Source organism: Mixophyes fleayi, chromosome 6, assembly GCF_038048845.1.
Source record: "Mixophyes fleayi isolate aMixFle1 chromosome 6, aMixFle1.hap1, whole genome shotgun sequence".
NCBI lineage: Eukaryota > Metazoa > Chordata > Amphibia > Anura > Limnodynastidae > Mixophyes > Mixophyes fleayi.
The window spans coordinates 187,809,749-188,048,432 of record NC_134407.1 but is presented as its reverse complement, the minus strand read 5'-3'; the positions used below and the strand labels follow the sequence as shown (position 1 = coordinate 188,048,432).

General features: G+C 41.8%; 4 protein-coding genes and 2 long non-coding RNA genes across 7 annotated transcripts in view; 4 read left to right on the top strand and 2 right to left on the bottom strand.

Annotated features, from left to right (window-relative positions):
- The window catches only part of SGK2 (serum/glucocorticoid regulated kinase 2), a 31,384-nt gene extending 3,433 nt beyond the window's left edge, over positions 1 to 27,951 (top strand). The window contains exons 2-12 of the mRNA XM_075177631.1: positions 9,327 to 9,446; positions 10,762 to 10,819; positions 12,937 to 13,020; positions 13,133 to 13,264; positions 15,043 to 15,155; positions 18,123 to 18,159; positions 18,267 to 18,353; positions 18,866 to 18,961; positions 20,959 to 21,114; positions 25,322 to 25,411; positions 26,064 to 27,951. Coding sequence (XP_075033732.1) covers positions 9,406 to 9,446; positions 10,762 to 10,819; positions 12,937 to 13,020; positions 13,133 to 13,264; positions 15,043 to 15,155; positions 18,123 to 18,159; positions 18,267 to 18,353; positions 18,866 to 18,961; positions 20,959 to 21,114; positions 25,322 to 25,411; positions 26,064 to 26,225 — 1,056 coding nt within the window. The 5' untranslated portion in view covers positions 9,327 to 9,405 and the 3' untranslated portion in view covers positions 26,226 to 27,951. The remainder of the gene's footprint in view (positions 1 to 9,326; positions 9,447 to 10,761; positions 10,820 to 12,936; positions 13,021 to 13,132; positions 13,265 to 15,042; positions 15,156 to 18,122; positions 18,160 to 18,266; positions 18,354 to 18,865; positions 18,962 to 20,958; positions 21,115 to 25,321; positions 25,412 to 26,063) is intronic.
- A 2,867-nt stretch (positions 27,952 to 30,818) lies between these two features.
- On the top strand, positions 30,819 to 47,407 carry IFT52 (intraflagellar transport 52). 2 transcript variants are annotated; one of them, XM_075177602.1, is made up of 14 exons: positions 30,819 to 31,074; positions 32,152 to 32,264; positions 33,227 to 33,314; positions 34,745 to 34,874; positions 37,036 to 37,111; positions 40,639 to 40,710; positions 41,433 to 41,559; positions 42,990 to 43,076; positions 43,987 to 44,055; positions 44,138 to 44,292; positions 44,742 to 44,829; positions 45,570 to 45,678; positions 46,812 to 46,957; positions 47,166 to 47,407. In XM_075177602.1, the coding sequence occupies exons 1-14, from the start codon at positions 31,030 to 31,032 to the stop codon at positions 47,208 to 47,210; spliced, it is 1,350 nt and encodes a 449-aa protein (XP_075033703.1). In that variant the 5' UTR covers positions 30,819 to 31,029; the 3' UTR covers positions 47,211 to 47,407. The 2 variants fall into 2 exon arrangements, with proteins under 2 accessions (XP_075033703.1, XP_075033704.1); XM_075177603.1 differs by lacking the exons at positions 30,819 to 31,074; positions 32,152 to 32,264; positions 33,227 to 33,314; positions 37,036 to 37,111 and having other exon boundaries at positions 34,798 to 34,874.
- A 3,713-nt stretch (positions 47,408 to 51,120) lies between these two features.
- Positions 51,121 to 52,321, bottom strand: LOC142160515 (uncharacterized). Its single transcript, XM_075215389.1, has one exon. It carries the CDS (start codon positions 52,221 to 52,223, stop codon positions 51,378 to 51,380), a length of 846 nt encoding a protein of 281 aa, XP_075071490.1. The 5' UTR covers positions 52,224 to 52,321; the 3' UTR covers positions 51,121 to 51,377.
- A 9,521-nt stretch (positions 52,322 to 61,842) lies between these two features.
- Positions 61,843 to 89,161, top strand: MYBL2 (MYB proto-oncogene like 2). Its single transcript, XM_075177600.1, has 14 exons — positions 61,843 to 61,955; positions 71,421 to 71,514; positions 73,402 to 73,473; positions 73,866 to 73,958; positions 74,080 to 74,300; positions 75,067 to 75,211; positions 75,357 to 75,590; positions 79,425 to 79,796; positions 80,865 to 81,004; positions 81,721 to 81,820; positions 83,331 to 83,444; positions 83,937 to 84,038; positions 86,050 to 86,451; positions 88,174 to 89,161. The coding sequence occupies exons 1-14, from the start codon at positions 61,936 to 61,938 to the stop codon at positions 88,300 to 88,302; spliced, it is 2,238 nt and encodes a 745-aa protein (XP_075033701.1). The 5' UTR covers positions 61,843 to 61,935; the 3' UTR covers positions 88,303 to 89,161.
- A 36,652-nt stretch (positions 89,162 to 125,813) lies between these two features.
- On the bottom strand, positions 125,814 to 146,415 carry LOC142094945 (uncharacterized). Its single transcript, XR_012677724.1, has 3 exons — positions 146,339 to 146,415; positions 145,336 to 145,391; positions 125,814 to 126,461 (listed from the first exon to the last, which is right to left on the bottom strand). It is a non-coding gene; the product is annotated as an uncharacterized LOC142094945 (long non-coding RNA).
- On the top strand, positions 140,542 to 233,510 carry LOC142160514 (uncharacterized). The gene is made up of 3 exons (XR_012693253.1): positions 140,542 to 140,686; positions 141,106 to 141,203; positions 231,068 to 233,510. It is a non-coding gene; the product is annotated as an uncharacterized LOC142160514 (long non-coding RNA).
- Positions 233,511 to 238,684: the final 5,174 nt, after the last annotated feature.

The window sequence follows — 238,684 nt, the reverse complement described above, 5'->3', positions numbered from 1 at the left end:
GGATATAGAGAGAGTGAGGTGTATGTATGAAACCCACAGCCCATGGGTATATATATATATATATAGAGAGAGAGAGAGAGGTGTATGTATGACATCTGCAGCCCATGGATATAGAGAGAGAGAGTGAGGGAGGTATATGTATGAAACCTGCAGCCCATGGATATATAATGTGTGTGTGTATGTGTGTATATATATATATATATATATATATATATATATATATATATATAGGTCCGTATTATATGAGCTGTAGTCTATGGAGTGCATGCTCTGACTTTAACAAACTATACTTCTATGACCTCTTCCTCTCAAACAACCTCAACCTTCTGGCAATAAGAGAGTCATGACACATACAATCAGAATTCAAACTAACAGCTCCAGATCTGTAAGAAGACACAAAGGTTGGATGTACCATGCAGATTTTCAACCCGGTCTGTGATACATGTGATCTATCGATCTGTGATCCACCCCAGGGGTTCCTTGAACATATCTCAGCTTGGGTCTCTCATCTTGGGCAATTTTCAAAATCCTTGATCCACATTCTCTTGCTCTCTAACTGCTATTTCTAACCTCCCTCAGTCTCTTCCATTGTATGTCCATCCTACTCTTCCAGATAGCCACTTGTTTTCTTCTGACTTTTTTCAGTTTCTGATTTCTTTAACACTCTTTTCCCCTCTCAAACCTTCACCTTTTTGCAGTCTAATTCATACCCTCAAAAATATAATTCCTATTAACCTTCAACAACTGTCCACCTAACTACAACAATATCTGTTCTGGCAGTCGGCACTCAAGCAACAGCTCTTGATCGAGCAACTCTAAGTACTCAGAGCATTGTCCGTGACCTCATCAGTGTTCCAGTAAGAAAATCTGCTGCATTCAAAACTGTTCTGCAATGTAGAACGTTGTTGGTGAAAGTCTCATACTTTCTCAAATATACTGCTATTTACCACTCATGCTGAAATGCTCTGGACACTACCAAACAAATATACTTCCAACCTTTAATTTCCACTCAAATGATTCTTTAATACATTTAAAACTCTTCTCCATCTTCTCACACCAGGCTCTTTGCCATCTCTACCCAAGATTTTGCTTCCATCTTTAAGGAAAAGATTGACAAGATCTGATATGTAATTGTATCCTTTTCCTAAAGCAAAAACCTGCACCATCTGGCACCTTCCTCGCCACCATTTGCTCCCACAATCTTTTCCCACATTACAACCTGTCCACTCCAACTTATCCCCAAATCAGTTATTTGTTGTCTCACGTGTTAATCTAAGCCTTAATTAAAATATCCGCAATGCCTTCTTCTCCATTGGTAACTTTTCATCATTATTCAAGCAGGAGGTTATTTCACCTATTCTAAAAAGTAAATTCTGAACCAAATACCCTCTCAAATTACTCTTCCATCTCTCAACTTTCATGTTGCTGCAGGTTTCTTGATCGACTTGCCTACACTCACCTCATACACAATTTAGACTGTAAGCTCCAATGGGGCAGGTACTGATGTGAATGACATATATTCTCTGTACTTCACCAGAATTGGTGGCGCTATGTAAATTTATGATCATGATCTTCAGTCAGCCTTAAGTACTCAACACTCCATAAAACTGCCCTGGCATTTTACTAATAAATCTAAAGGCCACTACTCGATTCCAGTTCTCCATAACCCCTCTATTGTATTTAACACTGATGACCATTCACTTCAGATACAAATAAATGCTACACTCCCTAGGTTTTCAGGACACTGTTCTATCCTGGTTCTCACCCTACCTATCAAACTGTTCCTACAGTATTTCTTTCTCCTCTAAGCTTCTTTTATCAGTTGGAGTACCACAAGGTTAATTTCTAGGTCCTCTGCTGTTCTCTATATGTGCCACCAAAACTCAGTCTTTTAAACCTGAGATAATTTTTTTCCCACCAGCCAACAGTAGCTAGTAACCTGACATCTTTATTTCTGTTGACAACTGTCACAAGCCGTGGTGTGATCTAGCAACTGGGCGTGTGCTCTAGTTTCTATGCTCTGTTATTATTCTTTGGGATTATCCTTGTGGCATAGATGCAGGAGGGGATAGGGACATCCTCCAACTCCAGGGGGAGCTCTCATATGATTTAAACTGGTTCATTTATATTTTTAAACATGCTTCCTGGTTTATGTTATTACCTATGCTAGTTCTAGCTAGTAATTAATTAGCAGCCTCCTGAGGCTGATTGTCAGCCCTCTCCTCCTCTGTCCTGATTGGCTCTTAGTACTATTTAAGGCAGTGAGGTCTGAGCCTCACTGCCGGTTATAGCGTTCTGTTCACACTACTGCTGCCTGCTTCTGAGCCCTGTTGGTGTTTAACCTCTGATTGTTTCCTCGTGTATGACCTCTGCCTGTTCCTGGATTCTGAACATTTGCCTGTGACCTTGATCTTTTGCCTGCACCTGGTTTCTGAATATTTGCCTGTGACCTTGTTTTTTTTGCCGGTAGTCGGATTCTGAACATTTGCCTGTGACCCTTATCCAGCTAGCACCTGTCATCTCCACCTGTGCTTGGCCACTCCGCAGATCTCTGACCGGACCCTACTCCGTGTATTGCCTCCTGTACCTGTGCGCTGACCGTGTGGACATAAACTTGTACTACACTGAGTGTAAGTCTTGGGGGCATCCGAGTACCTGTTAGCGCATCTAGTCTCTACGCGAAAGGTGGCTGCTATAGGTGAAGACCTCTACCGCATAGTTCTATAAGTTTATGCCACATTGGTGGCCATAACAACAACACAACAATTAGCCCTACTCCCCAAGCTTACTTTCTAGGTGTAGAATTTTCCTTGCCAAACATTCTGCTTTTGCTACTCCACTCTCTACATTGTCTGTACTTTACAGAATTCATACTCATTAGCATAACACCCATCTCTTTACTTGTCTCAATATATCTACCAACTCAATCCCTCCTTTATGCTGAAGAACTTTGCTTCTAATTCACACTCATTACTTGATCCCACTCCTAACAGGCTCTTTTGTGGCTGTACACACCCAGGGAGGGCATCTGCCCGCTGGCCGGTCCCATAGTGGGCTACCTTGGGCTTGGTCTTTGGGCCCTCTGCATTTTTTTCCTTTAAACGTTCCTAATAGGCTGTCCCCCAGGCTAAAATTTGCCATCCCTCCTCTGCGCCCCCCCCCCACCCCTCCATCTATACAAAACTTTCCCCTATCCTCCAAAACTTCATATGTTCTCACCTCTTTAGGCAAGTTTAAGCAATTCCAGATTCACCCTCGTATCCTCGCTAGGCTTTGCTTCATAACTACTGCCCCTCTACACAGTTCATACAAAACTTACATTTATTCTCTTTTTATACTCAAACAACTTTCTGACCCCCAACCCAACATTGCTGTGTGAATGGATCATATAGCCCACTAAGCACTTTTCCCCATTGCAATCTGTGTGGACCAACTGCACTGGGTGCCACTTAACCTTATCATCGTCATCAGCAACAACAATTATTTATATAGCGCCAGCAATTTCCGTAGCGCTTTACAATTGAGAACATACACAGTAATAAAACAATACAGGGTAATGCAGATAGACAGAGAGGTAACAGGGTCCTGCTTATGTACTAAACTCATATTCTCGGTATAGATTGTAAGCTTGCAAGCAGGGGCCTCTTTTTATTTTATGTTTGTTCCCAATTGTAAAACACTGTTGATTATGCTGGCACTATATAAATAGATACATGTTATTAATATATACAAGCCTAGAATGAAGAAGTTAAACGACTTGTTATTGTCTAGTCTGCTGACTGTCAGTGGTTTGATGTGACAGAAGAGGAAGCGACAGTACAGTGAGAGAAAGTGCACTACCTGAAAGAGTGATTCGAATGTTTACAAAACAGTATCTGTTCTAGTTTTTTGTACCATGTCAAGACTCGTTAAACTTGTTTCATTCTTCAGTTTCCTAAATTACACCCAGCTTAAGGTCACAATATAGGAAATTTTGAGTTTTGCACATTTTATTAAATTGAAAATCTTCTCCTTTCTATTTTATGTTTAAAATGGTTCAGTAAAATATGCAAATGTTGGCACAGATCCTTATTTATCAGATGTGGCTTAGACCATAGAGATACAGGTAGTACGTAGACATGGCTTTATTATTAGGGGTAGAACATAGAGACACAGGCAGGCAGTACGTAGACATGGCTTTATTATTAGGGGAAGAACATAGAGACACAGGCAGGCAGTACGTAGACATGGTTTTATTATTAGGGGTACAACATAGAGACACAGGCAGGCAGTACATAGACATGGCTTTATTATTAGGGGTAGAACATAGAGACACAGGCAGGCAGTACGTAGACATGGCTTTATTATTAGGGGTAGAACATAGAGACACAGGCAGGCAGTACATAGACATGGCTTTATTATTATGGGCAGAACATAGAGACACAGGCAGGCAGTACATAGACATGGCTTTATTATTAGGGGAAGAACATAGAGACACAGGCAGGCAGTACGTAGACATGGTTTTATTATTAGGGGTACAACATAGAGACACAGGCAGGCAGTACATAGACATGGCTTTATTATTAGGGGTACAACATAGAGACACAGGCAGGCAGTACATAGACATGGCTTTATTATTAGGGGTAGAACATAGAGACACAGGCAGGCAGTACATAGACATGGCTTTATTATTAGGGGAAGAACATAGAGACACAGGCAGGCAGTACATAGACATGGCTTTATTATTAGGGGTAGAACATAGAGACACAGGCAGGCAGTACGTAGACATGTTTTTATTATTAGGGGTACAACATAGAGACACAGGCAGGCAGTACATAGACATGGCTTTATTATTAGGGGTAGAACATAGAGACACAGGCAGGCAGTACGTAGACATGACTTTATTATTAGGGGTAGAACATAGAGACACAGGCAGGCAGTACATAGACATGGCTTTATTATTAGGGGTAGAACATAGAGACACAGGCAGGTAGTACGTAGACATGGCTTTATTATTATGGGTAGAACATAGAGACACAGGCAGGCAGTACATAGACATGGCTTTATTATTAGGGGTAGAACATAGAGACACAGGCAGGCAGTACGTAGACATGGCTTTATTATTAGGGGTAGAACATAGAGATACAGGCAGGCAGTACGTAGACATGGCTTTATTATTAGGGGAAGAACATAGAGACACAGGCAGGCAGTACGTAGACATGGTTTTATTATTAGGGGTACAACATAGAGACACAGGCAGGCAGTACATAGACATGGCTTTATTATTAGGGGTAGAACATAGAGACACAGGCAGGCAGTACGTAGACATGGCTTTATTATTAGGGGTAGAACATAGAGACACAGGCAGGCAGTACATAGACATGGCTTTATTATTAGGGGAAGAACATAGAGACACAGGCAGGCAGTACGTAGACATGGCTTTATTATTAGGGGAAGAACATAGAGACACAGGCAGGCAGTACGTAGACATGGCTTTATTATTAGGGGTAGAACATAGAGACACAGGCAGGCAGTACGTAGATATGGCTTTATTATTAGGGGAAGAACATAGAGACACAGGCAGGCAGTACGTAGACATGGTTTTATTATTAGGGGTACAACATAGAGACACAGGCAGGCAGTACATAGACATGGCTTTATTATTAGGGGTAGAACATAGAGACACAGGCAGGCAGTACATAGACATGGCTTTATTATTAGGGGAAGAACATAGAGACACAGGCAGGCAGTACGTAGACATGGCTTTATTATTAGGGGAAGAACATAGAGACACAGGCAGGCAGTACGTAGACATGGCTTTATTATTAGGGGAAGAACATAGAGACACAGGCAGGCAGTACGTAGACATGGCTTTATTATTAGGGGAAGAACATAGAGACACAGGCAGGCAGTACGTAGACATGGCTTTATTATTAGGGGAAGAACATAGAGACACAGGCAGGCAGTACGTAGACATGGCTTTATTATTAGGGGTAGAACATAGAGACACAGGCAGGCAGTACGTAGGCATGGCTTTATTATTAGGGGAAGAACATAGAGATACAGGCAGGCAGTACGTAGACATGGCTTTATTATTAGGGGAAGAACATAGAGACACAGGCAGGCAGTACATAGACATGGCTTTATTATTAGGGGAAGAACATAGAGACACAGGCAGGCAGTACATAGACATGGCTTTATTATTAGGGGAAGAACATAGAGACACAGGCAGGCAGTACGTAGACATGGCTTTATTATTAGGGGTAGAACATAGAGACACAGGCAGGCAGTACGTAGATATGGCTTTATTATTAGGGGAAGAACATAGAGACACAGGCAGGCAGTACGTAGACATGGTTTTATTATTAGGGGTACAACATAGAGACACAGACAGGCAGTACATAGACATGGCTTTATTATTAGGGGTAGAACATAGAGACACAGGCAGGCAGTACATAGACATGGCTTTATTATTAAGGGAAGAACATAGAGATACAGGCAGGCAGTACGTAGACATGGCTTTATTATTAGGGGAAGAACATAGAGACACAGGCAGGCAGTACGTAGACATGGCTTTATTATTAGGGGAAGAACATAGAGACACAGGCAGGCAGTACGTAGACATGGCTTTATTATTAGGGGAAGAACATAGAGACACAGGCAGGCAGTACGTAGACATGGCTTTATTATTAGGGGAAGAACATAGAGACACAGGCAGGCAGTACGTAGACATGGCTTTATTATTAGGGGTAGAACATAGAGACACAGGCAGGCAGTACGTAGACATGGCTTTATTATTAGGGGAAGAACATAGAGATACAGGCAGGCAGTACGTAGACATGGCTTTATTATTAGGGGAAGAACATAGAGACACAGGCAGGCAGTACATAGACATGGCTTTATTATTAGGGGAAGAACATAGAGACACAGGCAGGCAGTACATAGACATGGCTTTATTATTAGGGGAAGAACATAGAGACACAGGCAGGCAGTACGTAGACATGGCTTTATTATTAGGGGTAGAACATAGAGACACAGGCAGGCAATACGTAGACATGGCTTTATTATTATTAGGGGAAGAACATAGAGACACAGGCAGGCAGTACGTAGACATGGTTTTATTATTAGGGGTACAACATAGAGACACAGGCAGGCAGTACATAGACATGGCTTTATTATTAGGGGTAGAACATAGAGACACAGGCAGGCAGTACATAGACATGGCTTTATTATTAAGGGAAGAACATAGAGATACAGGCAGGCAGTACGTAGACATGGCTTTATTATTAGGGGAAGAACATAGAGACACAGGCAGGCAGTACGTAGACATGGCTTTATTATTAGGGGAAGAACATAGAGACACAGGCAGGCAGTACGTAGACATGGCTTTATTATTAGGGGAAGAACATAGAGACACAGGCAGGCAGTACGTAGACATGGCTTTATTATTAGGGGAAGAACATAGAGACACAGGCAGGCAGTACGTAGACATGGCTTTATTATTAGGGGTAGAACATAGAGACACAGGCAGGCAGTACGTAGACATGGCTTTATTATTAGGGGAAGAACATAGAGATACAGGCAGGCAGTACGTAGACATGGCTTTATTATTAGGGGAAGAACATAGAGACACAGGCAGGCAGTACATAGACATGGCTTTATTATTAGGGGAAGAACATAGAGACACAGGCAGGCAGTACATAGACATGGCTTTATTATTAGGGGTAGAACATAGAGACACAGGCAGGCAGTACATAGACATGGCTTTATTATTAAGGGAAGAACATAGAGACACAGGCAGGCAGTACATAGACATGGCTTTATTATTAGGGGTAGAACATAGAGACACAGGCAGGCAGTACATAGATATGGCTTTATTATTAGGGGTAGAACATAGCGATACAGGCAGGCAGTACGTAGACATGGCTTTATTATTCGGGGTAGAACATAGAGACACAGGCAGGCAGTACGTAGACATGGCTTTATTAAGTGGATTAGACCATAGAGACATATGTAGGCAGTATGTAGGCAAAGCTTTATTAAGAGGGTTAAACAATAGCAACACAGGTAGGCAATACATAGACATTGCTTTATTAAGAGGATTAGACCATAGCTACACAGGTAGGCAATACATAGAAGTGGCTTTATTAAGAGGATTAGACCATAGAGACACAGGTTGGCAGTATCTAGACAAAGATTTAATAAGAGGGTTAGACCATAGCTACACATGTAGGCAATACATAAAAGTGGCTTTATTAAGAGGGTTACAACATAGAGACATATGTAGGCAGTACGCATGCAAAGCTTTAATAAGAGGGTTAAACAATAACAACACAGGTAGGCAATACATAGACATGGCTTTATTAAGATGGTTAGACGATAGAGTCATATGTAGGCAGTATGTAGATGTGGCTTTAATAAGAGGGTTAGAACATAGAGACATTTGTTGGCAGTATGTAGGCAAAGCTTTAATAAGAGGGTTAAACAAAAGCAACACAGGTAGGCAATACATAGACATGGCTTTATTAAGAGGGTTAGACGATAGAGTCAAATGTAGGCAGTATGTAGATGTGCCTTTAATAAGAGGGTTAGACCATAGAGACACAGGTAGGCAGTATGTAGACAAAGATTTAATAAGTGTGTTAGACTATAGCTACACAGGTAGGCAATACATAGAAGTGGCTTTATTAAGAGAGTTAGACCATAGAGACATATGTAGGCAGTATGTAGACATAGCTTTAATAAGAGGATTAGAGCATAATGACACCAGTAGGCAGCACATAGACATGGCTTTATAAAGAGGGTTAGAGCATAGAGACACAGCTAGGCAGTACATAGGCATGGCTTTATAAAGAGGGTTAGATCGGAGAAACACATGTAGACAGTATGTAGATGTAGCTTTAATAAGAGTGTTAGAGCATAGAGTCACAAGTAGGCAATACATAGACATTGCTTTCCTGGAGTGTATATACTGCTTCAGATTTGCACTCAAGGGATCACACTGCAAAAAATCTATGGAAATGTATGTACTGTTTGGATGTGCATCTGTATAAATACACATTGTGCAGCATTGCACATATTGTATTTTGTTATTAAAAATTACTCTCAATGCATTTCACTATTTATCTATGCTGGGACAGCCTCTATTGTGGTAGTAGCCTCTCTCAGCAGAGCAAGTTACGCTGATAAAAGACAGCACAATGTATTAATGCTGCCTTATTATCTTTAACTCGGTGAAGTAGTGGAACATGCTGTGCCCAAGGTACATTGTCCTTACAGCTATTTAAATGCACATTTCTCTGTGTCTCCTGTTCTTTCCTCTTAAGTGTTTGTGCTTAACTCCAAAGGAATCCAACCTCTTCACCTTACACTCCATTGAATGACATCAAAACAGGAACAGGTGAACGCCTCAACTTCTCTGCAGTCATGACCTCAACTATAAACCTGGGCCCGTCAGCCAACCCCAAGTGAGTGCAGGCCCCTCCCAGCAGGGGCTCTACAGACTAGTTCTCTGACATTTTTGAAGGATGGGCTTTCCTACTTGGCTTGTTAAGGAAAAGAAGCAGTTACACAGACAAAACATTTTGCTTTATGACCTTACTTAATGTTTAAATGGAAAACATATTTACATGGTATAACAGTTTTAGAAAATGATATCTATTAACTTTTATTTATACAATATCTTCTAACTTTGAAATATTTTACCTGGCTTAATTGATTCCTGGGAGTATATTTACTAAACTGCGGGTTTGAAAAAGTGGAGATGTTGCCTATAGCAACCAATCAGATTCTAGTTATCATTTATTTAGTACGTTCTACAAAATGACAGCTAGAATCTGATTGGTTGCTACAGGCAACATCTCCACTTTTTCAAACCTGCAGTTTAGTAAATATACCCCCTGCAGTCGTGAAAATGGCTCCCTTTGTGTTATGCTGAAAAACTACAAATGTGTACATTAAGTTATGAACATCTCATTTAGTGGAAAATTTCCACTGAACTACATAAAAAATACCTGAACATGGATTTCTTTAAGAACCAATCATAAATGAGCTTTTATATGTTTAGTGTAAGTTAGAGAATGAAAGCAAGGATCTGATTGGTTGCTCTGTTTTAGTGCAACTTATGCACTGTAATGTAATGTGAATAAATGAGCCCTACAAGAAGAAGTTCGCTGTATTCTACTCTTTAGATAGTACAGTGCAGTTAACTTGAATTTTCTGGACCTGAGTCATTAAGGAGAGCAAAGCCAGAAAAAGAGAAACTTTGCACCTGGGTAAAACCATGTTGCATTGGAGGGAGAGGTAAATTTAAAATGTGGGGACAGATCTATAGTTGGGGTAGGGCATGTCCTAGATCAACTTTAAATGTCAGTGTAAAAATAAAGTTATCAAGTATTTGTGTGCTACATGACAAAAAAGTCAGTATTAATAATTAATTCATAAATAATAAACTAATTTGCACCCCTTGTATTGTAACATGGTTTTGTCCTGGAACATATTGACTATTGTTTTTGCCTTGCTCTCCTTAATGACTCAGGCCCTCTGTTTTAGTGATTCACACACTATAATATAAGCTCACAGCTGATTGGTTGTTGGGATTACTAATCAGTAGGATACTATAAATTCCCATTTAATATGATTGAGAATTAAGCTATTGTGAAGCTTACAAAAGCAAAAAGTTTAAATGTTTTTTATATATGCTTTCTAGGCATATTTCTAGGTATGATTGAATTGTGCAACATATATGGAGAAAGTCAATGTATTATCTTGTTCTTTTTGCAGTGCTAAACCTACTGATTTTGACTTCCTGAAGATAATCGGAAAAGGGAGCTTTGGGAAGGTTTGTCATCCCCAAAAACCCATCTATCCAGAAAATCACTCTGTGCCTAACAGTTTTAGAGCCTCCTGATCACAACCTGTCTCGATAGAATTTTGATATCTAATAGACAATTGATAGCTTCTCTGAGGTGTAGAAGTATGTAAATATAGAGCAGACCAGGACAGAAAGAGTGCAGACAGGGACAGCAGTGAAATTGAGGAAGAGATGGATTATGACCGTAGAGAATGTGTAATATGAGGAGAGAACGGGCAGGTAACATAGTTGCAGAGCAGGAATCATGGCGAGGAGGAGTTTAACTGAGATCGAGGAAAAGAAAGAGAAGCTATTAGACTCACTGAGTAAAGTAGTTGACAACAGAAAATATACATAGACATAGAACAGAAATGTGAAAGCTGTGCAGAATAATTAAGACACAAACTCCATTTTTGTTGGCCTGAGCCATTAAGATGAGCAAAGCAAAAAAAAATAAAAATGAGTAACTTTGCACCTTGGCAAAACCATGTTGCATTGGAGGGGGAGGTACATTTAAAAGGTGGGGACAGATTTATAGTTGGAATAGGGCATGTCCTAGATCAACTTTAAATTTCAGTGTAGAAATAAAGTTATCAATTATTTGTGTCCTACATGAGTAAAAAGTCAGTATTTTCCTTATGTATAAAATAATAAACTAATTTGCACCCCTTGTATTGTAACATGGCATGTTCAGGATCAAATTTACTCCTTTTTTTGCCTTGCTCTCCTTAATGACTCAGGACCTGTGAGTCTGATGAGCAAAAGGGGGGCTATATGGCTACACTTTGGGGATTAGCCCTTGTTTGTGAGTGGTAGAAGGGCATTTTTAGAGTGCAAACAGGCTGTATTTTGCTATTGGCAGACAATCATTTGCTTTTTGGATTTTGCATCCTACACAGTACAAGGCCCAATGTGTCCTGGAAATTATTTTAAAATGCTATCAACTATAATTTAGGTGCAAGAGAGTGAAAAGTGATGCACATCTTTGTGTTGTGGCTGCATGTAATACGTGATCGCCTGTGAATTTTGAGGAATGGATAGTAAAAGATGCAGTGAAAATGGAGATAGGACAGAGGAAGAAAGGTTAAGATGAGAGACACAATTTGTCATCAGAGGAGATAGTAAACAGAATATCAGAGTGACACAAGAAGGACAGTAATAAAACATAAGTAGGGGTTTCTACATCCACAGGGAGGAATCATTATAGGGCATCATTTACAGTTAAGATCAAAGCAAAAATAAAAAAGTGCAAATTTGCTCCTGGACAATCCATGTTGCAATGTAAGGCGTACAAATACATTTATTTTTCTTTGCATGCAGGAAAAAATACTGGATACTTTTGGATGTAAAACACAAATACTGGACAACTTCATATCTCCCTCCCGTATCTAAATTTGTCCACACCTTTTACATTTACTCTTCTTGCAGTGCAATGTGGTTTTGCCAAGGTGCAAATTTACTCTTTTGCATGCTCCTAGCCCTAAATGATGCATTATAGTGTTTATCCAGAGAATGTTACTGATAGATATGTGAACAACACCTCGAAAAGTTCATTATAGTACTTATTCTTAGACAGCAAAGAAAATGCACTATGTAAAGTTTGCATCGAAGAAAATAATAACTAACTGTGACCCTAATTCATAAAATAAAAAGACAGCACAAAACACAACATTTCACCCCCTCTCCAACTAGAGCTGCACTGTGGCTTTTAGAGGAGTCTGTGTAGCTTGGCGCTGCGGGTTACAGAAACTGCTGCCAAGGACTCAGAGTTTGTCGCTAATCTCATAATCTGGAGCTGACTGGGCAGGACATTCCTGGGGAGTTAGGTGGGAAGTGGAGGGGGGCGTCTGTATATTTTTTTATTACTAGAACTTGATATTTTGTGGTGATCCAGTTTTACCTGCCCTTAAATATTTGAACTAGACCATTTAACATTTCTGTCATATCTAACAGTTGTATTAGTTTAGGATCGGCCAAACCAATTTTCCACTGAAGGTGTAACACCATCCTTACCAACAAGACTGTGCTTCCTTTCTGCTACCCCTAAGCAGCAAGAGGAAGTGCGTCCTACACGTACTGTCAACTAAAAGGCTTATTTCTCACAGGTCCTACTGGCCAAGCGTAAAAGTGACAAAAAGTTCTATGCTGTGAAGGTTCTGCAGAAGAAGACCATCCTGAAGAAGAAAGAGGTACTTGAGTAGTGATGCCTGATACTCCCCCCCCCCCCTTCCCTGTAGCTACAGTAGGCATAACTCACCTTTTTGGGGACTATATTCAAGTTTGTTTGTATTTTATTCTCAGCAATCTCACATCATGGCTGAGAGAAACGTTTTGCTGAAGAACCTCAAGCACCCATTTCTGGTGGGACTGCATTATTCCTTCCAAACGGCCGAGAAACTCTACTTTGTACTAGACTACGTGAACGGAGGAGAGGTGAGGTTGCACTTATTACAGCTCAGTTTGTCTGTAGAAAAATCAACTTGTTTTTTGGGATTACTTGAGAAGAAAGCTGAGAAACCCTGCGACAGATCTCACAATGTCACCCTACAAGGAGTGGCTCAGTCTAGATTAGAGGTTGTTTGACAAGCATTGATCACATACAGGTAAAAAGAAATTTGCACAAAGGTCAACACTTTGTCACTGAATCCAATTAATTTGCAATGTCCATATCCCTAAACACTAAACCAGGGCTGGATAATTCCAGAAACTATTGTGGCCAATGTCCTGAAAAAAATGCTTCTTGCACTTAGATTTTTGGGAGTCGTTTCCCTGGCTCCTAAAATGATCCTGCGCAGTGGCGCACACAGTTTATGAGTCTCCAGAACCCCCCCTCCTGCGCTAACTTAGTGCCCACCATAGCGGCACTGTCCTATACAGCAGCCGCGGCGCTGCCAAAGATGCGTCCGCGGCGGTGCTGCATTGTATACAGCACCGCCGCGGACGCTTCTTTGACAGCACCGCGGCTGCTGTATAGGACAGCGCTGCCAAAACGCGCGGGCGCATGCGCAGCAGCTCTCTCTCGTGGGTTTTTTTGGGTCAGGGTGGAAGGAAACCCCCCCTGACAATCCTGCGTGCGCCCCTGCTGCGGACTCCTAGATTTGACTGATTGGATTCTAAAATCTACATTATTTTGTTTACCTCTGCATTAAACACACAGACAGACATACATATAAATGTCTTCCTATCACAATCCTCACTGGCTTCTGTTGGAAAGAGTCATTTATGCTTGATGATTTCAGTGCTGTGTCATCATTTTATGCCTCGTATGTAGACTTGCAATAATTAACAGATTAAATCAGAATGTTCAGCATCTTGTCAAGGAGTCAGCTAAATGTTCTGATGATTAAATCACACCTATGGTCATGCATGTGATATTTCATATTCACCTGACACCAGGGGTCTGAAAGCTCTTCAATCGTACTCTTCTTCCAGTTGAATTGGTATGAGAACATACTTTTACAACAAATGAACAATCTTTGTTGGTATCTATCATCATCATCACCATGTAAGGGCAACTAATGATCATTTGAATATACTTTAAAAACAATGTTGCAATACACCACCATCACCATTTTATTTTATATAGCGCCGCTGATTCCGCAGCGCTGCACAGAGAACTCATTCACATCAGTCCCTGCCCCATTGGGGCTTACAGTCTAAATTCCCTAACACACAAAGACAGACAGAGAGAGACAGACTAGGGTCAATTTGTTAGCAGCCAATTAACCTACCAGTATGTTTTTGGAGTGTGGGAGGAAACCGGAATACCCGAAGGAAACCCATGCAGACATGGGGAGAACATACAAACTCCACACAGATAAGGCCATGGTCGGGAATTGAACTCATGACCCCAGTGCTGTAAGGCAGAAGTGCTAACCACCATGCCACCGTGTTCTTTTAATCAAATTTGTTTCAATTTCAAATTTAAAAAAAGCCTAACATCCATATATATATTTTATTTGTCTGATCTCATTTAAATACTTAGCTGTATTTGTATTGAGCCATTTACCACTAAAGCACAGCATGTTATGCCATCTCTCATAGACCACTCACCTTCTCCTCTCTCTGCCGTCCTCTTGTTCCAATAATTGCATTCCATTTATTTTATATCTCCAGTGCTAACTCATTGGCTGCTCATATCTGATCAGGATTTCTCAATGACCTACTTTTTTTGTTCGACTTTTCCCAATGTGCCATCTCTCTCCTTCCAGCTTTTCTTTCACTTACAAAGGGAGCGCTCGTTCCTGGAGCCCCGAGCTCGTTTCTACTCTGCGGAATTGGCTAGCGCTATTGGGTACCTACACTCTCAAAATATAATTTACAGGTAAGACCCACCGGGGAATAAACGACATCAAAACATTTCATAAAGTTAGTTGTAACAGTCCAAGTATAATCGGATTAAAGGGAATCCATACAAAAGTCACAATTGAATGTCTATATTTATGTTGCAGCCGGTGTATGGCTTCTATGTTCTTGATGGAGGTGAAATGTTTGTTTGCAGAACTGGACGTTTTGCGGAAACTGAAGGAGCAAAAAATATAATTCCTAAAGATCCCAAGCTTAGTTTTTTCCCCCCTATAAATCAGTGTTACTATAACCTTCTATCAGTTCCTGCACAAAGCAGAGTGGACAATATATATAGTATATTATTTTTATTCTTAAAGCAGAAATGTTATCATATATGTAAGTACACTTCTGCACTAAATGCAAACATATAACAACCAATCAGAGACTTTCTTAGGGCTGGTAAGATAGATTGGGTATCATTTATGGAGTATATTATGGTCAAAGCGAACTGCAAAAATCCTCTTTGGTGGCATTGTAAGCCTCAATTTGCGTAAATGTGATTAGATTTCTGCCAGCATGGCAGAGCCAGATTTAGACCTCATGGGGCCCTAGGCAAGATACTGGTTTGGGGCCCCCTCCCTGAAAAAATCCATAGCACTATAGTTTTTAGCATAACATATACCCCTATTCAGGGGCTGGCTGGCAGACTTTAGCCCACGGGGGCAAGCACATAGCACTGGCCCATAAGTAGCGGCCCATTTTTAAAGGTTGGTCTCACCGCCTGCCCTGAGAGGGCCCTCTGGGGATCACTGGGCCCTAGGCAATTGCCTAGGTTGCCTAGTGGTAAATCCGGCCCTGCAGCATGGTTTTACAGAGCAAGTTGGTGGTGTTTGCGCAATTCTAGACGCACTTGGCCGATGTAAAAATAGATAAACACACAAAAGGCTCACGTGTAGTAAAAATGCACCCGATGTCTCCTCTCATGATTAATTTAAGCCATAAATTAATCTAAAGCGTGTAGTATTTTAGGAGAAAAATATATTTAATGGTGTGGTGGTACTAAAGTGATGTGACATGTTCCCCGTTGCACAGTGCTCCTCTTCAGATTTTTCCACTTTCCCCACAACCTTCGGTACACTTCTTGTTTGGCATCTCACGAGAGCGGAATGTAAGCGCGCACCTGGAAGTGAGCAAATTGGACTAGATCTAGATGCAGCGGTGCAATGTCAAGGCATTTCACACTGTACGTCCAGTGCACTCCGTAATTCTGGTGCAGTGTCACACAACATTACAAATATTGCAGATAAACCATGACACGTTAGTATGAAAACAAGCAGTCATGTGAACTTGATACATAACATATATATTGCAAATGATATCCTAATGGTTCTAAATCATAGTGATACAATAAATGTTATTTTGGCAACAATCAGGTCACTATTACAAGTGTCTACTAGAAATATCTAAGTTTGTCCAGACTACAGTGGTATAAACTGTGTCTATCAAAAACAGAAAATGATACTGCTCATTCAAACTTGTGTTTAAACATAAATATAATCACACATTTGATACTTTTATTGCCATGCTATGGGATGAGACATTGTAAGCCAGTGGTTCTCCACTTTCTAAGTACTGACAGTGATCACTTTAAACACTTATATGGAGAGATTAAATTGTTGGCGATGTGCCACATGGACATCACCGCGGTGTCTGGCTACGCACATTGCCGGCCATTACATTGGGAATCTCCGCTCATTTTTCTGCGCACTTCTATAATAAGCACCAATTCCTGCCATTACATGGGGGCGATGTGTCTCTGCGGCCGTTCCGGAGACACATCACCAGCAATTGAATCTCCCCCATATAGTAGATGCATATTTTAAACATATCACCAACACATAGCCAGTGCTTTAGTTTTTTCTTTGTGGACTGAGCACTAACAGTGCATGTTTTTTGTATATATAGTTTGCATTACTTTTTTATTTGTACAAGTGCACCTAATTGTCCACCAAGTGCATTTCAACTTGCATAACCACTACCTGGTCTTTGAAACCCTCCCGTTACATCAACCAGCGTCTACATTTGTGGGTTCGTGAGTACTCCAAAAATGTTCATGGTGGAAACGTTACGTTTTTCACCTAAACTTAGCCTCATTTCTGCCATAAGCAAAAGGTCACATGTGTCTTTATTACATGTGTCATGTTGTGTGTTTGATTGTGTCTATTACATTGCTGGAAGTGCATCAAGGAATATACTTTATGAAAAAGTGTTACTGGATCATCATCATCATCACCATTTATTTATATAGCGCCACTGATTCCGCAGCGCTGTACAGAGAACTCATTCACATCAGTCCCTGCCCCATTGGAGCTTACAGTCTAAATTCCCTAATATGCACAGACAGACAGACAGACAGACAGACAGGCAGAGACTAGGGTCAATTTTTATAGTAGCCAATTAACCTACTAGTATGCTTTTGGAGTGTGGGAGGAAACCGGAGCACCCGGAGGAAACCCACGCAAACACGGAGAGAACATACAAACTCCACACAGATAAGGTCATGGTCGGGAATTGAACTAATGACCCCAGCGCTATCACATTTTGTGTGGATGACACAAAATGTGTCACATTGAAAGTATCGGCTCAAGGTTGGGTTTCTTGCATCTCTGGCCAGTCGCACAAATCAAATACTTTTTGAAGGGAAGTAGAGGCAACACCTCCCAAAATCTAATTTAAATAATCCTTTCCCACAAAATTAAATCTCATTTTCCCACTTAAATGAAAAATTGGGTGCACTTGGAATGCTGCTGATCCACCCTATTCCTCCTATCGGACAGTGCAAACTGCAGACCTAAACCATCTTAGCCCACAAATTCATACACTTACTGAATGAATCCAGATTCATTGCATCACTAGACCTTACACAGGCACATGCATGAGGACCAACGCTGAGAAACATGTTTTTCATATTGTAACTGATTAGCTGTTTTGCTTTATCTTCTAGGGACTTAAAACCAGAAAATATCCTGCTTGATAGCCAGGTAAAAAAAAGAGTGGAAGGAAGTGATGGTGAGAAAGTGTGTGTTCTGTATATCCCTATTCTCTCCATATAACCTGGACTTAGATATATTTGTTCTCTTATATCCAGGGTCATGTGGTTCTAACCGATTTTGGACTTTGTAAAGAGGGGATGGAACCAGAGGAGACAACCAATACCTTTTGTGGGACACCTGAGGTACATATACTTTTTAAACTGTGACGGGAACATTCTAACTAACCTGGATGTTACAAACCTGGGGGTAAATTTATCAAGCTGCGGGAATGAAAAAGTAGAGCTGTTGCCTATAGCAACCAATCAGATTCCAGTTATCATTTATTTAGTACATTCTAGAAAATGACAGCTAGAATCTGATTGGTTGCTATAGGCAACATCTCCACTTTTTCAAACCCACAGCTTGATAAATTTACCTCCTGGAGTTCACAGCGTTTCAGTATCTACTTTTATTCTCTGTATTACCATTTATTGAGTTTCATACACAACAAAGGTTTGTGACATTATGTCCTGTGCTCTTCTGACCTTGTGAGGTCTACTGTGACTCATGTATGCAAAATGTGTTGCGACAACATGTGGACAAGTAAACTGCCCAAATAGATTGTAATCACACAATGGATACAACAACCACGCAATGCTTTCCTAGTATTGTGATGCCGGGAACAGATTTGTCACAACTTTCCCTCTTTTTCTAGTACCTGGCCCCTGAAGTTCTGAGAAAGCAGCCATACGATCGCACCGTAGACTGGTGGTGTTTGGGAGCCGTCTTGTATGAGATGCTCTATGGACTGGCAAGTACTTTTCTTCTTCATAGGCTAAGAGAGAATTGCTATTATCTATCTACACAGTCACATGTTCCTCTGTCACTGTCTCTTAGCCTATTGCCTTTTCTTTCTCCTGCCTTCTCTGATTCCCCTTTCCACTGAGAACACGTGAGGACTGTGGTGCTTTGCTTCCAGCAGACTCTCAGCAGAGGAGGTGGGGACAGATTGAGCAATCTCGGACTGGGTGAGCAGGTCATAGGTATCTCTAACTTTACATCCCATGTGTCCCTTGCATCACTCCACCCCATGGCTCACACTTTCCCTAATTTTCTATGCCAATATCATAGTTACAGTTATATAGTTAGTGAGGATGAAACAAAGACACAGGTCCATTAAGTACAACTTTTCATAAATTCTAACTTTACTGATCCAGAGGACGGCAACCCCCTTCCCCCCCAGTAAGTGTGACCAGGGCTACTGAACCACACTCTATACTAAACTATACTGGACAATACAGACAGACAGAGAATTAAGAGGGCACCGTTTAAAAGTCACATTTGCTTTCCCAATCTTGTGGCACAGACCCAATTGGAGTCCATAAACATAACAAATAGTAATCGATCAATTACTGAACTTAGTTCTCTTCGCACACATGGGTGAGTGTCATCTGGGCCAGGTGCTTTATTTACCTTATTTTTATTAGGTGTAACACATCTCCCCTTGTGTTAGAAAAGTAATGTGTAATTATGTGCAGAGGCTATTGCTTCACACCTTATTTCCTGGAATTTTTTCTTCTTTTATGAATACAGATAAAAAAAAAAACATACTTAAAGCTACACTACCACCTACTGAAAAGATTTTGTAACTTACTCCTCCCCCTAGTTCCTCTTACAGCCCTATTCTAAAAGCAAGGGTGGGGTGTGAGCAGAAGCACCTATCACAAGCCACAATCAATAGATTGTGACTTATGATTGATCCTTCAGCTCATGCCCCCCCCTCCCCCTCTACTGCCATTTAAAAATGATAACACATATTGATTTGCTTGTTCTGTATTATGAAAGTAGCAGAACCTCAGGAAAGACAGTTGCATTTAGCCAGGGCTGTAACAAGCCCTGGGGGTGGCCCCCAATGTTGGCGTGCCTCCCCTGCTGCTTCTTATCTTACATGTGGGAAGTAGGGCCGCATCCTCTGCTCCTCAGACTGGCAGTATGACATCATAGCAAAGCACCATACTCCCGAGCGTATCACTGGGGAGCAGCAGCCGACAGCTTCACAGGTTAGAACCTGTTGGCTTCTCCTTCATGTCAGTGGCTGGCTGTCAGTGTGGGGGCTCCGAAGGGGCACTGCACTAAAAATAATGATAACGATATAATTACATTATCACTCATTCAGTACTTTAGGTGCCCTCTAATCATTATTTGAGCACTAGGCAACCGCATACCTGCCAAACAATTGGGTAGGCAGCATCAGGATGGGGGCGTGGCCACTGTATGATGGGGGAGGGGCGTGCCTAGTGCTTTTGCATGGCACCCGTCCACTGTTGCTCTGCCATGTAGAGTACCTCCAAATATTCCCACGGATCAGGACAAAGCTGTCCGGATTGGGATGGCGGAACAGAGCCCTCAAATCAGAACTGTTCCGCTGAAATTGGGAAGATTGGGAGGTATTAGGTTTGCCTAAAATATTTTTTTGAAATGTCCTATTTGGTCTTTATGCTTTTATTTAAGAGTAGGCTTCCCAGTGTGACACCCAGATGGAGATACACAAGCCAGAGAAGGCAAAACAATGGGCAATGGTCAATGCGGAAATCAATAGAATGCTCAGTGTCCAGGCAGAGCCTAGAGGACAGTTCAGCACATTTGATTCTTTCTTCTACTTATAAAGAACTCCACTGTAATCTACCACACTTCCTTTCTTAATTGAATCAATTTATTTTACCCCTCGTCCTGTACCGTTCTTCCTCTAATGCCCGGGTTCACAAATTGCTTGGTTTCTAATGTCCCTCCTTATGTGTCTTTTTGCAGCCTCCATTCTACAGCCGGGATGTTTCACAGATGTACGACAACATCCTGCATCAGCCCCTGCAGCTCCCAGGAGGAAAGACCACTGCCACCTGCGACATCCTCCAGGGTCTTCTGCACAAAGATCAACACAGCCGCCTGGGATCCAAGGCTGATTTTGTACAGTACCACTACTTTTTATTTATTAATATTGTATTAACATTTCATTTCATATCCTGTGGCCTTCACTGACAAACAGACCTAGAGAGCATAGCATCAGTGTAACAAATGTAATATCATATAATATCATATAATACTAGACCTTAATGGAGGCAGAAAACCATAGCAAAATCCTGAAGCCAATGTGCTTATCATAAAAAACCTGTACTAGCACAAGAATCCTGGCACATTTACACCAATCATAAAATAATCAAAACTATAAATGGTTAAGAGTATGGCAATACTCTGCCCTTTGTAACGCTAACAAGGTATATTAAAACAATTAACGTGTTATGTGGCTAGAAGATACTCGCCTACGCTTTGGACCTTCCCTCCAAGAGGTCTAAGCGGGGAAGTGCGGGAGTCATTTTGGCGCTAGTTGCATCATCAGGGCTTGATGACGAGAATCGTTTACCACTTCACAAGTAAGGGAAGCGGGATCTTCTGGGAGAATAGGCAAGTATGTACTAGAATGATACACATACTTGCCAACTCTCCCGAAATGTCCGGGAGACTCCCGCATTTTGCGAGAGTCTCACGGACTCCCGGGAGAGTGTGGCAATCTCCCGGATTTGCCCACTTCACTAGGAAGTGCCCACTTCCAAAATGACGCGCATTTTGGAGGCCAGCCCACCATCCCCGCAGGCTCCCGTATACCAACATTTCAAAGTTGGCAAGTATGATTATACAGTATACTATACAGATGTACAGACCCCGAAATACAGAAAGGAGAAAAGTAAATTATTGATGTTTCATGAGTTTGCCATATACAAAGACATAATAAACAGTAAGGGCCTCAATGAATGCACATTGCACAATGATTATCTCTCTGGAAACGCCTAGCTGTGGGGAGAGAAAAGAAATATGTGAAAAAGTGTAAATACCACAACCTCCTACCACTTTACACCACCCAGGGTCACCATCAGAAATTGTGGGGCCCACTATCAAGATAATATTATTTAAAATCTGGTTTAGTCACCTCGAAATTAAGGCTGAAAACTCCGCTCATTTTTCCTTGCTTCCCATGGGCGGAGATTCCTTACCATAATTGGCGTCACCATGCGTATCCGAACTTTGAGGTGATGAAAGACAACCTTCTGTCTCAGCACTGTGTTGTCAGAATAACATTGTTAAACACAAGGGACCACTCTGTGGGGAAAAGCATGAACAGAGGGCCTCTCGCTGAACATACTCACATTTGCTTATAATTTACTTCAGCTCTGGCTGGGGATGGATAAGAGAGTGGCTCCTTTGCTCAGGGCCATCTTAATGCATGGACACCCTAGGCAGTTGCCCTGGGGCCCCACGAGCATAGCGGCCCTGTAGGCTTGCCAATTTTTCAGTATATTATTCCGGGAGATTTATTCAGAACCTTCAGACCCTCTTTATTAAAAAGTTCAGGTGGACTAATCACCTCAGTATCAGCTGTTATCTGTACATGCGCTCTTGCTGTTGCCAATACATACTTTGACCTTTGACGAAAACAACGTAATGCACTAATTGTACATAAGTGGGTGAGTGTAGGTAGAGCTCCAGTGCACTGCTTTGCCCGGGGGCCTATATTGGTGTCTGATCCAGACAGCGTGTGAACTGCTGAAACATTGTCAGGATTGATGAAGAGCTCAGGGAGAAGCAGATTATGTAACGGGTAGTAATAGCTACCACTGTGAAATAAACTTGACCCTGCCCTGCAGATGAAGGTGGTGGGGGGTTGGTGAATGGGGTTGGAAGGATTGTGTAAAAAAAAAATATATGGAACGTGACTAACCTAGTTTCACATTGTTTGGGCGTCCTGGGCATGCTCCTTCGGGTGGCTGGTGAGTCTCTCTTGTCTATCCTACTAATTAGTCCTCTTTTCCCCTTCCCACCTCCCCTCTGCTATACCCTTCCTCTTATTTATCTGTCTCCTACTTCTTGTCTTGTTGTTTTCCTTTTTGATTGAAAAATTGTGAGGTTGACTTATTCTTCTGTAATTCAACATGTTGTGTTATACTTGTCACCTCAATAAAGAAAGATTACACAAAAAATAATATATAAAAGAGGTAAAAATAAATGGGTGTATTTATCGGTGCGTTTCTGTGAAAATGAGCAGGGTGCAATCACCAGACTCCCCAGCAAATAATTTTTTGGTGGACTGTTGATGATGCATTTCCAACCTCCCATGGTAGGTCCCTGCACAGCTCTTCTGAGCACCCCTGGGAACCACTGCCGAAGTGATTCGTTTGGTGCTACAACTCAAACCTTTTTTTAATATAAATTGGTTTACACAAATCCAAGTGTTCTGAAGATGATGCCACTCCCTAAAAAAAAAACTTATACTGCAGCTAGTTATAGCACAAGGCAAACATAAACCAGATGAGTGTTACTGGGTGGAAGTATGCAGAGCCTGATTAGGCGATATACTGGTTTGGGTCTCCTCCCCCACTCTGTCACAACAACAAAACACACATTAAAACAGGTTAGAGTAATCCAAGCCCTTGACTGTCCACTGGGCCCTAGACAGGCACATCAGCTGCCTAATAGATGATCCAGCTCTGGATGTATGGGGTTATTTTTCCATTGGAGTATGTGGATGTATTTCTCCTATGAAACAAAACAACAGCTATCCTTTTATGAACAAGACATGTATGTATTGTGTGACTCTAATGCGGCACATTCTCTAATACCACTTTCATACTGCCGCCCCGGCAATATCCCGGGTTGTTAACCCGGGATATTGCCGGGGCACAGGGCAGTATAGATAAGAAGATTCCCGGGTTGGGCGGGTTCATACTGCACCTGCCCGACCCGGGTTTTAGAAAAAAAAAAGTGTAAAAAAATGTTTTAATTAAAAAAAAATACATAACAAATGTTTACTTAACTTATTTTCAGCCAGCGGTGTCTCCGGTGCGTTGCCGGCTGTCAGGGGGACCTCTGGGTACTAAAATGACGTAATTTCTAGTCCATTAGAAACGCACCGGAGACACCGCTGGCTGAAAATAAGTTAAGTAAACATTTGTTATGTATTTTTTTTTAATTAAAATCATTTTTTTTTACTTTGCCATTTTTTTTTTTTTACAGTATGAATGGTGAGACCCGGGAATTACCCGGGTTGCACCATTCATACTGGAGGCGAGTGGGGTCCAACCCGGGAATTACCCCTCGCAAAATCCCGGGTCTAAGTCCCGGGATTTTAGACCCGGGATTTTGTGGTTGGACTATTCATACTGCACCAAGACCCGGGTTTTTCAGCGTGCCTCTGCAAAAACCCGGGTTTTTGGTGCAGTATGAATGGGGTATAACAGGCATAAAAATATAGGAATGGTTCATGATGATTTCTAGCATGATGTAGCACGGTGGCTTAGTGGTTAGCACTTCTGCCTCCCAGCACTGCGGTCATGAGTTAAATTCCCGACCATGGCCTTATCTGTGTGGAGTTTGTATGTTCTCACCGTGTTTGCGTGGGTTTCCTCCGGGTGCTCCAGTTTCCTCCCACACTCCAAAAACATACTAGTAGGTTAATTGGCTGCTATGAACTTGACCCTAGTCTGTGTTTCTGTCTGTGTCTGTGTGTATGTTAGGGAATTTAGACTGTAAGCTCCAATGGGGCAGTGACTGATGTGAATGAGTTCTCTGTACAGCGCTGCGGAATTAGTGGCGCTATATAAATGATGATGATGATGATGATGAAAGGAGATACATTAGGTTTTCCATATAATCCAGTGTTCACCCAAGAAAATTTTGCCAGCCGGGTGGTGTTAAGAAGTAGCCGGGTGGGGGCAGTGTAATACTTTGCAATAATCAGAATGAAAAATGTTGAAGACTATAGTCAACACATATATTATTTACAAAGACTCTGGTCGACTTCTTAGCTGGACTGGATACACATATTTTTTTAGAATTACTTATTTTTGTATGCCTCCTGGCTGCTGATCCTCTGCCTGTCTGGACTGACTGCCAGGACTGGTCTGACTGGTGGTCAGTGATCTAACACGCTCCGCTGGCTGCAGTGCTCACACAGTGCCTATAATAATAGGACAAACAATCATCATTATCATTTATTTATATAGCGCCAGCATATTCTGTAGCGCTTTACAACAAACTATGGTTTGCCCTAGCATAATAGGACCCCGTTAGACTCCAGACTGTAATCTGTGTGTTAATGCAGTGTCATTTGTTTGCCCTACAGCTGGAAATCAAGAATCATGTTTTCTTCAGCCCAATTAACTGGGATGATCTGTATCACAAGAGGATTTCCCCACCTTATAACCCCAATGTGGTAAGTAAATTTAGAGTCATTGTGTCCGTTGTGTTTATAATATTAAAATTTACAGTTCCATCTGGAGGTGAACAGTTTTGAACCAGCTAACTCACTAGTAGTTTGAAGGAAATGAAAGTAGTGCACAGAATCTATATGTTAGAATTCAATCGTATACTGAATCCTGTTAGAAAGTAATCTGTGGAATACCCTATGGAGCCCAAACCTGCTCATTACAACGAGTCAGGAGGGATGCCGACAAAAAAATCTTATCTTTATGTTTAACTCTAGGGAGAGATTACTCTGTATTCTGTGAAGGGGGAAATCAAATCCTGAACTATATCTTAGATTTTTTTCCTTGTCATATGGAGGAAGCAATTCTACAGATAGTGTATATCGGTGTTTCTCAACTCTGATCCTAACAGCTTGCTAACAGCGCATGTGAACTCTACCATAGTGTACATAAATAGGTGTATAAATTTGAGACGTATTTATTGTAAAAAATCTACATCTGATAAAATATATCTATAACCAATCTGAGAGTTGACCTGTAAAGCATGCCACGTTAGTGATCCCTGAGGGCCAGAATTAAGACACAGTGTAATATCCGACACCTGGGTGTTCTGGGATGAATATACTGATGGTTTGAAACATTGAAATTTTCACCTTCCAGGCTGGTCCAGCCGATCTGCGGCATTTTGATCCAGAGTTCACGCAGGAGGATGTGCCGAACTCCGTCAGCCGTACTCCTGACCCGAATATCGGCAGTTCCAGCTGCTCAAACGCTTTCTACGGCTTCTCCTATGCACAAAGTGATGATGACGTTTTGAACTAAGCTCATATCTGGGACAACAGTTTTTGAATAGAAAAGTTTGGGAGTAACCAGCACACTCACACTCCTTGAGGCTTAAGGAACAGTAAAAGCCTCATCCACCAATAATAGAGACCTTCTGATGTCACCATCTCTTCTATGTCACCTCTACTAGCCTCAACTGGAAGCCTTAATGAACTGACAAAGAGAGATGAGTAGAGAGAGGAGCATGCGTAACTTGAGCATTGACTATGAGCCTGTGATATTAATCAATGTAATATCCAGTATTCTGTGTAACCAATAGAAGTAATGTAGCCAGTCATGTGTTTGCTGCTCTTAGAGATACATATTACAGGGCTATGTCTTGTTTGTCAGGCACACTGTTATTGGCTTACCGGTGACCTTGTACTTGCCCTATATTGCCTCCATTGTGCTTGCTTGATACTAGTGTGTCCTCAGTATTCTAAACTCTATCATCACAACACTCTACTTCCTTCTGATCCTTTATCTGTCAGTGCCCTTTCTTATCTTCATTTCTGGTGCCATATACTCTCCTATAACACCTATGTTCTTCTATAAAATATTACTAGGTAGTCTCCAGTCAAGGTTAGAACGACAATGAAGTGCAGCAATCAGCTGTATAGATATCACAGAGAGCTGGTATCTCTTTATATTCCCGGTATACAGCAAAGCCACGATCAATTCATATATTCATTGTGCCTATTATACATGTAAGATACATTATACATGAAAAAACACAGGACACAAAACAATTATCTTAGTCTCCAGATAGCTCTTTCATAAAGCTCTTCCAACAAAGTAAGTATATGCTAAAAACAAGTCAATGAATTGACGAATAATCTATATTTCAAAAAACAAATATTTTAAAACTTAAAAGAATAACACATAATAGCGTTGTATTAGAAAGGATAGATATACAAAAACTCTAGGGGGTATATTTACTAAACTGCGGGTTTGAAAAAGTGGAGATGTTGCCTATAGCAACCAATCAGATTCTAGCTGTCATTTTGTAGAATGCACTAAATAAATGAAAGCTAGAATCTGATTGGTTGCTATAGGCAACATCTCCACTTTTCCAAACCCGCAGTTTAGTAAATCTAGCCCTAGGACTTCCAGACATAGGAGTTCCAGTATTCTGCTCACTTTTTAGTGTTTTTCATGAGTATGTGGAAGGGATCAAGTATGTAAAAGGGACAAACATCCAAACTATGTAACTTGTGGCTCTACAGCTGTTCTGGAACTGATAGAGCATAATGGGACTTGATGGTTCTACAACAGTAGGATAGCCATGCATTGCCTATCTCTAACATAGATAGTAATACTTCTAATTATTCTCTGTTCCTCTCTCACTCTAACATTGCTGTTCGTCTTCTATCACTGCCACCCTCTCATTCATTTGACACTGCCAACTCCCCTGTCTCACTCCTACTATTTTATCTACTCCTTTTTATATGCATATGACATATCTCATTTTATATATGATAAGGTCATTGATAAGTACTTTTCTTGAAAAGGCTATTTTTGTAGACGCCTAGAACAATACAAATATAGTAATTCAGGAATGTATTTTAGAATGTGAAAATTAACTATGGGCTACATGTGATACTTGTACATTTTAGTAAAGAAGATATGTTCACAAAAAAGGGGAGTTGGATTATTTACTTTGAATACCAGTTGTATTAGTGTTCGCTACTTTTAGGTGTGGGTAATAAAAAGTCCCTAAACCTTGGACATGTTTGAGATATATGGCCTACCATTGACAATTGTTGGTGCCTATATTCTGTATTGTGATATACAAGTATCAATAACAGAAAGAGACTGAATGTGGGAATAAGTTAATATTGATGCTTCCAGGTGAATTAGATAAATAATGCTATATCGAAAGAACTGTGAGTTTAATACTGACTTGCCCAAATAGGAGTCACTGCACTGCCACAATCAATCATTAGCAACTAATCCCTTCTCCCTTATTGATATTGCCTCAGAGCCTAATAGATATACAGGTGATCTGACAGTGACATCACATCACGTACTAGTCAGTAATATAACTTCCACTGATTCTTTGCTCCTGGGCAGGTGCACATCACATCTCATCATCGGCTATTTATATAACGCTACTAATTCCGCAGCGCTGTACAGTCTGGCCCTACCTCCTTTCTTTCCAATGATCGGACCTCTCAGCAGCAATTTGAAGGTATGAAGACTGCTGCTAGGGAGGGGGTGATTGCCCTGATTGCCCCCTCTGGATCTGCCAGTGTCGCAAGATTACACTCTATGGGACAATGAAAGTTTGATACATAAGGTTAAGTGCTTCACATTGCATATTGGTCCAGCAAGAATGCAGAGTTAAAAAGTGCTTAGTGGGTCATATGATCCAGTCATACAGCAACGTTGGTCAGGGGGTCAGAGGGTTGTTGTCTTGTGTGAACTGTATAAGGGGTGGTAATAAGGTGACCCAGGAAGGTTAAGAGAATGGTTGAGGAATATTATAAGCTAGTCTGAAGAAGTGGGTTTTCAGTGAATACTTGCCGGTTTGAAGAGAAAAGTCTTATTGAGAGGGAAAAAAAAGTCCTGTAACCGGCAAAGGGAGCATGTAATGAGAGTGGATGAGAGACGCAAATCTTGTGCAGAACGGAGATGTTGAGTTGGAAGATGTATGTAGGGACAGTTTTGTTGATGGCCTTGTATGTTAGCAGAAGTGGTTCAGCAGAGGAATAATGATTTGCAAGGAAAATCAATCTAGCTGCTGCATGCAAAATAGATTGTAGGGGTTTGTGTTTGTTTAGGGGAAGACCAGTAAGGGCTGAATTGCAATTGTCAATGAGAGAGATGATGAGTGCATGAATTAAAGTTTTTGCAGTGACTTGAGTAAGATATGTGCGTATTCTGGAAATGCTTTTTAGATATATGCAACATGATTTAAATATTGTCAATGTGCGGAACAAAGGATAGTTGCGAGTCAAGGATCACACCTAGACAATGAGCTTGCTTGGGAGGATTTATGGTCATGTTATCAACAGAAATAGAAATGCCAGGTAGCTAACTTCTGTGGGAATATTATTAACTCTGTTTTTGAAAGATTGAGGTTGAGTTGACGAGATGACATGCAAAATGAATGTCCTAGACTTCACTAATTCAGTCACAACCATGAGCAGAGCCAATCTAATTGAGCACAATAAAAATTATTGCAGTATCTCTTCTTACTTCTACATACACAGATCTTGACTGTAAGTTCTCTACAGGTCAATATCTAAATGACTGAGGTATGTTCCTTAACCAGGTGGTGCCATAGTTTTGCAACTCAAAAGACTGCTCTAGGTGAATGATTGGGTGAACTCAGTAGTGGTCATTGCTTCTCTGTACAATGTCCTGGTCAGTTATGGCTGTATAAGATACCGCAGGGCAATCAGAAATCTTGACCCATATGAAATGACAAACATCCCCACATGTGCACAAAAAATGTTTTTACTTAGTTTTCTTTGTTTGTTTGTTGCTTTGTTTTAGAGAACTTTGGTAACAAACATGAGTGAAAAAAAACACATTAAAAAATACAAGATGCATTCACATTGAAAACCATGTACAATATACATGGCCGTCTTTCCGACTGGGCACGATGGGCAGTTGCCCGGGGGGCCAGCGGACAAGGGGGCTAGAGGCAGGACTCCGATAAAAAAATAATAAAAAAAATTACCTTTTGCGGTCACCCCAGGTGATGATCCGGCTCACTCCCTGATTCCCTCTTCAGTGATGCGCTCACAGTGAATGTCTTCACGCCCGACATTCACTGCGAGCACAGCATGGAGGAGCACAGAACAGTGATGAAGAACAGAAGAGGATTCGACTCGAAGAACAGGGCGATTGAAAGGTAAGTTAAGGGGAATTAAAAAATATAAAAAAAAGTGATATATATATGTGTGTGTGTGTATATATATATATATATATATGTTAAAAAAAAAAGTGATATATATATATATATGTGTGTGTGTAAAAAAAAAGTGATATATATATATATATATATATATATATATAATCACTTTTTTTACACATATATATATATAGGGGCCCTGGTACACTGCTTTGCCCGGGGGCCCATAATGTTGTTAATATGGCCCTGACAACATAACATTCAATATTACATTTTATATAACAAAAAAAGGGGAGGGGATAGGAAGGGGGTAGTATCACTTATAAAATTCAGGGTATTGGTAAGAAAGAAGGGGGCACAAATTAATGTGTGGTCAGAACACTGGGAGTATGGGGTTATTACTCAAGGGTCAGTTTGGTGGTGAAGGGGATTAGTCTACATACATAGCCAGGGTGCCCAAATCCGGTGAGACTTATCTTTAACATGTAGGTGAAAGGTAATCTTTTCCATACACGCAATAAACCAAATAAGAAGGAGAGAAAAAATAGTTTACAGAATGAAATAATCTAAACTTTTCCTTACAATTTATGTTTTCAATGTTAAGGTTCATAGAAGGTTCATAGTTTCAATCCACACTATCCAGTCCACAGGAAATGTTACCATTGCTGCTAGGTAACCATAAAATGAAAAAAAAACTACCGAGGAATTTTGGAATGATAATCATTTGCCTCCACCAAAATGGCCGCTGTGCCCCGATAAGCGCGGACAGCGAGGGTGGGCTTCAATTTACGGATCCCAGTGAAGAGGCCAGCCTCGCGCTGGCCTGGTGCCCTCGCGCCATCATCTCTTAGGTACCCGGACAATCCCGGTGACAGCAGGCCCGTGTCACGTGACGCAAGTTAGTTGCTAAGCAGGAGCGGCTCCTGGCAACCTGCGCCCACAATGCAGCGGGGCAGCACCGGGAGAAAGATGGGGGTCAACAAACAGGTAACGGCGAATTGGGATTATTCACCGGACCCCGAGCAGCTATTACTAAGGCGGATATAGACAATATTGTAGTAACAGTGTCTGAGCTATGCTTCTCGGACAAGCAATGTTATACTGTGCTGCTGTGTATGTATTGGGATGATCTGCAGTAAGCAATGCTGAATACATTCACATTGATTTGATCAGGCAGGAAATATATTTTATAAAACAAATATTCTGCTTTGCAAATAACGACTGCAGCGGTAACATTCATCACAGCCAGTGCTGAAAATGTATTTACCTTTTCTGATTTATATTTTGCGTTTTCTGTACAATGTCATATGTTTGTTATATCAGTTGCCACTTGCTGGGTATTCCTTTGGTTTCAAATATATTTTGTCCCGTCCCTGTACAGCTGGGTACACAGCTATACAATCTTACTTCAGATGTAATATCTTTAATGATGAGAATTTGTCAGGATGGCCGAGTGGTCTAAGGCGCCAGACTTTAAAGTGATCTTTAATGATTTCATCGACTGAAAAGTCCCGATGACCATGTTGATTCATGCCTGCACAATTTACCGTCAGATCTGTGATCTTCATCTGTCGTAAACCAGAGCCATAACTAATAAATAGAATTCTAGCACTTGGGGTGAGAAAGACAAATGCCGCCCCCCTAGCCATCAATTTTAACCAAATGAACCTAAAATATTCCTAAATTGCGCCCCCCCTCTTCAGCGTTGCGCCCTGGGCGGTTGCCCCTGTCACACAGCCCTGGTCATAACCATCTGCTGAAAAGATCGTTCGCACTCTACAAATATACAGAGGAACTATCAGAAGTGTTGGACAGACGGTTTTGCTTGACATCATTCCATCATGGATCGTGATTTTTAGGAAGTTTGAAATGAAACGGTGCAATGTGTTTGGTACTAATATAACATGATCGTGGAAGAATACACACTTTTGAAATATAGGACCAAACGGTCATTTATCATGTGAGCTGCACACGATCATTGCATAGGTGTGTACCCAGCTTTATAATCGTCTGATACTGGCGTTCGTTCTGTATTACCCTCTGTAAGTATTGTTTTGTTTTCAGGTTGTGTCTGATCATGAGATTCGAAACACCATCTTGTTCAATGTATCGAAAAATGAGAGCGGAGGTTACAAGTCTCTACAGAAAAGACTGAGAACTAACTGGAAAATACAAAGGTGACAAGTGCTGGGCTTTTAGTTTTAGAATTAATTCCATACTTGCCTACTCTCTTGGAGTTTCCGGGAGGCTCCCAAATTTCGGGGAGTCCTCCAGGACTCCCGGAAGAATAGGCAACGTCCTGGACGTGATGGAGTTGGGGCTGAATGACGAGATTTTTAAGCCCTGCTATGAAGTTTCATTCATTTTGGCATTTCCTAGCAGGGGGTGGAGCTACGGTGACACTATGGAGTCACTATGTCCCCTACCATCCTGTCACATGACTTTTCTTACGCGATCTCTCGGAGGAGGAGTTTGAAAAGTAGGCAAGTATGATTAATGCTTGTTTACACTACCCGTAGATTTGTCTGGTGTATGTCTAACATCATCATCTCATGGCTATCTAAACAACACAATATCTTTTTTGACTGAAAGGAGTTTTGTCTAGAGGTTATTTACGATGTACAAAATGGGAGAGATGGTGTGCAAAATCTTCTTTGTTGATATCACACTCTGCAATATGCGCTGGTGCTCTTTGATTTCTGCCAGTGTGCATGGGTTTGTGTAGTAAGGTGGTGCTTGCATTGATCAGTCTATGTGAGGAATTGGTCAGGGCAAGGATATTGGATTTAATTTTGCAGACAGAGATTATTTAAATGCGAAAAGTAGACAGAGTGCAATTTTAGGTGCATTCCTTGCTTTGCAGAAAGTCCCACAGCCAAACTGAGAAGCCTTATTCAATGTAATGAGTGGTTCTATAGTGGTAGGAGTTGGACTTTGAAATGACATTTGCATTTTTGGTACAATGTGCCTCAGATTTTTCTCCCTCCCTGCAAATCTAGATGTCCTTACACTTTGCAAAATGTATATTATGTAACTATGGCAACTGATGTCCCTTAGGTTGTAGACTGTGTAGATAATGTTAACTTTGTTCTTAAAAATCCCTAATTTGTTCCAACCATATTCTCTCTTATCCCCTCAGTTTGAAAGAAGATATTACAGCAGAGAAACTGATGGGAGTCAAGCTATGGATCACTGCTGGTCCTAGGGAGAAGTTTACAGCTGCTGAGGTGAGCTATGATTTTCATGTTCCAAGTCAGATTTGTACCCAACAGTGCGGTGGTAGTCAGTTTAACAATACTGACTACCCCGACACTGAAGAAGACGACATGAGGACTTAGATTCCATACTGCAGCGACCTGAAATAAAAACAACTTACCAGGATGCAGATGACTTGATGGGACGACTCGCTCTGTTGCCGACTCTACAAAATGACGTCATCTGAAACCACGACTTGTGTTAAAGCGGCGATGGACGCACCCGCCTGTCATTAATGTCATGTAAGTATTATTTTAGGTGTTAGGGTTAGGAGTTAAGGTTAGGGTCAGGACTAGGGTTAACCTTAAGGTTAGGGTTAACTCTAATCCTAACCCTAATACCCCTAACCCCTAAAATATTACTTACATGACAATAATGACAGACGGGTCCGTCCATCGCCGCTTTAACACAAGAGCGAGTCGTCCCATCAAGTCATGTGTATCCTGGTAAGTCGTTGTTTTTTTCAGGTTGTTGTAGTATGGAATCGGAGTCCTCATGTCGTCTTCTTCAGTTTTGGGGTAGTCTGTACCGTTAACAGGTACTACACCCCAACAGTGAGCTATAACGAGTGATGTAATAAAATCAGTGGCGTCCATGAGACCCAGAAAACATTTACTGTTATTATTGTTTATTTATATAGCGCCACCAATTCCTCAGCGCTGTACAGATAATATTTGGCACATCAGTCCCCGTCCCATTGGAGCTTACAGTCTAGATTCCCTAGCACATGCTCACAAAGACATTGGCTCACTCACTAGAATTAATTTTGTCTACAGCCAATTAACATACCCACATTATTTGCAATTGTCCTCTACTGCCTGATTCAGCTACCCCTATCCAGTCTCTCTACTTTCAATCCTCTCATATCACATATCTTCATCCCTCCATGCACTGCACTCAGTCACCCTTCTCCTACTTGGCTCCCCTTTCTCCAACACCCCAGCTCTACCCTTCCAACCATTTTTTCTCTTAGTACTCACTTTCTTGCCTGGCTGTACCCACAAAATGCTCTGCTCCCCACTCAACTTTCTTGCCGACCTATACAAGCTGGATCTACACTCATACCAAATATGACCCATATATCACCCCCACTCCCCCACCTCCTAATCCTGGCTGCTGGTGACATCTCCTCCAACCCCAGTTCCCACTATATGCTCATGCTTATACTTCCCACCCACCCACCACTTACCTCCCACCTCTTACCTCCCACCTCATTCACATCACTCTGCTTCCCCTTTAACCTGCACATTATGGATGTCTGCATCACCCAACCCCTGCACTAAACTTTGTTGCCTAATTCAAAGGCAAGTTCAACACCATCCGTCCTGAAATCACCTTTTGCCAGACGCACACATTTCTTCTTCTTTCTTTCAAATGTTTTCGTCATTCTATCATTCAACAGTTTGAATCCCTGAAGCTATTCCTGGAGAAAGGTGGTGACATCCTGGTAATGCTGGGAGAGGGAGGAGAGACCAAATATGATACCAATATCAACTTTTTTCTGGAGGAGTACGGCATAATGGTCAACACTGGTAAGAGTCCACTGGGTCATTTTTCTCCTTCTCTTTTTATTATTATCTTCCAATAATACTGTGGATTGAATACAATCTATGAGAAGTTAGCAGTTAGAATATCTGTTTCCTTTCTTTCAGTGATTTTCTTTCAATATCGTGCTAATCTTATTTTGGGGATCTATATACCGATTTAGATGCATAAAAAAATAGAACATATTGTGGGACGTTTATGAACTGGAAAAGATGCAGAGCATCTGTTAATGTGGTCTGGTGCCTATTTTTCTATAAAGCTCTTATATTTGAGCATGTGGATTATGTTCTTGATGTATAGCTGCTCAGATGGTTAGGCCACATCGGAGCAGAGCTGTATTAACATATATTGTTCTTTCTGGGCTGTAGCCCAGGGGGCCCTCGGGCAGCCGGGAACCCCAACAAAGATTTTTACTTAAGGCCGGTGATCGGGTCCCATTCATTCAAGTTAGACAGGCACAGCTAACAGTAAATCTGATGCTGTTAGCTGCCCTGCTGTCACTGCGGCGCAGTGCGTAGCGTGCTGCTTAGTGAAGAGGTCTTGTGAGACTATGACATAGTCCCACGAGACCACCTCACTGACCAACACACTGCAGACCATGCCCGCACTGACAGCAGGGCAAGAAGAAAGAAGAGGTGCCGCCCCGGGGCCTGCAGCGAAGAGGACCAGGTAAGTCTCTGTGCATGGGGGTGAGCAGAGGTGATACACTGGGCTGAGGGGGGGGGGCCTTTACAAATTACAGAGGGCCTCTTAGTCCAGGGGCCTACATTGACTTAATCCGACCCTGCATCGAAGTGCTGCTTATTCAGTCCTTCGATGCTCCCACATGGTGAAACGCATCCTATTATTGGCTGAGCACCAATTACTGCAGCCTCCCAGATGGTGTAGAATTCTGACTATGTTGCGTGACCAAAAGCCTGTGCGGACTTCTGATAAATCAGGAATGCCTCATAATATGCACTGAATCCTGTTCCTTGAAGTTAATTAGTGTATCTGGTCCTGCAAAATTATTACTTTTTTTTATTATTTGTAATCCGATTCAGACGAATTACTATAGTAATTGCGCATTCTTCATAAAACCTTCCCAGATAGGTATGCTCATCGTAAGGAGCAATGAGTTGCTGTGCCCACAATCATTCCCACCTTACTGTGCCATCTAGTCACATGTCCGTGTAACATAGACACTCAGGCCTGGCCCTAGTATGGCAGATTTGCTTATCATGTTGTTTATAAGGTTTTCTTGTGTCTGATGGTTTGTAATTCAATAATGATTTTAATGTAAGTTCTTAACCCTATCCATACTGGTAGTTGAAGAGCAGGTGTTTTGCCACTCTCATACCTGCCAGCATTAAAAAGCTGTGATCATTCTTAATTATTGGTAGATACATTTTATTCAAGTAGATACTAAATTGGTGAAGGCTAGAGCCATGGGGCCCTGCAGTGATGATGTGAGCGAGGAGGCACCAACATTACAAAAATGTAAGTTCAGGCCAGGAACAGTGTAGGGAGAAGCGGTTCCTTCACAGCAATCGAAGGCACTATTTACATTTTGTGATGGTATAGTGCATTGGTTTGGTCTTATTTTCCAATAAGACACGCTCCAATTTTCAACCATCACGGTGGCTTAGTGGTCAGCACTTCTGCCTCACAGCGCTGGGGTCATGAGTTCAATTCCCATCCATGGCCTTATCTGTGTGGAGTTTGTATGTTCTCCCCGTGTTTGCATGGGTTTCCTTCGGGTGCTCTGGTTTCCTCCCACACTCCAAAAACATACTAGTAGGTTAATTGGTTGATATCAAAATTGACCCTAGTCTCTCTCTGTCTGTGTGTGTGTATGTTAGGGAATTTAGACTGTAAGCTCCAATGGGGCAGGGACGATGTGAGTGAGTTCTCTGTACAGCGCTGCGGAATCAGTGGCACTATATAAATAAATGATGATGATGATCAATATGTGAAAAACATATTTCTCATCCGGTAACCTGGTGTACACGTACAAAACTACACCCAAAAGAGTATTCAGTAGCAGCTAGGCCTTAAATTCTGTTGGGTTACAGTGTTGTGGAAGGAGGATGGGTGCCTCTAAGGAGACTGTTAAACACGTCGTCATGTCATGAACATGAGCACTTTCTTCTCTATTTTCTTTTGAAGACTCTGTCGTAAGAAATGTTTACTACAAATATTTCCACCCCAAGGAGGCGCTCATCTCCAATGGAGTGTTAAACCGGTAAGTCCATTAACGCATAGATATAATAAGCAATATAAGAAGGCTGGTTCCTTTGTATGACACATCACATGCTATGGTAATAAATGTCATAAAAAGAGGGTTTCCGCTTTAAATAGCACTTGCACTAAATCTCCTGTCTTCACAATAACAAGACTTTGGTTGTGTTCTCCCTACATGCCCATCATTCACTTTAGATAGTGCTGACCTGGCACACTCCTATCGCTGAGTGTTCTGCTTTCCCTGCTGCACATTGACGCTGGTTACAGCTGCTGTGTCATATCTCCCCTGCTATGTAGAGACGCGAGCAGTGATGTAGATGATCGGCATACATCCAAACTGTATGTGACCAATGACCCGTATAGGTCATTGGTACGGCCTCATCTAGAATACGGTGTTCAGTTCTGGAGGCCATATCTCCAGAAGGATATAAGTACATTAAAATGGTGCATGGTCCACAGCACAAAACTTACCCAGAAAGACTAAAAGATCTTAATAATAGATCTTAAAAAATTCAAATATATCAAGGGTTTGAACAAGGTACAGGAGGGAAACCTTCCTCAAAGAAGAGAATTACTAGAACACGAGGACATGCGTTGACACTGGGGGGAAGTAGGTTCAGAGGGAATTTGAGGAAGAGCTACTTCACAGAAAGGGGAGTGGATAAGTGGAATAGCCTCCCATCAGATATGGTAGAGGCTAATACAGTAAAACAACTTAAACATGCTTGGTATAGACATAAGAATATTCTTACATAGAAATTAGAATTAAATAGGGTTGGAGGTTACCATAGATTAAAAATAGGCAGACTAGATGGGCCAAATTCTATGTTCTATGTTTATTATAGCAGCTATTTATAGTGGGAAAACACATACATTGTCAGCCTGGTGTGATAAAACAAGCGTCATTTGTTTTTGCTGTGATTGTTAACCTTGCAAGTTAAAGCGGCACTGCCACTTTTTTATTATTTGTCATTACGGCTTTAACTCTCGGACCCATATTTACCTAAGAGGTGATTCTGTCATGTGATCAAAGTACAAACGATAAGTGCAGATCTTAATGATGTGTCTGGGAGATCATTGTGTTCTATTTTATTTCTGCTTGTATGTTAAATTGTATTTGTGCTCTCAAATGGATGGTGAGAACTTAAATATTTCTTGGAGGGAAAGGGGGTGTCTCAAGCAATTAAATAGGCTTAACGGAATTCATTTTTTTACACTTTTACTTCCCTTGCTGGCTATGTAAGCACTGAGTGAAACGTGTACAGACATTGCAGTCCTCTGAGCTACCTGCATGGCAATGTGATGGGTCAGCAGACCCTCATCTGTATGCAGATACCCTGCCTCCCTGAGACGATGTAATGTGATATGTGTATACACATATTTAATAAATATATCCTAATCTAGAATGCACTAGATGCATAACTGGAATCTGATTGGCTGCCATAGGCAACATCTCCACTATTGCATTTTAGAAGGTTTACTAAATTTACCCCTACCTGTTTACAAATAAATATCATACAGCTGAATTAGAAGAAATGAGCCCCAGTCCCCCATCCCTACTCAAAATTACTATTTTTGAGGTGATAATAAACAAACAAAATGATCATCATATACCTACAATAATGGACCTTCATATATCAACAAATAAGTCAGAAGAAATACCGCTATAAAACACGCTCTATAAATATCTATACATAGTTTAGGTTCAGATTTTGGAGTTTCTGCAACTTTTTAAACCAAGCCATACATAGGCAAACCGAGGGAGGGGGGGGGGTGTTCCTAGTGCCTGGAAACCCCCCTCCAAGCCTGGGGCACTGTACAGTTGAGGTGGCTGGACCCTGCTCCCGCTTTACTCAGCCCTGCTTGAAAAGGGAGAGCTTCATGTACCTAACAGTAGCGCACACAGCATTGCCCATGTATATTATGGGAATAAGAAGAGTTGGAGAGCAGCCAAGCACTGTCTAAAATTATAGCCACGCCCCAATGCATGCTGGTCACGCCCACTGGCGGTGTGGTGTGGAAACCCCCCTCTACGAATCCTGCGTTTGCCCCTGCCATACTTTTTTTTTTTTTGTTTTTGTTTTGTTTTTAATTGATTGTATTATATTAGCCTGCTGACCTTTGTGTGTGTTCATATATGCGTTAAATATTTGATTCTTTACAGCATAAAAGACCTCTTTGTACAATAATTTCACTATTCAAGCTCAGGTTGACTTTTGTAATTTACAGTTGTTTATGTATAATTTCTGAATCTTACGAATAAGCAATACACAAAAAATACAAAGGGCTTTGTCTACAAATGGCATTATAAAGAACATCCTAGCCAATATTTGTTTTAAGAAGTATACTTGCATAATGTTAAGTGTAGACACAATAAATATAATTGTTATTTTACATATTTACACTATGCACTTTCACCTGCGCTGAAATTGTCTGTACATGAATATGGGGTACATGTGAACAAGGCAATAACAGCGCCATCTGCTGACTGAAGTGGTACTGCAACAGATTGATTCTCCGGGGTATAGCCAAATCCTTAACTCTTACTATGCCTAAAGAAACATTACAGAATATCAACACACCAAAGAGTTTGCTGTTCTGCTCCACAGGAGGTTTCTGTCCTCCCCGACCTCGCTCGTAAATATACTTCTAATAGGGGTATATTTACTAAACTGCGGGTTTGAAAAAGTGGAAATGTTGCCTACAGCAACCAATAAGATTCTAGTTATCAATTATTTAGTACATTCTACAAAATGACAGCTGATTGATTGCTATAGGCAGCATCTCCACTTTTTCAAACCTACAGTTTAGTAAATATACCCCTTTGAGTCTAGTAGTTTTCAGTCGTGTCCAAAAGACTAAAAAATTGTGAAGTCAGATTTGTTTTTTTTTTGTTTTTTATTCACAGACCTGTAGAACCAACACCTTACTACATGTCTCATAACATTCTTTTAATGAGCTGGGCTGTTGTCACCACAGTCTTTCCGCATTAGTTTATGTGGAATCTCCTATTACTGCTCTCTCTTGTTGGGCGACCCTGCATATGCCATTACTATTTATCTGCGGCTTCCCAGTTGCCTCCATTCCCCTGCTCACATCACGAGACAGCCCCTGTTCTATGCAACGCTATCCTCAATTACACAGTCCCATAAGTGGATAGGTCACTGCCTCCTATAAGATCAGCTCACTAAACTCATTCATCTAATGATCTGGCACACGTGAAATCTGGGGACATCCGCATAACTCAGAGACGAGGCATGATAACTTGTGCCCAAACCTTAATCAAAGACCACTTAAAGCTTATAACCCTTCACTTTCTAATTACTGAGGTTGGAATTATAAAACGAAAGGCAATAGCTTTGGGAGGAATAATTCAAATGTAATCACACGTTTTCTTCAATGAAAACTATTGTTTTAGAAACACCAGTGGCAGATACTGTCATGAAGTATTTGTATTTGATCATGAAGATAATGGGGTATTTTGCATGTTAAATAATAACTCATGTTTTATATTATTTTTTGTAACAGAGAGGTGAGTAGAGCTGCTGGGAAGAATGTATCTGCAGTAATGGACGATGAGAGTGGAGGAAACCATTCACAGTGAGTCCTATGAACAGAGGATATCTAAATGTCTTTACAAGAAGTGCAGGGAAGTGTTTGACTAGTAACAGCACAGTATATGAATTTGTGATCTAACATGATCAGTCCTCCTATTTTTGTCTCTTCCTTTTATCCAGTCCTATCCTCCATTCTTTATATCTAATAATCTTATTTAATCAGCTATCTTCAACACATTACTCTTGATTCATGTTTCACCTCTCTACAATACCCTCTGCCCAGTAATGTTCCTCCTACCTCTTAAGCTGGGTACACTGTTTTCGTCCAATAATCGGCTCAAACAGCCGACATACGACCGCTCGTTCAAAAGTCAGGTCAGTGTGTGCAGCGACACGATGGTCGAACGTCTGCCCAAATGGACGATTATCGCCTCATTTGGTTGGTCGTACCGTTTAATATTTTCGTTCCAATCTCGTTTCCGCTGTGTAGTGTGTATAAACTTCCGACCGATCCACAACAGCGAGTATGAAATTACAGTCATTGCTCACGACAACATGGCTGTAAAAAGTCGCTAAAGGGACGTCCGCTCTTCCCTTTATCGTCCTAAACAAGGCTAGTGTGTATGCAGTCCGTGGACCGAGCGATCGGACCATCGGTCACATGTAAAATCGCTCGGCATAAAAAGTTGGTCGAAATTTCTGTAGTGTATACCCAGCTTTACTGTCCATTACAGTATTCAGTATAATCATTCTCCACTCTTACAGGGGCCTGACATTTGTTTACCCATTTGGTGCCACACTTAATGTTATGAAGCCAGCAGTGCCTATATTGTCCACGGGATCCGTTTGTTTTCCACTGAACAGACCCATCATGGCCTTTTATCATTCCAAGGTAATAATACATGGGTTATACAAACAAGGAACAATGCATGGTTTACCAGCTTTGTTTCTGACTGTAGATATTTTGTATCGTGTGTACCTTGTGTCCACTTGTTCTACATTGTCTGCCACTCAAAGGGGGAATTCAATTGGATACGTTACTAGTGAAGATACCGGGGCCCACGCACTCTGTCCGTTAGTACGGTAATTTTAACACAGATTTATGCTTGTGGGACTCAAAGCTGCAAGCCGAAATCAGCGTTATAATTACCGTGCTAGCGGTAATAATGCGCTACAACTACTACCGTAGTAAGAGTAGTTGCACGCGCCGCGTTACTTTCATGAGTAACGCGACCAATTGAATTCCCCTGAAAGAGTCAAATGATCAAATACTAAGCTTGAGCAGTTTGGAAAGCTGAAAAAAAGTCTCATAACCTTCAACATCACTGTTGAGAGAGAAATGAACTTATTTTGGTTTGAATCTACAGGTGGAACGATACACACCAGAAAAAGCAATATATGCACTGAGGCTCACAATCAAGAATCTATATTTGCTCTTCTAACTAACTGATGTTTCAGATGATATATTAATCTCACAATACCGGCAAAAGTATAAATATTTACTGTCTGACATATTGCTGCTCCTAATATTCACATATGCAAATATTACTATATTGCACTGTGCAAATTGTAATTAATCATTGTCCTTAACCATAATGATAGAATTATAGTGGCAAGGCCAGTAATTGGGCATTCAAGTACATATATCCTCCTCATCATCATCTATTTATATAGCGCCACTGATTACGCAGCACTGTACAGAGAACTCACTCACATCAGTCCCTGCCCCATTGGAGCTTACAGTCTAAATTCCCTAATATAGACACAGACAGAGACCGAGAGAGACTAAGGTCAATTTAATAGCAGTCAATTAACCTACTAGTATTCAAACTAATATCACATAAAGCAAAAGGACAGCGCAATAAATAATTTTCACATATTTTACAATCAAATAATTTAAAAATGAAAGCGGGATCATACTATCTACATAGTAACATACTAAATGGGATACAGTGTTAAGAGAAGAACACAAACATAACTCTCAGCCAAATGACTGCATAACTTTAGTAAACTGAACACCTCCATAGAAGCAAAGTATTGAAATATATATATATTTTATTACTCTTTGGACTATATTTACATGTGTGAGTATTCTGTGTTCTTTCTGCCTGCCTCAGCGCTCCTGTTTATTCCCTTTTATAGTGGAACACTGTCTGTCATCTCGCCCTTTGTACATTATTACTTGTTTTTAAATCAATTATCTCTTTTAATTGCTTTATATGCTAAAACTGGCAGCCGTTCTCTACTGTTACCGCTGAGTGAGTTGGCTTTCTGCTCTGGGCACTGATTAATATACACTTTATTTATTTGTATTTTTCTCAGACACATGGGGGCAAACTGGCTGTGGTGGGATCCTGCCACATGTTTAATGATCAATATCTGGACAAGGAAGAAAATACAAAGATTCTGGTGAATTATTATTGATTTGTCTTTGTTATTTATTATAACCAACACATGAAGAGATACACCATTGTTGTTGTGTTCTGCAGAATTTCTGTGATGTACTTGTCATTGTCAATTAATATAGAAGCAACCAAATAATTCCTTTTTGTGGGGGACAGCAGGGGCTTGTTGTCTATCACAATGGAATACGTTTGGCTCTGCACCCTGTTACTGCTTATACCCAGCCAAAGATGCCCATCATGGATGATATAGCGATGGCTTCTGCATTTTGTAGAGGTAGTTAATTCCCAAGTGCAGCTGCTTTTGTGTATACCATTGGCTGATCCTTCTAAATATAAGAGAGAGGCGCAGGGGCAGACCTTGACTTACCATTACGGGGGACGGAGGTGCCGTCATTGTCGGTGGGCCTTGCTCCCCCTCCTTCAATGATTACTGGGGTTGACTGCCTGAGGCCACACACTACATACATGTGCCGTGCGGCAGAGAGACTAGGCACACCAGCTACAGTTTCACCTATTACTCCCGTATTAGGCTACGTAAATATGCTGTCTTCAAAAGGCACATTGAATGGGGGATACATGTTTGCACTGTAAACTATAATTGTATTGAGTGACCACCTGAAATTGTGCAGCATAATTCTGTATACAGCCACAACTATCTTGAGAAAAATAGGCTCAGAGGAGAGGGGGGCGGCAAAGAAAGGACAGAAAGATAAGGCATAAAACATAGTGTTTATGTATGTGGTGGACCTGCTCTCAAGAACTAAACTTGTATACCCTTTCCATTATAATAAAAAAAATAAGACAAAGTTGCTGGTGATTTTCTCCTGGCTAGTGGACCCTGATTATGAAGGAACATGAGACACTCCACCAGTCCACCAAATCTCCCTGACCTCTGATTTCTTGTGCTATGACAGGACGTGCTCATGCAGTGGCTCACTACTAATGACGTCAAGCTAAACCAGATTGATGCAGAAGCCCCTGAGGTGAGTGTGGGAGAGCTTACCTAATGTCATTTAGCAATGTATGCATGGGGTCACATCTGAGTGAGCCTTTCCATACTTCCAGGTCTCAGATTACACCATGCTTCCCGACACCAACAAATTATCCCAGCGCCTGCGGGTCTGCCTGCAGGAAGGAGAGGAAAATCCTCGAGATTTCACTACACTATTTGACATGAGCATCTATCAGCTGGATACTTCTTCTCTAGCCAAAGTCATCAAGTGGGTGATCCCATTATCAGTCTCCATGTTGCTCAGACCTTCCCTTCTCAATGTGTTGCCTTACAGTAATACAGTGGATTCCAAACTTTTTAAGTTCAAGGCCCCCTTAGGATCTCCAAAAAATTTCAAGGCACCCCTAAGCCAAAATTATTACCAAGTAGTCCCCCACCTTGCTTACCACTGGCCCTGCCTGAGGCACCCCATGAGATCTCCAAGGCACCCCAGGGAGCCTAGGCGCACAGTTTGGGAACCACTGCAGTAATGATACTGTTATCCTGTCTTTCAGTTATTCTCTCTCTCTCATCCTCACACACTCTCTCACCCTCTCTCACTCATGCACTTTCTCTCACTCACACTTACACACACACTCTCACTCGCACTCTCACTCACTCTCACACACACACTCTCTCTTTCTCCATCACACTCTCATTCACTCTCTTACGTTACAGAGCCTATGAACAGCTCAATGTGAAGCATGAGACTCTGCAGCTTATCCAGCCACAGTTTGAGAGCCCACTGCCTGCGCTGCAACCTGCTGTAAGTATCTTGTGTGTGTCTGTGAGGATAGATCTATTGGAACCTTTAATTTCCTGATTGTGATGGTTACATTATAGCTTTTTAATTGTTCTGCAAGCCGCATTATTCTTTCCTTTTTAAACGGCAGTCTCACACCTCCCGAAACTGCTAATGTAACAGGAATTTGCTTTAATTGTTACAAAGGGAAGACTGCAATATAATATACTAGGCAGGGTTGATCAAATCTCCCGCGTTGGCACTTGCCAATGGATACATTTACTTTAGCAGACCATTTGAGTATTGACATTACTTACGTGAAAGCTAAGGGAAGCATTATCTACAGGCATTAAGACTAATTACTCATAAAACTGAAAATTCAGTGTTTATGTACAACCGTTGCTTGTATGAAAAAAGGCTGTGACTCTTCTACAGAGATGGCCTTACTCCATACAGGCTGCATATTGTTCATCAACCGCATGCTACCTGGAAGAGCGAGGGGTAACCTCCCTGGCCTTCCACTGATATTGGGAGACCCACTGTAACTGGTGCCTCACTACAGCACAGGTATGTGATATTTTGCCTTTATGTTTTGCTTATCGAAAGTCACCCACAATGGAATATTCAACTTGGAGTTATCCTTAAATGGACACTTTGTTTTGTTGTTGAAAAGGTGATTTCAGATTTACAGGTTTTCTCTAACCCAGCAGCAGTAATTATTGTATATAGATAGATATCTACAACTGTTCTGTGTTCCTGACCAGGTGTTTCCTCCGTCATTTCGGGAGCTTCCCCCACCAGCCCTCGACCTCTTTGACTTGGATGAGAATTTCTCTTCGGAAAAATCCCGTTTGGCACAGATCACAAACAGATGTGAGTACTTGACCTTGGAAGAGGTTTGTATATGGGGCAAAAAAAAGATACAATGTTTTTAGAGTATCTACTGATGGGTGCTTTTGTATCTGCAATGCCGAGGAATAAGCTATTTAGTGGCTGTGTGGAGAACATGTGTCCCAAACTAAAAGTTAATAGAGCATAGATATGAGGATAATGACTAACAAAGCTATGGATAGATGTCCCTTCACTGCTTTGCAAGACTCTTTTACGGAAGCTTGAGGCTTGCTTGCCCATAGGGCAGCACGGTGGCTTAGTGTTTGGTCAGCACGGTGGCTCAGTGGTTAGCACTTCTGCCTCACAACACTGGGGTCATGAGTTCAATTCCCGACCATGGCCTTATCTGCGAGGAGTTTGTATGTTCTCCCTGTGTTTGCGTGGGTTTCCTCCCACACTCCAAAAACATACTGGTAGGTTAATCGGCTGCTAACAAAATTGACCCTGGTCTGTCTGTCTGTGTCTGTGTGTATGTTAGGGAATTTAGACTGTAAGCCCCAATGGGGCAGGGACTGATGTGAGTGAGTTCTCTGTACAGCGCTGCGGAATTAGTGGCGCTATATAAATAAATGATGATGATGTTGTTACGGCACATGTTGAATGGGCTCTCAAAATTTTTGGCACTTCATTCCCATTCTTCGTATGTCTGTATAATTACTTCTCGGATCCATCTGAAAATGACTTGTTTAGAAGCAGCATGCCCTGTCTGGGGCCCTGTAGGAACCCACAAAGAGTTGTGCCTTATCTGCATAGATATGCTTACCGTTTCCTGTAAATACTGAATAACACACATTTTCTTCTCCATCCTTGTTCCGCTTAGACCATTCACCCATGTGTGCTGTAGCTGCATCTCTCCTTTAGACAGATGCTCTCAGCATTGATTTTGCACTGCATTCACTTGTCACACCAGAACAGAGGTTGATGAAGACACGCGCACACACTCTTACTTGGGTATTGATTGGTTGATAAATGTTACTAGGTCTGAAGCTTTTAAAGTGGGCAGCAAACACAAAATGATATAGCTCACAAGTCCTCTATTGATGACCTTACAGCATACCAAACACATGAAGTACACCGAGAATTAAACTGCACTTGTTTGCTCTCCCTTCATGCAGGCACAGAGGACGACCTTGAGTTCTATGTACGGAAGTGTGGCGATATCTTGGGGGTAACTGGGAACCTGCCAAAGGAGGAACAGGATGCCAAACACATTCTAGAACACATTTTCTTCCAAGTTGTTGAATTCAAGAAACTTAATCAGGTACAAAGTATGTGGCTCGATTAAGGAAATGCACCCAGCCAATTATAGAAGAATTTGGCATGACAAAATTGACAAGCAATTGGGGCTAGGTGCTTAAGTTCTGCACCATTTACATTAACCAATTAGGAAATGTAATTAATGAAATCTATTTTCTTAATTTCAAGGCACGTGTGTGTGTATATGTATGTGATCATGTTCTCTATTTCAGGAACACGACATAGACACAAGTGAGACGGGTTTTCAGAGCAGCTGAAACTCGCCCAATCACCCCTACACCAGTTAAGCATCCCAGAGAAGAAAAAGATTATGAAATATTTATTCATATTTTTATAACCTTTTCCAGTTTGCGTTTCATTCTTTTGATTTGCGTGGAATATTGTAAATATGTTTTTTTTGTATGAGGAAGGTACGGGCTCTGCACTAAACAATAAATCGATTTATATATTTGAAGCTGGTTTCTTGTTTGTGTTGTACTTTAGCACATTAAACGCTCTTGTCAGAAGGGGGTAAAGAGGGCATGATCTAGCCGTGTCTGATGGGTGGTGTGGTACAGTGTGTATTTGTTATGCTAGACAAAGGGAGACTGGCACTGCCCACCTTGGCTGTACTGAGGATACATGTCATATTGTATTAATGTGAGCCTGGGACTACCCGTACTGAAGTAGAAGTTTACCACTGCTGTTCCTGGTATTTTACTGTAGTAACATGCCAGGAATAGCAGTGGTAAAATTCCTCAGGCACATAATGTTCTCATGAAAATTATCCATCCTATGGCGCTCTGAGGTACTGCCCCCTCTTGTGCCAGCCAGCTTGGCATATTGCTGGACAGCAGGTACACACTAAGTATTTTTCATATTTTAGAAGATTACAATGGGTAGTTCTCCGTCAAAATAGAAAGGTTCTGACCTAGAGAGATTTGCGGAGCACGTTCAGGATCTGTTGAATATATTAGCAAAAGTGGACTTCAATTAAATTACTGTATTACTAAAACAGTCGTTAGTTTGTTTTTTGTATCCGAAAGCACCATACAAGTATTGCCTCCAACAGTCTCTCCCACTTAATGAAAAGTCTGTCGGCTAATCATTTATAAACTGGCAGACAGATCGTCTGCAAGTATGAAAGTCTAGGAATCGGGTAAACATTAGGGGATTGTACAACACAAGTGTCTTTTGTTTATTAAAAAGGAATACAAAAAAAAAATATTTAAATTTTAATACTGCAAAAGCATCTTTTGCATTGCGAGAGTTGTTGGATATATTGGTAAAACTACATGGAAAGTAAAAGACCATATTCAGAACAACTACCAGTATATTTTATACCCAGTTTCAAAACCTTTCTGGGGGGGAAAAACACCAGTGGGACATTAGGCAATTTTTTTGTGGCATTGCAAAGACAACCCATCAGAGGTGTTAATCAGTGACTGGGATGTCAAGCAGTATGGTTAGTCTGTCTATGTGGGTATAATATAAAAAATACATTTAGGGGCATATTCAATTCTTTAGTTTCCCCGTGGCGTTAACTATTACCGGTATTCCGGTAATAGTAAGCTGGATTTCAGCTCCCTGAGCCACGAGCTGAAATCCAGCGAGAAAAGTACCGTAATACCGGTATTTACGCGCACTATTACCCTACTGACGATAATAGTGCACGTGCCACGAGATTTTTGGCTACAATGCCAACAATTGAATATGCCCCTTAGTTTGAGTTATGATTTTTGAAATATGCATTTTGTTTTACAACTGCTAATATTAAAATGATAGATCAAGTTTGCACCGTAATACTTGGAGTCCTAATTATGGGTTTATAGTGTTTGTATTCTCTGACGAATGTGGATTTATAAGTGAAAGTGGATTGGCGAGACAATTTCCAAACCCAGAGCATTAATCTACTCCTCAGTATCTGTCTAATTGAGTACATAAACTACCATATTGCAAGCAATTGCCTGATAGTGTATGACCCAAGCACTACAACAATACACAATAAAAAGCCTATTGAAATAGACGTGTGTAAATGTGGTTGGAAGGAGGTTTTGGAAAGACCATGCATGCTCCTTGACCCAAAGATTTGAGGGGAAGGAGAAGCACCCCCAAGTTGTGCCAGTGAAGTGCATTTTGCCTACCATCAGGGGAGAGAGCAAAGCTGGAGTCAGTGTTTAGGGACTACTAGATCCCACTTCCTAAATTTGCCGCAGTTGCCAAAAAAACAAGATAGTTTTGTTTCATTCTCCTAACTGCTCAGCGAGATGTTCTTATGGTTCATGTGTTTTAACACGGTCAGGGATGAAACTTGTGATGCAATTTTATTATTGTTTATTTATACAACACCAATTATATGCAGAGTATATGTAATAATTCACAATCGGTCCCTGCCCCACCAGAGCTTACACATGGGGTCTACTTTGTCAGAAACCAATGACCCCAACAGCAGGTTTTTGGACTGTGGGGGTATACTAGAGCACCCAGAGGAATTCCATAGGGTGAAACATGCAAACAGCACACAGGGTCATGGTGGGAACTGAACCTATGACCTCAGCTCTGCTAACCCCTGTGCAGTTAATTCATTACATCTGGTCTCTTGTGCAACCAGTCTGTCCAATCTATCCATAGCCATGCACATTATAATAGATTGTGCATTGGTGCTATTACTACATGTTTAAGTAATAAATATTAAACTGGAAAAATTAAGGCGAAAAAGTGAGCAGAGAACTACAAGTATTGGGGGTGTGCATGGAGAACATGCAGAAGACTGGTGGTAGGGAGAGGAGAGATATGATATAAATTGACAAGGAAATTAAAGAATTTGTAGACATGGTAGAAAATAAGGAATAGACCACTATCTTGAGAGAACATCCAGAGACGGCAATAAAGAAATATTGTGGAAGTACACGTACTGCTGTGATGGTTGTAAGATATTTCCTAGGTTTTTGCAAAGGCAGCAGTCATGTTTGTACCCCATTGATGTCCAGAGTAGAGTCTTATCACTGGCAGACCCTCCCCTTTTTTATAGGCAATATGGATTTCTACCCTTTGACAAATATGCCGCTTAGACTTGGTGGTTTTTTTCTGCTTTGAAACTTTGTTTTAAAACTTGGTGTAAACTATTCTGTTAGACAATTTCTTCAAAGGGCAACTGAGGCTGAAGACTGTCCTGCAATGGGATTACATACATGAAGTCTGTACTCTATGGCTAGGTGTTCCTTGTGAGTACAACCTCAAAATTAAGTTTTCCATTTCTATAGTCAGTGTAGAATGTGTTGTGCAGTCGGGTTTTTAACAGCTATTTATATGAACCACACCATTAACATTAGACTAACATCAAACCTCTTACAGAATCCAGCAGAACACTATTACATCAGACCTTCAAGGAGGGAATCTTTAGAAGCCTCAGCAGTGTCAGACGAAGCTCTCTGGTGTCAGGTGTGGGAATTCAAGTTGTGATACATAGGATGTGAGCCCATAAGGAATGTAATGAACCTGCACGATGTTAATGTAGGAAACTGAATCCAGGAGATCATATCAATATATAGCCACTGTATTTGTTACTAGTATAGGATTGTTTTTAAATGATTAGTACCTTACATCAGAGGCGTTAGACCATATTAAGACATAAGCTACAGCTGGAGTACTTCTTGCACATACCAGGCTCACCTATCCAACATATTGGATTTCTAGCAAGTAATCCTCACAATAATACCTTTATTACAAATACAATTCAATAGTGTTAAACACCCAGTAGAGGGGGGGGGGAAAAAAAAAAAAAAAAAAAAAGTGTTCATTTCCTTGAATAATGTGAGCGCAGTACTCTGTATATATTACATGGTACTTTGACAGCATGAACTAGCTGAGAACAGTTCAGTCTGCACAAAGCTCTTGTGCTGCAGAGGTAGAGCAAGACCCTGTCTCCAGTGTCTGGTGCACTCTTATAACCACATTAAGAGCCACACTCCAACCAGTCAGGAGAATGTAGTGATAAGTAGTGGGACTGGTTTTGTGTCCTAGAAGGTGTGGCACTCTTTTGGGAAATAAATGTCAGACTTACTTTGACCACCATAGTAAATATTTTTCTACAAAAGTTATAACTTTCTTGGTGATCTGCCTTAGTGTGGCTTAACAACCCCCCCACCAACAAAACACTCCCCACCACACTAGAGACACTTTATGAAGTTTGATTAAATAGTTATACTTTATTAATTTAATTCACAGCGACAAATATCAAATAGATTTGCATGCAGATAGCTTTAGTTAGGGCATGCAATATCACAATAGTGAAAGTTCAAGTGTTGGGCTATTGACAGTCTATTCAGGACATAAAACAATCACTATACACACGTACGTCTCAGTGGGATGTCAAGGTCACCTCAGCTGTACCCAGCATTAGCTTCCCAAGGCAGGTCACTGCCCAAATTAGGATTATAGTGGCTCTAAGTGGCCTGCGCACCAGTCGTCATCTCAAGCTGCCTGTCCCCCATCTTGTCAGGTGACATTGCAGAGATCTTAAAAGAGCAGGTTGGGGGTGCAAAGCTAGTAATTGGGATCTCTGAAGCACTTAACTGGCGCTGGTAACGAAAAGGTTGAAGAAAAGAACGTCCTACATCCTTGTGCTTGGCACCTACCCACTGGGCAAAGGGAGCAGACGATGGCTGGGCAGGCACCGGTGGTTCACTTTCGCCAGAGCTATTCGGGAACCTCAAGTCAGAAATGGAAACTTCTAACGAAGGAGTATTCTCTTCTAGTGCAGAGTTTATTTCAGAGATTTCCCACATTGGTGGAGCAGATTTCTGTCCAATGACATTGACAACCACCTCAGAATCTTGCAGCTTTGATATGGCGACATCCACTACAGACAGGTCAGAGGTCTCCAAGCGCTCTTCCTTCTTATAAGGAGTAGACTCTTTGGCACCATAGAAAATTCCTACTATTGAGTTGTTAAATTGGTTTAGAGGTTCAGAAGTCAAGGATGACTGTTCAAAGACTTGGCCATCAGGATTGAGTGGGGATCTGCAGACAGTTGGTCCAACATCTTCTACTCCCAGCCATAGCTTTCCTTCTCCACTTGCCAGTGGTGTAGATTCTGATGATTTAACAAACAATGGGGATTCTCCAAACTTTGGACATGTCCTATGGTCCCACTGCTCAAGCTGTGGAGTATAGGGAGAAGAATTACCCCTCAGTGCGGCTACAAATCCCATGTCCAAAATCTCAGTCAAAGTGAGATTGGAGTTAGACATTAAGAAGCTTGTCCCACTGCTATCCCGGACAGAAGACATCGAGCACCAACTTCAGTCTGCAGAACACTGAAATATTATGGATAGATTAGTGAACTGAGATCACACACAGTTATAGGGTAAGGGCAACAATTATACATTAATATGCCATATTGGAAGTGTAGATTAGTTGTACAGAGTTACCCATTACCAGTTTAAGCCTGTGCCAACTGCCAAGGTAGACCTGACCAAGAAAGAGCCCTTAACTAAAGTAAACCATGATCATTTTGTAATTTATTGTGATGTCAAGTTGAAGAATCTGCTCATCCCAAGTCAGATAATATTGGACAGACTGAAACCAGGAAGTATCCAGGTAATAAATCTAATTGTATGGTCACTCAAGTTTAATACTACCATCAGCCCACACCATATTTCAGGTTTTGCTCTACTTTTAATGCACCTTTGAAAATGCAGCATGTCTTCCTTAGATATGTTAATGACCATGGTACCAGGGGCTTTCATCTATTTTGTTACAGTAATTAGAGGACCACTAAGGCTAAAAAAAACAAAAACAAAAAAAAACACACGTTTATATAATCTACAAACAACAATTAAATATTTGAATTTTCCGCACATATGAATCAGACATTTTTTTGCGCTACGACCATTACGTTTTAGAATGCTTGAACTTTATAGTTCTTTTCAAGATTCAGACTTATGCCAAATGCACACTTCACAGTTAGATCTATCTTACAGCAGAGGTGCTCAATCCCAGTCCTCAAGAGCTACTGACAGCTCATGTTTTCAGGATTTCTGTCTCTAGAAACAGGTAGGACAATTACTGACCCAGCCAAATAGATTAACTCATCCATGCATGATTGATGAAATCATGAAAACATGACCTGTTGGTAGCTCTTGAGAACTGGAATTGCAAACCTGTCATACAGCAATTGTGCTAAATTGTAATCACATTTTTTATTTTTTTTCAAATGCCAGCATTTGATTTAATCTTTGTTTAGTTTAGGTGTTACTTGCAGCAAGAAATGATTTGATCTGTCCTCTATTAAGTATAAGAATCACAAAAATGTGATTCTAATACTTAATCTATTAAGTTAATTAAACAAACAAAAATGTATATTGGAGTCATGAATTAAGGTTGGTAAAACTAGTTTCTTTTACTACAGCAAGCCCTGGCTTCTAAAACAAACACCAGCATACCCGTGCCTGCCAGAGCATAGTGGTGCTATGAAAGCTACTCACAATATTACACTTAAGCTGCATGCATCTTAAGATATAAGAAACTCAAAACACAACAATAAGTCGCTATTCTGTGGTTCTATTTTTAGGTGCACATTCAGCCTGCATAATTACAGCTTACTATAGATAAGGCCAGAGTTGAAATAGCAGTTTCAACCACATCAGCGTGATTGTGGGAGAACCAATGCTTGACAGCAGCTAGCTGGACTGTCCAAACATAGGGCTGTGCTCATTCTTAACAGTACCTACAAACTCTCCTACCCAGAACTGTGGTGAGCTTGGAGGATCCTGCACAACATGGTCATTCCCCTGGGACCTAAAGCAGGGAGGTCCTCCGACGATCTTGTTCACTGCTCCCATCCTCCAGGATGCAGACTCAACTTATGCCGATTTACTCCCTACTCTGCCCCCTCCTTGCTTTTAATTTGTCTTCTTGTTGCTGTGTATTGTACAGTGAAGTCACGTACTATGTTACTGTATGCTCTGCACTCCAAAAACATACTGCTAGGTTAATTGGCTGCTATTAAATTGCCCTTAGTCTCTCAGACTGTGTGTGTGGGTTAGGGGATTTAGACTAAGTTCCAATGGGGCAGGGACTGATGTAAATGAGTTCTCTCTGTACAGCGCTACAAAGTTAGTGGCACTATATAAATAGATGATCTCATAACACAACTTAATATTACTATTCCATCAGTCCCCTTTATATAGCACCAAAATAATGCAGAGGGATTTAGATTGCAATTAATTCACATTCATGCATGTCCCTATGGTTCTTACAATCCAATTACCTACTACAAGCACACAAGAATTACTAGTATTTTGGCAAGATGCCAGTTTCTCTTTATGTTCATGAGATGTAGAGGAAAAGCCGAGCACCTATAGGAATCCCACAAATACATTATAAACTCCACACATATAGCCCGCAGGTAAAAAACACAAAGCGCTGGCCCAGGTAACAAGACTAACCACTGTACCACCCCTTGCCCATATGCAACATCTTACAGCACAGCAATAGGATAGGCCAGCTCCCACCAATACAGGAAGAAAACCTATAGATATATATATATATGAAATCTTTTGTTTAGTACATTCTACAAAACAATAGCTAGAATCTGATTGGTTGCTATAGGCAACATCTCCACTTTTCAAACCCGCCAGAAAACACTCAGCTCGATACATTTACCCCCCTGGAGTATTGTTATTACTGACAGCACTGCTTGTAAAACAACTAGATTTGATACAAAACAAGAACACCATTTACAAAGAGAATGGACCGGCCTGTAAGTAAGGATGCCACAGTCTGCAGAGAACAAATCATCCATTGTTCAGCATCTCTCTGTACAAAAGATCACAACACACCTCCTTACAGATCCCGTGTATACTATATACACAGCAGTATAAGCTCAATTCCCATAGAAACAACAGGCCCAGTTAGTACATAACCCAGCTACATTAACTACCAGTACCAATATTTGTATTCTTACACAAAAACATTATCTGTGCAACATTAGACTACACTGTGATGTAGCATTAACAAAGCCTAGTATTGCCCATAGTCTCTAATCTATCCTCTGTTCTCACCTTCCTGCTCCTTTCTGGTAAAACATCTGCCTACCTTAGTGCTCTGACTTTATAAGGGGTGTTTGCAATTAGCAAATCAATTGTATTTGCTCACCTGCAATCAGATTTAAATGCTGGTCAATGCTCTTGACAGAAGATATTCTTAAAGGGAAAGAATGACATATTGAACAAACATGGTCTGATTTCACTATATTTTTCTTTAAGTATTTTTCACAATGTAGAATCTTATTTCCCGGCATACTTTCATTAACCTGATTGGGAGCAGTCAATTTGGCCAGGTAAATCTAGATACATATGATGCATACATGCTGCACACAGACAGCATAATAATGTACATTAGTAAGGAAGTAGCAAGCTTTAAATTGATAGTAAATGAATCACATGTAATTATTTTCAATTGCATTTGATTTGTTAAATGTCAATGTAATTTTAACATTTAGCCCCTGCTTTACTTGTAGGTGATGACTTTTGGGGGCAATTACTACTGAAGTCTTGTCTCTATTGAAGACTCTGAGTTCTGACCCTAAGTCGCCCATGCACAGATGCCATTTGCGTAAAACAGGACAGTGGAGAGCAGCAACAATGCCGGAGAGTGAGCTGAAGGTCGCTCTCCTGCGATACTCTCCCCATAGGATTCAATAGCTACCACCATCTTCAGATAACATTAGCCATTGGGGTCAAACTCCAAAAAGCCAAGCTTTTCAGAGCTTGATTAGATTGCCCATACCGCAGTCCCCATAGAGTATTATGGGGACTGCAGTTTCATGTGGCAAATTGACTAATGCAGACCAAAAAATGCAAAATCATGCACTTGGGTCTCAAAAACCCAAAGGCTAAATGTCACGAGTCGCGGCGGTACGCTGCATCCTGGCGGGATCTAGCAGCCGGGCGCGTGCATTGCTTACAACACACTGTTATTTTTCCTTGAGCTTATCTTTGTGGCATAGAGTAGGAGGGTGTAGGGACATCCTCCAACACCAGGGGGAGCTCTCCTATGATTTAAATTGGTTTATTTATATATTTATACATGTTCCTGGTTTATGTTATTATCTATGCCAGTTCTAAGCTAGTAAATTAATTAGCAGCCTCCTGAGGCTGATTGTCAGCCCTGTCCTCCTCTTTTCTGATTGGCCCATCAAAGTATTTAAGGCAGGGAGGGCTTAATCTCACTGCTGGTTATAGTGGCCAGTTCACTGTCTGTTAACATAAGGTTGTGCTGGTTTGTGTATACCTTCTGAATTTAATGGCTGTTTATGACCCCTGCTGTTACCTTGGACCTTGCCTGTTTGCCTGTGACCCTGAACTTTGTTGTGTTACCTGATTATTCTGCTTGCTAGTGACCTCTGACTGCTGCTTTCTTCTGATCTATGCTGCCTGCTGCTATGGTTTTATATTACAAACTTACACTACATCTGTAGTTCAGTCCTGTGAGCATCTGAGTACTGGTAAGCATATAAAGCTCTATGGGAAAGTGGCTGCTAAAGGTGACGATCTCTGCCAACTAATTGTGAGTTTGTGAACAGACTGTCAGCGTAACACTAAATATAATAATGGCACTATAATGGAAACTATTGAGGAGGAAAGGGATCTAGCAGTCACTTTTTCAGGTGACTTAGAGGCAGGTAAGCAATGTAACAAAGCAAAGAGGAAGGCAAGTCAGATGCTTGGTTGCAGAGGGAGAGGAATTGGTAGTAGAAAGAAAAAAGTAGTAATGTCACTGTATAGGTCATTGGTACGGCCTCCTCTAGATTACTGTGTTCAGTTCTGGAGGCCATGTCTCCAGATGGATTTAAATACATTAGAAACTGTACAAAGAAGGGCAACTAAAATGGTGCATGGCCTACAGCATAAAACTTACCTGGAAAGATTAAAGAACTTAATATGTATAGGGTGGAGAAGAGAAAGGGGGACATGATAGAAACTTTCAAATATATCAAGGGTTTGAACAAGGTACAGGAGGGAAACATTCTACAAAGGAAGAGAAGTACTAGAACACGAGGACATGCACTGACACTGGGGGGAAGTAGGTTCAGAGGGAATTTGAGGAAAAACTATTTCACAGAAAGGGTAGTGGATAAGTGAATTAGTCATTGGATGTGGTAGAGGCTAATACAGTAGAGCAGTTTAAACATGCTTGGGATAGACAAAAGAATATCCTCATAAAGAATAAGGGATCAAATAAACAATTGGCAGACTAGATGGGCCAAGCAGTTCTTATCTGATGTCAAATTCTATGATATCTCCTGTTAGGCTTTTATTAAATAAACATTTTACTTAAAAATACCTAAACCATATGTAAAAAGCAGTTTTCGCATTTTCCGCATGGTTTAGGGCTTCATAAATAGGTTTTAAAGACAGCTGTGCTTTAGTGCAGATAACAGTCTCAGCCACTTTGATTGCTGCTCTCCACTGTCCTGTTTTACGCAATCTATAAATTAAATGGAATTAATTTTGGAGAATCTATAATGGAAAAGGATTTGGGAGTGCTCGTAGACAGTAGACTTAGCAATAGTGCTCAATGTCAAGCAGCAGCTGCAAGGGCAAACAAAGTATTGGCATGCATAAAAAGGGGCATAGATACAAGGGAAGACAGTGTAATTTTGCCACTGTATAAATCGTTGGTAAGACCTCATCTTGAATATGCAGTACAGTTCTGGGCACCACTCTATAAAAAAGATAATTTGGAACTAGAAAGGGTTCAGAGAAGGGTGACAAAATTGATAAAGGGTATGGAGTCATTAAGTTATGAGGAAAGGTTAGCCAGTTTAGGCATGTTTACTTTAGAAAAGAGGTGTCTAAGGGGAGATATGATTACTATGTACAAATACATTAGGGGTCAATACAGAGAGCTTTCATGGGAACTTTTTACCCCAAGGACCATACACAGGACACGTGGTCATCCCCTAAGGTTAGAGGAGAGGAAATTTCACAACCAGCAAAGGAAGGGTTTCTTTACAGTAAGGGCAGTCAAGATATGGAATTCATTGCCAGGGAAGGTTATGATGGCAGATTCAATAGATATGTTTAAGAAAGGGTTAGACAAATTTTTAGCGGAAAGGTGTATCCAGGGATACGACCGTTAATTTAAAATAAAGGATAGTAGTGGATATAGGGTAAAAATTGGATTGCAATATTGAGTCTGGGGGGATTTTCAAAATTGAAACAGATGGGCGGTTGCCTACTCTGGATTAATTTCAAATATAAGTGCAGGATCTCAGAAGATCCAAAGCAGGTTGAACTTGATGGACTGGTGTCTTTTTTTTTTTTCAACCTCATCAACTGTTCCTATGTTACTATGATTCAACTGCCTATGCTCAAGCATGGTTGTCGTTTTTTCCTTTTGTTTTTTTGGGGAGTGGAGTTGGGAACCACTACACATGTATCTACCTTTGAACTACCAGTTGCTAGGTCATTGTCTATCTCCTCAGGTACTTGGTGACTAGGCAAACAGGAGGCTCCAGCACATGTGTGTGATAACCACACTGTTCATGTACAGTAAATACAGCAAGGTTAGTACAGTATACAAGTGTAAATTGAAGTAGTAATGGCTGCCAGACCATCTCTTTCTTTGATGAAAATACATGGTGGCAAATTTTCAATTTATAATATAACATCCTCACATGAGGGGTCTACCATCCTGTCTCTTGCCTCTTTTTCTACCATTTGCAGTCACTCCAGCAATATCTTTCACAATGGTCAGAGAGCCTGCACATCTGGCTATGTAACTAACCAGTGCAGGTGTCTCTCAGAGCCCACCACTGTAGTCACCAACAGGTCAGGTCAGCATCATCCTGCCTTGTACTCTCTCCAGCGCAATCCTCCATTTGAATGCTTCAATGTAGGCTCCACCCCCTTTTGAGGTCCACAAAACTGGTCTGTCCTGCTGAAATCGGGATATTTGGGAGGCATGCATGTGTTATATGGATCTACAAAATTTTAACCCTATGGGCCCTTTACCCTCCTGTGTTTAAAAGCATGCAGCTAAATAAAACCCATTCTATTCTATGTGTCCTTACCTATTTGTCTAGATATGCTTGTGCTATTTATGGACACTTGCTCAAACCATATCACCACACTTGAAAAATTTCATACAGCTTTATGACAGTGCATTCTGTATACTACCACTATGGGGTAACAAGAACGGTAACACCAGCATTGTTATCCCATTCATGTCAATTCACTCCAACAGAACATTTACGTCCCATGGCATTGGCTCCCTTACCATCCTAAAATGTGTTTCTGGTTCTAAGATTTAGAGCAAAGTTTTGTTTCCAGGACCTGTATGTTCGCAAAGCCCAAGCAATTCCCTGACTTCAAACTATCCACTGATTCCTTATGCAATGCCTTATATGACTACTTTTGATTAGATGTCCAATATTCTCCTCCATACTCACTAGAAAAGCCATATGGAATAAAATGAGGTTTAGATGGGCATATAGTGGATGTTTCCCTGGCAGATTGGAGAATGGACAGGGCACATAGAGCTGTGGGATTGCACTTCCTTTATGTAATTACTCCATAACGTATTATACTACCATTTCCTTTCTCCAATCAGAGAGGCACTGTTAGCGGTAGAGATTAAGGGGCTGATGCGACATATGCCAGTTGGCTTAGTGTAAAATACGCGAATTGGTTCTGTGCATGCCCACACAGAGCGGACACATATGCAGTTTTCCTCAATACTGACACTCGTGCCTGCTTGTGATCGGAAAAGCGATATGGGGCAGAGAAAGGGCAGTCTAACAAGTGCAGTAACGGTGTGTTCGCATAGTTCCGAACAGATGCAGACCCGTTCAGAGCTGTGCCAATTGTGGGTGGCTAAGGGCAGGTGCAAATGCATGCTGACGATAATGATGACAGTCACCAGCACTACCTTCTTATTAGCTGACTGCTGAAGTTGTTAGGTGTTTTTTATCCATTGCTCATACATATATTACAAGCTAAGAGCAAATGTGTGTGTTTTGCTATCAAAGCAAACATTTTGGTGGAGATGTATCTGGTGTATGCCTGACATATATACTACTAGTGCAGACCTGCAGGCAGTGCTTTTTTGTCAGAAAAAAGGTGCTGTAACTCGCCTCTTTAAGCCCCCTCATTTTTCTATAGCCCTCTCTTTCTGTCCCCCTCGCTTTTCTGTCGCCCTCTCTTTCTGCGCCCCCTCCCCCGCCTTCTGTAGTCTGTACTTACCTTCTATACTTCTTTTCTCGCTTTTCTGCTTGTTTGATTGATTGCGGCTCCTCTCGCTGGCAGCGTTGTGACGTCATGACGCTGCCGGAAGGCAGCACAGGATGCGCACTAAGATACGGAGCTGCACTGTAGCAGCACCGCAAAGAAAGAAAAATGATAGAAGTCGCAAACATCAAATGTTCAATAGTTAATTTTAAAACTTGAAACATCCGTCAAAAAAAGTGCCGGAACGCAGTCCTGGTGCGTTCTAAGACAAAAAAAAGCACTGCCTGCAGGCATCTTGTGATTTGTCCATCTTTGCTTATGCCATATTTGTCAACTCTTCCGGATTCCGGGTAGGTCTCCCGGACTCACAGGAGAGTATGGCAGCCTCCGGCATCTTCCCAATATGGCATATGCACATAATTGTGGATTTTTAGTGAATGTATTTTATGTCTGCGAATTTGGACGCAAATACTCTCAATCTCGGCATGAGACCCTATTTGCCTATAACCCTTGCAGCACTATGGCCCCAGCAATAAGAGACCATAGCATAGCCTCAAGGATGGAGCTTTACAGTCTTTGAGGGATCTGATAAAAGGTACTGCATTCTTGATAAATCTAGGGATGAGGCAATCGAAGCCATGCGGTCAGCAGTTAGAAATAGCTGCACTTTAGATGAAAAAGAAAAACTCTTAGGGGGGTATTCAATTGTTATCGAGTTCCACTAAATACTCGCGCTCTAAAAATATTACCGTTAATACGGTAATATCTCGCTGGATTTCAGCTCGCAGCTCCCAGCGAGTAAATTACCGTATTAACGCTATTTACGCACATATTACCGGTAATATTTTTAGAGCGCGAGTATTTAGCGGAACTCGCTAAGAAGTGAATACCCCCCTTAAAGTTATTTTTTAGCTATAACAACACCTTACTCCTTAACCTACACATCATTTTAGAGGAGTATTTTATTAAGACAGTGGCTTATTGGTTAGCACTTCTGCCTCACAGCACTGGGATCTTGAGTTCGCTTACACCCATGGCCTTATCTGTGTGGAGTATGTATGTTCTCCCCGTGTTTGTGTGGGTTTCCTCCCACACTTCAAAAACATACTAGTAGGTTAATTGGCTGCTATAAAATTTACGTGTGTGTGTAATCTAATACATATAAACTTGTAATTTGCCCAGGGTGAAATGGGTCATGTTGGCAGATATGTCTGTGCAATCAGATCATTGCATACTGCCACCTGGGTGCAGTCTCAGCTGCTGATCACCACGTTACATGTATAGATGCACATACAGGACTGTATATACCTGTAAATGATTATAAGATGTTGTAAGTACACATAAGTAGATGCATTGCATCTTAATCAGTATTTTACCCAACTTGTACCGCCTAAATATTTGTCACTAGTAACAGTAGTTACACAACACAATGATGACAAACTGTCGTCCAAACAAACAATACATCCACAGTGTTTATCTATGTTGTTTACGATTAAATAAAGTTTTACTTAAAGAAACCCCCTTCCAGCATCTAGCGCCCCCTGCTGTCACGTGACTGAATGACAGTTGGCTGCTGCGTCCTCTGTCCCCGCCCTCTCCCGCTCTGTCTCCCTGTCAGCTGTCCTCCAGGCACCATAGTAACCAGCGGGGTTCATGACGTCAGCGCTAACCCTCGACCTCGGAAGGGGCGTGGCCATGATGCGCGCGCAGCGGGCGGGAGATAGGAAATAACAATAACGCCCGAAAGGGACGGCTGGAGAGTGCTATGGCCCGGAGGGGACGCAGGTGAGGCTGCGATCTGGGGGCGCGTACCGGGGAGGATATGGCAGTGTGTGGTACTCTGACTGAGATGAGACAAAGATACTAGCAGCCCTTATACCTTGTGTAGCCCGCCTTGTCCGTTAACGTGTCCCCTGTCCTTACACCCGCCTGGGCCGTACACTGACCGACAGGGTCATCAAGCACTATCCTACTGCTCCACCTCATCAGTGTCCTGTGTATCTCTGTCCTATACCCCTTTGTCCTCGTCTCCTGTGTGATCCCCCTAGTGCCCTCCACCCCACCAGTGTCCTCTTACCCCCTGTATCCATCTCTACTGCCTGAGCCTAATACACCCCCTCTCTTGTCTGATCACTACCTGTCTCCCTCCAGTACCCTCCACCCCACCAGTGTCCTCTATCACCCCCTGTATCCACCTCTACTGCCTGAGCCTAATACACCCCCTCTCTTGTCTGATCACTACCTGTCTCCCTCCAGTACCCTCCACCCCACCAGTGTCCTCTATCACCCCCTGTATCCATCTCTACTGCCTGAGCCTAATACACCCCCTCTCTTGTCTGATCCTACTACCTGTCTCCCACCAGTGCCCTCCACCCCACCAGTGTCCTCTATCACCCCCTGTATCCACCTCTACTGCCTGAGCCTAATACACCCCCTCTCTTGTCTGATCACTACCTGTCTCCCTCCAGTACCCTCCACCCCACCAGTGTCCTCTATCACCCCCCTGTATCCACCTCTACTGCCTGAGCCTAATACACCCCCTCTCATGTCTGATCACTACCTGTCTCCCTCCAGTACCCTCCACCCCACCAGTGTCCTCTATCACCCCCTGTATCCATCTCTACTGCCTGAGCCTAATACACCCCCTCTCTTGTCTGATCACTACCTGTCTCCCTCCAGTACCCTCCACCCCACCAGTGTCCTCTTACACCCTGTATCCACCTCTACTGCCTAAGCCTAATACACCCCCTCTCTTGTCTGATCACTACCTGTCTCCCTCCAGTACCCTCCACCCCACCAGTGTCCTCTAGCATGGTGGCTAAGTGGTTAGCAATCACAGCATGAGTTCAATCTCCGACCATGATCTTGTCTGTGTGGAGTTTGTATGTTCTCCCTGTGTTTGCTTGGATTTCCTCCGGGTGCTCTGGTTTCCTCCCACACTCCAAAAACATGCTAGTAGGTTAATTGACTGCTATTAAAAATTGACTTTAGTCTCTCTTTCTCTCTCTGTGTATGTTTGGAAATTTAGACTGAGGCAGGGAATGAGTTCTCTGTACAGTGCTGTGGAATCAGTGGTGCTATATAAATAAATGACGATGATGATGTTTCCACCTCTACTGCCTGAGCCTAATATACCCCCTCTCTTGTCTGATCCTACTACCCATCACTTTCTGTCTCCCTCCAGTGCCCTCCACCCCACATTTCTGTTTGACTCTCTCCAACATCCCCTGTATGCTCCACTTCTGCCTGAGCCTGCTATTTATCATAACTTGCTTCATACCAGTACCCCACAGCTCCTACTTCATGCTGACTTTGTCCCCCCACTCGTGTCCTCTTACCCTTTATGCACCCTTCTGCCTGAGCTTACTTCCCACCAGTGCCTTCTACCCCACATTTCCAGCTGACTGCTTCCCCACCAGTGATCTGTCATCCAACTCCTGTATTTCTCTCCTGCCCTGGGTCTACTACTCATTACTGTTCCAACCAATGCCCACCAGCTGACACCCCACCCCCCCACACACACACACCCCCCCCTCTATTACCTTCACCACTCCTGACTGAGCCTACTAACCCTCACTAACTGTCTTTCACCAGTACTTTCTATCCCAAATCTCCAGCTGAGTCTACCCCCACCTATGTCCTCTATCGTCCCCACCCCAGTGTCCACCACTCCTACCCTGAGCCTGCTACTCATCACTACCTGCCTCACACTACTTTCCTCCTCCCTTCTAGCCTTCTGCCTCCCTGTCCTAGTGCAATTCTTTGTTTTCCCATTCTCTCCTGCATCCAGCTGACGTCTCACTTTTTCTTCATATTTCAACTGTCCCTAATCTCTACGGAAAGATTGGTCCATAGAATCCCACATCTTTCCCAGGCAATGTGCATATTTGCCAAATAGACCATCTAAATGCATTACTGTTTCTTGGCTTGTTATGTGAAATGGATATATTTTTTACTTTGTGTAGATGAATGTCAAATTGAATGAATTGCCATGACAATGTTAATTGTCATCTTGGGGACACTGCAGCTTTCTATTTAAGGTGTGCTGTGTTCCGAGAAAAAGTAATATAATCCTGAAGCTGTATACAACCTAGTTGAATGGTGGTTGGAGAAAATGTTGAAATACTGACTTTTAATTAAAGCTTAAAGCATCAATAATTCTTTTCTGTTTAATAGTAGTTTGCATGTAATGTAAAGGAGGTTATTGCAGACAAGCAGCAACGATGAGCTACAAGTACAGTGTATCGTTTATTTGCACCCGACATGGTTACTTTCAGAGAGTTATCAAACTGACTAGTGTGTTAAGAAATTGGCTTCTTGCTCTAAATGGCATTAACTTAATGTTTTTAAATGATCACACCTCAATCCATAATATCATATGGTAAAACACTTGTGATGGATGAATTTTCACTTTGAGTGTAATGGGATGTGTATATAATCTCCTAGTTTAAACTAATATACAGTGTTGTGATCATGCTTTAATGCAACTTTTAGACTTTATTTTCCAGTTATAGTAGTTTAATGATACATCTTAAAGGCCATGCCACATTTTTGTAAGTTTTTGGTGTGTACTATGTTGTGTTCTTTGGATGTGAGACTTCAAGTTTTGCCAAAATTTGAGTACGGTGAAATTGTAATAAACAGCATTGAAGATAACAGGCTTAAGTTAGGCTAGGTACACACTGGAGCATTTTCATCCAATAATTGGGCAAATCAGCCGACATACGACCGTTTGGTCGGAAGTCGGGTTACTGTGTATAGTAACACGATGGTCGAAAGTCGTTCCAAATTGTCGATTGTCGGCTCATTTGGTTGGTTGTACTGTTTGGTCGGTAAATATTAATCACCTAACGATCATGTAGTGTGTGTATGAGTTACCAATCGATACACGAGCAACTGACGATAGTTCCTCGAGCTGCCACTCCTTTGGGGGCATGTGTATGTTAATCTCTGATGCCTGTACAAGTCCCACGTGTGTGTTGGCCGCACGTCACTCATTTGGTAATTAGGTGCTTCTAGCGGTGACTAGTTGGAGCAGTTCCTGGAATTTGGGTTCATTCATTCTCAGGAAATTCCTGAAGTCATCAGGGTTGTTGTACCGTATTTCCTGCAGTAGGGACATATGAGAGAATGAGTCTCTCCTCTTGAATCACTCTTTGGTCCAACAAGATCTATTCTTTCTCCTTCTTTCCCTTTGGTTCTGTACTTGCAGTCTTCTTGCCACAGCGAGCAGGAAAAGAGCAGTTGCTGCTTGTTCTTCAAAAATATCCATATTTGTAAAAAAAAAATTGTTTGTCTGGTTGCAAACGAACACAAGCGCTAATGAATGTATGAAGAAAATGCGTTACCTTCGCTTTTTATGAGGTTTGGGGTGGTTACTATTGAACATGCTCTGCCCCTTATTTAAATTTCTTGGGGATATCGTTAGATGGACCTCACATGTCATTGCAGTGTGCACAAAATTCTAATCTTTGCTCACGACAATATGGTGGTGAAAAGTCGCTGCCTGGACAATCGGTCTTTCGTTAATCAGCTAATGTGTAACTAGTGTGTACGCATTAATTGTCCGAACGATCGGACCTTCGGTCGAAGGTAAAATCGTAGATAACACGTCGGTCGGAAAATTATTCAATGTGTACCTAACCTTAGGCTGGGTACACAATACAGAAAATGTCACCTGATATCGTTAACGATTTTACCAATGACCGAAAGTCCCATTAGGCATGCCGATTCATGTGTGTAGACTATACATGTTTTACAAGATTTGCCTTCAGATCTGTGCTTTTCATCTGTCATAACCATTGGCTGTAAAGATCGTGACTCTGTAAACTCTATGGAGATCTGCTTACATTGCCCGTCGTGAATGCGTACACTTTAGAATTTGCCAGATGTCGTTCCATCTGTTATAGAGATTTTTAGTCCGTTTATAAAATGAAATCAAACGATGTGCTTTGGAACGATAAAACATTATCATTAGAGCTTACACACAAAGCAATAGTGGACCTATCGGTTGTTTATCGTGTGATTAGCACAATAATCGTGAAAAACCTGTAGTGTGTACCCAGCCGAAGGCTTCATAATTTACTTAGTGGGAAACATTCCACCTACCAAGGGGAGAGTTATAGTAGTTTGCTTATCGTGAGTTTGAGTCTTTGACTTCATTCCTGATGTCAAACTTCCAGAACTGTCCTGTGCAGTGTCTGAGATGTAGGTTCCCCCCCCCCAATCTTATTAAGGTTGTACAAGTGGTTTCCTATTGAACCTAGGAGCAGCAATGTTTCCTCTAAGTGGCTCCAACTACTACATGATCTCTGGGCGGTAGGTTAGTTGCAAAAATGTAAATGGTGAAACTTTTTGGGCTTGTAAATATCAGTGTTAAAAGTGTAGATAATATCTTGTATTTGGGCCATGCATATGAGTATGTTACACTATACTGCAGGGCAGCATTGGGACTATGTAATTAATGCGTGCTCACATAGACCACCTTTATATTGTACCAAACATGAACAATGCAAGTGACTGTGAAAATAGAGGCTTGTGAATATCTGCACAGAATAGTAGTAATATTAGAGGAAAGTGTCATGATTTTGTATGGATATTTCAGGAGGAGCTTCCCAAGAGTATGACAGTATTATTTGTTATTAATATTATATATCAGAAAAATGGAAAATTCTCTATAATGAGGACTGTACTGGTCCACAATAGTTAATTAAAATTTTATTTTATTTCATTATTTACAAATAATCCAAACTAAATAGAAAGGTAGTATTTCTTTTTTAGAGCATTTTTTAATATCGTGAAAGAATAAAGTAGAAATGTGTATTAAAAAATGACAATGAAACAATTGATTAGGATTCTGTTGTGGGGTAATACCAAACTACTGTATTAGGTTATTTGTGTCACTGTTATATTCTTTAAAATATAGTTGTTACTCTTTCTAAAATCTCTACGATTATATTTTCATTATAACTGTTACAGGGAGTATGTTCTCTCTAGTCATGTCCTTGTTAGCTATAATTTCTTAGTTTTCATTTTGAAGTTCCAACATCTAGTACCATACGCTATAGTGCTGGTAATTGGATATTGAAGATTTATTAACACACATTGTATTTGTCACTCTTAACTGCAGCCATATAGATTCTGACTGTGAACCGCTTTGATTTAACACTGTCTCATTGATTCGATCTATGAACGCACATAAGGGTTTTTTTGCTGTATTACAACCCAGTAGCTCTCATTAAATGTATTTATTTACACAGCGGCTATTGTCGGTACGTGTTTCCAACGCTGTCCCAGCAATGTCTTCCTGCTGTCATGACAGCTACTGGGTTATAACACAGCAAAAAAAACCTTATAGGGTTCATAGAACGAATCAATGAGATGGTGTTAAATCAAAATGGTTCACAGTCAAAATCTATATAGCTGCAGTTAGAAGAGTGATAAATCCATGTGTTCTAATAAATCTTCAATATCCAATTACCAGCATTACAGTGTATGAGGATGTGGTCGTAGATGTTCGAATTTTCAAATGAAAACGAAGAAATTATAGTTAACAAGGACACGACTAGAGAGAACATACTCCCAGTAACAGGGTTATAATGAAAATATTATCACAGATATTGAATTAAGAGTAACTCATAACTATTTCAAAGACTACAACAGTGACAGAAATGACCATAACACAGTAGTTTGATATTACCCCACAACAGAACCCTAATCAATTTCTATTTCTATTTTCTACTTTATTCTTTCACAATCTCTAACTATTTAAGAAACATGCTAACAAGCTTCATTAAATAGCTTTCTATTTAGTTTGGAACATTTTTAAATAATGAAATAATGTATTTTAATTAAATATTATGGACCTGTAGATAAGCCCCCATTATAGCGACTTTCCCCTTTTTCTGAAATAACTGTGAAAATAGTGTAGCATGAACACTTTTTCGGTAAGTGTTTGTACAGATCCATTTCCTCGCATTGTTTTTTGGGTTATCCGCGTTACACACTACAGGATTTTCGTCCAATAATTTGTCAAATCAGCCGACATCCTACCGTTTGGTCAGATATTGTGTGAGTGTGTATAGTGACACGATGATCTAAAGTCGTCCCAAAGGGCCGATCATCGCTTCATTTGGTTGTTCGTACCGTTTAATATGTTTCGATCAATCACATAATGATCATGTAGTGTGTATGCACTCATGCTGACGATCTCCATAGTTTACAGAGTCGGGCTCTTTTCAGCCGATGTTGGCACTGAATGTCAGTGTGAAAAAATGTAGTGCTGTAGAAGGAATAATTAATTTGCTCGTTCTGAGACAGCATCTGTGACTCTGAAACGAAATATTCTAACGAAATTCGTTAGGACATGTGGATAGCTATAACAAAGCAGTTTTAATCAGTGTGACCGTAGTGAATGAATGAATATTTGTGCTGTCATTCTCCGGACTAGAGGACCAGATGAAGAGCACAGATCTGAAGGTAAATCGTGTCTGTGTGTATGCATGAATCGTCACTCTGATCGGACCTTCAGTCGCAGGTAGAATCGTTTGAGATTGCAGGTCTGTCGGGAAAATTGTTCAGTGTGTTCATCAGACTTTAAGAATATGTGTTTAACACACAACACCCATGTGTACAAGCCATTAGCATATCAGGGTTTTACACACTTAATTTAACCATTTAATTGTTTTGCGAGAAGTGACTGTGTGCTCAAGTCTGTGCGTCCATCATTGAGGAATGTCTTTATAAGTTCTAAACTGTCTTCAGCCAAGTGATTTTACTACTTTAACCATAGATTGTGCAACTTGTTACTGCATTTTATTGTATTGTTTAAAAAATTAGAGAAATGTGTGATGAATGTCTCCAAATTTAAAATGCCAAATCTTTCAGAATCATAAGACTTGCAGCATTGTGCCATAGAAACTCCACTGCATAGAGAAATAGCATGACATGACATGCCTGTATTCTAATAATCCACATGATTACCCCTTTTGGGAGAAATGTCTCAGTTTGTAGTTTAAGGTTCTAGCCAGTGGCAAATTATACCACACCTCCTATACATGTACTCATGACACTCAAGTGTTTGTGGTACATTTAGATCTCTTTAAAAGATTGCTTTTAGTCTTGTGTACCTAGGATTTTACTTTACACCTAATGTTAACAGCTCTGGTTCTAACAGTACCATTAACTCTGTAATTTTACCAAGGGATCATGATTAATGAAGAACTTGCCTGTAGCCCACTATCTTTACACTGTTCATTCGGTTCACTAGTCACCTTCAGCTATTACATTCTTAAAGGACTCCAGTCTCTTTATTGTGGTGTTTCTTTTTCTGAAACTTGGGGGAAGGGAACCCCCCCCCCCCCTCTAAATGTAGTGTTCGGGGCATAGCACAGTGGTTCCCAAACTTTTGCAGTTCGCGGCACCCTTAGAGTCTCCATAATTTTTTCAAGGCACCCCTCCAAAATAATTACAGAGCAGTCCTGTTTTATAAGTAGTTGGGTCAAAAAAACATAATAAGTATTTAGGTCAGGACAGAAATACTTATTTAGTTGTATGCAAAAATAATACACATAGATCCAAGGAAAAAACAATATTTTTATATATTTTTTTTCAATTATATTTCTGTCAAAGAATAATTGACAACTAACTCACACTGTGACCTCCTTCATCTCCACACACTTTGCCCCGTCTGCCCTCTCACTCTGCCCTCTCTCATTCTGCCCCTCTGCCCTCTCTCACGCTGCCCCTCTGCCCTCTCTCACGCTGCCCTCTCTCACGCTGCCCCTCTGCTCTCTCTCACGCTGCCCTCTCTCACTCTGCCCCGCTGCTCTCTCTCACGCTGCCCTCTCTCACTCTGCAGCGCTGCTCTCTCTCACACTGCCTCCTCTCACTCTTCCCCTCTGCCCTCACTCACGCTGCCTCCTCTCACACTGCCCCTCTGCCCTCTCACGCTGCCTCATCTCACTCTGCCCCTCTGCTCTCTCACGCTTCTGCCTCTCACCCTGCCCCTCTGCTCTCTCTCATTCTGCCCTCTCTCACGCTGCCCCGTCTGCCCTCTCACTCTGCCCCGTCTGCCCTCTCACTCTGCCCCGTCTGCCCTCTCACTCTGCCCTCTCTCACGCTGCCACTCTGCCCTCTCTCACGCTGCCTCCTCTCACGCTGCCACTCTGCCCTCTCTCACGCTGCCTCCTCTCACTCTGCCCCTCTGACCTCTCTCACGCTGCCTCCTCTCACTCTGCCCCTCTGACCTCTCTCACTGCCCCTCTGCCCTCTCACGCTGCCCCTCTGCCCTCTCTCACGCTGCCTCATCTCATGCTGCCCCTCTGACCTCTCTCACGCTGCCACTCTGCCCTCTCTCACGCTGCCTCCTCTTACACTGCCCCTCTGCCCTCTCACGCTGCCTCATCTCATGCTGCCCCTTTGCCCTCTCTCACTCTGCCCCTCTGCCCTCTCTCACGCTGCCTCCTCTTACTCTGCCCTCTCTCACGCTGCCCTTTCACTCTGTCCCCGCTGCCCCCTTCTCACTCTGCCCCCCTCTCACTTTGCCCCTGCCACTCTGCCACCACTCTCACTCTGCCACTCACTCTCTGCCCCTTTCTCTATGCTTCTCTCTCACTTGGCCGCCACTCTGACCCCCATTAGCCACTCTGACCCCCCCCTTCACCACACTGCCCCCCCTCCGCCGCGGCCAGCCAGAGGAAAAAAAAAAAACACTTACCAATCCGCGCGGCGCCGGGATCCAGCATCCTTCTCTCTCCTGCAGCGCGCCCGACAATCAGTGACAAGCTGCAGGAGAGAGAAGGATGCTGGATCCCAGCGCCGCGCGGATTGGTAAGTGTTTTTTCTTTTTTTTTTCTTTTCCCTCTGGCTGGTCGCGGCACCCCAGTGACAGAGCCGCGGCGCACACTTTGGGAACCGCTGGCATAGCAGGTGGATTTTTAAAGCAGACAGTGGTGAATGCAGCTTGTTATAACACCTGCCCTGCAGAACCCCATTTGCTTACAGAATATACTGAACAGAGGTGAGTAAACTGGAATATGGACTGCCAGTAAAGAATCCTCATGTGTGCTGGTTGGGTGTTTGGGCAAAAGTATTAAGGCAATTGGAATGTTATTAACTTCCAAATATCTTATTACGTAAAGGACAGTATACTTTTGGTTTATTGAAACTTATTTGTTTAGTCTCTTTAATAGCTTGCTATTTATTTTGTTAGTGCTGTATTTAAATGCTAGTTTTGCTTTTCTCCCACAGTGATGATCTAGAGGACTTGCTGTATCAGGACACAGACTCTGATGTTCCAGAGCACAGGGAGAACAGAGTGAAGGTTAAGTGGAGCCAGGAAGAGGTGAGATTGCTAAATGTCTGTCTGGGGAGAAGAGGGGCAGGGAGTCTGTCGCTCCACTAATTGTTCTGGGCAATAGTTTTCAAATGTTGGCACTTGTAGTGCCTTTACTTAGACGCATCAAACATCTTTACGGTGATGCCTCAAAGTGTTAAATGTTAAGTACCATTACCCCTGAGCTGCCGTAGATATCACTGCGGCTCCGTGTAATGTGTGGGAAACATTGCCAATTGGAAGTTGAATTAGAGGCTGGTCGGGCAGGCCACGTTGAAGGTTTGTGGACATTTTATTTGTTACATTTGAAAAGGGTCATATCGCCTTATTGCATGAAATCTTCAGCATTATACGTAGAGCAACCTGTTCAGATGATTGGGCAACCTGTAGCCAATCAGATGATTGGAATGGTCGCAGCAGCGGGAGATGATGCTGTGGGAGGCAGACACTTGTGTGATTATGTCAGAGAGCACAGGGCTGCTTATTACAGCTTGCAGTGTCATGACGTGGAAAGATGTTGTACCCCAATATCACAGTAGTAGTTTAAAGGTCCTATGTGTGAGGATTGTGGTATCAAATGTACATCTGCATGAAATATACATCCAACTTGTTTTAATGTGGTTTGGGATGTGGCTGAGTTTCAGTTGGCAGTGGTGACATACAGACATGCATACAAACGTCACAACACTGTCTTTATCCTTCTTACCGTTGTACGCCAGTCAAGTTGGTAAATGATAAAATTAACTGAAAACATTACTGTTATAAGCTACTGTTCAAAATTGCCACAACCACAGTTAGTTTTGTGTGAAATTACTCCGTGCTAAGCTGCAGAAAGTATCTGTATCATAAAGTTTTGTATGGAGGTAACTACACTAATGATTGAATGTCGCTGGTCTTAGTGTCACATCTTGCTTTAGGTTTGTCAGATTGCACTTCATTCTGTAAAATTGCAGCTATTGGCTTTAATGGGAGCTGTTTGTAGCAAATTGCATATAACACAGGAACAGGCAGTGGTCCAAATTTAAAGTCTCTAATCAAAATTGTTTGCGGTTCACAGACAAAACATCTGCAATTCTTTGCATGTAACACTTCGTGCAACAGCCTTGTGAATGGTGAAGCTGAGGGGGTAGTACTTATGTAAGCGTAGACTTTGGTTGTGTTCCCTTTGTGCGTGTACACTGTCTGCTTACCGTATGAGCAGAGTATCCATTGACAGACTAAACGTTCAAACATTAAAAGTCGATTTCCATGTTTTTAATTGTTCTTTTTGGCCTGTTATCTGCCCTCAAGATTTGGAAATATAAAGATGGAGGTTAGAATGACTCTTCTACAAATTGACATTTCAACTGTACATTCCTATTTTAAGTATGAAGTATTAGCATGATTATAATTTCACTTTCTGCCTGGTATGACCCGTTAGCAAGGACAGCCAGCACTACAATCACTTTTTCTTTTTTTTTTAAACTACTTAAAAAAGAAACTGTTGGAAACAGCTATTGCGAGCTTTATCTTGCCATTACCTAAAAACCTTTGTACTTTGCTTTAGATAATTTAACTTGGTAAATACAGCATTTATAGTGTAGCATAAGTGCGTACATATATTTTGAAACATAATTGACTCTTTAACATATAATTTCTCATTCCATAGCTTAGTTTGACATTTTTATGCTTCGTTTTGAAAGTTTGTACAACAAATGGCCGTCCTACACCCCCCAAGTCGGAAACAAGTTCATGAAGTGCTTTTGTCTTTAAACCACTCACTCATCTGTAGTTTGAGGGTGGTGTGTGTGTGTGTGCAATGAATTTCATTTAACAAAAGCAAATTCTTGAAAGACTCCATCGTAAAGTATGTTATGTAAACCTCCTAACCTGTTGTCCTGAATTTGCCTTCTGTAGGATGAAACTCTGAAAGCTTTGGTGAAACAATTTGGACAGGGTGAATGGAAACAGATAGCGAGTCACATGTCTGTGAGTAGATCCACTATCAGGGGTGGTGATTGGGAGGGATGCTTGTTGTCCATTTGTGCAGGGAGATGAATAGAGTAACTTCATATTCTGAAAAGCCACGATGTCCGCCAATCATTTGTAAGCTATCAAATAGGTTCTCAATTAGAACTTTTATTAGATGAAGAAAAGAGGAAATTGGTGATTCACATTGGTAGTTTGACATCTCCTGATGTTGGTATGATGCACTGGGGGAAGTAGTCCTGCTGGACAACAGCTTTTAGTCTTTCAGTCACTGCTCCTATGTATTACTTTTATATTGCTTGATGGCTCTGCTTGTTAATCTTTGCCAAATTATGCACAAGGGAAAACTTCTAACTTAAGTGTTATAAATCTTCTCCTATGTCCTCCCTCAGAACCGGACAGAGCAGCAATGTCAGCACAGGTGGCTTCGTGTTCTCCACCCCGACCTGGTCAAAGGTCCGTGGACAAAAGAGGAAGATGAAAGAGTGAGTCTGCTACCTAATACGCAAGAATAGTGATCGTGCCAACGTTATAAATATAAAAATTATTTGATATCATTGACCTTGTTAATTTTGTGTAAATATGTGAGCTCTGATGTGCCCTCAGGTAATTGAGCTAGTGAAGAAATACGGAACCAAACACTGGACCCTCATTGCAAAGCAGCTGAAGGGCCGGATGGGTAAACAGTGCCGTGAGCGCTGGCACAACCATCTCAACCCAGAAGTGAAGAAGTCTTCATGGACCGAGGAGGAGGATCGCATTATTTGTCAGACACACAAACTTCTGGGTAACCGGTGGGCGGAAATTGCAAGGTTGCTTCCTGGGAGGTAAGGGGTAGCTTTAACCCTTTTTAGTGCCATCTTTGTTGCACTTTCAGTGATGGTATCTCACACTTAGTGTGCCATCACTGTAAATCCTGTGGCAGCCATGTGTCGTATATTAGCCTTTGGCACCTGAAAACTGATAATTTCCTGTGCCACTGGGTAAGCCATCTCAGATAGTGCTCTGCCCCCCTGCATTGTACTGGTTTTGGTAGGAAAAAGTGCGTCTTTTAAAGAAGGTTGTTTACAAAGGCAAAGATCATCGCTTCCACATGTTTACATGCGCTGACATTGTGCTGATCCCTGCACAATCTGTTAATATCAGCTTGTGTGCCCCAGACATTGTGGCACTGGTATTAAGCTGTCATCTGAGCACTGTAGAACTATGGATAATGGACTTTTTTATTTTTTAGTTTTTTTTTTTTTTTTGTGTGCCAGCAATCCACACCCTTTTGTTCTATTAATACTAGATTGAATGAACATGCTTTAAAATGATTGTCAAGCATAGTGTACACCAGAAAAATGTCTAAAATGTAATCATATGAGTTATAAAGATAAGGGGAGATGTACAACCAATCCTCGGTCATCACCTCCGTCCTCTTCTGTTCGTCTCCTCACTGGAGCATGAGTTGAATAATCCATGCAGTAATAACCCTATATGCCTGTGCACTGTTGGTGGGACCTAAAGTCAGAACTGTTTAGAGGATGTGATCAAATTAGAGCTCCATCAGAGATGATGCGTTTCCTATAAATCTGCTCTTTTCATCCACAGAACAGACAATGCAGTGAAAAATCATTGGAACTCGACCATCAAGCGGAAAGTGGAGACAGGAGGGTATCTGAATGGGAGTAAGAGCAGCGTCACAGGGGAGCAGGAGGAAAGAGAGGATAGTGGTTACCAGGCTGTTGTTGAACAGGTAAAATAAATTGTGTGTGTGTTTGTTGTGTTTTTTTTTTTTTTTTTTTTATAAATTCTACTTAACAAAAATATACTACCCAAATCTTCTCTCTGGGACTTATGGTACTACTTAGTTTAATTTCTTCCTCTGTATCTAATGACAGGCAACACTGTGTTCGGGTGACCAGGAAAATGCTGATGTAGTAGAGAACACCCTCGTCTCTGACATAGTGGAAGTAAAAATATGTGATGTAAAGTCTGAGCTGCAAAGTGAAGGGGAGGATGAAGATAGCGCACAGTCCAGCCCCTCATCTGCGGTGGCCTCTGTGAGCTCTGGTCCAGAGAAATGGATGGTGGAGTATGTCAACTACCTGGTGCCAAACACAGACATTGAATCGGTAAGAACTCATTTTTTCAAGCAAGTGTGATGGAATGGTTCTTCACTGTCTGCAACAAGTTTAAAGCTGTTCTGCATTTTATTTTTCCCCTTCATCCATGGGGAAAACTGGAGTATAGCGTGCGTTGATTGGAACATGGGCTCTGTAAATTTCTTGGCAAAAATAAATAAAAAAAAAAAAACCCCATCCCCTTCCTTGATAAAGAAATTGGATGTCCAGATATCGTTTAAGCTTTGTTCATTTATTGCAATAAAGTGTACAATCAACAAAGGAGCATAGCTTAACAGACACAGCCGTACACTTATACCCTTCTGCTTATCTTCACCTAGTGACACTATAAGGAACAAACAATTCTCGGTGCAACGTAGCACATTAGGGTGGTTGTGCTAAAAACAGGTAGGTTATATTACACGCGCACACAAGAAAAGGAGATTCCTCCAGTGGTGGACCTTATATTAAAGATTACATTAACCGTATCACTACAAGTACCATTTTTAAACCACTTGCCTTTCAATTGCCTTCTCACCCTCAATACCCCATTGACTCTCTCTGGATCTTCAGTTTTTCTAAGTGTCCAGGGAAGCTGGCTGCTGTTTCTATGGCTGCCACAGGCAACCTTTGAATCTTTTGTTTTATGTTCTTTTTATTTTATGATGGAATGTGCATCCCTCACCCATAGCTGTGTATGTCTGGAGCAGGCTTCAGAGGTGACTAGATCGCACCTCCTTCTGCCGACAGCCTGCTACCACTATGAGATTGCCTCCGGGTGGGGACCAGGCCACTACTACCGCAGGTAGTTCCCTAGGTGATTGTGCCACCGAACTGCACGGCAACTATAGTAAGTGTCTTTCTGCTCCTTCTGGAGTGAACAGCAGGATTCAATGCGAGGTGCAGCCCCTGGGACTGGTAGGAGCTATAAGGGAAACAACTTTTAGTTTTCCAGGTGGGAGCTTCCCTTCATAACAGCCCCACACTAGGCACAGGAAGGCTGAGGGGAGGGGATTTCCCTTCCTCACCTCCTCTCCTCAGTTAAGCAAGCCCACCAGAAGAGATACAGCGGCAATCTTGGGAGCGGCCTGCAGCTCCTTCTCCATGTATGTTCTCTCTGTTGCAGGGAAATATTGGTGAGGTATTGTGGTGCTGTTCTCAAAGTTTCTTTATCCTATGGCCTATGTTTTTGCAGCTCCACATCCTTCTGTATTGTGCAACTGCTTCTGTCCTCTTTTTCTTCCCTCGTTTATTTCTAAGTCTAGGAAGGGAAGTATGGCAAAGATCTTGGTTTCTGTCCCTTCTGCCCTGTTCGTAACATGTGAAGCAGAGATCCAGCAGCTTTACCCGCCTGTGAGCGGGACTACGAAGAACACGGAGAAAGAGATCTGTCCCAGGCCATTTTAGAGCAGCTCGCAAAATGCTCCCCTCTCTGCCCCTCCCATGGATGCCTCAGGAGCTTGGTTTACTCCACGAAGTCTCTTTCGAGGGGACCCTTCAGGTTCTGCTCTTGCAGCATCTAACGAAATAAAACGGAGTGTACCATTTAGTGCGTGCTGCTGGGCAGACACCAGAGACTAAGGACAACATAGAATCTGAGACTCTAGAAAGCTCACTGTATATCTGCTTATAGGAGGAGTGGGATAAACCTGACTGTAGAGTGCTGGTCTTGCGCAGATTGCAGTTCCTCGCTGTTCTCCCTTGAGTGGATGTTGGAAAATGGGAATCCCCACCCAAGATGGATGCTCCCATAGCTCGCCTATTCAAACTCAACCCTATTCCTATTCTGAGTACCCACTGGATAGCATGGATCGGAAAATGGACATCACTTACACGGCGGTGTTAGACCCAGCTTAACTTCAGCTTGGGTCAGTAAGGTGGTGGAGAGGTGGGCGTGGTGCTTGGGGGAGAGATCAGATTTACTTAGATGGAGCATGTTCGGAAAACCTCTGAGTATCTTGGGGAAGCCACCATTGATGTGCATTACTCACCACTCCTATTGGTGTTCTCGGACATCACACTGCCAACCATGAGTGCCAACTGCGCAATTGCTGTAGGAACAGTTGCAGCCGCCACCAGGCTCCTTCACCGGCACCTGGAACCACTTCTAATTGTTGTGTTTAGCTGCTGCAGCACCTCTTTGACTGGTTCCTCCTGACCTCTTACATTGTCTCGGGACTATAGCTTGTACATCCTGACTGATTACTTTGGATCAGGACTGCTGGGTAGCAGGCAGGGCATAGACTGATTCAACACAGGCCGGCCGGGGAACGGATTAGTTTAGCTCTTATCTGACAATCCCAAAAATACAGTAGGCAATAGGCGTCTGGCAAGATCTCTCATGCAGAATGGTGTTTATATGTTTAAAATTAGCTCTGACAAGAGCCAGTTCCCTTTTTATATAGTTACCCCCTCACAAGAAATTAACAGTGCACGATTGTCGCAATCAACTGTGACAAAATAAGCATTTAAAAGGTTTATTTAAAATTGTAGTTTCAAAACGATCCTATATTACAATAAAATTTATAAACCACGTCACCAAGAACAGATGCACTGTATCTCTAATATTTTTTCCTGCAAATATAGATCATATGCTATCCTACTGGATAACTGATATTTTTCTTATTGTTTATAATATAAAATAAGTTTTCTATGCTTTAGGGTCCCAAATATTCAAGAAACAATAAATCGTTAGGATTCAATCTATTAGAGCCATAGATACATTGATCTTATTACTGGATGCTCTATTCTATTATCCGGAGGTGGCATTTGTAGACGCCATGGTGGTTACTTGGGTCTTCTGTCCAGTAGCTATGCTCCACGCAATCCTCGTGGCCGCAGACTGGCCCAGGAAGTCTTGGTACTCCGACCTGAAGCTCCTCTGTGGAGAACGTTGCGACCAGACCTTCTCTCCCAAGGCCTGTTCCAGCATCCATCAAAACTTAGTACAGCCAGCTTGAACGAGCTGGCTATTGAAGCCGCAATTATGACATTTAAGGGCCTTTCGGTTAATGTGGTGCAGACTTTGCTGAGGGCCAGGAAACTAGTCTCTTCCAGGAACCAGCATTTTCTGGTGCAAGCTAAGAGAATTCCCTAAAGTTCCAGGTGTCCATTTTGTGTGTGTTCAGAGAAAGCTGGCTTTATTTCCTGAGGCCCAGATGTTTCTCCACAGTGCTGTAAATGTAAAGCCTCTACTTGTTCCTCTGGTGGTCCTTTGGCACCTCAGTCTTCTGCTTATGGCATTACCGTATCCACCCTTTGAGCCCTTAAAGTCTGTGGAAATAAAGCATTTGTCTTGGAAGACTGTATTCCGTCAGGCAATCTCTACAGCTTGTCTGGTGTTCCGGGAGAATGGGATAGTTCGGCCATCCAAACCAGAAAATCATTGTTTTAGCTTTACGTCAGGATCGGTCCCACGTAGTGAATAACTCGTTTAATTGGCTGCATCCAGTCTTTGAGAATCATTGTGATTGCCTCACAAGAATTGTTTTAGTTTCACTCTAGATTGTCTAAAAAGCCTGGAGTTGTGTAGACTGGCTCCTAAGATTACTAATCAAATACTTGCCGCTTTGGAGTATGTTAAAGCAAGTTAGAACAGATATTTTTCAGTATTTTTGGGAAGTCTCTAGTTGATGACCTACTGTGATGGAATCCAAACAGCTTAATTTCCCCACGAACAAGAGGATTGTATTCCTGTGCTTATGTGATTGGATTGAGTGTTTTGCCTCATCTTTAATGTGGCACGTATGTGTTCCCAGGGTATGCTAGAATGCCCCATTTGCAGAGTTTATGCGACTTAGATTATCTCCCTTTTTATTTGTCTCAATTTTAACATTTCTTTCCTAGGACACTGAAGGTTGGTGTGACCTCACGTCATTTGATTTTGGAGAGGACTCTGCAGTCAGTGATGTGGGCAGCCCCACACCTGCTACCGTTTCGTCTAAACCCCTGACACCCAATGTTACAGAATACAGACTAGATGGACATACGCTATCTGACCTGAGTAAGGGCAGCAAAGGGGAGTTAATTCCCATTTCTCCACGTCCCCAAGCCGGCTTTGGGACACCACCTTCCCTGCTGAAACACCACAAGAAGAGGAAAATTACATTGTCACCTGTCACTGAAAAATCAGTCAACTGCAACACCTCCATTATAGACTCCAATAGCATGACTCCGAAGAGCACACCAGTTAAATCATTGCCCTTCTCACCATCACAGGTATGACCGCAAAAAATGCGGGAATGTTCTAGAGCACCAAAGTTCAACATCCCAAACTATAAGTTAATGAATTGTTGAAGTTTGCTGGGGGCCCAATAAAAAAAACAAGCAGCCAATTGTACTTTTTTTTTTTTTTAAATTTATTTATTTTACTTCTATGTGAAGGGTGGGCAGGAATTTCCAATAAGTATGGAAATGATGCGTTGGTGGTGTTTAATCGGGCTGTTAAGCCACATGAGCCATTAGTTCACTCTGCTACATTATGTAACACTATAGTGTTGATGGCTTGGAATGGAGTCAATCACTCCTGGTTGTTTGTTCAAACATATTTGTGTAGCTGGCACCTAGTGGATAATACTTGAATATATTGTATCACTAGGGAGAACCTGCCATGTTTTCAAAAATGCCCCTTTTTATAAAGGATCCTGCGTACCTTGCAGCTATCCATGCGTCCCTTCCATACTTAATGGTTATCGTTGAGCCACACGTTAAATAACCATCAGCTCCGGTAGTTCACCAACATGATTCATGTTGCCTATGTAATCATTTTATTTGTGCAATTAAACCCAGGACGCGAGTGTTCAGCATGGAAAGTATTCTGTAAAGCAGACTTTTAACACAACATTAAGGTGTTTGAAGTTTTGTTCTGGTTAGTGAGCAGAGTAATTCTGCACGTAACAACAAAATTAGATCTAGGGCGCCCCATCAACCACAGCAGCCTTGAACAAACCGAATGGAATACCACTAGATGAATTCGAACATACAATGGTTTGTACAATGGCGCTCAGTAACTTGTCATACAAGGTGCAAACTAAATGTCAGAAAAACATATAGGAAAATTCCCCATAGACACATGTAACCTATATAATGAAGGGAATCAAAAAAGTTCCATAACATCTTTAAAACACTCCTGTGTCATATATCCTGAAAGGATAGGTGTCTGATGATCCCCCTGACTAATTCTGCATGATACTGCTAGCAGCTTTAATACCCTTACCATAACGCTGCATGTAGGGACAATACCTCACTTACATGGATTAATTATTTTATCTTCAATTCTCTTCACAGTTCCTGAATTTCTTGTCAAAACAAGATGCTTTGGAGCTGGAAAACCCATCTCTAACCTCCACGCCTGTCTGTAGCCAGAAAGTTGTGGTAACTACACCTCTCCATCGGGACAAAACGCCATTGCTGCAGAAGAACTCAGCGTAGGGATCTTGTTCTTGTTTTTTTTTTTTTTTTTTTTCTTAACACGTTCATTGTCGTTGCTGGTTACTGTTCTTCAATCATCCTGTATAGCGCACAGTTCACAATGAACACCAAGGCAGCTATCAGAATGCTGAGATTGTAGTACTTATGTAAGATTGGAAAACATCAATTTATCTCTTGACCTGGAGATGTACATATGTCTCCTCCTTTTGTTTAAATATTCCCCTAAAAGTTAACCAATTAGGTTTCCGGTCCGTGGGATCGCGTCGCAACGGTCCCCGAAGTTAATCCACGGTACCGCAATAATGTGGATTTTCGTTTGCACACCATAGGGTTGTGAGCAAAAATCCACGTTATTGCGATACCGTATTACCGCCAATACTGCGCAGGTTTCACGATATGGCGCGTTGCCCCGGACCGGAAACCTAATTGAGTATGCCCCTTAATGTTAACTTTATTGCCTTGGGTTTTTTGTTTTTGTTAACTGAAAACTGCACTGACTTTTCATAACTAAACCCGGGCATAATTAAAATTGTGACAAACTGTAGCACAACTAAAACCATATGTTGGATATTGCATCCTGTAATTTATATTATAGAGCACTCTAGGTTGAGCCAAAGCTTATGGTTGTAGAAGCTGAAGCAAAGCTCATGGTAATTCATGTTTCATGGATTTTAGGGCCAACTGATTTTTCTCATTACTGCTTTAATTTTAGGTTTGTCACTCCGAAACGAAAGTATAAGTGGGAGAATACACCCCACACTCCTACACCATTTAAAAATGCATTGGAGAAGTTTGGGTCATTGAAGCCACTGGTAAGCACAGTCATATATATTTATGTACGCTCACAGTATAGGTGCCATCTTCCATTTTACAGTACGGGTTGGCACTGCATCTTGTGGATGCATGTACCCAGACTTCAGTGCCTACTGGCAAGATGATACTGATGGTGTGTTTGTCTCGGCAAGAATATGGTTATTATGTTGTATTTGAAGTTCCTTTCTTGAAATTGCATATGTTTGTGATGTAAAGCCTGAAATCCTGATATATCATGTCAACCATTCCCACCTTTAATGTGACCTTTATTTTGGGTTAATCAAATCACTTTCATTACTTGCAGGTGTATGCAAATTACGTATGAACATGATTTTTAAAGTGGTTAATTCTGAACAGAGCAACAGCCTCATGATGAAAGGGTGTGCACACTTATGCAACCAGGGTCTTGTAGGTTTTTTACTTTTTCTAAAATATGTCCCTTTTTATTTTTCACTTGAATCTTGTTGCAAAGTCACCTCAAAGGTGAAACCGTGGCTGGCTTATGTAGACTCTTTATATCCACTGTACAGTCATGTGACTATATCTATTCTGTGCCATTACATAAACTCTTCATTTAGTCAGTGTCTACACTTTTATTTATTTATTTTAAACTCTATTTAAAGAGGAAACGACTGGAAAAATACAAACATATTGAATGTAAGAGTGTTAATATACTCTTATACAATATGTTGTTTGTATTTTTTCAGTCGTCCCACCCCTTCTCCCTCTTTTCCCCTCCCTCATTGCTATAATGTATAAAACAGAGGTGTCTCCTCTGTTTTATACATTATAGCAATGAGGGAGGGGAAAAGAGGAAGAAGGGGTGGGAGGGAGGTAGAAAGGCACAAACACTATTAACGATATTGCTAATAAATAACAGACAGGTATTACTCACCAACAGCTCGCCGTACCCAGCCTGGGGGATCCGGAGGCGGCCAAAGAACTATATTCCAACTGCGGGGGGGGAGAGCCGTATTGGATAGGCAACTGCGGCTTTCTAGTGAATACCACGGGGCTCACACCTTGTCGAAATGATGTGATTTATTGTGGCGGTAGTACGTTATACTCTCCATGCTTGCGACATGCCAAATGTAAGACTATAGTTCCTACATGGAAGGAGCATTAGGGTCTTTCCAATGCTTTGCTATTGCCAAAATATGGGAGATAAGCTTGTTAGAAGGCACGCTCTCATCAGGTGTAGGGCGGGAGAGAAGAAATGAACAGGGGTCATTATCTGTTGTTCTGACACAGAGTTTGTAAGTTTAAGGACCATGTTCCAGAAAGGAACTATACGAGGGCAGGTCCACCATATATGTAGCATTGTATCTCTCTGGCCAGTGTCTACACTCTTGACACTTAAAAACACTTAAATGACTGAATGTATTAAAGCCATCACATTGTATGTGTCATAATATAGTAGTGTGAAGGTTATTTTTACTTTTGTAAGAGTCCCTGTGAGCCTTTGGTGTGGAAAATGATAGTTATTTTAATCTGATTCTAACCTTGCAGCCTCCGACCCCTCACCTGGAAGAGGATCTGAAGGAAGTCCTGCTCAAGGAGTCTGGCATTGAGCTGGTCATTGTAGATGACCTAAATCTTGACCATCAGAAGAGGAAAACGGGGGTAATTATGGGAAATTCCCCAACTTTCTGTACAGCCCATACACACTCCTGCTTGCTGGTATTTCACACACGTTGGCAAAGATGTACACACAATATTTGCCAAATTCATACGTGTGTGTTCAGACTAATTTAATCTTGAATATTATAGTGAAATTCACAAAGGTCACAAATTTTTTCTTTGCAATGTGCAAATTTAATGTGTAAAAAATGTTGGCGTTAATTTAGACAGTAACACTAACAAATTATTTAGGTAATACGTTGCAAAAATTTGGTATTTAGCGATTCCCAATTTAATCTCGCTCTTTCTTTTTAATGTGTATTTTGGACTTTGAGAATAAGATGTTGAGGTTCTTTCAGTTTTAAAGTAACATCAGTGCTCTTGATCAAACTGCTTCTGTTAGTTTGTTCCAATATATTAACAGAAATGAACTGGTGCCACGTAGCCCTAACCCAGTGATATTTGTTATAAAGCGGTTTTATCTTTCTCTTCCAGCATTCCCACAGCCCCATCAAGAAAGTGCGAAAGTCCCTGGCTCTGGACATCGTAGACAAGGACATGAAGCCTCTTGTACTGTCTGTTTCATCAGCTGTACAGGTAAAGTCCATATAGATCATCCAAATCCACAGCAAACACTTATGTTGGCTGTCTATATTACAGGCCTCAAATTAATCCTTTCAACACTGGTCGATTCCTAACAAAAAACAGGGAGAGTTGAATTGCAATGGGGGGGAAATCTGTGTACTGATGGATATTTATACCGGCTCAAAGGTACAGAGCATAAAATAAACTTTCTGTAGAAGAACATGTGAAGCACTTTTAAACTGCAAAGGACTTCTTCCCTGCATATATAGAAATTTCTTTCATTTTGGTTCTAACTATATTGTCAGTCTCTGTTATGGGACACAGGTTTGGGTAGCAAGGCAACTATTATTGGTTATTGAGTATTTTGTTATAGCTGTGTGGTTTGTTGTATTAACTGATCTGCACACTATCGTAAAATGTCTGAAAGGTGTTCTGCTGGGGCCTATTTGTGGAAGAAGTCTTGTTTGTGAAAATGAGGTCTTGCTCCGCTGGGTGTCACTGATTTAAATTCAGGAGGTTCTCCAGATAAAGATATTTATTAATCTGTGTGCATTCCCCACACAAGTTTAGTTTTTATTTTCTTGCAAGTTGGTCAATTACTGTGACGCACACAATTTTTGAACATTATGATCACTTGTTACTTAGAAACAGTTGTGTTTGTGTTACCTGTATAGCAATCGATCGGAATTATATTTTAGAATGGGACCATATGAGTAAAATCGAATAGTCTTCGTACACATCTTTTTTAGAAGTTTTTTTTTTTTTTATGTTAAAGATAAAATATACTGAAACTCTCCTAAGCAAAAGGTTGAATTTGATGCTATTGATATTTCTAACACCCTATAAATATAAATATAGGTTTTACTTAGTCCTTGGCGCTTGAATTTAAGACCATGCAGTCCATCCACATTGGTTAATTACTCTGCTGCTCCCCTTAATACTAATCATTTGTAGAAACTGTTACTCATACAGAATTGGCTATTTTGTTTCTGGGCAGTCCGCACATTTTTCTGCTCGAAATCTCTCCCATACAATGAAGTTTGTCAAGGGATGAAGAAATTTTAATATTGAGTCATTGAATAATGAATGAGAAAATATATTTGGTTATCCATTTTTTTTTTTTTTTTTTTTTTTTTATTGTTTAGTTGCAGATCTGAACACATTTAAAGTCACTTTTATATAGAAATTTCAAAAACCCTAAAGTATCAACAAACTTTTCTAGCACCAATGACTCACTCTTGACATATTTTTAACCCAGTTGGGGGCTCATTGATTAGTTTTGACATTTTGTTTCCTTCAGGCACCATTGGGGGCACCTGGTACGTTGGGGTATAGTGTAGGATCCAGGCACTTCATTAACCGTTCACCATAGCTCCTCCCTCCTCTATACCCCTCTGCTTTAAGGTTGAGTTTGAGTGCCCAGCGATGTAGGGCCTGTTTTTTGACCTGGGCTGCTAGGTAGCCTTATTTTCATTTTATTTTATTAACTTATTCCACATTGGTGTTTCCCAGTGATTGCAGCGATGGCTGCTAGTTTTGCACGGTCGACTGTGCGCTGCTAGGAATGGGAGATTTGAGGTACTGAGCGAGTGACTCTGCTGTCCCTCCGGATTCAAACGCTGGTGATCTCCATGGGAGCTGGTCACAGCCACCGCAGACTGTTCTGTAAGGCGTCCCAGGGATAGCTGCCTCGGTTAGCGGGGGCAGCCATTGGGTTGCTTAAGGGGCTGTGTCAGGTTGGGGTTACTCGCTCTTTCTGATTGTATGCTGCTTCTGTCCTGTGTTTTCTTTCTTTCCTATTGTCTGTTATGTCAGATAGGGGAGATTCTTGAAGGCTGGGGGGGGGGTAACTGCTATAACGAAGTTTACTTGTGCCAAATGTATTGCAACATTGTCTTTAAAGTATATTCAAATGATCATTAGTTGCCCTTACATGAACCGTTTTTGGTGGCTACTAGTTTGTATTGGCAGTTGATTTGGCCCTTTTTGTGAGGAAAATTTGACTTTTTCTACCCCATTTCAGCCTTCTCAAACCTGCGAGAGCTTCCTGTCCATGTCTCTGAACGAGTCCTCTTGTAGCAGCAGGGAGGAGAACAGTCTACTAAACCAGGGCTTTGTCCAGGTCATGCCAGGAAAGAGTTCACTTACACATGATGACGATGCCTCACTGACTGACTTTGGAGAGCTGGTGAAAACGCAGGAGTCCGCTCTTCGTAATGCTGACACAGGAATACCGCTGAAAACTGACCCAAGCAAACCTTTAAGTAGAGACTCTTGTCCACGTTTGGCAGTGGACATAGACGAAGTTGTGAGGACCTCTCTAAACAAAAGCAAAGCAGCCACTGCAAAGCCAGATGTGACCATAGCCGGAGATACTGAAAAGCAAACCGTGGCACGGACAGAAAAGGCCAGGACACCAGAGCCGGTAAGTGTCTCAGTCTACTCAATGTCTACTTCTAAAAATCCAATTCCAATGAGGCCTTGCAAAATGACTGCTTCCATTCAGATCCGTTTATACATATGCTGAAGGTCAAGTCTCTGTCTATAAGGTATATTAAGAGGGTGATGAGTGATCAAATTATATATTTATTTTAGAAGCCTAATAACCCCATGTGTATTTATGGGGTATGGAGTGTAATATATCTTGCCCTTAGGGGAGCTCATTAACATTGGTGTTTTAGGGATGCATGACACAATCTTTTTCCTCATTAAACGCACACAGAGCCTGAACAGTAGATTTTGGACCATACTCAGTTTTGGTCAACAACCACAGGGTCAGTCATCTCACTGCCTCTGTCAGAATTAACCCTTTCATGTTTAGATTGGGACAACGCATGGGCAGACATAAACCCAATAAGACACTTTATGTTAAAATTAATTGTATTCGATCACTTACCAAGAATGTCCATTTCCCTTTTTTACTTGTAAACCTTTAAAGTGTATAACCCTGCAAGCTTAACTGGAAGGAAGACTACAAAAAGGTTAAATTGAACATGCTGATTTCTGTGCAGATTATAAAGCTAGGAAAGAATTGACTGCAGGTGTTCTCAAACAACATCCATCTCGCTATTACTATGCCACCCATGGCTCCCACACAGATTCATAATTATAGGAATTTAAATAATTATGCTTTTCCACTTTGAAAATGTACAACCAAGTTAAAGGGACCACATTATGTTTTCCAGAAAACGCTGAACTAGCCTGACATTTTACCTTGTTACATGTGTTTAATAGTACTTAGGTCCTGGCCCTGTACATATAGTGAGTGCTGTATTTAGATTTGCATGAACAACTTTGCTTCTCTAATTGCTGAGCTGTAACTCTGATCAAGCCCTACCTGTTGGAGGGAGGATATTACTGTAAAAGTTTGTTTTCCTTTGAAAGCTAAGAGCCAGCAATTTGCAAGTGATGTACATTTGGGTTAGGTATTTTAAAATGGAAAGCTATACCTAACATTTTGGGTTAGAAGTGTAAGCCTGACTTTTAGAAAGTTTAGCATGGATGGTCGATTGTCAACAAGGGTGAAAGATGTTGTGGACAAGATTTTGTTTACACTCTTGGCTATCATTTATCAAATGTTCATGTATGCACCCTTAGATGTACAAGTAATTCCTTTCCAGGAAACCTCCAAGACAGCATCCGTACATTTCCTTCCCTCTGATAACTAATGCATTTATTGCTACCTTATTCTCTACTGAGGTTATTTAACAATAAGACCTAGTGAGGAGGTGTGATTAAGGAGGGCTTTTTAAACTCTCCACTCCCAGTCTCTTCCCTGAGCTGTTCTGTCAATCTAATGGAAATGTGATCATTCTTGCACTACTGCAGCCTTGGGAGTATGACCTAAAGCCCTGAGATCTTGTCACTGGGGGTGTGGTTAGGTCCAAAAAGAACAGAAGGCAGGCAGATCACTTGATGCGGTCATGGAGGATTCCTGGTAAATCTATTTTTAGATTTTTATATTGGTAAGCAATTTAAAAGTACGGTTTTTTTTACTAAACGTTTGACCATAAGCTTGCTTATAAATGAGGATTAATTGGAGAATAATGTATATTTATATCTTGCTGATCATTTAACGGAAAAATAGAAGTAAATCTCCTTTCATTTATCCTCTGTTCTGTTTGTGACTTCTCACTTACCTCCCCAGATGAGTCAGGCCTGGAAGATCATTGCGTTTGGTGGCTCCCAGGATCAGCTGCTCATGCAGGAAAAAGCACGCGCCATCCTGAACTTGTACAAACACAGCTCTACGTCACGAACTCTCATACTATCATAATATCCAGTTAAACAATATGGATGGACTGCAGATGATTACGAAGTCATCGCCTGCGTTTATAAAACCCTTCAACAAGCAGCTGCAAAGATAAAACTATTTATAAAATGTTACAGCTGTGACCAGTGCGCCTCAACCAGAACTGTATGGTTTTTGTAATCAGTTCTAAACGGGATGACTCAATTGATCTTGGTTACGCTGTCTTATTTTCTGAACCATCATGTGACCACCTGGCATAACACAATTGGGTTGAGTTGTGTCCCTTCAAAAGAAAAACTCTAAAACTAATGTACGATTGGTCAAACTAGGTGACTGAAATAGCTGTTCTTTTTTTTTGTATGTTAAATAAACATGTAACTTAATGTCCTTTTGAATGAAGTTGTAGGATGACTACAAACGTATGTTTGGGTGTGAAGAATTGTAAACCTTTCGGCCAATCCAGAGAGGCAACTTGTGTTCCATAAATCTGTGTTCCATGCTGAATTCTGAAGTACTTAACATTCTATTTAATATTCTCAGGTAACACTTTGTACTACAATCTGTCAGCAAGGCCTTTTCTGCAAAGCATGGATCTAATTTGCTAGTGTAAAATCTATAGAAGGAATTTTGTAGACATCGCTAAGTTTACAGAGGCAAATGTTTTTGTTTTTTTTTGTTTTTTTTTATAGTTTTCTAGTTTCCTACCCTTAATGCATTGACCAAGCCACAGGTACAGACCCACCCTTACCCCTTTAACCAGTATTTGTTTTAAAATATAGTAAGTTTCATTTCTTTTTCATGCATACAAAGAAGCCTCAAATAAGGATAAGAAGATATCTGAATAGCCAGTGGTGCTGTGTGAATAAACCTCTGTATACTGTCACATTCATGTGTTGTACTGTATCACTGTACCCTCCCTTGTGCTTATTGTTGTGTTAATAAGCCCTCGATACAGTCGGCTAAAGAAAAAGGGAGGTAAATATGTAACGGGGATGTTCCTGTGCCAAATGGTGTCTTTGTCATTTTCTTTTACAGAAAATGAAAAGTTTGTAATTGACAAACCACCTTGTTGCTACGGGCAAAACCTGAGCCTCCCTAAAGTGCAGTGGAAAAGCTTAGTCCTTTATTGTATGAGTATTTACCATAACGGGAGTGCATATAGGTTATGGCCATGTCCTCAGGTTGCATACTGTAAAGAGTAGAGTCTGGAGGTTGTCGTCGCCTTGTAGGATTACTTTGTTCTGTCCTGCTAAAGATGCATTTTATACCACTTACAAATTGCCCTCTTGGCAATATCCAGGGTATATGATTCTTGGAGTGATGCGATATTCATGGTTAAAATCTCTTCACTCATTCTTGCTCGCACCTCTATGTGCAGACGATTGCTGGTATCTTGTGCAGAAACACCTTGCGACTAATCTGCCCCCATTTGTCATATGAAAGGTTTTTTTTCTGTTTAAAAAGTGTTTTTTTTTTTTTTTTAAAGAAGATTGCAGTGTTTTAGAACTCTGGTTGTGATGGTGGAAGGGAGGGCTTCTTGCTCAGTCCATCTTACCATCGAAGATGGTTTTAATGTCATCGAGGAATAGATAGTCCCAATTCATAAACTGGGTGAGCTTCTCATCTAAAAAGACAAAGAAGGATTGGTCAGAGTTTGGGCCATATATGTTCACCAGGACAATAGTGGAGCTATTTAAGTGTGGTAACTGCCATGTTTGTCGCTACTCACCTAGTCTGGTTAACAAAAAGGATAGTTGCTTCTCTTTTTTGATTGTCGTTGCACCCATGGACAGCATCAAGGACTCCCCAAGATTCCTTGTAATTCGGGGGATGTCTTGTCTGAGAAGTTGGTTTCATTTTATCACTATTATGTGGTCCATTCAAACCCTTGACAATACACCTTTTTGGTTATTGAACACATGGATGACAGATTGTAATGAAACCATGTTCGGTCAGTGTTGTCAGCTTTTTATTCCATACAGCATGTACAGGAGTGGGTAAAATTCCATTGTGGGAGACTATAACTGGGAGGCAGTTGGGAGCAGGGAAGGGGGAGTTAGGCTATCTGCAAGCCCTTGCTGCTGAACTTTGAAAAGGGGCATTGGTTGGGGTCTGACATGTGCTCAACGAATGTATGGACTTGTGGGTGGTGAGAGCCAAAGACTATGGGTGCAGCAGTAAATTAAGTCCTGAGACCTTTGCTGTAAAAATGTTTCAAAGGTGAGAAGTGGTATGAAGCGAAGTGCTTACTATAAGTATCTAATAAACATTATTGAAGGGGGGCCAGATAGCTCTGTACTTTTAGTTCACAGATAAGCAGTAAGAAAACATGACCATGTAAATCCTCAGAGGATGTAAAGACGCGAACAAAGAAACATATTTAGAATAGGTATCAACATAAAGAACAGAACCTTGTACAACATTTTTAGCATTGAGTGGAGAAGAGGCATAGTGTGGCCTTGTCATCTCAACTTTATTTCTCAATCAACCACTCGGGGACACTACTACTTTTATGGGGTTGTATGAGGGCACATGGAGTTGGCACTTAAATAGTTAACAAATAACTTGCTGACTCCTCCCCTCTTCATCCGCATACAAGTCACAATTTAATTTCCGTGCCCAAGGAGTTTGGCTGCACATCATGCTGCTCTGCAGTACTTGCTGATTTAGATTTAGGTTTTTTCTTGTTTTAAAGTTTTGTTTTATTTGTAGCTATGTAGGATATATAAGTGCTGCTGGCAGCGCTTATAGCTAAAGGTTAAACTGTTATGTAAGTCTAGTCGCTATCCAATAATGATTGTCCACTTCAAATTGTGTGGTTCCAAAGCACAATGCGATTTAATAGCAAAAAACAGCACAGTAACCATTCAATAATATAAGTACAGCTGATTACATACGCAGGCACCCTGGATCCAGCATAGTCATTCAGTCCTGAAGTCTGTGGTTGAGAAGAGTGCCTGTTGGGCCTAGAGCTCCTGCTTATATACAGTCAGTGATGCAGTGAAAACTATACAGATGATTTGGCATGTTTCCATAGGTTCAGGCTTCAGGACGGTCCAGTGTAAAGCAGGTCATTGGCTAGTTCAAACGATGCCCTCCAAGGGTGGGGGTCAGCTCTCCAAAAGATACATACTAATCTTTCCGCTGAAAGCTGTTTCAAACTGGTCTATTTACATTACACACACACACAAACAATACAATACCATACCATTATGATCATTTATTCCCTATAATCCATATCTTTCATACGCAAGGTGCGATCCTTTAGGCGATTGAATCGGACGTCTGAAGATAAATAGGGAATTAGAATGATACTAGACATGATGTGTTTCCTGTATCCTGAACCTTAGATCTCAGTAACGTGTATATAACATTATATTTAATGATATTTGACTTCTACAGAGCAGTGCTTTGTCTTTTCTTCACAAGAGTCCGCTGCAGCTGACATTGAAACAAAATAATGTATCAAGCGAGGAGGATTGGATGATGGTGACGACCGTGCGGGTTGCGGCTGTCGCTGCTCCTGTCAGGTCCGCGCTACCATAGGCATAGAGCTCCGAGTCCCGGCCAGGTTGAGTGGCCATGTTGGGAAATGCCAAGTTCCCCGCTGAGGCATAGGGGGCAGTTGGATCTCATGCGGCCATTCTAATGTAAAGGAGGAGCGGTGGCCAGTATGTATACTGTGGAGACATCCTGGGCAGCCACAGGTTTTGACCTATAAGGGTCAGTAAAGAGCTTATCCAGAAAGGATGGTGCGGAGGACGAGGTACTGAATAGACTTCCCCCACACACCTTGGTATCGTCTGGAGCAGGAGAATTAGTGCCTAAAACACCCTGCAGTGGAACAGAAGTTCAGAGAGGCCGGGCCCCTGTCAGACTGGCAGTTGTGGGCTGACTCCCTTCCTCTCATTCTCCTTCAATTCTTTGGGCTTCATTCAGCAATATGCATAGATAGTAGTAATAGTCTATTCCATCTTACTAGTACTTAAGAGTTTTATGGTTAGAACTTTCTAAGCACTTCTAGGATAATATTACTGAGTAGTCAGTCCTAACTATTATAAAACCGTTTAGTATATTACTGTTTTGGGGCTACTAGCGAGATCCAAATCTAGTAATTGTATTGTTTCTATTCCCGTTGGTGAGATTGAATTATACACATACTATGTGTTTTCCAAATATATACCTGTTCTGCTGCAAAACTTCCTCTGGGGCAGCAGGACCAGACGGCTGTTTGCGCAGTGTGAGACGGGCTCTGGTGGCGCGCAGGTCTGGGGGAGTGCCTCGGTAACGGTGGAGGAACCAGCATGGGTATCCTCACTGGCACAGTTAGTATCTATGCTCACTCAGCTAATTACCAGACAGGCAGAGTCCGCAGCTATGACTGGGGGCCCTCTACTAGTTCCACCCCAATGGCCTCTGTGGTGGTGGGGGTGACAGATTAGCAGGGAAATGGAGGAGAGCTGACTCAGTCCAGTTCTCCCTTTTTTAAACCCATACTGGCAGAACCCACTTGGTCATCATCCCTAGGAAAGCGCTTAGACTCCATCATTCTCCTTATAGAAGGCGAAGTGTTGGGCCACCTAGGGCTAATTGGCCACTGACCTCTCACCCATTGCTGACCCTGTCTGATTCAGAGGGTTCCTCTGAGAAGAAAGGAGAAGTGGTGGAAGACTCGGACTCCTTCGAACTAGGAGGTGGCAGTGATTGGGATGAAGATATAAAGAACCAGTATATTCAGGATATGGTCATGGCGGTCAGACAGACCCTGGATTTGGTTGAGACTGAGGATCAAGGATTCTTGGATCAAGGGCTATTTAAACAAAAAAAGCCCAAGACCGTTTGTTTTCTTCCTCCTGCAGAACTCTCAGATTTTGCAGAAGCGGCTTGGAAACAACCGGATAAGAGATTTTCTATTCCTCAGAGGTTTGCTAGCCTGTATCCCCAGCAGGAACCGGAGACGGCAAGCTGGGAGCAGGTGCCCAGAATGGACACTCCGGTAACTAGACTGGCCTGTCAGACCACTTTGCAGATACCGAGTTTGGAGGTCCTCCAGGACCCCACAGATAGTTTTGAAGAAACTCTCAATCTTTCTATCTTCTCTGTTGCGGTACGTCTTTTAGACCCATGTTTTCTTCAGCATGGGTCGCTTGGGCTATGGAATTTTGGTTTGACCAGTTGGCAAATGGACTAAAAGATTCAGAGCTTCTGCCATTTGCGTTGCACTCTAAGGAAGCTGGTGGCTATTTATATGCGCTGCCAAAAATGCGAAGTATATCTCTTCTACTCTTTCAGCATCAGTAATAGCTGTCGGGAGAACTCTCTGGCTTCGTTCTTGGGACCCGGATGTGGAGTCTAAAAAGTCTCTGGAGGCACTACTTTATTCCAGGTCTGTTCTATTTGGACCATAATTGGATGCCATGACTAGTCAGGCCACTGGGGGAAGGAGAGCTTTCCTTCCAGTGAACGTTCCAAGATTGTGGACTCCGTGATTTGTCCATCTCCGTCATTCCTTTTGTGGGAACTCACTCATCAGGGGAAACCCACTGAATAGATGCAGACCTCTGGCGGCCAGAGGGCAGATGGTCCCACTCCAATCGGCATCCTTCATCCAAGAGTTCGAATAAACAGTCAGCATGACGGGAGCCCCCCCACTCCTTGTGGGGGTAGAGGGTCGCCTACTACTGTTCCAAGATCAGTGGGCAACATCCTTCAGGGATCCATGGATCCTGGGGATCATGAGCAGGGCGTATGTCATAGATTTGGCACCCCAACGGTTCTTTGCACCTCTTTACCGCTAAATCGTGAGAAAAGGCAGACGATGCTTCAGTTAGTCACTTCCCTTCTTTCAGCCGGTGCAAGGTTCCAGAGTCTCAAAGGAGCCAGGGATTTTATTCAAACCTTTTTCTTGGTTCCCAAACTGGATGGATCTTTTCGGCCTATCCTGACTCTCAAGGGACTGAATCAGTACCTCAGAGTGGTCAAGTTCCAAATGGACTCAGTCCGCTTAGTAATAAATGGTCTGGAACCCCAGGGAGTTTAAAGCATTGATAGAGATCAGGGACGCTTATTTACATGTCCCTATTTGGGAGGGACATCAACCCCTCCTTCGGTTCATGGTGGGAAACACTCATTTTCAGTTCAGAGCGTTGTCGTTCGGTCTCAACTGCTCCAAGAGGTTTTACAAAAATTATGGCTGCTCTCCTGACAAACATGGGAATAAACATTATTCCTTAATTGGACAACCTGCTACTCAAGGCCTCGTTAAGTGGCAGGCTGGAACAGCATCTATTTCTGACCATCCAAATCCTGGAGAGGCACAGATGGATAATCAATTATCCCAAATCTCAGTTGGTTCCTTGACAAAGAATGATTTTCTTGGGTCTCCTGATGGATACCATTCATCAGTAAGTTTTGCTTCTGGAACCCAAGGCTCACTCCTTGCTGGGAGGCTGTGAGGACAATGCTTCAACACTCTTGTCCTTCCATGCTCCTAGGACTCATGGTGTCAACCTTCAAAACCATTCAATACGGTCGGTTTCATTCTTGTACCTTTCAGTGGGACCTTCTTCATTCTTCGCCAGTGGTCAGGGTCCCCGCTCCTTCTCGATTCCCAGAGGAAAAGACTGTCTCCAGAGACCTGCCTTTCTCTTTGTTGGTGGCTTGATCAGACTCCTCTAACAGTGGGTCTCTCCTTCATCCCTTGGTCTTGGACCATGGTAACAACGGATGCCAGCCTCCAGGGACGGAGAGTGGTGTTTTTAAATCCGTGTCTTCAATGCCTTTGGACACGCAGGGACATGTTGCTGCTGATCAACATTTTCAAACTAAAGGCTATGCTGCTGGTCCTTCAGGGGGCGCAAACTTTAGTTCAGGGAAGGCCAGTATGTCTTCAATCCGACAATGCCACGGCGGTGCCAAACGTAAATCGGTAGGGAGGAACGAGATGTGTGGGAGCTATGATGGTAACAAACCAGATCTTCGCTTGGGCGGAGAAGTTTGTTCCTGTAATGTCAGCAGTGTTCATCTCAAGAGTTGACAACTTGGAAGTGGATTATCTCAGCAGACACATGATGCTTCCTGGAGAGGGGTCTCTGCATCCGCAGGTGTTTCAGGATCTGATTCAGAAATGGGGCAGGCCAGATTTAGACTTGATGGCCTCCAAGTACAGCAGACAGGTACCCAGGTTTTGTTCAAGAACCAGGGACCCGCTGGAAGTAGTGGTGGATGTGTTGACAATGAGTTGGGATTTCTCAGTCCTTGCCTGAGGAGTCTTGGAGGACTTCCGGTCATTCTAGTGGCACCAAATTAGCCCAGGGGAGTTTGGTATGTCAACATTCTTCATATAGCAGTCGGGACAGGTTGGGGCCTACCCCTTCGACCCGACTTGCTCAGGTAGGAACCGTTTCTTCACCCAGACTGGCCTCATCTAGCTTTAATGGCGTGGCTGTTGAAGCCGGCCTCTGAAGATCCAAGGGATTCTCTCGCAAAGTAGTGGAGGCACTGATGTGGGCACGGAAGCCATCTTCAGCACAGATCTATCACAGAGTTTGGCGAACTTATGTTGGCTGGTGTGAGAGTCGCTCGTTCAGGGCAGAATCCTTCAAGCTTTCTCGTTTTCTTGCATTCCTGCAAACAGGTTGGGAAGCAGGACTCTGTGCTCTCTGTGTTTTTCCAGCGTAAGCTAGCTAATTTATCTGATGTTTCTACTTTTCTACAGGGAGTATCGAGGGTTTAACCTCCTTGTGTTTCACCTTTGGCTCCCTGGGACCTCAATCTTGTTCTAAATGTTTTGAAGAATCTTCCAGAACTATGCCTCTTGACATAGGTGTTTTTTCTGCTGGCCATTTTGTTGGCACGCAGGGTGTCAGAGCTTGGAGCTTTGTCATGCAGATCACCTTACTTGATGTTCCATGAAGATAAGGCGGTCCTTAAGATGATCCCTTCCTTTCTTCCTAAGGTGGTCTTGGGTTTCCACATAAATCAAGAAATTGTGGTTCCAGCCTTCAGGGAAGGGGTGTCCTCAGGGGGAACTTCCTCCTCAGCTTCCTTGGATGTAGTTAGAGCTCTTTGAATCTGGATAGGCCTTCGTCTTGTAGAAGGATGGCTTCCTTTTTTGTCTTCCTATGACTATTGCTTGCTGAATTAGGGCTATGATAAGACATGATTATGCAAGTTTGAACCAACCTGCGCCAGCGAGGATCACTGCTCACTCCACTTGTTTAGTGGAGGCCTCTTGGGTGGCGCGCAATTGCGCTTCTGCGGATCAGCTTTGTCGTAGGCTACCTGGGCCTCTGTTCGTACATTTGCCAAGTTTTATCAATCTAATGTTTTTGCTTCTGATGCAGGGTTTGGCTGCAGTGTATTGCGGGCCGGGCTATCACAGCGGTCCCTCCCTTAGGGGGCTACTTTAGAAAGTCCCTATGGTAGCAGTGTCCCCCAGAGTGGATGATTGAGAAAAGAAGATTGATTTACTTTCTCTGTCTCTTTCTCTGAATCCATGTGGGGAATGCTGCGTTCTCTCCCTTCTGCTGTGTGTTCTTTATTGTTTTGCTCTCTTCAGAATTATACTGAGGCTTGTATGGATTGCAGAGTGGAAGAGTCAGCAGCAGGTTTAGTTGTTTAATAGTTAAGTGCCAACTCTATGCGCCCTCATACAACAACATGATAGCAGTGTCCCATAGATGGATTCAGAGAAAGAGATTTAACGTAAGCACATAAATCATCTTTTTAATGGACCGTGAATTGGGTTTTGTACCTTGAATTTTCCCAAAAAAAAAAACCTCAAAGGATTTATTTTTTATTGTTCATTAATGGGCCTTCTAGTGCATAAGGCATGTAAAAATTGAAGGGAAAGGTTCCCTTTACAATCTCTTTATAACCATATTTTCTCCAAGGCATTCCTGTACAAATGCAAAAAACATTCACAATGTGCTAGAACTTAACTGCATAATTCTGCCATCTTTTACTACCAAATTTATTTATTTTGTGTCAAAGTCTTGAACTCATGAATGTATTCTGAAAAGTGGAACGTTTTCTGCTCAACTCGAAATGATTCACAATTTTGTTAAATGTGTTTTAAAAGTATATTCCATATCTGATGGTATGTTTTTCTACAAATATACAATACTTATGCTATTTTCCACAAAGTCTACATGGCTTTAAATTAAGTCAAGTTTATACAATTACTTATATAGTGCCTGTAAAGTTTTTGTGCCTGATTCGTTAAGGAAAGTAAAGGGGGGAAAAAAGAATAACTTTGCACATTGACAAAACCATGTTACAATGCAAGGGGTGCAAATTAGTTTATCATTTTGCACATTCGGAAAATACTGGCTTTTACATGTAGGACAGAAATACTTGAATGCTGTGAAATACTGTAAATGCTTTTTCAACTGGATTTTTCTGATTTTGGATCCCATAGTACAAGGTTTGGTCTCTAGCAAAGTTTTCAATAAACAGCAAATGCAACTGTGTCATTTGTAAACTTCTCGAAGACTGCAGGTGGGAATACCGATTCTTAGATTGGGGGGGGGGGGGGGGGGATAAAATCATATAAAAAGTAACATTGCATTTGCTGTAGTAGAATTACAGAAGACTTAATTTTTTTTTTCTATCAATTCGAATTTATTATTTTCTGTGTTCATCTTTACTATTGTCCCACCGTTGCACAAATGAAAATGGAGCAGGGTATCCAGAATAATGTAACACACCAATAAACCTGAGGACCAGGGTATGTGTTTAAGACCATTTGGTCATTTTGTGCTATAAACTACCTACATCGGTGTATAAACGGGGAATATCGGTTCTACATAATACAATATATGTTAAGCTGGCCAACTGCACCAGTGAACCTGTGTTAGAGCATTCCCTTATACTACTCAAAACTTAAATCTGTACACACAATGGGCCTGATTCATTAAGGAACTTAAATTAAGAACTTTCTTATTTAAGTTTCCTGGACAAAACCATGTTACAATGCAAGGGGTGAAAATTAGTTTTCTGTTTTTTCATGTAGCACACAAATACTTGATAGCTTATTTGTACACTGAAATTTAAAGTTGTTATTTGTGTGCTACATTGTAACATGATTTTTGTCCAGGAGACGTAAATAAGAAAGTTCTTAATTTAAGTTCCTTAATGAAACAGGCCCAATGCTATGATTTATTAAACAATGGTTTGAACCTCACTTGCATTTCTCTTTACAAGGATGAGTCCAGTTTACTTTTCAAATGTCTAAATGATTATGGATAAGTCATACTTTTGCCCTTTTTCTATGTCAAGGTATCTGACTAACTTTTAATGTTGCTTAGATACATTCTTCTATGCAGTGTATCTAACATAATGTGCAGTTGAAGTCTATCCTCTTCTTCTCAAGCCCCCACATACAGGGAATGGTATCTGTCATCAACTGTTTGATGGGGGACACAGGGATGTAGTATGAGTTATCGCTGCTGTAAACACCGACACTGTTTACTCCTACACAATTATTCCGATAATGAACAGAGCAACCTAGAAAAAAATAACTGCTTACCAGTAAAAAGACACAGAGGAAATTTGATGAGAGGACATCGCGACACTTCCAAATGACGTCAGTTGCGCGTGTGACGTTTTTTTTTTTATTATTTTTATTTTAAAGCGGCAACGCACGGACTATGGTAATCATTTTATTCCTATCCCCTACTGTAAAGGTAATACTTACCTGGGTCCGTGTGTTGCCGCTTTAAAAGCCGAAATTTCCAATTGGTGCACGCAAGTGTTGTCATTTGGAAGTGTCGCGATGTCCTCTCATCGGATTTCCTCTGTGTCTTTTTACTGGTAAGTAGTTATTTTTTCTATGTCGCTCTGTTCATTATCGGAATAATTATGTAGGCGTAAACAGTGTCTGTTTACAACACAAGGATTTTTGTTTTTTCAAACTTTTTTTTTTTTAACATTAATGGGATACATTCCAAGTTATTAAACGTGTTGCTTTGAATGGGAGAGCGTGTTTGTGTTGTGTGGATGGGCCCTCCTGCTCTCATATTTCCTTTATTATTATTATTAGTAATATTATTATTATCGTTTATTTGTAAGGCGACACAAGGTTTCCGCAGCGCCGTACATGGTACGAACAGTAGACTATACAGGGTAAAACAGTACAGCACAATAAACACAAAGTACTAGTACTCCAGAAACTCCAGGCAGGCAGATACAGTAGAGACGGAGCGGAAGAACAGGTATGGAGACAAGCGGGAAGATGGGCCCTGCTCATACGAGCTTACATCCTAAGGGAGGGTAAACAGAATCAGGTACAGAAGGGAGCCAGTGAAGCAATGGGCTTTAATATTTCTACAGAAACAAGCACCACACTTTCATATAAAGGATAATGTAAAACACAGATGCCCTATGTTTGTTAATTATACCACTTGTGTGTCATGTCTTTCAGATATAAAAAAACAAAACAACCCATCAACTCTTGTTTAGACCACTAATGAATGCGTTGCTGCATATTAAGATCTATTCTAAATGACATTGATCTATGGGTGAATTCTTATGTTCTACTCTACACTGATACTCTTGTACCACTAGATGTCAGCTTTGCCCAACTTGTAAGCCCACATCAAGGAAGATTAACTGGAAAAATCTTTAATTTGTATGCAGGATAGAACAACTGTGATATGCTTTAATCTGAGATATGAATCCCCACTCAAGCCCAACAGAGCACTCTGCAGTGCTATGTCCCACTGTTTTGTAATGACATTTGTTTTAGGGGTTTTTTTTTCTGGATATGTTGCTCTATCCACTTATCACTGCCCTAGTTATGCAACATAACATTTATTTAGTATTTGTGGTTATTTTTTATCTTGGCTTTGTGTCAAACTGGCTTTCATTTTAATGTATTATTTGTTTTAAGCCAGTTGAATGTAGATATTCATGGGCATTAATATGTTTATCTGATTTTGAGGGAGGAATGGATGTGCCAATGTGCCCACACTTCCCCAACAAGCCTTAAAAATAATTCCCAACTGGCCCTGCTCCAAAAGAGATCAGACAAGCACCTGTTATCTATGAAACCGTCCTATGCTTTCGCCCTACTCTTCTTTTTCTTCAGACTTTTTAAGATTCCATTTGATGTGTGTCCAAATCTTGTTAGTGCAGGAACTTGATTATTGGAGGATGAGTAAAAAAAAAAAAACACATCATGTTCTAAAGATTAATACACGTTTCAAAGAAACTTTACAATACATAAGTGATGTTAGTAAATGCATAAACTCAGGAAAATGTATAGCTTTAAATGGTGGACAGTGTTTTCACCTAGGATTTATTATGGGTACTTTCAGAGGTCAAAGTGGGCTGGTATACGGTGGTATATACCATACCACCACTTCTACTGCCTTCATTGTAAAACTATCACATTCTATTCACTTACATTTTCCATGCTGCCACTTATACATTTCCACTTCGATCACTGGGTACTTATATAATAACCTCCTACTCTAAATTACAAGAATATTAGAAGCCATCTCAGTGTTCAATGGTCTGTAAAAAACCCCAAAAAAACAACCCAATTATCTTGTAGCCTTATACCTTTTATATGGTCATGGAAATGCTTGGATGGCTTCTAAGAACCTTATCATTCACAAAAGTATATTATCCAATTTAGGTCCTGGACTATTTATGGTCTATTCATGTAGTGAATATTTGACATCATAGTCTCAAGTAAAGTCCTTGTTTAGGCCCCTAATAACCATTTAAAAAAATGTAGCTAGTTTTCTGGAAAATAATTCACATGGCAAACAGTAGTACATACAGTTTGTAGTTTAATCTTAACTGTGTTATTGCTGCTGTGTTATATATGGGAACAGTGCTCATACCTCATAACCGTTCTACCAAATCATTTTAGCTACCATCAATAACTGCAGCTGTTTGTCAACCTGCGCATCACTCGTTCTCACTCTTTAGCTTTGTGGGACTGTCAATAACTCAGGATGGAATTATCACTGATGCGGCTGCTGCAGAGCACCCGGAAGCCTGACTTCTTGGGTTAAAACCACAAAAAAAAAAAAAAATTAACAGCAGCCTGTATGTCTGTCACTTCCTGTCTTCTTGTCCTTAGACAGGCTAGCTTTCTGCCCCTCCAGCCTGAAAATATCATAATAAACACTCAAATAGCTAAGCAGTGGGTATAATATGGCAACAGACTTTTATTTAATTTTCCATCATTCAGCTTAAGGGGAGGGATATACGTAGCAACCAAGTGACCCCAAAGGGTCACTGATACCATGTGGGGTAGACATAATATATTGCATGCTGTGTACATCCAACTGGCCACATGATGCTCTGTGCCAGTGACATCCAAGCCACCGTATAATAACCCATTCCATGGGCTGGGAGCATTCCAGGGGGTAAATTTATCAAGCTGCAGGTTTGAAAAAGTGGAGATGTTGCCTATTTCAAACAATCAGATTCTAGTTAACATTTATTTAGTACATTCTACAAAATGACAGCTAGAATCTGATTGGTTCTTATAGGCAACATCTCCACTTTTTTTAAACCTGCTGCTTGATAAATTTATCCCTAGGACTGCCATACATATTCTATAATCAGGCACTTTTTTTTAAGTAACTTTTTTGCATTGCTACCTAGTGGCCTGCTCCCAGGTCAGACATCGTATAACTTCCGATCCACCACCATATACCCATACAATATTAATTGCGAGCTCTATAAACTTTATCAGCCCCATATCAATTCCTCCTACATGCAAGATTATCACATCCAGGCATTGTGCACCGCTCCGTATTCTCACCACTTCTGGGATCACTTGAGCCCACTGCAGACCTGTCATCCCCAACCAACGTACCACTGCTCAAAGTCAGTTCCCAAGCTCTGTGCTAGTGGCAGCTCCAACACACTTATTCCTGCAGAGTGTACATATGAATCACCGCATATCCACACCATAATGGGAGGAGAAGCGGGTAAGAAAAAATAATTAGTTGTTGGAGGGAAGAAAGAGAAAGTTTCAGAGTGAGAGATGGGGGGGAGGGGAATTATGGGAGACGGATTTGGGGAGAGGACATGTGTTGGAAAGGCAAAGAAGAAGGCGGCAAAGTTCTCAGTTGTGAGAGATGACCACATTGTGCATCAAGTCTTGTACACTCTCTGAAATCCTTCTCACCGCACACTTTTTTTCTGTGAAAAATTGCCTTGAAATCTGTAGAACCACATTTTGACATTTTATACTTTCATGTCCATATTACTTTAAAAGTTTATATCATTAAGTGATTTTGCAATGCTTATATAATCAAGGCCGTTATAGAAACGTCGCCACCTATCAGAGACGTCTCAGCTAGGGTGGTGTCTTTGAGCCTACTGCCCATGCTCAAACTTCTTATCAGTATAGTACCAATAGAAAGTCTGAAAATCATGTTTTATTCCTTATATGCTAATCATTTCAAAGTCCTGGTCTATAAAAGCAAGGTAACTGTGACATAACCCGATTCAGCTTGGATCACTGCAGGGATGTCAAGTACGCTGTTTGTTTGTTTCCAGTTTGTTCATCCTACCTTCCAAGATAAACATGCTGTCAGAGGCTTGAGAGAAAGACGGGGCCCTATTATAATCTGTGATTAAACATATTTACTGGAACACTCTATTGACGGGTAAGTAACACTAACTCTTTGTATTATATTTACTCTTTCTACTATATTCTTCACAAAATAAACTATACACCCGCTAGACAGCCTGAGTGTCACGTGTTATTAATCCTTTGTAACCCGGACCTGCTTTTTCCACTGGGAACAAAAACCCACACTCCCTGCTACACCTGTAAATAGCTGCAATGACAATTTTTTCCTTTACTCCGTTATATTGTTCCAGGACATATAATCGCCAGCATGCATAGACATTTTGATATTAAGTTCTTCCTGTGTGCTCATATTTATTTCAGCCCTGCAATGAATAGGAAAAAAGTACTATTATATATTTGTTGGTTTTTGCACCTCCCCATTGCCCCAAGCCTTTACACTCCTATCTATATATTGCCCACCGTTCTGCCATCTCAGTCACCATGCTGTCTCTCCTTCTTGCAGACACTTTCATGCTCAGGTCCATGCAACTCACTAGGTTGGGCACATTTTTTTTTAATAACTTTTATGCTTTATATAGTTATGTGCCTTAGCAGTAGGCGTTTTTGCTATGTTTTTGCTATGCTGTGGCTATTCCTTCTGACTGTTCTTGATTTCCACCTAACGTTTGCCTGTTTACAGCTAATCTCTGCTGCTAGCTGAAACTTTCTCATCACCTCCTTTCTAGCGAGACCCTATGGTTACTCCACAGGGAAGGTCAGGTCTGCTTGCAGGCGCCTCTGGTGAACACCGGATTACCCATTATACACCGTGTCTCTGCAGAGCTAGCGCCAGCAGTAAGCAGGTCAAAGGGTTTGTTTTTCATGACGCCTGCTGCACTGGTATTGGTCCCACAAGGGCTTGCACAGGAAATAAGGTTTTTTTTTAGATCTACAGGGAGTTGGATGACAACAATACTTGTCTAATAAACCCAAATGAAATGTGGACATTGAGTTTGAGTCATGTATTTGTACTGCCGAATATCACACAGTCCAGCGGAGTATCCTGATCAGTCATTGTATGGGCAGTTTAACATATAAGAGCAAATATCAATTAACAACAACACAAAAATATTCCATATGCATTCAAGAAAAACTCCCCAAGGTGTAATGTTTAATATATTGTGTAAGAATAAATATAGTTGAACTTTGTAATATATATATATATATATATATAAATACTACCAATATTTGTTTTATTATAGGCATTCTTTTATTATGGTTAATGTTTGTTTTTATATAATGTCGTGCTTTTGTCTTACAATGATAAGGTTCAAAAGGCAAATAAACATCTCACCGTAGACAAGATTTACATTTCATTTGCAAATATTACTAAAAAAAAATAAATAAAGATGATTCTCCTTTAGCTAGATGCTCGCTTAATAACAGTGTAATATATATAATATAGTCACTGCTTTCACTTAATAATTCTCAGTTCTGACTTTTCAGCTCAGATGCCCCAAAACTGAGTATTGTCCCAAAAAACAATGACTTGTATCTTGCCTTCTTATGTCTTATGCTTGATTTGTTAGTATTATTGCCTTTATGTTTCTTGAATGTTCTGCATTTTGCCTTTGATTGTTCTGTATTTTGATTGTTGGACCTCTACTTTTTATGTATGTTAATGTATCCTTTGAGTTAGAAAAGGTAGCAGTTTGTGCTTTTAAAAAAAAAAAAAAAGGTCAAGCAGGTGATATTAGAGTTGATATCTCATTTAAGAGCAGTAAGTTTTATTTCCAACTTTACCCATAACATAATGGCAGAAGTAGACTGCCTACTAGATTTGTTTTCATGCAAATGCAATATCAAAAGCTTGAGGAAATATCTTAAAAACAGCAAGCAGAACAGCAACAAATGAAATTAAAGATGTTTCTGGTACATTACTGAAAAAAATGCCTTTTTATGTTGACAGGTCCACATTAGAAGTGTAAATGTTTTTGTTTTGTTTTTTTACCAATCATTGGACATACAGTATGTGGCAATATTTAGGTTGGTCAATTTATCCAATCTGACCAACCATTGCATGCTCATTTAATGTTGACTCATTTTAGACAATTAAAATGTGAACAGCACAAACTCAATCAAATTGCATTTGATCCATCTCGGTGAAAAATCAAGTTAGTTATGCCCTCCATTGAAACATGTTTGAGGTCATCAACTCTTAAAATAGTAAGACAGCTCTTACAGCCAATATTCATTCCGATTGTATTAGGTTAGTGTAATCTGATCAGATCTGTACAATTCAGCCCTTGGCGTTTGTGATCAAACTGCTAACAGATCAGACAGCAATTACGCAGTCCAATTGGATATAACGTGTGGCCAACATTACAGATCCAGTATTTGAAGATTGTGAATATACATCACCGGCTACTGTTATGTGTTTTTATTGCTATCCTGATCATGTTATATTCATTTAAGTATATAATTAAGATGTGTAATAAGTTTTTTTAGTCCAGTTTCATACAGTAGAGTATTTCACTTGACCAAGGGATATATTTACTAAACTGCGGATTTGAAAAAGTGGAGATGTTGCCTGTAGCAACCAATCAATTTTAGTTCTCATTTATTTGGTACATTCTACAAACTGACAGCTAGAATCTGATTGGTTGCTATAGGCAACATCTCCACTTTTTCAAACCTGCCGTTTAGTAAATATACCCCCTAACTGTCTTATGGAAACATTTTAGGACCAAGTAGAATGGGTTGTTTGGATAATTATATTTGTCTACAAGAAAACAATTACTTCCTCAAATCTGTCCCATTTCACGTATATTCTCTCAGTTATGATAGAAGCAGGACATGGACCCGTTCCCAAATTTGCCGGAAGATCCCGGGACCTCCTCCCCACAAACGTCTCCTTATCTCATACCAGCCTTATGTTGCAAAGCAACCCATCCTGGACTCTTCTGTGTCCTAGTGCCGGGGCCACACATTCAGCCAATGGGAATTGTGAATAACAACAAATAAGAATAAACATTACCACATTGTTTAGTTTGACAACAAGGATTTTTAAACTGATTATGTTTTATAATTAAACCTTTGTTGTACAGTAGAATAATTGGGCGTTACATTGAATGTCTAAGAACATGGAAACTAGATAACGTAAGATCTACACCAAGCAGAAGTTGTAGCACTTCTGGTTGCACAGAACCACCATACAAATGTTTAAGTGGCAAGGCAAGTAAAAAAAAATCATATGACCACAAATAATAAAGTTGCCAACGTACATGAACAAACACTGAATTTCCATACTTAAATAATAAATAATTGTATGTAGAGCCAAGTCCATACTTTTTGTGTAGTGACATTTTTAAGCCTACATTTTTTGAACAAATGATGCTACCAAGAATGATTAGGACTTACCATTCTAATTAGCAATCTTTGCTTAGATATTGGTAGAACATGTGAATAAGGGTAACTTAACTTCAGTCCCCACAACAGGTCATATTCTTCTGTGAGGATTGTCACGAAATCAAGCGAACAGATTTTTTTTAAAATCTGTTTATGATTAAGAAATTCTCGAAACATGAACTTTAGGATGCTTGACCGAAACTGAGAAATCCTGTTCTCAACTGACTACACTGTGGTCTATCCAAACCATTTCTGGGACACACTTCTTATATATCAATTTGGTATACAGTGGCATATATTAGATGTAGGAAGCAGCGTAGTATGTGTAAACAGGGCTGCCATCGGGGGGGTGGCCGGTACAGCTGTGACCTCTCTGTCTGGCCGGGCCCCCTAGTCTGACCCCAGTCTCTCAGTGACCGGGAGCCGCCGCATTGTGGAGGAGAAAGTAAGTTTATTGGGCATTAATTTTATAGGAGAGGGGAAGGGGCGATAGGAGAGGGGAGCATTTACTGTGATTGGGGAGATAGGAGAGGGGAACATTTACTGTGTTTGGGAGGAGGGGAGAGAGGGACATTTACTGTGATGTGATTGGGGAGAGGGGAGAGCACTGGCGGATTCAGAGGGGGTGATCGGGGCAATTGCCCCCCTAGCAGCAATCTTCATACATCAAAATTGCCGCTGAGAGGTCCAATCATCGTGAAGGAAGGGGACAGGGTCAACTGGGGCCAACCAAACAGCAAAGAGCTAAGCAATCAGTGCAGCAATGCAGAGGGGAAAACCAGCAGGATACTAAATTGTATAGGAATAGGCATTAGCAACAGAAAGAGAGAGGTAGTAATATCACTCCATAGATCACTGGTCAAACCTAGGTCTAAACAGTGTGTACAAAAATCATCTGTCTGATACATGGAAAAAAAACATGAATAAATAAGCCCTCTGAGACTCAAACTGAAGGTGCCTCAATGAGGCATGGCTATGCAAAATCACCCCCCTTCCCTAAAAAAAAAAAAAGTCTAGGTCTGCCCCTGGGGCAGGGGGGAACATTTGCTGTGATGAGGGAGAATATACTGTGATGAGGGAGTGGGGGAGGCATATACTGTGATATGGTAGAGGGAGAAGGCATGTACTGTGATGAGGGAGAGGGGGAGGCATATACTGTGATATGGTAGAGGGAGAAGGCATGTACTGTGATGAGGGAGAGGGGGGGCATGTACTGTGATGAGGGAGAGGGGAGCACGTACTGTGATGAGGGAGAGGGGGAGGCATGTACTGTGATGAGGGAGTGGGAGGAGGCATATACTGTGATATGGTAGAGGGAGAAGGCACGTACTGTGATGAGGGAGAGGGGAGGCATGTACTGTGATGAGGGAGTGGGCGGGCACGTACCGTGATGAGGGAGAGGGGGGGCAGCAGAGCATTTACTGTGATGAGGGAGTGGGGGGAGGCATATACTGTGATATGGTAGAGGGAGAAGGCTTGTACTGTGATGAGGGAGAGGGGGAGACATGTACTGTGATGAGGGAGTGGGGGGAGGCACGTACTGTGATGAGGGAGTGGGGGGCATGTACTGTGATGAGGGAGAGGGGGGCAGCAGAGCATTTACTGTGATGAGGGAGTGGGGGGGAGGCATGTACTGTGATGAGGGAGTGGGGGGGCACGTACTGTGATGAGGGAGGGGGGGAGCGGAGCATTTACTGTGATGAGGGAGTGGGGGGAGGCATGTATGGGGATGGGGGGGGGTTCTGACAGATTAATTAGTACTGGGCCCCACAGTTTCTGATGGCAGCCCTGTGTGTAAACCTTATATATTAGCAAGTAAAGACACCTGAAAAGTGTTTATTAGGATGGTTGGAATGTCTGCTTCACAATAATATTTTTAATTTAAAAAATTATGACTAATCCAATACACAGGTCGGTTGTCAGGGCTCTACGAGTGGTTACGTATAATTTCAATTTCTCGCCAAACACTGGCACCTCCTACTGACTGAGAATAAAAGAAAGACATGCTTGATAATACACTAAGGGTAATCTAAACGTTAGCACAAAAAGTGATGATTGTCAGCTTTTGTGATTGAGCTTCTTTTATGGGAGTATGGAGATACGGGAAACAGGACAGCAACTACGTTCTAATGTATAGAGAGTAGAACGTATTCCACTTGGGTCATAAAATTCCAGAATGCAGAATTAATGGCTCTATAATGTCAACTGCTACAGAAGGAAAGGTCCAGGGAGTCATTATTTCCGATGACTTAGAGCTAAGCAAGCAGTGCAGCAATGCAGAGGGGAAAACCAGCAGGATACTAAATTGTATAGGAATAGGCATTAGCAACAGAAAGAGAGAGGTAGTAATATCACTCCATAGATCACTGGTCGTACCTAGGTCTAAACAGTGTGTACAAAAATCATCTGTCTGATACATGAATAAATAAACCCTCTGAGACAAAAACTGAAGGTGCCTCAATGGGCACAATTGCGACTTGTGCATATCTCTTTATTGAATTGTAATCTAATGGATGTATAAAAAGGGAATATACAATAGAGACCACAGGGGAGAGTACTAGTTACCGGTATATGCATCTTCATGATTACAACAGTAAACAGTAGTTTAGCAATATGGGACAGGGTTCGAGTGATGGTAGGTGGAGGGGAGGGGAGCCAGGGACAGACCTATATAAAAAAAAGGGTAAGTGTGAGTAACCTGAAAATAATTCAATCATTACTCTGCTTTCCAGGAGGTGAATAGTACCTATGCCCTTTCTTAACAGTGATCCAATTTAAATATTCTAAGATCTAGGCAGTTACACAGCTTAAGGCGCCAGCAGCATGTAGTCAAACCTGCAGGAATAGGTTAAAAGGAGCAACGGTGTACCAAGTGTGCTGATACTGTCAGGACAGTCCTGATTTTTTGGACATCATGGGTGTAACAGGGGTTGCTTTGTAATGTTCATTGGGTTACGTGTGCCCCATGTATGTTACACAGGAAACTTAGGAAAGTGACATGGTTGCTGCCTCGTGTTCCTGCTACTTTCCTTAAACACCAATGCCCCAGGGTGGCTTGCAAAAGCCCCTGGACTTTCTAGTGCTGCGGCTAGTTGTAATAATGAGAGGGGGCACCGTCCTGTTTTGCCCACATGTTCTAAAAGCAATGAACACAAAGCTTTGTATTCCAAATGCTGGTAACTGTGATATGAAGGTGGCCCCAAAATCATTATAGTCAGCTCAGGTTGACTAGTGCAGCTACTGCTGGGTAATGGACATGAGGTCCTGTGACCCCTGTCTTTGTTACACAGAGACCCTAGAGAGGTGACATGTCTACCTCGTATTGGGTAGACTTCTTGTTTCCCTACCCAACAAGATAACTAGTAAGAGACCCTGCATTCTTCCGGTGCTGTGGATGATTGTAATTAGTAGAGGGGGGCAATAAGTATTGTTTAAAGAATTACGCTCAACACATAGCCCAACAACTGGCACTTGTAATTGTGAGGAAAAAAAAAAGTTCTGAATTATAGTAATAGCGTCTTGCCGGTGGTTGATGATATGTTCTTGTGGAACCTTTGCTAATTTTCCTCTGGTACCTGGATGACTAGGAAATGCACTTGTTGGGGATGGTTACAATATGCAGAGGGGGTCTACCCCATATGTTTCCTGGGCCTATTTATTTAAAACAATGAGCTTATCTCTGACCAACATGGGATCTGACCACTTTGATTAGGGTACACCCTATATTCCAGGTCTCAACAAAATCTTGAGATCAAGTAAGCCCGTGCTTGGTTAATCCCATATTATATATGGTACCAGCTGCATGGCAATATTTCAGTCAGCGCTTATCCTTAACATTGAATATCTGTGTGTATCTAGCAAAATGAAAACATAAAGGCATTGGTTCATATTTTGATCAAAACTTTTAAACTTGCATCTCAGCATCAAGGGCACCTTCATTTATGCAGGTTCTACACTGACCTATTTGGTTCAAACACCATTAAAATGTAGTTAAAATTAGATGCACTCATCTCCCAAGTATAGGGGGTTTTCATTTAGCAAAGGCTGGCTTGTGGGTCACACCTAAATGAGCCTTAAATAGGCTTGATGGACAACATAAGGCAATATTTTGATACAAAATCTGGGCAACCAAAACAGCTTGTGTGCACATCTGTAGCTTTCAAATCATTATGCAAGTCAAACCTCTTTCCATGGGAGCTATGAAAATCTCCTATGTTATATAGAGCTTGAGTGTGTGTGCTTGGATTGGAGGAGGGGGGAATGATTTTTGGCTCTCCCTCTGCTGAAAGTAATCAGCCCCACACAGATTAGATTTTGGTTTTGCTGCTGTAATTAAGAGCCTCTTAAACTTTTGGGGATGCTTCGGTTGGAGCTGTGCTTTTATTTTCTCCACTCTACTGTGAAGAGGTGCCCAGCGCTGCGGAGGATATTACCTGGCCATTAGAACACAGGGATCCCTTGTCATCTTCCGGCCCTGGAACAAGTGAATCTGTGAATATTTTATGGTGCAATCAGCAGGCGCCATGGCGAGCCAATCGGCGACAACCAGGTTCTTTGGCACTGTGGTGAACCAATTGGAGCTGGCCGTGTCATCAACCCATACACTCACAATGGCTTATAATTAGCCATTGCGAGAGGCAATGGCAGTGCGATGGTGGAGAGAGACCATAGAAAAATTCCGAAAGACCACAGCCTGGACCAGTGGAGAGCATCGACTCAAGAAAAGAGTCTGTGGGCTCAACAAAGAAGACAGGTCTTAATCAACGAAGATGGCAGGGGGATGACAAAGAGCTCGTAATCACAGTTCCCCCATGCTGATGCCGAAAGCTGCCAAAAATAGGTAAGGCCTTCAGGCACCATTTTTCTTACTCATTACTCTACATTCTCCCGTGGGCACATTTTCAGGCATTAGGCTCATGGTACAGTTAGTCAAGCACAAGACCCGTGCCCCTTTCGGTGTGTAGTAGGCCATATTGATCTCGTTGGGCACATTTAGACGTTATGCCTGTACATCAATTATACCTAGGCTTAGAGCCTGGGTGGGCAGCATGACACAGACTTAGAGTCTGTCGGCTGTCTCTTCAGGCTTAGAACCTAGGCATCATTCAAGGCAGTCTGTGGACAGCCAGAACAGGCACAGATCGGGGTTTGGTGCAGCACGTTGAGGGACCGCGCCTGGTTCATTCTCACCATTTTGTCCACAACTTCCCTACAAAACCATCTGTGGCCATTTTGGATTATAGATTACAGTTTTCTAATTTATTTCCCTGTGTCCTGCATTTCTGTACCTTGCAATCAGGTCCCTATTAAAGGTAAGCTACTGCTGTGCACTCTCTTCACTAGGAACCTCGGTCTGACCCCCATTTAGGGTAGGCTGAGGTAAGTAACCCTTGATTGTATATTGCTTTTCACTGCATTTTAGCACTTTATGATATATTGCTTGTCTTCATTAAGTTGCCTGTATTTCTTGTTGGGTGTTAGCTTTAGTCAGGGTAGTAAATCACACCTAGTCTAGTTGTTAGTTGTGCTGCAGTGACCACATAGTGGTTGTTAGGGTCATTGTGCTTTGTTTGCACACTTTTGGTGACACACTCTACTGGTGTTAGTAGCTCAGCAGACTGAGGGTAGGTGTGCATGTGTGTCTTTGCAGATGCAGTGGTGTAGAAGATTGATCTATGATCATGGGTCGGTGGTACGATCCATGGTGAGTGTGATTCATGTTCCAACGCTACGGACTCAACCCGTATGAGTGAGGACGTGTGTGGCCAAGGTGCCTTACCCCAGCTATACTTTCTGAACACACCCGCTCCGGCCCATCCCAGGTTTCCATTTGCGTTTCCTTGTTGGCGGTGAAGAGATCTTGTGTCTGCAATCTGGTGACAGGTTGGTAGTTTTCTGCAGGTAGGATGCGCTACACTACTAAAAACATCTTTTAAATATAACCAGTATTTGTTTACTAATATTCTCCTTTAGACAGGGATGTGGGAGAGGTTGCCCAGCTTTCTAGTTCAGGGACTGGTTATGTTAAGTGCTTCAATTTTGAAACATTGGATTTTAAAAAATAATCAATCATGTTTGTTCCTCGCAGAATTCTCCTATTCTTTTTGTTACTCCCTGAATTCTTCCTTATTATTTCCCAAACCCTCCATAGAGCAGAGGGAATTGACAGTTTATTTTCATTGTCTAACCAGCATCTGGACAATAATAGGCTAATTGCTGATGTTAATAAAAAATCCTCATAGTGTGCAATTGTAAGCGCATAGGTATACTATTCTTTCCTGAACAATATTTTTTTCGGGTGAAGTTGAGTCATGTTAGTGATTAGTAATCTAACAATGGTTGAAATAATGGTTGAACTGTCCTCAGTGACATCAGTGATGATCTGGGTTGTTATGTTATTTTACAAATGATGCCATCCTTAACTTTATACAGAACCGTAACTATTTTTAAATTTTATACAGAATCTATACTGTTCTTTTTAAAAATAGTGTTTTGAATTAACATTGAAATGTAGCTAGTGAGACACTACTGAGAGCAAACAAAAGGGAGCTAGAGCTGTACAGGAAGTCATACAATTTTGACATTTGCACAGGATGTGAAATTCCTCACAGTTTATCCAGTCAGGCTGCACCTGCTCTGCAAAGGAGTAGCTTCCTGTCTGGAAAGTAACTGCTCACTCCCTGAGTCACATTCATTCAATAACACACCAATACTTTCACAAACATGTAAATGCACAGACACACAGATACAGAAAAACACATTTATATACATGCATGCAATCATTCACATATCACACAGTGGGTGGCACAGTAATTGGTATTACAAAACTATAGCTTTGGATTCAAATCTGTGTGTATATTTTTCTTTGTATGTTCTTCCTATGTGCATGTGGGTTTCCTCTGGGTTCCCGTTTATAAAGTGTATTGATGATAATATGCTCTAAAGTGTACACTTTTTTTCCCTGCACACCTGTTTACACTCCCACATACTCTTGCAATGTGGAACAATGTAATTGAGCAGGAATTATAGGGCACACTGGATTATTATGTGCACATACTCGATTGCATTGGGCAAGCTGGGAACACATTGGTCAAGTTGGGAAGGCAGTGTGCATGTGGGGTGTGTCCACAAGTGTACAATTATCAACAGATCGGCTATGGTTTATAACCCCAAATCCAGCTCTCTGCTCTCATTCCATGTATCTGCTATCATGAACTATCATGAGCTATCATGAACGCATAAATAAATATAAAATCCACTCTGTGCATGCCCAGAAAAGGGAGATAAGAAGCAAGAACCACTGCGTAAGTGATGAGTTTCTTAAAATCCATCTTAACTTCACTCTTATCTCCCCGTTTCTTCTTAAAATAAGCATCTTAACTTTTGCACAAGATAAGATCACAAATGAATCAGGCCCACTGTGTGTAAGATTTTATACATATTGGGCCTGATTCATTAAGGAAAGTTAAGCAAAGAATTGAGTACGTTTTCTTACTCAAGTTTTCTGGACAAAACTATGTTGCAATGCAAAGGGTGCAAACTAATTTATTATCTTGCACATAAGGAAATACATGTAGGAGGCAAACACATGTTAGCTGTATTTTTACACTGATATTAAAAGTTGATCTAGCCTACCCCCACTCTAAATCTGTCATCAAATATATATATATATATATATATATATATATAGTTAAATTATTGTTTATTAAAAAACACTTATGTAACATATATAAATACAAGTTAACCCGTGCATGATACTCATGCATTCTAGTCAAATCAAGCTACTTAAGGTGTTAAAAAGGTTCTTGTCATGCATTTGGGCCTAGCCCAGGCCTCCTCAGGGGAAGAGCGTTACTTCCCGACGCAAGCGCCCTTTTTTAACGTGGTTTTGTCCACATGTCACCACCTCATCATTTTTCTCCATCACCTCATCCTTTATCTTCATCGCCACATCCTTCATCAAGCTACTTAAGGTGTTAAAAACTCCCCACTCTCACCCCCGGCAACCACCAACCACTCCCAACTGTTACTTCTCCTTCAAGAAATATATAGGTCAGTGTATAACTCTGCCCAGCAGGTGGCGCTGCAGCTTGGTTTTTTTTCCCCCACACACGCCACTAGGCATTTATATAGTAGATATCATAACAGTAAGTGGAAATAGCATTGCATTCATTGATTAATGAACAGCATATAAAGTATTCCTTATATATTAAATATTAAATTAAAGAATGATGAAATTAATTCAAGTCCATTATATCATGTAGTTCACTATCTTAAATGTTAATTTAAAGTGTAATGAAAATAATTTATAGTTATATATAAATTCAGTTATATCTAGCATACCACTGTCTATTTACGAATCTTAAGAACAATTGGATATATATAAGTGGGGGTAAAATATAAGGAAAGAGGAAGGAAGTGATGAGTTTGGAAGGGATAGCTCCGGATCCGAGCCCATATTGATCCCATTATAGAATCTAAGATAGTCAGGTCTCAAAATAAATAATAATCAAACAATTTAAGAAAATTGTATAGACTTTTATAGATCAGACTCAATGAAATTCAACAAATTACACCATGTAGCTTAATAATAATCTAGTTTGTCATTTGAGGAGAATATAATTTCATGCATGTTTCAATAAATTTCTATCCTGGTGAACCATTCACCTGTCATCAGAGGTATGGGGGATTTCCAGTGAACTGGAATTACTGCTTTAGCAGCACAATTTAGCTTAATTAAAAGAGATTTTTTTGTATTGGGAAATCGGTATTCCATTTTTTTGTGAGTAAAATATATTATAATATATCTGCACTGTGATTGTGGGTTATATATAACAAGTATAGGTGTGTACAGTATACATACGGGGACTTAAAGTGGAGTTACCTGCAAGGGTTTGTTGTATTAAGTGGAAACTCAGTGTAATGTGTGAGCTACCATGCTTTATCTCCATTAGTGAAATTAGCATGGTGTTAATAAGTTTTGCCATCTGGTTGCTTACTGTGTGCTGCATAGGTGAAGGTACAACTAATGCTGAGGGGTACACAAGGTAAGTTGCTCATCCCTCCATCAAAGAACAGTAGGAAAAAAGATTCCTTGAATTCCAGCCACAGATTACTGTAAAGTCTGTATATTGATCTTCACTAGACATATTTAGATTGTCCATTGCCATGTATAAGTCTATCTTTGTTAACCACTCATTCAGGGGAGGGGGACCTCAGGTGAACTGGGATCACTGCCTTTGCAGCATTATTTATATAAGTAACAATTTCTTCTACCAACATATTGGAGATTGAGAAGCCAGAATCCCAGTCACAGTGGAACAGGGCATCCTAGAATTTCTACAGTACTCCTTAACCCTAAGCCAGAAGGGGGTTAGTCTTGGGCAGCTCCACCAAATGCAAAGTGGTGTTCTTGCAGCTGATCCACACTTCCAGCAGAACCCAAGACACCAGGTTAGCAATTTATACATGGTAGAGATGGTATGTCTAGGTTCCTCAGATACACATCAAAGATCCTCATAGAAGGTTCATTTCCTCGTCACCTCGGTTAGAATATCTTTATCTAGGAGATAGTGCCTAGCTTGTAAATGTAGTCAGACCTTCAAAAGGGGAAAGTTCAATCTCTCCTGTAATGTAGAGAAGGCATACACATTTCCACTCTCCAATAGCTGTCCACTCCTCATCACCCCCATCAGATTAGGTTCTAAATGCCCCTTGTGAACCAGTATGAACCTTGATTGTAACCCACTGTTTTAAGTCCAATGACTGCATTTCACCCGAGTATTCTGGTGAGCATCACCACCTGATAGTATTTGGAAAGGAGGGGGAGTTGGACCCTCTCTGGCTGTGAAGAAAATATTGTGAAACTCTAGAGGGTTTCAGAAGCCCAGACAAATTCCCCAACCAATTTTTGTAAGTCAGTGAAAATTCTGGGAGGGGGGAAGGGGCATACTAATAGGGAATGTTTGAAGGAGATATAGGACTTTGGATAAAATGTTCATCTTAATAAGTTTAATTATGCTTAGCCAGGAGAGGCTGCAATGATGACTCTTATGGAAATTGGCTCATAGTTTTAGAAGCTAATGGCATAAAGTTCGCTCTGGAAATGTTTGAGTCTTTAGTCTTTATTAAGTATAAAATGTGGTTGGAGTGCCAGGAAATAAGCCAAACTAAGCAGCATTTTGGTAGTACCAATTTCAGGTGGTTAGCAATCATTGTCGTGAAAAGTCAACATTCAACAGTGAGATTGGTCTATAACAAGAGCAGTGGGAGGGGTCCTTCCCTTCTTTTGGGAGGATTGTAGTGTGAGCCTCAATTGACTAACAAGAGAAGGTGGATGCATATGAGATCGCATTGAGAGCTCTTCAAAGGAGAGGGCTTAATTGCCCCCAAATGTTTTGTAATAAGTTATAGTGAGCCCATCTGGGCCCAGGGTTTTATCTGATGAGGAGGAAGAGATCGCTTACTCTAGCTCTTTCAATGAAAAGTGTTCAACATCTCTCCAGCAGACTCTCTGATTTTGAGGAATTTCCATTTCTGTACATAGCCTCCTAAGCTTTATCTTTTGAGTGTGATGTCTGCAAGAGCATCCTAGAGATGTTGTGTAAATTGTGTAGTGAAAAGTCTTTGTTACACTTCATGATTAAAGTGGCAGTCTTTACTGCCATGGTCCTTAATATTATGTATAAATGAAACTACACTTTGAGCATGGAGTTCTCTTGCTAGGAGGGATTCCTGTTTGTTACCTATTGATATATTTATTCTTACACTTTCTAAAAGCTTGTTCATTCAATCACTTTGGATTTTGAGGGCAGCTCTTGCTTCTGTCAATTTTAGAGTCCCGCTGGGCAGAGAGGATTTGTCATGGCTTTCTAGGTCTTTAATTTTTAGGTATAGTTTTTCTTTAAGGGCCTCTTTTTGTTTCTTAATATACATTCCTAATTGACTTGTAGTTTTGTGTTGGATATATTCATCAATTGTGGACTCCAAATGGGATTTGCAGTATGGGTCTTGAAGAATCATTTCAGTCAATCTCCATGTCCATTGTTTAGTAGAACTGTGAGTAACAGATAGTGAGACATTTATGAGGCATGGTCTGACCAAGGCCTATTCTTGCATCCTTCACTATGACTGATAAATAGATAATCAATTCTAAAGTAGACTAAGTGAGAGATAGAGAAAAAGGTATAGTCATGTTCACTTGGATGTAGGAGGCACCATGAGTCAGCCAGCTTGAAATCATGGAAGATACCTCTTACCTTGCGGTGTACCCGTTGGCAGTGTCTTGGGGCTAAACCATAAGTATTGACTAGGGGTTCCATCAACAAACTGATGTCTCCTCCGAGGACTATGTCACCACCCAGACACGGTTCTAGCTACTCTAGTGTGTCAGACAGCAATGCTGTCTGGTCCTGGTTAAGAGCATAAAGATTAATAAAGCTGTTTTGGTATGAAAAAAATTAAATTTCACTGGAAGGCCGCTGCATTGAATTTTTGGATTTTGTAACATAGATGACCAAAGCGACTGTTTCCTCTTCCAGTGATGTGAGCCTGTTGGCTACTGATCCCCTCACAGTGAGCTCACTGTGAGTTACACACCGGAGCCATGTTTGAGCCCATGGCTGTACCTGTCCACTGTAGATAAAATTTATTTTCAAATCTACTTATTTTTTTTAACTGCTAAATTCCAATTTAATGCTGTATACAAGTATAAAGCCTTTTAACATCCTATGTGAAAAAGAAGAACATTATCATTGAGATTTATGATATTGTGTCATATTTCAATGTTTGCGATCATGTCAGCGGGTGTCACTAGGGACGTTTTTGGTGGACGTTTATAGTTTCACTCACTGGCAGAATAGCGATAAGGTAATCAGAATACACGAGGAGCACTTTGGTGACTATATCATGCTATAGTTGCTGACAGGTTGGTGCGTAAATTTATTGATTAACCATGTACTTATATGTACACTGCAATGTTATTATATTATATCACGGCTACTGACAATTTGTTAATTTTATATTTACTGATAAACTTACTGATTTATTGAACTAGATGTACATGGTAATCACATTTATATACATAATAACATATTATGATCTATAGTTTTTTTTCTTCAAGTGTTATGTTTTGTATACATCCCTGCTGCCTGGCCATGTATTGGTCATGTGCTGCCACTATCTGATTACCCTGAATAGTTCATACAAGCATGCACACAGGTAGAAATAATATTTATTGTTACTACTCCCAGGTCATTTTAAATTGCTGTGTTTTATTTGACATTGACTTGATAAAGGGCTATTAGTAGACCAAAATGTCGAAATTCTAAGTTCTAAGCACCAGGATAGCAGAACTGATGCAGTGGATTCCAATTACAGGGCGCTTCAGACCAAGAGCAATGGATAGCTAGGGCAACAAAGATCAAAAGCAGGAATAAAGCAATCTGGCATCAAAGGATCAAGGACTGAATCATGGTCATGAAGCATAATAAACTGGAAGTGATTAGCTGCCAAAAGTCATTTGAAGTACCCATTTGATTACAAGGGATTACCACCTGCTGGTTTCTGTCCCCATCTGACTCTCAGCAATGTGGTCATGAGTTTGATTCCCCACCATGGCCTATTCTGTGTGGAGTTTGTATGATCTCCCTGTGTTTGTGTAGGTTTCCTCTGGACACTCCAGTTTCCTCCCACAATCAAAAAACAAACTAATAGGTTAATTGGCTGCCATCAAAATAGACCCTACTCTGTGTATGTTAGGTAATAATGCGGAATTAGTGGCGCTTTAAAAATAAATGATGAATGATGATGATAAAAGGTAATTCTGAGCATGTTCAGGATAACTTAGGCTGATCTCCAAATATAGATTACCTTCCTTCTAATGGGGTGACTGCAAGGTGCCTATAACTTATCTGGGTACAGGGTGTGGATGGAAGCAATCAGCTGAGGGGAATGAGTCTCAGGAACACACTCTGAAGAATCCAGAATGTTGTTCACTTTGTATTTTGCACAGATGGGCCTGGACCATGAGGGAGAAGGGTGATGCACATATCTTAGGCTTGACAGCTGGTTTCAGAAGGGAAACATGAAAGACAGAGTGGGCCAACCCCAACTGTAAGTCAGGAGGGGAAAGATCCATAGGGAGCTGCATACCATTCCACTAGTCTCCAAAAGGATAGTCTTAGAGATTCCTGGTAGACAGCCATACATGTGTAGGATTAAGCAAACCTGCTCAGGCTGGTATTTATATATCTGTTGAGCCTGCTGTAGAGCTTTCTGTAGAGTGTTTCATATCTAGCAACAAACATGCTTGTAGGGTGGGCATAGAGACAAAATGGTTTTTATATTCCAAAACTTATGAGCAGGTGTCTCCCAAGTAAAACTACTTCTGAATTTGTAGACTTTTCCAGTAACGGGCAAGCTTTCACTTTCATGGCTTTCTTAGGCCATAAAACATTTTCTAACTCACTTTCCCTATATAGGTCACCTAGTGACCCCCTGAACCCATAATAATGTCTACGTGGATAATAATCACCACAAAGAGGGGATAATGTTGTCCATGCTTCTCAACAGAACTTATCACACTTCAATCATCTTGGAATGTTGGAGACTTAAACACCACCATCAAAATATCAAAGATAGTTCCTTTCTTAAAGGAAAAAAAATGTAGCCTGATATTATCTTCCTCCAGGAATGTCATTGGAGGGTTGGGGATGATTCCACATTAGGAGACAGTTGCATAAATGAATGTGTTTTAGCTCCATAACATTCCACATCACAAGGTGTCAATTGCTGGACTGGTCCTGGCACTCTGATTGGTAAATAACACAAAGCATCCACCTATCAGTGCAGGGCTCTAAGCAGTAAAAGTCTGCCTGAGGAAGGAGGGCCCTCCAATATATTCACAGAAAAGTGTGTGTATATATATCATATACACAAAGCAGTGCATGTATCTGTTTTTTGCTCACAGTGTATATCAGTATAAATGTATTTCAGAGCACTGTGTATATCTCTTTGCAGAGCACTCTCCATATCTGTATAATATGTGGTGCACTGTACATATTTCTATTCTACGCACAGCAGTGTGTGTGTCTGGACTTTGTATTATACATACAATGCAATATGTATATTTGCATTATTTACACAGAGCAGTGGTCTGTATCTATTATATATATATAGCGAGAATTGCATGTATATATATTATACAGAGCAGAGTGTATCTTTCTGTATTATACAAAGAGCAATATACACAGATACAGCAGAAGTTGGACATAATTGAGGTTGCCATTATTCATTATCCTACCGAATAATATCTCCTACTGATGCACTTTGTATTGTGCACAGCACAGAAAATGTATGAAAGGGGTTAATTTGAAGAGCATACTTGAGCTGCATACAGAAATTCGGCGTGATCTCGTCTCTATATATTTATACTTGTGTAATAGCAGTACGCAAGAGCTTCACATCTCAACCCGTGTCTGCTGCATTCATGGCTGAATCAGAGATATTTTCCAATTTTCCAGAGGACTCCTTCATAAGGGACAACACCACTCTGCTCCTGGCACAGAGCGAATCTCAGTTTTAATCAAATAAAAAAAAAAGTTTCATTAGAGGCTGACAGATTTATAACAAGTATTAACTCTTAGTGCAGGGGATCATTGTTAACTGGCTTAGTGGAGTAGTTGTTTATTTGTTTTAGTGTATATGAATCAAGGTATTCGGCAAGCTGTGCTTAGGACTAAGAAATGCTTCAATAAGGAGGTTCTAATCATTGTGATACGGGGTTCATCACATATAATAAAAATGTCTCTGTGCCCTTGTGTCATCCCATGGCTGCTAACAGCACAAAACTATAATGTAACCCATATAATGTAACTATAATGTAAATGTAGGTGACATTTAGCTCTATGGGTGCGGGTGGATACCTCCCAACTTTAGTCTGACAGGCAGCGGGATCATCATCATCATCATCATCATCATCATCATTTATTTATTTATATAGCGCCACTAATTCCGCAGCGCTGTACAGAGAACTCACTCACATCAGTCCCTGCCTCATTGGAGCTTACAGTCTAAACTCCCTAATACACACAGACAGAAAGACTAACAGACTAGGGTCAATTTGATAGCAGCCAATTAACCTACTAGTATTTTTTGGAGTGTGGGAGGAAACCGGAGCACCCGGAGGAAACCCACGCAAACACAGGGAGAACATACAAACTCCACACAGATAAGGCCATGGTCGGGAATCAAACTCATGACCCCAGTGCTGTAAGGCAGAAGTGCTAACCACTTAGCAACCGTGCTGCCCCGGGATGGGGCATGACTGCGTCTCAATGGGGGGTGTGGCCATGTCATGATGAGGGAATGGTCACACACCTCTGGACCTACCTAGGGCATTGGAAGTGCTAGGCTGACCCATACTCCCCTCTCCTTCAAACACCATTTCCGGCACCCGTTCCCCACTGCTCTGCCATCCCTCACAACTTTTCCACCAATCCCCACAGATGCCCTCAAATTGGGACTGTCCCACCTAAATCTGGACAGTTGGGAAATGTGTGTGGTTTAACTCCACACCTGGGAAACACAGCGTTCTATACAGGAAATGCAATGTATATCAATGATTATACCTAGGGCTGGAATTACCTCATTGAATCTTGTATGTACAAAACATTTGGCATTCTAGGCCTCACCCCATCCACTTGCTCCACCTCTTACATTACGTAGTCCTGGGGTGGCCACTGAGCAGAATGTATTGATAATATACAATTCACTACGGTAAACCTTTGCTCACTCATTTAATTTATTTCCAACACCTCTTAGTTGGTTTTTCTCCATTATTCAGTTGATTTTTCTTTGCCCAAAAAACATAAAAAGGTTTACATAAGGTGAGAGACGGATGACCCTAAACCTGGCTTATACCAATACCTGGCTACCTACTCAAATAACACTTTTGATTTAAATAACATGTATCCGAAATAGCAGAGTTATTAAAAAAAATTGGATGAAATGGTGGAGGGTAAGGGGTGAAATAAGATATAGGGCTATGATGATAATATGTAAGGTCATGAGGATGAAATGTTTCATGTCAATCAATACCTGTTTTTAAATTGATATTAATAGCATGAAGTGTGAGTTAACTGCTTATGCTGAAGAATGAAGATGAAACATTATGTAGCAGAGTTCACATCACAGCAAGGTACGCACAGGATAGGAACTGTTCTTGTTTCAGCACCGACTGTGAATGTTCTACAGCAAGGTGTCCCTAATGAAGGGATTTCACTAGAGTAAAGGGCAGAGAAGTGCTGAGAGATGCTTCACAAACAGGGTGATTTTGGAAGGTGTATTTGCTCAGTAAGAAGCACTACACAGCAGGGTTGATGGAAGGTTTTATTAAAGCATCTCGCCTTATGTAAGGGTATGTAGATTTAGGACATTCTTAAAGCTGTAGATTATTCACAGATTAATTTGAGAAATGTTTTCTGTAAATAAACCGCAGACAAGATGTATATAGAATGTTAGAGTGTTAATATACCGGAGCAATTTTGTCCAAATTCTCGATAGGTTGGGCAATCATAATATCATAATTACAGCATAAGCTCACAGTGTAGGTCAGTGATGGGCAAACTTTTTCAGGAGCGGGCCAAATAAAAAAAGAAAAACTTTAGGCGGGCCAATATAATTTATTAAAAAACTCAAATATCGAAAAATATAATACAAATTTTTATAAAACTAATGTGATGAATGAAGCTGTGACTGCATTTCTATAAGTTCCTCGTATCTATTTTTTTTATTTAAATATAAAAACAAATAATTATATTTTAATCATTTTATCCATATTTTAATGAAATTTTTTAAAATATTGGCGGGCCGGATAGAACCCCTAAGTGAGCCGGATCTGGCCCGGCGGGCCGTAGTTTGCCCATCACTGGTTTAGGTCATACTACAGATCTACCATTCTGAGGCTATTAAAAATAAATGTACCCATAAATGTATTCATTTTCTATGACACACTAAATAAAAATAAACACATTCTGGATCACCACATTGAAAAAGGGAAAATATAAATAACTAAAAAGCATGCCAAAATGATGGGAAAAAATAAGAGTAAGATCATGGGACCACAGTTATGAGCATTAATACTCTTTTTCATCCAAGATACCGACATGAAGAATGGCGTGGCATCTTATTCGCTGACTTTGTAGGCGTTGGCGTGATATTACCTCTATCCTGTTCACTCTTCGTGATATTACCTCTGTCCCGTCACTGTTTTCTCAGTGACGGGCAATTTGCTGAGGAGTTATATTTGCATGGCGATGACGAACGCGTTCGCGTTCTGTTTGGTCATCAGTCATAGTTTGTCGTCTGGCTTTATCCAGCTCCGCCCTTTGTCTTTTTGCTGCTTCTTTCTGTGCAGTTACTTTCACAGCAGTCATTTGCCTTTAGGTGGCCTCGCAGTTACACATTGTTGCTTAGATTAATTACTATATTTCTATTAATTTAACAGTGCAAATAAAACTAATGGATAAAAAATCGAGTCAATTTGGAATAGCAAAGGTCGTTATAAATGGTAACTGTCCCCCCCAAAAAACCTAAATAAACGAAACAAAATAAGCCCAAGAAATTAGGAAAATCTAGTCAGTAGGAATAGTCAACTTCACAAAAGAGTCATTTGCAAACATTTTACCAAATTTGTTTGTGTGTTTCATGTGTGTATTTATAAAGGTGAGGAGCAGCAATAGTCTTTTATTTATATATATATATATATATATATATATATATATATATATATATATATATGTATATATATATATATATATATATATTTATATATAGATAGATAATGATGTCATTATTTTAATTTTTTTTTAAGAACCTGCCACCTATACACTGTAGAGGCAGCCATTTTGGGAAAGGACAATCATACCTCCAAACTGTCCCGATGAAGGTGGGAGCACCTTTGTCCCATCTGCCGTGGAGTTGGGAGGTGGGGCCTGCTTACTCACCATGGTGAGCGGGTGCCACCTCAATCTGCCTCTGGTGCGCACAGCAATTTAAAGGTCTTTTGAGGGGAGGGAGCTGCCTAGCTTTTCAGAAGCCGTAGGGATGTCCATACCTTCATATGGCATGACCACACCCCAACATGCCGGAATAATTTGGACTGGGGCTAAATGTGCACCTTCTGGGCAGATCAGGGCGTAGCTTAATTTTTCAATATGAAATGTAGGGATGTGTGGAAAAAAATGAGGTGAGGAAGATTCTACTGTACATATTGAAAATGATATAGATTACAGTGTACACAGTAAAAGAAATGGGGAAGACAATGAGGTATTCTTATAAAGAGGTAGCCTGAAATTAATGTTTTACTGTACGGAGGAGCTGTCCTTTATCACTGACATTGTGAAGGACACACAGGGCTAGAAGATGTTCTTATATAGTAACAGTGTGATGTGACATTATCTGCTCCCCACACTAATAATACAATTATTTAGCGTTCCTCTGCTGTCACACTGCTTAACTTAATTGTGTTTTAATTAGACTTTGTTGTGGAGATTAAATACACATCGTCCCTGTCACCCACACAGCAAGGGACCGCTGTCCAATTTGTATTCCACATAACGCCGCAGACTCTTTCCCCCCTTTGCAAGGTGGAGAGCTTGTAATTTGAGGCTCTGCTGCTCCGCACATTGTGTGTGACCAAGAATTACACAGAGTCATTTTCCTGCAGCCGAGAAGAAAATCTGCGGCGTGGTGTCAATGTGACGACAGCTTCTCTGTGTTTGCAATCAGAGTAATAGGATTGGGGGCACAGTGTGTTACACAGCTTGAATACTAGAGAAAGGAATGATATGCTCTGTGTGCACAGCCTGTTTCTAACTATCTGCAGTGCATTGGTTTATCTGAGGTATGTTTATGACTGTCTGCTGCTCTCTAGATTCTGTCTGTCCACATTGTGCCTTTTCAGTCTGTCTATCCAACCTTTTTACCTCAAAGGACAAGAATAAAAATCAACCACCTGTTTCTGCTGGCTGACGTATGCGCCAGGTGTCATGGATGACCTGAGCAACAGAGTATGCAGTTGGTTCCATTGGAGAATATCATAACTTTAATTGGTATAGGTCTGATATTGGATATTGACAGAGGCTGGCTAGCAAATTTTAGCCGGGTGGGGGGGGGGAGTCTTGGCTCAGCAGCCTATTAGGAACATTCTAAAGGAAAATAATGCAGGTAGTCCTGTGACACAGGCCCAAGATAGCACTATGGGACCGGCCCCTGCTCCCCTGCTCAGCTGACCCCTGCCCTCAGGTACCCACATTTTCAGCAGAGTGCACAAAGTGTTGCGCTATCTGTAGAGTAATTAAGAGTCCTCTGCTACATAGGTTTAAATTTATTTTGACATGTCTCCACCAACTGCAGGGCACATGAAAACCTTCCCTGAGTGGAACAAAAATACATGTACAGAGAAATAATCACACAGATATGTTATTGAAGAACAGCTGTAATTGAAAATATTTTGAAATAACATAGAATAGCAAAGCACCATATACATAGTCAACAATGTAGACCCAATCTGTTTGGGAAACAACCTCATTGTGGCTTGTGGTCACCTCTGACAAGATTTCTCAGTTTGCATATGTTGCAGTATAGTGCTACCAGTAGATGTAGTCCTGGAAAAAAACAAAGTACATTTCCTGTGTGTAGTGGTCCGACTGTCGGAGGGAGGGTTCCTCCTCATTGGTGTTAGATGACTCATCCCTGGAGATGGCTCCTGATGCATTAAGACTTTGGAACGCAGATTAGACAGAGCATGCAGCCTCAGGACTAATAATAGGACATCATTTTAATACACTTATACATCAGGGGCGGATTTGGAGTTAAAAATTGTGAAAGTGGCCTCACGTTGTCCGGGAGGGGCCAACGTGACAAGAGATGGGGCAATATATGGGAACATCACCACCATACTGTAGGAGAGGACATGGCTATTACTTTTAACCATGTTAGGCCACCCTCCTACTCTTTCCAACACACTGATAATGTTGTACTCTCCACTGTTGTTAGGTGCACGTGTTTTCCCTCCTTCGCGCAAAGCGGGAAGGGGGAAATACTTCCTGCCCGCAAAACAGGACAATCCTACCAGTTGGCAGACTGTCTCTATTCTACCTGTTCTTGTTGCTTCGGCGGATGTCTTAAGTTCACTTGCTGTTTGTCTTGATCCTGGAATGTTGGGGGCCTGTTTGGAAAACGGATCAGTGCATTTCATATGACAGTCAAGCAAGAAGTTAACACTCTAGGCCCCAATATCGAAAACATTTAATGAATAGCATTAATAATTAATTAATATGCATTCAAATTGAATAATAATAATAACCCTCAACTATACATTATTAACCCCACGCGTATACATTGCATTAATAGTTCCTACAATATATTAATGGCCCCTATTAACCCCCATTACATGAATACACTCCCACATTAACATTTGAATTTTTGGAAATGGGACCATGAGGTGAGGGCATAATTAGGAGGCCACATCAAAATGGGGACCTCCTCCTTCCAGAGGGCATGCCGAGCGCCTCCAAAAAGCTTGTGCTGTGACACACACCATTGATCTGCAGAGGAGTGGCAAGCAAGCCGTATCTTCCAACAATCCCACCAGTTAGGATGTCTTGGTAGGACAGTCTCTCAGAAACTAGCTCAATGAGCTCAGACCATTGAGACCAGACTGTCAAGACCGGAGCCCCTGTATCTCACTCCCAACACAATATTTGCAGCGAATTGCGTCATTGAGAACTACCCGAAATCTATGAGTCCCCCATACATTCCGGTAGAGTAGGGAAGTTTGCACTGCTTCCAAAGCTGCTTTTTTTTCACTATGCAGCAGATTATTTGCACTTCGTAAATTACTTCCGCTGTATGTAAAAAAGCCCTCTTTTTAGCTTGCCCTTCTATAGATTTTGGGAGGGAATTCCCAGCAATCCATGCAAAAGGCCAGGCCTTAGGACATCATTAGATGCAGCGGCAATTTCTGGCAGCAGATTCCCTGGGACCCGTACATTATCACAAGAGATGCAAGGGGGAAATAGGGTAACTCTATTCATAAGTGAATATATATAACCCGCCACATGCGCAGCAATCTGCACAATAAGAGTTTTCAACCATAATCTAACATTGCTCTAACACCACCATGTAATCTCACCAAAACCAGACTGGAATCAATCATATATTCAGTAGACCACTGAATACCAAATAACTGGATATATGCAAATTGGCGATACATTTATTTAATCAGTATTCAGACAAAATAAATGACTGTACATATCTAAATTGATCAATACTTTCAGATGTTAGGGGAACTCTGTAAACATTTTGGGGTATATTTACTAAACTGCGGGTTTGAAAAAGTGGAGATGTTGCCTATAGCAACCAATCAGATTGTAGCTGTCATTTTGTAGAGTGCACTAAAGAGCTGAAAGCTAGAAACTGATTGGTTGCTATAGAGAACATCTCCACTTTTTCAAACCCGCAGTTTAGTAAATATACCCCTTTGACTCCTGGTGAAAATGGAAAGCTCTTCTAGAAGAATCCAGGACCCATTTCTAATTTGGCGCCACCTCAGACTAAGTGTCCTGCCTGGTCACACAGGAGCTTTTAGTGTAGTTGGGAATATTGGGCCAATTTTCCGATATCTGTACTTACACTACATGTATGTCTATATCTTTGGTCAGTTCCATTGAAGCCTACTAGTGTGGTCAGAATGGGGATCCATACAAGTTACAATATTGAGCAACTTCCCTGATAATTACTGTGATATTGCACCTTAATAGCTTGATTATACTGCATGAGAAACATTTCTCTAGCAGTATGACTTGTACGCTGAGTCAGGCTATTTTACAAGTGGTCTCCTGGGTAGATGGGGTCACGGCAGATCACCATTTTTATTTTAGACATGCCTGGTGCATAAAGCCCTATACAATATAGAAATAAAATAGATTGCAGACTTGCTGACAGGTTTTCTTTCATTTTACATGACAATGTAGCTTATATACACATATAAACACTGGGGGTTATTTACAAAATGAAAAAAAAATGGGAACGTGTGGCACTATATTAATATTTATTTATATTTATCTGCTATGTGCATACATTGGAGCATTACTTCATCTGCGCAGGCGCCTTGCAAAACAGTTTGCAAACTTTAGGTCCATGACTAAAATCAGCAAAATGAAAAAGATCACTTTGACTTTTTCCCCCCTATAAATAATTCATCATAGTAAGAGCACTGGGTCCACATATGTATCGGGTGTTACAACTTTGGACGCTTTGTAGACAGAACCCTTACATTTATCTAACCATCTATCTATTTTTACGTCTGTTATCAAACCTTTCTCTCTGTGTTGTCACCTTTCTTCCTACCTGGCTGTCTGCATTTCTTTCTGTCTCTCTCAATCTGCTCTCCTGTCACTAGCTGTCTGTCTATATCTATCTCCATCTCTCCTTTCTGTCCTCTATATATCACTCACCCCTCTCTATCAATACAAGGAAGGGGGGGAGGAGAAGGGCCTCTGTTCATCCATTCGGAAAATAGACTGTTAGCAGCGAGCTGGTACAAAATGAACTGCTGGCGTCTTCCTGTGTTTAACATGAGCTGTCACTTATCTCTGCTCCCCACGGTGTCCCCTCGTGTCACACCTGTGGCCAACACAGCTGGACTGCTGGGAGCCTTCTTTCCCAATTGGTTAAAGAGAACAGAAATAGTTTAGGGTTTATGCCCATTATAACTTAAAAGGGATAAATATAAGAGAGAAAAAAATAACCTTACTTGGCCATTTTCAAGACTGCACCCTTTCCTGCTTAGTGCAATTTTCCCAACAGCTTCAAATCACAGTACCAGCTCCAGAGCCGGATTTAGACCTCATGGGGCCCTAGGCAAAATATTGGTTTGGGCCCCTTCCTCACATGACCCTGATGTCATATCGAGTGCTAAGGTACCTAAGCCTCTACCCCTAGCTCTAACACCAGCCCCTCATCCAACTCGCGAGTCGGGTGAGGGGCTGGCGAGTCGGGGGAGGGGGCAATTTATTTTTCTTTTCTTTTTCTCTATCTTGCCCCCCCCCATCTGAGCACCGTGAGAGCCGCTAGGCCCTAGGCAGGTGCCTAGGTTGCCTAGCGGTAAATCTGGCCCTGACCAGCTCCATAATATACAGATGTTAGTGACAACCACAAAACACACTGTTAACATCCTATAGTACTTCTAGCATAGCCTCCTGCAGCTATCTGTGCCACTTTATAAAGCCTAACATAGCACCTGAAAAGCATGCCCACCAAGGAGTACCCACTGCAGAACTCAGTCGTACACACAGTAGATCTAATTGACAGGACTATTACAGTTGTAAGTGCTGACCATCAAATGCCCATAACTGTAACTCTATCCCCTATTCAGCAGCTACTGCCACTTGTTGACCTCACTGCTGCAATTTAGATACTGTCCACAGCTGCCAATGCCAAGCTCACAATGCCAGCAGGACACACACCAGTCTTCAAGGTATAAGACCTAAGACCTGCTCTACATTTATTCATGTTTAGAAATGCATAAATTAACCTTCTCTGAAGTCAACAAAACACGTCTAATCAATGAGTCTCAAACAATTACCTCACGCAAATTGGGTATTAGCATACGAATGGTAGCTTTAGCATATGAAAGGATGTTCCGGGCAGATTAACATGGGTAGGAGGTTGCACAGAATACATATAAGCTTGCATTAGCTTCTCGGATCTGGTGAATGGAGGGAACAGCGCACAGATCGGCAAGCACTGGGTTAATATACCAATATCTTAATAATGGAACATTGCCATTTTTAGCAAGACAGCAGAGCGCGGCCCTGGGCAGGACAAGGAAGTTGTGCACCACAGTACAGGAATATCGTGGATGTCCAAGATCAAGGTTAGAGGTCCTGTTCTAAACATGAATGTAACATTAACCAGAATGAAAAGTCAACTGTTTTCAACCTAACTGGCGCACAGCCTGTGTGAGGCCCAAAACACCACCGATCCTGACCAACATCTGATAGGACACCTCATATGTAATGCATTGTGCGGAAAATGTTACCATGTTGTGTTCTACATGATAACCTGTCAGATGTACACATTGTACGGCATAGGTTTTGTAAAGAAAGGGTAAATACTCAATATTGAAATGGCCTAAAGGGCAGCATGGAGGTGCAATGACAGTGTGCACTATCCACTGATTACTGCTTCTATCCACACCAAGTCAAAGCGATAGCTTGAGTGTTTCCTTCCTGGCACAGAGCTTGGTTGGGCAATCTGGCATTCTACCAAAGGGCAGGTATTATGAAATCTGTCAAGGCTAACCACACTTGATGCCTATGTGAGATGAAGGAAGGAGGGCATGTGCAAAGACTATCATGATGAAGAAGGAGGGAGTGGGTAACTTGGCCTAGTTCTGTTACATTTATTTATTGTTTACATTGTCTTTAAATCACTCTGACCTGAAAGGCCTGTAAGCCTTTTGCTAATGGGTTAAATGAAAATGTGGTTGTTCCTTGCCTTTAGCTACAGGCACAGGTCAACTGTTAAAACACAACTCTTGTATATTGAACGTCCCTATTAAATTCCCATAGTGTGTTTTATGATGCATGAAATAAGGTTTTGACCCCCGCCTGGGAATCAATATTTCTATACAGTTACATTTCTACATGTATCCTTGATGGAAATTCCACAGTTACTCCACCTCGTGCCAATGCTCAATTAATCATTTAGTTTCAAGTTAACACTGAAGTAGATGATGCAGACATATGACCATTGCTTAATATCTTGTAGAGAATTAAGTGAGACTCCGGAATTCTCCCATAGGAATATGGAACTATTGATCTACCCCAGAAATTACCACCTCTACTGAGGTTTGGAGAATGTTTCAAGCAAGAAAATTATAGATAAATTTACCATGCCCCAATAGATGAAGCAAGAGATCAGTTAGATCAGGGGTCAGGGAACTTTTTACCTTTTACCCCCAAATATATTTAGATACGCCGACGTTACCCCCTTGATTTGAAAGGAAGGAAATCATATATTATTAATTATTGGAATTCAAAATTTTATTGAATCTATTCAAAATTTCTTTGAAAGCTTCAAAACTTCAGGTTTTGGAGAAATGATGTTGCTTTGTTTTTATGTTCGTTAGAGTGGAAAATCTCTGATCGCAAAGGTAGGTTGTTGCAAAAGGCAGCAACATTTTGACTGCCTCCTCATGTGCAATTTTAAATGCCTTTGCAGCTGTTGACATCCAAAAATATGACAGATCTGCTTTGTTTTCAAATGCAATACATGCTTCATTACTGCATTGAAGATCAAGAAGTGCCTCTGCCAACCCTTGAGGCTCTTCTGGTACAACAGCAATTTCACATTTAAAGGGGTCAACAATCCAAATGAGCAGCATGTGAATCGGCAGCATTACCCCCAGGAATTTAATTTTTACCCCATTGGGGGTAATTTACCCCTGTTCCCTGACCACTGAGCTAGATGGAGCTATTGTTCAAATGGGAAGAACTGGAGATACAATAGGTGAATATTCAGCAACTGTATATGGATTCAAATACTTTAATTTCTCTTTATGGTTGTTATCCGATTCTTTATATAGGATTTCACAGCTAATCAGTTCTGATCTTTCAGTGCAGATGGTTCAGCAACACAATCATGCTTTCTGTGCATCCTGCATCTCTGAATAAACTTCATCAGGGGCTTCTCCACAGCTTTGACCTCCTTTTATACCAGGGATTTTTTTCTTCACTTCTTTATGACCTTCAAGAAAACAGAATTCTTCATTAAAGATAAATCTGAACAACGCAGAGAAAACAAAGTGCTTTGAGCAATGAAGTATCGTGTTACACCAACCTTGGTTGTGCTTTCGTCCTGACTTGTCGAATTGTTACATCGCCCCCCTTGTGAAAGAAAAGTGTCAACAGCATGGCCGCATGTTTCTCTGGTTTCAGGGGTTGCCCATCCTCTGATTCGTCAATCTATAGCTGAATTAATCTAATTCTAAATTCATTCAAATTCTTGCCTTTGAAATAAGCCAGGTTTCCCCTCTCAAGAACCATTAAAAGATTGCTGGCCTTGGCAAGTTGGAGGGAACCTTCTGGGAGGTAATAATATTATCAGTGTACCCTGATATCGTGCCCAAGGAAGTCTGCCAATTCATCCAATTCTGTGTCGTTTGAGTTCAGAACTTTTGACAGAGTAATAACATGTAGATATCTTCAGTGGTCACATTCTTCCCACTTCTCAGCAAGAAAATCTATTGCACTTTACACTGCTGGTGATAGCAGGATTGGAATTTTCCTACCTTGTTTTCAACGGATTTCAATGGTGACAAAGCTCAGCTCAAGCTCAGAAAGCACTGTCACGTTATTCACGAAGATCTGAAGTATCTCTGGAAGATAGAGTACTCAATATCATCTTGGTATGTTCTCCTTCCCTTCTTCAATTGAATAAGATCACCTGTGCCAGGGTGAACTTTGCTAGCAATGCCCACTTTTAATTGCAGGCTTCGTGGCTAAATTGTTGTGATATTGCTGTTTCTCATTGAGATACAAGTGCATTTTTAAGACATCTTCAGGTATAGATAAGAGTTGACACATGTTTCATATTGACTCTTTCAGATTTTTTAAAGCAGCAGATGATGTCCACTCATTCTATCTTCTTGCCTCATAGATCTTCCTGAAGTTGCATGTAATTTCCACTGTAGCAGTGCAGCTCCCATCATTGCTTAGCATTCCACATTGCTCATAATCTTTTGCAAGCCATGGCCAACCTTCAATGCCAGCAAGGGAGTCTTGAAGGCCCTGTTTTCATTGTCATACCCACAGCATTTAATACAAGCACAAAGTTTGATGAATGATAAAGTCTTCCATTTGCTCCAAAGGGTTATCTCTTCTGGCATGTAACAGTAACCTTTCCTGAAGTTTCAGACAAACATGCTAATGCTTACCAACATCTGATCCGTCCCAGTGATAGAGATACTGTCTCATCTATACAATGCATCTGTCATTTTTAATTGTGCATACGATTTCATAATGGTTATGTCACTCAAAAGCTTAAAAAAACCCACCATTGATGTCACGTGGAACAGGCTCATCAAAGACACACAGAGGCTGGCAAAGGCACCTGGCTTGGATTTGTCACACTTTTGGTTTAGTGTACATCTCTTTGTGTGTCGTTACAGGTATTTACTTGCAAACAAGCCTTGGCAAGTGACACATTGCGTGAAATCCTTTAGGAACTGAGACTTTTCTTAGTTGTTTGCATGGAATCAGAACACAGCGTCCTGTCCTTGTTACCTGAGTTGTGTGCAAAGTTGTCTCTATTCTGAAGATGTACCGCTTCCCTGCAGTGGTGTCTCATCAGTTGCTTGTGTCTAAGGCGCTTTCTTCTGAAGGGTCAGGGACGTACTCATCTCCACTGCTATCCAGGCTATAATTAGAACCGCCAGCAAAATCACTTTGGATATTCATATTTATACATCAGGGCTGTGTTATACCCCAATGTTCCTACTTTTCTTTCGGCAAGAGAAGGCTGTGATAATCTCTCTCTTTGATTCACTGAAAGCTGCAACCCCCTTTTCTTCCGAGGAGTGAAAGCTGCAACCCCCGTTTTCCGGTGCACTGAAGACCGGGGTGATTTTATGACACGGCAGAGGACTTCACATAATTGAATGTGTGTATGAGCCTGCAGTCCCACTAAAGGACAATGGTAGAGTCCACACACTTTCTCTCCGCGGCATAAACACACATTTTTTTGTCAACAGTCACGCGTTGGGACATGCTAGATTTTGATACTGGGTCTATTAGGAAAGTCTCCTACATTGACTTGTATTCATAGGGACCTCATTTTGTGTCCCCACTGTGTTGGTGTGTAAACAGATCATTGTCACCACAAGTATAGAAATACAAGTACATGCACACACACAAACACTAAGGTTAACTGGCTTCTGAAAAACCTAACCCATCGGTATGTCTTTGGAGTGTAGGATGAAACCAGAATACCTGAAGGAACAAACTCCACACATATAGGGCCCAGGTTGGAACTCAACCCATGACCCTTAGCTCCTGCTGGTTATAAGAAGCGGCGCATAGAGAGAGCACCAAGAAGAGAGGGGGTTCTGGACACCAGAAGGGTGTGGGAGCAGTGCAGACTTGGGAAAGTCTGCGGACAGAAGAGGTTTCAACCCCCAAAGAGAGGAGATCACTCAGACTGCCAGGGACACCCTTTACCAGAGACAGGAGGCCACCATTGACTGCACTAGAGAAGGTGAGAGTATCAGAACGAGAGACTGTACTCCTGAAAGGTTTGCTGTTGTGCCCAATCTCCTTCCTTACCAGAGTGACAGATGTGTGTAAATTTATGGGGCATAGACTTGGTATAAAGTCTGGTGTCATTCATGAGATGTTGATAACCTGGGACTGAGTTATATAGACACATGTTCCCCCTATTTCATTTCAACACACATAATTCCATAAAGACACCAGAGCCTCATACACGTGGGAGAGTTTGCTAAAGACTGTACTAATTTGACCTTACACCTACCACCTTGTCCATCATTATTACGCCCATTTATTCAAACCTAATCATTTACAAGTACCGCTGTTCATGTGTAACCCAGGTTACCAACATACACATAAACCAATTGTACACAACATTATAGAACTGTTATGTTGTATTGTTTATCATTTGTTTATCTTAGCGTGGAGTGGAAAGTAGGGTAGGCAATTCATACTGATAATCCATGTGTTTGCTTAATTAATTGATTACCCAGTGTTTATTGCTATTTTGCACTGTGCCACATCTGCCAGCCAGCCAGCCAGCCAGATGAGACTGTAGGTGAGCTGGTTGTGGCTGTCAGTGTGGTAGACCTGTAGGAAGTTATTATTATTTTTGAGATATACGCTTAATGTTGATTTATCCATTGTCCTCTACTGTTGACGTTGTTATATTCTATTGTCTATTTCTAACTTTGCTGCCTTTAATGTGGTTTAGGTGCAGCTGGACCCTACTATTAAATGGTCTATTATTGCTATACACCTCATCTCTCTTTCCAACTACTCATAATCCATTAATAAACATACCCAGGAGTTTTTGACATAAATCCATGAGTTTGTGTATGTTTGTGCCCTACGTGCCACTTGTATTGGTTACAAGGGGTCTCCCAAATTGTCCCCTGGTGGAAGAAGCTGCTGTCCACAGCTGTGCAAGCTCTGAAGAAGACTGCAGATGTGGTGGTGATAAAACCCACAGGACAACACCCCTCAGAGTGCCCGTGCCAGGGGGTGTTACACATGTATACAGAGAATACAAAATTTGACAGTGGAGATATTCACATCAACATTGTCCATTATTTACAAGAAATAGTACTATGGAAAAAAACCAAAGCCGTGAATAGAGTTGTGGAGAAACGGTTTGCCGATTGTAAAAGATGAAAAGCCCCCCTTTTCTTTCTCCCTCATCTAATTTACTTTCTTTCTCTGACACATTCTCTCACACAAAAATCTAATTCTTGGCTGTCCTCTCCTGGGTACTTTCAAATGCAACAACACGTTGTCTCACAACTTCCCTCACACCTCTCGGTATCCTATTCTTTCTCTCATATACCTCCTCCCGCTCCATCTCTCATAACACGGTCCCTTACTCCTGCAGTGTGACAGCTGTATATTGTGTATGTTTATACATCTCCCCCCCCCCCCACCGCTGCCCTCGCAATATTCACACTGTCAGCAGAGTAACAGACATGGCTCATTTATATGGCCGGCAGAGTGCTCCACAGGCTCATCTTGCTGCCATCACTGGAGACCTTACTTTTCCCAAATTTAACCTCTTCTTTTCCAGATGTGTCTCACTGCAACGGTCCCTAGGTTGGAAGGCGCTGTTCTGGCAGGGCAATGATCTGTTCATCGCAAGCAATAATAGGAAGCAGAATATGTATTTGAAATGTATAAATAACATACTGTCAAATGCAGCATGCTGTGGTAGACCAGTTATTGTTATTATTAGCAATGATTTGTAAGACATCACAGTGGATTATGAAATATATGCGTATTTAGACTGTCCATGTTCATAACATCATCATCATCATCATTTATTTATATAGCGCCAACATATTCCGTAGCGCTTTACAATTGGGGACAAACGTAATAAACTAATAAACAAACTGGGTAAAACAGACAAAGAGGTGAGAAGGCCCTGCTCGCAAGCTTACAATCTATGGGACAATGGGAGATTGACACATGAGGTTAAGTATACATTTTGCATCTTGGCCCAGCCAGACTGCAAAACAGTGCAGCAATTGTGATCTTGCCTATACTGCTATGTGATTTGTGATTGGGCCCTCCTTCATATAAGCCATACTCACAAATCTGAGATGTTGCCTATAGCAACCAATCAGATTCTGGCTGTCATTTACTTAGTACATTTTACAAAATGACAGCTAGAATCTGATTGGTTGCTATAGGCAACATCCCCACTTTTTCAAACCCGCAGCTTAGTAAATCTAGCCCTTGATGTCCAATTAATTTTCTCTATAAATCAAATTGATGGATGTAACTTTAAGGTAGTATAAAATAATAACCAGTTCTGAGAAAGACACCACAACATCAAGAAAAGATCAAGACCACAGACAAAGTATCACTGGCAGAGTTAGAGTTCAGTAGATGACTAGGAAAAGTACTTTCTGATGATCTAAAATCAAGAACATTGGCAAAACCTCTAGGCCTTTCCCCTGAGGAACATACACTATCTATAGCTGTGGACCTGAAAACCCTTCAATGGTTCACCCTGGAGCATTCTTCTGCTGCTGTGGTGTCAATTCCCTATTGCAACTAAAATGGATGTGGATCTGTGTCCAAATTTATCATACTGCTAGAACTGCTGTATTAATCCAGGCTGCAAAATAAAACAGATGTGGACTAGCTGCCATACCTGTACGAGAGCCTTACGATAAGGACACAAATGAAAATAGAAGTAGAAGATGGAAGAAAACTCTGCGCCAATTTTAATATGCAACTATAACTAATGCAATTCTGTCAACAATTCATACCTAATGCTGTACCGACATAGCCAGTGTAAACTTATCCAGCAGGGGGATATAAGAGACTGAATATATGATATCTAGGGCAATTCAGCAAGTTACAGAGATTACGGTGGGTATGGTGATCGGAAAATGATGTTAAGAAAACACTGACCAGTGCAAGAATGAGGCTGAATATCCATTGTTTAATGCCACAAACTCAGGGAGAGATTGTGTATCTGCTTCAGTTTGTTAATAAGACAAGTGTTCTCACTGCAAGGTAGACTGGAACACACAGCCGCAGAGGTGTCCATAGATGAAACTAAAATCTATAAAACACCACAAGCCAAGTCACACACATACAAGGAGATGACATCAAAAACTTAACCTACTCTGGCACTTAGGGCTTCCGTTCAGGGGGACGGTGCAAAGGTGATTTGTAAAACCCTTGAAATGTAGATTTCATGTAGGTGTTATTATCCTTCACACTGTGAATATGTCTTGTAGATTGAAGTCACAGGATGCCCATGGGTATCAGAGCTTTAACAGCCAAAAGAAATCAATCCTGAAGTTGTAAACAACCTAAGGCCTGAGTCATTAAGGAAACGTAAAGCACAAATAAGGAGTAAATTTGCACCTTGGCAAAACTATGTTGCATTGGAGGGAGAAGTACATTTGAAATGTGGGGACAGATTTATAGTTGGATTAGGGCATGTCCTAGATTAATTTAACTTGCAGTGTAAAATAAAGCTATGAAGTATTTGTGTACTACATGACAAAACAGCCATCGTACATGCAAAGTAATAAACTCATTTGAATCCCCTTGCATTATAACATGTTTTGTTCAGCAGTAAATTTACTCTTTTTTTTTGTTTTACTTTCCTTAATGAATATAAGTTTGTCTGTTTTCTGCTATTTTATCATTAGAAACCTTTGCTTTCCCACAACTTAGATACCAGCACCAAGCAATTGTATCTGTGTCTGAAATATTTCCTTTTTAAAATACGTTTTAGTGCTTATTCTGCCATCTGTGTTTATCAAATACCACTTCACTTGGCAACAAGGAATAAGTGTTGCATTTGTTGGGCTTCATGTAGCACTTGCTTACAGGTTACTTGACTTCAGAAGGTAAAGGTGAAGGGAACAGTGGAGGGACAGATCTGAAAAGCTGCCTGAAGGGAAACTACAGTCCTACTGCTACAGATAAACTATAGTTAGACTACATACACTGGTGATAGGCAGCAGGCGGCCCCTTACCCTACGGCCCCCAGCTCCTTCCTGTTTCGTTGTCATATTTGTTTGTTATAGCTTTTGACACTTGTTTTAAGTCCCTGCAAATTTGTGCCATTCGCCCCCCCCCCCCCCCCCACAGCGGTCTCTTCCGAAGTCCGGGAGAACTCCCCGAAATTCGGGAGCCTCCCGGAAATTCCGGTAGAGTACACAAGTATGGTTACTTATTACTGAGATTAAGGGTACTGTGCAGCCTTTTGAAGGTTAGAGGGCCTACCATGCGGCCCTGAAGGGTATCAGTCTATCACTGGCATACACTCTAATGTTTGAAATGCATTTTTAAATGCATGTTGAAATGCAAGTAAAACTGCATTATGTTTATGTATGCATTTGATATGCATTTAGATGTGTTTACCAATGTATTATTCTTTACATGCATTGAAGACGCATGATAAACTAATACTTTTAACACCAGTGTGTATGTACGTGTTTACAGTGAATGAGCACTGCAGTCTGAGGGGTCTATGCACTAAAGTGTGATGAGGAATTACAAGTAAAAACAGCAGTTTTCTCAGTTAAATGGCCATCGCAGAATGCATCAAAGATTTCTCCTGATATAACCCACTTTACGTTTGTCTTCGCAGTCCCCATAGATTAATATGGGAATTGCGCTGTTCTGCAATGCATGAAGCTTTGATAAGCTTTGCATTGAGCAGAAAGGTCAGACCATCTCAGGATGGCATTACCTGTATTTTACTATGAGATTCCGCTGAAGCCTCTCTTTGTAGAATCCGTTACAGTGGAAGTGCTGTGCGCATGCGCACAGGACTTCCTCCTTTCACCGGCAGCGCTAGGCTGCCGGTAAACAGGAAAAAGACTTTGCAGATGAGGGGTCACTTCCCTGGGGTTCATAGAGTAGCCCTGGCATGGTGCATTACAGCGGTGCTTAAATATGCATCGCTGCGATTTGCAGCAATGCGTATTTAGTGGGACCACATTTTATTCATGCTTAGACCTAACATTGTTTGTTGCCACTAGCCTGACATACTTCACGTTTTCCCACTGTAGGCTCAGAGAACCATTTGTTATTTTTTTTAAGATCTATATAAGACCTTCATGCCCGGTGTCAAACGGTCTATTTATAAAGACCAATCAGAAGTCGGCATTAACTAACATTCTTTAGTGTCTCTTAACACAGTGATAAAGAATGTAGGGCCTGATTCATTAAGGATCTTAACTGAAGAAACTTCTTATTTCAGTCTCCTGGACAAAACCATGTTACAATTCAAGGGGTGCAAATTAGTATTCTGTTTTGCACATAAGTTAAATACTGACTGTTTTTTCATGTAGCACACAAATATCAACATTAAATTTCAGTGTACAAATAAGCTATCATGTATTTGTGTGCTACATGAAAAAACAGTCAGTATTTAACTTATGTGCAAAACAGAAACCTAGTTTGCCCCCCTTGCATTGTAACATGATTTTGTCCAGGAGACTGAAATAAGAAGTTTCTTCAGTTAAGATCCTTAATGATTCAGGCCCGTAGTTTTGTTGAAATTTATCAAAAGAATACTGTCGGGACAGCTCTGGTAGAAAAAAAAACCTCCACTGTGACACAGTTCTTCACTGTCGTCTCTTTTGCCATAAACCAAACTCTGTAGCGGAAGCCGTCTGTCGCTCTTCATTTTCTTACTCCATGTATTGCGCATTTTCGGAAAAAATGTCCGCACTTCAATGTCCATTTATTACAGCTTTATATGTCCCTGTCTTGGTAATGTTATAGGGTGCTTTTCACACATAGATCCTTGGTGAGCGAACAACTCTGCGCTGAGAGGGTGTTTTGCATGTAACTGTGCTGTTTAACTTTTTCCCCTGTTTGTAACCACACTCCCAATACCAAAGCCAACTAACACTTGCACATGTAGACTGACAGGTCGTGTCTGAGAGATACAGCTTCTTTCTGACTGTGCAGTTTAAATTTTCAACATATATATCAATACTTCACTCAGGTTTCCATAGATACTAGCAATCACTTGGAATCACCGGCAGCTATTACTGGGAACAAGAGGGGAGGAGCATAAATCCTGGCGGGGAGAGATCGGGAAAAACTACTTCTTCCTCTCTGACAGGGCTGAAAATGAAGCACAACAGTAAGTAACGCGATGCCGTTTGATAAATTGACTCTCTTCATCACCATCCCCATAGAGCTCTGTGATTCCTCCGGTGTTCACCATTTCACAAACTGGGTGAAGCAGTGACAGAGCCTTTCTTTGGAAAAACCAGCCGTTCTTGCTTGAGTTTTGGCGTATCACCACTTCATAAATAAACCCCTAAATCTGACTCTGTATATACTTTACTACCCAATCGTATATGTCTGTGAACTTATTGCACAGAGAAATATTTAACTATGCCACCTATGTTTGGAGCTTTTGAAGTACTGGTATTTTTGTTCACTGTTCTGTATTGTACTACCCTGCATGGTCCACTGTCTGTTTTATGTACGGCGCTGCGGAAATTTTGTGGCGCCCTATAAATAAAGACTAATAATAATAATAATAACCATGAATAGGTGGCTTCAGTCAGGACCAGAGCATGAAATGGATCCGGACACACCTGAGCTTCAGCCAACACAATCCTGGAGATTTTAAGAGCTAAAGAAAACATAAGGTAATTACACATACACAAACACCTTCAAGTATAGAAGGGAGTATCTCTCATTATTTCCCAGTCATACAACCCCCGCCGCTTCTTCGCTAATTTCAATTCCTTACTCTCCCCTCCCATCCTCCATCTCTGCTTCTTATTTCGCTACATTCTTTTCCGACAAAATCGATGCCATCAGAACCGAAATCTCTCTTTACTTCTATCCTCTCCACCTTCCACCTGTCCACTTGATCCCATCCCCTCCCACCTCTTCAGATATCTCACCCACTGCCTGTTCCCACCTATTCCATTTATCTCTCTCATCTGGAATATTTATCTCATCCTTCAAATATGCTTTGTGTCCCCTATTGTCAAAATATCAAATCTTGATCCCACCAGCTTGTCCAATTACTGCCCTATCTCTCTCCTTCCCTTCACCTCTAATCTACTCGAACGGCTAGTCTACAGCCGTCTCATTAACCACCTCTCCGCCAACTCCCTCCTCGATCTTCTCTAATGTGGATTCCGGCCCCTGCAATCCACAGAAACCTCCCTAGCTAAAGTCACTAATGACCTCTTATCTGCCAAATCTAAAGGTCACTACTCGCTTCTCATCTGCTTGGATCTTTCTGCAGCCTTCAAAATTATCGATCATCTTCTCCTGCTTGACATCCTTCTCTCCTTTGGCCTTTCTGACATAGTCCTCTCCTGGTTCACTTCCTATCTCTCTAACCGCTCCTTCTATGTCTCTTCCTATGGCTCCTCTTCCTACCCTCCCCCTCTTCCCGTAGATGTCCCTCAGGGCTCCGTCCTTGGCCCTCTGCTCTTTTCTCTATACACCTCTTCACTGGGTGATCTTATCAGCTCCTTCAGCCTCCAGTACCACCTCTACGTTGTAGACACCCAAATCTGCCTCTCTTCTCCTGTCCTCTCCCCTTCCATCCTCAATAAGGTTTCCTGTTGCCTCTCTGCCATATCTTCCTAGATGTCCCAACATTTCATCAAACTCAATATGGCCAAATCTGAACTCATCGTCCCCTCCCCTTCTAGAGACTCCTCTCCTCCTGCCCTCTCCATCACCATCATCTCCTCTTCATCCCAAGTTCGTTGCGTAGGGGTCACCCTTGACTCCTCCCTCTCCTTTACCCCTCACATACAATCTCTTGCCCAATCCTGCTACTTCTAGCTCCGTAATATAGCCTGGATCACACCCTTCCTCTCATCTTATGCCACCAAAACTCTCATCCCCTCTCTCATTATCTCCCACTTGGATCAGTTCAACCTCCCCTTTGCTGGACTCCCTCGCACCTGTCTCGCTCTTCTTCAATCTGTACTGAACACTGCAGTCCAACTTATCTTCCCCTCTCATCAGTCTTCATCTGCCTCCCCTCTCTGTCAAGGTCTACACTGGCTCCCCCTCCGCTTCAGAATCCTTTTTAAACTCATCACACTCAACTACAAAGCCCTTTTACCTCTCTACCTGTGCACCTGCTTTCTGCTTAGCTTAAAATTTTTATACTTTTGCACCTTACTTGTACTTGGCACTTTGTCTACTTATAGCACGTGTATGCTCTGTACTGTTACCCTGTACTGTTGTCCCATGCTCTATGTACGGCGCTGTGGACCCATACATAAATGTTAATAATAATAATAATAAAAATAATAATATGTACCTAAGAACTTAGTTTTTGGAATTGAGTCACTGAAAATGAAAACTAACACAGAGAGAGATTGAGTAATTACCTTGCATAACAGACTACCTCTAAACGTTTAAGAGAAAACAGAGTCTATAAGCTTAGCAATCATTCATTACATTTTTCTAGTTTCCACTAAGCAATTGTCATTGTGTAATGCCCCCGTCTGAGAGAAGTATGCGCTGGGACCCGGGATGTAGGGATGTAGAGGGCTCCATTTCTAGACAGCAGTTGCTCCTGAGATGTGAAGGGTGAGGAGAGGCCTCCACGCTGAATTAAGGGATATAGGGTGATCCACAGCTTTTGTCATTTACTTCAGTCCCAGCCCCCCAGGTGCACATCTTCTTAAGAGAGGTGCCCGGCTCCTGGACAGAGAACCACGGCAAGGCAAGTAGGCTCCCTGCAGCATCACAGACATCATGTAATTAATAAAGTCAAAACTCAATGGAGATGAGCAGAAAGGGGCTAGCAAGAAGAAGCAGAGAGATCAGTAAACTACTGCAGGTGTTAGATAAAACTGGGGATGGGGGGGTGATTGAAGAGAACGAGGGGAAGGCAAATGTTGAGTAGAGGATAATTTAAAAATGGTGGTGGGGTAAGAGAAGGAAGGATGGGTGCCCTGCCTGTTACTGAATTTCTGGGTCCCTGGTGTTGGGCACATACGAAGCATGTCCTTGGATATTGGGATAGTAGAAGTGTGGAAGTGCAAGAACCTATGACACATTCCAACTTTATGCCTGTGCCTATGAAGGACTATGACTGTATGCTGTGGAACTACTGCACCCAATAACACCAGGCATGTGTATTGAACAAGAAAATGTTTTCCATCTGCTAAGTGTGTGCTGGAGGAGTTGGCATTAAGAAAATGAAATTCTGTCAGCAACCGTTAAGCTTATGTGATGGAGGAAGAAGGCGTTTGTAATAAAGTTTTCGTTATTTGAACAGAGATGGCCCGGAGCCCTGTATTTATTTCCTATTGTACTGCACCGACACTAGTCACCACTGACCCCCTGGTTGCAGATGCCACACCCGCGCCATAGCCAGGCGACAGTGAGTGTGGTACCACGCAACAACAAGATAACCCTAGTAAGTGCCCACACAACACTTCTTCCATTGTAATTGCAGAGCCTGGTTAACTCCTTATTCAATCAGCTCCTACGGCTCAGAGTGAGCTCCTACACTAGCTGCCCGGATAACTATTCTACTGGGTCTACAAAGACTACAGACCACTCAATTCCTGATGTACTTGTGACAATGGTGAACGCTACCAGACTGGTTTTCCATGGAACTTTGGGCTATCTCCTATGTTGCTCTATCATGCCCTGTACCAACTTCTTTACAGTCCTGTGACATTTTCTGTTGCTCTGGGAAAGCGTCAACCACATTCTAATGCTCATTTCTTCCAGAAATTAAGGATGCCCACGGATTAAGCACTCATGCAGTGCCAGACTGGCTGGGCATCCAGTATGTCTCCTATGCAGACTTATTATTCAAACTGTATAAAGTTTGATATAATATATTATCTGAATCATGGGCTGTTCTATGGAGCAAGGAACCACTTTGAATTAGTGATGCAGTGCTATGTGTAGTTAGTTACATGTCCTGCTCAGATTCTGGTTTTGCACCCTGATCTTATGACGCCTGACCCATGCTTATGTCTTACTTATGCCCACTTTTGGACAGCCCTTCTAAAATTCTGGGAGTACTCTGAATATGTAAGTGGGCTCAAACAATACTCTATCACACAGGCCAACACATTTATTTATAAAATCACCCTGCCTCCGGCATTGAAATGGTTAATCATGTGTAGGAAAACTACTGGCCACAGAGGATGAACTGCAGAACAAGATCTGTTGAGGACCGGCATTTAAAGACCCTTATAGAGTTCCTCATCGTTTCCTTTTGGGCTTGCTGACCATCAGATCTCATCTGTAACTCAAATACAATGGGGCAGCTCTCCCCAGCTTGTAGCAATTTTTGTTTTGTTTTGTTTTATTTTTACATTTAGCTTACTTTGAAAACATGCCCTAATCCTGCAAGAGATGGAGTGAGCACAGCAGTTAATGTGACTGTAAAATAATTGTCATAAAATAAGTAAACACAATGTCTTATAGAGTTAACCCCGCCCCCCCACAAACTTATATTCTTGATGGCTGGTTTAATTCATTTAAGTTTAGTTATCTGAGGGGAGTTTGTATGTTCTCCCCGTGTTTGCGTGGGTTTCCTCCGGGTGCTCTGATTTCCTCCCATACGCCAAAAACATACTGGTAGGTTAATTGGCTGCTATTAAATTGACCTTAGTCTGTGTGTATGTATGTTAGGGAATATAGACTGTAAGCTCCAATGGGGCAGGGACTGATGTGAATTAATTCTCTGTACAGCGCTGCGGAATCAGTGGAGCTATATATATATAAATAAATGGTGATGATGATGATGATGTTATGTATATGTTCAGTACTTACCTCAGAGCTTTATAAGGTCACCCAGGGTACGTTACAACTTGCTAACACAGACATATCTTAAAAAAAAAAAAAAAAAAAAAAAAAGATTGCTTAATTTCAAGCTTGTGGGGTTAAATATAAAAGTAAGTATATCTATCAATCACAGTGCGTAATACTACAGGATATATATACATTATACTACTGGTACACAGCAGAATCGGTGGCTCTAACAATCACACACACTAATAGAGCATGACATATATGCACAGCACAGGTTGCTCTTGAGGCAGCTGTGTCAGACTTGCCTTACACGCCACATTATTTCATGCTATACACTAACGTACCATAACATTTACATACAACAGACTTACACTATAAACAGCAAGAGTGGCAGTTATCTAAAACCTGTTTATTTCATACTCAAAGGAAAGGTTTTGCTTTTTTTTTAGTACATTCTACAAAATGACAGCTAGAATCTGATTGGTTGCTATAGGTAACATCTCCACTTTTTCAAACCCGCAGTTTAGTAAATATACCCCATAGAGTCTCAAGGAAGACAGTAATTGTTCCTAAAACCCCCATAGTAAGACATGTATGACACAGGTCCAAGGGTCCGACTCTCATGAAGGCCTAAACCAGGGGCAGGCTGGGCTGGGGGGCAAGGGGGCATTTGCCCCTCGGGCTGGTCCCATAGCGTGCTATTTTGGGCTGGGTCACAGTGTCACCTGCATTTTTGTCCCTTTAAAATAGGCTGCTGGGACGTGTCTTGCACCCCCGGCGCTGAAATTTGCCAGCCCTCCCCTGGCCTAAACTATAGCATTTATACACAGTGCTAGTAGCTTGCAGGAAGCAGCTGTTCTAACCTCCCCCACATACAGATATAAGTATACCGCACAGGTACAAAACAGACACCAGCAGTAGCAGCAGCCTCCGTTTTGGGGGATTACAGCAAATCCTTGGCTTACCACACTGATCAGTGTGTATTTGCAGACATGCAGATAATAAAGAGCTTTGTAACACCTACCGAGCTAATGCTATTTCTAGACACATAGACCTGCAGAGCATCTCTCCTTCACAGATATGCAAAACGTTGCAGTTGAAGCACAGCTTGTCTTTTGAAAGGAGGGGCGGGGGGGGGGGGGGGCAACTCTAAAACATACAGATCCTATAGAAAGTTTTTAATTGTTAAGACACCTAAAGACACAGGCCACAATATAACATTCAGCAATGGGCAGTTGGCCTGATATTGCAGTTTGTGTGGGCTGAAAGTGACCAAATGTCCTCATAATGATTCTCCTGAATAGTTTTTGTCCCAAATAATCACGCTCTGTCCCGCTGGATCTCTAATATTCTATATTGTACCATTGAAGTCCACCCACACAAGTTCTGACCAAGCAAAAACTTCTTGGCAGTGGGCGGTAATGACACTAATTTGACTCTGGTACCAAGCTTTTGAATAGGAACATTGTGACCCCACCATGTGACAAATTATTGTAAAAAAAAAAAATGAGCTTTAGTGTAAAGTCCTAGTATCTGTCTGCCTTGCAAATGATAGCTGTGAAATCACCGCAGTTACAGACTACTTTCTTTCATTGGATGAATCCTGGCCTGGGGGATGTGAGACTGTAGGTATTTTTCTTATTCAGGAAAGTGCTTTAATGAATCAGTTCGTATTGTTTTACCCATACTCCTGTCAGAAAGACTTTCACCTCAGGCAACAAAGAAGTTAATGTCTCGGTGTACCCTTAGTGGTCACCGCTCATTAAATATGGCTGCTTCGTTACACATGCACATTCCGAGCAGGAGGAAGGTCAGGAGGTTTAATGAAGTTTTCAGGGTATTTTTTTGCTGACATTAGGAGCTGTCTGCGATCAGGAAGGATATTTAATGATAGCTGTCCACTGCGAGGTGACAGGTCTGTACCAGGCACGATGAATAAAATAATGCATTTAAATTTTAACATTTAATCAGTGATTCATTTTTAACACTATCCTTGGATACTTTGCTGAAGCTAAAACCATAATTACAATGTTTGGTATTTTTAACACACCAGCCATAGCCTACTGTAACAACATTTGACAGGTAAGCCTTGTATTTGTTTAAGATGTATATGATGCCTGAGGGTAAATATGTCAACCTGTCCTGTTGTAAAATCGAAGATCTTCCTGGATTTGGCCAGTGGGATTTAAAAAGCAATTTAATTAAATGCAAAAACTCTGGCGTACGAGGTTGGTACATCTATATTTTCCAAACCTCCACTCCCCCGTTTTGCCCTTAATTAAATTGCCGTTTTAAATTCTGCTGCTCATATTGCCAAAATATGGAAATTTTACAACACTGCAGGTTAATACATTTACACCCTGGTGGTCATTGGCACCAGTTATAAAATCGTTCTTGTTATTCAATGTTTTAAAACAACTAGAATTTATAGTGCAGCTCAATTGCGTGGGAAAGGTTTTTAAACCACCCATACCATTATAGAGCAAAATCAGTTATAAAAGTGTACTCCTCCTTTTCTATTTAGCTTTTCTTGCTAATATGGCTTGGCTATAATTTAACTTAGCTGGTGGAGGAGCTGTCCTATCAGCTGAGGATCCTGTGACACTGATCTCAAGTGAGCCAATCATGAGCCTGTTTTAAAAGCTAGCAGACCTCTTAGCTTGATGATGTCACAGGAAGTTCTTACGAGCACAGTACTTGGAATAATCACACGGTTATTTAATCCTCATTTATACACACCGAGAAGATGGCTAACTCCAAGCACACGTGACAAAATTGTCACTTTAGAAAAAACGATACATATGTTTAGTTACTGCATAGAGTGTTGTCTGTTCAGATATCTGTTTAATGTGCAGCTATGTGAGGTGACAGGTACTCTTTAATACACACGGGCTAATACTCTTAGGTTTACATGACTCCAGACAGGGCCTGATTAAGGGTTCAGACCGACCTACGCTAATACACTCATAGCGCACACTCACCTTCCATGATAGGCAAATATACGGTTGTTAAAAACGAACTTGTCCTTAATTTAAAATCCATCTTCCTAAACCTCCCCCACAATCAATGTTTATATTCCAGTGCTTTGTAAATTCAGCCCCACTTGGTTGTTTTAAAAGGGTCAAAACAATCTTTGTCACTCATTTACTTGGAATAAAACCAGAGCTGTATAGCACAACGTAGGCCTGTATGAGCGCTACTAAGGGTGAAGATGTGAAGGGGGAGTGGGACTGTCAGACCTGCAACTGTCGCCACCCTAGTTTCTCCTACTCGCTTATCCTCAAGCGCCCACCCAAGGATGATTCATTGTCTTCAACCTATACCATGGGAAAATGCCAAGATTGAAACCTTACTACATTTTTCTTTCTTGTGTTCTCTTTACTTTGGAAAAAACTATTCTCATATTTTAGTTTCCAAAAATTGGGCACTCCCCCCCCCAAAAAAAAACAAATTCTGGCACCCTAAGCTGCAGCCTAGTCAGCCTATTGGATAATCAGACCCTGACTCCAAAGCTTCCTACATAGTAATTGCTATCCTGTGCCCCTTGTGAATAATGCCAATGTCCAGGGGAAGCTGATAGTTGTTGAGACTTAAAAGTAACAATGACTGTACCGAGTGACCACTGAGATAATAGTGGCGGAATTAGTGGCTCTATATAAATAAATGATGATGATGATGATGATGATGATGATGATGATAATAGAGCTTGTGATTTTATGAAGCTGACCAGCGAAACTAAATTTTTTAGCCCAGGGGGCAATACTCGACTCAGCAGCCTATTAGGAACATTTTAATGGGAAAAAAATGCAGGTGGCCCAGAGACCCAGCCCATGGTAGCCCACTATGGGACCGGCCTGGTCCACTTTCCACCCCATCATTCCATGAACATTTCCCATGAGGCCACACACTTTGGCAGTATGACAGGTCCCCTTATGAGGATTGGTACTGTCCTATATAAATTGGGATTGTAAGTAGGTATTCCTCAGATCATTAGCACGTATTGCAAATATCATTATTTTTTAGTAACCATTGTATAAAGTTACAGACCATTGCAGGTTGTTAAAGGCTATGATGCTGTCTCATAACAAAAATGGTACTAGCAACAATTGTTGCTAGTTGCGGTTTGGGGTATAAGGGGTAAATAAGTAATAAAGTGGACTGCCAATTTGCTACCATACAAGCCCCTCAAATACATACATGGGTGCGTGTGCCCCAGAAGTCCTCATTTCCTGATGGTTACAGGGGTGTGGGTGTAACTGAGAGAATTGGAAGCATGCTCTAAAGAGCCAGGGGCTTGGGCTAGATGAATTGGAGGCACAATTTTTGATTTTGGGAAAAAAGTATGGGTATAGTGGACATGTTGCTTTTAGCATTGGAAGGTTGACCCTGTCTCTCCATTTACTTTTGGATTAAACAAAGATTATGCCATCATGTATATGAAATACAAGTTGTTCCCTGTGTATTTACTGTATACCATTGAAAAATATATATGTATAAAGATAAAATGGGTGTTTGCAGACTCTTTTTATTTATGCACATGTTTATGTCTGTCCCTGTAAAAGTGTGTTATTATTTATGTTTGTGTATATATTTTATCGTTACAAGACTCTCCTTGGCATGCGTGACATGTGGGTGTTAAAGATTTTGCCATGTGAGTTCTTTAAGAACACAAAGACAGAACATTAGTGAATGGTATTTAATATGACAAAATTTCACCATTCCTATTGAATACAAATAGTTCCAACAAATTGATATAAAGAAATAGAAATATTAAACAGTTTCTTAAAACACAGAAACAGAACCTCTACACTTATGTACTCACCAAATCTGCATCGTGGGTGAAGGCTAGAAGGTTGCTACATTTTTCAATAACAATCTGATCCTCAAAATAATATGCTGCTTAATAAAAAGGTTAACTATAAATTAAAATTTTCCTCTTGACCTTGGCAATTTAGCCACATTTGGTTCTCTCATAGCATTTAGCTGTTATTGCACAGGCTTCAAATAAGTCTCTGACCATTTTCTAAATCGAATGTAGCCATGTAGTGTTACATTGTATCACTGGAAATGATATCATGTCCCCTGGAGTGTATTACCTACTAGCTGACTGTAAAACACAGAGATCACATTGTCAGTACATTGTGTTCAATATGTGCGCTGGTAGGAACCCCAGACGGATGCAACGCAATGTCTGCTGTGCTCAGAGGTAATATTCTACCCTGGGAGTCTGTGGCCAGGCCTGTGAATTATTCACAACATCTGGCAGCTGCGTTGCTGAAATCTGTGTGTGCAGTGAATACACCTTGTAAACAAGATCACAAAGATGATGTGATTAGAACACTGCGGATATAAAAGGCACCCTTTTTGTTTTAACATTGTCCTGTATTGGCCGAATCAATGTGACTGTTAACTGGCTGAACATAAAAGGGAATTTATTTCTGTAGACACAAAGTAGCAAATAATAATAAATAGATGAGTATAGTTGCTAGACAGGCTGCATATCAATGTAACTTTCCTTTAGGGTTTAAAATACAACAAAGAGATGTAATCCTGGAAATTAAGGTTCCTGTATACATATAACAGACTATGGGGTCTATTTATAATTTCTTATTATAGTGAAATTCTTCAGCTGGGACAGTTGCTCAGATAGGAGAATGTCCCAGGGAATAGTCTTTACCTGCAGGTTCTTCTGGCCTATTTTACACCTTGTGATAGCAAAGAAGGGAGGAGCATGAAGCCTGTCAGGGAAGGATCCAAAGATCCCTCTCCTGCTATGCTCCGCCCATAGCATGGAACGGCTAACGCCATCTTAACGCCACCCTCCCGGCAGAGTGTGTACAGCCTTTGCTGCAAAAAGTCTCGATTTTTCCATTTCCTCTGAGGCAGAGATCAGCAGGGCCGTCTTGCCCATTGGGCACGCTGGGCAGGTGCCCGGGGGCCCTGCAGCCCAGGGGGGCCCTCTGGAGGCAGGAAAAAAAAGAAATCCCTGAAAAAAAAGAAGAAAATACTTACCATGCTGTCAGCTGGCGATCCGGCTCCCTCCCTGGTCTCCTCCTCCGTCGCGCTCGCAGTGCATGTTGGGCGTGACGTCATCACGCCCGCCCGACATCCATTGCGGAGTGCGATGGAGGAGGAGACCAGGGAGGGAGCCGGATCGCCAGCTGACAGCACGGTAAGTATTTTCTTCTTTTTTTTCAGGGATTTCTTTTTCCTGCCTCCGACGGGCCCCCCTGGGCTGCAGGGCCCATATATATAATCATTATTTTTTTATTTTTGTAGATATAGGGGCCCCGGTCCACTGCTGTGCCCGGGGGCCCAAGAGGTTCTTAAGAGGGCCCTGGAGATCAGGCCTCGTCCTACACTAACAATGAGATGCATTATTGCTAAAAGGATCTTTCTAGGTGCACATTGCAGGGCCCTCTTAAGAACATCTTGGGCCCCCGGGCACAGCAGTGCTTTGGGGCCCCTATATATCCCCCCAAAAAATAAAATGATTATATATATGGGCCCTGCAGCCCAGGGGGGCCCGTCGGAGGCAGCAAAAAAAAAAAAAAACCTGGAAAAAAAAAAAGCCAATACTTACCTTGCGGTCAGCTGGCGATCCGGCTCCCTCCAAGGTCTCCTCCTCATCGCGCTCCGCAATGGATGTCGGGCGGGCGTGATGACATCACGCCCGACATGCACTGCGAGCGCAGCACGGAGGAAGAGACCATGGAGGGAGCCGGATCGCCAGCTGACCGCAAGGTAAGTATTGGCTTTTTTTTTTCCAGGTTTTTTTTTTTTTTGCTGCCTCCGACGGGCCCCCCTGGGCTGCAGGGCCCCCTGGCACCTGCCCATTGTGCCCAATGGGAAAGACGGCCCTGGCACATTGACCAATGTAAAAATAGACTTGAAATTAATGTAGTACTAATGTGTTAGTTCTTTCCATTATGCACATTTTCAGGTGGATCTGCAAACCTGCAAAAATGGGTTGCCCCCCTTTATGGGTTAAGATCCATGGGGGAAAGTTCAATTTCCCCAGAAGTACCACAGCGCTACAACTTTTACCGTTATTACGGTAGTTTTAGCCGGCTTTCAGCTCGCAGCTCAAGGAGCAGCGAACAAAAAGCCGGCGTTAGAACTACCGTAATAGCGGTAATTACACGCATTGTTAATATTGTGCAGGCCGCATTACTTTTAACAGTAACGCGGCCAGTTGAATTCCCCCCAAGGACTCAGAAGAAGTAGACCTACCTGTATCTTGAAATGATTTAGTGGCCAAATAGGCGCAGCTGCACAAAAGCGGCAGTGTGGGTACTCATTTCATGTGGAGGGTTAATCTGCTTTACCAAATGCACCTCTCCACTCATCTTTATACCTCTACCCTGGTCTCTTATACACACTGTATTCTCACTCCATAGGTCTGGTTCATGTGCAGCTGGCTCTCTATACTCCATGAGGGATGCACTGTTTATTATCTGCTAATATATAAGCTGAGGTTCCAGTGGCAGGTGGTAATTTTCGATCTTTTGGCCCCTCTGGCGCCTCCTTGGCACACAACCAGATACTTTACAAATGCTGCACATCTGCTGTGCTCTGTAACCCCTTCTCCGCTACTGCGTGTGCAGCGAGACTGGTCCTGGCCCTGCTAGCAGCCTCTGTCTGAGCATAACAGGCCCCTTGTCTGCAGTTACAAGGAGAATTGTACATTAGTTATATATAAATATCAAGTTGGGGCGCTATTAAAGATTCAGTTGTATCTAGAGTATGCATGAAATTTCGGTGAAGTGTCTACGTCTGTAAACACCCCCTGTACGGCGCTGATCACTGGAAATGTATGTGATCTTCCCTGAATGCCCCATGTAAAGCACTACATACCACATGTGATGTGAGCTTTACATTGCCTGTATCATGAAGGCGTTCCCACGAAAAGGTTTGCGGCAGGAGCACGGTCTCCTGAGGGGGTGCCTAGTGCTTCCAAATTGAGTAAGCATTATTGATAAGGGCTAAACACCAAAACTAGTCTGTATAAAATTTACAAAAAGCAGTTATGTTTTTAATTGGGTCATTGACAAGGCACTGGTAAAAACTCTCGTAGTCTATGGTCATTTGGAAGCTACAAGCAAAAGGTTCCATAGCTCTTTAAACATATAGGGGTATATTTAAGAAATAACGGTAGTGCACTTACCGTGTAAATTAGTCCACGATGTCTCCTACTCAAATTTATTAAAGGTGCATCGCAGCAGATATCATGGATATCTGCTGCTTTGCACTCCTTATCGTTTTTGCAAGCAGTCACCATACAACAGTATGGTGACTGCTCTGGCCGCAATCTAACAAGTCCCGAAAAAAATCTTTTTTTCGGGAACTGAAGCTGGCGTACATTATCAGAATTGAAGAAATCCAATGCTGTCAGCTCTGCTCCGAAGAGCAGAGCTGGACAGCGCATGTGTGGAGGGATCACATGATCCCTCCCTGTCACTCAGCGCTCTCTCTCTGCAACGATAGTTGCAGAGACAGAGAGGGGATCTTTGTGCGCATGTCCAGTTCTTAGAACTGGACATGCGCAATTGAAGAATGAAAAGAACGAGGAGAAGACCCGGAGACAGCGGTTCCCGAAGAGAGGGGTAAGTATGTTTTTTTACATCACAGAAACAGCAGTTTTTTGGAACTGCTGTTTCTGTGCAGGGTTGTACATAAATGTGAGAAATAGTTCATCCTTATCATTGCGATAAGGATTGAAAACTACTTTTCACTTTATGTGAATATTGATAAATGTGCCTCATAGAAAGAGGCTGGTACTTCTCCTGGTTAATACTTGTATATCCGACATAAGGCTCAGGGTGGTCCGTCTGCAGCTCCTTTGAGGGATAACCATGTTTATGGACAGATGTCTGTAGGATAAGTAGAAATTAGCCATTTCTGCTTCATCATCATCTGCTGACATAAGAAGATTTTGTTAATCACATCTTATATTCAGCATACAGCAACTATGAATTGACCTTCAACTTCCCAGGCAGCAACATATCAATCCAAAACATCTTAATAAGGGGCTGTTTTAATCTTTTCTTATAGGCTATGTCAATACAGATGCTCTCTTCTAGGCATCCAGGAGTGAACTGGAGGGGTAGGGCCGTGAAAATGACATTTGTATCACTTTTCAGAATCCTGCACGCTGACCTATCTGCAGGGTTGAAAAAAGTTCATGTGGAGGTAACGGTAACCCTACCTGTAAAAAGGATGCCCAATGCAGTTAAATTAATGACTAGTCATTAATGCCAACATGAATCCTATTCACTGCGATAATCATCTGCTATTGCTTGTATTGTCCAATATCATCATCACCATTTATTTATATAGCGCCACTAATTCCGCAGCGCTGTACAGAGAACTCATTCACATCAGTCCCTGCCCCATTGGAGCTTGCAGTCTAAATTCCCTAACAATATGACCTCTTCTACTGATAAGAACCATTCCTGCCATCCTGAATACTTTTGCTTTTATTATATAACACAACCCCTTCCAAACAGTGCAAAATGCTCTGTCCCCTAACCTCCCACTTACTTTGGTATGGTTGTTACCTGTGCTGAATCAATTAAATGTCTACTTGTCTACTTTTGGATATAATTTATCATTTTACAGCATCAGCTCTGCAGTAGAGCTCTATGGAAGCTGTATTGTGAGCAAAAAAAGTGGACAACCCCTTTAATTGATGAAAATAGGGTCATGGGGGAGAGTCTGGTAAAAGTTTTTTTTTAACATACTAAGCCCAGGTTATTGCAGTTGCAAAGTAAGTGGATCACAGCATCAGAGTATAATCACAAAGTTGAAAGAAATCAGTTTGGCAGGTATGTATGTGTCTAATCTATTTAATGAGCCAATACAGCGCTTTAAGTCTTCTTTTTCTAAATCTGTGAAATGTACTTGTTGACCCATTTAAAGTAGGGATGAGCGCACTCGGATTTCTGAAATCCGAGCCCACCCGAACGTTGCGGATCCGAGTCGGATCCGAGACAGATCCGGGTATTGGCGCCAAATTCAAAAGTGAAACTGAGGCTCTGACTCATAATCCCGTTGTCGGATCTCGCGATACTCGGATCCTATAAATTCCCCGCTAGTCGCCGCCATCTTCACTCGGGCATTGATCAGGGTAGAGGGAGGGTGTGTTAGGTGGTCCTCTGTGCTGTTTAGTTCTGTGCTGTTTAGTTCTGTGCTGTATAGTTCTGTGCTGTTTAGTTCTGTGCTGTTTAGTTCTGTGCTGTTTAGTTCTGTGCTGTTTAGTTCTGTGCTGTTTAGTGCTGTGCTGTGCTGTGCTGTGTTCTGCAGTATCAGTCCAGTGGTGCTGTGTGCTGTGCTCTGTCCTTCTGAGGTCAGTGGTGCTGCTGGGTCCTGTGCTGTGTCCTGTTCAGTCCAGTGGTGCTGTGTCCTGTGCTCTGTGCTTCTAAGGGCATAGTTATTTCCCCAATATTCCCAAGTTTTTTAAAAATAAAAAAAAAGTAAAAAAAAATAAAAAATTAAAAAAAAATAAAATATATAATAATTATAACCAAATTTGCAAAACCAATCCAGCAGTATAAGTCCATTGGTACTGCAATATTACCAAGTTCACACATTCTGCAGTATCTTGTGCTACATATAATGGAGACCAAAAATTTGGAGGATAAAGTAGGGAAAGATCAAGACCCACTTCCTCCTAATGCTGAAGCTGCTGCCACTAGTCATGACATAGACGATGAAATGCCATCAACGTCGTCTTCCAAGCCCGATGCCCAATCTCGTAGTACCGGGCATGTAAAATCCAAAAAGCCCAAGTTAAGAAAAAGTAGCAAAAAGAGAAACTTAAAATCATCTGAGGAGAAACGTAAAGTTGCCAATATGCCATTTACGACACGGAGTGGCAAGGAACGGCTTAGGCCCTGGCCCGTGTTCATGACTAGTGGTTCAGCTTCACCCACGGATCTTAGCCCTCCTCCTCCTCCCCCCCCCTACAAAAAATTGAAGAGAGTTATGCTGTCAGCAACAAAACAGCAAACAACTCTGCCTTCTAAAGAGAAATTATCACAAATCCCCAAGGCGAGTCCAAGGGTGTTGGTGGTTGTCAAGCCTGACCTTCCCATCACTGTACGGGAAGAGGTGGCTCGGGAGGAGGCTATTGATGATGTAGCTGGCGCTGTGGAGGAACTTGATGATGAGGATGGTGATGTGGTTATTGTAAATGAGGCACCAGGGGGGGAAACAGCTGATGTCCATGGGATGAAAAAGCCCATCGTCATGCCTGGTCAGAAGACCAAAAAATGCACCTCTTCGGTCTGGAGTTATTTTTATCCAAATCCAGACAACCAATGTATGGCAATATGTAGCTTATGTAAAGCTCAAATAAGCAGGGGTAAGGATCTTGCCCACCTAGGAACATCCTCCCTTATATGTCACCTGAATAACCTTCATAGTTCAGTGGTTAGTTCAGGAACTGGGGCTAGGACCCTCATCGGTACAGGGACACCTAAATCCCGTGGTCCAGTTGGATACACACCAGCAACACCCTCCTCGTCAACTTCCTCCACAATCTCCATCAGATTCAGTCCTGCAGCCCAAGTCAGCAGCCAGACTGAGTCCTCCTCAATACGGGATTCATCCGAGGAATCCTGCAGCGGTACGCCTACTACTGCCACTGCTGCTGTTGCTGCTGTTAGTCGGTCATCTTCCCAGAGGGGAAGTCGTAAGACCGCTAAGTCTTTCACCAAACAATTGACCGTCCAACAGTCGTTTGCCATGACCACCAAATACGATAGTAGTCACCCTATTGCAAAGCGTATAACTGCGGCTGTAACTGCAATGTTGGTGTTAGACGTGCGCCCGGTGTCCGCCATCAGTGGAGTGGGATTTAGAGGGTTGATGGAGGTATTGTGTCCCCGGTACCAAATCCCCTCGAGATTCCACTTCACTAGGCAGGCGATACCAAAAATGTACAGAGAAGTACGATCAAGTGTCCTCAGTGCTCTTAAAAATGCGGTTGTACCCACTGTCCACTTAACCACGGACATGTGGACAAGTGGTTCTGGGCAAACGAAGGACTATATGACTGTGACAGCCCACTGGGTAGATGCATCCCCTTCCGCAGCAACAGCAACAGCTGCATCAGTAGCAGCATCTACAAAATGGCTGCTCATGCAAAGGCAGGCAACATTGTGCATTACAGGCTTTAATAAGAGGCACAACGCTGACAACATATTAGAGAAAATGAGGGAAATTATCTCCCAGTGGCTTACCCCACTTAGACTCTCATGGGGATTTGTGGTGTCAGACAATGCCAGTAACATTGTGCGGGCATTAAATATGGGCAATTTCCAGCACGTCCCATGTTTTGCCCACACCATTAATTTGGTGGTGCAGCATTACCTCAAGAGTGACAGGGGTGTGCAGGAGATGCTTGCGGTGGCCCGCAAAATTGCTGGACACTTTCGGCATTCAGCCAGTGCCTACCGCAGACTAGAGGCACATCAAAAAAGCTTGAACCTGCCCTGCCATCACCTCAAACAAGAGGTTGTGACGCGCTGGAACTCCACCCTCTATATGCTGCAGAGGATGGAGGAGCAGCAAAAGGCCATTCAGGCCTACACAGCCACCTACGACATAGGCAAAGGAGTGGGGATGCGCCTGAGTCAAGCGCAGTGGAGACTGATTTCCGTGTTGTGCAAGGTTCTGCAGCCATTTGAACTTGCCACACGAGAAGTCAGTTCCGACACTGCCAGCTTGAGTCAGGTCATTCCCCTGATCAGGCTGTTGCAGAAGCAGCTGGAGAAAGTGAGGGAGGAGCTGGTAAGCCATTGCGATTACAGCAAGCATGTAGCTCTTGTGGATGTAGCCCTTCGTACGCTTTGCCAGGATCCGAGGGTGGTCACTCTTTTAAAGTCAGAGGAATACATTCTGGCCACCGTGCTCGATCCTCAGTTTAAAGCGTATGTTGTGTCTCTGTTTCCGGCGGACACAAATCTACAGCGGTGCAAAGACCTGCTGGTCAGGAGATTGTCCTCTGAAGAGGACCGTGACATGCCAACAGCTCCACCCTCATTTTCTTCCACATCTATGGCTGCGAGGAAAAAGCTCAGTTTTCCCAAAAGAGGCACTGGCGGGGATGCTGATAACATCTGGTCCGGACTGAAGGACCTGCCAACCATTGCAGACATGTCTACTCTCGCTGCATTGGATGCTGTGACAATAGAAAAAATTGTGGATGATTACTTTGCTGACACCATCCAAGTAGACATGTCAGACAGTCCATATTGTTACTGGCAGGAAAAAAAGGCAGTTTGGAAGCCCCTGTACAAACTGGCTCTATTTTACCTGAGTTGTCCCCCCTCCAGTGTGTACTCGGAAAGAGTTTTTAGTGCAGCGGGGAACCTGGTCAGTGAGCGGCGAAGGAGGTTGCTTCCTCATAACGTTGAAAAAATGATGTTTATAAAAATGAATAATCAATTCCTCAATGAAGTACAGCACTGCCCTCCAGATACTACAGAGGGACCTGTGGTTGTGGAGTCCAGCGGGGACGAATTGATAATGTGTGATGAGGAGGAAGTACACACTGTAGGGGGAGAGGAATCAGAGGTTGAGGATGAGGACGACATCTTGCCTCAGTAGAGCCTGTTTAGTCTGTACAGGGAGAGATGAATAGCTTTTTTGGTGTGGGGGCCCAAACAAACCAATCATTTCAGTCAAAGTTGTTTGGTAGGCCCTGTCGCTGAAATTATTGGTTTGTTAAAGTGTGCATGTCCTATTTCAACAACAGACCTCTCAACTGCAGCTCATCCCTCCTCTGCGGGGATAATGTCTCCTGTGCTCTGACACGTCACTCTGTGTACTCTCAGCCTCAGGATCTGACACTACAGCTACCATGCCTCTTGTAGCAGCCCTCACTCCAGGGCCTCTTCCATGTGCAGTGTCCCCCTCTCTCTTGGGTTCACTATAGTGGCATGGAGTTCTCCCCCTCATCCAGGGCACACATTCCTTGCCCTGGCTCAGTCACCACGCTCAGACTTCCAGGCAATGCTGGGGGAGCCTGGGAGCTTCCACCCCAGGTCCCCAGCTACAACTCTCCTCTCCTGTGTCTTCTCTCTCTTTCTGACACTTTAAAGATCGTGCCTTTAAATGAAAAAGTCAGTCTTCATTGCACGACTATGTGCAAGTGCAACAGGGACATTTTTTTGGGTTTACAAAGTCAAACAATAACACTACGACCCTGTCTGTCTGGGGTCTGTCAATGACGAATTGTCTGGAGCATGTTTGGAGGAGGTATTGTGGCCCCGGTATCAAATTGGGTACCGGGGCCACCCCACTATGCAGTCCAGATACTTGTTTGGTGGAATTCCGACACGTGGAGGGTTTTTAAATTATATTGTGGCCTCGGTACCAAATTGTGTACCGGGGCCACCACACTACGCAGTCAAGATACTTGTTTGGTGGAATTCAGACCAGTTGAGGGTTTTATTATTATATTGTGTGGACCACTCTATCTATACCACACTACAACTCTATACCACTCTATTTCCTACTTTAATTCTATTTAATTCTATTTCCTACTTTAATTCTATTACTAATTAATTACCATAAAGAGGAACAAAAAAAACCAATTTTACCAAAAGTATAATATGACTTAGACTTACAAACACTACACTTTAAAGATCGTGCCTTTAAATGAAAAAGTCAGTCTTCATTGCACGACTATGTGCAACAGGGACATTTTTTTGGGTTTACAAAGTCAAACAATAACACTACGACCCTGTCTGTCTGGGGTCTGTCAATGACGAATTGTCTGGAGCATGTTTGGAGGAGGTATTGTGGCCCCGGTATCAAATTGGGTACCGGGGCCACCCCACTATGCAGTCCAGATACTTGTTTGGTGGAATTCCGACACGTGGAGGGTTTTTAAATTATATTGTGGCCTCGGTACCAAATTGTGTACCGGGGCCACCACACTACGCAGTCAAGATACTTGTTTGGTGGAATTCAGACCAGTTGAGGGTTTTATTATTATATTGTGTGGACCACTCTATCTATACCACACTACAACTCTATACCACTCTATTTCCTACTTTAATTCTATTTAATTCTATTTCCTACTTTAATTCTATTACTAATTAATTACCATAAAGAGGAACAAAAAAAACCAATTTTACCAAAAGTATAATATGACTTAGACTTACAAACACCACACTTTAAAGATCGTGCCTTTAAATGAAAAAGTCAGTCTTCATTGCACGACTATGTGCAACAGGGACATTTTTTTGGGTTTACAAAGTCAAACAATAACACTACGACCCTGTCTGTCTGGGGTCTGTCAATGACGAATTGTCTGGAGCATGTTTGGAGGAGGTATTGTGGCCCCGGTATCAAATTGGGTACCGGGGCCACCCCACTATGCAGTCCAGATACTTGTTTGGTGGAATTCCGACACGTGGAGGGTTTTTAAATTATATTGTGGCCTCGGTACCAAATTGTGTACTGGGGCCACCACACTACGCAGTCAAGATAGATAGATGCGTATTGCGTATCATAGATAAAGTACATTCAGTGGTGTGGGGCAAATTGAAAAATATTCCAAATGCACTGACATTATCAAAAACAAGAGGTTGTCACACGCTAAAACTCCAACATGTATATGATGGAGAGGATGGAGGAGCAGCCGTATGTGTAGTGTAATGCAGATCTGTTGAAGGTTTTTTATATATTTTATTGTGGTGCCCAGTGCCCACTCCTCTACGCAGTCCAGATACATTTATTGGTGCGAATCATAAAAGTTCAGGGTTTTTAATATATATTGTGGTGACCCACTCCTCTACGCAGTCCAGGTACATTTATTGGTGCGAATCATAAAAGTTCAGGGTTTTTAATATATATTGTGGTGACCCACTCCTCTACGCAGTCCAGGTACATTTATTGGTGCGAATCATAAAAGTTCAGGGTTTTTAATAGATATTGTGGTGACCCACTCCTCTACGCAGTCCAGGTACATTTATTGGTGCGAATCATAAAAGTTCAGGGTTTTTAATATATATTGTGGTGACCCACTCCTCTACGCAGTCCAGGTACATTTATTGGTGCGATTCATAAAAGTTCAGGGTTTTTAATATATATTGTGGTGACCCACTCCTCTACGCAGTCCAGGTACATTTATTGGTGCGATTCATAAAAGTTCAGGGTTTTTAATATATATTGTGGTGACCCACTCCTCTACGCAGTCCAGGTACATTTATTGGTGCGAATCATAAAAGTTCAGGGTTTTTAATAGATATTGTGGTGACCCACTCCTCTACGCAGTCCAGGTACAATTATTGGTGCGAATCATAAAAGTTCAGGGTTTTTAAGATATTGTGGTGACCCACTCCTCTACGCAGTCCAGGTACAATTATTGGTGCGAATCATAAAAGTTCAGGGTTTTTAAGATATTGTGGTGACCCACTCCTCTACGCAGTCCAGGTACAATTATTGGTGCGAATCATAAAAGTTCAGGGTTTTTAAGATATTGTGGTGACCCACTCCTCTACGCAGTCCAGGTACAATTATTGGTGCGAATCATAAAAGTTCAGGGTTTTTAATATATATTGTGGTGACCCACTCCTCTACGCAGTCCAGAAAGATACCTTGTTGCAACGTTTTGGACTAATAACTATATTGTGAGGTGTTCACAATACACTGTAAATTAGTGGAAATGCTTGTTATTGAATGTTATTGAGGTTAATAATAGCCTAGGAGTGAAAATAAGCCCAAAAACTTGATTTTTAAACTTTTTATGTTTTTTTCAAAAAAAATCCGAATCCAATACCTTAAATCCGAACCGAGACCTTTCGTCAAGTGTTTTGCGAGACAAATCCGAACCTCAAAAATAACGAAAATCCGGATCCAAAACACAAAACACGAGACCTCAAAAGTCGCCGGTGCACATCCCTAATTTAAAGTTGCCTTTATAGTACTGTACACCTATCATAATTCCTACCAATGTTATAGTCAATTTCTAACTCATTCACTCTTGCCCAGTTTAACTGGTCCCTTTAATCCTGCACATGTGGGCATTGTATAACTCATCTGAACATTCTTTATTTTAAACACAATACTTGTCCTTAAAATAAATTGGCGAATAGGGTAGGCCAAAGATTATTCCCGCAAAATGTATTGTTAGTGAGTGTATCAAGTATTGTTTTAAATTATTCATCGGCCCACATCAATTTTTTTCATTTACCTTGACTGACAAAGCAATTTACCAGATCCCATGTATATTAATGAATTCTAATATATAGAGATGAATGACTTTGTCTGCCGGACAACCAATACTCTGATGTTTCATTAAACATTAATAGTAATACAGTAGAAAGTTAAAAAAAATAAAAAAGCAGTACATTTAAGATGTGGGAAGAGTGCCAAATACCTAAACATTAATATAGCTCCCTGATGGCCAACAGGTGGCCCTAGGGCCCTCAGAGCCTTCACCCACGGCCTCCAGCTCCTTTCTCCTCTATTGTCATATTTGTTTGCTATAGCTTGTACCAATTGTTTAACGTATCACTGATATTAAGGGTAACGTACGCCGCTTTTTAAGGTTAGATGCCCATGCTATGTGTCCCCTGAAGTCTACCAGGTCGCCTAGCATCACTCATGTAGCTACTGGAGTGCATTTAAATCAGGGTGGTTATCTTAGATAAAACAAGCTGCAATTTGTGCTGCATCCAGCAGAGGGGGATAATACTATGTGAAAAGTGTTCTCCCTTATTTTGTTTTATTTATGGCTGTGTCGATAAGAGTCGATAAAACCCTCTAAGTGCGCAGTGAGAGGTAACAGCTTCAGACGAACAGCTACAAATATCCCTTTACAATCTTGTGCAGCAGGCATAGTGGCTCAGAGACACTGACTGAAGGCCAGAGTCTGGGTAATAATAAAGTGTAACAAAGTAAAATATCAATATCAATATTGTGAGATATTTATGTATACTAGAAAGGGAGTGAACGAGAAGGAATGGTGTTTGTATGTAGGCAAAGAGGAACAAAGTAATAGCATTGTCTATTTCTAAGAGCAGACCAGAGAGGGATAAACAGGAAAATAAAACCAGTGTGAGAAATAGCTATGTATACAAAAGATACAAAGAGGAATGCAATGAGGAACTGCTTTGAACAGTATTCATGGAAAAAACAAGATTACTACATATAATAAAGAGTGAAAACTGTGGGAGATCGCTGTGTATATTATGGAGAGAGACGCAGAGTGGGAGGTAGCTGTGTAAATTATACAGAAAAGAAAGTGGGAGATAGCTGTGTATACTAACAGACTGAGAGATACCTGTCTATAATATAGAGAGGACCAGAAGGGCATAGTGGAAGATAGCTGTGTATATCATAAAAGGGCACAGTGGGAGATAGCTGTGTATATCATAAAAGGGCATAATGGGAGGTAGCTGTGTATATCATAGAAGGGCATAATGGGAGATAGCTGTGTATATCATAAAAGGGCACAGTGGGAGATAGCTGTGTATATCATAGAAGGGCATAATGGGAGGTAGCTGTGTATATCATAGAAGGGCATAGTGGGAGGTAGCTGTGTATATCATAGAAGGGCACAGTGGGAGATAGCTGTGTATATCACAGAAGGGCACAGTGGGAGATAGCTGTGTATATCATAGAAGGGCATAATGGGAGATAGCTGTGTATATCATAGAAGGGCATAATGGGAGATAGCTGTGTATATCATAGAAGGGCATAATGGGAGATAGCTGTGTATACCGTAGAAGGGCATAGTGGAAGGTAGCTGTGTATACCATAGAAGGGCATAGTGGGAGGTAGCTGTGTATATCACAGAAGGGCACAGTGGGAGAGAGCTGTGTATATCATAGAAGGGCATAATGGGAGATAGCTGTGTATATCATAGAAGGGCATAATGGGAGATAGCTGTGTATACCGTAGAAGGGCATAGTGGAAGGTAGCTGTGTATACCATAGAAGGGCATAGTGGGAGGTAGCTGTGTATATCACAGAAGGGCACAGTGGGAGATAGCTGTGTATATCATAGAAGGGCACAGTGGGAGATACCTGTGTATATCAAAGAAGGGCACAGTGGGAGATAGCTGTGTATATCATAGAAGGGCATAATGGGAGATAGCTGTGTATATCATAGAAGGGCATAATGGGAGATACCTGTGTATATCAAAGAAGGGCACAGTGGGAGATAGCTGTGTATATCATAGAAGGGCATAATGGGAGATAGCTGTGTATATCATAGAAGGGCATAATGGGAGATAGCTGTGTATATCACATAAGGGCACAGTGGGAGATAGCTGTGTATACCGTAGAAGGGCACAGTGGGAGATAGCTGTGTATATCATAGAAGGGCATAATGGGAGATAGCTGTGTATATCAAAGAAGGGCACAGTGGGAGATAGCTGTGTATATCATAGAAGGGCATAATGGGAGATAGCTGTGTATATCATAGAAGGGCATAATGGGAGATAGCTGTGTATATCATAGAAGGGCATAATGGGAGATAGCTGTGTATATCACAGAAGGGCACAGTGGGAGATAGCTGTGTATATCATAGAAGGGCACAGTGGGAGATACCTGTGTATATCAAAGAAGGGCACAGTGGGAGATAGCTGTGTATATCATAGAAGGGCATAATGGGAGATAGCTGTGTATATCATAGAAGGGCATAATGGGAGATAGCTGTGTATATCATAGAAGGGCATAATGGGAGATAGCTGTGTATATCATAGAAGGGCATAATGGGAGATAGCTGTGTATATCATAGAAGGGCATAATGGGAGATACCTGTGTATATCAAAGAAGGGCACAGTGGGAGATAGCTGTGTATATCATAGAAGGGCATAATGGGAGATAGCTGTGTATATCATAGAAGGGCACAGTGGGAGATAGCTGTGTATATCACATAAGGGCACAGTGGGAGATAGCTGTGTATATCACATAAGGGCACAGTGGGAGATAGCTGTGTATATCACATAAGGGCACAATAGGAGATAGCTGTGTATATCATAGAAGGGCACAGTGGGAGATAGCTGTGTATACCGTAGAAGGGCATAATGGGAGATAGCTGTGTATATCAGAGAAGGGCATAATGGGAGATAGCTGTGTATATCACATAAGGGCACAATAGGAGATAGCTGTGTATATCATAGAAGGGCACAGTGGGAGATAGCTGTGTATACCGTAGAAGGGCATAATGGGAGATAGCTGTGTATATCAGAGAAGGGCATAATGGGAGATAGCTGTGTATATCATAGAAGGGCATAATGGGAGATAGCTGTGTATATCAGAGAAGGGCACAGTGGGAGATAGCTGTGTATATCACATAAGGGCACAGTGGGAGATAGCTGTGTATATCACATAAGGGCACAGTGGGAGATAGCTGTGTATATCACATAAGGGCATAGTGGGAGATAGCTGTGTATATCATAGAAGGGCATAATGGGAGATAGCTGTGTATATCACATAAGGGCACAGTGGGAGATAGCTGTGTATATCATAGAAGGGCACAGTGGGAGATAGCTGTGTATATCGTAGAAGGGCACAGTGGGAGATAGCTGTGTATACCGTAGAAGGGCATAATGGGAGATAGCTGTGTATATCAGAGAAGGGCATAATGGGAGATAGCTGTGTATATCACATAAGGGCATAGTGGGAGATAGCTGTGTATATCATAGAAGGGCATAATGGGAGATAGCTGTGTATATCAAAGAAGGGCATAGTGGGAGATAGCTGTGTATATCATAGAAGGGCATAATGGGAGATAGCTGTGTATATCAAAGAAGGGCATAGTGGGAGATAGCTGTGTATATCATAGAAGGGCATAATGGGAGATAGCTGTGTATATCATAGAAGGTCATAATGGGAGATAGCTGTGTATATCATAGAAGGGCACAGTGGGAGATAGCTGTGTATACCGTAGAAGGGCATAATGGGAGATAGCTGTGTATATCATAGAAGGGCATAATGGGAGATAGCTGTGTATATCAAAGAAGGGCACAGTGGGAGATAGCTGTGTATATCATAGAAGGGCATAATGGGAGATAGCTGTGTATATCATAGAAGGGCACAGTGGGAGATAGCTGTGTATATCACATAAGGGCACAGTGGGAGATAGCTGTGTATATCACATAAGGGCACAGTGGGAGATAGCTGTGTATATCATAGAAGGGCACAGTGGGAGATAGCTGTGTATACCATAGAAGGGCACAGTGGGAGATAGCTGTGTATATCACATAAGGGCACAGTGGGAGATAGCTGTGTATATCATAGAAGGGCACAGTGGGAGATAGCTGTGTATACCGTAGAAGGGCATAGTGGGAGATAGCTGTGTATACCATAGAAGGGCATAATGGGAGATAGCTGTGTATATCATAGAAGGGCACAGTGGGAGATAGCTGTGTATATCACATAAGGGCACAGTGGGAAATAGCTGTGTATATCACATAAGGGCACAGTGGGAGATAGCTGTGTATATCATAGAAGGGCACAGTGGGAGATAGCTGTGTATACCATAGAAGGGCATAATGGGAGATAGCTGTGTATATCAGAGAAGGGCATAATGGGAGATAGCTGTGTATATCACATAAGGGCATAGTGGGAGATAGCTGTGTATATCATAGAAGGGCATAATGGGAGATAGCTGTGTATATCATAGAAGGGCACAGTGGGAGATAGCTGTGTATATCAAAGAAGGGCACAGTGGGAGATAGCTGTGTATATCATAGAAGGGCATAATGGGAGATAGCTGTGTATATCAAAGAAGGGCATAGTGGGAGATAGCTGTGTATATCATAGAAGGGCATAATGGGAGATAGCTGTGTATATCATAGAAGGGCATAATGGGAGGTAGCTGTGTATACCGTAGAAGGGCATAGTGGGAGATAGCTGTGTATACCGTAGAAGGGCATAATGGGAGATAGCTGTGTATATCATAGAAGGGCATAATGGGAGATAGCTGTGTATATCAAAGAAGGGCACAGTGGGAGATAGCTGTGTATATCATAGAAGGGCATAATGGGAGATAGCTGTGTATATCATAGAAGGGCACAGTGGGAGATAGCTGTGTATATCACATAAGGGCACAGTGGGAGATAGCTGTGTATATCACATAAGGGCACAGTGGGAGATAGCTGTGTATATCATAGAAGGGCACAGTGGGAGATAGCTGTGTATACCATAGAAGGGCATAATGGGAGATAGCTGTGTATATCATAGAAGGGCACAGTGGGAGATAGCTGTGTATATCACATAAGGGCACAGTGGGAGATAGCTGTGTATATCACATAAGGGCACAGTGGGAGATAGCTGTGTATATCACATAAGGGCACAGTGGGAGATAGCTGTGTATATCATAGAAGGGCACAGTGGGAGATAGCTGTGTATACCGTAGAAGGGCATAGTGGGAGATAGCTGTGTATATCATAGAAGGGCACAGTGGGAGATAGCTGTGTATATCACATAAGGGCACAGTGGGAAATAGCTGTGTATATCACATAAGGGCACAGTGGGAGATAGCTGTGTATATCATAGAAGGGCACAGTGGGAGATAGCTGTGTATACCATAGAAGGGCATAATGGGAGATAGCTGTGTATATCAGAGAAGGGCATAATGGGAGATAGCTGTGTATATCACATAAGGGCATAGTGGGAGATAGCTGTGTATATCATAGAAGGGCATAATGGGAGATAGCTGTGTATATCATAGAAGGGCACAGTGGGAGATAGCTGTGTATATCAAAGAAGGGCACAGTGGGAGATAGCTGTGTATATCATAGAAGGGCATAATGGGAGATAGCTGTGTATATCAAAGAAGGGCACAGTGGGAGATAGCTGTGTATATCATAGAAGGGCATAATGGGAGATAGCTGTGTATATCATAGAAGGGCATAATGGGAGATAGCTGTGTATATCACATAAGGGCACAGTGGGAGATAGCTGTGTATATCACATAAGGGCACAGTGGGAGATAGCTGTGTATATCATAGAAGGGCACAATGGGAGATAGCTGTGTATACCGTAGAAGGGCATAATGGGAGATAGCTGTGTATACCATAGAAGGGCATAGTGGGAGGTAGCTGTGTATATCACATAAGGGCACAGTGGGAGATAGCTGTGTATATCATAGAAGGGCATAATGGGAGATAGCTGTGTATATCATAGAAGGGCATAATGGGAGGTAGCTGTGTATACCGTAGAAGGGCATAGTGGGAGATAGCTGTGTATACCGTAGAAGGGCACAGTGGGAGGTAGCTGTGTATATCATAGAAGGGCATAGTGGGAGGTAGCTGTGTATATCACAGAAGGGCACAGTGGGAGATAGCTGTGTATACCATAGAAGGGCATAGTGGGAGGTAGCTGTGTATTCTTTGGACATTTAATTAAAAAGACATTAAACAATAGTCCCAAGGGCAGGCTGGGCTGGGTGGCAGTGAGGCATCTGCCCCCTGGACCGGTCCCATAGTGGGCTAACTTGGACTGGAGCACTGAGCCACCTGCTTTTTTTCTCCCTTTAAAATTTTCCAAATAGACTGCTGAGTCAAGTTTGGCCCTCTGGGCTAAAATTTGCCAACCCTCCCTTATAGTCCCCACAAGCCTGTAAATTACACAAATAGCCCTTACACAGTACGCACCAGGCCCGATAAGCTTGGACCAGCCAGACCAGTGCCCTCCACCAATGCCAGTTACAGCAAACAACATTAAAAGACATGTAGGAGGGGGGGAAGAGTTAGAAAAAGGGACAAAGAAAAAGGTGGTCCCCAGGATAGATAGAGATAGAGTCATGGACTGACCTATTGCCCTGGACAATCATTTGGCCTGTCAAGCCTTTACCTGAAGCCCCCAGCACTATGCCCTTGCTCTGACATTCTCTGCTTTATCACATAAGAGTGAACATTATAGAGGTAGTCGGCTTCCACGTTATGTGACTTTCTGTACAACACAGGGAGGTCCATAGCACATGTAATTGGCGGAGGAGGAGGGAGTGCAGTGCAGTCTGCACCACATGGTCACCATCCTTCATATGCCTGCTTCAGACTGAGTAGAAAGGTAAGTGGGAGGTCTGAGTGGCATATTGGGCCATTTTGTGGCATGTGAAAGATCATGTTTAGGCATTTAGCAAAAAGTGCTGTGGGGGTAGGGGCAATATTTTTGGGCTGTTTTTTTTATTACTGAGATTAAAGGTAATATGCCTATTGAAGGAGGATGTGTATCAGATTGCCCATCACAAGGTTAGAGACAAGCAAAGTGGAAGATAACTGGATATATAATAGGGATAGAAGAATGGTAGGAGATTGTAGGGAAAAGTAGAGTGGGAGATGGCTAGTTATATTATAGAGATAGGTGCAAAGTGGGAGATAGCTGTGTATACTATAGACACAGGAGTAGAGAGAGAGATGGTTGTGTAACGCCCCCTGCGGGGAAAGACAGGGACAGGAAAACTACGTGTGTTCTCCCCTGACTATGTGTATGCTGGTAACTACACTTGTCCCCACAGCACGGGTTAGCACAGGAAACCACAGGAACAAGAGCCTACCTTTAATGGGGGCCTGACGTCTTGCCCCTGGACACAATTACATAGCACACCCAAAATACTGTAATATAAACAATACTCGCCACACAGACAGAATAAATACAGTATACAGTACTTTGCACGCTACTTACCAGAGCACACCGCTGTTAGCCAACCAGCCGGTTGCTACAGCACCACAGGAGCCTCCGCTCTACTGTACCTCCTAACCACGTGTGCCCACCTCACACAGGACCGCGCCTACACTCACGAGGCTCCCACGCCTCTACCTCATCACCACCAGGGCCGTCTGCCCTTCACACCATGGGCCTCTGCCCAGCTACACACAGAGCCTTGTGCTCTGATTAATGGGCCTCAGCCCCCTCTCTACCTCAGGGCTTTGAGCCCACTAACTAGGTGTGGTGCACTAACTTTATCGGGGCCTAGTGCCCAGGTCCCTGGGCCTTGTGCCCCTAATTCACGGTGCCAACGGGCCTTGTGCCCGACTGTGCCCACGGGCCTAGTGCCCGAATTAACGCTGAGTATACTTACCTGCTCTGCACAGGATACTCAACTTGCCACGCCGTCTTCCGCTTCTTTCTCCGGGTCTTCCAGACCCTCCAGCCGGCGGCGCCTCTTCTCCTCTTCGGCGCTGGATCTCCTGTTGCTGCTGGGGCGGGGGCGCTCTCAGCCCTGACAAGGGCTCCCTGCCGGCGATCACTGCTTGATTGTAGTCTTCGGGCGGCAGGGTAGCTCACGGCCCTTACAAGGGCCCCCTGCCGCCGCTGCCGCTGGTCCTGTTGCTGGACGTCTTGAAGATACGTCCTCCCTCTTCTCCGCCGACGGACTTCTGACAAAATGGCGCCACCCGGCGACTTATATAGTCGCCGGCGTGACGTCATTAGCCGGCGCGAGCGCTGATTGGCTCGCGTCGGCGCCAATCTTTTGAATGGCCGGGCGCGAGCCGCGATTGGCTCGCGCATCCGGCCGCTGATTGGCCAGCAGGGAAAGATGAGCCCTGATTGGCTCATCCTTCCCCCGCGCACGGGACCTGCTGGAAGAAAGTCATACTCACCGCTGCTGGATCGATAAATGGGTAAGTTCTTCTCCTCTTCTTTCTTCACCCACTTGCAGGGCTCAGCTACCAGGGGACTCTTCACCCCCTCCCCGGGCACCAGGCACATCTTCAGCCCCTCCAGGGGCATAGCGATGGCGGGCACCTTCGCCCGCTTCTCGGGCACCATCTCCACAGTTGTGTATAATATAGAGAAAGGTGCAGAGTGGGAGATGGCTGTGTATTCTATAGAGACAGGAGCAGAGTGGGAGATGACTGTGTATATTATAGAGACAGGAATAGAGTGGGATATTGCTTTGTATACTAAAGAGACAGGAGCAGAGTGGGATATTGCTTTGTATACTATAGAGACAGGAGCAGAGTGGGATATTGCTTTGTATACTAAAGAGACAGGAGCAGAGTGGGATATTGCTTTGTATACTATAGAGACAGGAGCAGAGTTGGAGATGGCTGTGTAAACTATAGAGACAGGAGCAGAGTTGGAGATGGTTATGTATACTATATAGACCGGTGCAGAGTGGGAGATGGCTGTGTATACTATAGAGACAGGAGCAGAGTGGGATATTGCTTTGTATACTATAGAGACAGGAGCAGAGTTGGAGATGGCTGTGTATACTATAGAGACAGGAGCAGAGTTGGAGATGGTTATGTATACTATATAGACCGGTGCAGAGTTGGAGATGGCTGTGTAAACTATAGAGACAGGAGCAGAGTTGGAGATGGTTATGTATACTATATAGACCGGTGCAGAGTGGGAGATGGCTGTGTATTCTATAGAGACAGGAGCAGAGTGGGAGATATTTGTGTGTACTAGAGACAGTGGTAGAAGCAGAGTTAGAGATAGCTGTGTATAATATAGCGAGAGGAACAGACTGAGAGAACAGTGAGATAGGGCTGTGCTTAACATAGCGAGACGAGTAGAGTAAGAGACAGCTATGTACAATATAGAGGGGAATAAAGTGAAACAAAGCTATTTATATTGTAGGGAGCAAACAGATATAGCTAAGTACATTATATATAGATAGATGTAGTTGTGTTTATTATAGAAAAACAGGCTGAATGTGTACAAATAATAGTATTAGAGATATGGTATAAATTACAGAAAGAGCAGAGCTGTACATACTTTGTTCTTCTCTATAAGATATAGTGCTCTTTCACCTCTACCTAGTATAGCTCATATGCCTTTAGCTTGCTGTGTATGTCATGTTGGTTATGCAGAACTGCCTGCCCCCCAAAGCTCTGCATAACCTTTCCTGCAGCACCATCACATGTGCAGAACAGAGAAGGAAGACAGGGAGGGAGCCCAGAGGGGAGCAGAGGGACTACTGCTCCATTTATATTACCTTAAATAAAAACACTGTTCATTCGTGACCACATCAGTGTCTCAGAGCAGTCGCTAGCAAGAATGACTCTCACTCTGCAAGGTGACAGAATGACAAGGATTGAAATGAGGTACAAATGAGCCCCTTATTGTACAAGGTCTTAGCTTCATTGCCACAGGATGAGATTTCCAGAAAGAGTAACATGGACAGACTGTGAGATCTATAGCAAGTAGTGCTACAAATTCAGAGTTTTGGGACAACTGATCTGTTGTATGTGGTTCCAAGAATCAATTCTGATTGTGACTCAAGGTGCCCCATTTGTTTACAGACAATTCAGACAATATTCATGAGAACGTAGTTTATCTGCTCACTAGTTTCTCTTCAATATTGGCCACAAAGAACCTTAGTACTGTTATGGATTCATAGTTAAATGTTAGGCTACATTCTCATGAATATTGTATTCATGAGAATGTCTACTCTCCCGGAATGTCTAGAAGATGCCCGACTCCCAGAAGTGCAGGTCATCCTCCCAGTGAAGTGGGTGGGACATGGACTTCGATGATTTGATGCAACTGCAGCAATTCGCTGAGCAGGGCCAAAATTACCCACAGGGCTGGGGCAGGGCCAAAATGTGCTGCTTCGCTTCCTTCCCATAGATTGCTAAGGTATTTTGCCCAGGTGGGCAATTATGTCACAACATGGCTGCATCCATGGTTTTACTGGAACAGGTGCACTTTAAGTTCAGATTGGGGGACAAAACGACACATGTATGTTGCTGTGCTGGTCTGTAGAACAGATTCAGGGAATGTTCTGTATTATACTTTTTCATTGCGATCTAATCAAACAAGGTTTAAACTTTGCCCCTCGGTTGAAGGCTTTTTTTGTCCAGAAAGCTTGCAACATCTATGGAATTAATTAGCCATATAAATATATTATTTATATACAAAATACCATGTGTTTCAGATGGTAGAGGCCTTATATGCACCATCAACCACAAAAGCCATATAAACACCCACCACCAACAGCTTGATGTTTTTGTGTTTAGTTCCAGGTTAGCAAGTAATTATGGGATTGTAGCTCCACAGACATGTCTGCTTTGGGTAGTGCTTATTGTTGATCAGATTTTTGTTGAAGCCAGAGGTGTGTACTCCTAATCATCCAGTGAAGCACTGTGAAGGCTTTTTTTTGCTGGGAGCTTGGAACTTTGGACCCTTCCAGCTTCTCCCCATCCCCCAGGAGCCAAAAGGCCCCAGAGAGAGTGAAGGGTCTTCAGGCCATTCTTCACCAAAGCTGGAGAGGGCCCCTTGACATCTTTGTCCTCTGAAATCATAGTGCTCTTTAGGAGGAGAGGGTCTTCAGGCCCACCTCTGCTGCAAGGCTCAGACAGGACCCTTTCTCTCCCTAGGTAGGCTGAAGCTTTCCCTACGTAAACTGACTCCTTCAGCTCCCTCGAGCCTCCGAAAACCCAAACCCTTCCAAAAAACATGACACACTACATAAAACATATAAAAAATGCATAGAGCAAATTAAATGCTGGTGTCAGTAAATTAAATTAATAAAAATAAATACAAAAATTACAGTAGGCTCCAACCATCCGACCAGAATGTATAAAAAATGTTCTTGCCAAGCCATAAGGCCAGGGCAAAGAAATGTGGATGTTGGCAGAAAACAAGGTGCTGTGCAGCATACCTTACTTGTGCAAAGGTGTTTCCATTCGCCAGTGCATATTAATCCCCGGCTCAGGCAACACACTGCACTTCGGGCTAGTGATACTATACCTGTATGTGCTGATGTACATAGGGTGAAGAATCAGTTGCAGAAGTAAGGAAATAATAATGTCACTGTATAGGTCGTTAGTACGGCCTCATCTAGATTACTGTGTTCAGTTCTGGAGGCCATATCTCCAGATGGATATAAATACATTAGGGACTGTAAAAAGAAGGGCAACTGAAATAGTGCTTGGCCTACAGCACAAAACTTACCCGGAAAGACTAAAAGATCTTAATATGTATAGTTTGGAGAAGAGAAGGGAAAGGGGGAACATGATAGAAACCTTCAAATATATGAAGGGTTTGAACAAGGTACAGGAGGGAAACATTCTTCAAAGGAAGAGAATATTAGAACACGAGGACATGTACTGACACTGGAGGGAAGTAGGTTCGGAGGGAATTTGAGGAAATACTACTTCACAGTAAGGGTAGTGGATAAGTGGAATAGCCTTCCATCAGAGGTGGTAGAGACTTGTACAGTAAAGCAATTTAAACATGCTTGGGATAAACACAAGGATATTCTTACAAAGAAATAACAATGAAATAGGGTTTGAGGTTACCATAGGTTAAAATATGAGCAGACTAGATGGGCCAAGTGGTTCTTATCTACCGTCAAATTCTATGTTCCTATGTATATCAGCCCCAGGACCTAGGCATATATCTGTTCCTTTTGACTGTACGCAGCAATCGCCTTTCAGTGCTTGTGTGACAACTCAGCATTTGCATCGCATGTAATGTTCAGGCAGGAAAAGCAGAAAGAAAAAGCACACAATGGTGCAGTATATCAAGAGGAAACACCATGAATATAACTCACCATATGGTGTCACCCAAAAGGTACGGAGATTGTTTGTGGCTATAAAATAGCCACTGCCTCTTATATGGTGATGTTTGGCGATTATAAAGTAATAGTTCTGGATAGCTAGTGGACCTGTAATTATGATGTGTACATAGCATAGAGCTGTGTGAGATGACTATAAATGCAATGGGATGGTATATACACAGGTGGAGATAATAAGCACCATATGGTACTTGGGGCTATTTGGAGAGGTCTTTGGTGACTTGGGGAGATAGTTAATAGAGAGCTGTAAACCTGACTGTAGGTAGTTTTGTAAAAATAAAATATATTTGTAAAATATAACTTAAACCTGTAAAAGATAATAGATTACCTCAATGATTCGGGGGATACAGTCCTCTAGCCTAGAAGCCAAGTAGATAAGAACGGGATCTTTGGGTGTGAACAATGGTGGAAGTAGGGGTGTATAGGGTGGTATGCTATATCCCCAATTCTCCTACTGCCTGCATATGCCATACCGCCACTTCTATATTTCCACATCGACCACTGGGTATGAATATGTGGAAACAGAAAGTACCACTGTGCCCCTATCCTTACACGGCCAGTAGCCGCATCAGTCACGCTTCCCTACCTCCTCATCACAGGGGGTATTACATAGTTGTGTCACCAGAAATCTACTGACAAAGCATGTAAAACCCTCTGGTAATTTGTGTTGCTTTGAAACAAATGTCATTCCCTGAGCTGTAACGGTACCAAAATATACAAGAGACTGAATGGCTTTTAGAGTTGTGTATGTTTGGAATCAAATCAAACTATGATGTCAAGGGGTGGGAAAAGGAGGGGGGGGGGTCGACCATGCCTAGAGTGCTCCCCCTCCTCAATTTTCCCTCCTTCACACTCTGCAGCCGATTTGCTTTAATTTCCTCACAATTTCATTAGTCCATTTAGCAAATAATTAGAGAGTCTGTGCTCGGGACAGAGTTTCTCCGTCTAATGTTCTGTTCTCTGCTTAATGAGTCTCATAATAACCTCGTCGGAAAAATATGATTTTTGCAATTCATCCCTTCATATAACTGTCATGCTCGATCCCGCGTTAATTAGCATAATCATTAACGAGGATCCCTGAGAGGTCCTCAAAATGCAAATTAGTTTTCCCAAGATCCTTTTCACTGGGTCAGGCACTACTTAACATTGATAAGAATCGATTAACCCATTGGCTGACAAATATAAACCCATTGTACAGATGTTAGATCACTGAATTTCTGATGTTGATTCACTGATCTGTCTTAAATAACGTAGATGATATTGTTGGTTTGATGGATACAGTTCATAAACCACCTCATGTACAATAGTGAAACTTTCAATTTATACACGACTAAGAAGGAAAATGGCTGACAGCAAATCCTTCGGCAGATTATCAGGATAAAATTAGACATTGCTGGGTTTCTATCTAATGTCCTGTGATCTCCTGTCTACAGATTATCAGGACAGGATCGGGCAGTGCTGGGTTTCTATCTAATGTCCAGTGATCTCCTGATTGTAGAGATTCAAGTTCCGAGTCCCTAATATAGGATTATGAGAATGTCAGGGATAGGCCCCTCTGGCAACTCCCTGATTTAATTAGAGATGGTCAGGCTCCGTTCCCCGAGAACCGAACACACCTGAACTTAGCAGAACCGAGTACTGAGCTAAGACGGCTTGGTACTTTCGCGCACCCTCGGAATTGAAAACGAGGCAAAATGTCATGGTTACGTCGTTGGATCTTGCGAGCTTTGGATTCTACAAGTACCGCCCTCCACGGCGATCCAGCGCCATTTCACAGAGGGACACAGAAGGGGTAGCACAGTTCTTGGCAGTCTCTAGTGCAGTTGGGCAGCGTCATAGGTAGAAAAGAAAAAGGAGGTTTTCTTCAAAGTCTCCAGTGACATTCAGGAGAGCTTCATTGGTCCATTGCTAATTGTCATTGCTGAAATAGAAATAATAGGTCTGACATGCTTGGTCTTCTAAATCTGCAGTCACATTGTACTGTGTTATATAGGTAACACATAAAGAGGAAAGCTCCATTGCTAATTGTCATTGCTGAAATAGAAATAATAGGTCTGGCAGGCTTGTTCTTCTAAATCTGCAGTCTTTGTTTGAAAGTGTATGAAAATAATATTGTGACCTGTGAGGTGGTCAACATTGACTGCAAATTACTTGAAATTAGTGTTATTGAGGTTAATAATAATAATTAGAGATGAGCGGGCTCGGATTCCGCTAATCCGAGCCCACCCGAACAGTGCGGATCCGAACGGGATCCGAGCACTGTTCGGATATTTCCGGCGGGCAAAAAATTGAAAACGAGGCTCTGTCGTCCAAGTCTCGCGTCGAATCTCGCGAGGGGTGGGAGGGAGGGCCCAGAACAATTCCATCTTGTACCTCTTTTTTTGGAATTATGTGCTCAAGCTACCTCGGTGCAACCTTTTGGCCTAAAAACAATATAGTGAGGTGTTCAGAATAGACTGGAAATTAGTGGAAATGATTGTTATTGAATGTTATTGAGGTTAATAACAGCGTAGGAGTGAAAAAAAACCCCACAAAACTGGTTTTTAGCACTTTTTATGTTTTTTTCAAAATAAATCCAAATCCAAAACCTTAAATCCGAACCAAAACCTTTCGTCAGGTGTTTTGCGAAACTAATCCGAACCCAAAACCTCAAGCAAATCCGATTCCAAAACACAAAACACGAGACGCCAAAAGTGGCCGGTGCACATCCCTAATAATAATAATGTAGGGGGAAAAAAACAGCAAAAATATGTGATTTTAGCCAAAAAATAGAGATTTTAGAAAAAAAATCGGGATCCAAAACCAAAGCCAAAACATGGGGGTCAGTGAACATCTCTAGATTTAATATCTTATCATACATTCCCTAGCCCTCAATTTTAACCAAATTAACCTAAAATATTCCAAAATTGCGCCCCCCTTCAGCGTTGCGCCCTGGGCGGCTGCCTCTGTCGCAAAGCCCTAGTTACGGCCCTGCGCAATGAGCACTCCTTGTTACACACACTTAGCAAGGTACCAGCAATCAAAGGGTTAACCCTTAACCCCTCAAGGCTATATGACACAAATGTACATGCAGGTACACACTAGGCTTGGTATACAAATGTATTCACAATTTACACCTCAGCAATGAAAGGTTTTAGCATGATCAAGCAATATTATCTCTTCTACACAGACAATGAATTTGTTTAGAGCAATAAGGACAGAACTGTTAAATTGTTAGATTTAATATACAAAAAGCACAATGCTTACAGATAATAAAAAAAACAATTAGATAAAGATTTGACATACGAATAAAAAATTGCAAACAGTTATAACAACAAATGGGATGAAAGTACAGAGCATCACTTACGCATAATAATCTGTATGCCTGGGGGTAGGCAGAAAAGATGGACAGTCCTTCAATTAGATTGATTCCCAAGAAACTGATAACTTGCCCCTTCCCAACACAAGTTTTTTAAGCAAAATGAAATGGGACATTCCTCACAGGGGCTTGTTAATGCTAATAGGGGGGGAGGGGGGGGGAGGGGATTACCCTGGGTGTCACTATAATTTTTTCATAGACATTCCCAAAGTTTTGACCTTGGTTAATTCTTCAAAGATATATCCCAGAGACATAACCACCCCTTCAATAAACCGGTCATAACTTCCCGCACATTTAAATACCAAATATGATGAGAGTACAGCCCTATCAGACCTCATCCCAAAATACATGTGACTACGGCTGTTCCCTGTATAGTTGGTTTCTATGTTTTAAAACCCTTGTGTGGTTTTTGCCCCTCAGTACGGAGTGGTACATGGATTTCCCAAAATCTGAAATATGAAGGCATTTCTTTGAAGTTACTATTTCTAAATACCTGCATAAAGAGCCTTCAGATTTTACCTGGGTCTCCAAGATTCTCACCTAGGCATATGGCTCTCTAATTTACACTTAGTGGTTCTTTTGTGTTTACAATACCTATTGAAAGGAAGTCAATTAGGAAGTGAAATACACGATCAAAACAATGGCGGCCTAGGATCTGCATATCTTAAGCTTGTCTTCTCACAAAGGGTCTGCTCAAGCTAATTACCTCCTACTGGGCTAATTGACCAAATGTTTTAAAAAGGAAACAAGCATTTATCTGAGGGAAAAATCAGGTTCACTTCTATTTATCAATGTAATATTTTATTTGGGCCCTGACAGTTAATATTCGATTTCATCATATCATATTTTATGCCCTCATCCTGACAGGAAGGTTATCAGAAAAAGAAAAAAACATCTTTATTATCCTAAATTAAAAATAATTTGCTCTTCATCTGTATATTTTAGTCCATGTTGTTATGGTAACAGATAATTTTGACATTAATTACTGCAAATTTGCTGTGGATATTTGTGCTAATTTCAACAGAACATATATCCACAGTCAGTGATTTAGTTATTAACCCTTGTGTTTTTTCCAAATTCAACATATATACCTTGCATGTATATATATTTAGTTTATTAGCTCAAACAGCACATCTATAGTTTATGATAAGAGTTTAAGATGATAATGGACCACCAAGCTACAGCTTTATATAAAACACCTATAAGCACTCCTGAACATAAAACAGGCCCAAGCTGTGGCATCTGACTGTATACTCCCCTCAATGCGCCCAGCATTACTTTGGGTCATCGGGCTCGATGTGGGGGTGGTGGGATGGACACTCTTGCGAGTGAGACATTATTAAAGTTTCAACTCATGGGACTAAGTTTCACACTGGACGTGGCTGCCTGACTTGCTGACACCGAGAATTGTTGTTGTGACGACTCGTTGATGCTCCCCGACCACCTCTCTACCTTTCACACCATACCTTAAGCCGCTCCTCAATGCTTCCTTCTTCTCCAATTCCTCCAGCTGATGGCATCTCTTCTCCTGTTTTTCGTGACGCTTGCTTAAAGAGGCTCTGTCCTTTTCATGCTCTGACACCTGTGCCTTTTTCTTCTCTTTTCTCCTTAGTCATGCCGCTCCTCAGGTCCACTTCTCTTGGCTTCCTGTACTGTGGACAAGTGCAGTGAGCGGGGCTTTGTGACATGGCGAGCCTTGTTTGTCTCGGCGCTGCACCAAGTTCAAATAATTGGAGGTGAGCCCTGACTAGCTCACCGTCCTGGCCACTGATTGGCTGATTGCGAATCTGTTTGAGTCACTGTCACCAATGCTCGGGATAGCGCAGTTGTAAGGGAGAACTTACCTGCACTGGATTGCTGGTTAGGTAGGTGGAATCCTCTTCTTCTCTTTCCCCTCTTAAGTGCTCGGCTTCATGGGGTCACCATTCTACATTTCCTCCTCCTTTTTCCTTTGTGGTCCCCACAACTGACTTCTCCTTCCCGACGGCTGAGTCCAATGGTTGCTTACCCACACATTTGAACCGCATCCACCGGAACCACTTCAGTAGTGGTCTCTTGCACAGGACCCAATCCGGGCTGTCATCCTTTTCACCAAGAGCAGGTACCCAAGGGGTCTCTCCAACGCCAGCTGCTGAATCCTCCAACCCCTCAGGTACCTTTTCTGCAGCACTTGGCTCCTCATGGTGGTGACATCCACCAGTCACCAGTTATGCTCTCCAGAGTACCTCCATCTTGTCAGGTACCTTTTCAGCAGCTATATCCTCTGTGGTACATATAGTATCTACCCATTCAGGTACCACCAGGCAGAGCCAGTTGAGAGTCTTCACAGGTCTACTTCTTCTTTGGGGACCATCTCATCCATTGGTATCAACCTGTCATCCGCTGTATTTAGACACGGGTATCCTTTCCAGGAATCTTGTTCAAAGGGATGATCACCTGTGATCCAGTACCCTGCAGGAGCTGGCAATTTTTCTCTCCAGATTTCAGCTTGGTGGAGACCACTCTTTGAAGACTTTTTCATTCTCTGGACAGTAGTGTGCGAAGTGTCCTGATTTCTCACACTTCCAACACTAATGTTATTCCATCTTTTGCTGTCCTTTTTTGGCTTCTCTTGCAGCTGCAAAGCTCTCTTCAGGCATGTTTACACCTGTTCCTTCATGATGACAATGCTAGGTCCCTTATACTTCGGAATGATCTATAGGTGGGTAATTATAATCCTGCTGAATACGCCAAAATGCAGCAACTCACACAGAGTTCTTAACTGGTCACGATCAGTCCACCTACCTTTAACACCGTACCTTCAGCATGAGTCTCCACGCACCACTTCGGTCCGCTCCGCGCAGAAATCAGATCTACCCATCGCTTCCTTCTTCTCCAAGTTTTCCAGCCAGTGGTGCCTCTTCTGAAATGGCTGAAGGTGAGCCCTAATCTGTTCAGATTGACTTTCTCCCATGCCAGGGAGCTCTGATGGAAGGGAGAACTTATCTGTGCTGAATCACTGGTGAGGTGAGCGGAATCCTCTCCTTCTCTTTGCCCTCTTCGCAGGTTCTGCTTCAGGATGACACCATTCTACACCTGCCCTGGGTGCAAGAAGGACTTGGGCTGGCCCTTCCTGAACATAGAGTTAGACAGCAAAAGAATGGTTGGAATTGTCACCAGCATAATAAACATTTCATATATAAAATCTGCATACAATTTTAGGTTACCAAGGACATTTCTCTGGCTTTTATTATTTATTTTTATTTTTTTCAAATATGAAAGCGTGAATCAAACTTATCAGATACCAAATCCTGTTGTGGGCACCAGAGTAAAGACAGAGGGGTAAATTTATCAAGCTGCGGGTTTAAAAAAGTGGAGATGTTGCCTATAGCAACTAATCAGATTCTAGTTATCATTTATTTAGTGCATTCTACAAAATCACAGCTAGAATCTGATTGGTTGGTATAGACAACATCTCCACTTTTTCAAACCCGCAGCATGATATATTTACCCCAGAGAGAATAAAGTAATGGTCACTGTCTCAATGTTCCATTGTTTAAGTCTATTTTTCTGCCCTTTTACTAGTGTGCTACTTGTCATTATAGCCTTTTATACAAATATAAGGTTAATGTTCCTATGTCTCGCGGCCTTCTTCTTGTTTGTCCATTGATATATCTTTACTTAACTGGTTATACTGTGAAAAGCCTAAGGGATTTTTTCAATTTCTTAAATCTCTCCTAGTATGATCTAAATGAGAATTCTTTTTTTTAATTTGCTTCTTTTAGTTATTAACTGGTGGTTGGAAGGCAAACTTCATTTTAGATATATTTTACATTAGGTGGTCAATTTAGTGTTATGCATGGTTACCTTCAATGGCAAATTTCATAGACATACTCCAATGTTCTCCAGGATTCCACATATATTATATGATAATAGCTAGCTCACTATGCTAGGCAGAATTGAGAACAGTACTTTTTTCTTTTTTGCTTCAGTGTTTTTTCTCCTTAGATTTCCATTTGTAGGATATTGTTCTTGACTCACTAGCCAGCAGGTCCATCAGATTGTCCCTCTCCTGAGCAGTGAATTGCACGGCAGCTATGCCACCAAGTTCTGGTATGTAACAGATATATAGCAAGTGTGGTTGTGAAATATTATCTTAATTCTATTAATATTTGTATGCTATGCATACACATTTAAAATGAGTTCTAGTGGTCTTCTGAGATCACTTTATTTGGCCATTAGGGTGGACTTGGGACTATTTTACTGTTACAGGACACCCATAGGACTTTACCTGTACACAAAATGGTTCCTTTTAAGCTTGAAAGAGACCGTGTATTAAATTTATCAAGCTGCGAGTTTCCGGCGGGTTTGAAAAATGGAGATGTTGCCTATAGCAACCAATCAGATTCTAGCTGTTATTTTGTAGAATGCGCTAAATAAATAACTAGAATCTGATTGGTTGCTGTAGGCAACATCTCCACTTTTCAAACTTCTCCTTTTAAAGGGACTAGAAAGCATTCCAACATAAACTCAAATTAGGACTCTTGAATATTAAGCCAATTCAATTAATACATTAAGTAGAAACAAATTAGGTCCCAGATTCCTTCATCAAACCAACCAACCTTCACTCAACAATGCTTCTCTACAGCAAATATGCAGTTTGTTATAAGTGTAGTTACAGTAGGGAGCGTTTCACTTTAAATTTGGCGGCACCTTTGTCCGCTGCTTTTAACTCAAATTAGACACTCCTGGGAATGCAGTAGTCAGTGCAATCACACTGAATTTTCACTCTCCATTTTGTTTATTTCTTGGGTGCCTTGAACATTGAGGTTGTCACACACTGTAACGGAAGCATAAACATATAATGTGATTGTAGAAAAAACCTACAGGTTCATCTACTCTACTCTTTAGTGTTTACTTTCTTCTTGAGGGGGGCGGCTGTTTTTTGTTTTAAACTCTTTATTTAAAAGTGTAACACGGAATAGGAAAGTGAACATTGCCATTAAAAACAGTTACAATTTACACAATTACGAAGAGAAAACAGGTATCAAAAAAGAGTTCACATCGATTTCTATTGGTTGCAACATTGTAAAAGTAGCCACTAATCAATCGGTAATTTGTAAAAGTATCCACAAGAGCGATTGGGGTGGTTGCTGAAATTGTCATTGTACAGTTGCAGAAGGGAGGGTGTGCAGTGGCGCACGCAAGGGGGGTTTTTGGGTCTCCAGAAACCCCTCCCCTCCGCTAACGCAGTGCCCCACTTAGCGGCACTGTATACAGCAGCCGCGGTGCTGTCAAAGAAGCGTCCGTGCTGCCGAAACCGAGCTGCTGCGCATGCGGTTTATGGGGGGGGGGTTATCGTGGGGGGGCCCCCTTACCCCCCCCCCCCCCCCTAACAATCCTCTGTGCGCCCCTGGTGTGCTAATTGGATGGTGTCAGCATAGTGACGGGGCTGGGAAGTAAGGGAAGGGTAGGTGGAAAGGGGGTAAGCCAGTCAGGAGGTTGACTAAAAACAAGGCAGTGTGTGCTGGCTCTTTTCATAAGGTGCCTGGCATTGTGGTGTTGTAATAAGAGTACCATGGATCACAATTTTTTTTGAATTTTGCGACAGTATTGTTCTGTATACTGGTAATATACTCCATATTAGAGATGAAACATACATTGTTAATTACCTTCTGGAGTGAAGGTGGCATGCTTTTTTTCCAATTACGTGCTATTTGGAGTGGGTAAGAGTTAGGTTGAGTCCCGTAATGCAGAGTTTAAATATCATTCCGAGGGACATATTCAATTAGGATTCGCGCCCACCATTATGCGCGGCTGCACGGGTCCCGGTACCGCAACGGTACTGGGATATTATATAACGGCCACCACGTCCACACTGTCAGAAGCATTGACCTGAGGGGTTGGGATAGATGTGGTGCAGCCTCTCTGGAACCAGGTTCCAACTGGAATGAATTTTCTTTATTTGCTATGCTGATGGCGCATTTGCCTATTCTTGTTGAGGTGTTCTCATTAAGAGGGGAAACAATGTCAGCTTCCCAGGTTGTTTCATGTCTTTCTAGTGTTGCTGTTTCCAGTGCCAGAATCATGTGACATAAGAGGGAATTTGTCTCCCCTTTATTAGCTGAGTAGATGCAATTTCGCTCTAGTTTTCTGGCTGGAGGTCTTTTGAGGCTAGTGCAGTCAGAGTGGCGTATCTGTAGATATTGATAGAACTTAGCCTTGAGGAAGGAATGTTTTTCTTGGATTTCTGTGTACAAGAGAGGGGCAAAGTCCTCTAAGATTTATACCACCTACAACTTCCCACTCATGTCTTCTTCTTCCTCAAGTTCAGTTTCTTGTCATTATTCACCTTAGAATGATCCTACTCCTGAGTTAGCTTTGCAGTTTTAACTATAATACATAGATATTTATAAGAAAACCACTGGAGGGGTTATTACATAACATACTGTATTTGAAATAAACAACAAAGATAAATATAAGGAGGTGAAGGGGCAGGAATGGAAAAGGCGGTTACTAATTTGCTTGATTTCCCTCAAACTCATCTGTTACCTTCCTACATCCAGCTCGTTAGATCCCATTTGTACTACAGCTCTGTATTCCAGTGATTGCTCTCACCCACATGTCACTCCACAACTGCAGGAAAGCAGCAGTGGCTGAAGCTTCTAAAGCAAAGCGACCCATCACTCGATTCTTATGACCAGGGTCTGACTAACCAATAGGCTGTAGCAACATTTTTTGGGGTGCAAAATTGTGACAGAGAGAGGTATAAACTGAAACTCATTTTAAAATGTAAGACAATAGTTGTTTTCTAAAGTAAAATGAAGATATGAAAGAAAACTGTAGGAATCTTGTAATCTTGAAACATTCTGATGGTAAAGGTTGAAAACAATGAGTCATCCTTGGGCGGGCACTTGAGAATAAGTGTCATAAACTTACCAGTCCTCTCTCCAGCGCTGTTCGCTCTCTGCTGTCGGAAGCCGCGCTTCTGGGTATCGGTGGTCACATGATCGCAAAACTCTGGGCGGGGATTTTGAACTTGCTGGCTATTTAAACTAGAGATGGTCACTGACCCCCGTGTTTTGGTTTTGGATTCGGTTTTGGATCTGGATTACCGTCGTGTTTTGGTTTTGGTTTTGGTTTTGCAAAACCGCCATTGCGTGTTTTGGTTTTGGTTTTGGTTTTGTTTGGTTTTGTTTTGCTATTTTTTGGGAAAATCCATGTTTTTGGGCCTAAATTAACCCAATTTAGTGCTCCAACTGTTTTAGAGACAAGTAATCTAATTGTTGAGGTAATAAATCATCCAAAAAAACAGTTTAATTCTTCGTTGGTAGGCCTATTCTACACACAAAACAGATTGTCTTCCTCTCCATCTATGCATATTGGCAATGCAGCCATCGTCTTTGAATGTATATTACACCCTACACTTATAGTTAAATATGTAAAGAAATGGAAAAAGCCAGTTTGGTTTCTGTCTCTCAAGGCCCCCCTCCACTTGTATAAAATACCAAAATATTCAGCCATTATAGACTGTACAATATTAATTGACATGGAGAAAGCCAGTTTGGTTTCTGTCTCTCTAGGCCCCCCTCCACTTGTATAAAATACTAAAAAATTCAGCCATTATAGACTGTACAATATTAATTGACATGGAGAAAGACAGTTTGGGGTCACTCTGTCTCTCTAGGCCCCCCTCCACTTGTATAAAATACCAAAAAATTCAGCCATTATAGACTGTACAATATTAATTGACATGGAGAAAGCCAGTTTGGTTTCTGTCTCTCTAGGCCCCCCTCCACTTGTATAAAATACTAAAAAATTCAGCCATTATAGACTGTACAATATTAATTGACATGGAGAAAGACAGTTTGGGGTCACTCTGTCTCTCTAGGCCCCCCTCCACTTGTATAAAATACCAAAAAATTCAGCCATTATAGACTGTACAATATTAATTGACATGGAGAAAGCCAGTTTGGTTTCTGTCTCTCTAGGCCCCCCTCCACTTGTATAAAATACTAAAAAATTCAGCCATTATAGACTGTACAATATTATGAAAAATGGACAAAGCCAGTTTAGGGTCACTCTGTCTATGACACCCTACCCTTAAGGATAAATTGCCCTAACAGCAGCCTTTCAAGATGGTATGTGATATGGAAATGCCACAAGTCCCTTTCCTCTTTGGGGGTAGATTGCACCCTACACTTACATAGAAAGTTTTAAAAAGATGTTATCGTCATCATCTTCAGCTTCATCCTCACCCTCATCAGTGTGTACGTCATCATCACAGACTATCAATTCATCGCCGCTTGAATCCGCCATTAGAGAACAGTCAGTGCTTGGATGTCTTGGATGGTGAAGGCCTTCCTCGTGGAAGATGTAGTTCATTTTTATAAACATCATTTTCTCCACATTTTTGGGAAGTAACCTTCTACGGCGATCACTGACTAAGTTCCCTGCTGTGCTGAACACTCGTTCAGAGTACACACTGGAGGGTGGGCAGCTTAGGTATTGCAAAGCAAGTTTGTACATGGGTTTCCAAATGGCCTGCTTTTCTTCCCAGTAAGGAAAGGGACTGTCTGACATTTCCATATCAACTACCTCTTGAAAGTAATCCTCCACCATCCTTTGCATGTTTATACTCATATTGGATGGAGTTATGGGCAAAGTGACACATTTTTTTGAAAAATCCTTCAAACCAGCCCAGATGTTAAATTGTTCTCGTCTGCCCCCTGTGTCTTCCCTGCTTCTTTTTTGGAAATTTAATTTTTTACGAGCAACAGCTTGAGAAAGTGAAGGAGGACACGTCGTCAAGCCGAGGCCCAGTTCAGCGGCCAACTTGCTGAGCAATAGCTCCTTGCAAAAGTTCACATCTCGCTCATTTACAAGTAAAGACTCAATGTAGGTTTTAAACCTTGGATCAAGCACAGTGGCCAAAACGTACTGATCCGAGTTCAAGATCTTAATAACTCGAGGATCATTGTGAAGCGAATTAAGTACTTGATCGACAAGGCCAACATACTTTGCTGAATTGCTTGCTTTCAGCTCCTCCTTCATTTTCTCAAGCTGCTTTTCCAATAGTCTAATTAAAGGAATGACTTGGCTCAAACTAGCAGAGTCTGCACTGACCTCACATGTCACAACTTCAAATGGTTTCAGCACCTTGCACAGCACTGAAAGGATTCCCCACTGTGCAAGAGTGAAATACATCCCCCCTCCTTTCCCAATGTCATGACTTGTGCAATATGCTTGGATGGCTTTGCGCTGTTCCTCCATCCTCTGAAGCATGTACAGGGTGGAATTCCACCGAGTTACCACCTCTTGCTTAAGTTGGTGGCAGGGCAAGTTAAACTGCTCTTGGAGCTGCTGTAATCTCCTACATGCTGTGGCTGAATGCCTGAAATGGCCTGAAATTTTACGGGCCACCGAAAGCATCTCCTGCACCTCACGGTTATTTCGTAGGAAGCTCTGCACCACCAAGTTGATGGTGTGAGCAAAACAGGGAATATGTTGGAAATCACCCAGCTGTAATGCTCGCACTATATTGTTGGCGTTATCTGAAATGACATACCCTGGGGAGAGTCCGAGTGGTATAAGCCATGCATCAATCACATCTCTCAGTTTGCGTAACAAATTGTCAGCCGTATGCCTGTTAGTGAAGCCGGTGATACAAAGAGTGGCCTGCCTGTGACAAATGTTACGTAGTGGTGTACATGCTGCTGCTGTTCCTGCTGGTGAAGGTGAATGACCAACCCAGTGGGCTGTCACAGTCATATAGTCTTTGGTTTGGCCACTTCCACTTGTCCACATATCTGTGGTTAAGTGAACAGTGGGCAGAATGGCATTTTTCAGCGCAATCTCTACATTTTTACACACTTTTTGGTATAGTTGTGGAATAGCTTTACGGGAGAAATGGTGTCGCGATGGAATTCTGTAACGCGGACACAAAACCTCAATTAACTGTGAAAAACCAGCTGCGTTTATTGTGGAGATTGGACGCAGATCTAACACTAACATTGCAGCCATGGCGTCTGTGATTCGCTTGGCGACTGGGTGACTGCTGTCATATTTGCTTCCCCTCGCAAATGATTGTTTCACAGTTAATTGCTGAAATGTAGGACTGCTCATTTTATTCACCTGCCTCTGGGATGACGATTCACCCCCAGCAGCAGCAACAGCAGCAGCAGGACTAACGCTTTCTTCAGAGGAATCAATAATAGTGCCGGAGTCATCCAGCCTTAAGTGGGATGCCGGGCTAACTCCGAGCGCTACTGAGGATATTGATGAGGATGGTGTGGTGGGTGTATTTTGTAGCCGTCGGTATGTCGGTGAGCGGAGGGTCTTAGCTGATGAGGGAGTGCTTGTATTCTTTTGGGAAGAACTTTCAGCTTTTCCCAACACTTTGCCATGAACTCTCGTTAAATGGCGTAACATAGACGAGGTTCCAAGATGGTTAAGGTCCCTCCCTCGACTGACTGTGGCTTCACATACACTACAAATGGCTATACAATTGTTGTCTGGATTTGGGTAGAAATAATTCCACACATAAGAAGTGGATTTTTTTGTTTTATGCCCAGGCATGACAATGGCCTTTTTCTTGTCACGTGCCAGAACTGCTGCCACTGGTGCAGGACTTACACAAACAACCTCATCCTCATCAACATCCTCATTAGCGCCCTCGTCGCCTACACAAATCTCCCCCTCATCCTCTTCTAATTCCAAAGTGGCATCCTCAATTTGGGTATCACCGGCTACACTCGGGCTATTAAGGCACACATCAGCAGAATGCTCACGATTAGACATCCCACTGTTGGATGGACTCTCCACAGGGATTGTTGTCATTTGTGAATCAGAGCAAATATTCTCCTGTAATGCCTCACTGGTATCTTGCAGCTCAGCTTTGACGCGTAACAGTAGTTGTGCACCAATTGTAGCCTGGGTAACTTTTTGGGATCTGCCACTAATAGCCAAAGGTGAAGGCCTCATTCTCTCTTTGCCACTGCGTGTGTAGAATGGCATGCTTGCAATTTTTTTTTTATCGTCACTTAACTTTTGCTCAGTTACACTTCTTTTTCGCTTCAATACAGTAAATTTTTTTTTGGTTTTTGTTTTTTGCACTAATTTGAAAACACTCTGTTGTTTGACATCGCCTTGGCCAGATGACGTACTGGGAACACTAACATCAGGACTGGTGACAGAACCTGGTTGCTCATTTAGATCATATGTGGACTGCTTTGAATCCATTCTGAGCGCAAACCACTGGGGAGTGCTAAAAATTATTGAGTAGATACTGCTGACAGATATGACTTTTGACAGCCAGAAATATTAATGCACAATTAGGGAGGACACCCCAAAAACACTGAGGAGTGCTAAAAATTATTGAGTAGATACTGCTGACAGATATGACTTTTGACAGCCAGAAATATTAATGCACAATTAGGGAGGACACCCCAAAAACACTGAGGAGTGCTAAAAATTATTGAGTAGATACTGCTGACAGATATGACTTTTGACAGCCAGAAATATTAATGCACAATTAGGGAGGACACCCCAAAAACACTGAGGAGTGCTAAAAATTATTGAGTAGATACTGCTGACAGATATGACTTTTGACAGCCAGAAATATTAATGCACAATTAGGGAGGACACCCCAAAAACACTGAGGAGTGCTAAAAATTATTGAGTAGATACTGCTGACAGATATGACTTTTGACAGCCAGAAATATTAATGCACAATTAGGGAGGACACCCCAAAAACACTGAGGAGTGCTAAAAATTATTGAGTAGATACTGCTGACAGATATGACTTTTGACAGCCAGAAATATTAATGCACAATTAGGGAGGACACCCCAAAAACACTGAGGAGTGCTAAAAATTATTGAGTAGATACTGCTGACAGATATGACTTTTGACAGCCAGAAATATTAATGCACAATTAGGGAGGACACCCCAAAAACACTGAGGAGTGCTAAAAATTATTGAGTAGATACTGCTGACAGATATGACTTTTGACAGCCAGAAATATTAATGCACAATTAGGGAGGACACCCCAAAAACACTGAGGAGTGCTAAAAATTATTGAGTAGATACTGCTGACAGATATGACTTTTGACAGCCAGAAATATTAATGCACAATTAGGGAGGACACCCCAAAAACACTGAGGAGTGCTAAAAATTATTGAGTAGATACTGCTGACAGATATGACTTTTGACAGCCAGAAATATTAATGCACAATTAGGGAGGACACCCCAAAAACACTGAGGAGTGCTAAAAATTATTGAGTAGATACTGCTGACAGATATGACTTTTGACAGCCAGAAATATTAATGCACAATTAGGGAGGACACCCCAAAAACACTGAGGAGTGCTAAAAATTATTGAGTAGATACTGCTGACAGATATGACTTTTGACAGCCAGAAATATTAATGCACAATTAGGGAGGACACCCCAAAAACACTGAGGAGTGCTAAAAATTATTGAGTAGATACTGCTGACAGATATGACTTTTGACAGCCAGAAATATTAATGCACAATTAGGGAGGACACCCCAAAAACACTGAGGTGTGCTAAAAATTATTGAGTAGATACTGCTGACAGATATGACTTTTGACAGCCAGAAATATTAATGCACAATTATGGGGGACACCCCAAAAGCGCTGGGGAGTGCCAAATATGAAGAAAAAATAATAAACCTCTATCCTCCTCTCTGCACTAGCGATTTTGGTTAGAGCAATTGCAAGAACAATATGGTATTCTCTGTCCCTGCTCTAATTAGCCTATGACTACACCCTGCTCTCTCCCTCTGTCAAATGGCGATGGATTGCTGTGGAGGCGTGTATTTATAAAGTTGAAGTATCGCGAGAACCGAGTCCCGAGATCCGACGACGTCACAATGACGTTCGGCCTCGATTTGGATTCGGAATGGGCGGGAGAGTACCGAGCTGCTCAGCTCGGTACTCGGATACCCAAAGTTCGGGTGGGTTCGGTTCTCGGAGAACCGGACCCGCCCATCTCTAATTTAAACCTAACTCTGACAGTCGGTGAGTATCAGAGCAACTTGTATGCTTCCTGGCTCCAGATTCCTTGTGGATCCTTATGCTGTTCTGTTCCTGACCTGATTCCCATATACCAGTGCTGCCTGTCTGACCACTCTGATTCCCCTGTGTTTGTGTACCGACCTGGCTTGCTGACAATCCTTTGCTGATATCTTGTGCTCTCGACCCGGCTTGTCTGTCATTGCTCCTGCCTGCTCTTTTGTGCTTCTGCTGTCCAATTATGTACCGAACCTAGGAATTCCCTCACGCTGAGCCTGCCCTCTGATCCTGTACCGTGCCGTCTGATTGTGTACCAGTTCTGGTTACTTGACTATGTGTACCTACCTGTTCATCTCATCCACTAGTGCTACATCCAGAGGCAGGCCAGAGGACCGCGACCTGCAAGCTTCCGGCAGCTAAGCCCATCCCGCCTTGCGGTGGTTCTCGGTGAACACCGGGGAGTTCGTTAGACTCCGCACTTCTGGTTGACCAGCATCCATCGAGATTATCACTAAGATCCAGCCTAATACGTTACAATAAGCTAGTAGGGTAAGCAAGGATGGCGACAGGGAGGACAAGTTCCTTTTTATCTAGCCTGGCATGGAAGGTGAGAGGGTGCTATGAGCCAAGGGCGGCCTGAACCCTTTATCAGGCCTTGCCTACACCAGTTCCCCTATTCCCTATAAAACTCTCTCCTGAATCTCACCGATTCTGCTGTCTAATGGGATTGAGGAATTTGTAACATCTACACAACCACTTTTTTGCACACTTGTTTGTCCAGCATAAAGATCAGTAAAAGTATGACATTGCATTAACACTACAAATTTACAAATTACTATAATGCAACAGTGAGCTGTTTCTTAGCAGGACTGTAAACACATTATTTCCAACTCCTAGCCCATTAGTCCTCTAAATTCTCTTTCATTATTTGTGATATAACATAATTTATACCTGTAAAAATTCTGCTTGTCAGTAATTGTTCATAAAAGTGTCAGTAAATAATTTTTTTAAGGATTAGCAACCCTATCCTCAGACAGGGGAGTAGATTAATTATATTTATACTTTCAATGAATATATTTAACTATAATCTACTTAGTCAATGGGCCCGAAGGTTGGCAGGAGAGACATTAATGTATAAAACAGAACTATGATGAATGGGAATCATTGAAGGAACACCATGCAGACTTGCAGCTGATTTACTAGAGTAAAGAAGTATGTGAAAAAACTAATCAGTTCAGTTCTCCAGATACTCCACCAGTTGCCAAACCCATACAGCAAAATATGGGGCTTGAGGCAGAATCAAAACCTGGCACCCCACAGCAGACGGAAAAACATATGATATACATTTATAAGCAAGCAGCAAGATTGCAACCAAAATATTATACATTTTATAATACATATAATTATAATTTTAATGCACACCTTAAAATGAGTCCTTATTATTAGCTGGGTCATCTATATACTAACTACAACTTTTATGAGTGACTTATTTCTATGATGCAATTATCTGAGCACATTAATATACCAAATTAAAGGTCTTGGTCTGTAGATTTGCAGAAAAATATTAACGTTGTAATCAGCTGCATCATTTTGGAGTTATTTAGCAAAACGTTCGCCTGTCATTTACAACAATGCATTACCATTGTCCTTTGGAAAATTTGACAGTTGGCAATACACCTGTGCACCTGCTGGTTGCTCTGGAAACTGTGACAGTTAGTGAACTGTCCCTCTGCACCTGCTGGGTGAAGTGGGACATGTGACCTGCTGGGTGGTCTGGTAACTGTGACAGTTATTTGCAGCCCTGCTGGGTGATCTGGAACATGTGACCTGCTGGGTTGTCGGGAATCTGTGACAGTTATTTGAAGCCACATATATCAGTGTGTCCTGCGGGGACCAGGCCCAGCAATGTAACTTTGATCAAAGAACTTATACATATATTATACTGTATAAAGAAATTATTTAGTTTCTTTAATATATTGATTGCTAATAGAGTTATTTATTCATTATACTCTGCTGTTAAAATTTCTACATGTACTGTAGTGTATAAAAAAAGTTATTGAATTCTGTTAATAAAGTAATTTAGTCATTACATTTTGGGTTACCGTCGGGTTTCTCTAGTTAAACCTTAAACCTCCTAAAATAGCATAATTGCAGCCTTTCAATGACAGAGCGAGGTTCTAGAGGTTCATGGCCAGGTAATGCTTCTCCATTCAATCTAGGTAGAGCTGGTATAAAAAAGAATAAATAAACCAATGCTAAAAAATGTATGTAAGAGAATATATATGGAAACACGGATAAAACTGAATAACAGATTAAGACCGCAGCAATGGATAAGAGGCACTGCAAGAATCTAAAAATACACAAGTATATCTGGAGCTTGTATACCAATGTAATATTGTACAATTATAAGTGTCTTAAGTGCAGCACTTAACAAAAGGCTAAATTGTAACAAAAGTTGAAAACAAAAGACAAAGAATTCTAGCCCATAAGAGATGTTTGTGAACTAGGAAGTTAGGTGAACTAAATGTGTGAAATAATCATGGTTTGAAAAGTGGGAAATGTATATTGTGACTATTGTGTCTAACATAACACCCTTTATTTGTTTAAAAACAATTTAAAATCAAAATAAGTATCAAAAAATATATTCTTGCTTTAGTTAGCATATATTAAAAATTGTGAAATTAGTCACAAAATTATTAACAATCACCAATCATTGCAGGTTTAGCACAAATAATAAGTAGGTAGAGCAAAACTGTTATATCTGAGTGTTGTAATCACAATAGATATGTCAGCACTGGATAGCCTGGTACCTACCAGAAGTGGGTAATACTGCACTTACTGTTACATACACTTTAACTACCTAAATTACATTTATTTTTAAGGAAACCCCATCTTCAAAGGCTTTTGTTATACACATATAAACAAGGAAAGTATGGCTGTGCTGTCTCAGATACAAAACATTGTTTGAGTCGCTCATTGACATTACTCTTGAGCCGGCCTTGTTTGGTGTCAGCAGTTTCCTCACGTTCAGGTGATAAGATGGTATGGGAAAAAGATGTTTGGTCTGTCTGGTCCCTATCCTATCCCATTACACTTGGTAAGCAGAAACATATCAGACTTTTCTCAGTTCCCCTGTTTTAGGGTCCCACTGAATTTTATCGTAAGCCCCCCACAGTTAATTCAGTGCAATCCCAACCATAAGGGGCTAACATCTTGAGGGTTTTTTCCAGTAGTATGAAACTATGTTCATTGGTGTGCTTGCAACCCTAAGTCTCTGCACACCCGAGCAGCCTCTTTTAGAGTCTTCCAAGCCTTAAAGTCTCATTGAGAAGGAACGTTTTTTTTCATCCAGTCACTTTTTTAAAGTTCTTTTAAAGTAGGCTAATTATTTCTAAAAACATATGAGAACACACATGATGCATTACAAATAAAGGTTATGGCTGTTTACTACTGTGACAGGATGACACCATGTCTGTGTTGCTGGGGACTAGCTGGGCTTACCTTACCGCCATTCCCTTACTTTATCCCAATTGCGTCTCTCTAAATGCAGTAGGAGGGGCTTGCTGTTGGGACCACTAGGCTCCTTTGTGGCACCTAGAACCGTTTCCTTTTGGGTAACTTTTGCTACTGGTGTACCCCCTTGCTGGGCACCTGGGCTGGTATCCCTGACCTCTTCCTTGAGATCAGGGTTGCTGTGGATGGTTCCCCCTGGCATATCACACTGGCCAGAGCTGCAAGGTAGCGAGCAGAGCGGTGTTATTATTAGATGCTTAATCTCAACCTCAAAACAGCCAGATAATAGATTAGATTGGCTTAATCTGTAGGTCAAAGGAATTACAGCAGGTAAGTAGTCGTCAAAGCAGGCTATTGAAGCAGTGATATTTTATTAGCTCAAGTAGTCCTTACAAGGACAGTTACATGTTAGCTTGAGGTACCAGCGATCTTCAGAAGTTACAGATGGAATAGTGCAAAACATGGTCAAACAGTGCTCTTTTTATACAGTTTCTGACTCATATGTTGGCAGGGGGTAAACCAGACCCTTTTCTGACCATGTAGCAAAATATATATTACATTCCAAGTTTAGCATCAGGTTGTAATATGTTCTCTAAACTTAGATTTTAAATGCAATTTATACTTAACAAAATTTACACCAATCTGTGATTTCCCAAATCACTTGCTGTTTACATTGTTCAGAAAGGTTCCAACAAACAAGATGAAAAGGTCATGACTCCCTGCTGTGTATCCAAGCTAAAAAGACCTTTTGGTCACCGAGATGAAAAGGTCTGATTAACTTAATGAGATTTCCTCTCGAAGATACAAAACAGATGTCCTTCAACAAATGGCTACTGCATCAGAAATCAATACCTCAGAAATGAATACATTTCTAATACAACAATGCTACGCAATATAAAAAAATCAGTACTTTTGCAATGTTTTTCAGCAGTGCACTGCACCCTTAACTGAAATAAATATCTACAATAAGTTATTTCTACGTGATCCAGCCACAGCTACAAGATCAACCTCAGTTGAGCAATCAGTTCTGTCCTCTAGAATCCACTGAGCTTCATTTATCCATACATTATTGTTCTTTATTGGAAATAGTTCAGATTAAACAAAACTAGATAGAAAAGTTGGTAAAAAAAAGCATCTTTATATCATATCATATTTGCACATGTTTAGTCAGTGACTAAAGGGTATATTTTACTAAACTGCAAGTTTGAAAAAGTGGAGATGTTGCCTATAGCAACCAATCAGATTCTAGCTGTCATTTATATAGTACATTCCACAAAATGACAGCTACAATCTGATTGGTTGCTATAGGCAACATCTCCACTTTTTTTTCAAACCCACAGTTTAGTAAATATACCCCTAAGTATATAAAGAAAATACCGAACCACCTCTATGAAAGGCAGATATGTATTTCCCACCAATGAATATATCCTATATTCACTGGGTAGTGTTAACATCTCTGCAACTATTTTTTTCTGAAATGAATTAAATATGAGCAGCTGGGGGAATAGAATGGAAAAAAAGCCAATACCCAGTCCAGTGTACCCTACATCATCACCCAAGAACATAAAATAATTTCTCCTTTGCATTAACAACTTGACAATTAATTTCCTTTAGTTAATTAGCTTAGCACATTGTAGAGACACCACAGGACACAGAGTTCTGCATATTTCCCAGTGCTAAGCAGACACGGAGGGCATTGCATCCAGCAGGAACAGAACATACAAATATGTGACAAAGAGATCATCACAACACAGAAACTGCACTGTGGTGTACTTTGCTTCTCGGTCATTGAAATATGCCGTTTCACAATGTTCTAAAAATAAAAACAAACAAAAAATACATAACATGTCTATCTACCTATTCTCCAGATTGCACATTCAAATTTCATATATGCATAAAACCACCTGATCTGTCTAAAACTGCCTAAAACCCCCAATATGTTTATCGAGTTCACTATTAACACAAAATCCTGCAACCACTAAGATTTAGTTCAAGAAAATGACACTCTTAGGAAGTCTTGAGTTTCTCCCTGACTCATCTGAAAATGCAATCACAACCTAAATTAATCAGATTTACTGTAAACCAAACAATTCCCTGCATAAATGTAGGGTTAGAAAAACAAAACCTATTTGAAATGGGAAATTATTTGAGAACTCAAAGACAGAACATTAGTAAATTGGGTTTTAAAATGACAAAAATCACAATGCTTATTAAATAAAATAGTAACAACAAACTGACCTACTGTAATATAAATCCAAAATCGTTGCTTGAAATAAAACAGAAATAAAAGACATAAGCTGAAAAATTGCACCTACATATACTCTATGGACAAAAGTATTTGGACACTTGACCATTACACCAACAGAGACTGTAATGACATTGTATTCAAATACATATACTATAATATGGAGTTGGTCCCCCTTTAGCAGCAATAACAGATTCCATCCCTCTTGGAAGGCTTTCCACAAGATGTTGGAGCGTTTCAGTGGGAATTTGTGCCCATTCATTCTGTAGAGCATTTATGAGGTCAGGCACTGATGTTGGACGAGAAGGCCTGCCTTGCAAACTCCGTTCCAGATCATCCCAATGGTGTTAGATGGGATTAAGGTCCAGGGGCGGATCCAGACTTTAGCTATACCCCGGGCGATTTTAGGGGGGGCGATTTAGGCCCCGCCCCTTTCTAATTTCTAAGGCTGCCGGCGGCTGCACAGTATGTGCAGTTCCGCTCGGCAGTGACAGTGTGCTGCCCCGCTGCTCTGATTGTGTTTAAAACACAATCAGAGCAGCCGGGCAGCACACTGTCAATGCTGAACGGACCTGCGCAGTGTGCAGCCACCGGCAGCAAGCCCCTGCCCCGATCGCCCCCCCCCCCCCCCCCCCCTGGATCCGCCACTGTTAAGGTCAGGGCTCTGTGCGGACCAGTCACGTTCTTCCACACTGAACTCACCAAACCATGTCTTTGTAGTCCTTGCTTTGTGCACTGGGGCACAGTCATGTTGGAATAGAAAAAGGCTTTCCCCAAACTGTTGCCACAATGTTGGAAGCATAGCATTGTTGTAAATGACTTGGTGTGCTGAAGCTTAAAGATTAACCTTAACTGGAGATAAGGTGCTTGGCCCAAACCCTGAAAAACAGCCCCATACCATTATCCCTCCTCCACCAAACTTCACAATTGGAATAATGCAGTTAGGCAGGTAACGTGCTCCCGGCAATCTCCAAAACCAAACTCGCCCATCCGACTGCCAGAGAAGTGTGATTTGTCACTGCAGAGAACACGTTTCCACTGCTTCAAAGTCCAGTGTCGGTGTGCTTTACACCACTCCCCCTGATGCTTGGCATTGGTCTTGAGGATGTGAGGCTTGCATGCAGCTGCTCGGCCATGGAAAGTGAAATCAATTTCATTAAGCTCCCAATGCACAGTTTTTGCCCTTACATTAATGCCTGTGGAAGTTCGTAACTTTTCAGCTATGAAATCAGCAGAGTGTTGCTAACTTTTTCGCACCATGCGCTTTAGCAGTCATTGACCCCTCTCTGTGATTTTACGTGATCTTCCGATTCATGGCGGAGTTACTGTTGTTCCTAAACACTTTCACCTTCTAATAATATCAACTACAGTTTACTGTGGAATTTCCAGCAGGGATGAAATTTCACGAACCGTCTTATTGGAAAGATGGGATCCTATCACAGTACCATGCTTGAAGTTAATGAGCTCTTCAGAACGACTGATTTTGTATCACAAATATTTTCAAATGGAGAATGCATTGCTAGGTGCTTGATTTTATACACCTCTGGCAACGGGTCTGAGTGAAACACCTCAAATCAATAATTTAACACGTGTGGCCAAATACTTTTGTCCTTATACTGTATATGCTGCCCGGGAGAAGCCTAGAACAACACCACCATCTCCTCTGTCACCCAACTCTGCTGCCTGGGCATTACCCTCGACTCCTCTCTCTCTTTTGCCCCCCACATTCAATCCCTTGCCCAAGCCTATCGCTTCCAACGCAACATTGCCCGCTTCCTCTCTCAAGATGCCACCAAAACCATCATCCACGCACTCATCATCTCCCGCCTCGATTATTGCAACCTCCTCCTTACCGGCCTCCCCCACTCCCATCTCGCCCCACTCCGCTCTATACTCAATGCGGCTGCAAGACTCATCTTCCTTTCTCGCCGCTCCTCCTCTGCCTCCCCTTTCTGCCTTGCCCTAAAATGGCTCCCCATCCCCTACAGAATCCTTTTCAAACTCCTGACCATCACTTGCAAGGCTCTCTCCCAGTCTACAGCCCCCTATATCTTTAACCTCCTCTCCATTTACACTTCTGCCCGCTCCCTGCGCTCGACCAATGACCATCGCCTCTCCTCCACTCTGATCACCTCTTCCCACTCCAGAATCCAAGACTTCTCCCGTGCAGCCCCCCTTCACTGGAACAACCTCCCTCGCTCCATCCGTCTCTCTCCTAATCTGTGCTCCTTCAAACGGGCACTTATAACTCACCTGTTCCTCAAAGTCTACCAACCTTCCACTTAACCCCCTCATCACCTCCGCTCGTTCTCCCCTCTCTCCAGGCCCCCTGTTCTCTCCCCACATACTTCAACTGGCTCCTTTTGTGCCTGTGTTTTGTTTGCCCTCCCTTAGGATGTAAGCTCATTTGAGCAGGGCCCTCTTCTCTCCTGTCTCCATACCTGTTCTTCTGCTCCGTCTTTACTGCATTAGACTGCCTGGAGTTTCTGAAGTTTTGGTATTTTTTGTTTATTGTTCAGTAATGTTTCACCCTGTATAGTCTACTGTTTGTGCTGTGTACAGTGCTGCAGAACTCTTGTGGCGCCTAACAAATAAAGCACAATAATAATAATAATAATAATAGAAGGTTGAGAAATGTTAGTCTATTAGTAGTCAAACCCCCTTTGTGACATAACTGAAAAAGGTGTACGGGTATGTTAATCTGTTTTACAGCTGCACTATTGTTCAAGTGTTATGGCCGATTTTGCAAAAGTACACAATTTTGCTAGTGGGCAACAAATGGTAGGAGGTGACAGAGTGTGACGAGAGTAGCAGGATAGAGTCCAAAGTATAAGACTAAGGTGAGGGCAGGCTGCATTCCAAAGCAAGGTTAAAAGACAAGCTGAAGTCGGGGCTGGATGAGATCAGGGCAAAATCCGATTAACAGACCAAGGTCCGGGCAAGAGGAGGTTAATAGTAGATTCAGAAACAGGCAATGGTCAAGTACAAGAAAAAACAGCTAAGGTATAATCCAGGTTGCAATAAGAAGTCAAATTAGGTCAGAATTTTAAACAGCCCACTAGTTCTTGCAGAAATTATCATCAGCACAGGAGATAGACAGGAGAGTTTATTTTTTTTACTTCCAGAGGGGCCAATGAGGATAGACCGGCCTAATTAACTGCACTAGTGAAACAGATTCTAAGGAACAATTTGCTATGCATGCCTAGAATCTGGCTAGACTGACAAGTCCTATTGGCTATAGGATGCTGTTTGCCTGGCAACCAGCTCGGCAGTGCATCCCCGCTGCAAGTGTTAACACCAGGACCAGTTCTAATAACGGGTTCTGAAAATATACCGTAACTTAATTCTGGAGCATAGCAGAGATATAGCATTATTTCAACTAAACATGCTATAATTTTCAGCATGTCTTTTATTTATTATTGTTTATTTATATAGCACCACCATATTGCAAAATGCTGTATTGAGAGTATATAATCTTCCACACTGGTCTCTGCCCCGTTGGACGTTGCAGTCTAAATTCTCTACCACACAAGCATACACACTAGGGTTTGTTTTTGTCAGTAGCTAGTTAGCCTAGTAGTATGTTTTTGGACTGTGGGAGGAAACCCTCACAAACATGTATTGCTTTGATCTACCCTGTTGTTTTGTAAGGAATATATACTAAACTTGGAATGACCCAGATATCTTAATCAATGTTAGATTTCTTGAAACACTTAACTAGGTAATCAGGGTGAAGGACCTGACCAAAAACTCTTTAGACATGTTCAATTCAAGAGCTTGTGAGTGACCATACATAAGCCAGAGACTCATTCTTTATTATGATGAAATATTGGAAAAAACCCTAAGAGTTGAAATTCTTCTACTTCTCTCATCATAACTGTAACACTACAACTTAAACACTCTCCTTCTCTGGCCATGGATTCACTTTAAAAGCCTGGGACATCTTCCTTACCTGTCCCGAGTCCACAGCAATAAGTTCCCAGCAATATGGCCGCTTCACTCCCTTAAATAGACTCGTGTCGCCACAAGACTGCTTTAGCCTGAGCATTTGTGCCGTTAAGCCCTCTTCGGTGTTGTGGATATCTACATCAGCGGCTCTAAGCCATTCTATAAAGATAACACGACCTAGACTTAAAATATTATGACCTTGACTGCATAAGGAGCTCCGAAGGGCTGCATGTGGCCAGCAAGTTGGGACCTATAGTGTGTTAATAGAGAGGCATAAAGTGTTTTATTTGTGTCTTAAAATGCAATTAAAGCCAATGTTCGACCTTAATATCATCATTGATTTATAAGAAGCCACAGTGCTCTGCAGCGCCAATAAGTGATGATATTAGAGAATACATAAAACAGGGACATACAAGATGGACAAAATAAATACTGAAAACAAAGGGGAAGAACGGCGGATCTCATTGGAGAACTTACAACCTAGTAGGAAAATGTAGAACTAGTGTGAACATTGTAAGAGCTGGGAGTGTGTATCAGTGTGAATAGGGCTTAATAAAGTGCATTTAAAGACAAAGAGCAGTGGTATCAGGAGAAGAGCAGTGGTATCAGGAGAAGAGCAGTGGTATCAGGAGAAGAGCAGTGGTATCAGGAGAAGAGCAGTGGTATCAGGTATAACACTAACACACAGAACCAGAGCAGTGGTATCAGGTATAACACCAACACACAGAACCAGAGCAGTGGTATCAGGAGAAGAGCAGTGGTATCAGGAGAAGAGCAGTGGTATCAGGTATAACACCAACACACAGAACCAGAGCAGTGGTATCAGGTATAACACCAACACACAGAAGAGGAGCAGTGGTATCAGGTATAACACCAGCACACAGAACCAGAGCAGTGGTATCAGGTATAACACCAACACACAGAACCAGAGCAGTGGTATCAGGTATAACACTAACACAGAACCAGAGCAGTGGTATCAGGTATAACACCAGCACACAGAACCAGAGCAGTGGTATCAGGTATAATACCGACACACAGAACCAGAGCAGTGGTATCAGGTATAACACCAGCACACAGAACCAGAGCAGTGGTATCAGGTATAACACTAACACAGAACCAGAGCAGTGGTATCAGGTATAACACCAACACACAGAACCAGAGCAGTGGTATCAGGTATAACACCAGCACACAGAACCAGAGCAGTGGTATTAGGTATAACACTAACACACAGAACCAGAGCAGTGGTATTAGGTATGACACCAACACACAGAAGAGGAGCAGTGGTATCAGGTATAACACCAGCACACAGAACCAGAGCAGTGGTATCAGGTATAACACCAACACACAGAACCAGAGCAGTGGTATCAGGTATAACACCAACACACAGAACCAGAGCAGTGGTATCAGGTATAACACTAACACACAGAACCAGAGCAGTGGTATCAGGTATAACACCAACACACAGAACCAGAGCAGTGGTATTAGGTATAACACTAACACACAGAACCAGAGCAGTGGTATCAGGTATAACACCAACACACAGAACCAGAGCAGTGGTATTAGGTATAACACTAACACACAGAACCAGAGCAGTGGTATTAGGTATAACACTAACACACAGAACCAGAGCAGTGGTATCAGGTATAACACCAACACACAGAACCAGAGCAGTGGTATCAGGTATAACACCAACACACAGAACCAGAGCAGTGGTATCAGGTATAACACCAACACACAGAACCAGAGCAGTGGTATCAGGTATAACACTAACACACAGAACCAGAGCAGTGGTATCAGGTATAACACTAACACAGAACCAGAGCAGTGGTATCAGGTATAACACCAGCACACAGAACCAGAGCAGTGGTATCAGGTATAACACCAGCACACAGAACCAGAGCAGTGGTATCAGGTATAACACTAACACACAGAACCAGAGCAGTGGTATTAGGTATGACACCAACACACAGAAGAGGAGCAGTGGTATCAGGTATAACACCAGCACACAGAACCAGAGCAGTGGTATCAGGTATAACACCAACACACAGAACCAGAGCAGTGGTATCAGGTATAACACCAACACACAGAACCAGAACAGTGGTATCAGGTATAACACTAACACACAGAACCAGAGCAGTGGTATCAGGTATAACACCAACACACAGAACCAGAGCAGTGGTATTAGGTATAACACTAACACACAGAACCAGAGCAGTGGTATCAGGTATAACACCAACACACAGAACCAGAGCAGTGGTATCAGGTATAACACCAACACACAGAACCAGAGCAGTGGTATCAGGTATAACACCAACACACAGAACCAGAGCAGTGGTATCAGGTATAACACTAACACACAGAACCAGAGCAGTGGTATCAGGTATAACACTAACACAGAACCAGAGCAGTGGTATCAGGTATAACACCAGCACACAGAACCAGAGCAGTGGTATCAGGTATAACACCAGCACACAGAACCAGAGCAGTGGTATCAGGTATAACACTAACACACAGAACCAGAGCAGTGGTATTAGGTATGACACCAACACACAGAAGAGGAGCAGTGGTATCAGGTATAACACCAGCACACAGAACCAGAGCAGTGGTATCAGGTATAACACCAACACACAGAACCAGAGCAGTGGTATCAGGTATAACACCAACACACAGAACCAGAGCAGTGGTATCAGGTATAACACTAACACACAGAACCAGAGCAGTGGTATCAGGTATAACACCAACACACAGAACCAGAGCAGTGGTATTAGGTATAACACTAACACACAGAACCAGAGCAGTGGTATCAGGTATAACACCAACACACAGAACCAGAGCAGTGGTATCAGGTATAACACCAACACACAGAACCAGAGCAGTGGTATCAGGTATAACACCAACACACAGAACCAGAGCAGTGGTATCAGGTATAACACCAACACACAGAACCAGAGCAGTGGTATCAGGTATAACACCAACACACAGAACCAGAGCAGTGGTATCAGGTATAACACCAGCACACAGAACCAGAGCAGTGGTATCAGGTATAACACCAACACACAGAACCAGAGCAGTGGTATTAGGTATAACACTAACACACAGAACCAGAGCAGTGGTATCAGGTATAACACCAACACACAGAACCAGAGCAGTGGTATCAGGTATAACACCAACACACAGAACCAGAGCAGTGGTATCAGGTATAACACCAACACACAGAACCAGAGCAGTGGTATCAGGTATAACACCAACACACAGAACCAGAGCAGTGGTATCAGGTATAACACCAGCACACAGAACCAGAGCAGTGGTATCAGGTATAACACCAACACACAGAACCAGAGCAGTGGTATCAGGTATAACACCAACACACAGAAGAGGAGCAGTGGTATCAGGTATAACACCAGCACACAGAACCAGAGCAGTGGTATCAGGTATAACACCAGCACACAGAACCAGAGCAGTGGTATCAGGTATAACACCAACACACAGAACCAGAGCAGTGGTATCAGGTATAACACCAGCACACAGAACCAGAGCAGTGGTATCAGGTATAACACCAACACACAGAACCAGAGCAGTGGTATCAGGTATAACACCAGCACACAGAACCAGAGCAGTGGTATCAGGTATAACACCAACACACAGAACCAGAGCAGTGGTATCAGGTATAACACCAACACACAGAACCAGAGCAGTGGTATCAGGTATAACACCAGCACACAGAACCAGAGCAGTGGTATCAGGTATAACACCAGCACACAGAACCAGAGCAGTGGTATCAGGTATAACACCAACACACAGAACCAGAGCAGTGTTATCAGGTATAACACCAACACACAGAACCAGAGCAGTGGTATCAGGTATAACACCAGCACACAGAACCAGAGCAGTGGTATCAGGTATAACACCAGCACACAGAACCAGAGCAGTGGTATCAGGTATAACACCAGCACACAGAACCAGAGCAGTGATATCAGGTATAACACCAGCACACAGAACCAGAGCAGTGGTATTAGGTATAACACTAACACACAGAACCAGAGCAGTGGTATCAGGTATAACACCAGCACACAGAACCAGAGCAGTGGTATCAGGTATATCACCAACACACAGAACCAGAGCAGTGGTATCAGGTATAATACCGACACACAGAACCAGAGCAGTGGTATTAGGTATGACACCAACACACAGAACCAGAGCAGTGGTATCAGGTATAACACCAGCACACAGAACCAGAGCAGTGGTATCAGGTATAACACCAACACACAGAACCAGAGCAGTGGTATCAGGTATAACACCAACACACAGAACCAGAGCAGTGGTATCAGGTATAACACCAGCACACAGAACCAGAGCAGTGGTATCAGGTATATCACCAACACACAGAACCAGAGCAGTGGTATCAGGTATAATACCGACACACAGAACCAGAGCAGTGGTATTAGGTATGACACCAACACACAGAACCAGAGCAGTGGTATCAGGTATAACACCAGCACACAGAACCAGAGCAGTGGTATCAGGTATAACACCAACACACAGAACCAGAGCAGTGGTATCAGGTATAACACCAACACACAGAACCAGAGCAGTGGTATCAGGTATAACACCAGCACACAGAACCAGAGCAGTGGTATTAGGTATGACACCAACACACAGAAGAGGAGCAGTGGTATCAGGTATAACACCAGCACACAGAACCAGAGCAGTGGTATCAGGTATAACACCAACACACAGAAGAGGAGCAGTGGTATCAGGTATAACACCAGCACACAGAACCAGAGCAGTGGTATCAGGTATAACACCAACACACAGAACCAGAGCAGTGGTATCAGGTATAACACCAGCACACAGAACCAGAGCAGTGGTATCAGGTATAACACCAACACACAGAACCAGAGCAGTGGTATCAGGTATAACACCAACACACAGAACCAGAGCAGTGGTATCAGGTATAACACCAGCACACAGAACCAGAGCAGTGATATCAGGTATAACACCAGCACACAGAACCAGAGCAGTGGTATTAGGTATGACACCAACACACAGAAGAGGAGCAGTGGTATCAGGTATAACACCAGCACACAGAACCAGAGCAGTGGTATCAGGTATAACACCAACACACAGAACCAGAGCAGTGGTATCAGGTATAACACCAGCACACAGAACCAGAGCAGTGGTATCAGGTATATCACCAACACACAGAACCAGAGCAGTGGTATCAGGTATAATACCGACACACAGAACCAGAGCAGTGGTATTAGGTATGACACCAACACACAGAAGAGGAGCAGTGGTATCAGGTATAACAGCAGCACACAGAACCAGAGCAGTGGTATCAGGTATAACACCAACACACAGAACCAGAGCAGTGGTATCAGGTATAACACCAGCACACAGAACCAGAGCAGTGGTATCAGGTATAATACCGACACACAGAACCAGAGCAGTGGTATCAGGTATAACACCAGCACACAGAACCAGAGCAGTGGTATCAGGTATAACACTAACACACAGAACCAGAGCAGTGGTATCAGGTATAACACCAGCACACAGAAGAGGAGCAGTGGTATCAGGTATAACACTAACACACAGAACCAGAGCAGTGGTATCAGGTATAACACTAACACAGAACCAGAGCAGTGGTATCAGGTATAACACCAGCACACAGAACCAGAGCAGTGGTATCAGGTATAACACCAGCACACAGAACCAGAGCAGTGGTATTAGGTATAACACTAACACACAGAACCAGAGCAGTGGTATTAGGTATAACACCAACACACAGAACCAGAGCAGTGGTATCAGGTATAACACCAGCACACAGAACCAGAGCAGTGGTATTAGGTATAACACCAACACACAGAAGAGGAGCAGTGGTATCAGGTATAACACTAACACACAGAACCAGAGCAGTGGTATCAGGTATAACACTAACACAGAACCAGAGCAGTGGTATCAGGTATAACACCAGCACACAGAACCAGAGCAGTGGTATTAGGTATAACACTAACACACAGAAGAAGATCAGTGGTATCAGGTAAATCACCAGATGTGCCTGATCAAATTGGCCACTGACCACAATGGCGTGTGTCTGTGATGTAAGAGGCCCTTTGTGACGCAGTCATCTGCCCTGAGCACTGAATGACCCGATCTGTGCAATATTCCTGCATCTGACCAAACTGATCTGGTCATCTTCAACAAATAGCTACACAGTAACAAGAGATAAACATGAACTTAGTTTATCGGTATTTCTGATAATCTGAGCTTCATGAAAAGAATGAATGACAGACTCCGTTCAGCAGTCTCAGCGAAACTGTGAGAGGAGGAATTATTAGATGTTTCTGCATTGCAGAATCATCACAGGGAGAGAAGTTTGATGGCTACAATGTTACAGCAGTAAAGAAGTATTGTTTGCTTAAGCGAAAGTGGCATATAAGTATTTAGCTGTTGATAGGACTGTGAAGAGCCATCTGGATTCATAACAGGCTTATGCAAGAGCTCTGTTAAAGCCAGAATGGGCAGTGGTTATACTAAGTTGAGGAATTACTAAGGAGCGCATACTTAACCCTTGATGTAGCTGCTAATATTCTCTTGTGGTAACTCCACAGTCCTTGATAAACTTCTAAGTGACACTTCCTTGCATTGCCCGGGCCCTGCTCACTCCAGTGACATACAGCGGCCACTTTACTCTTGTAGCTGTAGACCTCTTGTTTCTGCCAGATTATTATCACTCATTTTCCTCACATTTTCCAGTTGCTCGTTAAGTTGGTGTTTTTTTTTTTTTTTCTTCAGGTCACCTTGTTCCTCTGCTGAACATCCAGAAAATGTCCTTTATAGTCTCGTTTTTTAATTATTTCATCAGCCATTTCCATATGATCAAACTATTTGTCCCTCCAAAGACGCTTCTCTCATAAAACCATCCCTGCTATGAATACTAATCAGAACTGGCCAGTCTAGCCCTTAAAGGCAAACTGTGCCCTATAGGTTCTAACAAATCTGACATCAGAAGCTTCACATCTCTGAAAACACGTTATCTTATCACCTTATGGTAGAGACAGATGCGTGTAGATACCCAAGCCTCTCTCAGTGCCGTCATGTGATATGGTTTACAGCATGTAACACACCTGTTCAGTTATACCACATGTTGCCTTGTGCCAGTAAATAATAATAGCATATGTTCCCTTCAACACTCAACACAATATCTATATATCTATATCTATATCTATATCTATATATACACATATAGGGCATGAGTCATTAAGGGGAGCAAAGCATAAAAAAAGGAGTAACCTTGCACCCGGGCAAAGCCATGTTGCATTGGAAGGGGAGGTAATTTTAAAATGTGGGGGCAGATTTATAGTTGGGGTAGGACCTGTCCTAGATCAACTTTAAAGTTCAGTGTAAAAATAAAGTGATCAAGTATTTGTGTGGTACATGACAAAACGGCCAGTATTTAACTCATGTGCAAAATAGTAAATTAATTTGCACCCCTTGCATTGCAACATGGTTTGTCCTGGAGACTATTTACTCTTTTTTTTGCCTTACTTTTCTTAATGACTCAGGCCGATACTGTATATCCCAATGTGATGTCCAATGGGGGAAAGGTTAAGAATCATCTTTGTTTTTCTGTTTCTTCTCAAATCCATTCCCCACACATCTTTCTACTGTGCTGTTTATTTACGTAATTAAATGTGTTTGCTGTTATATTTGACCTGAGGCAGCACTGCTCCAGTTCATAACTGAATAGAAATTATATTAAATATTCTTTCCTACATAAGCTTTCTAAAAGAAGCTAACATTGTGGGCCTGATTCATCTGCGGACACAAGTCTGTCTGAGTGCCGTATCTTGCGTGCAATAGTTCTGTGCATGGCCAGAAACGAACCTTACGCCAATGAACACAATAGCACGCAATGACATGAAGGGGGGAACGGGGGTTGGGAAGGGGCGGATGAAAGTTGGCAATGTACAGTAAGTGTCAGTGTGGTCCAACGCAGACCTAAGATAGGGGTTTCTCTTAAGTACGTGTTTTTAGCCGTATCATCTGCACCAGCTGCAGGGCAGGTTTAAGTGCTGATTGACAGTGATGACTGTGACGGCATTGTCTTGTATTAAAAACTACACGTACGCGTGCCACTAGAAAGCACACATGCTGTGTATGTATAAAAAGAGAAACTATAACAATGGACTGTATATACAGTACCTGCTTGAAGAACATGATTTATGCATTTAATGTAAAATAAAAAAAATAAAAAAAATAAATATATATATATATATATAAAATGTTTTAAAACACATTTTTAATAATAGTATTGAGTTGGTAATTTCTTTTATATATATTTTTTTTCTTTGCATGCTTTCTGATGGGACTTGATATTGCACATATGCATGTGCCTATCCTGCAGTCTGCTCTGTTTGTTAATACAAGTACTGTATAGGCAAAGTGTACTTATGCCCAGATTCAAAAGAATAAGTATCTTGAGATCCGCTTGGATTTGAATACAGGTGCAGGTACGCTCAGAGGCGGAACTAGTGCGCTATAGGCCCCGATGCAGGGAGGCGGGGAGGAGGGAACTGGGCCCCCGACCCTCTGCATCTGCCATTCAACGGGCCCCATTATCTTCATAGGCCCCGTTGCACGGCACCGGCTGCACCAATGGTCGTTCCGCCACTGAGTGGGCTCATGTTCCGTGCTCGCTTTAAAAACGCAGTTTGTGTGCAGGTTTTGTTTAAAGATGAACCAAGCCCTGTATAGTTATCTGTGATTTACAAGCATCGCTGTGAGTGACGTAAAGACAGACAGCATATGTTGTGCACACACAGTGACAGAATGACAGGCATGTCTGTTGCCTGAACGCTACCTGTTTAAACATTGTCGCCAAGTGACTGCGGGCCCTAACCTGCATTATGGAGCTTTTTCCTCGTCAGTATAATTAGTTAATGTAAATGTGTTAGGCTTTTATCTGCCTCGTTAGTGAAACATCTGCAATTAGGAAGCGAAGCTTCTGATGGCTGATCTTATTTTTCACCCTAATGAGTATTTTAATTTAACAAACGAGGCTTGGTGTCAGTCGTCTGCCCAAGGATAAGACCCCTTGGGATGGTGGGTAAGGATCCCTGAAGGGCAGAGAAAGGAGGGGATGTAGAGGAAGGAAGATAGAATATAGCAGAGAGATACAGAATAGAATGGAGACGAAACTTAGGGACGGAGAAAGTAAGATCAGGAGAGTTATAGTTGGTTCAGCTCTCCCTGCATATTCCAGCAGTGTGTTCTCAGGGCAGCAGAGGTGACTCCGAGCTGTGTTCACTATTACACAGGGATTAGTAGCTTAATGGCCAGCAGTTTTACAGGCTCTGTGGGGAGCAGCAGAATCAATAGCTAATCCAGTGCACTACTGAGCTATTACAGCGGCTGATGCCAACACGCTCACACACTGCCAGGGAGGCCAGTACACTAAATACCTGCACTGCCAGAGAGGCTGTAACATACAAAGAGCAATATCACCACCAGTCAGTACAATGCAATATAACATATACATTAGGGGGTAAATGTATCAAGCTGAGAGTTTTCCGGCGGGTTTGAAAAACCAATCAGATTCTAGTTATCATTTATTTAGTACATTCTACAAAATGACAGCTAGAATCTGATTGGTTGCTATAGGCAACATCTCCACTTTTCAAACCCGCCGAAAAACTCTCAGCTTGATACATTTACCCCTAGATGTTACTTTATAAGATGGACATAGACAGACAGATGAATGAGCATGACATCTACTATACAATCTCCATACACAAAGAGTGAATCTTGTACAAAAACTTGTCTATATAGCACTCGTAATGTTGACAAATGTAAAATAACACTGTAATTTAATTTGCTAATACTAAATAAAAAATACAAGGGCTCCAGCAGAGGTGGTCACATTCTACGTCAAAAGTGTAGAGGTTAAATGTAACAAAAAAATAGATGCAATTTTATGTTTATGATGAGTCAGACACATCTCAAGAGGCATCCAGCTATGCAACAGTAGTATATGCACCAGGTTGACGGCAGTAGAAACAGTTCAACTTTTAAGATTTCTCCGGGGGAGAAGTCATGTGACATGGGGTAGGAAGAGGGATTGAGTGGAGGGGGTGGAACTTAATGACATGATTAAGCCCCACCCCCTCCATTCACTGCCTTGAATTTCGGCAAATGCGGGAGCTTTGCCTACTCTTCCAGGAGTCCGTGAAGACTCCCCGAAATTTGGGAGCCTCCCGGGAACTCCGAGAGAGTAGGCAAGTATGATTTGGTGTGACGGCCCTTTGCCCTCAAAACAGCATCAATTCTTCTGGGCACGCTTGCACAAAGTCAGGGAATTTGTAGGATTATAGTCAAGTGAACGATTAACCAATCAGACCAAACAGGTGATAATGATCATTATTTCCATATGTAGGTTGAAACACAGTCATTAACTGAAACAGAAACAGCTGTGTAGGAGCCAAAATATTGGGTGAGGGATCATCCTCAGTGTGCATTCTGTACCAAGGGTCGAGCACCCATAAGAGATATGTCTCCTGACTCTTAGGGCTCCCCCGAACCCTGCATAAGGTATTAGAACAGGAACAGAGGTCTTCACCTATAGCAGCTGCCTTTCCCATAGAGATAGATATTCTCACAGGTACTCAGATGCCCCAGGATGTAACTCAGTATTTCTGAGGACTTTCGGTGTAAATTACTGTCCATGTTCTCTTTTTGAATGGCTGAGGATCTCTCATGCACGTGATACTCAGTTCTACCCTGCCAATCCCAGATAACACTCTTGCTAGCAGTTCTCAATTTTCTTTCTATAGATTGAGTGAGGGCTTTGTCAGCCTTTTATAACCACTATTTTGAGGTTCTCTACCTTAGTGCAACAGATAAATGGTCTAATGGAACTTCTATACTCTTATCTCCTATGGCTTTCACAAGTCCTCCTCCTAATATACTTTATTGTCTTTTATGCTGAATTAATTATCATACATATATATAAAAAAATTACTGGGCTTTTTGTGTTGTATTTTTTGGAACTATTATTATTTGTATGTGCTACCATTTTGTTCATTAAAGATATTTGTTATAAAACCCCCCACAAAATACAGGTCAAAAATTGTGTTACAGGTATAAAAGAATGACATCTTGGCAAAATATATATGGAATAATGTACACTGTATGGTAAACTATAGGGATATCAAAAGTCACTAAAGTAATATGCGTTGCATGCTGTCTCCTTTCGGATTTTGGAACTGCCCCAATAAAAACAATGTAAGGGGTATATTTATATATTTACTAAACTGCTGGTTGAAAGGGTGGAGATGATGCCTATAGCAGCCAATCAGATTCGAGTTATCATTTATTTAGTACATTCTACAAAATGACAGCTAGAATCTGATTGGTTGCTATAGGCAACATCTCTACGTCTTCAAACTTGCAGCTTGATAAATTTACCCCTAACAGTTAAAGAGGAAGGGACTAGTAGCCTCTTTCTGGTAACTCTTACAGGGGAAGTAAATTGACAGCGTTACCCGTGAGAGTATCATGGCCCGTGTACTATTACAATGAGTACGCTAAGTTTAACGCAGATTTCTGCTCGCGGCTCTCAAAGCTCTGACCAACAATCAGGATTGAAATGACCGTACTAATGGTAATAATGCGCACTATTACTGTAGTAACGGTAATAGTGCGTGGGCCGCATTATTCTCACGATTATCGCGGTCAATTGAATTCACCCCTGAGGGTCTAATTATGTGGCAAATATGCTAATGACCATTTACTGACTTATTTATAACTGCTACCATCAACAAACTCTTCACAAAGGTAGTTTCTGGTTTAACCCAAGGAATACAATTCCCATTCTGCTCTAAATCCGCTGGACCAATATTTATATCATGCTTATGCTTATAGTTTCAAGAAAGACTGCACACAATATGTAAACTTAATTTCAAGTTTTTGCAATTATTGCTCTAATTGTAGCAATCTTATACATAATATAAAACAGTGTAATAAGCATAGGTGGTAAAATAGATATTAATACAATACAATCTTAATTATTAACTCATGTGGATACAAATGGCAGCACAATATATATATTATATTATATAGGGCTTTTTTTGTCATTGAACGCTCAGAACGGCGTTTCGGCACCTTTTTTCCATGGGTTTTCAAAGTTTAATTAACTTTTTAGCATGTTATTTTGTTTTTCTCTCCCATGCTACTACAGTGCAGCACCGCAGCTTAGTGTGTGTCCTGCTTCCGGCTCCGGCAGCGTCGTGATGTCACAACGCTGCCAGTGAGAGGAGCCGCGATCAAGCAGAGAAGCGAGAAAAGAAGCATAAAAGGTAAGTACAGACTACAGAAAGCGGGGGAGGGGGGGCAGAAAGAGTGGGCTACAGAAAAACGAGGGGGGGCAGAAAGAGTGGGCTACAGAAAAACGAGGGGGGGCAGAAAGAGTGGGCTACAGAAAAAAGAGGGGGGGCAGAAAGAGTGGGCTACAGAAAAACGAGGAGGGGGCAGAAAGAGTGGGCTCCAGAAAAACGAGGGGGGGCAGAAAGATTGGGCTACAGAAAAACAAGGGGGGGCAGAAAGAGTGGGCTACAGAAAAACGAGGGGGGGCAGAAAGAGTGGGCTACAGAAAAACGAAGGGGGCCAGAAAGAGTGGGCTACAGAAAAACGAGGGGGGGGCAGAAAGAGAGGGCTCCAGAAAAACGAGGGGGGCCAGAAAGAGTGGGCTACAGAAAACTGAGGGGGGGCAGAAAGAGTGGGCTACAGAAAAACGAGGGGGGGCAGAAAGAGTGGGCTACAGAAAAACGAGGGGGGCCAGAAAGAGTGGGCTACAGAAAAACGAGGGGGGCAGAAAGAAGTGAGTTCTGGCACCTTTTTTCTTACAAAAAAAGCACTGTATATATATATATATATATATATATATATACACACACATATATATATACACACACATATATATATATATATATATATATATATATATATATATATATATATATAAATATATCACAGAAGCTTCACAATACTCTAAACCTCAAATACCATTTATATCCCATACCACTGACATTCATTATTCATTATTCTCACACTATTTCATTCCAGCTATCTCAACCATAATATCAGTATCACATCATAACTAGCATAAACTGCTTTCTATTCACTCCATTCAAACACAGCACTATAAACTTCATTACTTCCAGTTTCACGTCCTATCCATCTGCAAACTCTGTAATCTCAACCATCCATAGACACCAACTCTGCAAGCCTTTGATGCCTCACACTCCATTACAAAATCCATATATACTTGCATATCCATGGGTTTCAATGTGGGAAAGAGAGCTGTGAACTATATGCAATGAGATCTAAAACCTCGCCTGTGGAAGGAGCAAATTCTGCCACAGGAAGTAGCCATTGTGCGATGTGGCTCACAGCATTCAATATGTAAATGCTGCTTCTCAGCCCAATGGCTGGTTCTACCACCTCTGTATAACTAGGCTAATATGGCTGATTCCAAAGCCAATATGTTAGAAAATTGAATATCCTTATCACTAAAAGACATTTTCATGGTTGTGGAAATATGTATGTTGGATAGAGTGAAAAGTTCACTTCAAGGTCGAACCTAAAACCACCATCTTCCTTATTTTAATTTAACATGTTTCGCTTTTTACTTAAAATACTGCTTGGTTTTGCCTGGTTTGTGTCGTATGTAAATCATAGAGGAGATTGGGGTTGTCTTTAGAAAATATGTCCCTATGGTACGTTTGAATTTTATTTCATTGGTACGAATACCTAATCTCTGCAATTTCTGAAGGCATTTAAAAAAACCAAGCTGTTGATAAAGATTGCGTAGCTATCAGCAAACCAGGGAATACCTCCATATAGCACCTTCCCCGCCTTGAATCTCATTTAAATATTTCAAACCGCAAAACAATATTGCATGTGGCTGTATCTGAGGCACATACATAAGTCCGCCTAGACCAGGGGGTACCTTTTACCCCCAAATATATTTAGATACGCCGACGTTACCCCCTTGATTGGAAAGGAAGGAAATCATATATTATTAATTATTGAAATTCAAAATTTTTTTGAATCTATTCAAAACTTCTTTGAAAGCTTCAACTTCAAAAATTCAGGTTTTAGAGAAATGATGTTGCGTCATTTTTGATACGAGAGCATCAATATTGGGGCATTTTGATGTCAGAGCAATTTGGATACAGTCTTCAGCGTCCAATCGATTTCTCTGCTTTGTGTTTATGTTCATTAGAGTGGAAAATCCTTGTTCGCAAAGGTAGGTTGTTGCAAAAAGCAGCAACTTTTTGACTGCCTCCTCATGTGCAATTTTGATGCCTTTGCAGCTGTTGACATCCAAAAATATGACAGATCTGCTTTGTTTTCAAATGCAATACGTGCTTCATAATTGCATCGAAGCTCAAGAGGTGCCTCTGCCAACCCTTGAGGCTCTTCTGGTACAACAGCAATTTCACATTTAAAAGGATTTACAATCCAACTGACAGAATGTGCATCGGCAGCATTACCCCCATAAATTAAATTTTTACCCCATTGGGGGTAATATACCCCTGTTCCCTGACCACTGGCCTAGACCCATTTACTTATTAATGGTAAACATCTGCCCAACTCCTCTCATGAGAACATCTCTGTCTATCCCCCTGTATACTTCAGTCATTAGTTCATGACACCTATTGTTTGAAAACAACAAAATTTATTAAAATGTTTGTCAAGAAGATAAACAGTGCTGAATAAATTGAGATCATAATTGCTGTCACCATTCAGTAAAATTGTCCTGCCCGTGGCGATGTAGTGCAGCTCCTGATTGGCCTGGTTATCTCATGATGATGTCCTGCAACATATTGACAAACAGACTTCATTTATTTTGCTGATTGCCATTTCCACTGTTGTTGCTGATTGCTGTTTTGCGCTCTCCTGTAGGATTTACTTAATGAACTTTGTGCCTCTCTGTACATAAATACTGTTGCCGTTTTGTGCATTACGCCGGACACCAAACGCCCACTTTTATTTTCAGATGTAAGTTTCATTTGCACCAAATTCATGGGGAATTACTAATTTGAATAATGTGGTCTATACTAAATATTTACATTATCAGGAGAATTAGACCAAATACAAATGGATGTGTAAAAACAGCGCCGCTCATTGAAGTATAGGTAATGTGACCTAACTTGAGGGGAGTTTGACATGTCTCCAGCTTACGGGATTGCTTCTGTACCCAACTACTTTGTGCTAAGTGATCTAATGGTGAAGACTTTGCTTGTGTGGTCAGGTATGCAGAAGAAAATTGAATCTCTTCCGGTATATGCTCAATGACATATCGGCACAGTTCATCATCATCATCATCACCATTTATTTATATAGCACCACTAATTCAGCAGTACTGTACAGAGAACTCACTCACATTGGAGCTTACAGTCTAAATTCCCTAACACACACACAGACAGACAGACAGAGAGAGAGAGAGAGACTAGGGTCAATTTGATAGCTGCCAATTAACCTATCAGCATGTTTTTGGAGTGTGGGAGGAAACCGGAGCACCCAGAGGAAACTCACGCAAAGATGGGGAGAACATATAAACTCCTCACAGATGAGGCCATGGTCGGGAATTGAACTCATGACCCCAGTGCTGTGAGGCAGAAGTGCTAACCACTATGCCACCGTGTTGTCCCAGTTCTCACGTTATTGGCAAAGTGTGCAACTGTGCCGATGGGAAAACTAAATGGTTAAAAGGGGTTACCTGTACTATGTAGTACTAATGCTTTGTACATAGTGATAAATGATAGGCTTCTCCTCCAACTTCCACACCATCCATCCAAAGGTTGGAGTATCAAAGTTGTGACTGCAGGAGTCACATTCTCGGTAATTACCCTGACCCTACAGTACACTGCTCTCTCACCATAGCAGTCTATTAAAAAGTGTACAACCCCCCCCTCCCAATTCCCCATAATACTATATATTCATGACTAAGTAGCCATCCATGTATGATCTGCTCCTTGTCTGTGTATTATCAAAGCAACACACAGAGAGGATGGCTTCCTATTGTAGTACGGTTTTACCCATACTGTATTATTAAGAGATCGACAGTTTTCTATCAATGTGCTCCAGTCCCTGGACCTCATTTTTCATGGGCACTGAATGCACAGCACAAAACACCTTGGTTTTTCTGCGGTGTGCCTAGATGCACACTTACTATTCACTCTGTAAACTACACCTCTGCTAGTGTGCTCTGCAGCCCAGGTAGTGCAAATATCTGAAGAGGCGTGCAGGAGTGTAAACTTTAGAACCAACTCACTCATTAAACGTTTCTGTGTTTCTCATAGAATACTGCTCTGGTTTAACTTCATAGATACCTTAAATCATACGAGATAGGGTACATCTGGACTGTCTCTATTACATGGGCCACTTTTGTATGTATGATGATTTGCTTTACAGTGGGTAAAGTGCACCTAGAAATTTCCCCCAGAACACTGTTGTGAGACAGTAAAAGAGCTGATATCCTATTTGTACATAAAATACAGGAGTCTCGGTTACAATGAGAGTTCCTCTTATATTGGTTCATACATTTACGTGTGAGAGCTAACTTACCAGGAGGTAACACAAGAGAGTTCAAAGTGGTAGTACAAGGACCAGCTCTCACTTCCAGCTACTGATCCCCTACATGCCTCACACACTATGATACTGTGTGAATCTGTTTTTCTAGATTACCCCTCACTTTCTAGCACCTGTTGTTACTTCTGTATTAATTGAGCATTTTGTGTAGTCAAGTGTGCCTAGAAATGTGCTCAGCCACAACATGCATCCATTAAATATATTAAACTAGACCTGGTGGTAAATGTATCAAGCTGAAAGTTTCCGGTGGGTTTAAAAAGTGGAGATGTTGCCTATAGCCAGAGCTGGATTAAGGCTTTGGGGGGCCCGGGGCACTTAAAACAGGGGGGCCCCTAAGATCTGAAATTAAGATCATAGGGGCATATTCAATTGAGCCGTTTCCGCGGCGCGTTAAAACTACTACCGTAAAAGCTGGATTTCAGCTCGCGGCTCAGGGAGTTTCCGCCGACAACTGAATATGCCCCATAGTGTCATCATGCACAAGAGAGCGTTACAAGTAGGTGGTGAATATTAAAAAGACAATCTGACCAATTCTATCATAAAAGGAATATTTATTTAACATGTATCCAAAAATAATAGTGAAAAAATAAAATGTTTTATATATTATATGTATCTATGCATACACACACATATATACAATACCACAAATACATATGTATACATACATATATATATATATATACACACACATATATATATATATATATATATATATATATATATATATATAACAACTACTTACAGCTACCTCTACTGCTTCTGGAAAGCTGGCTAGGTCCACAAAGATGTGAAGGTATGATGGCTAGATGTAATATATGTAATATATATTAATATTAGTACAGGTACTTGTAAATTATACAGGCACCTCCGTATAAAACGCATGTAATATAACGCCATTGGGTATAAGGCTATTAGCATTGACACATCCTGCATTACGACACCTACAGCCCACAATATGACATAGCTCATCCAGAGGGCTCGCCTAGGTTGTCTGCACAAGAAAAATCGTTGTTTCCACAAGCTAAAATACTGTACATTAAAACAATCATAAAAACCCCACATTAAAATGGGTATTGAAAGCGCACATTAAAACTAGCAATGATAGGGAGATCCAATGATTAGCATTAATTTAATAGTAGTTGGATCTCCCACCATTTCAAAAGTCTCCCTAACGGTATAATAAAAAAAAAAACATTGCCTCTGCCTACCTATATGCAAACCTTTAGGGTGTCCCAACCATGGTGGTGTGTGCCCTAACCCTCAAGAACAGGTTCTACCCTCCCAATGCCCTCTATGCCTTTTTATAGGGTTAGTAGTTGAATTTCAAAGAAAAAACCTACATACTTTTATGTAAAACTGTGATTACTTGTAAAACACACTAGCATGAACAATTCAAAAAAAAAAAAAAAGCTTTTTTTTTAAATTAAATGAAAAAAGTCCCATGAATGCACCATAAAAAATGTATGCAATGTTTCTGTTCTGTGTCATAATTTGTCCAGTATTAGTGATACTTATGCATTACAAAGAGCATCCTAGTGACCGTCATACAATATAACGAGCAACCTAGTGACCACCATGCAACGCAAAGAGCATTATTGTGCCCACCATGCAATGCAAAGAGCATTCCTATGACCGTCATAAAATACAGAGAGCATTCCTATGACCACCATACAATACAGAGAGCATTCCTATGACCACCATACAATACAGAGAGCATTCCTATGACCACCATACAATACAGAGAGCATTCCAATGACCACCAAACAGAGAGCATCCTAGTGACCCCATATAATAACATGTGCTTTTGTGACTGCCACACATACCACCCTCAAGATCATGAATTAACACCCTTTCAAAATGATTAACTCCAGCCTCATTATAAAAATCCCTTCATAATCATTAACTCCTTCAGGCAGTTTAATTATTAATCCTGATGTCATCAATTAAGTATATATATATATATATATATATATATATATTAGAGATGGGCGGGTCCGGTTCTCCGAGAACCGAACCCACCCGAACTTTGGGTATCCGAGTACCGAGCTGAGCAGCTCGGTACTCTCCCGCCCATTCCGAATCCAAATCGAGGCCGAACGTCATTGTGACGTCGTCGGATCTCGGGACTCGGTTCTCGCGATACTTCAACTTTATAAATACACGCCTCCACAGCAATCCATCGCCATTTGACAGAGGGAGAGAGCAGGGTGTAGTCATAGGCTAATTAGAGCAGGGACAGAGAATACCATATTGTTCTTGCAATTGCTCTAACCAAAATCGCTAGTGCAGAGAGGAGGATAGAGGTTTATTATTTTTTCTTCATATTTGGCACTCCCCAGCGCTTTTGGGGTGTCCCCCATAATTGTGCATTAATATTTCTGGCTGTCAAAAGTCATATCTGTCAGCAGTATCTACTAAATAATTTGTAGCACACCTCAGTGTTTTTGGGGTGTCCTCCCTAATTGTGCATTAATATTTCTGGCTGTCAAAAGTCATATCTGTCAGCAGTATCTACTCAATAATTTTTAGCACTCCTCAGTGTTTTTGGGGTGTCCTCCCTAATTGTGCATTAATATTTCTGGCTGTCAAAAGTCATATCTGTCAGCAGTATCTACTCAATAATTTTTAGCACTCCTCAGTGTTTTTGGGGTGTCCTCCCTAATTGTGCATTAATATTTCTGGCTGTCAAAAGTCATATCTGTCAGCAGTATCTACTCAATAATTTTTAGCACTCCTCAGTGTTTTTGGGGTGTCCTCCCTAATTGTGCATTAATATTTCTGGCTGTCAAAAGTCATATCTGTCAGCAGTATCTACTCAATAATTTTTAGCACTCCTCAGTGTTTTTGGGGTGTCCTCCCTAATTGTGCATTAATATTTCTGGCTGTCAAAAGTCATATCTGTCAGCAGTATCTACTCAATAATTTTTAGCACTCCTCAGTGTTTTTGGGGTGTCCTCCCTAATTGTGCATTAATATTTCTGGCTGTCAAAAGTCATATCTGTCAGCAGTATCTACTCAATAATTTTTAGCACTCCTCAGTGTTTTTGGGGTGTCCTCCCTAATTGTGCATTAATATTTCTGGCTGTCAAAAGTCATATCTGTCAGCAGTATCTACTCAATAATTTTTAGCACTCCTCAGTGTTTTTGGGGTGTCCTCCCTAATTGTGCATTAATATTTCTGGCTGTCAAAAGTCATATCTGTCAGCAGTATCTACTCAATAATTTTTAGCACTCCTCAGTGTTTTTGGGGTGTCCTCCCTAATTGTGCATTAATATTTCTGGCTGTCAAAAGTCATATCTGTCAGCAGTATCTACTCAATAATTTTTAGCACTCCTCAGTGTTTTTGGGGTGTCCTCCCTAATTGTGCATTAATATTTCTGGCTGTCAAAAGTCATATCTGTCAGCAGTATCTACTCAATAATTTTTAGCACTCCTCAGTGTTTTTGGGGTGTCCTCCCTAATTGTGCATTAATATTTCTGGCTGTCAAAAGTCATATCTGTCAGCAGTATCTACTCAATAATTTTTAGCACTCCTCAGTGTTTTTGGGGTGTCCTCCCTAATTGTGCATTAATATTTCTGGCTGTCAAAAGTCATATCTGTCAGCAGTATCTACTCAATAATTTTTAGCACTCCTCAGTGTTTTTGGGGTGTCCTCCCTAATTGTGCATTAATATTTCTGGCTGTCAAAAGTCATATCTGTCAGCAGTATCTACTCAATAATTTTTAGCACTCCTCAGTGTTTTTGGGGTGTCCTCCCTAATTGTGCATTAATATTTCTGGCTGTCAAAAGTCATATCTGTCAGCAGTATCTACTCAATAATTTTTAGCACTCCTCAGTGTTTTTGGGGTGTCCTCCCTAATTGTGCATTAATATTTCTGGCTGTCAAAAGTCATATCTGTCAGCAGTATCTACTCAATAATTTTTAGCACTCCTCAGTGTTTTTGGGGTGTCCTCCCTAATTGTGCATTAATATTTCTGGCTGTCAAAAGTCATATCTGTCAGCAGTATCTACTCAATAATTTTTAGCACTCCTCAGTGTTTTTGGGGTGTCCTCCCTAATTGTGCATTAATATTTCTGGCTGTCAAAAGTCATATCTGTCAGCAGTATCTACTCAATAATTTTTAGCACTCCTCAGTGTTTTTGGGGTGTCCTCCCTAATTGTGCATTAATATTTCTGGCTGTCAAAAGTCATATCTGTCAGCAGTATCTACTCAATAATTTTTAGCACTCCTCAGTGTTTTTGGGGTGTCCTCCCTAATTGTGCATTAATATTTCTGGCTGTCAAAAGTCATATCTGTCAGCAGTATCTACTCAATAATTTTTAGCACTCCTCAGTGTTTTTGGGGTGTCCTCCCTAATTGTGCATTAATATTTCTGGCTGTCAAAAGTCATATCTGTCAGCAGTATCTACTCAATAATTTTTAGCACTCCCCAGTGGTTTGCGCTCAGAATGGATTCAAAGCAGTCCACATATGATCTAAATGAGCAACCAGGTTCTGTCACCAGTCCTGATGTTAGTGTTCCCAGTACGTCATCTGGCCAAGGCGATGTCAAACAACAGAGTGTTTTCAAATTAGTGCAAAAAACAAAAACCAAAAAAAAATTTACTGTATTGAAGCGAAAAAGAAGTGTAACTGAGCAAAAGTTAAGTGACGATAAAAAAAAAATTGCAAGCATGCCATTCTACACACGCAGTGGCAAAGAGAGAATGAGGCCTTCACCTTTGGCTATTAGTGGCAGATCCCAAAAAGTTACCCAGGCTACAATTGGTGCACAACTACTGTTACGCGTCAAAGCTGAGCTGCAAGATACCAGTGAGGCATTACAGGAGAATATTTGCTCTGATTCACAAATGACAACAATCCCTGTGGAGAGTCCATCCAACAGTGGGATGTCTAATCGTGAGCATTCTGCTGATGTGTGCCTTAATAGCCCGAGTGTAGCCGGTGATACCCAAATTGAGGATGCCACTTTGGAATTAGAAGAGGATGAGGGGGAGATTTGTGTAGGCGACGAGGGCGCTAATGAGGATGTTGATGAGGATGAGGTTGTTTGTGTAAGTCCTGCACCAGTGGCAGCAGTTCTGGCACGTGACAAGAAAAAGGCCATTGTCATGCATGGGCATAAAACAAAAAAATCCACTTCTTATGTGTGGAATTATTTCTACCCAAATCCAGACAACAATTGTATAGCCATTTGTAGTGTATGTGAAGCCACAGTCAGTCGAGGGAGGGACCTTAACCATCTTGGAACCTCGTCTATGTTACGCCATTTAACGAGAGTTCATGGCAAAGTGTTGGGAAAAGCTGAAAGTTCTTCCCAAAAGAATACAAGCACTCCCTCATCAGCTAAGACCCTCCGCTCACCGACATACCGACGGCTACAAAATACACCCACCACACCATCCTCATCAATATCCTCAGTAGCGCTCGGAGTTAGCCCGGCATCCCACTTAAGGCTGGATGACTCCGGCACTATTATTGATTCCTCTGAAGAAAGCGTTAGTCCTGCTGCTGCTGTTGCTGCTGCTGGGGGTGAATCGTCATCCCAGAGGCAGGTGAATAAAATGAGCAGTCCTACATTTCAGCAATTAACTGTGAAACAATCATTTGCGAGGGGAAGCAAATATGACAGCAGTCACCCAGTCGCCAAGCGAATCACAGACGCCATGGCTGCAATGTTAGTGTTAGATCTGCGTCCAATCTCCACAATAAACGCAGCTGGTTTTTCACAGTTAATTGAGGTTTTGTGTCCGCGTTACAGAATTCCATCGCGACACCATTTCTCCCGTAAAGCTATTCCACAACTATACCAAAAAGTGTGTAAAAATGTAGAGATTGCGCTGAAAAATGCCATTCTGCCCACTGTTCACTTAACCACAGATATGTGGACAAGTGGAAGTGGCCAAACCAAAGACTATATGACTGTGACAGCCCACTGGGTTGGTCATTCACCTTCACCAGCAGGAACAGCAGCAGCATGTACACCACTACGTAACATTTGTCACAGGCAGGCCACTCTTTGTATCACCGGCTTCACTAACAGGCATACGGCTGACAATTTGTTACGCAAACTGAGAGATGTGATTGATGCATGGCTTATACCACTCGGACTCTCCCCAGGGTATGTCATTTCAGATAACGCCAACAATATAGTGCGAGCATTACAGCTGGGTGATTTCCAACATATTCCCTGTTTTGCTCACACCATCAACTTGGTGGTGCAGAGCTTCCTACGAAATAACCGTGAGGTGCAGGAGATGCTTTCGGTGGCCCGTAAAATTTCAGGCCATTTCAGGCATTCAGCCACAGCATGTAGGAGATTACAGCAGCTCCAAGAGCAGTTTAACTTGCCCTGCCACCAACTTAAGCAAGAGGTGGTAACTCGGTGGAATTCCACCCTGTACATGCTTCAGAGGATGGAGGAACAGCGCAAAGCCATCCAAGCATATTGCACAAGTCATGACATTGGGAAAGGAGGGGGGATGTATTTCACTCTTGCACAGTGGGGAATCCTTTCAGTGCTGTGCAAGGTGCTGAAACCATTTGAAGTTGTGACATGTGAGGTCAGTGCAGACTCTGCTAGTTTGAGCCAAGTCATTCCTTTAATTAGACTATTGGAAAAGCAGCTTGAGAAAATGAAGGAGGAGCTGAAAGCAAGCAATTCAGCAAAGTATGTTGGCCTTGTCGATCAAGTACTTAATTCGCTTCACAATGATCCTCGAGTTATTAAGATCTTGAACTCGGATCAGTACGTTTTGGCCACTGTGCTTGATCCAAGGTTTAAAACCTACATTGAGTCTTTACTTGTAAATGAGCGAGATGTGAACTTTTGCAAGGAGCTATTGCTCAGCAAGTTGGCCGCTGAACTGGGCCTCGGCTTGACGACGTGTCCTCCTTCACTTTCTCAAGCTGTTGCTCGTAAAAAATTAAATTTCCAAAAAAGAAGCAGGGAAGACACAGGGGGCAGACGAGAACAATTTAACATCTGGGCTGGTTTGAAGGATTTTTCAAAAAAATGTGTCACTTTGCCCATAACTCCATCCAATATGAGTATAAACATGCAAAGGATGGTGGAGGATTACTTTCAAGAGGTAGTTGATATGGAAATGTCAGACAGTCCCTTTCCTTACTGGGAAGAAAAGCAGGCCATTTGGAAACCCATGTACAAACTTGCTTTGCAATACCTAAGCTGCCCACCCTCCAGTGTGTACTCTGAACGAGTGTTCAGCACAGCAGGGAACTTAGTCAGTGATCGCCGTAGAAGGTTACTTCCCAAAAATGTGGAGAAAATGATGTTTATAAAAATGAACTACATCTTCCACGAGGAAGGCCTTCACCATCCAAGACATCCAAGCACTGACTGTTCTCTAATGGCGGATTCAAGCGGCGATGAATTGATAGTCTGTGATGATGACGTACACACTGATGAGGGTGAGGATGAAGCTGAAGATGATGCCGATAACATCTTTTTAAAACTTTCTATGTAAGTGTAGGGTGCAATCTACCCCCAAAGAGGAAAGGGACTTGTGGCATTTCCATATCACATACCATCTTGAAAGGCTGCTGTTAGGGCAATTTATCCTTAAGGGTAGGGTGTCATAGACAGAGTGACCCTAAACTGGCTTTGTCCATTTTTCATAATATTGTACAGTCTATAATGGCTGAATTTTTTAGTATTTTATACAAGTGGAGGGGGGCCTAGAGAGACAGAAACCAAACTGGCTTTCTCCATGTCAATTAATATTGTACAGTCTATAATGGCTGAATTTTTTGGTATTTTATACAAGTGGAGGGGGGCCTAGAGAGACAGAGTGACCCCAAACTGTCTTTCTCCATGTCAATTAATATTGTACAGTCTATAATGGCTGAATTTTTTAGTATTTTATACAAGTGGAGGGGGGCCTAGAGAGACAGAAACCAAACTGGCTTTCTCCATGTCAATTAATATTGTACAGTCTATAATGGCTGAATTTTTTGGTATTTTATACAAGTGGAGGGGGGCCTAGAGAGACAGAGTGACCCCAAACTGTCTTTCTCCATGTCAATTAATATTGTACAGTCTATAATGGCTGAATTTTTTAGTATTTTATACAAGTGGAGGGGGGCCTAGAGAGACAGAAACCAAACTGGCTTTCTCCATGTCAATTAATATTGTACAGTCTATAATGGCTGAATATTTTGGTATTTTATACAAGTGGAGGGGGGCCTTGAGAGACAGAAACCAAACTGGCTTTTTCCATTTCTTTACATATTTAACTATAAGTGTAGGGTGTAATATACATTCAAAGACGATGGCTGCATTGCCAATATGCATAGATGGAGAGGAAGACAATCTGTTTTGTGTGTAGAATAGGTCTACCAACGAAGAATTAAACTGTTTTTTTGGATGATTTATTACCTCAACAATTAGATTACTTGTCTCTAAAACAGTTGGAGCACTAAATTGGGTTAATTTAGGCCCAAAAACATGGATTTTCCCAAAAAATAGCAAAACAAAACCAAACAAAACCAAAACCAAAACCAAAACACGCAATGGCGGTTTTGCAAAACCAAAACCAAAACCAAAACACGACGGTAATCCAGATCCAAAACCGAATCCAAAACCAAAACACGGGGGTCAGTGACCATCTCTAATATATATATATATATATATATATATATATATATATATATATATTCATTAATCCCCTTCATTACCTCCCTCAATTGCATCAAAAGACTATAATGCATGCCAAGGGTGTCTGCACCAGTGTTTGTGTGCCCAATGTCTGTAATAGTGTATGTGTGCCCCGTGTCAGCGTGCCAAGTGTCTGTCCCTGTGTATGTGTGCCCAGGGTGTCTCTCCCAGTGTAAGTGTGCCCAGGGTGTCAGTCCCAGTGTAAGTGTGCGCCTAATGTATATATCAGTGTGTGTGTCCCTGTAGTTCTTCTGTGTGTGCCCAGTGTCAGCGTGCCAAGTGTCTGTACCTATGTATGTGTGCCCAGTGTCAGCGTGCCAAGTGTCTATACCTATGTATATGTATGTGTGCCCAGTGTCAGCGTGCCAAGTGTCTGTACCTATTTATGTGTGCCCAGTGTCAGCGTGCCAAGTGTCTATACCTATGTATATGTATGTGTGCCCAGTGTCAGCGTGCCAAGTGTCTGTACCTATTTATGTGTGCCCCGTGTCAGCATGCCAAGTGTCTGTACCTATGTATGTGTGCCCTGTGTCAGCGTGCCAAGTGTCTGTACCTATGTATGTGTGCCCAGTGTGTGTGTGCCTATTGTATATATCAGTGTATGTGTGTCCCTGTAGTTCTTGAAAATTACTCACCTTAAGATTCCCAGATGTTGTCCAGGATGGCAGGGCGCAGCCACAGGGCAGAAGAAGTGGGCCCCACCGCTGAGTTTGAACAGGAGTGACCATCAGACGTGAGATAGGGGCCGTGCACTGTATCAATAGACTGCACAGTCCCCACTTTGAAAAAGGAGCAAGGAGAGACTAGTAGGGCCAGCTGCACATTCATTACTTAGTCAGCCTCCGCGTCCATCCTCCCGCGTAGTGCCCCAAACCAAGCGCTGACGTGCGCGCTGTGTGTACTTGGGGGGAAAAATAATTAATTCATAACTGAGACTGCCTCTGGGCGGCGCTGCAGGGTACCCTCCCTCCCCCTGGCGCCGACTGTCGGCACACACGCCGGGTGTATTTGAAGAAAAAAAAAAAAAAAGACATCCCTCGTTACTAAGGCAGCCTCCGGGCAGCCTCGTTAGGGTACCGGCTGCTGACAGGTGAGATGATGCGGGCGGCGGACGGCGGACGGCCCTTAGAGAGAGGGGGGCCCGGGGCACGTGCCCCCTGTGCCCCCCCCTTAATCTGGCCATGCCTATAGCAACCAATCAGAGTCTAGCTATCATTTTGTAGAATGTACTAAACAATTGATAACTAGAATCTGGTTGCTATAGGCAACATCTCCACTTTTCAAAGAATGCCCTCACTCACTTAAACTATGCACTTCCATTGTTCACCCCCACCCCACATTAGCAAAACTGTGGAAGTCCCTTTCCCAGGTCCATTCAGGGATACATTCTTTATGGCTGTTTGGTAGGGGGATATAAGCATAGAGTGCCATGCATAGCAGGGCACATAGTATGCCAAAAGAATAAATACTTTGCATATTATGGCAAAAGAAGTACACTAAAATACTATGCATAAAATCCCAAAGCCCACCATACAAATTATGGCCGGAGTAACAGCACCCATATCACCATAGTCAAATAGTTATATTCCCAACTAGATGTAAATATACATATTAATATTAATATATGAGCAATTCATGATTTATTATATAAAATAACAAACAAGTAGTATGCACACAATATAAAATGCTAACATGTTAGGTATAGTAGGTGTAACTGCGCTCTACCGTTGCTGCTCTCGCACTGGCTGGGTTACCAGGACATCCATTATGCACCTGGAGTGAATGTACAGGTGATTGTATAATTGCAGGAGGCTCGTCCCTACTGATTGGCTGCATGTTCTTTTAAAACCTGAATAATCCTTCAGCATGGTTCTGGCAAAAGATGTATTCTGTGCTCCTTACTGCTGTTTTGAATAACTTACCTTGTTGCTGATTCTGTGCCTGGATTATGACCTCTCTCACTTTCTGCTGTCTGCCCTGACCCTGTGCATGGATATGGACCACTCTCTGTGACTGCTACCTGCCCTGACCATGCCTGGATATGGACCACTCTCTGTGACTGCTACCTGCCCTGACCATGTGCCTGGATATGGACCACTCTCTGTGACTGCTACCTGCCCTGACCCCATGCCTGGATATGGACCACTCTCTGTGACTGCTACCTGCCCTGACCATGTGCCTGGATATGGACCACTCTCTGTGACTGCTACCTGCCCTGACCATGCCTGGATATGGACCACTCTCTGTGACTGCTACCTGCCCTGACCCCATGCCTGGATATGGACCACTCTCTGTGACTGCTACCTGCCCTGACCATGTGCCTGGATATGGACCACTCTCTGTCACTGCTACCTGCCCTGACCCTGTGCCTGGATATGAATCACTCTGCCACCTGTCTGCACCCTTGGGTTGAAGTTCCGCCTGTTGGTCTACACCCCATCTCCGGGTTCCTTTACATCGGGACAGTTATCTATGTGTCTACCATTTTTAACGCAACTCTCAAGACTGGGTGTTCTTAATTATATCTTCTGCTTGTGCCACACAGTTCAACCGGTGAGCTTATTATGCTCTATGGGAAAAGAGGCTGCGAAAGGTGAACACCACAGTTAGCTGGTTCTAGCAATCTTATCCTAGTTCAGATACCCTGGCTTCACACTTGCCAAGCAATACATACATGATATATGGCTAGCAAGATATGGGAGTAAGTGGGAGTGGGACTCCATTGTGTACTCAGCAAGCGACAGAGTAGGGAATGGTAAGTGGCACTCACTAGATCCTGCTCTGATTTCTGATCATTGTCATTGCCACAAGGAAGGAGATGCTATGAGATATCAGTTTAGATATTAGTTGTTACTACCAGCTCCCAGCAGCTCCTTCCCCTTGGCAGTCGAGAAAACCCACTGAACTTGATAACAACAGGATTCCAAATAATAATCCTCTATGATTTTAATAGGGGAAGTGAAGAATTTTGTAAACATTTGATAGGAGAACAGAGTTTTCCTTTTACAGATAGAATATTCCGATCTGCATGAAAGGTGCACTTTAAATACTCTCTATCTCTTTCATTGTATCTTATTGCTAGGAGCTGTAATCACTCCGCCCCTCAAGCAGGTCTTCTGGACTAAGTGCTCTGCTCCCACGTAGCAACAATTTATTTGTACCTGACATTTGTCTCTGAAAGGTTACAGTGTCGTAACTGGCTTTGAACATACGCCCTGCAATTTAATCTTAAATCCATATCTGTTCCAAACTGCCAAATAGACAAAGGCTGGCAGCGTGATGCAAAATCAAACTTTTCTGGAGTCATTCAAGTTCACTTCCCAGAACACTTTATTTTGAGCATCCTATAAACGCTGCACTCCTACAACTCAAAAACAGGCTATAGTGGCAGAGAGGACACAGATGGGGTTATGAACATTGTTTGAAAAAGACATTCAGTAATAAATTATTTTTAAAAATATAAAGATTCAACCCGAAATGCATTAAAGATAATCAGCATGTAAATTAAACATATTATCCATAAACCCCCTCCTTCCAACTAGAAGATATATGAGAGTCCAAGGATTGGGACCAACACAGATCATCAGCTACTTGTCTTAATCTTAACCTTCCCACAAAGTTTAAGGTGCAGACTCTGCCTAGCCAAGCTGCACAGCTGTCGATTCATCTCCATTGCTAATTGTTCACAGCATTCTAAGAATCTGCCCGGATCCCAAAGTTCTACTACTTAAGGGCAGGTGGATTTATTATTAAAATATATAGGTTTCTATAAATTAAGGCAAACGTGAAGAAAAGAGCCGCACATTTCAGCTCTTTCCTCCATATTTACTTTCTCTCGCCAGCTTTCCGCAGCCATCAATCCATCCAGGGGCGTGCGGGAAGAAGTTGGGGCAGGGCAGATACAAACACATGGTAATGAGATTAGTCATTACCCATACTTGCCTACTTTCGGCAAGTTCTATCCGGGAGAGGAGCGTGACTGGTGGGAGGGAGCGTCATTCTGGCGCCGCACCCCGCAACGGAAATGCCTGTTTGTCGCGGGGGCGGGGCCAAAATGACGCCATTCAGTTAGTTAGTTGCGGGATGCCTGAGACTTTCCTGCTCTCCTGGGAGTCTGGGAGGCCGACCCGAATTTCGGGAGTTTCCCGGACATTCCGGGAGAGTCGGCAAGTATGTCATTACCATGTGGAGTATTATGTAGCTCTCATCTCCTCTGCGCCCCACTTAAGAGAAGCTTTTCTACATTTTGGACCACAACTGCGTTGTATTTAATAACCAAATATTACATAGTTACAGCTCTGTTTCAAAAGCGAACCTCTAAATCTCTATGTATGTCTATATAAACAAAGTACTTTTAACATTCCATGGAGGTAAAAATCAGGGTATCCTACAAAAACACCCATTCCAGGATAAAAGGAAATATAACATTTGATAAAGATAATAACAGTGTTAGGTTCTCAGTAGAATTAAACCAAACTCATAAACTTAACTCAATTTTATTTATGTTTTACCCACAAGGCAGGTGTTAGCATCACTGATTGTATTAATGCTGTCAAAATGTTGCTTTTACCAATGCTTCTGTACTTTTCCAGACGTAATCTAACCACATAGGGACATTACAGATAAATATATTAGGCCTTCTTTGCTTGAAGCTCTGAGTCTCCAGGAAGATGTAACACACAGTGCCCTTTGTGAGGCTCGTTAATCTTACGCCACTTTATCCCTCAGAGGACGGAGGATTTGTGGGACTGAGGAAGACTAACTACTTTGTACAAGACAGATCATAAATAATGATTATTAACTGTGATCTAACCTGGTGTTTTGTTTTACAGATGCACTGTCCATAGCTTGTGTCATTTCTGTCTGCACCATCCCGAAGTGAGAGGGAGAAAAATCCTTTGTGCCATTGACTGCATCTAACAGCGGATTTGCAAGCTTTGTTCCATCATAGGCACCAGCCTTCATCCGAAGAGAATGATTCAACTGCTACAATATATGATTAAACTGTATGATGGGGAACAGCTATCATACTTTGGGGAAACATTGCAGACGGCTGCATTACCACATGAAACGTACAGCAATAAATAAGGGTAACATTTACTTCTGAAGATAAATAGCACACAGTATCCTTACTCAGGGCATACCCTCATCTCAGATGATCAATCTATCTGCTGCTACAGGTGCAAGAGTTTTAAGAGGGTCATCCTGTAGGTTATTTTTGTGGAAAAGGCTGATAAAAAATAACAGAGAGAGAGAGACGTATTTCTCTCTCACTCCTTCAGTCTCCTTGCTGTTCATGAAACCTGGATCACTCCTTCTGACACTTCTTCCCGGGCTGCACTCTCCTATGATAGTCTCTCTTTCGACCACACTCCCTGCCACAGCGACCGCCATAGTGGGGTGTCCCATTGTCTCCTGGTCACCTTGGATTACTGATTTAAGTGACCAGTTTTTGCTAAACACCACTCAAATGGATGATTTAGACTTTAGATAGAAGATCATATGAAAAATTGTTCATATTTCTGTTGACGATCTACTACTGCATCTTTCTAGCCACTTGTAATAGACTTGACTACAAGGCCAGAATATGCGATAGGCTGACTAGGTTGCAGTCTAGGGCGCTAGGCCTTGGTGCGGTTGTTTGTAAAACAGCTAGAAGGGAATAATTTAGAAAAAACGGGCACGTTTACTTTGTTGGTGGGTGTGCTAAGATTTCTTTAGTCACAACATTACAGTCATTTCAATAGTTAATACATGCATTCTGATGTGCAATTTACATTGATTGTTGTGTGTTTGGAGGAGGGTGCTCATCAGTATTGATTCGACCCACATGTTGAACTAATTGGTCGTCAATGCAGGTCAATGCATTGTGCTCCAGAGGACCGAGGTCTGCCTACGTTAGGTGGAAAACTGGCTTTACCTAGCCGTCTCTTCCTCTGAATGGGAAATTTTTCTAAAGCAATGTGTAGCGTATAGTGTAGAATGACAATAGAGAGCCTGGATCACAAGATGGGAAGGAACAACCTTTGCCTCTCCAGCTTTATATTGTGTTTGCAGAGGCGCACTGTCCCGCCATTTGTTATGCATTGTAAAGTCCCTTATTGTCTTGGTACAGGCCACTTTTGTATGGCAGAGACTCAATTTGGGACAAGTGAAAGCAAATCCACCATTTTAGATATGGTATAGAAGAGATCCGTAACTTACATACTTATACCCACACATGGTCTGAGAACCAATCAGGGAGAAGAATGCTGAGAAGTGTCATTCACTTGCAAGCATGAAGGAGAGTAGGTTCTGCCTTACAAAAACAATGGACCATTGCTTGGGTCCTGCAGTCTGTTACATTAGTAATGTGGGAAAAAAACACAACCTACAGGGGTGCAAAGGTTTAACTACATTAGGCTGGGCAGGAGGTTGCCCATAGTTCTACACCAGTGAGGCTGGAGTGACCTACAAAGGCAGCAACCACATTTCCTTGCTGACCTAAGGAGAGAAATTGCAAGGAGTAAGTTCACAATGACAAATAAAAAAACTAGATTTTTTTAATACAGTGTAATCTAGCCCATGTAGTTACTGTATATCCCAGATTAAATGAAAAAGTAATCTGGCTTGTAATAACATTCATTGGTAAAAACACAAGGCCTTAATAAACCTCCTAGGTCAATAACATATGCAAGTGGTGTAGAGGTGTTTGTATTGGGCCAATGGTGGAGTAATGCTCTATGTGTGGTATTTAATAATTAACATTGAAACCTATGATTAGATCTATGTATCCATTTAGGAGAGAGAGATAATAGGTAATTAAAGACTAATGTGTCATATTTCTTTCAAAAGAACGCCGCCGCCACCACCGCCAACAAGATGCCAAGAAGAAGACCCAGGTGGAGCCCATGGAGAACCCATGGAGGAATTATGGGATCATTCCTGAGAGGGACCCGTCATAATTTTGGAAGACCCCCAGCTTGAGGAGACAGCGAGCCCATCACAGGCCCCTGAAGAATAATTTAAGTATACTGATAAGAATATAGCACTATATGTATTCTTTTAGCATAGTCTAGGCCTAAGAAAAAATTTCTGCACCAAATCTGTCTTTGCTAAGGCCTAGGCAACTATTGCTATTCTACAGGTTTCTGACTTAATGGACCTAATAAGTGGTTGACCTTAAGTAAAGAAACTACCCATCCCCTAATACACCTGCACGTGACTCCAAAATGCAGTCCTCTGGTTAAATATTTATGTGCATAAAAAATATTATTTGTCATTTTTTTTACCAATAACATGATTAAAATGCTTGTTTGCTTTTCATTGTTGATTAAAAACAGTTATTTTTTAAAAAAAACCTTTGTTTCATTTTTTTCTAAGCAAATGTGTACTAATGAGACATTTTTGTTAGTAAAGTATGTTATAAAAGAATTTTTGTTCTCATGGAACAGAGCAGGTTGATGAGGTAATGCATTGAAAGGGTTAATACGATTTAATTGTCATGAAACACGAGTGTTTAGGAGTCATAAGGTGAATGAAAGTCTTCACTAAAATACTAGTCTGCTGATTAAAATCCGCCAGCCCTGCTGTACATTCACCATTTGAGATATTATGCTTCCATTTATTGTAAAGGCCAATCTCATAACTGAGATGCAATTTACATCTGCGGATTTATAATATACTCAATGAAGGATGGAATGATGAAGGATACGTATTCCACAAATAAATATATCTACTGCAGAAAATAAGGTTCGCTCTAAATGGGTCAGTAACCCAGATGTTAGATTTGTCCCAATGCCCCAAAATGACTTCTGTCCCTTTTCCATACAATAGTATTTAATTAACATATCTGCCATAGGAAACCAAGCTTGTCCTGAATGGGTTACAATTTACAAACCAGACATTGGATTATTCCCAGTACCCCATATAGAGGTTTGTAACGCTTGTAGCTGACCTGGTTCTCGTGGCAGTACCACGAGTCTGTAAATAAGATTTGTGGTAAAAATACAATATTTGAATGACATTTAAATTATTCATATGTGCAGAACATTATATTGCATATTTTGTATAATACACATAGTTTATCTCTTAATTAATAATGCCTGGGCATTCCGGGAAGAGGTTGCACAGCATCAAATATGTTTCATTTGTAACATTAAACAGAATAGTAATATTTTTCTAAAAATCTGTGGCTATAAAATTGCAATTAAGTATTTGCGTTTTGAGCTCAATGTTGTAATGTATTAACTTTTCCTTATTAGAATACTTTTCTATTTCTGAGTGTTAGATTCTGGTTGATTTATCACGGACATATAACTTTTTATATGTAGATATTTACCATTTTTATACACAAATTCATTTTTACAGATTTTAATTATGAAATGTTTATATAAATAGTGAATGGCACCAATGTAATTTTTCATTCAGACTTATGTAACTTGTTTTTCCAGTCTTAGTTCTTAATGTGTTGATCACCACAGATAAAACAAACATAAAATTCTAAGAAGGAATAATAGTGCTTTCATCATCATCAGTTATTTATATAGCGCCACTAATTCCGCCGCGCTGTACAGAGAACTCATTCACATCAGTCCCTGCCCCATTGGAGCTTACAGTCTAAATTCCCCTAACACACACACAGACAGAGAGAGAGACTAAGGTGAATTTTGATAGCAGCCAATTAACCTACCAGTATGTTTTTGGAGTGTGGGAGGAAACCGGAGCACCTGGAGGAAACCCACGCAAACTCGGGGAGAACATACACACTACACACAGATAAGGCCATGGTTGAGAATCGAACTCATGACCCCAGTGCTGTGAGACAGAAGTGCTAACCACTAGGCCACTGTGCTTTACTTATCTTCTTCTGGGGCTGGACAAATACCAGTGGCCTTGGTGACTAAAAATGGTGTCCAGCTTTGAGAGCAATAGCGATGCACCCAGATAGTGGTGACTTACAGAGTTCGATCAGTCACTGTCAGATGTTGGCAGGAATAAATCAGGAAGTCAGCCTCAGCGGGCTTCATTGTGAGGTCAATGGTTTACGCATCATGTGCTTTGTATGCACTTCTTTAAGTGGTGAAGAAGAACCATTGAAAAACATAGAAGAGATGAGCAGTGGGTTTATGCAGGAGGCCTCCAACACTGTAAATGATGTTGCCTGAACAAATGTGCATCCAGGATATGCAAGTGTGATATGTGGGGGGACACTGGCTGCTGTGTTTGAGTCCCTGCTGGTGGCATAAGAATGGGGCCACTGGCCGATACGTAAGGGTCACAGCTAATGCCGTAGTCGGCAGGGTACTGGTTGATATGTAAGGGACACAGCTAAGGGAATCATTTGGTGGTTGACTTATGAGGAAAATTTGCTCACATAATCTGCAGGGCATAATGTAACAATATTGATGTTGGTGGTTGGGTATGTTGTTGGTCCTGAATAAACTGCTAGCTACACATTCCAATTTGCAGAACACCAGCCCCAATTTCTTTATTTGGAGTTCTCAGCATACCATACTTTTTCCATTCAACATTGGTGCCTCCTAGATTTTGGTTCTGGTTCCTAGTTCTTAGGGGAAACTTATCCAAGTCCTCAGTGGTCCATTTCTGCCATCTGGCTGTTCTACAATCATAACCATAGGAAGAGCTACTTTCTTACATTGGGCCTGTAGCAGCAGATATTCTTTGGTGGTGAGAGGTGGGTTCACACCTTGAATAGCCTAAAGCACTGTACGCATGTTATACTTCTGTACTGAATACGTCTCCTGCTGTAATGTGTCAGGTTTGTGCTACTATGTTTTTCCAGAATCTTTTCTCTGGATGCCATATTCTGTATGTGTAGCTGCAGCTATCAAGTGTCACATCAAGCAGTGGTTAAATAATAGTGGGTCACAATTCAGAAAGAGCCCTCTGTCCCTAGTTAATTTGGAGGCAGAGTCATTCATTTACTCTGGACCTAGGCTTCTGCAATCATTACAGTCACCTCACACAATTTGGACCCGAGACGGTCTTTGACTAGAGGTAGGGGTGTTGGGTTGCAGGGATATGAGGCCCTGGATCAAAATTTGCCTTGGGGTCAGATTTCCCACCTATTAATAATAGTGTAAGCTGCTCAATTTCTTGCTCCTTGTGTTGGTCAAAAGTTAGTGCCATGCAGTCAAAAGGGAACGTGCCAAAATGCCTAAAAGCCAATATGGGGAACTGATTCAGCTTGAAAACATTGACGCTAACGGAGTTTTTACATATTTTTCTATTATTAGAACTTAGATTGTGATCTCTTAATCCAAACATGGATCTATGATAATCTCTTTGGAAAAATAAAAAAAAAAACAAAGCTTGAAGGAGTGTATTTGTTTCCTTTATAATAAATAAATAAATAAATAAATAAATTACCCTAAGGAAATGGATAAAGCTAAAAGAGGAACCTCAGCTTGGTCTTAAAGGACTGTCTAGGAGGGGAAGCGAAGCAGAACCTGTGGTCATAAAATGGTTAATCATGTTTTAATATCATCTTGATCAAGTCCTCGATTTTCCAACTCGTTACCATTTTCAGCAATATACTGAGACTTAGTATGTAGACAGTGAAGTAATTAAAAGGATATATATTATTAAAAAAAACTGAATCATGGGTGGTGAAGCAGATTCCTAAATATATTTTGATAAAGAAACCCTGAGTGAGATTAGGATTAAATCACAATTAAGATAAAATGAAATGGGGAATCCAGATAATTCTAAGGGCTCATCCATTTGATTGGTTTTAAATTTTTAAATTTACACCTACATTGCACTTTGAAATACACAAAAGTAGAAAGGACCAGGTAAAATATTAGAGGAACGAAGGACATTGCTGCCATATGAACAACACAAACTATATCAACATAGGGTTCAATGTCAAATGGACGAAACATTTGCTTAATTGTGCCCAGCATAGGCCAATGGGTATATCAGACATAGTTTTATACCATGCCCCTGTGTTGGCTATAAGCAATTCCAAACCTAGTCACAATGACATCATATCCTGTCCCAATAATGTCATATTTATTCCTTGCAACTAGGCTGCACTTGGAAGCTGTTGTATTCTGAGCGAATTAGTACATCTCGGTACGATTGCCAGGGGAGCTCTGGTGAAGATAAGAGATTGCAGGTAAGAGAAGTACAATTATGACATGTCTGGTGAATGGTCTACAAGCCCTATTACCAGAATGTTTTTATACGCAAAAAATATTCTTATCCAGAATAACAAACTCTACAAAACAGCGCACACCTACATCAGTATAGCGATTAATGATCCCCGTGCCTACTACATTTTGCCAGTTCCATTCAGAATACATTCGTCAATAGAGCTCATCTGGAAGAGCCCTTAAAACTTCACAAACATTCCGTCTATTCCATCATTTGGCCACTTGTCGAAATAGCTGCCGAGAAAGTCAAAATGCTGTTTACGTTTTCTCCCATTCTAAGTTAATACCTTCGCCTTCTATATATAATAGGCTGCACCATGCCACTTTGTATGAACAGGGAAAGAGAGAATACAATACTTATACATTTATTTTTGTTGTATTAGCATGCTCTGGAAATAGGTAGAGAGCTTTGCCTGCCATACTACTTGACAGAATTATTTTTCAAGTATCATTTTCCCTAACAACATCTTATTTTAACCTAATTTATTGCTTTAATTGTGCAGTATGCTGCTCCATCTCCTGGTTCATACCTCAAACTAAACCATCCCTCTTAATCCTACTTATCTTTTCCCCACCACATGCCCTCTGGACTATAAGCTTCTTCTTCTATTCATCTACCTCGTATGTTCCTTGTCATGTATTTGCTGAATTTATTCAGTATGTCATCCAATTTGATCCTGTAATTACATCCGTGGGTTTATTATTCTGCTTACTGTTCTCATTTCTGTTAATTATGTCTGTGGCACCATTCAAATAAACAATGATACCAGAAATATTGACCATCACCACAATGTTACTGTGATATCTATACACAGGCATACACACACTTGTCAGTCAGGTCAAACCTACATTCTCTCGAATCTATAATGACCATATACAACTCTCCTGCAATAGGCCAACCCAGTCATATATATAACTCACCTCCAGTTTATGACATATACCTCTATGTCAAGTAATGATCCAATTGCGTAACATAATGGAAGAGAGCTGAGTGGCATTGTGTGTCAACAGAGCAACGAGCCCATAAGAGCCCCAGGACTGATTTTTCCAGAAAGAGATCTGGGAGGGTTCATGTTCATACTCTGTTAATTGGCAGTGGTTGGAGGATAGTGGGCACCCACAGGATGTAATGGTAATTGGTACAAATGAAAGGTGATAACAGCAGAGCGCAGTGGACAGCCCATCTATTTTCTAAACCGCCGCTGTGGGTAACTAGACAACAGGATGGGAGTAATACGGAATGATTTCCATAGTACATCAGCGATATAACTGGTCCCTAGCGGCATTCAC

Bases quoted from the DNA above. Each gene is read 5' to 3' on its own strand.
- IFT52 (XM_075177602.1), top strand. From the start codon at position 31,030: ATGCAGCGGGGCAGCACCGGGAGAAAGATGGGGGTCAACAAACAG. The intron at 45,679-46,811 runs GTGAGTACTTGA...CCCTTCATGCAG, and splicing joins GGCACAGATCACAAACAGAT to GCACAGAGGACGACCTTGAG. The intron at 46,958-47,165 runs GTACAAAGTATG...TCTCTATTTCAG, and splicing joins AATTCAAGAAACTTAATCAG to GAACACGACATAGACACAAG.
- LOC142160515 (XM_075215389.1), bottom strand. From the start codon at position 52,223: ATGTCTTCTGTCCGGGATAGCAGTGGGACAAGCTTCTTAATGTCTAAC.
- MYBL2 (XM_075177600.1), top strand. From the start codon at position 61,936: ATGGCCCGGAGGGGACGCAG. The intron at 61,956-71,420 runs GTGAGGCTGCGA...TTTCTCCCACAG, and splicing joins ATGGCCCGGAGGGGACGCAG to TGATGATCTAGAGGACTTGC. The intron at 73,959-74,079 runs GTGAGTCTGCTA...ATGTGCCCTCAG, and splicing joins CAAAAGAGGAAGATGAAAGA to GTAATTGAGCTAGTGAAGAA.